Source organism: Asterias amurensis, chromosome 1 (assembly GCF_032118995.1).
Source record: "Asterias amurensis chromosome 1, ASM3211899v1".
Taxonomy (NCBI): domain Eukaryota; kingdom Metazoa; phylum Echinodermata; class Asteroidea; order Forcipulatida; family Asteriidae; genus Asterias; species Asterias amurensis.
The window spans coordinates 2,829,895-3,063,537 of record NC_092648.1 but is presented as its reverse complement, the minus strand read 5'-3'; the positions used below and the strand labels follow the sequence as shown (position 1 = coordinate 3,063,537).

General features: G+C 38.9%; 9 protein-coding genes, 1 long non-coding RNA gene and 1 pseudogene across 27 annotated transcripts; 4 read left to right on the top strand and 7 right to left on the bottom strand.

Moving 5' to 3' along the window:
- Nucleotides 1-9,178: 9,178 nt before the first annotated feature.
- Nucleotides 9,179-29,430, bottom strand: LOC139939367 (uncharacterized). Of its 2 annotated transcripts, none has more exons than XR_011786290.1 (9): nucleotides 29,329-29,430; nucleotides 28,054-28,156; nucleotides 19,870-19,978; nucleotides 18,614-18,721; nucleotides 17,267-17,375; nucleotides 15,605-15,729; nucleotides 13,752-13,864; nucleotides 12,638-12,720; nucleotides 9,179-11,829 (listed from the first exon to the last, which is right to left on the bottom strand). It is a non-coding gene; the product is annotated as an uncharacterized lncRNA (long non-coding RNA). The 2 variants fall into 2 exon arrangements; XR_011786291.1 differs by having other exon boundaries at nucleotides 28,054-28,151; nucleotides 29,329-29,418.
- LOC139939362 (snaclec coagulation factor IX/factor X-binding protein subunit B-like) lies at nucleotides 21,820-22,521 on the top strand. The gene has a single exon (XM_071935179.1). It carries the CDS (start codon nucleotides 21,827-21,829, stop codon nucleotides 22,328-22,330), a length of 504 nt encoding a protein of 167 aa, XP_071791280.1. The 5' UTR covers nucleotides 21,820-21,826; the 3' UTR covers nucleotides 22,331-22,521.
- LOC139939951 (piggyBac transposable element-derived protein 4-like) lies at nucleotides 25,044-27,243 on the bottom strand (annotated as a pseudogene).
- Nucleotides 29,431-30,693: 1,263 nt separating the features above from the next.
- On the top strand, nucleotides 30,694-83,042 carry LOC139942340 (ribosome-binding protein 1-like). Of its 7 annotated transcripts, none has more exons than XM_071939187.1 (23): nucleotides 30,694-30,794; nucleotides 32,441-33,320; nucleotides 43,122-43,273; nucleotides 44,578-44,647; nucleotides 45,147-45,304; nucleotides 45,807-45,949; nucleotides 46,362-46,512; nucleotides 46,968-47,192; nucleotides 47,987-48,091; nucleotides 48,623-48,774; nucleotides 49,125-49,236; nucleotides 51,217-51,312; nucleotides 53,375-53,467; nucleotides 54,327-54,407; nucleotides 55,940-56,035; nucleotides 56,551-56,643; nucleotides 57,403-57,462; nucleotides 58,054-58,269; nucleotides 59,674-60,384; nucleotides 66,504-66,671; nucleotides 71,747-71,818; nucleotides 73,101-73,151; nucleotides 78,000-83,042. In XM_071939187.1, exons 2-23 carry the CDS (start codon nucleotides 32,459-32,461, stop codon nucleotides 78,060-78,062), a joined length of 3,930 nt encoding a protein of 1,309 aa, XP_071795288.1. In that variant the 5' UTR covers nucleotides 30,694-30,794; nucleotides 32,441-32,458; the 3' UTR covers nucleotides 78,063-83,042. The 7 variants fall into 7 exon arrangements, with proteins under 7 accessions (XP_071795288.1, XP_071795278.1, XP_071795304.1 ...); XM_071939177.1 differs by having other exon boundaries at nucleotides 43,119-43,273; XM_071939203.1 differs by lacking the exon at nucleotides 51,217-51,312 and having other exon boundaries at nucleotides 43,119-43,273.
- Nucleotides 83,043-85,040: 1,998 nt separating this feature from the next.
- Nucleotides 85,041-108,902, top strand: LOC139942322 (uncharacterized). Of its 3 annotated transcripts, none has more exons than XM_071939148.1 (14): nucleotides 85,041-85,410; nucleotides 86,440-86,567; nucleotides 88,628-88,719; nucleotides 91,795-91,993; nucleotides 92,694-92,849; nucleotides 93,155-93,238; nucleotides 93,989-94,123; nucleotides 94,832-95,030; nucleotides 95,496-96,254; nucleotides 97,088-97,329; nucleotides 98,226-98,372; nucleotides 99,104-99,256; nucleotides 102,616-102,654; nucleotides 104,706-108,902. In XM_071939148.1, the coding sequence occupies exons 1-14, from the start codon at nucleotides 85,317-85,319 to the stop codon at nucleotides 105,249-105,251; spliced, it is 2,973 nt and encodes a 990-aa protein (XP_071795249.1). In that variant the 5' UTR covers nucleotides 85,041-85,316; the 3' UTR covers nucleotides 105,252-108,902. The 3 variants fall into 3 exon arrangements, with proteins under 3 accessions (XP_071795249.1, XP_071795265.1, XP_071795257.1); XM_071939164.1 differs by lacking the exon at nucleotides 102,616-102,654 and adding an exon at nucleotides 101,362-101,456 and having other exon boundaries at nucleotides 104,706-104,859; XM_071939156.1 differs by lacking the exon at nucleotides 102,616-102,654.
- A 1,561-nt stretch (nucleotides 108,903-110,463) lies between these two features.
- Nucleotides 110,464-155,279, bottom strand: LOC139942292 (uncharacterized). 3 transcript variants are annotated; one of them, XM_071939108.1, is made up of 12 exons: nucleotides 155,160-155,279; nucleotides 135,928-136,069; nucleotides 132,243-132,270; nucleotides 130,547-130,666; nucleotides 129,710-129,924; nucleotides 129,043-129,147; nucleotides 127,638-127,703; nucleotides 127,122-127,214; nucleotides 125,298-125,423; nucleotides 124,645-124,790; nucleotides 118,424-123,892; nucleotides 110,464-116,661 (listed from the first exon to the last, which is right to left on the bottom strand). In XM_071939108.1, the coding sequence occupies exons 2-12, from the start codon at nucleotides 135,979-135,981 to the stop codon at nucleotides 116,574-116,576; spliced, it is 6,510 nt and encodes a 2,169-aa protein (XP_071795209.1). In that variant the 5' UTR covers nucleotides 135,982-136,069; nucleotides 155,160-155,279; the 3' UTR covers nucleotides 110,464-116,573. The 3 variants fall into 3 exon arrangements, with proteins under 3 accessions (XP_071795209.1, XP_071795218.1, XP_071795226.1); XM_071939117.1 differs by lacking the exon at nucleotides 155,160-155,279 and adding an exon at nucleotides 138,020-138,390; XM_071939125.1 differs by lacking the exon at nucleotides 155,160-155,279 and adding an exon at nucleotides 137,670-137,795.
- A 692-nt stretch (nucleotides 155,280-155,971) lies between these two features.
- Nucleotides 155,972-165,053, top strand: LOC139939323 (multifunctional methyltransferase subunit TRM112-like protein). Its single transcript, XM_071935110.1, has 4 exons — nucleotides 155,972-156,124; nucleotides 157,801-157,902; nucleotides 161,127-161,219; nucleotides 163,469-165,053. Exons 1-4 carry the CDS (start codon nucleotides 156,026-156,028, stop codon nucleotides 163,568-163,570), a joined length of 396 nt encoding a protein of 131 aa, XP_071791211.1. The 5' UTR covers nucleotides 155,972-156,025; the 3' UTR covers nucleotides 163,571-165,053.
- A 2,710-nt stretch (nucleotides 165,054-167,763) lies between these two features.
- On the bottom strand, nucleotides 167,764-178,071 carry LOC139939706 (uncharacterized). 3 transcript variants are annotated; one of them, XM_071935792.1, is made up of 4 exons: nucleotides 177,967-178,071; nucleotides 174,815-175,139; nucleotides 172,677-172,784; nucleotides 167,764-168,986 (listed from the first exon to the last, which is right to left on the bottom strand). In XM_071935792.1, exons 2-4 carry the CDS (start codon nucleotides 175,064-175,066, stop codon nucleotides 168,465-168,467), a joined length of 882 nt encoding a protein of 293 aa, XP_071791893.1. In that variant the 5' UTR covers nucleotides 175,067-175,139; nucleotides 177,967-178,071; the 3' UTR covers nucleotides 167,764-168,464. The 3 variants fall into 3 exon arrangements, with proteins under 3 accessions (XP_071791893.1, XP_071791901.1, XP_071791909.1); XM_071935800.1 differs by lacking the exon at nucleotides 177,967-178,071 and adding an exon at nucleotides 175,447-175,565; XM_071935808.1 differs by lacking the exon at nucleotides 177,967-178,071 and adding an exon at nucleotides 175,292-175,364.
- Nucleotides 178,072-186,916: 8,845 nt separating this feature from the next.
- LOC139942252 (uncharacterized) lies at nucleotides 186,917-194,829 on the bottom strand. Of its 3 annotated transcripts, none has more exons than XM_071939054.1 (5): nucleotides 194,746-194,829; nucleotides 193,690-193,986; nucleotides 192,746-192,924; nucleotides 190,854-190,961; nucleotides 186,917-190,361 (listed from the first exon to the last, which is right to left on the bottom strand). In XM_071939054.1, the coding sequence occupies exons 2-5, from the start codon at nucleotides 193,862-193,864 to the stop codon at nucleotides 190,224-190,226; spliced, it is 600 nt and encodes a 199-aa protein (XP_071795155.1). In that variant the 5' UTR covers nucleotides 193,865-193,986; nucleotides 194,746-194,829; the 3' UTR covers nucleotides 186,917-190,223. The 3 variants fall into 3 exon arrangements, with proteins under 3 accessions (XP_071795155.1, XP_071795164.1, XP_071795147.1); XM_071939063.1 differs by having other exon boundaries at nucleotides 194,672-194,790; XM_071939046.1 differs by lacking the exon at nucleotides 194,746-194,829 and having other exon boundaries at nucleotides 193,690-194,044.
- A 1,430-nt stretch (nucleotides 194,830-196,259) lies between these two features.
- LOC139942273 (cyclic AMP-dependent transcription factor ATF-3-like) lies at nucleotides 196,260-203,444 on the bottom strand. Of its 2 annotated transcripts, none has more exons than XM_071939074.1 (4): nucleotides 203,047-203,444; nucleotides 200,101-200,376; nucleotides 199,606-199,713; nucleotides 196,260-198,016 (listed from the first exon to the last, which is right to left on the bottom strand). In XM_071939074.1, the coding sequence occupies exons 2-4, from the start codon at nucleotides 200,332-200,334 to the stop codon at nucleotides 197,828-197,830; spliced, it is 531 nt and encodes a 176-aa protein (XP_071795175.1). In that variant the 5' UTR covers nucleotides 200,335-200,376; nucleotides 203,047-203,444; the 3' UTR covers nucleotides 196,260-197,827. The 2 variants fall into 2 exon arrangements, with proteins under 2 accessions (XP_071795175.1, XP_071795184.1); XM_071939083.1 differs by lacking the exon at nucleotides 203,047-203,444 and adding an exon at nucleotides 201,191-201,359.
- Nucleotides 203,445-211,472: 8,028 nt separating this feature from the next.
- LOC139942236 (protein c-Fos-like) lies at nucleotides 211,473-218,134 on the bottom strand. Of its 2 annotated transcripts, none has more exons than XM_071939027.1 (4): nucleotides 217,759-218,134; nucleotides 216,516-216,860; nucleotides 214,525-214,632; nucleotides 211,473-214,122 (listed from the first exon to the last, which is right to left on the bottom strand). In XM_071939027.1, the coding sequence occupies exons 1-4, from the start codon at nucleotides 217,864-217,866 to the stop codon at nucleotides 213,769-213,771; spliced, it is 915 nt and encodes a 304-aa protein (XP_071795128.1). In that variant the 5' UTR covers nucleotides 217,867-218,134; the 3' UTR covers nucleotides 211,473-213,768. The 2 variants fall into 2 exon arrangements, with proteins under 2 accessions (XP_071795128.1, XP_071795135.1); XM_071939034.1 differs by lacking the exon at nucleotides 217,759-218,134 and adding an exon at nucleotides 216,988-217,472.
- Between the last annotated feature and the right edge of the window lie 15,509 nt (nucleotides 218,135-233,643).

Genomic DNA, 233,643 nt, shown 5'->3' with positions numbered 1-233,643 from the left:
GGTGCTATGCCACTGGTTGCCGATGTTGCTAAACTTTATTTTCTTGAGCGACAGGCCTTTGGTGCTATGCCATTGGTTTCCAATGTCAGTTCACTTTCGCTCCTTGAGGTATATTCCTCTAGTGCAATTGCACTGATTGTAGATGTTGGTTCACTGTCGTTTCATTAAATGCAGGCCTCTGGTGCTCTGCCACTGGTTTTGGATGTCGGTTCACTTTAGTTCCTTGAGCGAAATTCCTCTGGTGCTAGTCACTGGTTCCCGATGTTGGTTCACTGTTGTGTGACCGGCCATTGGTGCTGGACCAGTGGTTTCGTTCCTTGAGCGACATTCCTCTGGTGTTTTGCCACTGGTTGCCAATGTCGATTCTCTTTTGTTTTTGAGTGTCAGGTCTCTGGTGCTAGTCGCTGGTTGCCAATGTCGGTTCATAATTGGTCAATAAATATCTTATAACACTTTTAATACAAATTTACATCACACTTGAATAGGGGGCCTGACCAGTTCTTATCAACCCTGCAATTAATGTGCAAATTAAAATTGTTGGCTTATTTTTAATTTCTGGTCTTCAAACTTGACCTTTCAGAGACGGCGATGTAAGGAATATTTTCCTGAAATGAAGTGTCCAGAATGGAATCACCACTGCTGATGTCATCAAGGAAACTTGGTATAAAGGAGAGACGCGTATAAAACATCGCTATGGTCAAGGTGTGTTAGCTGCAAGCAATCATGGATGTAAAAATCAGTTTATTGGCTTCAACAGTAAGGTATTATAAATGTGTTTTTATAAACTGAATAAGCTCCAGTGTTTTCAGAACACTGTCGCTCGCCTTGTGGAATGGTCTCCAAGAAATGAGCACATCATCCCTATTCTTCGCTGTCTCTACTGGCTGCCGATCGAGGACCATATTGAGTTCAAGCTCACTTACAAGTCTCAACATGATCTCGCTCCCGCATGTATCTCCGAACTTATAACCTCGTATAATACACATCCTCGTTAACTTCGCTCATCATCACAGTGTCTACTGCAAGCTCCACACAGAGTCTCTACTTCGCAACATGGGGGTTGATGCTGCTCCCACCTTATGGAACAGCCTTCCTCTCCTTTAAGAATCGTTGGAAACTCATCTGTTTTCGAATTAATGATGCACTTTTGTGCTTTTAATTCTTGTTTGTAGCTGATAAATGTCGGGTTGCTTTGTATGGCCAGATGCTGAGGATCTTGGCTAAGGGTGTAAGTGCTGGTAACCTCTCCCCTGTTCAAAATATGTTTTCGAATTAATGGTGCACACTTCTTGTGCTTTTAATTCTTGTTTTATCAAATAATTTCCATGTTGTTGTTTTTATGGCCAGATGCTGAGGATCTTGGCTAAGGGTGTAAGTGCTGGTAACCTCTCCCCTTTTAAAATATGTTTTCTTAATGGTATGCTTACTTTTGTGTAGAGGTGTGAAGGTACTGGACACTATTGGTAAATACTCAAAATAGTTTTTAGCATAAAAATTTACTTTTTAACTTGCAATGGAGAGCTGTTGATAGTATAAAACATTGGGAGAAATGGCTCTCTCTGACATGTCTGAAGTAACCAAATTTTTGAGAATGAAGTAATTTCTCACTCGGATGATAACAGACTTCAGCTGAAGCCTTTTATTATGCATCTGAAAGCACACAAAGTAACGAGGGTGTTTTTTTCTTTTATTCCAATTTTTTAGTTGTATGCATATGTTGGGATACACCAAGTGAGAATACTGGTCTTTGACAATTACCAAACGTGTCTGGTGCCATTAATAAGTATCTTTCATTATTGTTGTTATCATTTTATTAAACATCTTGTAAATAACTACACTATTGCAAGCAAGCACAAATGCGATTTTTTTTTTTGCACTGTGAATTTGCGATCTTAGAGTGTTGAAGGCGTGTCACCCCAGTATGATGTCTTTCAGTGTATCCAATTATAGTCTGTCTCTTATCATGGGAGTATCAGCTCCTATAATGGTGACATTGTGAGATTGCACGGATCATGCGAAGGTGCGTGCCACTTCTGCATTTATGCGGAGGTGTGTACCGCTTCTGCCTTGTGCGGAGGTGTGTGCTGCTTCTTCACGGTCAAACTCCCTTAGGCTCAGGCAAAGAAAGCCCATCAATTTACTATTTTGAAGAAATCCCCCCTAAAAGAAATGTTAAATTTATAGAATAACCCTTACCCTAATCTTAGCAACAAAAATTACATAACCTGTGGGAGACGACAACGTGCTGAAGGCTTGCCACCCCAGTATGATGTCTTGCAGTGTATCCCATTATAGTCTGTCTCTTATCATGGGAGTGTCAGCTCCTATAATGGTGACACTGTGAGATTGCACTTATCATGCGAAGGTGCGAGCCACTTCTGCATTGATACAGATGTGTGTGCTGCTTCTGCCTAGTGCGGAGGTGTGTGCTGCTTCTTCACGGTCAAACTCCCTTAGGCTCAGGCAAAGACAGCCCATCAATTTACTATGTTGAAGAAATTCCCCCCAAAAGAAATGTTAAATATATAGAATAACCCTTACCCTAATCTTAGCAACAAAAATTACATAACCTGTGGGAGACGACAGCGTGCTGAAGGCTTGCCACCCCAGTATGATGTCTTGCAGTGTATCCCATTATAGTCTGTCTCTTATCATGGGAGTGTCAGCTCCTATAATGGTGACATTGTGAGATTGCACTTATCATGCGAAGGTGCGTGCCACTTCTGCATTGATGCGGAAGTGTGTGCCGCTTCTGCCTTGTGCGGAGGTGTGTGCTGCTTCTTCTTCACGGTCAAACTCCCATAGGCTCAGGCAAAGATAGCACATCAATTAGCTATGTTGAAGAAATGCCCCAAAAAGATAGGCCAAATTTAAAACTGAAATAAAATGCTTGCAGTGGTGTACTTATATGTTCAACTATATTCATTACTCTTTATGAACAGTGGTGTTAAATTTTATCAGGGGTGTTTTCATAAGTTTATGTTTAACTATTATAATGCATTACTATTTATGACTTTTGATGTCAACTTTATCATGGGTGTTTACAATACCTTTGGCTAGTTGTTTTTAGACCCCATGTAGGTTTTCACTTGTTTAATTTGTTGGTATAGAAACGAGGTTGCTGCTGATAGGTTTGAGCGTGAGTCGTGTGAACAAAACGTTGTCGCGCGTTGAAAATATCGCGAAAATATCACATTTGTTTTTTCATATAGATCTTCGTTGTATAAAATACATAAATGTACTTGAACGTGTTATCTGATTTTTTTCATAATTCACATAAAAATGTAGATATTACAAACTTCAACAAATAGCAAGAGTATTTAATCTACCACAAAAATTAATCCCCCAAATTTTATGTGATACACAAAATCTTAGTTTTAAATAAAAAAGAAAGATACACACAAAGAAAGTTACAAATAATATGTTTAATTAAAATTAATCGATGTTTTTTTATTTATTTGGCCTCATACACATCTTATACTGATTTTGTTATTAAACAAGTTCTATACAAATGAATTTTAATTTTTAACCTTTCAGAAATAATATAACTGTTTAACTGCATGTTGCAAATGATGACATTGGTCAAATTGATAAAACAAAATTACAAATAATATGTTTAATTAAAATTAATCAATGTTTTTATATTTATTTGGCCTCATACACATCTTACAATGATTTTGTTATTAATCAAGTTCTATATAAATGATTTTTAATTTTTAACCCTTAAGAAATAATATAAATGTTTTATTGCATGTTGCAAATGATGACCTTGGTCAAATTGATAATACCAATTATTGGTCAAACAAAATTACAAATAATATGTTCATTAAAATTAGTCAATGTTTTTAAATTTATTTTACCCTTTACACATCTTACAATGATTTTGTTTTTAAACAAGTTCTATACTATAAATTTTGAATTTTTAACCTTTAAGAAATCATCATATTCTGACGTTGGGGGAATTGATAAATTTATGAACATTTATATGACAAAATTCAATATATAGAAAACTTAACAACCAACTTAACTTAATAACATTTATTAACTTAATAAATTTTATGTTTTTCAGTACTAACTACAATGAATTAAGAACTAACTTAAACATAAGAATGTTGCAAACAACAATCAGGCTGCAAGTGGTTTATATTTTCCCATTTTAAATCTTTAATCTTTTGTAGGGATAACATTTTATTTGTGACAACATAGTCTGTCTGCCAAAACATACAATTATAATTGATTTGTGTTACATTAAAATAAATCTAACCACTAACATACACAAAAATAAGTGAAATATACTAACAGGTTTAATTAGTAAAACAATTACAATTTAAAACTTTAAAATATATTATACAATCAAGTCAAATAATATTATAGTTGTTAAGAATTTTGTTTAATAGTTCTAAATGTGATTAAGGTTCTGTAGTGTCTTCTACTAACATCCCACTAAATTAAATAAGGTTTTGATTAACAAATTTATGAATGTTATTTGAATGAAATAGAAACTTAACATATGATGATGATGCGTTATATGCTTATTAAAAATGTTAATTATTAGATAATGTTAATTCAGTAAAAATTATGATTGATTTTTGTTACATTAAAATAAATCTAGCCACTAACATACAAACAAAAAATTAAATAGATTCCACGATTCGAATAAATATACTAACAAGTAACCATATGACAAAGTAACGTGTTTTTTGAAAGAAAATTACGATTTAAAATTTAAGATCATTATACGAACAAATAACATATAATTATTAACAATTTTGTTGAACAGTTCTTAATTTGACAGTATACTAAGGTTCTGTAGTGTCTTCTACTAACATTCCATAAATTAAATTAGGTTTTGATTAACAAATGTATGAATGTTATATTAATGAAATAGCAACTTTAACATGATTATGATGCGTTATATGCTTATTAAAAATGTTCATTATTAAATAATGTTAATTCGGTAAAAACACTTCATCAAGTGTAATAAAAAGAAACTGAAACTGAAAGGGTTACACACAAAAATGTAATAGGCTACCACTGAACACTAACACTGAATAAAATTAGGAAATATAGTTTGTTTTTTATAAATGAGCGCTGTTGAGACCGGAAGTACGTTTATACGAGACGATGAATCGATTGCAAAAAAAAACGTGCAAATAAAACAGCGTAGTTTCTGGAAGGTATCTTGTTATAAATACAAGAAATGTGTTAGAAAATAAAGACATGATTATCTGTGAATATTTAATTAGTGTGTTGAAGGGACAATATGTTTATACGTTTATACGGGTCTATGCATTGATTGATTAGGCCGTGCGAAAAGACAGCCTCGTTTCTGTGATAAGATCATAAAGACATGATTTTCTGTCAGTGCGTTTTAAGGACAGAATGACTCTATGTTTGACTTGAGAAATAATGTTTAAGTAGTTTTTGATATTTTAAAAAAACTTTTATTGTATGGTACTTTAAGAAATGTTCTATTAATAAGGCATGTGTAGAGTGGGGGGGGGGGGGTGCTGTTAATAGAATGTCAAAGATATGTTTGTACACCCTCTATACAGATTAGCTTTAAAACAGTGCGTTTTGCTATGAATATTGAAGTATGTATAAAATCACTTGCAATGCAAGCACTCAGTGTAATTTCAATTTATTAAGTGTAATAGAAAGAAAATGAAACCGGAAATGTTGTTTACGAATGAGTGCTGCCGAGATTGGAAATACGTTTATACGAGTCGCCGCATTGATCAATTAAGCCGTGCGGGGAAAAAAACAGCCTCGTTTGTGAAAGGTATCTTGCAATACAAGAACAGTGTTAGAAATAAAGACATGATTATCTGTGAATATTTAATCAGTGTGTTAAAAGGACAATATGTTTATATGATTATACGATTATACGTTTATAAGTCGATGCATTGATTGATTAGGCCGTGCGAAAAGACAGCCTCGTTTCTGTGATAAGAAAATAAACACATGATTTTCTGTCGGTGCGTTTACAGAACAGAGAATTGTCCTATGTTTGACTTGAGAAATAAGGTTTAAGTATTCTTTGATATTATAAAACAACTTTTATTGTATGGTACTTTAAGAACAGTTCTATTAATGAAGCATGTGTAGGGGGGGGGGTTGCTGTTAATAAAACATCAAAGATATGTTTGTGCGCCCTCTATACAGGTACCAAATTAGCTTTAAAACTATGCATTATGTTATGAATATTGAAGTTTGTATAAAATCACTTGCATTGCATGCACTCGGTGTAATTTCAATTGATTAAGTGTAATAAAAAGAAAATGAAACTGGAAATATTGTTGTTTACGAATGAGCGCTGCCGAGATCGGAAATACGCTTATACGAGTCGCTGCATTGATTGATTAAGCCGTGCAAGGCATGATTTTCTGTGAATGTTTAATCAGTGCATGAATAACCCTATGTTTGACTTGTGAAATAAAGTTTAAGTAATGTTGGATATTATATGGTATGGTACTTAAAAACTGTGTAGGGGGTGCTGTTAATAAAATGTCAAAGATGTGTGCACCCTCTATACAGTAACCAAATTAGCTTTAAAACTATGCGTAATGCTACGAGTATTGAAGCGTGTATAAAATCACTTGCATTGTATGCACTCAGTGTAATTTCAGCTCTGACAATGTAAAGGGGGGGGGGGGGCAAGTTTTTTGTTAGTGCTTAAAATAAAGCACCAATAGTTAAAATTATGACGTTAATTACATAAGGTCTATTACTGTATTAAATACGTGTATACTGTTGAGTTTGTAAATGTTTAAGTAATTGTTGAGGGGGTATGTTTCTTTGAAGTTGTTACAAAACAAACAACTTTTGTTTGAGCAATTTGGTACTCGGGATACATTGTTAGACAAAGCTTTTATTGTGATGCACTAAAACTTGTTGTTTAAAGCACACTCATGTGGTAACAAATATATTGAACCAAATTGTAGTTAAAATAGTTCTGTTAAATATTTTGTATTATTTACTTTGTAATTTTTTAATGTTAAACTGCTTAATATGAAATGTAGTCTTAATGGTATATGTTTTACTCGTTAAACAGATCTGGTAATATTTGTACTGTTTATTTTTGTTCTGCAAATAAACCTTTATTTAACGTACACCAACTGACATGTCTTTATTCTATTTTTCTTCTTGTGGCTCCTGCTGAGGTCAAAGGTCATAGGGTTCATCTCATTTATTTTTTTTATTTGACCTTTCCATTCTAAGGTTTAAATATTAGTTCCGAGCAAATTTTTTCAAGAGCCGCCGTAGCGCAGCGGGCTAGCTCACAGCCCCAGGAATCCTGGAGCTGTGAGCAGGGTGGGTTCAAATCCCTCCGGGGACCCTTTTACCATTAAAAAAAGACTTTTTTTATAATTCTGATAAAAATGTGCAGGGCTTGAACCGGGGACCTTCCACTCTGTAAGCACTCTCTCTCACTGCTGTGCTACTGAGCTGTTATAAAATCTAACGGTTTTTGGAGTGATGAAGTTAAAAATGGCTGACTTAGAAAATATTTCAGAATTTATTTTCCCTGGCTCAACCCTTGGATTTCTAGCTGATCTGAGAGCTGACCAAGGGCCTACAAGGGCCTACCAAGGGCCTTGGAGCTTGGCTGGAGGAGTAAAATTTCTAAGTGCTGAGGGGCCAAGGAGGTTGCTGAGTGGGTTTGGGATTTAGAGTTGGGGTGATGGGCTGGGAGGATGCTCGACAGCCAGTGGGCTGGTTGGGATGGGGGCCTATGGTGATGGGGCTGGAAGAGTTTGGATGAGGGCTTGGGGTGATGGGCTGCACTTATTGGGATGAGGGCTTGGGGTGATGGTAAGAGTGATGGGCTGGTTGGGACAAGGGCTTAGGGTGATGGTAGGAGTACACTTTGGGCTGGGCTATTTGGGATGAGGGCTTGGGTGATGGAAGGGGATGGGCTTGTTGGGATGAGGGCTTCGGGTGATGGTAGGAGTAATGGGATGAGCTGGTTGGGATGAGGTCTTGAGTGATGGTAGGAGTGATGATGGGCTATACTGCTTGGGATGAGGGCTTAGGGCGATGGTAGGAGTAATGTGCTGATTGGGATGAGGGCTTGGGGTGATGGTAGGAGTGATGGGCTGGTTGGGACGAGGGCTTAGGGTGATGGTAGGAGTACAATTTGGGCTGGGCTGTTTGGGATGAGGTCTTGGGTGATGGTAGGGGATGGGCTGGTTTGAATGCGGGCTTAGGACGATGGTAGGAGTAATGTGCTGGACTGATACGGATGAGGGCTTCGAGTGATGGTAGGAGTAAACTGATGCACTGGTTGGGGATGAGGGCTCGGGCGGGGAATCGAGTGTGATGGAGATGGACTAGTTCATATATAATGGGGGGGGGGGGGATGTAGACTGTAGTTGGTTTAGGTAGGTAGTGATTCATCATGTGATGTCGTCGTTGGATTGAATTGATTTAAAGTGGTTGTACAAAGATTTCAAAAAGGGTATTTAAAGGTGTTCATGTATTATTTAAAGTGGCAGTACAAACTTACTTTATTAAGATTTTTAAAGGTGCTCACGTATTACTTTTTGCAATTAAGTCAATAACCTGCAAGAGGTATTTAAAGGGGTTGGCTTATTAATTCTCAAATTAAGTTTAAAGGGGTGGAACTTTTTATATTGAAATGGTTTATTTGAAGGTGTGATTCAAAGGTGTGGGTGTTGGGGTCTTAAAGGTGTGGTAAATGAAGTAAAGATTGTTTAATAATTTTCAAGTTAAGTTTAAAGGGGTGGATTTTTTTTTTTAAATTAAAGCGGTTTATTTTAAGGTATGCTTCAAAGGTGTTAGTTTTGGGGTCTTAAAGGTGTGGTAAATTTAAAATTAAGTTTAAAGGCAAGTAGTTTTGGAGGGGTTATAGTTTTTATAAATTGTGTTGAAGGGATTAAAGGGATCTTATTGGACTTTATTAAAAATGAAAGTACACATATTGTATTGTTGTACTAAAAGGTGTTCATATATTACTTTTAGTTAAGGGAAGAACCTGCTAAAGGCATTTAAAGGGGTGTACTTTTCCATTTAATCATTTTTCTCAGATTAAGTTTAAAGGGGTAGAACTTTTTATATTGAAATGGTTTACTCTAAGGTATGGCTGAAAGGTGGTAAATTTAAAATACATTACATATAAAAAAAAAACATAAAATAAGGGAATGAGAGAGATTGCTTGCTATCTTTAAAGAATAATTTTATTTGGAAACTCTGAATAATATAGTACAAACAATATAATTTTCTAATTAAAACTATTAACATTACTGTAGCCAAAAATGTTGAATAAATAGTGGTAGTTTCAACACTAATTTAACACAGGTTTATTACTTTGTTAGAATAATTTATCTAGTTACTTTGTTATCAATAAGTAATTCACACCACTTAGATGTGGAAGTTTCATCATTTGTTTCAGGCACAATTTTAGGGAATATTTTGTGCACTTGCTGTTTTTTTTTCCAGTTTGAGGAAATTTAGATAGGCCATATTATTTAAACATAATTCGTTTTAGGACTATTGATGTTGAGGTAAATTATTTTAAAAGAATGCAATGTTAAACAATGAAGCAGTTTTACAGGAAACGAAATCATATTTTTTTTTAAAAAGAAATTTGTTAAAATCAACCTGCAACTTGCAAATAAATTAGGTTTTCATGTCAAGCTACGACAGCAAAGATGTGTGTTTTTCAGACAATATGTTTACACTTATGGTTTTGATTAAATAAAATGCGACATGCTATCTAGCGATACGATTAATGCTAATGTTGTGTGTATTCGTTTTTTGCCCTTTTTAAATTTTGTAGAACATTTCCTCATCAGGCTAATATTTTACACAACCAGTTATTTGAGGAATATTGACTTTAAAGGGAAGGTACACGTTTGGTAATTGTCAAAGACGAGTTTTCTCACTTGGTGTATCCAATCATATGCATAAAATAACAAGCCTGTGAAAATTTGGGCTCAGTGGGTCATCGAAGTTGCGAGAAAATTATGAAAAAAAAAACACCCTTGTTGGACGATCTTGTGTGCTTTCAGATAGGAATAAAAGACTTCTAGCTAGAAGTACTTTATTATTTTAATGAGAAATTATCTCTTTCTTAAAAACTTCAGAGGAAGTCGTTTCCCATAATGTTTTATACTATCAACAGCTCTCCAGCGCTCTTTACCAAGTCAGTTTTTAAGTTAGTATTTGTTTTGAGTAATTACCAATGTGTACCTTCCCTTTAAGGCAAAGTTTAAACAACAAATGATTTTACAAAATAATGTTTTGGAAAAGTAAACTTATTCATCTCAAGCTGTAAATTTAGGTAATCACACTTGGTATACATTTAAAGGCACTGGACACCTTTGGTAATTGTCAAACACCAGTGTTCTCACTTGGTGTATCCCAACATATGCAATAAAGGGAAAAAAAACACCCTTGTTGCACAAATTTGTGTACTTTCATAAAAGGCTTCAGGCCTGAAGTCTTTTAATGTTTTAGTTAGAAATTACCTCTTTCTAAAAAACCAGTTATTTCAGAGAGAGCCGTTTCTCACAATGTTTTTAACTATCAACAGCTCTCCATTGCTCGTTAGCAAGTAAGTTTTTATGCTAACAATTATTTTGAGTAATAACCAATAGTGTCCAGTGCCTTCACAGAAACTATAACAATGAAGTTTTTAGACATTATGTGCACATTCATAGTTTTGGTGTGCAACACAATAACAATAATATTTATATATGTTTTTAAACCAAAAACTTCTTGGCAATTACCATAAATGTGTGACAGACATGAAATGGTCAACAAGTGATCCTAGGGACTCATTTCATATAAGTAAGTCACCACATGTTCTCTAAATAAAATTAAACAAAATGAATGTTTTGAATAATGTATATTTGTAAATTGAGCAACAAGTCTTACCTAGAGGTACATTTGATGTATGTAACAGGTTATTCATACCTCCCTTTTTTTTAAGAGCAAATGAAATCCGAAATAAGATGAGAGTTGGAAAAATACCATCTGTTATACTTCACAGTTGTTTTATATTAAATTTTTAAATAAAATAAGTGCACATTGCAAGCAGTTTAATCTGGATTTAATAAAAGGTTAGTGTAAAGCAGGGCCATCGCACCATAAATAATCAAACCCCGAACCACTATTCATTGAACCACCGCACAGCCACTAATCACACTAAAGTATCACTGCTTTTACTTCAGTCTATTATATTTCCGAGCATGCACTGTGGACAAAACAAAATCTACGGGATTGTACATAACTCGGGAACCCTGAACACACTCCAGAGTAGATGTTAGAGACCATTGAACGTGCTCGTTCCTAGATCGCTGACTTATTTGTTTTATAAATACACATTGTGCGCTTACTTGCAATTGGTGCACTTACTTTTTACAAGAACATACATAAGTACAGGGCCCAACTTCATATCGCTGCTAACCGTAAGCTCAGAAAAGGCATGCCTACCTTCCGGTGCTTACCGCACAAAAATAAATGATGTCACAATGCAAATCCATGGTAAGTGCGCAATATGGCCGCTCATTTTTTCTGCTAACCTGTGAAATACGCTTGCACCTTAGAAAAATGTTCTACCACGGTAAGCACGAAACATTGCCTACTGTTAAGCAGCGCTATGAAACTGGGCCCAGATTGCATCTACGGTGTACATTCATAATTTACATATCAACGATTTGACAAGTTATGGGGTTGTTCATCCACGATTTCTTGATGCGTAGAATGCCTTGATGAGTTGCTCTCCTCAAACTCTCAAGCCTCCAAGATTGTAGAAAAAGTTATTTGCTACACAATTGCTGGAAGCATATCAGCTTTCTCATGCTGTAAAAAGTTAAGAAAACAATTGTATAAACCCATTTGGGTGTATGACAAATGCAAAGGTCAAATGAACTCCCCACCCCCCTCCAATTTGACTTTGTCATTGAAAACGTCAGTTCAAATCGTCAGTTGACATAGAACATCTACCTGATTTTGCATCAAACCAGTGGTAATATCACACTGAAATTTAGACAGCCATGAAATTCAGCAAATTCTTTGGCAGTGGTGTGGGGTAGGGGCAGCTGCAGTTGATTTCACAAAACGCTAGGATTAATCCTAACTCGAGTTAGGACGAGTGATTCATCCTAACTTAGGATGGGTTCAATGTGTCCTTTTGTCTTTGGAACTTAACTCATCCAAAGTCCAAAAATTAATCTTAAGTTAGGAAGAGTTTGGTGAAGTCCCCCATGAGATTAAAATTGCACATTTGTTTGGTTTAATGCATTCAAATGTATGATTTCACCACTGCTCTTTGGTTCTTTCATTTGTAGTTTTAATGATGCAGAAACATTTTATTCCCATGTTCATGAAAGTAACAGTTCAGAAGAAACAATGATGATTTCTTCTTGAAATATAAGCGCAAATGATATGTTTGCTTATTATTTATAAGGGGTTTTGTTAGTATAAACATGTTTTGATTTTTTTAATTAATCTGTAATCAATCTGTAGGGATAGGTCACTCATTTGAGTTAGGCTGGCGCCCGCATAATCCTCAAAATGTTGTGGCATGTGGCGTACTGAAGTCTGTTCTGTGCTGCAAAAACAGCCCACTTTATGTTAGCGTACCGTAACCCGTTGGAATTTTACATACCTCGGTTGTCAGCTTCACATATCTACGTTGGTGATGTGTAGACAATGGGCTGATGGTAGGCACAAGCTGCAGGTCTCAGGAATCTATAAGGAATTTGTTTGCAGATAGCATGCTTTTAAGTACAAACAAGTGAAATCTGTGTTAAAAACTCAAACATTTATATGGTAGGCTTTCGACATTTTTTTTGCCCAAGTTATTGCCCACCCAGGTTGGAAAACTATGGAAAGCCACAAATGCAAATCAAGAAAAGGTCGCTACTGTTTGTAACAATGTTACCAAATAGGCCTAATTCAAAAATTGTGTTGATTTTGAGAGGTTTTTTATTTAATTGAATTGCAGAAAATGTCGAATTAGGTTAAAACATCTGTAAATACCATTGAGTGTTTCACTAACATTCGGCTCTATAGCTTTAATGTGATCTTTAAAGAGTCATTTTTGCTTTTCACCAATTCAAACTATTTAAAGATGACTGAAGTAAAAGTATGAGATGTAAAAATTTGAAAACAAAAGAATTCTTTATCGAGAGGTCTGTGTTGAAGCTAAAAAAAAATTGTTTTTGAAACATTTTAAAAGAAGGAATTTGAAACAGTGTTAGCAGATCATAATGCTGGTTGAACCTGCAAATGGTTGTGATAAAAAACTACAACCAATTCGAGAGCAACGGATCTTTTGCATCAAGTACAAAACAAGGTTACCTAAACGACTAGTTATCTCAGAAGAAGTTTTTTCCAACCATTTTTGATATTCTTTAAAGGCAGTGGGCACTATTGGTAATTACTCAAAATAATTATTAGCATAAAACCTTATTTGGTAACGAGTAATGGGGAGAGGTTGATAGTAAAGAAAAGATTGTGAGAAACGGCTCCCTCTGAAGTGACATAGTTTCCGAGAAAGAAGTAGTTTTCCACAAATTTGATTTTTAAACCTCAGAATTAGATTTTGAGGTCTCAAAATCAACCATCTGATCAAAGCACACAACTTGAAAACCAATTGAGCTCACATTTTCACAGATTTGTTGTTGTATGCATATGTTGTGATACACCAAGTGCGAAGACTGGTCTTTGACAATTACCAACAGTGTCCAGTGTCTTTCAATATAATAGTATACACAAACCTTTATTAGTAGAAAGGGCATTTTCAATACAAGCTCGATGTACAAAGTATAGACATCATTCACTTTGTTGATTGTTGATTGTTGATTGGTTGACCTCACTTCAGCTTCATTGCCTATAAGCAAAAGTAAAAACAAAAATATTAAATTTCATAACAAAAAACATAGAAAAACAGCATTTGTTTTTATTATAGACGATGTGACCTTTGCATCACTCGATAACCATAACATGATTCGCGCCCATACCGCCGGACAACACCTTTGTGTTTTGGCAGCCAGCTAGAAAGTACACGCAATCTCACCATGACTTTGCGTCTTTTTGCCCGGCGAAACATGCCGTGTACAGTGTTTTGTCAACAGAGGGCGGTTTGAATGTAAACATAGGTCACATCGTCTATAGAAATCAACTTCAATTCAATTTCATTACTTGGGTGTGTAATTAATATAATGGCTATAGATTGGCATGTGGACAGTAGATGATCTTTCCATCAAAGGTGTTCAGCAATTCCCAGGGGTGAGAGTCATTACTAACAAAAAAGTCTGTAACTTGGATACAAATTCAAAGGTATGTTGAAATGATGCCATTTCTACCGTTTGGTAACCCCTGGAGTTATAGATTATACAACTTGAGCTTTTGGGAACATTAACCAAAGCACTAGAGAAGTAGACCAAAGACAGGATTTTGTTATTTGTGGAAAAAAATATTGTCTGATTCTCTTTACCAGGCCGACGTAAAAAGTCTGAATTCAGATAAAAGTCTGAAGAATCTCGTCCCTGAATTTTCCACAAGGGGATATACACAATGTAATCACAAAGCTGGCAACAGCCAATCTCTCTCTTACAAACATTGGTTTGAGGTCTTCGGTTGTAAGTTTCACAAATCAAGAACTTGTGATTCAGTAACTAGACAACAATATTTGTTCTATTCATTGTGAAATCAGTGGATAGCTTGGTAGAACATGAACCACCAACCTTGTGATTGCAAGTCCTGCAGTCTAACCACTAGACCACTGTGATGCAGTATATAAAAGGTGTTCAACATTTTGTCAAGGGGGGGGGGGTGGGGGTGTGGTGGGATGAGTTTTACCGCCCCACCCCCCTACACCAACAAACAAAAGCAAAGCAAAGGCAAGGAGGGGGCCCACACACATACTTTTATTTACACTGAAACTTGTACTTGATTTGAAACTAACTTTATTTTTTAGTCAGCTAACAAAAATTGTGTTTACATGAATCACTCTGTTGCCAGTGTGACAGAATAGAAGAACGGATATTTGTTTGTCCCCAAACCATGGTCGTGTAGTTTGGTTGAACAGGTAGGGTTACATGTATATATTAGTAAATTGGTTTCAAACTATTTATGCCCATAAAACCTTACTCGGTACTAAGAACTCAGTACCTTCAAAATAATATGGTTTGAATACTAAAAAAAAAATAATTTGAATTTGAGAAAACGTTTCATGGATGAATACTTTCTCAGACTGTTGAGGGTGGATGTCCGTTACAAATGCTGGAGCCAGAGATGCAGTCTGTACCCGCTGTCACCTCATTAAATGCAACAGCTTTGTCTGTGACCCCATCATCTACGTATGAGGGCAGAGGGGTTGTCTTGCCAGAATGTGAAGACATGTACGAACTTCATACAGTGCCAGTTTATGAAACTGGGTAAAAGATCATTCTCACTTTCTCTTTCCAATCTTCTGTTCTTCTTGCTTCGCCCAAATATTCCCCACTATTCTACCATATTTCAGAAGGGCAGGTCCTCCACCAATTAGCAGTTGGAACTACCTAAAGAAGGTGACGCTAAATTTGATATATGAAAACTAACTGTTTTAATATTCAGGAGTTCCCCTTACCTTTTATCAAGGAGAGAACAGTTCACTTATAAGACTCTTTGTACATTGTTAGGAAGCTCATCAACTGCAGGTCTCAGACATCTACTTGGTTGATGTGTAGATCTCTGTGGAGACGACAACCCTCGCTGTATCATGCAAACAAAGAACACAGTTATTAAGCTTTAGCTTTCAAATAATAACAACTAATTTACTAATTAACTTGAACAAAATTAATTGTTGTGTTCTCTCATTATAGAAAGGTTAAAACGGGTGTGTAATGATAACTTATAATTAAACAGTGGCTACAGAATGCTCAGAAATATATAGTTGTTACATTTTTGTGATAGATGCAGTCCATAGGAACCAGAAAAAAATATAACGAGGCTCTTACCTTATAATTAAGTAAAAATGGATTCATAGTGTAAACAAATAACTTTTGATCAGTGTCAAGCTGGGCAAAAATGCAGAGTTTCATGAAAGCCCCCCTAAGCGCCTATGAATCAAAACAGCACTGTGAGGTCTAAAAACATGAATTGGAAGTAGCACATTAGTGAAGGCAAACAATCTACAAGTTCATGCTTTGAGAAAATTTTACATCACTACACAAACTGCTATTACACTGGTTTTCTGAGGAACTGGTAGTTCAGTGTTGTTTTCACTTTTAAAGTTTGAGTGGTCTGTTCTGGGAACCATTTTGAACGCCGCGATGTGGCAGAAAAACAATAGGCCTACTACATGTAGTTCAAACAAGATTAATCTCAGACTTGATTTATTGCTTGGACAACATTTCTTTTCTTTTTAAACCATTACAAACTTTACATTTCCCAAAACAATAGGCTTCTCTGGGGGATCCCAAGACCAGTCCACAAACCAAGTTTGAAGTTGATGTGCCAAGTCCTTCTGACATCAATATTTAATTGAGGGAGTCCAAAACAATAGGCTTATGGGGGATCCCATGACCAATTCACAAACTATGTTTGGAATCCATACGCCAAGTCTTTCTTGAGTGATTGCCCGGACGATTTTTCTTTTGTTTATCGCATCTGACCTTAACACTTGATCTACATGCAGGGGATCCAAAAACAATAGGCTTCTGGAGGATCCCAAGACCAGTCCACAGACCAAGTTTGGAGTTGATATGCCAAGTCCTTCTGGAGTTCTCGGACAACATTTTTTGTGTTTTAGCAATAATGACATCAATATTTAATTGAGGGAGTCCAAAACAATATGCTTCTGGGGGATCCCATGACCAATCCACAAACTAAGTTTGGAATCCATACGCTAAGTCCTTCTTGAGTTATTGCCCGGATGACTTTTCTTTTGTTTATAGCATTTGTTTATAACATTTGACTTACATGCAGGGGGTCCAAAAACAATAGGTTTCTTGTGGATCCAAAGACCAATCCACAAACCAAGTTTGGAGTCGATATGCCAAGTCCCTTTTGGAGATATTGCTTGGACAACATTTCTTTTGTTTTAGCCATAACGATCTTTACATTTGAACTAGGGGTCCAAAAACATTAGGCTTCTAGGGGATACCAAGACCAATCACACTTCTCTTAATGCATGTATGTTCACAAAACCCTTTTCAGTGGTTTTTGTTGGGCCAAGATTGTAATGATCACAATAAGCTACACATGGTGCTATTAGTTGTTGAACCCACATGTTGAATCTGGTTCTTACCTGTTGAGGGGGAAGACATTGTTGTACTTTGACACTGAGCAGCATGCACTTCATGCATCTACTTTTGGGGAGGTAGACTTCATTTGACAATGGCATGTCTCTTGCTAACCTAAATGCAAACAAATTTCAAAAAATTATCTTGTGACAGGGGTGTGGTGTTGTTTCTCCAATGGACCGATCCGGCCTGTCAATCAAACTGTGCACGTTCACCCATTTGACCAATCACAGCAATGATTGTGGTCGGACAAACTCGGTCATGCGTGCGCGTATATTTGGCACGCGCGGCAGAATCGTGCAGAATGTCATTGGGAGTGCTTGTACACGTGTCTTGCTCACGTAAGCAGTGGGCGGAGCTTAGTGGAAAGCCGGAACGGTCCATTGTAGCTAGGCACCGTCTTCTATGAGCACATCATGATGTGCTCATAGAAGACAGTGCCATATTGGTTTTGAGTTAATATGAATCAACTTCACTTCATCATCATTTAAAAAAAAATAATGTATGTGCCCCTCAGCCACAATGGTGTTAGGAGGAAAAACTGGTTGAAGTGGATTTACTTTGTCAGGCTCAGTGGTCAAGTGGCAGGACATCTGCCCTAGGATGGTAAAGGTCATGGGTTCAAATCCAACTCAGGATTGTTCCTGTGGATTTAAATTCTCTTCACAGGACTTGCTTAAGACACATCAACTTTTGGATAAAACACAAACAATATTTTCAAAACTATTGTTTTGGAGTCTGCTTTAAATTTTGTTTTATTACCCAAACAATGCCGACATCTTCATTTGTAGACAACTGTCAATGTGTTTTAATCTGTGTTTTGACGTGTTATTTCCTAAACATCTCCATCTTACTGTGGAGACGAAACCTTTAAAAAAACATTTGTGTTTGGCACCATGCCTAAAAAAACTGCCAGTGCTACATTTCAATTGAATGGCTTAAAGTGGTGATCATGACATCTCAACTCATGGAAATGCAAAATGGCAAAACTTTGTCCAGGTGCAATCAGGGAGATTTTTGTACAAATGGAGATATTTCAAGTAAAAGGAGAATTTTTATTTTTATTTTTTAAAAGGAAGATCTCCAAATGTGTTCATCATGGAAAGATTGATGTACCTTACAGAGAACTTTCTGCAGAACCAAGAAAAGCTGGCAGCTCTGTAATACCCATTAGGTACTGAAACATGTGTCGGTGCTCTACCAACTGAGCTACATTTATCAAGCCCTATAACGGTTGCTGTTGACACACAAGACTTTCAAACCCTTACTTTTCAGTGGCTTTTGTTGGGCCAAGATGTAAGGAAATTTGAGGCTATTAGTTGTTGAACCCACATGTTGAAACTGGTGCTTACCTGTTGCAGAAGAAGACAATGGTTTATCCGACACTGGGCAGCATGTACATCAAGCATCTACTTTGGTAGAGATAGACTTCATCTGACAATGGCATGTCTTTAGCTAGCCTAAATGCAATCAAATAAAGACAAGATTTTTTTTAAAGGGGTGTGTGTTGTAGTTTTCTTTCAATTGCAGTAACAATTTGATGCTTTGACCTACATGTAAGAGTGAGCCCTGGAGGTAATCTCCATCACTTGTTTTAAACAATAACCATAACCATAACAATATTAATTTTGGTTTTACCCATACACCGATGTATGTAAGCAATGTATACCTATTACTTTCCTGAGTCCTGTAAAAAAATCACAGCCATTTTACTCGGGTGGGATTCGAACCCACAACCCTTGCAATTCTAGAGCAGTGTCTTACCAATTAGTGCACTGAGATCTAGGCGAAAACCACAACAAAAACGACACATGTTGCCGTTGTTGTCTCGCCTGTCCACTTTGTTTTGTTGGGGTGGGGTATTGGTGACACTTCCCTTCTTTCTCAAATTTGTTGGTGGATCTTTGTGTAGTTAAACAGGTGTTAGTATGTTTTACCAAAACTAGAGTAAGAATTCAGAACACAGAAACAAGTATTCATAATACCCCAGACAGTTTCGCTATTCCTATTCTATTGGTTGAGAGCATGTCACATGGGAGTGTTTAAACGGTTGATAAAGGTACAGCTAGAGCTGTTTATAACTGATTGTTTTGGCACAATGCTATCCGAAAACTGTCTCATAAAATTGCACTACACTAAACAGAGCTCAAGAGCATTGGGAAAACTCGTTCTTAAACGGCTTCTTAAACGGCCATTTAAAGGCAGTGGACACTATTGGTAATTACTCAAAATAATTATTAGCATAAAACCTTTCTTCATGACAAGTAATGGGGAGACGTTGATGGTATAAAACAATGTGAGAAACGGCTCCCTCTGAAGTGCCATAGTTTTCGAGAAAGAAGTAATTTTCCACGAATTTGATTTCGAGACCTCAAGTTTAGAACTTGAGGTCTCGAAATCAACCATCTAAACGCACACGACTTCGTGTGACAAGTGTGATTTTTTCTTTCATTATTATCTCGCAACTTTGATGACCGATTGAATTCATATTTTCACAGGTTTGTTATTTTACGCATACATATTGAGACACACCAAGTGAGAAGACTGGTCTTTGTCAATTACCAATAGTGTCCAGTGTCTTCAATGAACTTTGAAACTGGTTCTTTACCTGTTGCTGGAGAAGACATCGTTGTACTTTGGCACTGTGCAACATCGACATCATGCATCTACTTTTGGATATGTAGACTTCATCTGCCAATGGCATGTCTGTAGCAAGCCTAAAGGCAAAACAAATGAAAGGGGTATATGGTTTTATTTCAAGGTAATTCTTTGAACATAAGAGCTGGGCAATACAGAGATGGTCAGAGTATGTGGTAGAAACAATTGTTATAATGAAAAACATATTCCATGTTTTTGTTATTTCCTCGCACATGTGTATTAATGTGTGGGGATTCGGTGATGGTTTCACTCGTTGGGGGGTGAATTTCTGTTTACCAAAATTTGGTTCAGATTCTCTCTCCATAACATTTCAAAATATGTAAAAGTTTTGAAGCAATGACTCAACTTAACCATGTAATTGTTTTCACAAAGACAGAAGTGCTGCACAGCCAAAGTTTCCGACAAGATAAAAATACGGGCCACGTATCCACAGAGCTGCTTAAAACAAACAATATAGTTGCATAACAGTTTCTTGCTAAGCAAAAATAACTTGCAAACGATCATGTATGACATGGTTCTTTTGGTGGTAACCTTATTCTGGTAAGTAAATTGTTTTCTGCTAGCTAACTAAGGTCCCAAAGCATGCCCTTCTTAAAATTGTTGGACCCTTCCAGAGTGCATGTTTTCCCTGGAATAACTTTCATGGGCACCTATTTCAACTCTTGAACTGAAACTTCCTTTCTTGTCTTTTCTCGACAGGGAGTATTTTGTTTTCATTCGCTTTTCGGAGAGTCCTTGGCTTCACAACCAGAATTAACAAATGAAATTAATTGAAATTACAACCCAAAGAAATTGAAGCTCAATAAATTGGTCATGGGAGTCACGAGTAGAGAGTGAACAAAAACGCATGATTGTTTTCAAACATCATGTTTTGATATCGCTTCTACAAAAAAAATTGCTTTACTTGATTCTCCTTAAATCATTTCAAGCAAACTATCGTATTCCTTCATGACAATCTAGGTTTTGTAAACACATAGGAACATATAATTTCTTACTAATGATGTGCCGGCCAATTAATTTAAGCACAAACTGAATTTTCAGAAACAATCCAAAACAACACCAATTAGTTTGCTTGGCTTGTATACTCTGAATTTTATTTTGACGCCAAAGTGAATTATACTACCATGGCTTTGCTTATCATCGCATCGCTGGCAGCGTGCAATATAGTACTTTTTGGATGGGACGAAAAAGCAGAGTAAAAACACTGCATGCGCGTGTCTTTGGTAATGCAGCAGTGTTACTGCAAGGCATATTAGTAAAAGTACTAGCATTTGGCTTCTGCGTGTCTCAAAATAGCTGTCCAGAACGCACATTGTGACTGTTGAATCCAACTGGCCGACCCAAAGAGAAACGGGTGTAATTTCACAATTAAAAATTGTAGGCCTATGCTTTGTTTGTTTTGAAAGTTGTATCTTCCAACCAAAATGACAAAGATCTACTTGGATGTTATATAAAACAAATAATGAATGTTTTTCATTCCTGCAATAGTGCAAATATGTTCATTCGTTGAAAGCTGGAATGTCCATTCAACTCGGCTCCGCCTCGTTGAATAGAACATTCCATCTTTCACCTCATGAACATATTCGCACCATTGCACTCATAAACATTCATTAGTACTACCATGGCTTTGCCTACAAGTCCATTACCAATGATGAAATGTTAATGTTGATGCAAGCAAAGTGTTATTTCCAAACAAGGTTTTTTGAGCGTACAATACCGGTACTTCATTCTATATTTAGAGAAATACTCACCACCTAGGCTACAGTCAATAATATAATAGTCGGATCATTAATAAACAAAATCCATTAGCTTTTAAATATACCAAATTCACTGCAACTTGACACAGATGACAAGTGAGACTGTAACACACATTACCAGAAAACAGACGCTATCACTCAGACCTAAATATGGCAGCAAACTTCACAGTTTTCAGTTTTCTTTTAGCACTCCTTCAGTCGTATTTCCTGATTGTGTCTCCTGCATGCCTGTCCTGTCACAGCCCATGGACAAGTTTTGGGAATCATTGCTACCTTCTCGTGATGGACGCCAAGAGATTTGATGAAGCTGAACAGCACTGTCAGATTTTGTCACGCCTTGGCAGACCATCTTATCTGGCATCCATTATGAGCCAAGACGAAAATGACTTCCTCGTCCTGCTTATCAAATCCGTGTACGGGGAAACCGGCAAGAGAACCTGGTTTGGCTACCGTTTAGACCGATCCAGCAACTCGTCAACTTGGGGCTTTATCGACGGCAGCTCTTCAGGCGGCTACACCAACTGGCATGGAAACCAACCCGACGGGGATGGAGACTGCGTAGAGTTCTTTGCTAGTGCAAAAAACTTCTTGTGGAATGACTTACATTGTTCCTACAAAAGGAGTTTCATCTGTAAAAGACCAGCCAGGTTCTGAGCAGAACTGTAATTGATGACTTATAACCAACACACTATAAATGCATTTATTTAGGTCATAGCTTCATGTGTTGTACAACGTTTTATGGAAGAGGCACAAACAACTTTGGTGTACATGGTACATTCATCACTTAAAAAGATCTCATTTGACCCAAGTACAAATGTACATCTCTTTTCAATGGACGAACTCTACATTAACAATATTGTCTGGATCTGGATATTCTCAACGCTTTAACTAGAGCCAAACCATGAAGAGAAGATGATGAAGAAAATTTCAGTTTTAGATGTGGTACTTTTCCACGGAAAACCCATACAGTCAAGTAGGGACTGAAAACCCAAGAACATAGTGCCCTGGGTGGGATTCGAACTGGGTTCCAAGAGGTGGAAAGCGAGGCATGACACCACTACACCAACCTTGAGCACCTAACTTAGACCAGTTATGAAAGTATGGCATAATCAATCATCTAAACTTGAGTATCTTCGCATTTCCTTCAGTCTCATTTCCTGATCATAACTACATTGTAACTGAGTTTCGCTTCAGACACGTTTTGGGACTAATTGCTACCTTATCGAATTGGATGCCACTACCTTTCATAAAGCTGAACAGTACTGTCAGAGTTTGTCACGGCTTGGCAGGCCATCTCATCTGGCGTCCATTAACGAGCCAAGACGAAAATGACTTACTCCTGCTTGCCACACTAATAAACTGAGGGGTTTATAAGAACACATGGAACAGCTACCAACACAACTCAACCACCAGCTCCTTCGCCTGAATCGGCAGTAGCCTTTTCGTGAACTAGCCTACATGTAGATTACATCAACTGGGCTCCAAGTGAACCAAACAGCCCTCCTGGTATGAAGAAATGAACAAAAAATCCTTGTGGAATGACCCACACTTGCACTGACCAAAGGATATTCATTTGCAAAATACCTGAAAGATTATCAGCTTAAATGTGATGAAGGATTTTGAATGAGTTCACCTCCTGTAAACATGAACAGACTAAGTAGCTATAAACGTAACGCAAAAAAGCACAATGGAGTTGAAGACACTGTACACTATTGGAAATTGTCAAATACCAGTCATCTGGTATCTCAACATGTGAAAACTTGAGCTGAAGTTGTGAGATAATAACGAAAGAAAAAAACACCCTTGTCACATGAAGTTGTGTGCTTTCAGATGCTTGATTTTGAGACCTCAAAATCTAATTCTGAGGTCTCGAAATCAAATTCGTGGAAAATTACTTCTTTCTTGAAAACTACCTTACTTCCAAGGGAGCCGTTTCTCACAATGTTTTATACTATCAACAGCTCTCCATTACTCGTTACCAAGTAAGGTTTTATGCTAACAATTATTTTGAGTTACCAATAGTGTTCACTGCCTTTAAGCCGTATGATTTGTCACACCATCAGTGGTTCAAGAATTAAGACAATCTTAAAGTGATTGGGCAATGATGTACGAGCGCCATGAGCTTCACTGGGTGATGGACCAGAGTGCTATAAGAAGCAACTATTACTCTCTTTTTTTAAAACTATTATTTAAGGTAGCAAATAAGCAGCAAACTAGTTCAATGATACTTGCTCACAATATTGCAGGCCATTATTTCATGTTAAAATTCTCCCCCTGCAATCTGCATGGTGGCATTCAACTCCAACTCCATTCTTTTCTAAATCAATAATATTATCACTATTATATAAATACTCAACTCCTACTCCATCTACTCCATTATTAGCTTGTGATCAATTAATAACATTTTTTTTTAAATAAACGCAATTCATTAGCTTGATGCTTGTAGCAAGGATGTGATAGGCTTGTGAAAGAAAACCTGGATTTTGAGCGCAAAGCGTGAACGCTTGTGAGTGCAGAGCTTGAATGCTTGCGAGTGCAAAGCCTGATTACAATACATTGTTTTTAAAGCCCTAATGTACCCTGCATTCTAGGGCGTTCTATCATGTCAGACTGGGTTTATCTTCATTTTTGAAATTTATCTTATTAATAAAATATTTAACGTAAAGTCAAAAAAAAAAAATCTGTTTGTTAATTTTTTATTTTGCTTTTAGGGGGGAAGGGGCGGGATTGAAAAACCTTAATTTCCATTTTAAAAACAGAGAAAATCACATCCCTGTTTTAGCCTTGTCGGAGTGCATTAACCCTAACCCCCCTAACCCCCCGACTGTTTTTGCTAAAAAATATACCTAATCCGCCAAAATCAATCAAATGAGAGACAGTAAATATGCAACTGTACTGAATCAACCATAATCAACCAAAGCATTCTTTACATAAGTACTGAATCCATCAGAACCAATCAATAACATCTTGGAGTATTTTGATGGACTTGGTCTATTAGGCATCCAACTTTAGTGTCACTACTGGTTGTTACATAGCTGAATCAATCACAATCAACCAACTGAACGAATTGTGATTGAACAAACTCTATGTACATTTACTTTTTTTTTTTTTGGGTGGCTCAGTCTCGATGAAATTATTCTGTTCGCACTGCCGTTACAGGAATATCATTGTTGCATCACTGCCTTTTTTTAATTTTTTTTTTTTATGCTTTTGTGGGTTTTTTTTGGTTGGTTTTTTTCCCCGAAATGCACTGCCATTGCATGAATATCCACTGATATTTTTTGGTTTTGTTCTTCTGACACAAAATGAGGGGGACAAAATGAGTACCAAAAAAATCTTGCTGTGTGGGGAGTCCTAAGATGTCTACTCTCGTCTACTCGGTGGTGCTGGTGGTGTGCCCTGCCTCTTCGCTGCTTACAAGAGAGTGGTAGTTGATGAAGCACTGTCCAGCACACAGGTAGACTCCACACGCTTGACAGCCTCGTCTTGTTGTCTTTGTTCTTCCGGACTTTGTTACTCCGTTGTGCAGTCTGCACCAGCGACACCAACGTGCATAGCGACCTGGCATCCTAGTTGATGTGTGTCCAAGGGCGTTCTTTGCTTTCACCCTCTTGGATCCATAAAACTGCACCTCAGCTCTGCCTTGGGCATACCCATCTATGAGCTGTGTTGCGACATCCATGATGAACTTGGAGTGGGTGGGGGCACTTTCATCTTCGTCGGAGCTTTCCGGACTGTTGGTTGCTACGGTGCTGTGGTGATTCCGGTAGCATATCCACGCGTTCACTCGAGCTATGTCGACGAGGAAATACAGGATTTTTCGCCACCACAGCTGGGACTTCCTCGAGCAGGAGTAGTAGGATCGTAGCTGGTCCCCACGATCAACCCCTCCCATGTAGCGGGTGTAATCAATTGCCTGTGGAGGTGCAGAGATGGTCTTTTTCTCGAGGCGTCCAGTGCCATCATCTGCGATCTTTCGCTGCACGGAGTGCTCCTCAGGGTCTCTCCACCCTTGATGAGCTGAAGAAAGAAGTAGCATCACTCTGCTGTCTTTCCAAGCAGCAACAGTCAGTTGACCATTCTGCCGTGTGGAGAAAGAGCCCCGAGGGTTGCTACTCATCCTCTTCACCCTCTCGCTGTTAAAGTCCTTGGGCAGGCCTCTGCTGTTGCCTTTGATGGCCCCGGTCAGATACATCTTTTGGCTCAGAAGGTGTCGCGCCAAGGGGATCGATGTATACAGCTTGTCGGCGTACAGGTGGTGGTATGCATTGAGATGGAATTTGGCAGTATCCATGGTGATATCCAACATCTTAGCAGGCTTCTGGCCGTGAGGGTGGATAATGAAGTTAAGGATGAACCCTGTAGCAGATTCGGCTATGGCGTAAACTTTAAAGCCGGCACGAATTGGCTTCAGGGGCATAAAAAACTTGCGAACGCTAGCCTTGAATCCCCTGTACCGGATCATCGCCTCGTCAATGGTTAGCTCCCGATCCGGCACGTACTTCTTCAGGCACTGTTTGCGGACCTTGTCCCATACCGGCTGCACATGGAACAAGGGGTGCTTGAGCTTGGCGTTGTATCGGTGAGCCTTGTCTTGGATGAGGGAGGGGTCCTTGCTGGCATCGTTACACACAAGAAACTGGCTGATGGAGTCAAAACGGTTGCGGGTCATTGTGGACGAGATGAGGGAGTTACGATAACCGTGTTGACCAGTAATTTTTGTAATTGGCCACCTTGACCAGACCCATCACGAGGTGTATGCCGAACCAGGCTCTTATCTCTGCGAGTGACGTTAGCCGAACTTGTTTCTCCGCAAGTTTTACATTGGTCCACTTGACGATGGTGAGAAGGAGACTGATGGGAAAGAACTTGAGGAAGTACTTCAAAGCCGAAGAGCGTCGGTTGAATGAAGGTCCCAGTGTACCCTTCGGCTTGAAGCTTCTAACTCTGATGTTGTGTAGTGTTCTCGTCAATCCTTCACTGTCCGGGGTGAAGTCAGGCTGGTAGCATGATGGAGGGTCGGGGTCGTTGTCCGAGTCCACCTCTGTTGTCTTCTTGCGTTTTACCTTCCTTCTAGGGGGGGCTTTTCTAGCCGGCATGGGTGGCTCAGGCACATCACTGATGAAAGATGGCTCATCTACATCGTCATCGTCACACCCTGAAGAAGACATCGCCGCAGCTTCGTCCAAAAATTCTTCCTCACTCTCTGTGTCGGTCATAGCAAGCGCCCTGTAATGCTTACCCATCCTGACCCCTGCATCGGTCGCACTTCTGCGGATGGTCTGTCGTAAATTTCTCTGCTCCTCAATTCTCCTTTTCTTCTGTAAGCCCGAACTTTGCTGCAGGGGGCGTTTTTTTCCATGGCCCAGTGAGCTAGGATCGACTCCCTTACTCCCTTTCGCACTACTGCTCTGCTTGTCTTTCTTCTTCGCTTTTCGGCAGCCTTCTTCTTCCTTTCCTCTCTCACGATCTCTAGCAGCTCTCTTCCCCATTGCAGCTTCTTGGAACACTAAGCTCTCTTCACAAGTCAAGCTCTCCTGTAACATTCTTGTTTCTCTTGAAGTCATAATGACACAAGCACGCACATTGAAGTGTGGTGGGTTCACATTTTCACCCTTATTTATAGCTGGGCATGATGTTGAAATTTCTATAGAAATATTACCATGACACTTACCTATTGTAAAAAACTACTCATTCATGTTTCTTCAATGAAAAAAGTTATGTAATACAGCATGACATTTATGAATATTGATTTATGGAGTTTTTTTATACCACCTGTAAATATGAATGGAACTGGCGACCCTTGAACATTCTTGGGTCACCAGTCCCATTCATATTCATGAGGTGGTATAGACAAACTAAATAAACGATAGAACACAATGCAAGTGTATGTACATGCAGTGCCCAGGTCATTGTATTCAGCTAATATGCATTGTTTATTTACAGACCCCTAATTAAATATCAGGAATGTGTGTACTGTAGTAGGAATACAACTATGTCAAAATCAACCAGTGGGTTGACACTCCAATGGAGCTATCTAAAGGACCAAGTCAAACAAAATCAACCAGTGGTTTGAAATAGCTAAAAGACCAACTCTGCCAAAATCAACCAGGATGATGTGTCCTAATATACCAAATCCATCAAAATCAACCAAATGGTACAACATTGTGGTGTGCCAAATCTTACAAAATCAACCATGTTCCACCGATTGATTTTGATGGATTTGGTGCCGATAGGGTTTTAATTTGTCGGCGGTTTTGCCCCATTTATCCATACTGACATTTTTGACAAATGAATCATTTAGCACGATCGCATCAAAAATTGTACATCTCTTGATGAATCTCAATTTAATGGTTGTTCATTTAGTTCAATCTTACCTGTGGATGAAAACCAGTGCTGAAGACATCATTGATTGGGGTGTGGATGACTGGCAGCATGCTTGGAGGGGTAAACGCCATCTATAGCATGTCCATAGCTAGCCTAAAGTGTAAACAAATTAAAAGCAACATTTTGTCAGAAGAGGTTGGCTGGAAATGGATGCGATGATGTTTCCTTTCAATAAGTTTAGAATACTTTGATCATAAAGGCCAAGTCAAACTTCAGCGATAACCAACTCGGTCGTGGCTCGGCAGTTCGGCAAGCGAATAGGCTGGTGCCCGCGTGTACAGCGCTTGGTGACCAAGTGACCAAAAAATAAAGCGTTGAGCATATTGAGAAGCCAAAAAAACGTGCGTTGCGGCAGAAAAAAACAACAGTGAGTACTGAGCAGAAAATTTCATTTTTTGAAGATCTGTTTTTTAATTTAACTCCACAAAAAGGCCATGAGAGATACAACTTACAAGCATCATGAATGTATATTGAGTGTGTTGGGAAAGTTTTGGGTGTGTAGTACAAAGGAAATTTTAGTTATTGATGGCGAACGGTCACAAAACTTTCATCTATCAGTGCCGATTTTAAAAACGTATAGCGTTAAGGAGGTCCAAAATATTAGACCCCTATAATAAAAATTATTTAAGGCTCACGGGGGAGCCTTTATAGTTTCTAGAAGTACTTGGGACTGAGTTGACTGGGACCGAGTTGACTTGGGAGCGAGTTGACTGGTGGTTGGGACCGAGTTGACTTGGTGGTTGGGACCGAGTTGACTTGGGACCCTTGGGACCGAGTTGACTGGGACTGAGTTGACAGGGACCGAGTTGACTTGTGGTTGGGACCGAGTTGACTTGGGACCCTTGGCTTGGGACCGAGTTGACTGGGACCGAGTTGACAGGGACCGACGAGTTGACTTGTGTTGGGACTGAGCTGACTTGGGACCCTTGGGAACGAGTTGACTTGTGAGTGACCCTTGGACCGAGTTGACATGGGACCGAGTTGACATGGGACCGAGTGGACTGACACCGAGTGGACTGAGACCGAGTGGACTGGGACCGAGTTGACTTGGGACCGAGTTGACTTGGGACCTTTGGGACCGGGTTGACTGGGACCGAGTTGACTAAAAAGGCACTGTGTGTGCGCGCGCCCGGCCGCCACACACACGGGACGATAGTCAGCCGGACTCGACTGTGTCAAAAATGCCCTAAATGTTCGTTAAATTCTTTGCATAAAACTCTATTATAACCCAAATTATTATCTTCACAAACAAATCAGTAACTCACCGTCACACTTTTGTGGTAGCTGTGTCCATAGAACTCAATAAAATCTTGAATTTGTTGGACAAAATGTACAGTGATACAAGTTGGCACCGTTGACTGCCATCTACTTCTCTTTAAAAATGGCGGTGCGGCAAGCTTATTGCGTCACGTGTGATCTAGCTACGCAGGCGCAGATTCCAAAGACTAATTTGCATTTAACAGAAAAACGGGGCGTTCTCGTTAAATCGTCATTATGGGCAGTTTTTATTTGTGTCCAAAGTTACAATATCCTAAACCAAAAAAAAAACTGAAAGAAACAAAAGCAATATGGGACAGCTTTTAAACACTTGCTCGCATAAAATTTTCCCACCTCACATGAAATTTGCGGCTTGAGCAAGTGACAGAGTCCAAATCACGTGCGTCCAGAAACGTTAATTTGCATAGTGTATAGCCAAACTTGTAATAATCTAAAAGCTTTTAAATTTATTTATTTTTCTATGAAGTTAAAAAACATTACAAAAACTTCAGGAGGAGCGGTTTCATCCATTCATCAGGAAAACAGTAATGTTATTACCAAAGGTGTCAAAATAAAATGAAAACAAACTGGTAAAAGAAACTAGTACAATCTTAATATAATGTTAAGCAAATCAACCTGCTGGCCCCTCAACAACCAAGAGTCACAGGACCCCTCCCCCCCCCCCCAGCGTAACCCAAACAGCCGAAATTGTTTAATTTTCTTGTTGATTATCCATAATTTTGGGCACACCCGACCCTTTACCTTAAACAAACCCCGCCTACACAATTAGACCGTTTACAAACCATATTGGATAGAGGCAGCAACAAAAATGTATTACTCTATATATATTTGTAAATTTGACACTTTTTTTTTATCTGTTTTTAATTATGCAGAAAACAGCCATAAATTGGTGCAAAATTACCATTGATTTACATAATTGAACTGTGGATGACCAGTACACACGACACGCGCAGCAGCTGCGCATGCTTCTGTGCGTGTGAAGTATGTTACCCTGACTTCCTTTTCACCGAACTTACATTGTGATGTCAGGTATATTGAAACGCTATGATACCAGCTATCCGTCTAAATTAAATGCCAGGTTGGCAAATGGCTGTGCTGGTTTGGTTTGTTCCTCCCCCGTTATTTTATTTTTGTTTGTGTACATTACCTTATAAATAAGAGTACATGTACAATAATAACACATTTAATTGAATGGTTTTGCTAGAGTAAATAAAAAATATTTGAATGCAATTTGTTTGATTTTTGTGTTGATTTTTGAAACAACTAAAGTTATTTGGAGGTGTATAGGTATTAACGAGAAGATTTAGAGCCGCCGAGCTCGCATACACTGGCCAATCACAGAAGCCGTTAGATTCACGGTAGGCGTGTACCACGGAGAGCTCAATTTGAGAGAGCGAAGTAGATCTTTCAACTCTAAAAATCTTGTCAGATTTTGTGGTCTCTGCAGTAAAAGGTAACTTTAATTAAGAATTTGTGTGAAAGTTTATATTATAAAGATTGTAATTTGAGGAACGGTCCTGCTAAATAACAATGGTATCAATCGAAAAGTGTATAAAATGGATAAAAACTAGCGTGACTTATTTTATATAAAAGTTAAAAATTATAAAACCCGTCCACACACGATGTCCGCCTAGCCTGCTGCTGCATATTGCTTTCTTGTGGACGTGTCGTGTGGGTCATTCAGCGACCACACACGCTACTACCACTTGCCACGGAACCGAATGGCGGCCATTACCGTAAGGACCATACGGTGTCTTGTTATCAAACATTCCATTTTTTTTACTGTTAGTGTAACTGTTAGGTAGGGCCTATCTTAAGTGTTACTTCAGTCCTTATTTTAAGACAAAGGCAAAGTGTAACTGTAAGCCACTTGTTATTCAGCCAAAAACCCCCTTATTTTATTTTATTATATAATAAAGGTCAACAAAGTATCCTTTCTTCATTTCCAAATATTCAGGTTGACAGGGCTAGGGTAGGCGGACTTAAAAATAACCTCAAAGTGTTAAAAACATTACTATAGTATATAGTGACAAATTAAATGATACTTAAGATAGGAATCTTTAAAAAAGGGAAATAAAATAAGGAAAAGTTTCCGTATGGCGCCACCACTTTTTCATTTGATATGAAATAATAAAGTATCTAATTTACCTTAATGAGATATCCCTTTTTGTAAAAATGAGTGAAAAGGTGGTGGCGCCATACAGAAAGTTATCACAAAATAAAACTGATACACTAGAATAAAAAGTAGTAGTAGTGCTGGTTGATTTGGCGTAATGTTATGACATTTATATGCAAGCTGATACTGTGCATACACAAGCTTCTCATACAGGGCTAGACTCGTTAAGTTTTGAGTCTTGTTCTAGTCGCTGTTGTTAGTGTTGCCATTACGCAAACAACATCAACAAAGATCACTTGTAAGCACGTGCATGGATTTGGTCTGAGAAAATGTTTTGCCTCGGGAGAAGAACGACATAGTCTAAGGCTTGAGCAGAGACTAGGATAGATGATTGCCCTAGGATAGTGTGTATTATCAGCATGCATTTAAAGTAATAAACATCAAACAGACAGTGTGATAAAAGTAGAAAGTCTTGGTGGAGATTCTTCTTGAAAAAATACACCAACAAAACAAGCAAGTACTAAATTGTTCTAAGCCCAGTTCATACTTCCTACGAATGCGGATGCGAATGCGATACGAATTTTGACGTCACAAGTTCAAAACGAATAATTCGCAACAGTTGAACTCTGTTGGACTCCTGTCAAACATTCATTGGGAAAACAGCCATGACATCACAATTCGCTTCGCATTCGCAGAAGGTATGAATCGACCATAAGACAAGTCATGTGAGTCGTTATGAACATGAACCATGAAATTGGTGATTGTATGTCTTGCATTCCAAGCTATTCATGTGTTATTTAAGCATTGTGAAGGTTTGTCTCTGGTCTTGACCTTACATGGGGAAGTAACACTATGGACGAAGAAATCCATGGTAACACAAACAATTTATAATGTAGTTCAAAACCTGGACCAATGATGAATAATTAGTAAAGTTTCTGTGATAAATAGGCTAACAAAAAGGAAATTGTTCTTTCTTTGTACAGGTGCCAACCGATTCCACAATGATTGCCCTTGACTTGTACGAGCCCCAGGTCTTGGCTCTTGTTGTCTTTGCTAGCTTCTTGGGCATGTCAGCCCTTGTCTATATCATCTCCATTCTTACCTTCAAGGAGAAGACCTATGAGGAAGCTATTGCCGAACAACGTGCACAACTCAGCAAAGAACAGCAACAGCAGCAACAACAGCGTGATCAGAAGCACAAACGTCGCCAAGTTTTCACACGCAAGAAGAAAGAGAAGGGAGAGAATAATGTCGCAAACCAATCGCCGCCACCATCTCCTCCTCAGCCCAAGCCAGTGGAAGAGGTAATCAAACCGAAGGTAGAGCAGCAAGTAGCTGCAGCACCACCACCTGCTCCACAACAGAAGGCTAAATCTCCCAAACAGGGCAAGCAACAAAAGGCAGCCCAACAGCAGCAGCAGCAGCCACAGCAGCAGCAGCCATCCAAGGCGAAAGAGTCTGCTAAGAATGCCCCAGCTCCAGTCAAGGAGGCACCTGCTAAGAAAGCTCAGAAGGAGACCCCTAAGGAAGCTCCAGTGAAGGAAGCGCCAATCCAGAAGGCAGCTGCCGCAAATACCAAAGCAGCTCCCCCACCAGCCAAGACCCCTTCACCGAAAACAACTCAAAAGTCCACTCCAAAGCCTGCCCCGAAACAAAAGCAAGTTGAGGAGAAGGTCCAGAAGAAGGAAGCTGTGGTTGTCGCCCAGAAGGCTCCTGTGTCTCAGACGGCCCCGCCACCTGCTAAGAAGGAGACCAGCGTTCCACTGAAGAAGGAGGCAAGTTCTCCAGCGAAGTCAAAGGGCAAGGGATCTCGAAGCGTGGCAGCATCGGGTGACAAAGGATCTGGACCTGCAGGGGACACAGGTAAATACAATGTCCTGATTGTTGTCTATTTTCCTTCATTTTGCAACATTATAAGTTATCACACAAGCGCGAGTTGAATACGGAAAAATAAGCGGGAGTTGAATACAGACAAATATCTCTTCTCTTGCCCATATCCAGCAAGGCTGATGCAGATGTGCTATGTTTTTCTGTATTTCCATGAGCAAACTTGATTTGCAGTTAGAACACCCAAGACGCAGGATTTGATATGGGCTGTGCAAAATAGGTTTATATTACACTCCTTGTTGCTATGGATCGACCAATCAGAATCAAGGATTCAAGCCTACTTGAAGATAATCTTCCTGTACTGTATTCTGCTAAACAAATGCAAAGTAAATAAAGTAGGGGCCTACAAGGAGTAGTCAAATCAAAAATCTTTCCAAGTTATCTGACCAGCTGTTCAGTGTTGAAAACAAATCCCTATTTATTTAATATGAAATATGGCCAATTGAAAAAGCTGGCAGACTGGTGTAATGACTGGTTCTGTAATGGTCACTGAACAACTAGGGGCCTATAGGCAAACAAATGGTTTCTCATTTTGAAGATAACATTTTGTTGATTTGAACACAGGCATTTTTACAAATATTAGTTTTAGTGTAAATAACAAAGGCAAGAAAATAGAATAAATGCCTGTCTTGTCAACTCTGCTATTAATATGTACATGTAGCATAAATGCACTCAGCCAGCAGTGATACACACCATATTGCTACTAAACAAATAGAATAATTAGCCTAGTATTTTGATACAAGACGGGGAGACAAAAACAGACTACGTGACAAAGCACTGTCTTCAAACTAATTGAATGGTTTGTTTTAATACAATTTGTGATCATTCATTTTTAGTTTTGTTGTTGCATTTTTAAAGGATAATTCCTGTTTCCACACCAGGCTCTGTGAAACATGATAGAACAGCCCTTCTGTAAATGATTTGATTATCAAATGGCAGTGTTCTCCCTGAATACTAACAGTGGTCCGCTGGCAAAATGCCAGTTAAAACACTGGAGGACCTGTCATACTTAACTCCAAGTGGTCCGGCCTGGCTAGTTCAGTGTTGAACAACATCCTTGTTCCATTTGAAATATGGACTACAATGTACTGACTAGTGAAATGACAAGATTACTTGGGTGGATTTCAATTTTTTTAAAAGTCTTATCTCAAGTTAGGACGAGTTATTCGTCCTAACTAAGGACTAGCCTTAATTTTGAATAGGACTAGTCCCAAGTTAGCACTAGTCCTAACTCTTTGTGAATTCGATTCCTTGTCATGTTGGCTGGTCACTAAAAAAGTTACGGGCAAGCTACATTGTTTTCAACCACTTGTCAAAGTTCTACCAATGGATGGTTTCCTTTAAAAAAAAGAAGTTCTTCCTTCTAGTATCCAAAATTTATAAGTAAACAACAAATATCGGTGTGTCGTATCATTTATGTAGTATGTTACCTTGTGCAAATATTACACAAAGCATTTTACCTGGACATAATACAGTTGAGTGTAACAGCTTGCTTCCTGTTGTGGTTGTAAATCATTGCGGAAGTGCGTACAATGTTGTATATAACAATAACATTTACGGTACGTGGGTATTGGTCTCAACTTGCATTGAATACAAATGTCTGGCATGTTTGTTTAGGTGTACATGTACCTTAACCCAGGCCTCGAAATACCGACACAACCCGCAGCACCCACATAACTTGCTGTGGTGTAAGCTTGGGCGATATCGATTTATTTTATTCATGATATATCGCCGACAATATATCGCGATATTCGATATAATCGCGATTAATGATATTGGACATCATCAGTCTTAAAACTCCAAGTGAAAGTTGTAGAAGAGACAGTCCTAGCATAAGAGAGGTGTTCTAATGACCTATTCTTCTGGTTTTACTCCAAACCTATGGGGTGCAAGATGTCTCAGCTAGCAAATACATCGCGATATTTAATCGATATATCGATATATCGCGATATTTCGATTAAAACCAAATCCATCCGATATCGAAATCGTGTCCAAATTAATATCGCAATATTCGATAATATCGTGATATCGCCCAAGCTTACTGTGGTGCCCTGTGCTTTTATAATAGTGCCCTTTGCAAAGTTCCAATACAAATTAAAATTGTCCTCATAGTCATAGCAGTGCCAAATACGATGTCTGAAAATCCTTGAAAACCTCTCAAGGTGATTTGAAGGACTTGATCGAGGAGACAAACATACGTTTTGGTAGTTCTGCGGTCCTACATAAAGGTTGATTCCTGTTTCAAGAAAGCCCAATAATTGCGTTGTAGTGCAAATCATGTAGAGAACGGTTCCATCTGAAATACTGCCAAAGACCTCCCAATTGTTTTTGATTTGGTCAATACGATGAACATGCACCAAAAGCCTGTAGACAAATTTAAATGAAATGTGTCTTGAAAACTAGAGGATGGGACGGGATACAATTCTTCCAGAAGTTAAAAATCCCCACCTAAAATAATGCATCTACTGTCATGACTGTAGGATGTACGTAGGCCTTTTACAAAATGAAAAAAATATAATGAGTTATTCATTTCATTGAAATTTATTCATAACCTCCTGGGGTAGGAACAAGTTTGTATTTCAAACTTAATTCATTATTAGTGTGATTATGCTGTACTAGATGTCGTGAACACATGTTTCTGTTCTGTGTAGCATATGGCTACAACGTGTTCAGAAAGAATCAATGACCCTGCTATGGAAGCATACTAGGCCCAGTTTGATGGTATTCATGTATAACTTACCCAAGAATTCTTCGCGAATTCTTCGTTGCCTTGGATCGGTCGAGTTGGTCTTTGAAAAGCATTTGTAACCGTTTGTTATAAAATGCATATAGTTAGAAAGATGTTTAAAAAGTAGAATACAATTATCCACACACATTTGCCTCGAAAATGCGTGGTTTCCCTTTTACTTTGCGAACTAACACGGTCGGCCATTTATGGGAGTCAAAAATTTGACTCCCATAAATAGCCGACCGTGTTTGTCGACGAGGTAAAAGGAAAACCACGCAATTTCGAGTGATACCTGTGTGGATCCTTATATTCTACTTTTAAAATATCTTTCTAATTATATGCATTCTATAACAAACGGTTACAAACGCTTTTCAAAAACCAACTCGACCGATCCAAGGCAACGTGTTCCTTTAGATGGCCTAAACAATTTGTAGAGTCCTGTGCTTTCAAGTATATATTTTATGTATAATGCAGGGTCCAGCCCCATGAAATTGAACCCCGGGCTCAATTTTTAAAGCTGTTCAAGCTGAACAAAATTTAGCACATTTACCCACATCTGGATTTAACTGAAGCACTGTTGAGTGTGCAATTACAGTAATGCTGTTATATTTTGCATCATGGTTGTTTCCTTCCTCCATGGTTGCACACCAAAAATCTCAGCAATTTGAACAATTTATTAACTGCGACTCTTCTGACACGGAACTGATGACCACAGCCTGAATTTTGATCTTGTCAATTAAATTCACTGGCTTTGTGTAGCGCAGGTTTTCACTTTTCAACATCACACGCAGGCATGTGATTTCTCAGGCTATTTCAGGATTTCTCAAAATCTCTTTGGGCTTTCAATTCTTCTTGGAAGAGGTGTATAAAGCGTTCACCAAAGGAGAAATAGAAATTCCACAAATTGTGTTCAAACCTGTCTGGTGATGTACGCACAGAGTTTGTATTGTAACCCTCCTGGTATCATCTGAGAGGTTCTGGGTCTAGAATACACGTAGATGGATTGCACTAAGCGTCATCGCCCGCCATATTTGATGAAATGTGCACGCGAGCAAGGCTATCATTGGCTAAGAGCTGTGGGCAGCGTGTACACGTATGCACTTTTGCATTGTTTATCATCAAATACGGCGGTTGATGACTTTTAGTGCAATCCATCTGTAAGGGGTTACCCAGGGGTCTTATCTCGAGTTAGGAGGAGTACTCGGCTAAACTTAAAGACTATGTGTGTACAGGGCTGTATGCTTCGTTTTTGAAAGGGCAGGGGCACCAAGGCAATTTTCTCCTTGGCAAGGGCACTCTATGAGGAAACTGTAAATTTCTACTGGAGCATTTGACAGGCATCAAGGCAATGGCAAGGGGCAACGGAGGCAATCGCCTTCGTTGCCTCCGTGAAGTATCAGGCCTGTGTGTAGCCATAAGTTTCTAATCGACCCCAGGCCTGCAAGCCCTAATCGACCCCAGGCCTGCAAGCCATTCTCAGGAATTTTCATCGAATTTCAGGCCTGGAAAAACTTGGGAGGTCAAAGAAGCCATGGCCCCTGTTACCCCTGGTGGTCATGGCCTTGGTACATGTACAAGAAATATCAGGTCTGATCAAATCTCACTGCTGCACACAGTGTTAAATGCTGTTAAAATCACAGTCCATCAGTGAGTTAGTGCTCTAAGAATACAGAACATGTACATTGAGGTGGGCATGGTGGGTGAGAGAAAACTACATAGATTGGATTATGATCATCTTGCATGGTGATTACTTGACCATGTAGTCCTTTCCCACACTCTGCATGAAGCACCTACTGAGTTCCATGAACCACTAGAAGCCATGCAGAGTCTCCATTACATGTAGGTCTCGGGTTGAAATAATGGAATTTTGGCTGTAAACTAATCCAAACATTTCCTGGGCTCATTGTCTGGGATACCAACAGGGGTCGTTAGCAAGCTGTTCATGTCCTTCCTAAACTCTACACAGGGTCATACAGGTTGGGGGTGCAACTTCCTGCGAGAGGAAAGGATTATTAACTCAACGGTTGTATTTCTAGGGTGTACTTGTACTTGCTTCATTAAAAATGGTGTGTGAACATTGTTTAAAGGGTTTTTGATACCTTTTGTAGATCAATTTTTTGGCCATGACATGAATCCCTACTCACTGTGTAGGCTATAAAGATGTGTAATATAATTTACTTGATAGAAGTTTCAGCTTTATTAGTTGTCTAGTTTTTGAGAATAAAAAAGTACAAAATCACAGAGCGATGTTTTCAGGAGAATCGCGTACTGTTGTATTTTAATGCTAAAATAATTGTTGTCTCCTAAGACAAATTTTTTTTACTCGCTTCTCAAAAACTACAGCACACAAAGTACCCTTAAATTAAACCCTTTATAAAGGGAGGGTAAGTCTGTGGTAATATGAAAGGTGTAATTTAAGTCTGTGGGAAACTTTTTTGAAGGGGCACCAAGGAGTCAAGACCAGGGCAACAGATGCCATGGGCTCTGTGGTCTTAGTGTAATTCCAGACCTGAGTAAACATCCTGTGAAATGATTTTTTTTCTAAAATGCCTCCTTTGATTAGAAATCAATAAGATCATTTGAATCTAAGAAATGATTCATGCGTGAATTGTTTCTCAGATTTCGTTGGGTTGGTGTCCATTCCAGAGGTGCGGTTGGCAGGCGCTGATGCCTCGCTAGCAGTTTTTTTGCTGTTTTCTCAACAAGTAGCCATGTACAAATACATGGTAGACATCGTTTCAGCTGAAACATTCCCATGACTTATTGTTGTACATTTCTAGATAGTTTTCTCAATAAATTTTCTGTTGACAAATAACAATTCATGGCCCTACCTTTAATGTGAAATATCCATAAATGTTTTTGATATTCATCAGAGCCTATAGATTCATCCCCCCCCCCCTCAAGGTGTGTCAAGTTTGTGTGTGAATATTTGGTGTGTGTGTGTTAATGCACAAAGGGGCATTCTGGAACTTTAACTTTAACCTTTCCTGGCTTCGCTTGACTAATAGACCATTGGACCAAATCCATTACAATCCTACATCTCAAATGACATCAACAATCAATCTTGACACAGTAAATAAAAACCTTGAATATCTCTTGATAGTACAGAGAGGGGTGCGTATTACTAAACCTTTATTATGTGCCTGTAATATAATGCCATTCTGGTTCAAGACTTTAAAACCTATGTGTAACCTGCAACCTGTTGTAAATTACCGTATTATGCGTTGCTCAACACCGAAGTCAGACACTTCTTAGAAATAGTGAAACTACCTTAAAAAAGGATGCAAATGAATACAACTGCCTTGATATGAATTTGATAGTGTTGAAAACATTCTATAAAATTTTAGTGTTTTTATGTATGAGATGTATAACACATTAGGTCGCCTTAAAAATATTTGCAGCATACATGTAGTGTATCTTAAAGACACTGGAAACTATTGGTAGTTGTCAACTCATGCATAAAATAACAAACCTGTGAAAATTTGAACTCAGTTGGCCGTCGAAATTTGCAAGATAATAATGGAAGAAAAAACACCCTTGTCACGCGAAGTTGTGTGCGTTCAGATGCTTGATTTTGGGACCTCAAAATCTAATTCTGAGGTCTTGAAATAAAATTCGTGGAAAATTACTTCTTTCTCGAAAACTATGTTACTTCAGAAGGAGCCGTTTCTCCCATTAATTTATACTATCAACAGCTCTCCATTGCTTGTTACCAAGTAAGTTTTTATGCTAATAATTATTTTGAGTAATTACCAATAGTGTCCAACTAACATTGATACGTGCAATTAAAGGAACACGTTGCCTTGGGTCGGACGAGTTGGTCTGTAAAAAAGCGTTTGTAACCGTTTGTTATAAAATGCATATGGTTGGAAAGATAATTTAAAAGTAGAATACAATGATCCACACAAGTTTGCCTCGAAATTGCGTGGTTTTCCTTTTACTGTGCGAACGAACACGGTCGGCCATTTATGGGAGTCAAAAATTTGACTCCCATAAATGGCCGACCGTGTTAGCCGACGAGGTAAAAGGAAAACCGTGCAATTTCGAGGCATGTTTGTGTGGATCATTGTATTCTACTTTTACAGCATCTTTCTACCCATATGCATATTATAACAAACGCTTTTCAATGACCAACTCGACCGATCCAAGGCAACGTGTTCCTTTAATTATAAGCATTAACACACAGTATGTTTATGTCAACCCTGGTCTGGGTCTCACAAAGAACTTAAAGATTGATCTAAGCTACGAATCAATCTTTATTGCTAACAAAAGTGTGAATACTAACACTTTATCTTTGGATGAATCTTATTTCGATATGAAAATGAGCCTGGAGAGCTATGCTGAACATGCTGAAAAGTAATGGGATTGGGTGAATGACTGTATGCTCTGTTAAGCAAACGGGGAATTGACCGGACTGAAAGGTTTAAAGTCAAAGTGTACATACCTTTGCAGTTTACAGTAGGCCTATTTCTCCAACGCCTCATGATTTGAATTTTGTACTTTTATTTTATTTTTGTGCAGTATTCTCTTTATTTTGTTTTTGCATTACTCGACCCTTGGTCACCATGGTAGTTGTTGGCAATTTTGTTAGAAAAGAATAGATCCATGAATGAAATTAAAATGAAAAAAAGAAAAGTCATTGGTGCCCCTTGAAGTGTTTCAGCAGAACTTTACATTTCCCTTGTAGAGGTGAGCCTTTAACTCAAGAGAAACTACCATGCCCTTTCAGGAACATGTGTCTGGCTTGTGTGATGAGGAAAACAAATCAGGGCACAATTCCCAGGAGAACTCACTCAATCAAAGATTTACAGATTTACACGTTAATGTTCTGTACACAGTACTTGAGTAAAGAGTAGGCCTACAGTATGTTACTTGCATTGTAGGTTAGGGCCTACATGTAGTACGTATGCAGGCAAAGGCCATTCAATATACAGAATTTTTATTATCAACTGTTAAAGGCAGTGGACGCTATTGGTATTTACTCAAAATAATTATTATCATAAAACCTTACTTGATTATGAGTAATGGGGAGAGGTTGATAGTATTTATAAACGTTGTGAGAATCGTCTCCCTCTGAAGTAATGTAGCTTTCAAGAAATAGGTAATTTTCCACGAATTTGATTTTGAGACCTCAGATTTAGAATTTGAGGTCTCGAAATCAAGCATCTGAAAGCACACAACTTCGTGTGGCAAGTGTGTTTTTTTCTTTCATTATTATCTCGCAACTTCGACGACCGATTGAGCTCAAATTTTCACAGGTTTGTTATTTTATGCATGTTGAGATACACCGACTGTGAAGACCAGTCTTTGACAATTACCAATAGTGTCCAGTGTCTTTACAGAGAACTGCCTTCATTTTTATAAACTTGTTGCTGTTTTTTAAACTGGGATTTGAACCTTGATGATAGTGTTGTGTACCCACAACGGGAATACAAATCAAACATTTCAATGGAATCAAATACAACAGATCAACACAATTGTTCATGTTAAGATATGGGGCCATCAAATTGCTGAAATGCAATCTGGGGAAGTCTGTGCCGGGCATCACAGTGTATTTTGCTCTGACCACAGAGTGCTGGGCGAAAATGTTGAATGGAATGTAGTTCTGGGCCCGCCTAGCACCGCCCACCGTGGCTACAACAATGATCATGTGAGAAAAAGCTGGCGATCTAGTGACATAACAAACTGACACGCCCTGGAGGAGATACATGTTCAAGCAAACCATGATAGACCCCTTGTATTGTGCTTTTAACAACATGTATTGAACTACATTTGCATGGAGATTTTCATCGTTTTTCTTCTTAGTAAAAATGTTGAGATTCCCTTGGTCTACTTTCAGCTTCACTATCCAATGTCTCGCCTGCATATACATGTAAATCTGAAACAAGATCAATGATCAATGGTAACAATATTACATTTCCTTAAAATAACATGGTTTTGTGTAATTTAATAGAGGCGAGCGTATTCACCCAGTTGTTTTGTTTTTTAAACAGGATGTTCATGAGATTAAAATGTGCATAGTGAGAGTGCCTGCAGCGTGTGACACAAAGCTAAGGTTTTTGTTAAGCCTGTCCTGGATACTTTGTTGGGTTGTACACACGCTCTATGCGGAACAACCTCTTCATAATTTGTGATGAATATATTCAAAACTACATGTAACCATTTGTATACAAAGATATATAAATAGTCGCTTTTTCAACTGCTTTTGATTGCACTTTATATATGAAGAACTTGCATTGTTTGCAAGGACAGTTATTGTGTAAGGAAAATTTCCCTTTAAAAGCATAATGTATTTTACAAATGTTCCTTGAGATTGCATACACATTCAGTTCACAATGGACACAAATTTACATTGTTGTGTCACAAGAACCACCAGGGGTCAGCAGTTATTCCTTTCAAATCCAAAGTACAAAAGCAGTTTACAAAAGTAAACAGTTAACCTGACAAATAGTGAACTGCATGTTTTCATTTAAATTGTGTTGTATTTGGATGTATTTAGCAAGGTGCCTTGATGACACCTTGTTGGTTAGGGTTGAAGAACTAAGGTCTTTGTCGTACTGTGTTAGAAAAAGTAGGGTACCTCGTGTGCCTTTATGTGTCTGATGTTCTATACTGATCAGATCACTAAAAACTTCGGTGAGAACTCATTCTGCCGAGGACAAGCAGATGACACTTCTTTAATTGTCAAGACTCTTCTATTACCTCAACCCTCGTTCTTCCCAGAACCAGAACCCGGCAGCCAATTTCACGAAACGCTAGGATTAATCCTATCTCGAGTGAGGATGAGTTACTCGTCCTAATTTGGGATGGGTTCAATGCGTCCTACACTAAGATTTTAAAGGAACTTAACTCATCCTAGATGTAAGTCTTAAGATTAATCCTACTTTAGGAAGAGTAAAGTGAAATCAACGGCTGTTTCCTCTCAGAAGCAGAACCCTGGTTGTTCTCGGAAATAGAACCCTGGTTCTTGTCACAGAACCAGTACTTCTATGCGAACGTAAACCTACTCCGTTCTTACTTACTATCCGTGTTTTGTTTCCATACAGCAGTTGACACCGGTGCCATGAAGGCCAAGAATCTGACTGCAATGCTGAAGGCTGCGTCTCTGTCCAACAAAGAAGTCCAGCAACTTGTGGAGGTACTTCTAAACAAGAACGGTGGATCTGCCGCAGCAGCCTCTACTTCCGAAAACTGGGTCAAGGTATTGCTTCCTATTCTTGGGTTTCTTTATCCCCAAGGCAGTTGTTACATCCAGGCCTGGTACTTCACGGAGGCAACAAAGGCAATCGCCTCCTTGCCCCTGGGCCCAATTTCATAGAGCTGCTTAAGCACAAAATTTTGCTTCAGCAAAAAATTCATTGCTTAGTGAAATCAGATTACCGGCCAAGACTCCACTCAATTGTTATGCTAAGTAAACAACAGCTAAATACTAGTCATAAGCAATGTATATGACATGAAATTTTGGCCAGTAACATGTGTAAAATAAGCGAGCTATTTTCGTGCTAATGCAATTTTTTTGCTTAAGCAGCTCTATGAAATTGACCCCTGGTCATTGCCTTGTTGCCCTTGAAATTCTAACAGTAGAAATTTACAATTTGCTCATAGGGTGCCCTTACCCTTAAGTAGAAATTGTCTTGGTGCCCTTGCCCTTTCAAACACAAATAACACAGGCCTTTACATCTTTTAAATGTTTGTGGTACTGGGTGCCAGGCGTGGAATTTCATCTTCGAGAGGGCAAGGCCATTTTCATTTTGCAAGAGGCACTTCCATTGGAAAACCTTAAAGTCTATGGGAAACTTTTGAAGGGCACCAAGGCCAAGATCAAGTGCAACAGAAGTCATGGCCTCCCTGGGCTCCGTTGATTCCAGACCTGGGCTGCTAATTACGAGGTTTGAATGGGCCTCTCATCACCAGACACTACATGAAGGTGGTCTAGCAGGAAGATGTTGTTAGTTTGCATCCTAACCAAATTTATATTGTTTTAAAGGCAGTGGACACTATTGGTAATTACTCCCTAATTGGAAACGGCTCCCTTTGAAGTGCCATAGTTTTTGTGAAAGAAGTAATTTTCCACGAATTTGATTTCGAAACCTCAGATTTAGAACTTGAGGTCTCGAAATCAACCATCTAAACGCACACAACTTAGTGATGACAAGGGTGTTTTTTTTCTTTCATTATTATCTCGCAACTTCGATGACCGATTGAGCTCAAATGTTCACAGGTTTGTTATTTTATGCATTTATGTTAAGATACACCAACTGTGAAGGCTTGTCTTTGACAATTACCAATAGTGTCCAGTGTCTTTAAGCAAGTTGTATTAAACAAAAGTTATCCTGAACATCTTTTTCAATCAGAGGTCATTCCAGCCAGTTTGATAATATGAATTTATAAGTTTTGGCACAACCAGTTGATGCAGTGTGGGTGTACTTGGTATGGTCTTCAATGGACATTAATTACATTGATTGAGGTGATTTTGTTCATTGAATTCATGGTTTTTTATTTCAGGCTAACCAGCGTGATCCCATGCAGGCCATGAAGAAACAACTCCAGGAGAAGGAGCAGGCATTGCACAATGGTAGGTGACAGTCCAGGGTCCATTGTCATGGCCCTGCTTACCGCTGAATACTGTGCTTGAAATCTGTGTCACCATTCGTCACTTGTGTTCAGGGCAAGCACAAAATTTCTGTGCTAGCTCTGTAGGCGAAGAACGTAGAATGTGCACACACAGAAGCGAAAGTTCCCAGCTGACCTGTGAAATACGTTTGATGTAAGCGCGGAATCAATAATCTTGTGAAAGCAGGATACAGATATTTTTTTCTTTTTTTTCTTGGTGTTTATTATCTTCAGTTTCTCAATGATTGTTTCAAATTTAATTTGAATCCCCCCCCCAAAAAAAGTTTTTGTTCTGCGAATCAGCTTCAATTTGTGCATACAATAATCGGCATGTACAAATTGGTCCAATATGCCAGATTGTGCATGGGGAGGAAACTGAGGGATTAACTACAAATGTAAGCCTATACTTTCTAGCTTTACATACTGTAAGTATAACACTGTTGTACTGTATGTTTATACAGAGATGCTCCTGGCCCAGTCATCATCCCAGAAGGTCAAGGAGCTACGTGTTGAGCTGAATCAAGAGAAAGGAGGCAGGTTGCAAATTGAGTCTCGTTACAAGGAGAAAGTACAGAACCAGGCCAGAGAGATCGAGGCATTCAAAGTCAGAATGCAGCAGGTAGATAAACGTTATCTTCTTCGCTTGATGGTCTAAAGCCCAGTTCATACTTCATGCGAAGCGAATTTGACGTGAATTTGACGTCACAACCCTCCTTTCGCAGCGATATTCACAAGTGAGTTGAGCGGAGGGCAACTGCTGTAATTTTTCGTTGCGAATTTGTGACGTCAACATTCGTATCGCATTCGCAGGAAGTATGAACCGGGCTTAAGCATGGTTGTTTGGGCTGTGTAGTTCTGGATCTATCATTAAAGCAACACGTTGCCTTGGATCAGGCGAATTGGTCTTTGAAAAGCGTTTGGAAACTATTTGTTATAATACGCATGGTTCGAAAGAATTCTGGGGGCTATCCCGCTTTAGTTTTCTCCCTGCGTTCTTAAGTTTTCACAACACAAACTTTTAAACTCACTTCAGATTCCAATTGTGACACTTATGCATGTAAGGTTTATCAGTTGTCTTTCCACAATCTTGATTCTTCTTTATGTAACTGTCTTCAATTTAGAGTCATGACAGTCACGCTCGGGAAACTCAAAATCTTCAAACCCGTATTAAGCAGATGGAGAGTCGAACTGATAACACCAGCTTGGAGGCACTCAAACAAGAGAATGCTCGACTCAAGGCAGAGGCTACTCGCAATGCACAACAGTAAGTATTGTCCTACACTTTAAACTTTTAACAAACCTCAAATGTGTAACATGTAGCTTGATTTTAGATTTGTCGTTATAAGAACAGAAAACATTGGGTTTGGAGGGGTGATTATGGACAAAAATACAGCTACCGAATGGCCTTTGTGCTCAGGCTTGGGTGGATTTTGTTGACTTAAAACGCCATTGGGGCTCAAGCAAGGTATAGTGCACAGTCAACATAAGTTGCCATTTGGGCGCAAGCAGGGCATAGTGCAAGTCGACTTAAGTCGCCATCGGGGCTCAAGCAAGGTAAAATACACAGCCGAATAAAGTCATCATTGGGGCTGAAGCAGAGTAAAGTGCACAATCGACTTAAGTCACCATTTGGGATAAAAAGGCTTAACCATCTTCATCCAATATTCTTACCTCAGCTTCCAGAATGAAATGCAGAAGATCAAGAGTCAAGCCTCCAACAATGAGAGCCATATGAGACAGAGTGAGGAGCAGCGACGTAACTTGGAGACCAAGAGAGCTCAGCTCGAGCAACAGCTCAAGATGTTCGAGGCAGGACAAGCTGGACAGGTGATAACAAATGACAAGATTCTAAGTAAAAGATTTGTAAACCTTGCATGGTGGAGGTTTCATTTATTAATTCTAGTAGTGAAGTCAATGAGTATAGAGATTATGAGCAACAAATCAAAATTAAGACAATGAACCGATGAGCATTATCTCAAAATATTGTTGACAAATACTTAATGGTAATTTTCTAATGATTTTGTCTAATAAAAACACACCATAAGTTTTTTGTGTTTGAAAAGTGTGTTGGGGAGTAGGGGGTAGCTGTGAACAAAGTGCATGTATATGGGACTGAAAATTATGCTTACCAAAATAAGGTTACCAACCAAATTACCATGAAACATGTACAATTTGTAAGTCGTTTCTGCTTAGCGTACAATTGTTAAGCAATATTTTCTGCTTAATCAGTTCTATGGAATCATGCACGGGATTGTTAAGAGACTGATTTCTTTTCTCCACAGCGTGAGAACGAGACTGCCCTTTCCAAGCGTCTTAGCGAGGTGTCTGAGGAGCTCCGTAAAGCCGAGTCTCGTCTCCAGACAGCAACATGTGACGGAGACAAGGCCAAGGAGATGGTTGTGTCTCTGTCCAAGGAGAGCGAGACGCTGAAGTCACAACTGCAGGATGTGTATCGCTTGGACAGTGAGAAGAGCACTCAGATGGCTACCATGGAGGCACGAGTCAGGGTTAGTATCCAGCCTGGCTACCACAGACCATATTACAAATACTCCATACGCGCGCTAGGGCTGGCTGGTCTAGAGGTGGATGCTGGTCTAGCTAGCGATCATGTTTGATCGCTAGCTAGACTGGTAGCGCTTTTAAACGTCTAAAGGTAGTGCTCCATATCGATATCTCTACCTCCTTGGAGGGAAACACTAAAAATCAACACTGATTGGATAACTAAGAGTGACTGCTTTGCGTGCACGCTTTATAAAACAAACTTTCCAGGGCTTCTAAGGCACTTGTCATGTAAAAATGCATGTATTCACATGCAATGCATTTCAAATGAATCATGTTTTTATGTGGTCATATTGAACTGCATGCCATTACTTCAGTGGTAGGGCCTACAAGGCGTTTGTAACAGGCATCGCTGGGGCACTAGTGGCCTTGGGTGCTAGCCTTCATTTCTTTGTTAGGGCTTAGTCTGAGAAGGCAATCTTCTACAGGCATCCGGGAGGCACGAGTTGGGGTCAATCGTGAGCAGATGCATACACAATATGTTCAGTTGAAGGGTATCAGTTGTTGGGTAGCTCACTGGATAATGGAACCAAGAGTAGGAGGGTTAATGAGTCTAAGGATCTCCTTGTCAATCAAGAGTTTCTTGAAGATGTGAGCTTGTGTTCAAACCTCTAGATTTGTATTCATATGGATGCAGAGAGTCTGTAAAGCCATCACGGTTGTTACACCCTTAAAGTTCTAGCCCAAACAGAGGAGACTGCATCCTGGTCTAAATATTGTTCCGTCGTTTTTGTTTTGTTAGGACGCAGAGAAGCAGAAGGCAACTCTTGAGAGCGTTGTGATTGACTCAAAGGGAAAACTGGGTGATGCTGAGAGACTTAGCTCGCAGAAGGACAAAGAAATCAAGGTATGACAAGTTCCAGGTTCATTTGTTCCACAGCATTAAACCTTTGAGGGTTGAGGTTGATATTATGTATGAAAAAGCCTATGAATCGCCATAGCAGCCTAATGCTGTATACTCCCCAGGAAGCTGAGAAAGATTAAAGGAATGTTATTAGCCCAATGACCAGGGGTGGATTTCACAAAGAGTTAAGACTAGTCTTATCTCTATTTAGGACAAGTTACTTGTCCTAACTTGGGACTAGCCATACGTTTTTCATATCTCTTGACCAGTCCTAACTCTTTGTGAAATCGACCCCAGGGCACTAATGTTAAGTGCATTGATTTAGTTTGTTAACTGCACTATACAAGAACTAACTCTACCTGGCAAGTAGATACACACATGGTGTTACCGCAAACCAAGTATATATTGATACCTCACCGTGCGATGCCTCAAATCCTATTAATATAAGAACTAGTTATTACTATAATTATTTTCATTTAACCCATTGTTCTATTGAGCAAAAATATATATATATTTTGTTTTTATTTGTGACAGAACCTTAAGGATGCTAAATCATCGCTGGCATCACAGCTAGAGACAAAGACCAAGGAGTTGAGCCTAGCAATGGAAGCCAACAAACCAAACGGAGACATGGCTCCTGAGGGATCCAAAGAAGACACCATCACCAAGAAGGACCATGAAAACATGTAAGTCCATCGGAAGTAATATGCTTTATCCCCGATGCAAATTTAACATCTATTATTCCATCGGAATTGTTTACTATTCTGGAATCTTGATCTGGATAAATATTCTTGATGCTCTAATTACAGCCAAACGAGAAGAGAATAATGAAGAAACTTCAGTTTTAGATGTGAGAGGAACATCCCAGAGAATTATTCCATCGTACACCCACGCAGTCAAGTAGGGACTGAGAACCCAATCCACACTGCACTCGGTTTGGGCTGGTGTTTTCTATCCACGAATCTACACTTTCTTGTCCATTCCACTTAAATGGTGGTAAAAGAATTGTAAATATTTTTGTTGGTCTTTGTCACAGTGTGAATGAGAAGGAGAAAGCACTGGCCGCCCTACAGCAACAAGTCTCAGCCAGTAAGAAGGAACTGGAGTCTGTTAAACAAACGGTAGAACAGCAAAAACAAAGAAATAATGTGAGTACCGTAAAAAAGCACTTTGTTTTCAGTCTCATTCTCATTTGTGATAATTGAATGGTTTGCAGTGTCAACTTCAAGCAGTGTCCAACAAAAGTACTGCAAACTGTTGTTTTCGGACATGAAGGAGTCATGTTCTTTGATCTACTTCTCCAGCGAGATAATGTTTCTAGAAGCACTGACAGCTCAACAGGCGTTACCAACATGTGGAAATGCCATCTTTTCAATATATCTTCTGAAATATTAGACCGAATTTCAGATCTGTTTGTCGTCAGCGATCATGGTTATGACTCTCAAACATGAGTGAAGTGCCTAAAAACTATTCAGTGTTTGTAGGTATTTTTTTCAAGCAATATGTTGTTGCTCAACAGTTGATATATTTGAAACAATTAATCTAGAGTTTTCTGAATGAATTAACTCACCCTACTGTAGAACTATGAATTGTTCTGATTTTATTTTTTTGCTGGAAAAGGAAATGTGATTAAAATGAGGCTATCAAATTTAAACAGTAGAATACACTGTGCAAGTCTTCATATTCAAACATTGGGACCCAATTTGTTTCCTTTACACATTAAAGGAATGCCAGAGAGGTAAAAAAATGTTTTTAATATGCTCAAGCTCTGAGCGGTATTATTGTTAGTACTGTACATTGAATGTTACTCAACATATCTATAGAATTAAAGGACCCAATTGGACATTTTGTTCTCAATTATATTGTTTGTTTGTATTCATATGTCTTTAGTTAAGTGTCGGTTAGTGTAGTTAGAAACTGTGTAATGCCTAACTACAGTGCCCGCTTTGACAGTTCAACTAATATAATATTATGCAAAACCCAACCTGCTGTTTAAACCCTATTCCCTGCGTAATGCTGGGACACATTAATGTTTGAATGTACAGTTCTTAAGTACACTAACAAATTTACTTTTAGTTTGTTTTGTGGTTAACGTGTCGGCCCAATGTCATGGTTCTACTTACTGCACAATTGTGCATTTTACTCACTATCACTGACCTGCCAACTCTCTCTGATTCTGCAGAAAGTTCCCTGGTGAACAAATTTGAAAGTCTCCCTGATTATGGAAACTGATCCTAAATATCTCCAGGATTGTTGTACAAAATCTCCCTTCATTATTGTGCAAGACGCGAATGTTGGCAGCTCTGCAACATTCTCAGGTTAAAGGAAAAGTGTACTTTGTACATTGTAACGAGAATGCTGAGTAACATGTACGCAGGCACGCAAGCGAAAATTCTTGCTAGTGTCTAATGCTTGTGTTGTGATAACATCAAGGGCGGATTTTTCTGTAAGCCCCAATTTTTCGCTTCATAAAGATATCACAGCCAAGAAATTGGGCTAAGGTCTTCAACTTTAAAAGAGGTCACGGATGCTGTAAGAATGCTTTCCAAGGTTTTTGAATCATTGTTTATGATGTTCATTCCACCAGTTAAACAATTTTTTTTTTTTTTTTAAATGGACTTTAGGGAGAAATGTAGAAATGTACATGTAGATGAACCCCCAGAAAATTTGTTCCAAACTCTTGAGGCTCATCTCAAGCTTCTGCCTGTTTATGGTTGATGTTGCATTCCTTCCTAAACCAGGCTCTAGTCCCTGTTTTGTTGTAAACAAACTACAGGTGCATAATATGTGTACAAATAGCCAACAACAGCACAGTACAGACAATTTTGAAAAAAACTGTTTTCCGTTACTAGTTGAAATTCAAACTTTTCTGGCCTTTTTTTTTGGTTTAGTTTGTGAGATTCTTGTATCATGCATTTTCCCCTCAATTTTCAACTTGCATCTACTACAAATAGCTGTGAAATTGAATTTCCTTGAGAGAATTGCCATTTTGGAACGTCTTGTTTGAAGAAAGACACAATAATGAAAATCTGTGACAGATTCATTTAGGAAAGTTTTTTTTTTTGGGACAGCAATTTGGTCATTTCTTTTCTCTGAAACATTGCATTTTTAACTGTTCCTACGGGCAGAAACTTCAGGAGAAAAATTGGAAAGCCATGGAGGCACTCGCAGCCGCCGAAAAAACTAGCTCGGAAAAAGTGTCAAAGGCTGTGACAGACCAGAAGGTAGTTATTCCACAGTGGGTGGTTGTCATCAACCTGTTTGTGGCATGATGTATTTTAAACATTGTTTAATTTCAATGTAAGTGTGCACTATTTTTGTTGTTTGTGTTCAACATCAAGTTCAAAGCATAACTTGCTGTCATTTACGCGTGGTGTGAGGAGAGTTGACATCATACTTGGCCTGTCTTTCTTGCTACTTTTTATTCTATTCTTGGACTTGAGTATTTCAGAACAAAAAAATTGTTGAGCAAAGCTTCGAATCATGGTAAAATTTACAATTTGCAATTTTTTGTCATTCTGGTTTTTTCTTCTGCCCTGCCTACATTATTTTAAGTAAACAACCAGGAATAATTTGTTTGGATTTGTGCCTGCACTAAAGCACCTCCATGACTAAAGCATCCTGATTGATATTAACAACTAACAAAGTGCATGGATAAAGTTATGTTTTGCTATTTGTGATTATGTTGACATACATGTACTGTTTGTTAGTAGACTTGTGCAAGTCTGTAGGTCTGTGAGGTAAACAAAATATTACACTTTCAGAATATTTAAAGACTTGCACATTCTATTATTTTGTTCAAAATACATGTATCCTTGTTTTTTTAAGTTTCAGTAACTCAGATGATAGAGTTTGATTTCATTTAATACTGAGGTTTTATAAAGTTCAAGGGTGTGTAACAAGAGCCTTCTGGCTACCAAAAGCAGCTTTTGTATTTTATATTCCATTTATTAAAGCCATTGGACCCTTTCAGTACAGAAAAAAAAAAAAAGTTCACAGATTTACAAACAACTTACAGGATTTACAGAAGGTAGTGGTGAAAGACTTCTCTTAAAATATTATTCCATGAAATGCTTTACTTTTTGAGAAAACAGTAAAACAATATCAATTCTCAATATCGAGAATTACGGATTTATTTTAAAAACACATGTCATGACACGGCGAAACGTGCGGAACAAGGGTGGGTTTTCCCGCTATTTTCTCCCGACTCCAATGACCGATTGAGCCTAAATGTTCACAGGTTTGTTATTTTATATAGAAGTTGTGATACACAAAGTGTGGGCCTTGGACATCACTGTTTACCGAAAGGGTCCAATGGCTTTAAATGTTGTGTTTTTATTTTTGCAAGTAGTGAATGTTAATGCAAATTTTGTTTGCTGTCTAGTCATGCTTTCCTTTAACAATTCGCCTTCGATGCAACAAGCCGACACACACACATAGACACCAGTAAAAAGTAGCAATAAAAGAAAATGGTGTTTAAAGTTGAACGCTTTATTAAAATAAAGCTTTCCTACAAATCAAGCATCAATACAAATTAACATTTTCCTCATAGCCTTGCCCCATCAATAGCTAAAATCAAGGCCTAATGAAACCACAGCTTCTGCTCAAGCTTAAGCTCTGCTGGTTATTTCCATACAGGTGGTTGGATCAAAGCCAAAGTCAAAGCCGTAAATAATGGATTCAGCAGTGGCTATGGCTGGAAGTCCGAAAAGTCAAGTCCTATATTTTTTAACTTATTGGATGTCAGATATTCAAATAAATGCTGTTCATCACGCAAAGCTTATTGTGTGTTTGGCACAATTTCTATACCCACAAATCAGCTCCTAAAAAAAACAAAGTAACATAGATTGCGTTTCAAGGCCTCTCCTCCCACTGGAGATAAATCTGCTTGAAATTTTGTATTCCAGATTCTAATCCTAAATGATATAGAAAGGTTTGTGGTAACACCATGTAATGACTATCTCTAATGAGTTTGGGTGGTTCTGAAAAGAACCGTTGGTTTCAACTCGACAACTCGATCAGTATACTCTGATCGTCTTCTGGAGAAAGCTGGACTCTGATGCTTTCTCCAGAAGACGATCAGAGTATACTGATTGAAATGTCAAGTTGAAACCAACGGTTCTTTTCAGAACCACCCCAACTCATTAGAGATAGTCATTACATGGTGTTACCGCAAACTTTTCTATATCGTATTTCCACCATGCAAAGTTTCAAATCCTACTAATCCTAAATGACAAATCCTGTCATGTTATCTCACCTTTGGTCTGTAATTTCTTGTCATTTCAGGAGGAGCTCAATGCAACTTTATTCAAGGAGCAGGAGACGTCCAGGAAATATCTGACTAAGATATTCCCAGATATCAGTGTAAAAGAGGGCCTTGTAAGTCAATCTTTGTCTTGTGAGATGAAAATTATTTTGCATGTAAAATTGTATGAACCATTTATGGTATGTTATAATAATAATATTAATAATAATAATAATAATAATGAAAGCATTTATATAGCGCCCCACAAAGAACGGAGCGCTTTACAATGTACAAAGAAACAAACAATGCAAAGACACAGATACAAAAAAAAAACAGTACAAGCAAAAACAAAAATGGCCAGATTAAACAAATAAATGGGTTTTGAGCATATTTTTGAACCGTTCCAGTATGTTGGCTTCCCCGAATGTTACGGGGAAGGGAATTCCAGAGCCGGGGAGCAGCGGCTTGAAAGGCATGATCTCCTGCGCGTGATTTAGTTTTACTGATGTGAAGAAGTGTTTTGTCGTACGATGACTTGAGCGGATGATTTGAAGGAAATGAGTTCTTGCTGTAGAGTGAATACATTTGAAAATACTGAGACTATAATCATTTTCATGACATGTTTTTTTGATCTACTTCCCTGGCACTGAGGATACTGTTCCAGAGCTCCTCAAATTCTGTAAGTTCTGCTACCAAAAGGAGGAAAAGGTCATCAACTAAAACTGATGTACATGTAGGATCCGAGTTTCATACCTTTTTGTCAGTTGTCATGGTTGTGACTCTCACCCCTGAGGTCGATTTCACAAAGAGTTAGGACTAGTCCTAGGAGATATACAAATTGCATGGTTAGTCCTAAGTGAGGAAGAGTAACTGGTCCTAACTCGAGATAAGACTAGTCCTAACTCTTTGTGAAATCCACCCCTGATTCATTTATGTCATTTCAGTTTGTGATAAGGTGATAAATAATTGACCTTTTACCTTTCTTCCTTACAGGCACACAAAGACTGGATGTCGCAGTTTGAGAAAAATGCTTTGAATTATCTTGCCGTACAGAAAGCGTCCTCGGGGTTGGAGGTAGGAATAAATACAAAACTTAATAATAATAATGATGATATTTATAACGCGCATTTTCCATACTAAAAAATGATCAAATGATTATGATGAACTAAAACAATGACAACCCAACTTATTGACTAATTACAACGAAAATGCAGGGGGTACTTTTGGTAATTGTTAAAGACCACTACCCTCACTTCGTGTACCCCAATGTGTGCATAAATTAACAAACTTGTTAAAATTTTGGCTCGTTTGGTCGTCAAAGTTGCACGGAAATAATGCCAGAAAAACAACATCCTTTTTGCATAGTATTGTGTGCTTCAGATGCCCCAGATAGGCTTCAGGCCTTATTGTGTGCTTCAGATGCCCCAGATAGGCTTCAGGCCTAATGCTTTTTTCAGATTCAAATTTTGTACTGATTGAAAATTACCTCTTGCTCTTGAAACTACATTACTTCAAGGGGTGTCGTTTCTAACAATGTTTTATTACATCAACAGCACTCTCGTAAGAAACCTAAAAAGGTATGTTTTAATGGTGATCGAATTTTGGAGTATTTGCCAAAGGTGTACCCTCCCTCCATGTCTGCCGGCACTCCTGCCGAAACTTTTATGCTATCTCCCTCATAGTGAAAAAGTCACGCAAAGTAGCAAGTGACTGAGCTTTTTTCCACTGCTGCCTCCCGCCTCCTGCCTATTGAACGGTCTTCCTATCCCCACTAAGACTGTTTTGTCCTTCAAAAAGACTCACCTGTTCTCCAACGTGTTTCTCGTTGTCCCTGTTCATTTGTCTTTCTCCCTAAAGCGCCTTGCATCCTTTGGGAAATTGGTGCTACATGTATAAGAGGTTTATCGTCTATTCAGAAACAGACATCTTGCGTCTTGCATTGTTGTACTCTCCTAAAAGCGTTGCTGCTGTCCTGTAGAGGGTGTGTTGCCAATCCCGTGCTTTGTGCTGGTGCTGGTGCTGACAAGATTGTGCTTATCAGATGGTGATAGTGTCAATTTGTCCTGGGAGAGATTGGAAGCTCCATCCTTCTTATAGCTGGCAGTGCTTCTCTCTGGGACCCTTGCAGATTTGTTGCAGTGACTGCAGCTAATGTTAGCCTGTTCCAAATTCCAAACTGCTCTTGGGAAAGGGCTATAGAGGTAGCAGTCACCTCTGGCAAAGGGTTGCATGTAGGTGAGGCTGTGTTGATTGGTCTGGTTGCGTGCGCTTGATCGCCTGTTCTCTTGTGGCGTGTCGTTGCCGAGCAGTTCACTGGACCCAGGATTTGTTGTTGTCATTAGCAATGCACCAGCCAGGCTCCAAGTGCATGATACCCATGCCTTCATCTTTATGGACTGTGAAGGGGGTAACCCTGTTTCAGTCCAGGGAGCAGACAACGTGTCTCTGGTGACAGTTGATTTGGGTCGACAGTCAAAATCAGTTGAATGTAGCCCTCGTCTTGAAATGGCCATCCGGCCTTGTGATGTTAGGCTATAACTCATAATTTTTTTTATGAAAACAAATGTAAAGTTCTCAATTAATTTTGGTTGTTTTGATTTTTGCAGGTAACAGAGTTGTCTTCCAAGTTGTCCGGATTGGAAGAGGAGAAAACTAAGCTAGTTAGCCAGTGTCAGCATTATAAGTCAGTCCTAAGTGATACGGTGAGTAAACAACCACTTTCAACCAACATTTATGTCAACAATATTATCAATATCTGTGACGTGTTGTGGACGAGCAAATGAGAGATCTAGACTCGAGCTCCGGTGTTTCTGTTTAATCGAGTGTGGGTTTGAGTCCCAGTCATGACACTTTAGCAAGACACTTAGCCATTATTATTGCTGCGTCCTCCGGATGGGACATTAAGTCGTTGGTCCTGTGTGTTGTGTAAAGCACGTAAAAGAACCTAGTGCACTTTCCAAAAAGAGAAGGGGTTCGCCCGGTGTTTCTGGCTGGATTGGCAGCATACTGTGCCACAGCACCTTGTAAACCATAAGATGGTTTCATACTTAGCTCCACAGTACCTTGCAGGAAAAAATACTGAGTGTAGAAGCGCCTTAAGTATCACTGAGTTTTGGATATCAGTGCTTTTTTAAGAAGCCATAATGAAATTGAAAACTACATTACCTTCTATATAAGACTTATTTATCAATATTTTGTCGATTGTTTTATTTTGCAGGAAGGAATCTTAAACAAACTTCAAAGCAGCGTAGAATCAGAGGAGAAGAAATGGCAAGACAAGTTGTCCATCAAGGATACAGCTTTGGCCCAGGTCAGTACGTGTAAGCTTTGTATCATTTCCAATGAGGTCGTCATCTCAATGCTATAAGGTGGTCAATTGCAATTTCGTACTCGTAATAATCAAAAGGTTGTTAAGTGAAAACTTGGTATATGTTTGCAAAAAATTAAAATCCACAAGTATATGTTTTTTTTTTAAACTGGATGTTTCTTTTTGCCCAAAATCGTCATTGAGATCAGTCTTGATTAATAAAATTCCATGTACTCTAGTCATCGTCAGGACTAGAGCAAGCTAGTCGAAACATTGAGACCAGTTAAGAACACATTCTGGGGGAGTGAAGTTAATAATGAGAAGTCCTCTCGATCCACAAAGCGAAAGTGACTGATTTCCTACCTTTTGTCCAGGTAATAGTTGAAAAGCAGGACGTTTCTTTTCATAAACTGAGAAGTTTGCTGAATTCCTAAAAATTTACTCCACAGCGTAGTATATATAGCAAGACAGTTCTCTAAAGAACACAATCTACCCAACAAGTAGATGTTCACATGGTGTTACCGTTGACACCTCACCATGCAATGCCTCAAATCATATGCACTACCGACGTTATAGTCCTGAGCCAACAAAGGTGTTTGCACATAAGCCTTTTTGAGATATGGCGGACACAATGCTACAACACTGTAAGGTTTGAGTAAATTTGTGTGTATACACCCAATCACGTCCGCGATACCTCAAGAAGGCTAATAGGTTGTAAATGATATTAATCTAGAAATTTGTGTCTATTCATTTTCCTAACAGGCCAAAAGAGAACTTGCCTCAGTGCAGGAACAACAAAAAGATGTGGAGGGATTGAGAAAGGTAATTATTATCTGAGAGTTAAATAGATCGGGGATAAAGAATATTATTTGGTTTTACCTTAAAAAAAAAGGGATTTAAACTGCCTTTAGCTACCAGGCAATATCAGTGGTCTAGTATTAAGGCATCTGCTTTACAATGGCAAAGGTCGTGGGTTTGAATCCCACCTGAGTAATATGCGTGCGGGTTGTGTCCCATGACTCGGTGAAAGTACCAAGTACACTACAGTGCTTCACACACAACGGTGTAAGGGTAAAACCAAATGAAATTATTTGGTTGGTTGGATTTTGGTCTAATTTGTGGTACTGTTCCCAGAAGCTCCTTTAAATCAACAACTCAAGGGGTTACCTTAAGGTAATCATTTCAACATACGTCCTAAAGTTTGGAGCATACAATCCTAGAAAGCAAATTTCTTCACTAAGCAAAAAACGAGTGAGATACCAGTCCCAAGAATGTCAACTTAATGGAATGTCAGCCGGTAACAAGTTTGTTTGTGCTTAGCAAATTTTTGCACTTACACGATTTCTGACTGGGCCCAGTAGTTTATGACCTTATTGTTGGCAAATACTAAAAACCGCTCTCTCGTCCTTCCAGGCATCAGCTGAGAAGGAAGCCTTGGCTGCTGAGCTGGAGAAGGCAAAGACCAGCATCAGTCAGATGGAGAAGGAGCGATCAGCATCTTCTGCCGAGTACGAGTCCACATGCCGTGAACTCAAAGATGTACAGAATCAACTCAGGCAACTCATGGAGGAGTTAAACACGGCCAACAAGAGAGCCGAGAATAGCGTCAGCTCCGACGAAGTCCAAAAGGTAACCATCTCTTTTTGTTTAATGATTGGTCTTTTTAATGTGTTTGAGATTTTAAAATGTGTTGCAATTGTTTGCAGGGTGGTTTACAGTGGGTGCGTTCGATTAGCTCACTCGGGTGAGCCCCTGATAAGAGCTAAACGAACGATCACTCACCGCTCTCGTAAGGACGTCATGCACCTGGGGCCAGCCCCCAAGTGACACACTCCACAAGCAGGGCACTGGGGTGAGCCCCTGGAATGAGGTCAAAGCTATTTGAACACACCGGGGGCAGACCGAATCGACCCAGGGAAGCTAAACGAACGCACCCAGTATGAAGCAGCATGAGTAATTTGAACTTTACTTGGGAAGAACTTAAATTTTTGAGGTATTGCATGGTGAGGTATCAATGTGTCTTCATGCTCTGTCTGTCTGCAGGAGCCTGCACTAAAGTTGAAATTCTCTAAGACTTCAAATCCACACTCTTTATTATGTCCGCTGTGGTCTGAGTCCGCTTTCATATTTAATAAGGATGTAATGACTTATTGATCGAGTGTTTAGCTACAGTCTGTGTTCACGTCTTTCCACCGATATGTCTGTTATTTTTCACTTGCAACACCATGCAAAACTTCAAAACTATATCTTTTTGATTGTTGACCACAGCCTCTCTCGCCACTTACTGAAAACGTGGGTATTTCCTTGCCTTGAAGTTGAGTGTGATATAAATGGTGTTAAAGATGAGAAACCTTTTTTTCATTGCCAATTTTTTAGCCTGTGAGAAAGACTCTATCAGGCATTGAAAATTTATTGCATCGATTGCTATTTTTGGTGTCTTAATTAAGCTTGGGCGATATCACGATATTATCGAATATCGCGTTATTAATTTGGAAATGATTTCGATATCGGATGGATTTGGTTTTAATCGAAATATCGATATATCGCGATATATCGCGATATATCGCAATATTGATTAAATATCGCGATGTATTTGCTAGCTGAGACATCTTGCACCCCATAGGTTTGGAGTAAAACCAGAAGAATAGGTCATTAGAACACCTCTCTTAAGCTATGACTGTCTCTTCTACAACTTTCACTAGGAGTTTGAAGACTGATGATGTCAACTTTCATTAATCGCGATTATATCGAATATCGCGATATATTGTCGGCGATATATCGTGAATAAAATAAATCGATATCGCCCAAGCTTAGTCTTAATATTGTTTTAAGCTCATCTTGAAATACTGAAACAGTTTCCTTCATTACAGATAGTTATTGTAGCTGCACCTTGATAGAACTGGACACAAACAGTAGTATTACCAATTATTGTTCACCATCATTCTTTATGTCATTATGTTTGTTTATATACTTTGCATTATCTCTGCATTGAGAATGGTGTATCATGATCAGTACTACTTGACTATATGGCAGGTTAAGACCGCCCTCGCCAACGAACAGGAACAGGCTCAGAAACTTTCCACTGACCTGGACAAAGCCAACAGTACCATCGAGCAACTCCGCAAGTCCTCCAGCAGCTTGAAGGACATTCTTCAGGAGGAGGTCAGGTCCCTCCAATCCTCCTCAGAGAAGCTCCAGACGGAACTGGCCGGCACCAAGCAAAGCCTTGAGACGGCTGAGCAGAGGTTTGCTCAGTCTTCATCTCAGCTGCAGTCAGCTCAACAGGGGCTTCTCCAGTCCAAAGCTGAAGTTGAGGAGACCAAGAAGGAGCTTCTCCAATCCAAATCAGAAGTCCAGGAGGCTCAGAAGCAGCTGCTCCAGTCAAGATCAGAAGTCGAGGAGGCTCAGCAGAAGTCCAGATCGGAAGTCGAGGAGGCCCAGAAGGAGTTGCTCAAGTCTAAATCAGAAGTCGAAGATGCTCAGCAGAAGTCCAGATCGGAAGTTGAGGAGGCTCAGCAGCGGCTTCTCCAGTCCAAATCGGAAGTTGAGGAGCTTCAGGCCAGCCTGGAGAGAACTCAAGAGTCTTTACAAGCAGCTACTAAGGAGAAGCAGGTTCTGGAGCTCACCATATCCTCACTGAGAGAAGATGTGGAGGCGGCGAAGAAGGTGCCTGTAGAGACTGCCGAGTCGACAGAGACTGCCGAGTCGCCAGGGACTGCCGAGTCGACAGAAAGCAATGAGGAAGTACGAGTCACTCACTATGTGTAGTTCAGACTGGAAGAAGATAACATTTCGATCTCACAAGCTTTGATTCTATAAACCATTGTTTTTTGTTTTAACCCTCCACCCACTAATAACTGTTCTCACTTTAATTTTGTTCCTTATTCAGTATACCCTCTCTGAGCACAACTTTATATTTCCCCTGCCAATAATTGTTCTATGAAGAATGGTTTTCCCAGATTGAAATCTGACAATTTATCTCCACGTAGCCCTCCTTGTTGCCAATGTTTCTCTGAATATAAATTTGATGCAATGTTGCATCTTTGAGACCCACTAAAACCCGTAATACTTCCTACGATTGCAATTGCGAATGCGATACGATATTTGGCGTCACAGCCCTGTTTTCACAGCGAATTATCACAGGAGTTGATAACAAGTCAACTGATGAGAATTGTTTGTGGAGAATGTGTGATGTAAAAATTTGTATCGCATTTGCAGGAAGTATGAACTAAGCTTTATCTGTGAGATTTACACCATGTACCTCTATCTTGGTTAGGCAGTGGCTCACATTACACACCAAGTTTGTAACCAGGTTTATCAGGCCCCCTCCCCCCCCCCCCAAAAAAAAAAAACCTTTGGAACGTTATGCTCAGAGTGGATACCTGTACTGGCATTGTCCAGATCTAACCCACTTCCGAACCCCCGAAAAGAATCTGATCTTGTGAACAATGAATCTTTTTTTCCAGTCATCATGCTGTACAGTGTGCCAAGCATGTGTTCATTCTACATACACCAACACACCCGCATCATTCATGTATGATTTTGAACTGTGTGTGTGTCGTACTGTTTGCATCTATTTTCTACGAGGGGAACCCCCTTTTGCTTTTCATGAATCATTCATTTTTTTAAGATGTTAAGATTCTTTTCTGTCTGTTTCTTTTCTCTGCAAGGGTTGAATTTTGATGTTCTTTGCTCTGGTAGGGTCATAGATTGGTACATGTAGATACTCCACAAATGAATTATCATTTGATCTTACTTGGTGAGAAGCACCTGTGCCAGCTGATATAATTATAGTGCCTTCTTATATAGCGATCAAATCCGTGATGCTCATGGGGCTTCAACATTATTACCCCTGGTCACTGGGCCTTAAGTCATTTCTTAAACCGTCTCAGCTCCCTTTGGGAGTATACAGCCTGTGCTGCCAAACATGTAGCGCACTAAGCTAAATCAATCACAAGAACCATCTCTGCCCTCGCAGGTACCCATTTACCCCTGGGTGGAGAGAAGCTTATGGTTAAGTGGGTCGCTCAAGGACACAAGTGTCACAACCGGGATTCGAAGCCACACTCTCGGAACAGAAACACCAGAGCTTGAGTTCGGTGCTCTCATCCGCGCAGCCACAACACCCCTATGATAGTATAAACTGTTGATAGTATAAACTGTTTTGAGATAGGATTCCCTTTCGACATTTGTCACCCCAAAACATTTGGGAACCTATTCATGTATAAATCGCTTCTCAGATTGACGAGGGCGGATATTGAAAGCTGCGGCCAGAGATAATAATAATAAAGACTTGTAATGCGTACATATCCACCCTGATGATTGTCAAGCCGCAGTAAAACCAACTAACAAAACGAAAGAAAACTAAAATATTCCTCGACAACCTGTGACATAAGATATGTTTTGAGGAGAGATTTGAACTTTGTGGTACAAAGACGAAATGAGATGACGTTGGTACCCGCTGTCACCTTGCTAAATGTGGATGAATAAAGCGTTTTTGTGACAATACCCGGATGTTTTTGATGCTTTCTCAACAAGTAGACCCTGTGTTCAGCTGCAACTGTAACATGTGACTTTTGTTGTTAAATTCTTTAAATGTTGCCAATGGATTAACATGAAATAGAAGGAAGAAAACCCCACCAATCTATGATCATACCTTTGTAGTACAAAAGATACACTGATTTTCAACCACTATATTTCAGTTGATACGTCACCAACCTGTCTCCATTAAATCTTCTTTTTTTTTTACCATCAAGTTCTTGTGTGCTGTTAAAAATGAGACATAATCACTGTTGTAAATCGTCTTTGCTCCATGCACATTGAAGCAAATAAAAAATGCTGAGTTGCTTTCGTATGTTAAAAAGCAAAGTAGCTGATAGTTTAGCAGTAGCTTATTGTTTCTTGTGAGCTCTTGCTTGCTCCCATCCATAATCTTTAGGAGTAGTTCAATATTTTCACCATCGAAAAAAGCTCGTAGCTCGTCAATTTTGGCCGATTTAAATCACAAACCAAACTATGAAGGGGATTTTAAGACAAATTTCTCAAAAACAAGATGGTTTAGGTTTAGATGAATAAATAAATTCACAGACAGAAAACTTTGATTGTAGCATAGAAAAATAATCAAGAGAACGCTCAGTGAATCACCCTGCGAGTCCGTTGTGAGACTATTTTATGGATGGATGAGTTCATTTGATTACAGTGTGTATAAAATGGCAATATTTGCCGTACAAATGCTGCATGGACCAATACAAATTGTATTGTTAATAGTGTCAACAGCAGGTCAGATAGCGCAATAGACAGTATCGAATAACCCCTTTGTTGCTATGGAAGTGGCCATCTTGTAGGGCAGGCCGTATGCACGTCAAAACGCATGCATCAATGAAGCACGTAGCGTTCCCAGTTTGATTTCTATGGCACACACATGCTGATGCATACATATACGCTCACAGATGCCATGTTGTAGGGCAGGTATTTGAATGGTGACGTCATATTCGATACGGTCTATAGCATTCACTGGATACTTGTATTAAATTGCCAGCATGTACTGGGACAGGATGTATGTTTAATGATGACCAGATTACTGTTTAACCACACAGTACATTGTACATATCCCGTCATTCGTGACTTTAAACAGACACTTTTATGGGAAAATCCCACTTACATCATCATCATAAAAGGAGCTCATAATTTTGTTTTTTTAGGATTTCACAGAGTTTGCTGTCCACCAGGAAGTGTTTATCAAGGCTTGTTTATCAGTTGCCGTGGCGTACAATTTGCTTTGCTTGCATGTTTAGTTTTTATTGCAGACGGTTGTTTCCAACTTGTGTTTCTTCGTTTTATACTCTGTGCTCACTTCTATCGTTTCTAACCCACAGGAAAACGACACAGCTTGTAAAAATGCTTTAAAGCATACGCACCTATTTGCTTAGCACTTTATTTGTTTGGTTATTTTGTTTTCATGGCTGTGTGTACTGCATAGTGCATATATCTGTGTTAACAGTCGTAACCTAATCATCATGTTTTCTTCCTACTGTACATGTACTGTATATGTATATACAAACTGACCATGTTTTGTTCCGCTAATTCAAAACATTTTGCCTGAACGATTTGTCTTCTCTTCTCTCTTTGCAAGCAGAAAGTTTTGATAGCTTAGCATATTTTGTTTTATATCATCATCATCTTTGTTTCAACTTCACAAATAAAAACCTGTGTCATGTTTTATTTGTAATTGAATATGTTTATTTAATTAATTTGACACGTGGGAGTCATCTGTGATTAACGCTCACAATAATTCTGACATCAATCACAAATAAGCAAATCACCTACTATTAGACTCAAACAAACTAGCATAACATTTTAATATTCACCAGAAAAAGTCCAACTTCACTCTGGTTGCATAGCATATTCTTCTTACTCCTATTTGTTTTACTCAGGAGGTACAGCATTGCACAGAAGTTGCTTAAAAGTTTGGGAAATAACAGGGCCCAATTCATAAAGCACAGAAACTTGCTAAGCACAGAAAAGTATTGCTTAAACAGAAATAGGTTTACATTGTTGTGAATGGTGCCCCACTCAAATTTTGCTTAGCAATTAAATTTGCTTTATGAAATTGGGCACTGTACACAAGCTGAAGCAGAAGGCCTCATCCGAACTGACGGCTACAGCTATGGCTGCGACTGTTGCTAAGTGTGTTGCTAAGGACACCCTATACCTCAACACATAATGACATTGCAGCCTTAGCCATGGCTGTAGCCGCTAATGGACACAGCCTTACTAAAACCGTCACAAGAATGACTTGACACTTTAAGAAAAGCAATGTTGTACATGTACCTCCTCTCTACTTGAAACCCTTCTTTCTTTAGGCTCATGTCACACGAGGCAATTTACAGGCAACTCCAAGAAGAGAATCCAGTCACATTTGAATGTTCTCAGAATTTTCTTGAAAATCTTAAGACATTGTTTGAGAAGTAACTTATGTGCTACCAAAGTGGTCCTTTTGGCATACACTGCAGTTGGTTACCTGTAAACATTGCCTCATGTGACACAGCCCTAATACCGTAACCAGAGTAAAGGCCCGGTCCCACTGCAGCAATAACGAGATCGATAACGATCACGAGGCAAAGAGAACGCACTCTATTGGTTGAATGAGCGTGTGCGTATTCTGCGTGGAGCAATTCAACCAATAGAACACGTTCTCTGTGCGTCGTGATCGTTATCGTTCTCGTTATCGCTGCAGTGGGACCGGGCCTTTAAGGTTTGTTATTGGCAGTGTGTCTTAAAGCACAAAGTGCTCGACATTGCAGTAGCTTTGCACCTCGGCCTTGACGGGACTTGGGAGCTAGTCTAGGATTCGTTTTGACTGATCCCATCAATCTATTGTTACATTGCCGCCTTCAATGTACGCATATATATAATTTAAAAAAGCCTGCTCATTAAAATGGTGAAAAAATGTACTTTAATTCATGATCAAAGGTGGATTTTACTCATTTGGACAAAGGACTAAATTTACATGTTAAAACATTTCTGCCAAGACATACATTGTATTGGTCCATGAATTAAAAACAAAACACAAAAGTTAACCAACAAATATTAAATAAACGATTTCATCTTCGGATATTTTTTTAAACAGTAATATCAACCAGACTAGTTTTTGGGGACCTACATTACACTTTACATGTACAGGAAACAAGTTTTATTATTGGTACAAGCATGAAATGCAAAATTTTCTTAACAGATTGGAATTCCTGTTACCCCAAAATTCCTCCATTCAAACCATATATTGTGAGCTCTGTGAAATCATGCTTAAAGTTTGCAAATCATGAAAGAGCAAGCTTCAGTATTCAATGGGAGATTCGCCTGGTAGCCTATTGCAACCACCTTGGCCCAATTTCATAGAGCTGATTAAGGACAAAACTATGCTTACCATCATAAGATAACCAGCCAAAATACTATTCCGCAAGTGTAATTTGTGACTGGTACACTGCTTATTTTTGCTTAGCAACAAATATTAAGCATTATTGTCTGCTTAAGCAGCTCTATGATGTTGGACCCTTGTGCTGCAAAGTCTCCCATTGCTGTTTTATATGTTCAGTGTGAAACGCAAAGCACACTTTCAGTGTGCATGCAAAAATGTACTTCAAAGCTGGCAGAGTCACCTGTTGATGTTTCATCGGCTTAAGTGCTCAAATCTGTCGTAATATTGAACAATATTTGTTTTACTTTTTGCTACACATCTATTTTAATCATTACACATGAAAGATAATCTTGGGAATAGTACAGTGAAGTCTGCAAAAAGATAAATACAAAACTTGACCAGAATGCTTTTTGTATCAGAATCAAAGACTTTCAATCATCATTTGTAGAGCTATGAAAAGGCGAATAATTTTCCCTAAATTGGTTTTGATCTGTTCTTACATGTGACCTTTGACATTGCATGTTTACCAAAGTGCCACATAGCAGGGGACTTCCTGAAGGTCCCCCCCCCCTCAAATTTCATGGAGCTTAGAAACTTTCTGCTAAGCGAAATTATGCAGGATACCAGTCACAGTTTGCCCACATGACATTACACTTTGGCTCAGGCTGGTAACCTTGTTCTGGTAATCATTTTGTTGCGCTAAAGCAGCTCTATGACATTGGGGCCATATCTGTATGTATGCAGTTCAGCTCCCACAATGGCAGATCATGGTAGACAGTAGCCAAGTGTGGCAATAGAGCAAGGGGGGCAATATGAACTCACCAATCACCCAACTTACCTAACTAGTGGTGTATATGTAATTAATCCCCTCTAGTGATATACTTAATCTCTTAGTGACGTTGTTAATCTCCTGTAGCTAATCTCCCTCCATCATTAACACTCTCACCAGGAGGTTAAGACTCTAAAGGAAGCTCTTCAGAAAGAGAAGGTTCTGACTAAGGACCTTGGCATGGCCGCAGCCAAACTCCAGGCCATGCTGAAGAAGACTCAGGCACTGTATACAGCCGAGAAGAAAGCTACGTCAGAACTCAAAGCCAAAGCTGGTATTACGGATGAGGTCAGTAGACAGATTCAAAACGAAAATTTTTTATTTATTATATCTTTCTGGTAATGACACCAAAGAACCCCTTAAAAGTGCCAACCCATACGCCTAAAGACTGGCCTGGATCAACAACACGGGGCTACGGAGGCCCTGTTGCCCTGGTCTTGGTGTTGGCCTTGGTACCGGGGAGCCCTGGTGCCCTGCTCTTGGCCTTGGTACGGGGGAACCCTGTTGCCCTGGCCTTGGCCTAGGTACCCCTTCAAAAATTTCACGTAGACTTTGATTTTGTTTTGCCAATGGAAGTGCCCTTTGCGAAATGAATAAGGCCTTGCACAATTTCAAGCCTGTGAATTGATACAGTCTGTGAAGATACGATGTTGAAGGAGTGTCCGTTTTACATGTGAGCAGGCAAAAACCAACTGGGGAAAACCCATGCAATTTATAAGGATCTGAAAAGCCAATCCAGACTCAAAGTTTCAGTCCTAAGCAGAGTTTAAACCCTTGTCCGAGAGGTGAAGTGGCTGTGAAAGAAACCATTAATCTTGGGTTCCCTAGAGTCGATTCCTTGTGTGACATCCGGTTCAGACTGGCGCTCCAAAGTTGCACCGAACCAAAAAGCGACTCTAGGTCGATCCAATTAATTTGGGTTTCAGACAGGTAAACTTAACATAACATTTACATTAAGTTCAGCTCGTAATGACAAGATCAACGTCTGAAACCAAGGCGCTCCAGAGTCGTTCCGAATGACTGCAACAGTTGTTTTTCGACTCCCAGCGCGTCCAGTCGCTCCTAACTGTTTCAGACGTCAATTTTTTAATTACTTAATCCAATAATTTGGTTCAACGCAACTCTAGAACGTCTGTCTGAATTTGGTTTTAAAATACTGACTAATCTCATGGTTCTGAAATCCATGATACTTGCACAGTACCAGATCCCCTCACCATACTAAAGGCCTCTGCCAAACCTAGGCTTAGTCTCCAGCTCAGCTTAGGCTCCACAATCAAGGTTGAAGTAGTGTGCATTTTGCACAGTGCTTCATCGTCAAAAGCAGCCCAAAAGCTGGAGCAGGAGACTAAGCCAAGGTTTGAGATAAAGCCCTGAAAATTAACCGGAGTGACTAGCTGGAGTGAATGCAGTAGACACATGTGCGTGTTATCTCATTTGATCCTACAACTAAAAATACAAAAAGATGATAGAGGTTTAAAAAACCACGCCTGGGGTCAATTTCACAAAGAGTTAGGACTACTCCTAAGGAGATACAAAAGAAAAGGTATGGCTAGTCCCAAGAGATAAGACTTGTCCTAACTCTTTGTGAAATCCACCCCTGGAATTACATGTACCTGGAGGCCTTGGCATCAGCTGCTCATGGTCCTGGCCTCGGTGCCCCTTCAAAAGGTTACCATAGACGTCGTCAAGATATTCCAGGCCTGTGAAATGTCATTTTTGTGCTGCTATTGTTACATGTATGTTGGGAAAGGATTGGGGTTGGGGGGGGGGGTGAGTGGTAGTTTCTGTTATGTTCTTTACTGCCTTGAGGCTGATGTAGGTAGTGATTTTTTATAGCTATTTTTATTCACGCTGTGGTTTGGATTTTGTAGTATAGTTTAAATCTGAAAGCAGACCCTCTTGCTGTGTTGCTAAAATTAATAAAAGCTCTTGTGCTTTGAAAGTTTGCCCAAGTAAACGCAGCGGCATGTCCTCTTGCAAGTTGAAGCTCTGGGTCCAACTTCATTAAGCTGCTCAGCAGAAACATATTGCTCTAAAAATACTCTTGCTAAGCAAAAACAATGGTGCACCAGTGGCAACAATATCAAACTATATGCCTGGTAACATGTTTTGACTAAGCAATGTTGTTCTGTGCAGCTGTGCAGACCAAGTTTTTGTGCGTACAAGCTTTTTGCATGCTTAAGCAGAAATTACTGCTTGAATATGTTTCTGCTTAAGCAGGATACCAGTCTTAGGACTGTACATGTCACATGCTGTTTTGGTGGAAGCGTAATTATATTCTGGTAAGCATAATTTTGTTGTGCTTAGCTACTTTTGTGCTTAAGCAGCGTAGTGAAATTTGGACCTGGCGATGTCTGTGATTCTCATACAATATCCTGGCTTGATGGTCACAGTTAAGGTTGAGAGTTCATGAGTACATTTGTATGACAAACATGGTCGAGTCTTCACACATGCAAAATGTCAAGTGTGCATAAAAAAGACCAGTCCACTATCATGAGTGTAAACCCATTATTGCATTCATAAAAACCTCCACAACAGACTAATATAAAAACACATGATGACGACCACATAACTGTATAGTGTGTATTAAAAAGTGTGAAGTAAACCCATAATCACATTAATGTATTGCATGAACACACATGGCTGTAACATATTATGACCCATGTCTCACTACACGGCTGTCCACACGGACAAGCTACAACATTGATACGCCAAGATTTATTAATCATTATTAAAAATTCCTCTGTTTTTTTATGCCTCGAAAATGCCCAATTTTCTTTTTATGTTGTGAACTAACGCAGCACGCCAATTCGTGGAGTAAAATGTTTGACTCCATCTCTAATGTTGTACTTTCCGTTGGACTCTCCAGAATGCATGTAATTCCTTTACTCATGTTAGCAAACCAATACAAATAACCCTGCATTACTAACATTGATTTTCTTGATTTTAGGAAAATTTACAAATTGTGAAATGTTCACTTTATAGGCGCACAATATCTTAAAGTTTTCTCAGTTGTGAGGCAGAGAAATTTGCTTCACTTTCGCAATGTGAAGTACATGTATGAACCTTGGCCCAATTTCATGGAGCTGATTAAGCACAACAAACCACTAAGCTAAACAACAATATGCTTACCAGATTAAGGTTACCAGCCAGAATACCATGTTACATGCACAATCTGTGGCTGGTATCCTGCTTATTTTTGGATAGCAGAACATTTTTAAGCAACAATTTCTGCTTCAAAGCAGCTCTATGAAATAGATCGATCCATTAGGCTCTGAGCCCCCGGCGCACATGTGAGGAAGAACATGTGAGCCTCTCCAATGGCATTCTGCACATGTCAGACCTTATTTTGTAGGACTTTCGGTAGCGCAATGGGTTGTGATTGGTCAATACGCAATGGAGCTGAGCTTAATGGATTGGTCTATTGGGCCCAGGCTTTAGGCTTAATGTCAAGAACTGCCTTTGAGACAGACTCTGCTAGAGTACCAATGTCGAACCATTAACCAATTCTATGCATTTATACCACAGGTTATTTTGGTTGGTCAGCAGTTGGCAGCAGCTAATTATTTTGTGTTCACATACAGCATGAATTACTAAAAGTTTTTTGTTGCAGGTCTGATGCTACATGTATCCGCCTCAAAATGGGGAATATTTTGACGCTAATGCACATGTACATGTAGTGTATGAGAACATTGAGTGTTGTATAATAGAGTGTAGTTACTGTAAGTTTCATTTTCAGCATGTACGTTTTCCTCCCATTTTCCTTCTTTGATATTCCTTCACAGGTTCTCAATATTCAGACAAAATGCATGCATCTTATAAGCAGTTGACTACTGAATGAGCATTTGGTGTAATAAGTGTAACCAAATGCTGATTTTGTTGTATCAGGCACACTGATGTTATCTAGAGCTAAACAATTGGGTTTTGAGGTGTCACAGAGTGGAGTACTGGGCCCAATTTCATAGAGCTGCTTAAGCACAAAATTTTGCTTAAGCAAACAAATTTTGCTTAGTAAAAAAAGATTACTGGCTTAGACTCCACTCAATTGTTATGCTAAGTAAACAACAGCTAAATACCAGTCCCCAGCAATGTATAAGGCATTACATTTCTGCCAGTAACATGTGTGAAATAAGCAAGCTATTTTCGTGCTTAAGCACTTTTGTTTGCTTAAGCAGCTCTATGAAATTGGCCCTTAGTGTATTTCGGAGGATATTAAAGGGTCTCTGGCCAAAGACACAAGGGGTATTGGGCTTTGTTGGTTCAGAGCCCAGTTTGATGCAAAACTGCTGATGCAAAAATCCATTGTGATACTCTGATACCCTACAAGTGAAGAGTCACTGTTTGTTTAAAATCAAGCCATGAAATCGGGCTAAGTTTGCACCAGCTGGTGTAGGCTTTACCACATCCAAATCCTCGTCCGAAACCCAGGATTCATTCACAGGAAAAGCATTTCCGGAAGTACCTGGACTTGAAAGCATTTATATCGAAAAGCAGATTTGAAAGCATCCGTCTCTACTCTTCAGATTTGTTGCAGTATGCACCGAGTTGAGACGAGTGTTTGTTTCAAATTGAAAGAAGAGGCGAACAATTGTGGAAATGGCAAAGACCCGGTCTCTATTTTGTGTGTGGAGTTCAAGGCCTGCAAAAGTACATGTGTTATTGTATGATAGGATATGACAATGTTGTAACAAAGTTTTTTTATAGGTGGTGAATTTGTATAGAATCTAGCATGAATGTGTACAGTCTGTGATATAGGTATAGAGCGCTAAAGATGCTTGACTGTCAAAAAAATGCAGTATATGTGGTGGGCTGCTTGCATTATACTTACATGAGTTTCACATGTTCTGATTGGTTGGATTTAGGCGATGGCAATTCAAATAGACCAATGATGTTACACATAGCCGAGAAGAAGGCATACGATTGAGGTGTTTAGCTTTTTACATATATCGACCTTTTGTTTTGCTGCATCACTGTAGCAGGTTTCACCAAACAGTGGTTTACAAAAGGTGTAGGAGGACCTCGGTGCAAAAAATATGCAATTGTTCATATATAATACTGTCTAATCACCTTATCACTGGTTCAATGCAGTCTCTTTGCGTTCTAAATGACTTTCACTGCCCGTTGGCCCACATCCGAATCAGTGACGTCAAGTGGGATGGGAACGTTCATGTACAGTCCTCCACTTGAGTTCTATATCTATGTACACAGACTCTTTAATGTAAAGCATTCCATGTTAGAGCAGGACTTGCCGGTGGACAGGTTGCGTTGGTTATGGGGGGTTATGGTTTGTGTGTTTTATGTTTTGGTGCCTGATAAACCACCCTGGTTGATGACTATTCTCTGTACCCCCATTTCCCTAACAGCAAGCAGAGATAAGTAGTGCACTGACAGACAGCCAAGTAGAGCTCCAACTGTTAGATGCAGCTGACGAGGAGGTATAATAATCTGGTCCCTCTGCTCCCCTCTTCTGTTCCCCCCCCCCCCTGCTATGCCGATAGTCTTGCCTGAGAATGAAGCCTTGCTTGCTAGAATGAAAAGCATGAGAATCTTTGTATTAGAATTCAGTCAATGTATCATCAGATAGCCATGGGGTTGGAACTGAACGTTTTTAAAGTGTATTTGGGACTGGACCTAAATGATAGGTCGTACATGTGTATGGGTTGGCTGGTTGCCGAAGGCACCCTTGCATGCAGACAGCTCCATCACCTTTAGCCACAAATGTTTCGCAGGGTTTCAGCACAGGGTGACTCTCCCGCTGTGTTTATTGCAAATTTGGACTGAACCTAAGTCATATTATGAGTTGATGTGACAGGCTGTTGTAGGCTACCGCGTCGCATGCCTGCGGCTCGACCACCTTGAACTACAAAAAGGTGTTCAGTATACTGCAACTCTTCCAAAGTGTTTGTTGCGAACTTGTGATATGACACCCACAATCAAAGATGACAAAAACAATGAGCTTCTGATGAAACCGCGAAAAAAAGTCCGCAACAGGACAAAGTACAATGTATCATAGCAATAATGGTTTTTCTCATCAAGCGTGGCTTTCTCAGGCAAGGCTTTTGATGTGCGTTGGTTTTAACAATGGATTTTACTGAATGCTAGAATTAACCTCATGTAGATTAGAAAGATTGTTGGAGTTTGATTTTAACACATGTTCAGAGAAAAGTTCTGAAAGCTACTAATTCTAGGGAAGACTTGGTTTTGGTTTTTTAGAGGGAAATACATCTGCTTTTCCCAACTTTTTTAGACTTGGATTGAAGATTGCTCCAGGCATACTCTGTTTTTAAATTTCCTTTTTTTTATTTTATACATATTTATAAAAAACAAGATGATTTTGATACATTTTCTTGAGTAAAAAGTTTTACTGTACAATGTACATGTTTATTGTACATGTTTATTGTACATTTTAGCCTGTTTTAATACAATTTTTTGTCTATGCTAAAGCACCAAAAAAAAAAAAAAAAAAAAACTCCTAAGCCATGACTAATGCATTTCCGTCTTATAAACCGATTTCTGGTTAGCCTCAACTCCAAGGAGCTTAGTCCTAGCTCTAACTTTGGAAGCAGGGTTGGGAACCAAAGTGTCATGCTTGTTGCCTGTGTAGGGAATCATAGGGATACACTCCTTGCCTGTGTAGGGAATTGAAGTGTCTAGCTCCTAGCCTGTGTTACGCTCCTTGCTCTCATGGCATATCGGTGCTTTCTATTCTGTTTGCAGAGTGATTCATGGTGTGTTGTAGAGGATGATGGAGATATAAGCTCAGCTGAGGTGCATGCTGCTTTTGTTTTATGCTGATTATGTTAAAAACCGCTTGCACAGTTTTGCACTTTGCTCGTTTTGTTTCGCTCAAGCTTCTGTTGCTGTTTAGCAAGTTGTTACAGTTTTTTTTTTGGTTTTTTTTGTATTACAACAGTTTTTTTCATCACTTTGAACAAAGGTCACACAAATCAAGTCTTCCAGAAACGAATTAACACAACATTTGATTGTCTTGTTTCTTCAAAAGTTAGCTTAACAGTTAACATTGTTAATGGGATTGTACATCAATGGTGACAAACTTCCATCATGATCATTAAAATTCAGTTCAAATTAAGGACCACTTTTGAGGAGAGATATTTTTTTTGAAATGTTCTCTTCCTGTAGGAAATGGTGACTGGATGTGGCTGTTTTCAAGAGCTGGTATAAAAACATACAGCATGAGATTTAGCCGACAAAACATCTAGTTTTGTAATGCCATTGAAGAAATAACAGTTGTTGCATCAGTTTTATTGGAAAACTCTCACAGCTTTTTGTTTTGAGTCTTGGAATCTTATGGTCAGATCGAATATACATGATGAGATTGAATACTCATGATGAGATTGAATACTCATGATGAGATTGAATATTCATGACGAGATTGAATATTCATGATGAGATTGAATACTCATGATGAGATTGAATACTCGTGATCACAGTGAACATTCATGATCAGATTGAATATTCATGATCAGATTGAATCTTTAGGATCAGATTGAATATTCATGATCAGATTGAATATTCTCTGCCCCAAAAGCCATTGATGTAGAATCCATTTGCTGTATGATAACAGAGACAACTTCACTAGTAACAATAGAAGCTCTCAGGTGTAATGAGTTGTTCACAAGGGGAGACATTTGGGAGCGCTAGGTGCCAGCAGACTTACCAGGTAAATCTCAGAAATGTGCGCAGACTAAGAACGACGGTTACAGTAACAATTTACCTGGTATGTCGGCTGCTGACACTGGTGCTCTTGGGTTTCCCCAATCACTGCAATGGTGTAGAGACGGTGTAGATCTAATATACAGTAGCTAAAGATATAACACTGAGGTGGAGGTGTAGTTATATACAGACCTTTCATTTGTTCCAGAAGAGTGTCATTTATTATGGGCAAATGTAAGTCGACGAACTTCACCAATGCCATCAAAATATTCCACTGAAAATGAAAGAAAGAAAAGCAAGAAGGTGTAATATTGGTTTTACCCATACACCGTTGTGTGTTGGCACTGTACACTTAGTACTCTTCAGAGTTCTGTGAAAAAATATCACAGGCATATATTATTCAGGTGGGATTCGAACCCACAACCCTTGCAATTCAATTAAGAAGGTGTAAGTTTGAGTACAATGTTTTGTACTGGTGGTTGGAAACGGTTGGAAATATTTTTTTTTTTTTTTTATCACTTAGTCGTTGTCCATATTATGTGGTTGGCAAAAAACTCTGGGTTGACATGGCAAAAGAAAGGTCTGTATTAACATTCATTTAGAATTGTAGACATAGTCATGTGATGATCATGTGATAGTCGTGCGATGATCATGAGCTAGTCATGTGATGATCATGTGATAGTCATGTGATAACCATGTGATAGTCATGTGATAGTTCATTCGATAGTGTTCTTCAAAGACGTAGTGGTAGCATTGTAAACATTACAGCATGTAGTATGTACCCCACAGTCACAGGACTGCAGTCGCACCTCAGGGCGAGTGAGTTTCTCCTTGGTTTAGGGTGTTTCAAATATGAATTTTCACTGGGACATTTTTGGGCGCCCAGGCAGTTTTAGGGCATGCAGGCAAATTTCCCCCTTCTTCCCCCTTCCCTTATTGGACTACAACCAGGGGATGGCACTTGATCACTTGAAATCACCACTCTGACTACACCCCCAAAGGCTCACACTCTACTGCAATGATGGGATCAAATGTGACAAAGTGAATGAATGCCTGTTTAGAACTTTGGTCGGGGCGAATGGGGCGCAGTGTGAAAGAAACCGGATACCTCAGAGTAGCGTTGAGCACCGTGCCTCTGTGCCTACGGGAGTGTTTTAGAAAGTTGTTTATATGCAGTCTCATTCTTGCACCTTGCAATGCATACAAATTAGCATCTTGTTTGCCATCTAGAATGTCTATGTTATGTCCAAGCCTCTGTTTATACCCTTTGTTACACCCCCTCTTGAATGTAACGGTTTTTATATTGTGGCTGTGGGTTTTGCCGCCAGTTTTCTGGATGTTCTTGTAGTCATACTAAAAGACTAGTTATTCAAAGGTTCAGATTGATTGGGCTCAAGCGCATCACTTCTGGTTATATTATTATGTTTGCAACTCGAGAAAAATGGTGTCAATTATTGCTAATGTCTGAGGCATCTGAAGTTTAGATTTATAGCACACACCAAAACCAAACAATTTGGAGGAATTTATAAAATCATCCATTTCTTATAAAATAGTTAGTTTATAGCTTTTGCTTTTTCCTTCTTTTTTTTAAGAGAAAATATTAATCGAATAACATGTCTGACTTACTTCCCTTTGGGTAAAAATGCCCCATGAAAAGTAGAGTCCATGTTTACCTCGGCTGTTTCATGTTTGGTTTAATACAGTGAATCTTAGACAGGAAACTGAAGACTAAAGACCTTTTGAATAGAAATGTCTCATATAAAGTAGAGTCTAAGTTCTACTCGGCTGTTTCATGTTCAGTGTAAACAGTGAGTGCTGGACAGGAAAGAGTTAAAACCAAAGGTTATTACACGGCTGTTTCGTGTTTGGTTTATAATACAGTGAATCTCGGACAGGAAATAGTGAAGACCAAAGACCTGTTGGGTAGAATGTCTCATAGTCCAAGTTTTACGCAGCTGTTTCATGTTCGGCGTAAACATTGAATGTCAGACAGGAAACAGTGAAGACAGTGCGGAGCCATCTCATTGATAAGCAAAAAACCCTCAGGTGGGGTGAGCTTTCTGGGTCAGTGTCAACCGAAGGAGTACCCTGATCGGGTACCATTTATATCCTCATTGGGAGAAGTGGGGTCCAATCGGGTACCAGTATACCTTATTTGGGTTATAACACAGTGAAAGGCACATTGAACTTTACTGCGACAACCAGTACAGGATGTGTGGTACGCATCTGAACTGATAACACAACAGTCGGGGGGCTAGTGTAGGATACTGAATAACTCTATATAATCATGTATTAATGCTGGATTTAGAGAGAAGTGGATTTTTTAGAGGCCAAATATTTCTGCAGAATGAAAAATGATTTCTCGTTTTTTTCAGAGGCAAACAATTTCCATGGAATAAAAATGATTTCCTGGTGCTGCTAACGACAAGAAAGAAAGACAAAAATGTTTGCTCACATTGTCTCACATGACCTGCATGTCTTATAGTTGAAGTAGGGTGTAATGGCTAAAAATGGAAGTGTTTGTTATATGCTGATTGTGTATTCAGCTTTTTAAGGATGTGTTGCTATTAACCGCTGATGATGAATTCTGAAACAGGATGCAGTGCAGTGATTTATAATTGCTGTGTGCAAATAATAATAACATCAAAGTCTTATACAGCGCAGGTATCTACCAAACAAGGTACTCAAGGTGCTGAGTATATACAAACTTGTAGAAAGATAGGTTATTGAAGTGATGAGTTCTGTGACCCAATTATTGTGCAGTGGGTTCTTTAAGTGCATTACAAAACACATTGGACCAACAGCTTTACGCCCCGAAGGACGAAGCAATGGTTAAGTGTCTTGCTTAAGGACACAAGTGTCACGGTATGGGATTCAAACCCACACTCTGCTGATCAAAAACACCAGAGTTTGCAAAGCATTGCCTATTTGTGTACCTGCCATTCCAAATTGCCCAAAGCCGAACAGAGGAAATAGCACGCAAACCCCAACACCCAGTTCCTCAAAATGGAGCACCTTAAATCACTGACTCCCACCCCCATACCCTCACCACTCCACAGCAACCCCTACTACCCACACCCGTTGAATGTAGACGCCCAGGTCACTAGGTATGCACTGCCTAATCACCCAGAACTGTTCAACACCAACACACATAATCACAACCACTGTGCACTTCACTCATGTCTCACCCCAATCCCACATGTTCACATAATGACCACTTTGCATCTATCTACTCAGGTTCAAAAGTACTTGTTGACGTTCAAATTTTAAACGAGTTCAACTAACTGCTTGGAAAGAAGCTTTTTTTGTTGTGAAGCAATAACTTTTATTTTATTTTACAAGATTGTGTTGCCAAAGTGTTCTCTACCTACAATCTGGATGCACTCACACTATGTTCAGTTGGGTTTTTGAATCGTTAAAGGGGTTGTGTTGTCGCAATCAAAGCAGGCTCGTGGTTGTACCTGGAATTATGAACTCTCACCCAGTTACTGCACATGGTATGGTTTTGGCATGGTAAAGCACCATGGTTTTGGAGGGAGGGTGTGGGCATGCCAACTCAGTGAGAGTTCATTTGTCCATGTTCAGTAACAGGCCTTGGCCCAATTGTATAGACCTGCTACTTAAAAGTTTGCTTACGAGAATACTAGTCAAAGTTTGCACATGTGACATCGTACTTTGGCTGGTAATCTTAGTCCCATGGTAAGCATAATTTTTGTTGTACTTAGCTACCCTGTGTGCTTCAGCAGCTCTATGAATTTTGGCCCTGTTTTGATCTTGACGACATGGGTCTGCTTTGATCTTAACGACACAGCCCCATTTTGGCTTGTTTTAGGGTCCTTCCAAGCCCTACAAGATTTGTATGGAAGTCGGATTGAGTCCAGACAGAAGTGTAATGCACAAAAATCTTTCACTGATGATCCATTTCTTTTTTTCCACTCGCAGGAGGCAAACGGTAAACCAGCAGCGGCCAAGCCCGCAGAGACTGCCGGCGGGACATCGGTGTAACATACAAAGGTACTCCAACGACAGAGTGACATCGAAGGCCTTCCAGTTTAGTGTAACATAAAACCATCGTCCATTGTTGTATCTTCTTTTAAAAATGCCGTCAATGAATTGAAGTTTAGATTATCTGATTGAAAAAAAACGATCGTGTATTTTTTATGTGCAGGAAGCTGAGGAATGTGTGCTGGAAATCTCAAAATCCTTGATGGAATCTTTTGAAAGGTTTATCGGGAGAAACGAAAAAAGTAAAGTCAAATTATGTATTATAATTCACTTTGTATGAAGGAAAATATTGATAAGGTGTCATTATGACCTTGGTTATGATCCTGTGACCTTGGTTATGACCTTTGTTGAAAGGTCAGAGGTCATGGTGGGAGTGTTTATTCGTGAAAGCAAGTGATTATTAAGGGACGGTTTTATTTGAAATGTTTCTGTTGGATTTTGAGTTGTTTTGACCATTCAATGCAAAGTTTTTTCTTTTCTTTTTTGCTTCTTTGCCCTAATTAAAAATATGATGTTTTTATCAGGTACGGGCGGGACAATTTTCTCGGTTGGGGTTTATTGCCAGATTCTAAGAGATCTATCCAGATATTGTCCGATCTGGATCTTTGTATTGACAACTTTCCCAGAAGAGCTTGTCATATCCGCCTATCAAAAAATTACAAAAAAGGAAATAACAGAAAGAATTTCTCAGATGGGTTTGGGAGATCTATCCGGACATTGTCCGATCTGGATCTTTGTAATGACAAGTTTCCCCGAAGAGCTTGTCATATGAGGCTATCAAAAAACACAAACAGGAAATATCAGACAGAATTTCTCAGGGGGAAGTTTCTGTAAAACGCGTCGTCAGTTCAAGATTGGCGTACTTCTGTAGTAAGTCAGACTGCTGGCAGGACGTGAGGGGAAAAACCCTGTTAATGTGTCTGTAGATAGATTGGTTTGATTGATTGAGGGATGGTACACCATGGCTCAAGGCTTGTTAAAATGAAAAATTGCTAAGCGTTTTGGTCGAAGAAATAGTCCTCTCCCCAGGAAGTTGGTCCATCCAATTCATGCACCGAAAAAACCAACACAATTTCTCATCAGTGAATGTAAAAACAAATCTTGTGTTACGGTTTCGCGGTAACACCATGTGATTGTATCTACTGTGCTGTGTAGACTACTGATAAGAACATGTCCTGCTGTTTATCTACTGCTGCTGAGTAAACTGGGAACTGGGAGACTATCAAAGTGCAAATAAGAATTTGTCATGCTGTAATACCAGAGACATGATACTCTTTCTACTGAAGTTTGATTGCTGATTTGTTTTGCCTGTCAGAAAATATCAGCAAAACTGTTTTAAAAATAGCTTGAAAAGTCTATTAACCCATTTGTTGGACAGTCCTTGTGTACTCAACAAACTTGTCTTACTTTTTTCCACGGGCCTAGTATCATACTTGATATCTACTGCCGTCGTGTAAATGTTTAAATTGGGAATCTAACAATCCTTCAAAAATATTGATGCTCCGCCTGGCCTATACGGATGCCTTCTCGCCCCTGGTCATTTGCCTTGGTGCCCCTGGAAACGTTCCAAAATAAGCTTTCAATTTCCTTATAGAGGTGCTCTTTCAGAGGAGACAACGCCTTCGTTGCCCCTGGTCATTGCCTTGGTGCCTTTGAAATGTTCAAACAGAAGTTTACCATTTCTTCACAGAGATGCCTGTTACCCCAAAGAGAAAACGCCTTGGTGCCCTTGCCCTTTCAAAAACAAAGCATCAATTCTGCCATGCCATGCCTCAAATCACAAATCAAACTTTCTATTATTATGCTCAAATCTGTAATTTTTGTCACATATTTATCAGTGGATCAAATCATTCTATTTAAAAGGTTTTGTCAAAGACCCTTCTTTGGAATGGAGGTTAACGACCAAAATACATGTAGTAGCAGTAAAACCTGAAAAAAACAAGTTGCATTTCTCTCCTTTATGCCATCTACTTAATTAATTCCTCCTCCCTCCTTAATAACGTTATGTTCAGAGTTATTATAATAACTATTTTTTTCTCCATGTATCCTGTTTTATATAAATAAATAATGCTTGTAAATAAGACCAAACAAAAAAATTAATGCATGCCATTGTTTCACGTCTGACCACAAGATAAAGCCGCGTCCGAACTGCTGGCTATGGCTGTTGCTAAGAGTGTTGCTGTGAGCCATCCTATGCTCCAGCCATCCTATGCTGAAGCCACAGCCATTAATTCGAACATGGCTTTGTTATGAATGTGCCAGTTATGGAGAACTATACATTTTTTATACTACATGTTGTGTGTGTAACATGCATTAGATTTGATGCGGCAAGCAGGGGTGCGTTTGGGCTGTCATAACGAACGCTTGGTTTACCTGGCTGGCTATTGGTCAATCACTGGCCAATGAAGGAAACAGTTATGGGAATATGACCGCCAAAACCGACCCCAGAGTGGACGGGATTATGTATGTTGCTTGCCTGCGTATTTGTATCCGTTTAAACATTCCATCGTAGTTGATACATTGTTTAAAGTATAATAAGCTCAGCAAATAGAAATTGTAGGACAGGAAACCAAATAGTTAAGTCTACTGTTCTGAAATGCTGCATTCTCGGAACTTTAAAAAAAAATCAAATATGATTGGACATTATTAATTTGTACAAATAAAGTAGAATTAGTAGCAGTGTATAATCGATTACAAGTGGGTTCTGAATTAACGTCAATGGATCATATTTGCTGGTCTTTAAATTGTTTATTCGCACTGTGTACACAGAAAGATAACAAAATAACCAGCCAAACAACAAACAAACATTAAACCTTGTGAAGACTTGAAGTCTTGAATTATAAATACTGAAGTTTGAAAAGCTAAGCTCAATTTTTAAAGTTGACGAAAATAGTGCTTGGTAAATTTGTCAAGACTCATAGGTAGCCTGGCTCTAGCAGCAAACATAACAGTAATATTTATCATTGGTAATCAAGGATTAAGTTGGCATGCTTCGTAGCTCTATGAACTTTGAACCTGTTTAAAATAGCCATCTCACTTAAACTTTTTGGATCACCTTGTTTTTACTAGTAGGCATTTGGACTACCACCTATCCCATTTTATTTTAATTTTCGTTCCCTTTTTTTTCTCAAGTTCTTTTCTGGACACATGTTATTCATAATTCACATTTTTGATTGATCATTTTTCTTTTCTTTATTAAGATCTCTAGATGAAATTAATTCTTACAAAACAGGGTGGTAATGTGTTTAAAGCATAGAAATTAGTAATTTAATGATGTTACGTTACTCTCTGTATTGTGTCAGGTTAAAACATGGCCTAAAATTAATGAATTCGCACCAGCAAAATTTTGATTCCTCGATCAAGTACACACAAATTTTGGCCATACTTTTTGGTTGTTTTTTGGGGTTGAACAAAGAATTGACTAGAGTGGGATTCGAACCAACGACCTACGGATTAACGTGCCGGCGCTCTACCAACTCAGCTATTTGACTAAAAGAGAAACCAGAAAAACAGAAACACACAGCAGAGAAAAAAAGAGTCAATGTTGTTGTTTCTTGTTAATTTAAAGGAAGATCGAGGCACAAAACTGTACTCGGAAATTCCCTAAAACCTTCATGTTGGTTGAAGTTCCAGGTATCTGAAAGGGAAGGAACTTCATGGGTCATAATGTGGTATTGGAATTGTCACTAAAGTTACACGGACGCCGAGTTCAAGGCACTGTGTAGTCAAAATTATAATGTACTGCTTTTTTGTTGTTTGTGTAATTGAAGGCATTTTTTTTAACAATGAATGTGTCCAGTCATAAGTACAACGGCAAAACACTGGATGTACATGTGAAGTGTTTTGTATTTTGTACCTCAATAGACCCATTTCAAAACGCTCAGCGCACTTGCACGCGTCTCTGCTGTCCGCCATTTTGGGTGTCAAAAACACGCACAAAAGAATGTGTTTACGCACCTCCGAACAATGTGCGTCTTCAATTTCTGCCTTGTTGGTGGAGTCCATTCCTTTTGTGCACATTTTGACACACTAAATGGCAAACAGGAGACGCACATGTATGTGCGCTGCGCATGGGCTATAGGGTCTACTCATCTGTTTTTGTTTTAAGTGGAAAACCTTGATAAGAAAGTACACATAATGGAGTCATAATATTAGGATAGCAATGTAAGGGATAAACTTTAAAACAATAAATAATAGCTGTATTTATATAGCGTCTAACAACTTACAAACTTCAGCATTAGTTCATAATGGCATGTTAACAGTTAGAGACTTGTTCTTTGCAATTTTGCATTTCTAAAAACTCTCGTCCCCCCAGAAAAGAAGGAAGTACATGTAATATGTTGCTTTTTAAGGTTATTATGAGCTCTGTGGAACAATAGGTGAGTAGGATTGATTTCAGAAATGATTGTTTATTATTTCTGTGCTGTTCTGCTCAACGACCTTTTTGACCTTTGCCATTACATGTTTACACAAGAGCCCCAGAGCCTGGACTTCCTGCTGGCACGTCTAGTACACAGCTCAGTGAAATAAAAACAAGACACATTTGACATTTTGTTCATCTGAATCGCAATGACTTTTGACATCAAGAAAAAGATCAGCTCTCAAAATATTTCCTTCGTTTTTTTGTTGTTGCTTGTTTCAATTCTAGATTGTATGTGGAAAGTATGATATATAAAAAAAAGGAAAATGTCAACTTACAACCAGTGTACTATCTTGCCTGCCAGGAAAGCCCCTGGAATTCAGAAGGTCACTCTCATGTTTAACAAAGTGACAAGGTCTATATTTTAACTATTCTAATGAATTTATAAATCTCACTGATTGGAACTCGCTTAACAACCTTGTGTATACTTGCTGGTCGTAATTGTATTAAGAATAATTTCAGAATAATAACTCTGGAATTGGATGGAAGACCATTGTTGATTTATGTACCCATATCCAATGAAATAAAAGCGGTCACTGACTTGAAGGTAATATCTTGAATACTTGATGATTTTATGATTTTTAAGAAAGAGTCACACTATCGTGTTTCTTCTGCTGCCACTGTGCCACAATGTTTCTAATTGTACTATGGAAAGCCTTCCTCCATGCTTATATCTTGTACAAAAGTTCCCCCCCCTGGGTCATAGCCCAATTTCATGAAGTTGTTAAGATGAAAAAGTTCTGCTTGGCAAATGTATTTATGAAGCAAGAAGTGAGCGGGGTGCAAGTGACAACTATGTGAACTTTATGGAATGTTGGTTAGTGATTCTGTGTCTGCTAAGTCCGGCTATTCTGGGGGTTTTTGTGCTTAGCTTACAGACTTTATGAAATTGGGCCAAGAATGCAATGAAGACAAAATCTACACCCCCCCCCCCTCCACTCGAAAATCCACCAAAGAGTTCCTGTTATTCCAAGAACACAATGAACACACAATGAGAGGGGATGTTTGTAGGGCACTTTCTAGGGCTTTGCCAAGGAACACCCTCTGTGAAAGATTAAGGGACAGTCCCTGTAAAGATCTGCATCCAAATCACACAATCGAGAAATAGTGAGAACACTCTAAGGCACTGTTAAACCACAATTAGACTTAGTTGGTGTTGGGGTGAACTTTGCCCAGGAACAAACGCCCTTTTGTCAAAGATGAAGGGACAGTTCCCTTAAAGTAGTAAAAACTGCCTCCAAATCACACACACAATCAATTAGACCTTCGCTTCTAAGAAATAGTAGGGAAACTCTTGAGGTACTGTTAAAGGCAGTGGACACTATTGGTAATTACTCAAAATAATTATTAGCTTAAAACCTTACCTGGTAGCGAGTAATGGGGAGAGGTTGATGGTATAAAACATTGTGAGAAACGGCTCCCTCTGAAGTAACATAGTTTTTGAGAAAGAGGTAATTTTCCAAGAATTTGATTTTGAGACCTCGGATTTATTAATAAAGGCCTTGGACACTATTGGTTATTACTAAAAATAATTGTTTGCATAAAACTTTACTCGGCAACGAGCAATGGAAAGCTGCGATAGTATAAAACATTGTGAGAAACGGCTCCCTCTGCTCTGAAGTAACATAGTTCTTGAGAGAGAAGTCATTTCTCACTGAAATATTTTAATTGAACTGAAGGTAAGCTTGGGTAACCGAGGGGTGAAAATATTGTTCTGTGACCACAGCAGGGCTGTAGTCAAGGTTGATAAGAGATACGGAAAATGGCTTTAGATGTTGGAGGAGTTTAGACAGGAAAAGATCCACATTTTTGTATGTGATGGACTGTTGAATTTCGGTTTAGATATTGTTTTATTTTCAAATGTATGGTCTGTTATTTCTATAAAGAGGAAATGTTGCAAACTGAGTCTCCTTTGTGAGGCTCTATGTGATTTTTTATGAGAACCCCCCAGTAAGGACACCAAAGAAAGATTATGTTCGTTTCTTTAGATTTAAATCACTATTTTGTTAGTTTTATTTCCTTGTTTTCTTTGTGTACACTTTGCACACAATTCATTGCTTCATGCCAGGAAATTAAATCATTCTACATTTGGAATTGATAAAAAAAATTGTGGAAAACATGGCCCAGGTGGAATACCGGTAAGCCTGAAATTACACAATATAAGGTCGAAGAAACAAGATTTCTTTTTAAATGGGCAACGGGGATTCCCCTTTTATCGTCCCACGGCGGTGATTCCATGTAAAGTTTGTATTCCGCCAGATGACGTCATTAACTATTCATCAGCTTTGTCCTTCATGTACGGATTTTCAAACAATTTTTTTTCCCCCTGCATTATATTTCCTTTAGAACCCATATATTGGATGTGGCTAAGGCCTTCTGACGAAGTAAACAAAAATAAAGAGACAGTACATGAGTTTCTGACCGCAAAAAAGAAAAAGAAAACAGAAGCATTAAAATTGTTTCCTTGACATTCCGCAAAAAACAACTACACCTGCAACAGCCGTCGTTTGTTTCAGCACCCGGAAATGATGTTTAACTGGAGTGGTAGGTCACGAACATTTGGTGGCCATACTACTCGATCTATAAGTCATCAAATCCATTTTTAATATGAAAGCGGATCCAGACCAGAGCGGACATAATACAGAGTGTGGATTTAATAAGTCAGTGCCGTTTATGAAGGAATCTGGAGAATTTTAACGGACTGGGATCGACACATTTGGGAGACACCAGGAACTTTTGCTCTGTCACATTTTTGTTCGTTTTGTAAAGTCAAGTGGACAAACATTTTGTAATTGTACTGTGTTGCCTTATTCGAAATAAACTCCTATTTAACGATGACAGTCAACGCGCAGAGGTTACGAGAACTGCCGGGGAATGATCGATGTGCTGATTGCCAAGATTGCGACTGCCCACACTGCGGTTTTCCAGGTAAGAGAGCGTGGTTTTTAACAAATTTTTTTCCCAACTTTCTTTCCCAACTTTCTTAGTCTCCTTGCAGATCAATACTAGATGAGCATGGGAATAGGGATGGCCAACTTCGGTGACTGACTGAGGTTTTTCCCCTGTTATTACCTTAAAAAGGGGGTCTATTTTATTGGCGGTCGACATCTTTTTCATTGATGCGGTGGAGGGAAGGAGAAAAATGAATAATTTAAAAACTGTTTAAAAATGTAATGCCAATTACTAATGGGCCTAAGACTTTTTAAGCCCACTGTTGGAAAGTTCACTTTTAAGCCATGTTTTTAAGTACATTTCTACTGGAGCACTTCAACTTCAAGGGAACCAAGGCAATGACCAGTGGGCATGGAAGCGATTGACTGTGTTAAGTTGCCTCTGTGAAGTATCATGCCTATTGGGGTTAGCTGATGTAGGCTGAGCTTAGACCCAGTAACTGGGGCGCTGTATTCCTTTTTCTCGAAATGTTGACATTTTCTGTCATCGTGCTGTATTCCTTTTTCAAAATTTTGACATTTTCTGTCTTGACATACAGAAATTGTCAAAATTTTGAAGAAGGAATACAGCGCCCCAGTTACTGGGTCTAGGCTGAGCTCATCTAATTAACATCTAAAAGCCTTAGGATGTTAATTTTGGTCTTACCCTTACACCAATCAATGTGTGTTAGCATTGTGTACTCAGTACTATCCCCAAGTTCTGTGAACAAAACTCACAGGCACATTTCTAATGGATGGGATTCAAACCCACAACCTTTGCAATTCTAGAGTAGTGTTGTACTAACTACGTGTAGACCACCAAGATTGCCTGGAAGCTAGAGACAGTTTGAATCCTATATTTTAGCAGCGAAGCGGGTTCCGCAAAACAATGTTCAGTAAAGTACATGTTCTGCATGTACAGTGGTTGGTGTAAGTGTAAAAACCAAATTTATTATTGCTTTATCCGTGTTGCAAATTTAACTATTCTTTATGACGTTGTTTTTATCAAATCACTTGTCGATTGCAGATGCAATTTGGGCGTGCGAAGAACTTGGAATCATGGTGTGCGAGGAGTGCATGAGCATGCATCAAATGCTGACCAAATCCAAGTTCAAATCAGTCATATGCCAAGACTGGACAGAGGAAAGCTACCAGGTAGGTAAAAAATACCCCCCCCCCCCCCCCCCCCCCGGCAAAGTGGTTAGACTGCAGGACTTGCAATCACAAGGTTGTGAAGTTGTAGGTTCGAATGCCTCAGCTGAATGCCGATTTCACAATGACTATAGTAACTTTAGGCGACAACATTTATTCTATTAAAATCATAGAAGTTAAACCAATGTTTGTTTGAGAGAGATTGCCTGTTAACAGTAGTGTTTATTTCCCCCTCCCCCCCCCCACTTTGGGGGGTTTGCCGAGTTCCCTTGATGGGAAGATCATCAAAAAGTTAAAAAAACATAAAAATACTCTCTGTTCTCCCTGGTAACTTTGGATTGCACTCAAGTGCACTTGGTACAATCTGATTGGGGTTAAGGTTGGTACAGTGGTTTCTTTTTTGACTGGTCCTCAACCGGTTTGAACCGATATTCGGCCAGGGGGCCACTGTTGTAGACGGCTGAGTGGTTTACAGCATCAAATTCAAGTTCTTGTGGTTTAGTCATCGTGTGGGTTTGAACCCTGGTCATGACACTTCAAGTGTCCCTGAGCTATAATTGCTTCTCTCCACCCAGTGGTATCGAATTGGTACCTGCACAGGTTTGTTATTTTATGCGCATGTTGAGATACACCAACTGTGAAGGCTAGTCTCCACTGCCTTTAAAACTAGTCCTAAGTAATCCTCCTAACTGGAGATAAGACTAGTCTTAGCTCTTTATCAAAACCACCCCAGTGTACAGATATGTAAACCGCATTGATACAGCAACTGTAAAATGCTGAGAATCTAGTTAAACATTATTTCTATAAGGAAGAACACTGCCCATTGTTGGATCCCTGCCTACTGGGAGACTAGGGGGGCGTACCTGGGTAGTTTTCCCCTAAATTCTGGTTTTCAGTATTATATTTGTGCATCTGTGTGTAGCCAATCCAAACAGAACATTTCAATAGATTTAATCATGTGTACCACATCGTATGAAGACCTTAGAAAACCAATTGTGACTTGGCAGACATTTTACCTTGAACCTCATTCTTTATAGCTTCAACCCCTGCTGCCTAGAATAAACAAAACTCCCCTGTCTTTTTTTCTTTTGGTACTTCCGCTCGCAGCAGTCTGGAGTTCGAGTTCAGTAATACGGGGGACATAGATTGTGAAAGTCAATATAATGGTGTTTTTAAGAGTCTGTAAATCAAAATTAGGCGTAGAGTTATGACGGTCCATGCAACAATGTGTCCCTTTGTGAAGTATTCTGGATCGAGGTCGAGTGCTGGTCTAAAATAAAATGTAAGGGTTGGGCGCAACACTGGTGCAATCGAGCAAACAAATGGTTGCAGATTTGCACACGTATACACATGTGGCTTACATGTGGTATAAACATGGTTATGTTGGACTACTTTCTCTGAAAAAAAATTGTTTAAGAAATGCGATAGTCTTTAAGAATAACTAAAATAATTAGTTTTGATCCAACAAGACCAGTTAGTCAGTGTTTTTTTTTGGACTAATTTTGTTAGATTTTTTTCAATGTAGCTCTTATTTATGGGCAAAATTTTCAACACCTCCTTTCTGCTCTGAGCTGACTTGAGGTCTTTCTAAGTTTTAGTCCTTTCTGCTCTGAGCTGACTGGGTCTTTCTAGGACCTCCTTTCTGCTCTGAGCTGACTTGAGGTCTTTCTAAGTTAGTCCTTTCTGCTCTGAGCTGACTTGAGGTCTTTCTAAGTTAGTCCTTTCTGCTCTGAGCTGACTTGAGGTCTTTCTAAGTTAGTCCTTTCTGCTCTGAGTCGACTGGGTCTTTCTAGGTCCTTAAAGTCCCTTGTGCTCTGAGCCGACTGGGTCTTTCTAGATAAGTCCTATCCTCGCTGAGCTGACTGTTTCTATGTCTTATAAGTGCTTTCCCCTGCTTTCGGCTGTGAGGCGACAAGGTCTAGGTCTTGCTCAGAATTTATTACTTTTTGCTTCAGTCAGAAGCTGAACATGTGACTCTCTGCTCTCGCCTTTGACTAGCAATTCAAAACATTCAGCTAGCAATTCAAAACATTCAGCTAATTTTTTTTCTTTTTTCTTGATAGAATATGGCATCAACCAACAACAACGTCTCCAAGGAGATATATGAGAATTCACTTTCCCCCGCCTTCAAGAAACCTACACGCTGCTTTGATGTGTAAGAAATTTTAATTATATTTATAAACCCCTGAACCACATGTATCCTTGTTATTTGATTAGTGGAACAAACGTCACATGTCAACTTTTGTTTTGCCATTACATGTATATATGTGTACTGCCAGAAATTCATATTGGAGTCCAACATGTATAATTATAGGATGCTTTGCAACATTTTTTCCCAAACAAATCCCAACAAGGCAAGTTCGTGTCACAGCAGAAGAGGTTGGTTTCTATATTGAGTCAGCCACACTGTTGATAATTTTTTTTTTTTCAGATTGTAGGGTGGACTAGTTTTTGTTTCTATTTTGTGTTTATTGTGAAAACAATTAAAATGACTAGGATCTATATGAGTGAATTATATTAAAGACAGTGGACACTATTGGTAATTGTCAAAGACTAGCAGCCTTCACAGTTGGTGTATCTCAACATGTATAAAATAACAAACCTGTGAAAATTTGAGCTCAATCGGTCATCGAACTTGCGAGATAAGAATGAAAGAAAAAACACCCTTGTCACACGAAGTTGTGTGCGTTTAGATGGTTGATTTCAAGACCTCAAGTTCTAAATCTGAGGTCTCAAAATCAAATTAGTGGAAAAATACTTCTTTCTCAAAAACTATGGCACTTCAGAGGGAGCCGTTTCTCACAATGTTTTGTACCATCAACCTTTCCCCATTACTCGTCACCAAGAAAGGTTTTATGCCAATAATTATTTTGAGTAATTACCAATAGTGTCCACTGCCTTTATGAAAACAATTATTATATGTGTTGTGTTTGTGTGCATTGTCTTGGCATAAAATCACTCGGTGAAATCTGGCCTGAAGCCTTTTTCAGGCATCTGAAAGCACACAAGTTGCTGCAACAAGGGTGTTTTTTTCTTTCATTATTTTCGTGCAGCTTTGATGACCAATTTAACTCACATTTACACAGATCTGTCATTATTTTTATGCTTATGTTAGGATACACCAAGTGAGAATACTTGGCCCAATTTCATCACTGGCTTTGCTTACAGCAAAATTCTGCGCTTAAGATCTTGATCTTGAAGAATGCCTAGTAACCTCATAAATTCAGTCAAATTGTGATCATGCCAGTTTCGTGTTGATTGTTGTTCTTGTTCTGTTCAAGGAAAACTGTTTCTCTTTCAGCCGCTTTTTTTTTTCTATGAATGACTGCGTTAAATTTAGAAGGTCAAAACTTTTTATTACAGCTATAATCTCGTTTGTGCATTTTCAGGTTCAAGTCCTGCATGCTCTTATCAATTTGTCGTTGTTCGAAGTTATTAAATTTAAAGACACTGGACACTATAAATGCATAAAATAACAAACCTGTGAAAATTTGAGCTCAATTGGTTGTCGATGTTGTGAGATAATAATGACAGAAAAAATACCCTTGTCACATGAAGTTGTGTGCTTTCAGATGCTTGATTTTGGGACCTCAAATTCTAAACCTGAGGTCTCGAAATCAAGTTTGTGGAAAATTACTTCTTTATTTGAAAACTACGTTACTTCAGAGGGAGCTGTTTCTCACAATGTTTTATACTATCAACAGCTCCCCATTACTCATTACCAAGTAAGGTATTATGCTAACAATTATGCTGAGTAATTACCAATAGTGTCCACTGCCTTTAAAGCAAGTCATAGTACGAGTTAGAGATACTCTGTATGTGTCCATTTGTAGCCTTTAGTTTGTACCGATTACACAAAGAGGAAACATATGTAGAAGTGGAAAAGGAAAAAAAACAAGAGTTTGACCTTTAAGCTTCCTGTTTGTGATAAGACAGGGACAAAATTTACCTTTCACAATGGTTGTTATTCTTAACATATTGTAATAATAATACTGAGTTGTAATATAGCGCTCACACTGGACATCAAGTGCAGTATTTTTTCTAGCAAGGTACATATGTATGTGGAGCTACGTTTTTAAATTATACCTACTCTTTTTTTACGTAGCTCCGTGTAGTTGTTTAAAACAATGTGCTCTGATTTGATTTGATTTGAATTTGTTTGGATCAAAACATGTCAAAAATACGTACACAGCAGCGGGTGAAAAGACGATGAAATAAGATAAAACCAAATTATAACCTTGAAGATAAAAATACGGCACAAAAATATTCAAGGATAACACAATAAACCCAATTATCTAAGGCTTATTTCCATTGGTGTCTGTGGTGCAATATCCTGCCAATCAAACCAGGAACATCGGGGCGAACCCCTTTTCTTTACGATAAGTGCACTGGGTTCTAAATGTACTACACAAAACGCATGACTCAGGCATGACAGAAGCGGGAGACCGCCAACATAGGGCTTGATAGCTCAGTTGGTAGCAGCACGTTAAACTGGAGGTTGTTGGTTCAAATTACGCACTAGTTAATTTGTCTTTGTTTAACTTTACCAAGTCAGTTTCCCTTGTGGTTTATAACCCCAAGTTATTTTATGAAAAAGTGACATCCTTTGTTAAATTTTTAAATGCAAGTTACCTTAAAACCTTACTAATCTAATACGTTTCATACCTTCTCTAACAAAAAATATAAAAAAATACCAGTTGATCGTCCGGATTTTTCAAAAAAGAGGAGGATGAGGGCCTTACTATTTACTATTAACTATTTTTTTCAAGATGGCCGCTTAGTATTTTAAATCAAACAGGCCACCAATTTGTTGCATGAGGACCTGTGTTAACACTATTAAACAGGGTCGTATTACACTAAAAAGATTCGCTGGTGTAGGGTTCGCTAATAATGTTTATGAAACAGATGGTTACACGTGATAAATAAAAAAAAATAAAAAAATTAATAACAAGTAGTAAAAAAAGGATGCGGCCCCCAAAAAAGATGCGGGCGGGGACGATCAACTAGTATTTTTTTTTATTTGGCCTTATTTGTTGAACCAGTGCAGCATTTTACAGCAGTTTCAGTGCTCCAAATCCAAGAGGGACCTCCTCTGTATGTAACTCCCAGTTGTACAAAGTATTTATAGTTTTGTTTATTTACTTGTAATCAATATTCCTGTAATTTTATTATTGTACAAATGGAAATAAAACAGACGAACAAATAAGTTACTTTCTTCACATTTGTACAGGAATTTTCGTCGGCAATGGATCATATCTAAATACATCCGTCGTGAGTTTTCATCTCCAGACAATCTCCCCAATTATACACTCGGTAAAAAATGCGGTTATCTGTGGAAACGTGGACGAGATGGTGGTGTGTTCTTGAGACGTTGGTTTGTCTTGGACTCGTCAGGAAAAGGGAAGCTTCGCTACTACACAGATGCAAATGTAAGTGTACAGTATGTGTATATTTGGTTTGTGTAAACACCATGTGTGTCCTACTTGCCAGGTAGAGTTTGTTCTTAGAGAACTGTGTGTATCTACTTGCCATGTAGAATTTGTTCTTAGAGAACTGTCTTTCTTAAATTACGATCCTATAAGCTAAAGTAGTAGTCCCAGCCAATTTTCTATACCATCCGCCCGGGTAATAGTTAATAAAGCAGGACAGTTCTTTTAAGAACTGAGAAGTCTCTAGAACAGAACATCTGATAAATCTATTCCGCGGTAGTACTAAAATAAAGAAAGACAGTTCTCTAAGAACAAACTCTACCTGGCAAGTAGATACACACATGGTGTTACCTTAAACCAAATATATATTGATACCTCACCATGCAATACCTCAAATCCTATATTACATGTATGCAGTTCTTATATTATCCAGGCCTGATACATTGTACTTCAGGGAGGCAATAAAGCCCCCATGCCCCCTGGTCATTGCCTTGGTGTCCTTTAAATGCTCCTGATTTCATGAAACGCTAGGATCAATCCTATCTTGAGGATGGGTTCAATGCGTCGTAACATCTATGGTTACGAAACTTAACTCCTCCTAAATCTTAAGATTTAATCCTAAGTGTAAGAGTTTTGTGAAATCAATTAATTGTTGCCTCTATGTCATCTTCTCCTACATTTGTACTTGATTGATTTACAGGAGCAGAATTTGCGTGGTGAGATATCACTCTTCCAGATGAACATGGTACTAGCCTCCGAGGAGAAGATTGGCCATCCCAATGGTCTGCAACTCATCTTCCCTGAGACAAAGGGTCAAAATACTCGGCTGATTTATCTTTACGCTGAGCTGGCTAAGGTACACACCAACATTTCTCCTGAAAACGAGCGCAGAGTATAGACCTTCCTATGGCAACGTCACAGCCCTGGTTTATGCCAACCCAGGTTGGAAAACTATGGAAAGCCATAAACGCAATTCAAAAACAGATCTATGGATATGGTTGAGAGGTACCAAGCTGTCCGATGCCTTAGAATCAAGAAAGACAAACGTGTCAACATTTTTTTTTCAGAATCTCATCCCTGGTTTTATGTGAGACTTCTCATTAGCATATTTACTACCTTATGAATATGTATAAGCTTATGTTTATTCATGACTGTTTGCAGGATATGGTTGAGTGGTACCAAGCTGTCCGATGCCTCAAGTTTAGAATCAAGAAAGAGACACGTGTAGAAAAAGACGAAGAAATTGTGAGTATTTGCAGTGTTTTGGCTGTGGTGGGTTTTCCTAAAAGGAGAAGTTTCAGCAACGAACTCAAAAAGTTCTGGGGTCGATTTCACAAAGAGTTAGGACTAGTCCTAACTTAGGACTCCTAAAGAGATATCAAAAACGTATAGCTAGTCCTAAGTTAGGACTAGTAACTCGTCCTAACTCGAGATAAGACTAGTCCTAACTCTTTGTGAAATCCACCCCTGGGCCCAATTTTATAAAGCTGTTTAGCAGAAAAATACTGCTTAACAAATTTCTTTGCGAAGCAAAAAATGAGTGGGGCACCAGTCACAACAAAGTAAATTGTATGGAATATTGACTGGTAAACTGTTTTTGCTTAGCAAGATTTTCCGGTGCTAAGCAGGTTTTTGTGCTTACAGGCTTTATGCAATTGGGCCCTGGTGTCGGTTGGGTCATTGGGTATCGGTTCACATCCTGGCCGTGACATCTGCTGCCGATTTCATGAAAGGCTAGGATTAATCCTATCTCGAGTTAGGACAAGTAACTCGTCCTAACTAAGGATGGGTTCAATACGTCCTAACGTCTATGGATTGGGAACTTAACTCGTCCTTAGTCCTAAGATTAATCCTAAGTTAGGAAGAGTTTGGTGAAGTCAACAGAACACTAATAAAGGGCATTGGTACGTTGTTGTAAACGGCGCTGTATATAAGAACTATAGTTATTATTATTATCATCATTATTATTAATATTATTGTTATTATTGTCTGTAGATTTCCCGTATTTTGCGGTATGACATCTTGAAGGAAGGCTACCTTCTGAAAACGGGGGCAAAGGGCAAGGAAGCCTTCCGGAAACGCTGGATAGTTCTGGATCCGCTGTGTCTCATGTACTTCAAAGATCCTCTGGTAAGTTTAAGGGGTGGTTGGGTTGGTGTACATGTAGTGGTATCTTTCCTTGCCTACCACCTCTATATGACCTCGGTTCGAATCACACCGGGGGTACTAATGTGGATTAGTTTTCAGTCCCTACCTGACTGCATGGGTTTTTCCCTGGAATAATTCTCTGGGGTTTTCCTCCCACATCTAAAACTGATACCTCTCCACTGTCTTCTCTCCATTTAGTTCTTGGCTAGTACAGTGATAAGTTTCACTTTTCTGGCTTCCTGACCGCAATAAGTTAAATGGAAACAAAAAATAATAATAACAAATCAACATTTCGATCAGTATGCTCTGATGCGTCTTCAGGAGTATACTGATCGAAACGTTGACTCGTTACCACCATTTTTTCCAGAACCAATACTACTCAAAAGGAGTTTTCCACAAACCTCTCTTAGTTATACTTCCACCATGCAAAGTTTCAAATCCTACCTAATATCATTACTAGCAGGACAGTTCTTTTCAGAACTGAGAAGTCTCCCGAACCTCCGATTATCTACTCCGCAGCAGTAGAATAAAGCAAGACAGTTCTCTAAGAACAAACTCTACCTGGCAAGTAGATACACACATGGTGTTACCGCAAACCAAATATACATTGATTCCTCACCATGCAATGCCTCAAATCCTATATCATTACTATTGTTATTATGAAAGTTTACTCATTTCTTACTTGATCAGGATGCTAATCCCAAGGGTACCATCCCAATGAAAGCGGGTTACTCTCTCATCATGAATGGACAGCTAGACCCTGAGAATCGTGGTTATCACTTCTTCCTCAAGACGCCCGGCCGCATTTATCATTTCATCGCTGAAAGTGACCACGAACGTAAAGCATGGTTTCAAGCCATACACTCTGCCTGCAACAAAGCCAGCGGAGGTAAGATTTCTAAAAACGTCACTTCTGTTGGTTTTTCCCCCAGTTTTTCTTCTTCTTTTGGGCCAATTACAGACAACCCTTACTTGTAGGGAAGGTATACGTTTGGGACTTACTCTTAAAAGTAAAATAACAACTTTTGGTTAGAGGCCTAGAGCAGCTTTCGATAGTATAAAGCATTTCGAGAAACGTTTTACTTTGAAGTAATATATGTGGTTATGTAAAAATATGTTTTTATCCCCTGAAATTAAAATTTGAGAAGCACACACTGCAAAAATTGACCACCATTTGAATTGAAATTTTCACAGTTTTGTTTAGTGTTTGCATCTACATTCATATAGGATTAAAACAATGGAATGGTTCCCAAAAGCTAAAGGTATACATCATCTTTAATGTGAATCAAGAATATCGTTTCTGGTGAATAATTGTTTTGGTTTTTTTCCCTTCTTTTTCCTGGACAAAACACAGGTCATCATCATAAACCTTGTGCATCGCCTTCAGTTCCCAGAAAACCCACCATGCAAATACCAGCCGTGCCGCAGCAAGACAAACCCAAAGCAGCACCAAGTAAATTCCTATCCGATCCCGCGCTGAAGAGCGACCCCATTGTTGACAAAGTGGAGTCGGCGGATAACGATGACAGTTTTAAACTCTCCTCACCCTTCAGCGGAGTCCGGCCCAGCACGAGGCCCCGACCCGCAGAGACTCTGAAGGACTACCATCATCGGCACGGACCGGGACATTCTCCGCAGGGCCGCTACCAACCCGGGGCGGAGCTGATCAAACAGCCTGCCATTGAGGTGATTGAGGATGACTACCTCGAGTTTATCCCGCCCGATTCAGATTCCGAGGAGAGCTCCGAAGAAGACGAAGACGAAAACGCCGAACCTCACTACATTGAAATGGAAGGCGAGAGTGTCGTCATGATGCGGACGGTTGATATGATCGGCATGACAACCAAGCAGCTCTCCACGCATCTAAAGGTTCCCCCGGGGGCGCTATCGCAATCCATTAGTTGCACCATGTGCGTAAGTTTGATCTGGAACACCTTGCCGACGCTCCCGAATTCGGAGGGATATGTCGCAGTGTGTCCCGTTGTGAGTTGCTGCAGCATGCCTAGGAATGTGAAGATGATACAGCCATTCGCGCTGGAGATACAGCATAGTGCCATTCTGAAGGATGTGAAAACAAGTGCACCTAAAGTCTGGCATCTCGCTAAAGAACCTGGTAAATCTTAAGGACTGTCAAACTATCAATTTGCTCAAATTCCCTTGGTTTTTTGTGTATCTGTATATCAAGTAATGCGTGCAGTTCGTCATCCATTGTGTGTTTTATGCTACCTGGTGAATTCAGAGCGAGGTGCTTGCGTAAAGAGTCGTGGGACAAGGCTAGTCGTTGAGTGTCATGGCTGAACGGTCCAGGGCAATGGACTCATAAGTTCTGTTATTTACAGAATATGGGTTCAAATCCTGGCCTGGTCAGTCGCGACACTTGTGTCCTTGAGCAAGACACTTTGTCATAATTGCTTCTCTTCACCCAGGAGACCAAATAGGTACCAGCAAGAGCTGGGGGAGTAACCTGCAAAGACTGTCAACATAGGGCTACATAGCTTAGTTACACCCGGTTCAGACAGGTGCTCCAGAGTTGCGCCGAACCAAATAGATTAGGAGCGACTCTGGGTCGATTCAATTCAATTTTGGTTTTAGACAGGCGAACTTAACATAACATTTACATTAGGTGCGGCTCATGACAAGATGGACGTCTGAAACCAAGGCACTCCAGAGTCATTCTGAATGTCTACAACAGTCGATCTTTCGACTTCTAGCTCGTCCAGTCGCTCCTAACTGTTTCAGATGTCAAACTTTTCATGCACTTTTCAATTCAATAATTTAGTTTGGCGCGACTGTAGAACACCTGTCTGAAACGGGTGTTAATAGAGAGCCTGCCAATAATCCGGAGGTCCTGCCCTAGTTGTTGTGTCTTTTTTCAACGCAAATGTATTTAGGTTTACCCAGTCAGTTTCCTTTGTGGTTCATATTTTTTCGTGTGTACTTTTTCAGGAAAGTTCTCTAAGTGGGAGGCAGTTGAGAGTGGTGGATCCAGCCTCTCTTGCAGGGCTACCGATCGTAACGTCATCGTCTCAACAACTAAAACTGGCTGTTTCTGCGTCATGTTCCCTCAGGGGAGCGTCCTTGGGAAGATGGTGAGATGTATGACGTATATGTCCAGAGAGGAGGAGGAAGACCACTTAGTCGTCAGGGTCTACTTCTTTGATGACAATGGTAGTGACGATGCTCTTCATGTAAGTCGGATAATGCATCTATTATATCGTTGCGGTACCCACTGCCAAAACATAGGATTCGAACTGCCTCTAGCTGCCGGGCAATCTAGGTAGTCTAGTTGGTAATTAAAGACACTGCTCTAGAATTGCAAGGGTGGGTTCGAATCCCACCCGAGTAAATATGCCTGTGATATTTTTTCAAAGGACTCGGGAAAGTATTGAATACACAGTGCTAACACACATCGGTGTATGGGTAAAAACAAAAACAAAAAAATTAATAATGCAAATTTGTTATGATCTTAGGCTTGTACAGTGTCATGGCCGCGAGGTTAAGAGCACTGGATTCAAACTCTGGTGTTTCTGATCAGCAGAGTGTGGGTTCGAGTCGCAGGCATGACACCTGTGTCGTTAAGCAAGACACTTAACCATTGCTTCGTCCTTCGGATGGGACATGAAGTCAATGGTTCCTCGTGTTGTGTAAAGTACTAAAAAGAACCCAGTGCACTTATCATAAAGAGAAGGGGTTCCCCGGTGTTCCTGGTTTGATTGGCAGCATATTGCCACAGCACCTTGTAAACCATTACATGGTGCTCTGTAAAAGGAGTAGGTTTCATAGTTCAAATGTTGCCCCACATACATGTACCTTGCAGGAAAATACTGTTAAAACGCCTAGAGTGTCACTGAGTGATTGATATGCGGGCTTTATGAAGCCACTTCTATTAATATTATTGTGCTAGGAGCGACACAACATTATTTGTGTTCAGTGTCCAGTTTGCCAAAACATGCGATACCCGGCACCAAAAAAAAAAAAAATTTGATTTTGACTGTGGCATTAATTCACAACATGTATGTACATGTATTTGTTGTTATTGTCGTCTGTGTTTAATAATGACAGGTTCTTTTTCTTTGTATTTCAGGAGATCCAGAGACGTGAGAATTCCTACAGCGGGCGTCTTTGTGACATTTCCGGCTCGTTCTTCCTGCCCTACTCTCAAGATGACATTCTCTTGAAGCTGACTGACTTTGAAGGAATGCATATGTACTTGGGCTCTGATGAACCAATGGTAATCATTCTTGCTCCCAAAAATTGTCCATAAAATTGTCAGAAGGCATTCCAAGATCATCAACTGACATCATCACCACCGAGAAATCTTGGTTGCGCTGTTCTTGGAGTCAGTTACTTTGCCTTGCGCAGCTTAAGTGATGACAAGCATCATATCTTTACACGCAAAATTTGCAGTCTGTAGGCAGACAAATAATCCCCAAGAAATAAAAAAGAACTAAAATTATGCGAAGTTAACATCTACTAAAACTTACACCCGTTTAAAACAGGTGCGTTTGAGTGGCGCCAAGCCAAGAGCGACTCTAGGTCGACCCAAATAAATTTTGGTTTCAGACGGGCAAACCATTTACATTAGATCAGCTCTTGACAAGATTGACAATTGAAACCAACTCACTCCAGAGTAGTTCCAAACGACTGCAACAGTCGATCTTTTGACTTCTAGCGCGCCCAGTAACTCCTAACTGTTTAAGACTTCGAACTTTTCATACACTTAATTCAGAATTTGGTTCCACAAGACTCTGGTGTGCCTGTCTGAAATGGGTGTTATCACCCAGATATCACCTACTGTATCATGCAGATATAACCAACTATACCACCAAGTTGTCACCAACTACATGTATATCACCCAGTTAATACCAACTCACCCAATTATCTCAAATTATATCATGAAATATATCACCCAGATATCACCAAGTTGTCTTCATACCCTTTATGATCCTCTGTATTTTACAGAAAGTGAGTGCTCATGAGTTATGGCACAAGCTGTTGATGTGTTACATGGTGGAGGTTGTGAAGACTGACTCTGTTGGTCAGTGCAGTATCAGTGTCTGGCACCCAACGGAACAAGAGAAACTCACTCAGATGAATCTACACTACTCAAACGAGGTGAGTAACGAGTAATGTTTGTAAGATTGTAAACTTTGCATGGTGAAGATGCAATCTATGGATAAGTTGCAATAACGCCATCTTGGCATGGTTGGCTTGTGCGTAAAGCGCTCGCCTCTCACCAAGGGGACCCCGGTTCGATTCATGGCCAGGGCCATATGTGAGTTGAGTTGTGAGTTGGTTCTCTGCTGAGCCACGAGGGTTTTCCAGACCATCCAGCTTTCCTGCCTCGGGAAAAATCAAGCACTTTTGATCTTGGCTGTGCTCCTTGGTCATAATGGGCTGATGTGGCTGGCTGCCAAAGGCGCCCTTACATGCCTGCTTCTCGAACACATTGTAGCCCCCCCCCCCCCAAATTATCATAGTTAAATTTACAGGCATATTGCATTTTGGCTTCCTGGCATGTCAAGCGCCTGCGACGCGCCTGCTGCACACCGTTCTGGCGCAAAACGCATGGCTGTGTGTTCCAAGAAAAACTTGTAGAAACGTTTAGACCCACAGCTACTTTCATTGAAATCTCCTACCTTTTCATTTAAAGAAGCATGACTAACCAGTGAAAAAAACATGTTCAAAATGGTGCTTGCATCTTAAAAAAAAAGCTTGAACATTGTGCTTTATTCTCAATAATATTTGGACACAAATTACTGCAAGCATTTGGCTATGACCATAACTGACTCAAAGCTCGACATTTTGTTAACTGTAGTTTGGAGAGTAAGTTAGGAAAGAACACTTGGGTTGGACCTGAACACATCCCTTCAGTATCTAGGCCTTCTTGGTAAAACAGTAAAGAAAATTATTTGGGGTTACCCATACACCAATATATGTTAGCACTGTATACTCAGTGCTTTCCCGAGTTCTGTGGAAAATATTAGGCATACAACTCGAGTGGGATTCGAACCCTTTACCTTTGCCAATCTAGAGGAGACGTCTTGCCAACTGAGATTGCCTGGTAGCTTCTGCCTCTATTTTTAATGCGAAATTGCTTAACTTCACAGGCCGAATGGCCATTGTTGAGGGCTACACTGAATTGATTTTGGCTGTCGACCCAAATGAACCGTCACCAGTCGGGGCACATTGCCATTTACTCCTGGGGCTGAAACAGGGTTACCCCCTTCACAGTCTGTAAGAATGTAGGCATGGGTATCATCCACTAGGAGCCACCTACTCCTGGTGCTGAAACAGGTTTACCCCCTTCACAGTCTGTAAGAATGTAGGCATGGGTATCATCCACTAGGAGCCACCTACTCCTGGGGCTGAAAAAGGGTTACCCACTTCACAGTCTGTAAGGATGTAGGCATGGGTATCATCCACTAGGAGCCACCTACTCCTGGGGCTGAAACAGGGTTACCCACTTCACAGTCTGTAAAAATGTAGGCATGGGTATCATCCACTAGGAGCCACTTACTCCTGGGGCTGAAACAGGGTTACCCCCTTCACAGTCTGTAAGAATGTAGGCATGGGTATCATCCACTAGGAGCCACCTACTCCTGGGGCTGAAACCGGGTTACCCCCTTCACAGTCTGTAAGAATGTAGGCATGGGTATCATCCACTAGGAGCCACCTACTCTTGGGGCTGAAACAGGGTTACCCCCTTCACAGTCTGTAAGAATGTAGGCATGGGTGTCATCCACTAGGAGCCACCTACTCCTGGGGCTGAAACAGGGTTACCCACTTCACAGTCTGTAAGCCACCTACTCCTGGGGCTGAAACAGGGTTACCAACTTCACAGTCTGTAAGAATGTAGGCATGGGTATCATCCACTAGGAGCCACCTACTCCTGGGGCTGAAACAGGGTTACCAACTTCACAGTCTGTAAGAATGTAGGCATGGGTATCATCCACTAGGAGCCTGGCTGGGAGAGCAGAATGCACTACCAGCCCAAAAATTTACGAAGCAAGTATGGTTAAGTGCCTTTCTCAAGGGCATAAATCTCGTTGAAGGGATTTGAACCCACACTCTAATGCTGCCAAAGCTTTGGTTCGGTAGACTAGGCCACAACACGCCAGAAACGCTTTACTTCACTCCAACATAAATACTTCTACTTCGGAGCCTTTACCTGTTTGTATCCATACGACCCACTGATTCTTTCCCGATGATTATTTAAGTTTTTGAAAGTGCAGTCATCGCTAGTGATTTACAGGAGAAGTAGTTCTGCAGTGACTGCTGGTGGGAAGCTCGTAAAGAGAAACCGTATACGATCGTAAGTGACCATGCCAAACTGGGTTGCCAAAAGGTATATTAATACGCCATTGGTCGGAGGAAAAAAATTCCTTTCGGTCCGGAAGATTTTAACTAACAACGCAGCTTATGAAAATGCTATCCTTTTTTGGCTGGTCCCGTTTTGGTGAAAGACCATCTGGTTGTATATATAGTCTCTGTGTATTATGTCCGTCTATTAATGCGCTTCAAACTGAATGTACTCAACACCCTCTGCTAACGAATGCTATGTTATATATATTTGGTTTGGGGTACATGTACCACCATGTGTGTATCTACTTGCCAGGTAGAGTTTGTTCTTAGAGAACTGTCTGTCTCTATTCTATTACTGCGATGTAGATTTATTGGATGTTCGGGAGACTTCTCCGTTCTGAAAAGAACTGTCCTGCTTTTTAACTTCTACCCAGGCGGAAGGTATAGAAAATTGGCTGGGACTACTACTTGAGCTTTAATTATAAGATCGTAATTAACTGCACTACCGCAGAGTCAGTTCTTGAATTGGTCTCAACGTTTCGACTAGCTTGCTCTAGTCATCGTCAGGAGACTGCTATGTTGATTCAGAATCTAGAAATGCCTGACAAACACTTAATGCAGAAACCTACTGCTTAAGTACCTTTGTTGTTACCCTGTACGAGAATACCAGTGCGCAGGCTTTGTGAACAGCAAAAGTAACAACATGTGATGTAGCCTTCTATCAAGGCCTTCTAGCTCGGAAAGCTTCAGAGAGCCATGTTCCCAAGCGGGAGGTCCCGCACAGAGTGGCAAAGCCAATGGGGCCTCGTACAACTTGTTTGCGGTTTCTTATTATGTTTTTCGTTATAAATCTTGAGTTTTGCTACCCTTTTGGTTGCAAAAAGCCAAACCAATCAGAACAACATTAACAAATTATGCAACAATTTCTGGGAGAACAACAGTCGTTCACCTTTGATTCCTTTTTAAATCGTTTTGGGGTCTGTTGCATTCGCGCTACCCTTTTGATACTTTGTCTGCACAAATTGTCTCGGATTTGGCTGTCGACGCGCAGTCCTACATGCATTGCTAAAGTTTGCAGTTCTCTTGCATGATCTTAAGCGCTGGGACATCTTTTCCGGATTAGGTCAAAGTGTTTTGTTCTCTTATATTATTTATGAATGTTTGCACAGAAAATCAGCACCGAGTCTTTAAAGATGAGATTGATAATCGTAAGTGTGGAATATCGAATCTGTAATTGGTAACATGAAGTAGGTTCATTTATATCCAGTACATTTTTAGAACAGCTAATTTATAAGCTGTTTGTATAGCAGAGACAATTTGTGGACATTACCCTCAGCAAACTCTAGTCTCGGGTTTTCAGTGCCTTTCTGGTGTACTTTTGGTGTACCTGTTGCCTGCACCAAAAGTGCACCATTACAAAACCCACACCAATAGACACCAAAAGAGCACCAGTAAAGCACCAAATTGTCTTTGTCAATTTACAGCTTGCACCAATAACGCACCAGTGTCATCACCTTCATGGTGTCATGTAGATACATGTTTTTGTTTTTGTTTTTACACATTTTCCAGCTCTGCCAATAGATAGATTTTTGATAATTTTTATGCCGTCTTTACAGGCAACTGGGGATTACATTTGAGCGTCATTAGTCATTGGTGGCATTAGTGGCAAACAGCTTTGTTAATTAGTCCCATGTTGTTGTTCAACCTTTTGTCTGTTGTACATACCCCATGCATTGCTGTGTTCATTGTGTATACTGTGCAAGTCTCAGGTGTAGCCTAACATTTGTTGGTACCATTGGTTTCCACGTATTTATTATAAGTTATCACACAAGCGCGAGTGGAATACGGACAAATATAGCGCTTCTGCATCCCATATCCAACAAGGCTCTTCAAGCAAACTTGGCGCGTGACATAGAACACACATACGCATGGTAGTGATATTAGCCGTGCAATATAGGTTTTTATCACCACTCCATTCTGCCAATCTGATTGGAGGATTAGCGCGTACTTGAAGATAAGCGTATTTATGACACTGCTTTAAAAGTATGAAGGAAGCAAAGTCGTGAACCTTGTAAACGTCGATCGCTCCAAAGACAGATCCTTTGAAATTATCATTATGTATCTTAGGTTTAAGATATCAAATGCTTGCTTCTCATTAATAATATTAGTGGCTTTTTATATAGCGCTCAGGTCCGACACGCAGTGACGCTCATGGCGCTTGAACGTTATTACCCCTGGTTCCAGGCCTTAAATCATTCCTTAAACCATCTCAGCTCCCTGGGAAGTAAACAGCCTGTGCTGCAAAATATGTAGCGCACTAAGCTAATCAATCACAAGAACCAACTCTGCCCTCACAGGTACCCATTTACCCCTGGGTTGAGAGAAGCTTATGGTTAAGTGTCTTTCTTGCTCAAGGACACAAGTGTCACGACTGGGACTTGAACCCACACTCTGCTGAAAAGAAACTCCAGAGCTTGAGTTCGGTTAGGGTTAGCTTATCCGCTACCCCCTCAGATGAATACATTCATGAGTGATTTTGTGATCGACCTCTCAAATTAATAAATGAATGAATGAGTAAAACCAAGAAAATTGCACCATGAGCTGTTTCCCATTTTAATTGTAGTGTATATAATCTTGCTCCATGCTCTAAAGGCCATGTCACACAAGCCAATTTACAGGCAACCAGTTCTAGGCAATATCTTTTATAAGAACAGCCATTAGTTTCATCTTTAGTTTTCTCACTATTTCCTGGAGAAAGTGAATTACAGCTCAAAGAGTTTTTCATAAACTGCTAAAGTGTTCCTGGTGCATTCATTGCAGCTGGTAATTGCCTACAAGTTACCATGTCTGACATGGCCTTTAATAAGTCATAACAGTAACATCCGTTTCAGACAGGTGCTCCAGAGTCGCACCAAACCAAATTCTGATTTAAGTACATGACAAGTTTGATGTCTGAAACAGTAAGGAGCGACTGAACGCGCTAGAAGTCGAAAGATTGACTGTTGCTGTTTCAGAAACGACTCTAGGGTGCCTTTGTTTCAGATGTCAATCTTATCATGAGCTAAGCCATATAGATGTTTGTTAAGGTTGCCTGTCTGAAACCAAAATGTATTTGGGTCGACCTAGAGTAGGCCACACTTAATAAACCTCATCACTTCACCACTCACCAAGGGTGAAAACATTCTGAACCTTTTCCTCATGTGCGGTTAAACCTTAACTTGTAAGTCATCGTTGCTTTATCTCTTTCTCTTTTATCCAGAAAAAGTTTTCAGTGGTAGCGCCGATGCCCTATATGCAAGCCCCATTGTCTCCGCTTCAAGCTGTTCCAACGAGGTTCCACCAGGCTGTGACGCGTGTTTCATCGGCACCCCTGTCTCCGACCAATGAGAAACCTTGTCTCATCGCAAACAGATCACGTGACCACCGCCACGCCCGTTCCATACCATGCCGCAGCACCAAACCCGCAGACGATCTCCCTTACAACAGCTCCCTCGGGCAGAACCAACTTCCGTTTCTCGTGAAGCGCGACTTGTTCCTCCTTCTTGATCCGAAGGTGAAGACCGGGAAAGACTGGCGTATGCTCGCCAGTCAACTCGGCATGGACGCCATGATTAACTCCTTCGATATGCAAATTAACCCCACCATGGAGGTACTGAAGATATTTGAGATCATGGATCGACCAATCAAGGAGTTGGAAGATCATCTGCGATACATGGATAGAAACGACGCCGCTGACATAATCAAAGTACATCTGGAGAAAAACCTGAAGGTAATCAAACCAGTAGTAAACGTGGAAACAAAATAAAATATGCAAATTAATTTATGTAGTACTATCACTTTTGTGTTTGTAAATATATACTCATCTGTGAATTGGGCCTTAGAAAATTAAAAGAAATGGTTCGTGGCTGTTTTGTAAAAAAAAATACTATTGTTTCTGTTTCTCAGTGTACCAAACATCATTGCTTTCATTGAACGTTAATAATTTATATAAACTATCTGTTATAAATAACTAAAAGTGTAGATTAAGTTCAACTGAAATTGACTTTTAATTTTTACAATCTTTTTGAGCAACCCCCGTTTTCCAAACTTCAGAGGGACTTCCATGGACACTAAACTTTGTTGGCGCATCATTAGACCAGCTTTGTATATTTTGCTTTTAATGTAAGCATACAGCTTGTAGCATCACTAGAAACTAAGTTTGTAAGATGATATTTTTCTTTGTAGTGTAGGCAAAGCTTTAGAAGTGCACACCAGAGACTTGTTTTTTTGTAAAAACCATCACAACTCATCAAAATACTATACGCACAATCAACAAGTCGATGTCCAAAGTATTAAATAATTTATCTCCTGCAACTAATTTTTTCTTGTTAAGGAAATAGCAGTACCTAGTACAAATAGCACAGTAGATTACTAGCAGGATCTGTTCCCATAAGAAAGAAAGGCCTTCACAGTAGCAAAGTTGTCAGTGTCTTTGGCACAAGCTTGTGTATGTGGTCGATACTTGCATATTGCATTCCTGTAAATTGCAGCTAGCATTCGTGTCCAATACATGCCCCCCCCCCTGTTCTTTTGACCGATTTGGGACCAATTTATTTTTCGGCCAATTTTTAAAAATTGGTCTTTTTGAGCCAGGATTTTTTGTTAAAAAAACTGCAAGGGGTTAAACTTGTTCTTTTGACCGATTTGGGACCATTTTTTTTTTCGGCCAATTTTTAAAAATTTGCCTTTTTGAGCCAGGATTTTTTGTGAAAAAAACTGCAAGGGGTTAAACTTGTTCTTTTGACTGATTTGGGACCAATTTATTTTTCGGCCAATTTTTAAAAATGGGCTCTTTTGAGCCAGAACTTTTGGTTTAAAAAACTGCAAGGGGTTAAACTTGTTCTTTTGACTGATTTTGGGCTATTTCATTTTTCAGCAAATTTTTAAAAAAGGGTCTTTTTGAGCCAAGATTTTTTTGTTAAAAAAACTGCAAGGGGTTAAACTTGTTCTTTTGACTGATTTGGGACCATTTTATTTTTCGGCCAATTTTTTTAAATGGGCCTTTTTTAGCCAGAGTTTTTGTTTAAAAAACTGCAAGGGGTTAAACTTGTTCTTTTGACCGATTTGGGACCAATTTATTTTTCGGCCAATTTTTAAAAATTGGTCTTTTTGAGCCAGGATTTTTTGTTAAAAAAACTGCAAGGGGTTAAACTTGTTCTTTTGACCGATTTGGAACCATTTTTTTTTCGGCCAATTTTTAAAAATGGGCTCTTTTGAGCCAGGATTTTTTGTGAAAAAAACTGCGAGGGGTTAAACTTGTTCTTTTGACTGATTTGGGACCATTTTATTTTTCAGCCAATTTTTAAAAATTGGCCTTTTTGAGCCAGGATTTTTTGTTAAAAAGACTGCAAGGGGTTAAACTTGTTCTTTCGACTGATTTCGGACCATTTTATTTTTCGGCCAATTTTTAAAAATGGGCTCTTTTGAGCCAGGATTTTTTGTGAAAAAAACTGCAAGGGGTTAAACTTGTTCTTTCGACTGATTTCGGACCATTTTATTTTTCGGCCAATTTTTTAAAAAGGGTCTTTTTGAGCCAAGATTTTTTTGTTAAAAAAACTGCAAGGGGTTAAACTTGTTCTTTTGACTGATTTGGGACCTTTTTGTTTTTCGGCCAATTTTTTTAAATGGGCCTTTTTTAGCCAGAGTTTTTGTTTAAAAAACTGCAAGGGGTTAAACTTGTTCTTTTGACCGATTTGGGACCAATTTATTTTTCGGCCAATTTTTAAAAATTTGTTTTTTTTTTTGAGCCAGGATTTTTTGTTAAAAAACTGCAAGGGGTTAAACTTGTTCTTTTGACCGATTTGGGACCATTTTTTTTTTCGGCCAATTTTTTAAAATGGGCATTTATTAGCCAGAGCAAGGGGTTAAACTTGTTCTTTTGACTGATTTGGGACCAATTTAATTTCGGCCCCAAATCAGTCAAAGATAGTAATTATGCAGAAAAAGAAATTAAATTAAAAATAAAATTGAATATATTTTGTACTAAACTATATTTTTACTAGATTTGTAAATATGCTGTCATTACAAATAATTTAAATTTGTTGGTTTATACAGGTTAACAATTATTGCAGTAGTTATATACTGATGCTTTTTCATAATATGTACACTAATTGTTATATTATTAGAAATATAAATTAATATCAATGTATTGACTTATTTTTCACCTATGATTAGTTTTTGTTTAAATCTAATCAGTTAAAATCAGTAGGTTACGTTTATTCTGTAAGAAACATAAAAAGGCTGGAAAGCTCTTTTTGGACAATTCCTGTCATAACAGGCGACAAATGTTTGGCTCAATGTACTCTATTTTAAGTAAACAAAACAACAAAACTTAGTTCTTCTAAAGCCATAAATTTATTCACAGCCAAATTTGAGAATGTTATTTGTTAAAGTTGGACTGCACAAACAGGCCTTTTGATATGATGCTGAAATATATTTGTATACATGTATACATCTCAACCTAAAAAATTACTTCTAGATTATCTTCCAAAATGGCACAACTCATGTGGTTAAAAGTCACAGAAATCTCAACATTCTTTATAAATAAGTGAAATGATAAAGTACTTGAAGACTATTAAATACAACTCCTTCTCTAGATTGACTTGTATAGTTATTTTGTAAGATTGTGACCAAGCTATAGTAAAAGCTTGCCTGTGAAGTTTATTATTGTTTCTTTTCGCAATATGTGTTGTTTTTAATATTTTAACTTAAGCTATAGCCAGAGATATTAAGCACATAATGACTGCTTCTTTAATGTATTATTGTAATGGTTTGTACAATAAAGATCTTTGCCAGGCACAATACGAAATCATGCTTATTAAAGTGGTATTCCTTGATGTTTAAAACAACTTTTCTATTTACACACAGACTATTTATATATTTCTTTTTTGTTAAAACATCCGCGTCAGATTTACTTGAAAAAATGGTAAACGGCATTGAAACAAAAGAGCTGAAGGCAGGTTGTTCTCTTTTGCACACATACAATGTGCAATTCGTGTTTTACGTGGGGTGGGAGAGGGCCAGAACGCCACGCCCCCCCCCAGATGCAGCCCCTGACTTACCCCCCCCCCCCCCCATATAAAAAACCCAGTTATTTTGTACAACAGTTAAGTTACCTTTAATCTTGTTAGATTGAGGAAGGATCCTATTTTTAATCACTCAAAGTGTGGTTATAATATATTTACATAAGAGTATAAGTATCAATTACAAAATATTTTGGTTTAATTATCAGAAATGTATAACAATAATAATGACTTTGGACCGCCCGGCGAGTCCAACATGTTTTTAGATTCCTTTTCTTCCAAAATTATCATTTCCTTTTAATTTTCAGACATTTCTCTTTCTACTTGTCATTTTTATAGGCTTTATCTAGACTATATCAATTGGAATTGTAAGCGAAATAAAACTATACAATTAATGCCAGAGAAAAAAAATCAACAAGTATTTTGTCTTTTATTATATTTTCTTCTTGTCCAAAGGTGTGGATTTTGGTGAATAATTTCATGATGACAAACTTTTTGATGGATTCCCAAATCGTCTTTGACGACAACACGGGGCCCAAAATCATAAAGCTGCTTAAGCCCCGAATATTGTTAAAGAAATATCTGGTTAAAGAAATATCTGCTAAGCAAAAATGGGCAGGATACCTGCCGCTGATGGTATATTTGAAACTGACAATTAACTGACGGTTTGTGCCTCAGCGAAAAGGGAGTAAGCATACTTTTTTTTTTTGCGCTTAGCTACTTTTTGTGCTTAAGCATCTCTATGAAAACGGGCCTTGGTGTATTTACCCCCCCCCCCGGCCAACAAAAAAGGAAGAAAAAAGGACTGAATAAAAATGAACACCGATTTGTGCCGCTGCGAAAAGTGGGTAAATTTGAGGACAACTAGGGGGTACCGTTTTTGAAGGGGGAGTGTGGGGGGGGGGGGGGGAATTTCAATTTTCTTAAGTTTTTAAAAACAAAAAGACAATCCTCCCAATAACTGATAAATTTTCCAGAGCTCTCGGGTCGTTAAGCGGTTATTTTGTATATAAGCTATCCGACATGGTAGGTTATATCACGTCTGAGTCTAAATAGGAAAAGAAAATGTTTTAAAGTAATATTGAGTAATACTCAATTTAAGTTAATAAAATATTATAACTTTTTCTCTCATATGTTTAAGAATTCAAGCCCGTGTACCCTGGGGAGGGGTGGGTTCGGGGTGGTGGAGTTCACCGAGGGGTACGGGTAGTAATGGGTGAATGGGGGCACGTGGCCTCGTGCACCAGTTTAAATTCGGTGCCTAAAAATATCACCCTGGCTGGCCTTGTCGTAATGGTAATTTTAAATTCTTCGCCCCACGATCGGCAGTATGGGTCCATGGAAGAAGCACTTGCTCGGGTAAGAACACCATTTTCCAGCAAGATTAGTGTGTTTTACGGCTGGGTAGGTTTCAATTCTGACCTTTGACCTAAAAAAGGGTGTGTCCGGCACGAGGTATAATTATAGGAACAAATTGGTACTGTCGACGATCGTGCTTACTGGCGTCTCGGAATATTCTGGGGTTTGTTTTCCTCCAAACTACAACGGTTTGTAAACCGTCAAATAGTCCAGCATATTGAACAGGATCTGGAGGACATTCAGAGGCGATTTGTGGGCAGAAGAAGGTGACTTTCTCTACAAACTACGAAGCTGTTCCCAGGTAAGCTACGACAAGACTTCCATTGCAAATTACTGTTATTTTTTTCCTGTGAATGTATTTTGATGCACGGAGTTTTGCTTCGTTCATAATCAAATTTAAGTCATGTCTTCGAGAATGACTCTTCTATGCTCGGCTGGGATTCCCTCGGTTGACTAATATTTGCAATATTCACTAAATTCCATGAGAAGTCCAGCAATAATTATCAAGTTTGTTTGAGTGTGTCCACATTGACGAACCGGCCTTAGACCCAGACCCCGGCCCTAGACCCCGGCTTGCCTGGCGGTGTTTCCGGCGTCCCGCACATGGGCCCAGCTTCAAAGAGCTGACTAAGCAGTAAATGTTAGCTAAGCACACATTGTTCACAAATGGTACGTATGGCAAAGTGTTTTGGTCGGTAACATTTTAGCGGTAAGCAAAATTGTTTCGTGCTTAGCTAAATTTTAGGCACAAGCAGCTATGAAATTGTGAAACTTACATAGATCCAGGGGTGGGGGAGGGGCAACACAAAACGGTAAGACAATAAACCAAACTGAATACATTTTTCTATGTTAACCATTTTATAAGAAATTTTATAAATGGCATTGGCAATTCTTTGTATAGAACAATATTAGTAAAAATTCTGCTTGCTGTTAAAACCATTGTCTTTAAATACATACAACTTTGATCTAATTAGACATCAAATCAATAAATAATAACTTGGTTTTCGGTTGATTGGGCAGGATCTATACAATACTTCATGTGGACATTTCTTCTTTTTTTACAGTCACAAATAAATAAATGTCATCTTTTTAAATCTTTTTGGGTTTATAATACAAAACTGCTTTGACCTCTATTTAGGTATAAATGCGGGTTAATATTTCATAATTCGAAAAGGAACAAAATCAGACGAGGTCTCATAAAGAAAAATATTTTGTCAAAAATCTTGACATGTTGAGGGATGAAACAGTAAATAAATACCAGAATTACAGAAACCTCAGAAAGTTAAAATATAAATAACTAAAATCGGACAAAAAACTGCAGACCTAACGACCACTTCTCACATGCTTTAAACAGTGCGTTCAAACTCCCCCCCCCAAACCCCCCCCCCCCCAACATTATTACAAAATTCTCTGAGAATTTATCTCACACATATTTGCTTATCTATAATACAACAAAGTCCTTTTTTTAAAGTATACTCCTTCGGTTACATTCTCTACTCAAATTATGCCCACAACTTTCACCCACAATTTCTTCTTTTAGTCTTTCAACATGGACGCAGGAATAACACTTAATGTTAAAAACATGCAGAAAATATATAATTTTGTTAAAAGCTACTTTTTGAAAACCATGGTGTGAAAAATAGACTATTTTAATGTGGTGGAAGCTATAAGTACATAATCAGGACTTCTTATTTTGACGATAACGTTCATTTTGATCAGTCATTCAAGTGAATTTGATGACAAGAAACTCCCCAAACATTGTACTTTACTATCAGGAAAATGAAGAGCTAAATTGTTTCAGAAATGCGACTTTTGATTGGAAATTACTGTCTCTTTGGAGACGAGTGTCACTTTAAATACTCCTGGACCACAATTGACCAAGTTGGGTCAGAATTTACTCGGATCAGAGTCCCAGGTCGGCCTGACCTATCAGGGTCAGTGTAACCTAGGGTCAGTGTAACCTGGAGTCAGTGTCTGAAGGACCCAGAAATTGATCATACTGACGTAGAGTTCAACCTCAAATCCCAATTTGTTTACCAGTTTCGGGAAATGGGTAAGACCCAAGGACTCCAAATTTGGGCCAAAATTGCCCCCTGGATTTTTAAAAGATCCGAGGCTATGAAATCAATCAATCAATGATAGGATTGGTGCAGGTTATTCGCAGTATTTGAATCATCATTTGCGATGAATAATGAAAGACTAGACTGAGTAATGCTTTAGAGATTTCCATCATAGGGCAGTAATGACATTGCTTCGCAGTTCCATTTTGCATAAGTAAAAGTAGGTAAAATTTCTCCCAACGGAAGAAATTGTTTCTGATATAAATAGACAAAGACACTAGATGACAAAATTTACCGGATACTAAAGTAAGTCATCTAGATTGACCATCAAAAAAGCATAGAAACTGATCAATGCCATTGGCACAGTGTGCGCTAAAATTTCTGCCTTTTTGGGGGAGTCCATTCCTTTTGTGCACGTTTTGACACACAAAACGGCGGACATTAGACGTGCGTGTATGTGCCACACGGTCTTGCAATGTTCTGTCCAAAGCAGGACAGAGTACGGTCGAGCCAAGTATTTCTCCGGGTTCCATTATTCATGATTTTGAGACACCGCTGTACAAACTGAGAAGAGTGATTCAGTTTTGGTTTGGCGCAAAATGCCAGAGGAAAGTTGGCAGCTAAGGCGGATGAAAAAAGGCCATCGACCAAGATGGAGGTGCGCAATGATTCAAGGTATTCAATGAGCGAACTGTCGCACACAGAGTCCCCACATGTTCCGACTCTCTTTTCCCGAGTCTTGTATAGACGATGTGACCTCTGACGCCACTCAAAAACCATAACATGATTCGCGGGCATACCCCCTGGCAAAACCTTTGTGTTTTGGCAGCCAGCTAGAAAGTACCAGCAATCTCACCATGACTACGCGTCTTTTTGCTCGGCGAAACATGAAGTGTACAGTGTTTTGTCAACAGAGGGCGGTTTGAATGTAAACATAGGTCACATCGTCTACAGATGTACCCCCGAAACTCCTCAAAAGAATTCCTGAGATTCCCAGATCACACCAAGCCACATATCGAGAACCAAAGGATGCAAAGGAATTTTTTTTAAACAGCATAGGCCTAGAGTACAAGACTACCAAAATGACTAAGTATATTTATATCAGAAAAGGTTGTCGCAAAAGTGGAATTGGAGTTCGCATGTTAAAGCAAAGAGCTCATGTATAAATTGCATGTCTCACGAAAAGGTTCACCCAAGTTTCTCCTTGTAGAGTGTTTCATTAAATGACGCTAACATTTTACATTGTTGCATAGATGGTGACTACTCACTGACCAGCAATTCTATTTTTGTCTAAAATAAATTATTTTTTATCTGAAAAGGGAAATTGTGATTTTTTCCCCTTTTTTCTTTTCTTTTTTTAAATCTGTGGAACAATCTCAGTCAAAGGTTGCTGAAAAAACTTAAAGGAACACTCCGTACTGTACAAATAAATAAAAACGTAAATATATCCATAAATTGTACAGCTGTCCTAGCACAGCCACTTTTTAAAGAATAAGTTAAAATAACCTCTCAAATCCTCCAAACTCCAGGAAGCTATCTGATTTTGGCGGATTTGGGACTGTAGGCCCAAACAAGAGTTGCTTATCACTAGGCCAGGCAAACCAATCTCAGGCTATGTCTGAATTGGCTGGTACAGCTACGGCTAGGAATGCTGCTAAGGATTTTACTATACTTCCAACGTACGACCAATGGTCCAGCCATAGCTGAAGAGCTGAATTGCGAAGGATGCGGCTACAACGTGTTTGACAAGCAGGCATGCAAGGGCACCTTTGGCAGCCAGCCACATCAACCCATTATGACCACGGAGTCTGAAAAACCCTCGTGGCACAGTACAGAACCAATGTACAACTCAACTCACATTATGGCCCTGGCCGGGAATCGAACCGGGGTCACCTCGGTGAGAGGCGAGCGCTTTATGCAAAAGCCAACCGTGCAACCCGTTCTAGCCATAGCTGTAGCCATTGTCCAATTCCACACAGTGTGGAGGATTGGAGTTGCCTGTGGGCCAATAGGCCTTGAGAGTAATGATGGCCTAACAGTAAATACTGCGCAAAGCTTTTACTCTTTGCTTTAGTCATGTCTGTTGTAGGGTATAATGGACGGCTTCAAATGGCAAGTCAAAAGCAAGGAATCGTGAACAAATACCGACTGATAACATGAACATTATGGAATCTATGTGCTTCATAATACAGCACCTCAATGAAACCCAGTTGAAATTATTTTAAATTTGTGTCTCAACCAAAGCCTACCCTTTGTATGGAAGGACTTTTTTGAAACCGAAATACTCAAACCCCTGAGGGGTAAAGCAAAAGTCCACCTCCTGTTTTTGAAGAAAGTGATGCAGTTGGATTTCCAACAGCCTTGATGGTTTGTATTTTAACACGATTCCTTACCACTCTACCTTGTTTTCAAGTAGCATTTTATCTGACTGCTTTCATCTACAGTTATAACTCCTGTTGGGGTGACTTGGATAAAGAAAATTTTATTTCTCTATTTAACAGTCTGAGACAGCATTGGTAATAAGGAAAACAAACTGCTTTATCAGTGTTTTTTGATAACCGTGTTTGCACTTTAAAATGACACCTGTGAAAGTCTATCAACAGCTGGAAATTTGTTTCAAAAATTTACAAAATACCCTTTTTTCGCTTTTAAAAGGAAGGCATAGTTCAGATAAACATATTTTCTTGAGAGATGCACAAAGATTAATTGTTTTAGGGCCTCGTCACACAAAGAGCTTTTGTCTAAACATTTCGTATTGACAGTCGTGATCCTGACGTGGCAAAACCTCAATTATTCACAACCAATTTCAATTGCAGTTTAGATCATAGTACCATTGCTGTACCATACCATTTTATACGACAGTCCCATCTACACAAAGCTACCTTGCAGCCACTCTGCACAACTTTAAGCAGTTTTAAGCTCCCTTTGTAAATTACAAAGAGACATTTTGATATCGTTTCTGCACGCACAGCATGCAGACAAGAATGGCATAGGAAGCGCTACACAGAGCGAAATCTTCTTCTTTGCATCGGGACAAATCATACATCCATGGGACACCACAAAATATGTTCAAATCTGACCAAATTTACAACTGACTTTAGTCCCTCCTAAATATTTCTAATACGCATTTATTTTGTAAAGCGTTTCCTTCAATACATATAGACAGCATTTGTATTTTACTTTTACTGGTAATATTCTTTCTGGTGGATACGAACTTGCAGCTATCTTTTAGAAAACCATATCTTGAAATTTTAAGGTGGTTGTTCAATTTTCAACAGGAATTTTATTTGTTAAGAATTATTTTAAGTCGAGTAAGCCGCACTGAGTTTTGTAGATTTACAAGTTTTTAAAACCATGATTGGCAAACCCCGATTCTTGCTAGAAATCTTGGCCAAGCTGGTTTGGGTTTTCGTTTCTCTTTATTATTTTTTCATACTCTGAACTTTTCCGCGTGTGGAACAATCTTTGTCCATCTCCTGAGTTTCAAAACAGAGATGGCAGATCTCAGAGATATACACTGAGCATGCTGAGTTATGAAGTTTCTTTGACTGTCAAGGACGTGAATGGGAACTAAATAGCCTAGTGTGGTGTCCCCTATCTCTTGTTCTTGTATTAATCTCTAGGGTACTTCCTTACCCTATGGAGAAATCAAAACATAAGTTCTAGCTGTGCGAGTTTCATTAGAAACGTGGCGTTCTGCCAAACAGCAAAGTCCCACATATATATATATATATCTGACACCACCAGTTCTTTAAAGAAAGGACTGCAAGCAAGCAGTAACTAGGACCCTTGAAGGGTGTCGTGGTCGAGCGGTTTACGCATCGGACTCAAGTTTTAGTCGTTGAGTCATCAGAGTATGGGTTCAAATCCTGGTCATGATACTTGTGTGCTTGAGCAAGAGGCTGTATTTGCTTCTAGTGCATTGGACTCCAGTTCTGATGGACAAGTCATTGGGGTTTGGTTCGAATCCCGGTCATGACCCTTGTGTTCTTGAGTAAGACACTTAACTGCAAATGCTTCTCTTCACCTAGGGGTAAATGGGTACCTGCGAGGGCAGAGATGGTTCTTGTGGTTGGTTAGCTTAGTGCGCTACATATATGGCAGCACAGGGTGTATACTCCCCAAGGAGCTAAGACAGTTTAAGCAATGATATAAATGGCCCAGTGACCAGGGGTAATAATGCTGGGAACACCTTGAGCATCATTGCGTGGTGGATTTGAGCGCTATATCAGAGTTACCACATCTCTGATTTTGCATTATTCTTTTTCCAATAATGAAATCTAAAGCCACACCAAGGGACTCGACAAACCTTGCGCTCTAGATCATGGCTCAGGCTTTTCCCACCCATTTTAAACTGACGCACCATTAGGGAAAACTGTTCTGAAATGGCATTGATGATCATAAGCCGCAGCCAGTACAAGAGCTGTGGCTTGAAGCCAGAGCCAGTACAGGAGCTGTTGCTTGGGAAAGGCTCTCAATGTCTATCAGCTTGGATTGAACTTTTTACTCCAACACATCATGGCATAGTTCATGTGTTTGTATTTGTTAATCGAACCATCTGGTGTCAGATATATATATATAAATGTATATTTTTAGTCAACTACTTTACAGACCTGCCCTAACGATGACACCGGTTCCCTACTGGTTCTAATGCACGGTATCAAAGGGATCTTTCTCATCCCCGGTATCCGGCAGGGAAGATGTATCCGATGGTGCAACCCGGTAGCGTCTTCGTCTGAGGAAACAAAGAAAAAAAGATAAAATGAGTTAAAAAAGTAAAGTTAGAATATTTGTTGTTACAAGAGATTTTCTATTTCCATTAAAGGGATGGTACTCGTTTGGTAATTGTCAAAGACCAGTCTTCTCACTTGGTGTATCTCAACATATGCATAAAATAACAAACCTGTGAAAATTTGAGCTCAATTGGTCATCGGAGTTGGGAGAAAATGATAAGGAAAAAAACACCCTTGTTGGACGAATTTGTGTGCTTTCAGATAAGAGTAAAATACTTCTAGCTAGAAGTCTTTTATTATTTTAGTGAGAAATTTTCTTTTTCTCAAAAACTACGTCACTTCAGAGGGAGTCGTTTCCCACAATGTTCAACAGCTCTCCAATGCTCGTTACCAAGTCAGTTTTTAAGTTAATATTTGTTTTGAGTAATTACCAAACGTGTACCTTCCCTTTAAAGGCAAAGTATACTTTTGGCTTTTTGAATCGTTTAATTGTTTTAATAATATATAAATAAATTTTTTACACAAACAGACTAACATCTGAAAATTTGATTTCAGAAGGAGGTCACATTTTTGAGATATGGCAGAAAATCTGTAGCGAGTATGTCTATGCAGGAATACACAATCTGAGAAGTGTTACGCGGGAACACTTCTCAGATTCAAATTTTGGGGAATAAAAACATTTCTTTAAAGACATTGGACACTTTTGGAACAGAAAACAATTAAAAGTTCACAGATTTACAAGTAACTTACAGGGTTTATAGAAGGTAATGGTGAAAGACTTCTCTTAAAATATTATTCCATGCTTCACTTTTTGAGAAAACATTAAAACAATATCGAGAATTACGGATTTATTCTAAACACATGTCATGACACGGCGAAATGTGCGGAAACAAGGGTGGGTTATCCCGTTATTTTCTCCTGACTCCGATTGAGCCTAAATTTTCACAGGTTTGTTATTTTATATATGTGATACACGAAGTGTGGGCCTTGGACAATACTGATTACCAAAAGTTTCCAATGGCTTTAAGGTGAAATGTTTCTCAAACTGCTTTATACTATCAAATGCTGCTGTAGGCTTGCAGCGTCGACTTAGATTTGATCAACTTTTATATTCTTTTATACCCAAACTGTGCTATCGTGGAAACAAAAAACAGTGAAAGATTCTATAGAACCTTTATATCTGCACCGTGTCGATTTGAAAGTTATCAGTTGTAAATGTTTAGTTTTTCAATTTTGTGTACCTTTTCATAATTTAATTCAGTGTGTTAAAGGGAAAATATTCCTTGGTTTTTGGAACAGTTTGATTTTGTTTAATCCTATATAAATGAAGATGTATACAACAAAAGTAAAAATTTAATTTCAAAAGGTGGATAGGTTTTTGAGATTTGCTGACAATCCGGAGAAATTTTGTCCGTGCAGGAAGAAAAATCAAGCATTGGAATACAGGAATCTGAGAAGCATCACTGACAGTAATTCTTCTCAGATTCAAATTTTGGGGCATAAAAACTGATATGTTTTTACATCACTACATTACTTTGAAGTGAAATGTTTCTTGAAATGCTTAATACTATCTAATGCTGCTGTAGGCTTCTGAACCAAAACTTTGTGTTGCCATTAATGTGAAGAGTGATTACCAAATGTATACCTTCTCTTTAACGCACCTTTTTAAACACCTTGTGCATGCTTATGGTGCTTTGTAAATGTATTATTACTATTATGACAACTACTGAGGTCCTTGAGTGATCGACTCATAAGAAAACTCACCTCCCAGCAAAGACTGCTTTCTCAGGTGGTCTCATCGGTGGTTTAGGATGGATGTTTCCATGGGAACTGCCAGTACCGGAAGACGATTGGCTATCCTCATGGATGACCCTATACACTGATTGAATATGTTGATCGTTCAGTGCATCATGGGGTACATCACGGGGCGTATCCCGAGGGGTGTCACATAAAACTGGTGTTGCATCGTTCGGTAGAGATACTGACGTCGTTGTGAGAGCACCATCTGTCTCACAGGAAAAGAGATGCAGATGCTTCCTCTGTCTGTCTCGCTGACGTGAAGCGCAATCACCGGGGTGGTCTCGGGCTCTGTCAGGGTGACCCTGAGTAGCCGAGACATTCCTGAGATCATTTGCGTCATTGATCTCATGACTTCTTGGGACCCTTGGCGAGGAAACCGTCTCTGCATTCCTGAGAGGAGCACTGTGGGAGCTGCTCGGTGCTGCAGTTGCTCCTAGACGTTCCTGAGTTGGCGGTCTGTCGCCCTCCTTTGAGGGACTCGTTGGGCTGGTATTCCTTGGTGAGGTAGGAGGGAGAGCTCCACGGCTCCTTGTACATGCCAACTTTTCACGACGGCGACGTTGCCTCGGAGTCAGTGCTTCCCAGGCCAGCCGTGACTGGGAAAAGGAACTTTCACTCGGTGGTGCATCTTCGAACCGGCCGTGAGATGCGACAGAGTCTGTAAAACTTTCCTCATCAATGGATGAAATGTGCTCACCAGAGGAGCTCGATTTCATTCGTCGTCGTTTTCGCTTTTCAGCATCAGAATGTACGAAGCTCATGAGGTGGGCCTCTTCTGATTTGAGAGCCTTGATACGATCACTTCCCTTGTGAAGTCCAGATGAGCTACCTCGTCTTTGAGGACTGGCAAAAACATCCAGCTCACCATCGTCTACAGCATCCTCCTTTAGCTGTGCTTGACTGGCCTGCTTCCGTGCAAAAGCAGCTCGGAGAGCCATAAAATCAGGATCTGTCTTGTGGCGAAGGCGGCGCAAGGCAATAGGAGAGAGGCCTGCTTTAGTGTTTGTTGGAGACCCCCTGTCCTTGTCTTTGGCTTCCTTTTCTGGTGACAACATACCAACTTTCTGTTCCCTTATTAGCTTTGAGGTTCTTGACCTGCTACTCTCTGGGTGGGAAGAGTCCTTCAAATGTTCAGTTTTCTGAACACTTTCATTTAGTCCTTTTGCTCTCCTTGCAATCTGCTCATCGGAAAAGCTCTTGACAATCTTCTGCGGATTTTGTTTGGAATGTGCCAAGAGTCCTTCTTTCAGTCTTGCAAGTGTGGTTTCTGTTGCATCTGTGGTTCTCTTGGCGTCCTCTCCTCGGGTTTTGTCCCCTTTCACCTGCTCCTCATCCTCTGAGAACAGCAAAGGTGTCCTTGAGGTATCCCCTGTCGACGACAATGGAGAGGGAGTCAGTGGCGAGGGAGTCAGTGCGGAGGGAGTAGCACATTGGTCTGGACTTCGGTCTTCAGTAATGTCACCGTTAATGGAAGGCTCAAATACTCTAACTTCTGGCAAGACATTAGAATTAGACCCTGTCTGCTGTTTCTCTTTGTTTTCCGTTACTTCCACCTTTTGATTCTCCTCAAGACCCGAGCCAGTTTCTTTCCTTGTGTTTTGCATGGTCTTGGGCGTTGAGGTGGACAGCGACATTTGGCCTTTGTCTCCGCGGACACTGCCTGTTGGGGTAGCTGGTCCAGCCTGACTGTCCTTTAGAGTTGATGTGCAGGAGCCGTTGCTGTTCCAATCAGAGTTGGAACTTGCCACAGACACCTTCCTCACATCAGTCAATATTTTATGCTCAGGTGTGCCAACATGTTGGGTGACTGCAGCTCCCGTTGATGGCACTTCATTAGCTTTAGGATTTTCCTCTTTGGAGTCCTCAGTTTTCTCCAACGAAGTGGTGGCTTCTTTTTCTTGGTTTTCGGTTTTGTTCGGGATGGCGTTCCCTGCTAATGTTTTCTTGAGTATTGGTTTCTTGGTGAACACCAAAAGACTTGATGGCCTCATGATGGCTCTTGCAGACTTTGAGTCTTTGCTGGTATTTGATGCCTTCTTAACGAGTACCTTTTGCTTAGGTCGGAGCTCAGGTTTATTTACTTTCACCGGGTCTTCCTTCCTGACAGACGTACTGATGTCGAAGAAGAAGCTTGGCTCCTGCTGCTGCGTGGCACAGTCAGAGTGATCAGCGTTCACAACATCCTCCTGAGACAAATCCTGCATGATCGCAAAGGTGCACGAAGGTTCCACACTAAGTATTTTAATCTCAGCCTCCCCACAGGAATCCTTGCTTGAAGGTGGAGGTGATTTGACTGTTACTTTAAACTCCTGAGTTTGTCTGAGCTGTATCGACTGGACATTCTCTGACTTGAAGCTGCTATCATCTATTGTATCAGATGTCGGATTGGAAGCCATACGGTGTCGGTTAGGATTTGGAGAATGTTGTTGGATGCCCTCAACACTGGTTCCTGTTGTCCTGTTTGGGGATTTGTCTTGCCGCAAGCGGTGACCGAGCTTATTCTGCAGTAATATCTTCGGCACCTCAGGAAGCTTACGGGCCTTGCCCAAGGAGCCTTTCCTCTGAATTGGACTCCCTGATGGCTGCCCATTGGTTGGACTTTCCTGTTTGATTACAGGTGAAACCATTGCATCCTCTCCTGCAGTCTTCTCCTTCTTTATTGGAATACTTGGCAGTTGGCGAGCTCGAACAGGCCCTCGACCTTTTCGCTCGCTTCTCCCAGAGCCTCCAGACACCGTTTCACTCTCATCTGTTCTAGGAGTAACAGACCTTGCCTTCTCTAATCTCTTATGGCCTGATCGGTGCTTTCGCTTATGCTCTTCCTTGTGCTCCTCCACAGGAGTCTCGTTTGGTCTGGATGCTTCATTTGGCATGGTTTCTAATTCCAGGGGTGGGACAGAGTCAGCAGTAGGCCCGTTCAGTACTTCAGTCGACTGGAGTACCTGCTTGGTCTGCTTCTCTACTGTCCCATCAGCGTCTTGCATCCCCATGAGAATGTTCTCCATTTCCTCTCTGTCCATTGCTGGTGTTCTTGGGGGTAACTCCTCAGAGGAATGTTCAAGTGAAGATGTGGTCCTTTCATGGCCCCGGTTGGCCTCTGTTTTCCTCTCATCTCCATTGGCTACCTCATCTCTGATAGGTCTCGCTGCCTTATGCTCCTCCTCTAAAGAGAAAGGAGTCAGCGGACCTGTATCTGGATTGTCACTTTCGAGTTTAAGTCTCTGCTGGATATTTTGTCTCCCTTTGTCATGAGGAAGGTCCTTCCAAGATAGATGAGAGCCCAGTACCTCATCTGTTCTTTGGTTGGCCGTATCTTCAGTCTGTTTTGGAGAAACATTTGGGTCTTCTCGGACGGCAAGTTTTGCTAGGCGAAGCTCCTCCTGTAAACTGCTCTCATTTCGCCCAGCATGTTTGCTACTCAGATTCATGGATTGGACACTAGGTTTGATCTCCTGCTTTGGGGGAGGCTCTGGTTCATCCCAGGAGAATGCTCCAAGAAGCTCCTCCATAGCAGCACGATCAGGACTCCTATCCACGATTTGATTAGCATTCTTATTCAACCCCTCCAGAATTTTCTCTGGCGATTCTCTACTGGAGTTGCTTTTGTAGACAGGCACGTTGATTTTCTGGTTGCTGAAAGGATTACTGTCGACTTGCTCCGTCGATTTCTTGACCTCATCCAAATGAACTTCCAGGACTATTTCATCAAGGTCTGTTTTCTTTTGGAGTGCGCTACTTTCCTTTGGAGCAGTCTGATTGCTTTGAATGTTAATCGTTTTAGACGGTGTTGGCTCGTTTATAAAAAGTTCTTTTTGAGTGGTCAGTTTTTCCTGTTTTGCAACCTCTTGAGTTTTCTGAACTTCCCCATTTTGAAGGGGTTTTGTTGTCTTCAAGGCTGGCTGTCCTGTCTCAACGACCTTCACAGGCTGGGCAATCAACTGTTTGGTCTTGAGAGGAGCTATGGTAGGTTTAGCCAGAATGACACCAGGCACTTTGACCTTGTTGATTCCGGTGAAGGCAAGTTTCCTGACTGGCTCAGGTTTTTTGTTCCTTTCTTTGATGGCGTCCATGACATATCCCTGAGGTGCTTGTTTGAGGGGTTTCTTCGTTTCAACAACATCCACTTTCTTCTCTGGTGTTTTCTTTGTTTCTGTTTCTTCTTTAACTAGTGTTTCTGTCTCTTTCTTATGGCAAGTATCAGGTTTTTTGTGTAAAACATTGACAGGCTTTGGCTTTTCATACAGGTTTCTGTCGTGACTTTGAGCACCAATAATTACATTGACTGGTTTTGGGAGATCCTGAGGGGCTGGAGGTCCTTTGGATACTGATTGCTTTTTGGGCGTAGCACCTTCTTTAGGTTTAACAAGTTCAGATTGCTTAGTTTGAGGCTTCACAGGGTCTGGTTTAATATCCACATCCTCGCTGCTGATCTTTATGAGAGGTGTATTCTCCAATCTAAGACAGACTTCTTGTTTAACTGCTGTTGCAGCAGGTTCTGGTTCCTTCACAGCAAGATTAGGACCCAGTCTTGGAATTCTGGTAACAGTTTCTGGTTTCTTGGACGCTTTATCTACCTCATCAAGAGAACCATCTTGTTGTAACCCATCGCCAGAATCCGTCTCCGGGACACTTCTGTCTCTATCCATCTCTTGTAGCCTTGTAATAGCCGTTGGACGAAGTTCTTGAGCACTTTTGGGGCGGTTTAAGCTGTCTGGCTTTTGCATAGTACCAACTAGCGGTGGGGTGTTCGTCCTCCATTGAGGCGGTTTAGACTCCTTGATACAAGGGATAGTCTTAACAGTCAGTTTGCCCTCTGCACCACACTGTGCTTCAGGCGGCAATTGCACTTGTTGCCCCGTCTCTGCAAATGAACGGGCTGGTAAAAGCTTGCTGCTGAGCCCTCCAACGAGGTGCTCCTCCAGGAGTGAGGGGTCTCTCTCGCTCACTCCGAATCCTTCCCTGAAGGTGCTGACCTCGCCTTCCATGATAGCGTGGCTGTCATGAGCCCGAAGTCGCTTGGGTTTCCGTCGGTGCAGCATCCTCCTTCTCTTACTCAACGCCCGTTTACTCTTCTTCGGAGAGTCTTTCTTCTCGTTCTCCTTGTTATCAAGAAGGACCTCCCCTTCTTGGGCCTCCTGGCCGTCAACACCTTCTCTTGATCCACCTTCAGGTGTATCTCCTCTTTCAGATCCAACGTTGTCATTCTCATCAGCGTTCTCGTTGGCTTCTCCATCTTCATCTTCATCATCTTCTTCATCATCTTCTTCATCGATCTCCTTCTCAGCATCTCGCTTCTCCTGACTCTCGTCAACTTTCTCTTTGGCGTCAGCGACGTCGACACCCTGTACTTCCACTTTAGCATCTTTTATGTTGTCATGGAAACTAATGTTTTCTTCTAGCACTATGTCTGTGTTTGCTGGTGGGATTTCAGGACTGAAAATGCAAGAATAAAAAAAAAAAAAACAGTTTAGTTAAACATGAAGATATACATGTAAAACAAAAAATTGATCAACATCTTCCTTTTGTATATCATTTATTCTTTAGAAATTCAAGTACCCAACCAATAATTAAAAACAAGTCTAAAAATAATCTCATGCTTTTCCTGCACACTAAAAGAATTACGACTACCAATTTGAAGAAACTAGTGCTTGCTTCTTAAATATAAATAAGGTATGTAATCTTTTTACTTCTTTATTTTCAGAAAAGAAAAGGTCACTTAAAATTTCTCAGTCTTGCAGAGAAATTTTGGTGCCCAGGATGTGGCATGGTGTATCCCCCTCCAATTGTGTCTTGATTGTGTATTGCAGATTTTTTATTTTTTTATTTTTCGGTACATGTATACCTTTCCTTTGAGGTATAAATCGGAAATGGTATTTACAGGGCCCCATTTCAAAGCACTGCTTAACGGTAAGCATTTTTTTATGCTTACTGTAGCAGAAAAATTTGCTAAGGTGCAGGCGTATTTCACAGGTTAGCAGACAAATTAGGCTGCAAATATTGCGCGTTCATCATGAATTTGCATTGTGACGTCATTTCGAAAGCACCGAAAGGTTAGCACGCCTTTTTATGTGCTTCTGGTTAGCAGCGCTATGAAACGGAAATTGCACAGTAAGCACAAAATCGGTCGCTAAGCAGCTATTTGAAATTGGGCCCATAGATCCCATATTAAGTTAAGTTGTACTCACATTCCTTGCTTGGGTTCCTTTCCTGGACTGAGTGAGGCTGTGGTGGTGGTCTGGGATCCATCTGCATAGATCTTCTCCCAATCATACGGGTCTGTTTCCTTGATGTTCTTCCTGTTCATGCACCGTTCTAATAAGGAGTGCAGGAACTGGGGACAGAAAAGGTTCAGGACATAAAATTTTAATTAATTTTTACATCAGGGATAAATAATATAATTTGTTTTTACCGTTACACAGATGTGTATACTGCACTGTATACCCAGTACTCCCCCCCCCCAAAAAAAAAAACCCCAAATATAAACTTAAAAACTGACTTGGTAACTAGCATTGGAGAGCTGTTGATAGTATAAACCATTGTGGGAAACGACTCCCTCTGAAGTAACCCAGTTTTCGAGAAAGAGGTAATTTCTCACTAAAATAATAAAAGACTTCTAGCTAGAAGTCTTTTACTCCAATCTGAAAGCACACAGATTCGTCCAACAAGGGTGGTTTTTCTTTCATCATTTTCTCCCAACTCCGATGACCAATTGAGCTCAAATTTGCACAGGTTTGTTATTTTATGCATATGTTGAGAAACACCAAGTGAGAACACTAGTCTTTGACAGTCACCAACAGTGTACCTTCTCTTTAAGGGAGAAAGCTGAGAGGATATGTACCTTGTAATCTGGCTTGTCTTGATATTGTAAACTCTGTATATGTTCCAGAAACTGCTTCAGCTCTGATGGCAAGTGCTTCAGCATTGAACGATGATCGTGTTTCTCCTTCATTAAACCGACTTGTTCCTGAAATAAACATAATCAAATTCATTCATTAGTTTCACATTGAGCCAACGAAGTGCTGGTAAATTTTTCATTCAGTTCTTATTCATTGTTTGACACAAACTTTCAACACTTTGTAGGTAGGAAGGGCAATAAAAGTTTTAGACAACTGGGCCCAATTTCATAGAGCTGCTTAATAATATTAATAATAATGGACCATTTTTATATAGCGCTTTTCATGCCCGATGGGTGTCTCAAGGCGCTTCGAACATTATTACCCCTGGTCACTGGGCCTTAAGTCATTCCTTAAACCATCTCAGCTCCCTAGGGAGTATACAGCCTGTGCACAATATATGGCAAAACCAATCACAAGAACCATCTTTGCCCTCACAGGTACCCATTTACCCCTGGGTGGAGAGAAGCAATTATAGTTAAGTGTCTTGCTCAGGGACACAAGTGTCACGACCGGGATTCGCACCCACACTCTGCTGAACAGAAGCATTAGAGCTTGAGTTCGGTGCTCTTATCCACTCGGCCACGACACCCCAGGCTTAAGAAGATATGAGCAAGATACCAGTCACAAATGGTACAATTAACACATTACATGTATTCTGACCAGCAGAATGTGGGTTCGAATCCCCAGCCTTGACACTTGTGTTCTTAAGCAAGATACTTAACCATTGCTTTGTCCTTCAGATGGGACGTAAAGTCGTTGGTCTCATGTGTTGTGTAAATGCATGTAAAAGAACCCAGGGCACTTATCGAATAGAGAAGGGATTTGCCCTGGTGTTCCTGGTTTGATCGACAGCATACTGCGCCACAGCACTGTGTAAACCATTACATGGTGCTAAGGATTAGATCTTATATCTCAAAATTCGTCCCACTCCTAATAATACCTGGCGCTTTGTTTCCTTTGGCAAAAGGCCTTTATAAATACGGTTGTTATTATTATTACTACTTAAACTGGTATTATATGTATTATTCTGGTAAGCATGATTTTTTTGGGGGTAGCTACTTTATTTGTTCACAAGTTGTGAAGGAACCAGACAAATTAACCATTTAGCCACTGTACCGCCCAGCCGCCTATAGCGATACACTGTATGCGGTACGAGGAAACCTCGCTAGCTTGTGTTTGTAGAAAAAAAAAGGAACATCAAAAGAAAACTCGATAGTCATTAGTAGGTCTACGCATTTGTTAATATATCTAGTTGTTATAGATCGTTATTAATTTTCCCTTCACAGTTGACTTGTCGAAGCTAATGATGATGAAATAATTTAGCTCTTACGAAAAATAAAACGCTCATTAGTAAACAGGAAACTGTTCATCATTTATGATGATATTGTCGAAAATTAACGCCTTCGCATTATCAGTATGAGCATTGAGCCAGACAAAAGCCTTGAAAAGCTATTGTGTCCATTTTATCCGTGCACAAAAATATTCGCCATAAAAATTACCGTAGCCGTTTAACGAGAGGCATTTATTGTTCCCATGAGAACTTGTACTTTTATACAAATATTACCGAAAGGGTAAAAAATTGTGCATACACATTAAGCCATGGCTATCTTTTAAAATTTGAACTACAATTCCAGTAATTTACTGCAAGAATCTTGAGAAATTGGATTTCAGCAAACTCGGGCGGTGCAGGGACTAGAGGGTTAAAGAACAAATTTTCTTCAGCAGACATAAAAAAATAGACAAAATAAAGACAATTCAAAATTTACTTTGTCTTTGATCTTTCTCCACGGCAGTTGACCGATGACAAACTCCACCAGCATGTAGAAAAGTGACCACAAATCGTCATGTCTTCCCATCTCCTACATAACACAAAGTACAAAGGTTACAAAATGAGAGGATGGTTTAAGCTGTCAAAAGTTGTCTTCTAAATGGTACATAACGCAAGGCTCAATTCCATAGAGGTAAGTCATGTATAAATCTTAAGTAGGACTTGAACCTTTGCATGGTGGGAGTATAATTAAGTGAGGTTATTATTATTATTATTATTATTATTATTATTATTATTATTATTATTATTATTATTATTATTATTATTATTATTATTATTATTATTATTATTATTATTATTATTATTATTATTATTATTATTATTATTATTATTATTTTTAAGATTTTGGTGCAAAAAAAGACTAGTTGTGTAGTTTTTTAATCATCCCATTTGACTTAATAAACCCATGCGTAAATTTTGAGGACAAAATAATGTGATTAATTTCTCCACCTACCTTATTCTTATGCGCATTGACTGAGGCATAACGAACAGTTCCACGAAAGCCTGCCACAGGTCTCGGCTGTAATGAAATGAAAAGATCGCACGGTTTGAAAATCATTAATAATCATGAATGAAAAAGGAACATGAATCATGAATAAAACACAATCCTAAAGAGTTTCAAACGGCAAATGACAGAACCCAAGAAATACCACAAGACAATTTTATGACATTAACTGACAGTAGAGGTCTGTGTATGATCATAAATTTCCGAGTGATTACTACATGTACTGTATACCTTCCCTTTAATATTGGTTACAACTGAAATCAGCTGTTGCTTTTTTAAAGGTTTTCTTGAATAAGACTTCATTTCAGATCGAATACTTCACAGAAAAAAAAGATTCATGTATGAACTTCATAGTTAATAAGCTTTCAAACTCAAAATTAAATAAAAAAAATGGTGTTTCTTATCCCAGACAGTACATTGTTCCTTTAAAGGCACTGGACACTATTGGTAATGTGTTCTCACTTGGTGTATCTCAACATACATAAAATAACAAACCTGTGAAAATTTGAACTCAACTGGTCGTCGAAGTTGCGAGATAATAATGGAAGAAAAAAACCACCCTTGTGTGCTTTCAGATTCGAGACCTCAGCTGAGGTCTCAACTTCTTTCTCAAACTATGTTACTTCAGAGGGAGCCGTTTCTCACAATGTTTTTCTGCTAACATTTATTTTGAGTAATATTACCAAAGTGTCCAGTTCCTTTAAAGACCCTGGACACTATTGGTAATTGTCAAAGACCAGACTTCTCACTTGGTGTATCTAAACATATGCATATAATAACAAACCTGTGAAAATTTGAGACCAATTGGTAGTCGAAGTTGCGAGATAACAGTGAAAGAAAAAAACCCCTTGTCACACGAAGTTGTGTGCTTTCAGATGCTTGATTTTGAGACCTCGAATCTAAATCTGAGGTCTTGAAATCAAATTCGCGGAAAATTACTTCTTTCTCGAAAACTACTTCACTTCAGAGGGAGCTGTTTCTCACAATGTTTTATACCATCAACCTCTCCCCATTACTCGTTACAAAGTAAGGTTTCATGCTCATAATTATTTTGAGTAACTTCCAGTAGTGTCCACTGCCTTTAAAGGTTGAAAAGAAGATAAAAACAACAAGACAAAAAGCATGATGTGTATGGAAACAGTTTTTCCACCCAGTAGCAAGTGAGATAAATTGACTAGTAACACCTGCAAGTCCTGTCAGGGGTTCTCATCACAGCCTGATAGTGACTGTCGCCATGAACCCTTATAACTGAAAACACACAAACCATTTAATCATATTCTACCTTCAGTCAACATGAGAAACTAACACAAACATTAATGACTGTTTGATGATAATAAAATGTATGTATACGAACCGTTCTGACTTGTCCCTGTGAGTTGGTATACTGCCGAGCAAGTCCAAAGTCCAGCATGTAGACTTTGCGGCAATTATTTGAAAGACGGCCCATGGCAAAGTTGGACTGTTTAGAAATAGAAAGACATTAACTAATTATGTAACTACATGTACATGTATGAAAGAAAAGATACAGCCTTAGTTGATAAAGAAAGGTTGATATTTTTCATAAAACTGATATCAGTGGATAAAGTAATAAAGTTTTCAAAATTCGTGAAGCTGCTTTAAGCACAAAAGTGGCAAAGCACAACATAATTTTTCTAACCAGATTAAGGTTACCAGCCAAAATACAAGTTCACATGCACGTACCATCTTTGACTGGTACACTGCTTATTTATGCTTTAAAGGAAATTATCAAGCAACATTTTCTGAAAGCAGCTCTATGAATCTGGGCCAAAGCCACATTTGGCATCAAGCCCTTTTAACATTCAAATTTCTTCTACTTATTTTTCATTCTGTAAATATGGCAATTATATAGCAGCTTTCTCCCGTGTAGATTTTAAAGTTGATAGAGTGCCAGCACGTTAATCCGGAGGCCATTGATTCAAATTTCGCTCTAGTAAATTTGTCTTTGTTCAACCCCAAATCATTTTAAACTTTGAAGTCTTAGTAATTGAGTCTGAACTTACAGGTTTAACATCTCTGTGTAGGAAGCCAACATCGTGTATACTCTCAATAGCTTGAATAATCTGTGCGCCCAGTCTTAGCGTGGTGCTAATGCTGAAGGTGCCCCTGGGCTGACTGCGTCGTAGTTCAGCAAGGTTAGCCGCCTGAAGGGACATCACCACATAGTTGAACTGATCATTGCGACCGCAGCCAATGAATTTACAGACATGATCCTTGCCTGTTAAAGACACAAACAATTTTGTAAAGATACATGGATTTAGAAGTCAGAGTTGTCTACAGTCTCAAGTTAGGTCTCAAGTACCTAGGGTCAAGTTTCAAGTCGGGGTCCTAAGTCGTGGCCCAAATTTGTATGGGCAAGTCTCAAGTGGCAAGTTTCAAGTCCCAAAGCATGTCTCAAGTCATGCAGTCCCTAGGGTCAATTTCAAGTTACATATTTGTATGGGAAAGTATTAAGTCAGGTTTAAAGTCTTATGTGTCTTATGGGGAAAGTCTCAAGTTCAGCCTAAGGTCCCATAGGTAAAAAAAAAACATTTTAAAGTCCATAAACCTATAGGCAAGTCTTAAGTTTTAAGATCTCAAAGCAGGTCGAAAGTCCCAAATGTCACTTTCTGGGTCACTTTTCAAATCAGACCCTAAGTCCATAAAGGCAAATCTTAAGTCATGCTTGGCAAAACTTGACAAGTCTTTAGTCGTGCCTCAAGTCCCAAAGGTCAAGATTCAAGTAACTTCCCATACAGTTTTTGAGTGGTTTTAGTTAAGCCAAGTCATTGTGGGGTAAGTCTCATATTAGGTGTCAAGTCCCTGAGGGCCAAGTCCCTAAGGGCCCAGTCAATATTTACCCTGCAACTTCTTGAGGACAGCCACTTCCATTTTCAGGACTTGTTTAGGCTGAAGGGCGGACTCTAATTTCAGAGCTACTGCCTCCTCAAGAACTTGGTCAACTGCTTCGTAGATCTCACCTGCAGGCAAGAATGGAAAGGAAAAAAATCCATTAAAACTATCAGTACATGACATGAATGTTCACATACAGTTTCTATCATGTGCCTTTGGGTCTATGAAATGTGTACCAAGGACACCAACCAACAAGAATTTGAACAATTCCTGTTGCATCCCATGGAAGTAGTTGTTGCTACAAAAGCTCATGCACTTTTTCTGTAAATTAGTTAATCTGTAAGTGTAACCACTATCACCCTTGTTCACAGCATGCACGTAGTATGAGATGAAGAAAATCCTCAATCACAACATATCACAACATAAAAGTAAAAAATATAAATTCTGGAAACGTTGTCCTTAATTTAGCGGTGGCATTATCGCTTTCAAGAAAACTGATAAAGGCAAAGGAAGTATAAACAATGTATGATAAAGCTGTTTTTAAAAGCAGACAAAGGTGCTTGGCAAAGCAAATATAAACTAGGAATCGAGTCACAAGCAACATACACATTTTTTCAAACTGTGTTTGTAATTTCTATATCCTTTGTCCCTGTGTATTTTACCACAGCTTTGATGCATTTCCCATTCAGTGGGAGGTGTTGTTTTGAATGCCAGTTTGATCAACTTGTTACTTTTTCAATTCCATTCATAATGCCTTGTTTCTGGTGTTTGTAATTTATTTTTTTAACAATTGTGACCTTTCATTGTGGTTGCAGATAACCATTTCTGCTAAGCAAGATTTGTCTGTGCTTAGCAGCAACTTTTGAATGATTAGGACAAATCAATGACTAAAATATTTTCAGCTACAGCTACGGCTTTAGTTAGGTTTCCTCGTCATCATGCGTTGAAGTACAGGATGTCCTTAGCAATACCCATAGCAACAGCAGTAGCCAAAGTTGTTGCTGCATTATGGTTTCACATCTGAAGGTTTTAAAAACCTGGGGACCTCATGAAACTAAATCCGTTTTAAGAACTTTGAAGCACCATCAAGAAGAAAAGTAAACAAACTGCTTTGCTTTCTCAGAAAGCAAAAGAGGTTCCTCGCCAAATATACTTGAGTGCTTTAGAGACGAGCTACAGTAACATTTCAAAACTCAAGTATTAATCAAACTTCAGAACGCTAGATTGTTTGGTCGTTTGTTTGTTTAGAAGATCGTCCCAATAAGGAAACTTGACCTTGTTTCGGGGTTTGTCTGGTTTTTTGTAACATTGTGGTTGCAGATAAAATGTTCCACTCACAAGGGGATAAACACCAAGCTGGCAGCAGCCAATCTCTCTCATAAAAACAGTGGTTTTAAAAAACCTTTGATTATGGGTTGCTCAAATAAAGAAATTGTGACTCAGAAACCAGACAACAATACTTCTTTTAGTCATTGTGAAATCAGCGCCGAAGTTTGGCTAATTTTGAACCAACAACCTTTTGTAAACATGGGTCAAATGATCTTTAAAAAAAAACTGCTAATAATTTTATTGTGTCTTATTCTTCAATTTTAACTGTTTCAGTCAGTATTTGCAAGGGGTGTAATGTTAAGAGATTTAACTACCAAACAAAAATTACTAGCCTGTATTCTGAAAGTTTTGTGGAAGTAAATCTTAAACACTTACCAAATCCACCTCCACCCACTTTTCTGGTCTGAAAAATTAAAAGGAAAAATACAACTGCTTTAGCTGAAACAAAGACAATTTTGAGAGGAAACATAGTTTTATTGTTTGAAGGACCTGACAGACCCCTGATTGCCAGCCGCAAATGTGTGTCAAATCAAAGACTTTGTTATTCAATTGTTAGGAATTTGTAATCATTATCCCTGTTGGTTTTATAATTTGGTTTTTACCATTTAACCAATGTGTAGAAGTGCCATCCTCAAGTACTAACTCAAGGCAGGACACTTTGATGGGATTCGAACCCCCAACCTTTGTATTGCAAGAGCAGACATCTTACCACTAGTCCAGCAAGCTAGCCCAGTGGCTAGGTAGAGGCAGTTCAAATGGCACATACGTACATGTGTTAGCAGCAACTACCACAATTTAAAAATGTTATTTTTTTAATCGGGGATAAAGCATTTTAAAGATAACTTTTTTTTTATACCGATGTGTAAGAAGCACTGTGTACACTCAGTACTTTCCCGAAATCTTTTCTTAGGGCTTGGAGTAACAGTTTAATATGGGTATCTATTATCCTCACTTTGATTTTCCGGTAAAAATCATTCTGACCCAGTAACAATTTTCAGCTACAAGCTCAAGCTACAAGCTCTACAGCCTTGTGAATTTTCCCCAAATTTCAAGTCTTCCAACCCTGAAACACATTCTGAAAAACACTATCACCAAAATACACTGAACATTCAAACTCAGACAGTTGAACTTGCAATACACTGTCTTCAGTCTCTGCAAATAAAAAATCCACTTTTCTAGGCCCCCTCTATAAATGCATCAGTCTATAAGACACGGCCAATATGTCACCAAGCTATAATAACAGATCATGGTCGAAAAATGCCGTCATCAGCCTGCGCCGCCGCGGTGCAGCCGAGATCTGGTTGCTGTACGCCATGGAAGCTCAACTATGCCAAAGATTCCTCGAAATGTTATCAAAGGTTGAAAGTTTGAGCTGATGTCGAAGGGATCTCCTCAGATTAACGGCAAGCGCCCGAGACGCTCAAAGCAAAATATTTTAAAATGTTGCCGACGTGTCATTCCTCATTTCTCATTGTCATAATTTAATAATGTTTAGAGAATATTTTCCATCTGTACAGTTGAGAAATGATATTTGATAATTAAAAAGCCAAAACTAGTACGTGGCCTGATGTTCGACCCCAGCAGATTCTTTCTTGAAGGCTAAGATGATGTTTTGTTTGACTACCTTGTACTTCATTAAATACTTGACATTTTTCTGATTTTGCTTTCAAGAGAGACTCTGCTAGGGTAAAAACATCAGGCCCCAAACCATAGGTACCATAGGTCCTCCAGGACCCAATTTCATAGAGCTGCTAAGCACAAAAATGTGCTTAGCATGAAATTCCTTCCTCGACAAAAACAGGATTACCAACCAAATTTCAACGTGATTTTCAGGATAAGCAAACAACAGCTGAATACCAGTAACAAGCAATATGCAACAAATGGAAATTTTGTTGGTAATCCTGTTTTTATCAAGGAAAATATTTCACGCTAAGCAAATTGTTGTGCTTAGCAGCTCTATGAAATTGGGCCCTGGTTGGTTTGCAGTTTACCAGAGCTTATTCTATTTTCTCCTTGATACATTAAAACTAAGAACACCGAGGTGAGAGTCATTGGGGGTATTTTAAAATGATGGCATGCGCAATGCGAAGTAAGAAAATGTTACTGTCATGTTATTTCTCACATCCTATTTTCATTATAACTTAAAGGAACACGTTGCCTTGGATCGGTTGAGTTGGTCTTTGAAAAGCGTTTGTAACCGTTTTTTATAAAATGCATATTGGGTAGAAAGATGTTGTAAAAGTAGAATACAATGATCCACACAAGTTTGCCTCGAAATTGCGTGGTTTTCCTTTTACTGTGCGAACTAACACGGTCGGCCATTTATGTATGGGAGTCAAAAACTTGACTCCCATAAATGGCCGACCGTGCTAGTCGACGAGGTAACAGGAAAACCATGCAATTTCGAGGCATGTTTGTGTGGATCATTGTATTCTACTTTTAAAACATCTTTCTACCAAATATGCATTTTATAAAAAAAACGGTTACAAACGCTTTTCAAAGACCAACTCGACCGATCCAAGGCAACGTGTTCCATTAATAACGCTCAGAGAATATTGTCCTTCTGAAAAATGTTATTTAAATAAATAAATAATATCAATAATACATAATGGTATTCCATCTCTGAAATGTTTCTTTATTTTAGGGCAAGAACAATCATTACCAGAATTAACATGAACAGATATAAAAAACCTTTGCACTCGCTCCACCATGCCTTTCTAAACAAATTCTTTTTTTAAATGTTAAAGGCCTGACGATTTGACCCTAGCCATGCTTGAAGGCTAAATTGCCACTAGAAAATAAATTGTATCAGTTGTGTGCATTTTGTGTGGAGAGACTCAGAAATGAAACTGCAGTGTGCATTTGTGGTTGTTAAAATGTGGAATTTACATTGCCCAAAGTTCCTGGTCCAATTTGGGAAATTCCTTGCAATTTTTGACTTAATTTCATACAAGCATGCGGCACTTTAGATGGGAATATTTCAAGGACTGTAACGAACTGGACATATTATTATTTAAACACAAGTTTCGTGAACGCAGCCAAGGATTCTCACCATGATTTTTCAAAACTGTGGGGCATTCTGGACCCAACTTTTTGAAGTTTGGCCAAAGGACACTGAGTGAGGTCTTTGGAATGTTTTTTTTTTAGTTCAAGGCGTTTAATGTACAATGTGTGTTGGTTTTAAATGCCTTAATGTGCATCTGGAGCACTATAAATGGGTTTACATGTATCTTTTTTTATTGTTGTGAAATTATTATCGTTTTGTGTGCAATTTGCATGATATCGGCACACAATCCACTCGTATCGTCTCTAAACGCCAGCTTGTGCATGGGACGTACCCTGCGACCAAACAACTTCATAATAGCGCTTCAGTTAATATGATGTGGACAATTTGCTCACTCAATCTAGAAATAAAAGTGTGTGTTTGTCTGTGTTCATCAATTGGTAGATAAACATGGACGTCATGTACAGTACAATCGCAGGATACTCAATTGTACGTGTATTCACTTGCATTGACAAAAGCATTTGGCATTGCGTGTGTGGGATGCAGTTAGGATTCTGTACAGATGGCATCGTCTGACTGCGAGTGGGCTTTGTCCCGTCTTATTGAATTACAATCTTGATTTGTCTTTCTTAAGTGTTCACGTGCCAAAGCTTGAGGCTGTTCAATACGATACAGTCCTTCATTGAGCATGTTATGGATACGTTATAATATGCATTTGTTCCTTCTTAAACATCATTATGTGTGCTGCAATGTGTGTGCACTACAGTGTGCTAGCAATGAGACACTGCGAGTTATATTTGAATAATGTCGGGTACAATGACTTGCGTAGTTACAAGTTACCGCTTAGTTTGACGACGAGCGAGACAGCGAGACAAACTCTTCAGACTAGCGTGACAGTTTCTACATGTATGTCACAAGATTTCATTTTACTTCATTTCATGTCATTTATTCTGGTTGTGAAGTCAAGGACTCTCAGAAAAATCAAACTTAATCACTATACTAGCCATAAACCCAAATGGAGAGAAGATTCACTTTGGGAAGGGGTCTGAGACTTACCACTTTCCAGCGGTCCTTGACGATGGCCCCCGGGCGGACCAGGTCCTCGGACATTGCTGCTAGTCCTACTCCTACTGTAGCTTAAAGGTTATGGAGACATTGAGTTTATTTTTTACTGGTGTCTTCACTATCCTCTACCATCCTAGAAAAAAGAAAAGAAAAAAAAAAATGTTTAAAACAAACTGTGCCTCTTCAGGAGTTAGATAAGACGAATGCGAAACTCCTGAAAAATGGCTTGTGGGTCGCAAAGAAGTAATATAAACAGTGATGTATTACAAAATGCAATGCAGTTCTGACGGCTTGAGTTTATTGACCTGATGCTAAGTCACTGGCCTCAGGTAGTGTTAGTTTTTAACTCTGATTTATATTATCATACCAAACTACACACATAACGTTCCCTCGTAATCCAATCCCAACCCTCACACCATCCCCAACCCCATCTTAATTAATCTTAACACCAATTTTTTTGACTTCCAACACACATTTCCTGAAGAAGAAAAAAAAACTACTAGATCCAAAAACACAATAAGTCCAGGCTTTAAAACTACCCACGGCATCCACAGCAATTGCCGCGGTGCCCAACTTTGCTGTGGTGCCCTCTGCAAATTTAAAAAAATTATGTTTTCCTTATAATAAAGAGGGGAAACTGCAGTGCCCCTTCAAGAACGAGTTTGTTGAATAGGCTTGAAATTCAATTTGTATATTATGTATAATTTTTAAACAACATAATAGTTGAGGGGACAGGTAACGTCCATGAATTGGTTTTTATTTCTTCTACTTCTTTCATTGCAAATCTCCCGTTTGACGTCACATTTCACAGAGCGAATTACGCATGAAGCAGGCTGTTGAGTACAAGGGGGAATGACCCTAAAAGAACCAACTGTCTATTGGCAGTGAAAGCCAAACCTTGAGTTGCTTGTAAATATCTTGTTTCTGCATTAAACATCAGTGGCCATCACAGCATGTAGTGTTAGCCAGAGGGGTGGCTGGGTGCCTTTTGGACAACCTGTTTTAAATGTGGACACCCTGTTTTTATCTGTCTTTTATGTTTGTTTACAATTTAAACAATTCTGACTAAAGTCTTGCATCACCAAAGCAATGACCAGGGGGCATTGAGGCAACTGACCAGCCTGGGCATGGAAGCAATGACCAGGAGCATGGAGGCAATTACTAGGGGCAATGAGGCAATGATCGGGGGGGGGGGGGGCAAGGAGGCAAGAACCAGGGCATGGAAGTGATGACGAGGGGGCATGGAGGCAACGACTGAGGGGGAAAGGAGGCAATGGCCAGGGGCATAGAGGCAACGACCAGTGTCATTGAGGCAATGACCAGGGGCATGGAGGCAATGACAAGTGGGCATACATGTAGGATAGGCAATGACAAGGGGCATTGAGGCAATGACCAGGGGCATACATGTAGAGGAAATGACAAGTGGGCATGGAGGCAATGACAAGTGGGCATGGAGGCAATGACCGGGCACGGAGGCAATGACCAGGGGCATTGAGGCAATGACCAGCCTGGTCATGGAGGCAATGACCAGGGGCATGGAGGCAATGACCGGACGCGGAGGCAATGACCAAGGGCATGGAAGCAATTGCCCCCAGGGAAAGACTAAGACTGTGTATACATGCAATGAAAAACAGAGAGGAAATAAGCATCAAGTAAACAATGAGATTCTGTCAAAGACAAAATCCAACAACAAAATTCAATAGAATAACGATGAGCCTTCGGCAGAAACAAACTTCTGGGATCCAAGTGTCATGTGTAATATACTGTATAGCAAGTTATTCCACATCAATTCCAAAGTAATGCGCGGAAGTTTCTCCACTGTCCACCTCAGCCATTTCAGAATCTCCAAACAGACAAACTGTATGTAAATAGTCTGACGCTTCAAGAGGGTAATGAAAGCTACATTACTTCACTGTCTGCCAGTTATTTCCTTCTCAGCTTGGCTTCAGTAATTGATCCAGAACAAAAATCCACTTCATTTCCTCGGGAGGAGACTCTTGATCCGTCTGAAATTATTCCTTCCTAGAACCGGATCGCTGAAAATACAACTTATTCCTTCCTTGACACATGATTGACCACTCACCATACGTTGTGCCCCTGTAATCCTGATGTGACTTCAATATAAATCCTTTCAGTCAACGATAACGGACACTGATATGAAAGCAGACTTCATTTATCTTCAATAATTCCATCAGCTCAGGTCGTGAAATCCGAGGAGAAAGTCACCAAACCTTGTTGTGTTTTTGATCAGCTCAGGTCATGAAATCCGAGGAGAAAGTCACCAAATCTTGTTGTGTTTTTTATCCGATTTTGGAATGTACACAAATGTATAATCCAGACGAGTCTTCAGTTTGTATTGTAGTCTGCCACGCTACATTAACTACATTTGTACATGTTTCTAGTGTCTGGTTTACTCTGTTCCCTAGACGCACTGCTTTCTAACAGCCGAGCGAGTCATCTACTTCAACTCCAGATCCCTGTTGGTTTCTAACAGCATCTGCATCGCCAAGATCGTTACAAGCGTTCCCAAAAAATAAGTGATTCCAACACGCTCCGAAGGAACAAAGATGATGAGGATTAAACCAGTGAAGAATGCAGACAGGGAAGGCCAACCAACGTCACGTCTAGGAGGAGTAGGGATGAAGTTGCCTCCGGGAAAGAAAAAAAAAACCGACCGGGTTTTAAAAAACCGGGGCGAGAGATTGACGGCAACAGATTCTGACATCCAAGACAAACTATAAAGATCATGTAAATCACACCTAGTGTTGGCAATTAGAGATGTACATTGTGCCTTTTCCCTGTACTGCTAGTTGAATGACCGTATACACCTGTACACAAGCAAGCGTATTTAACATCAGATGGTGACATTCAACTTTGATTTACACACCAGCTTTAGAAACATGTTGCACTACTCATTAAGAGTCCTGACAATGTGCTCAGTACACATGACCATGGGGCAATTAATCACACCCCATACATGTAATATTTTAAGGGCTGGAACTACGTCAAGAAGACAGGCCGTCTACACGTGTGGCTTTCCTTGGCCTTCAGCACTACATGAATGTTCACCTTGATTCAGAGTGAACACATTTACGCGAGGTTACAAATTGCTGCTACACATGTAGCCTACTAGGGCTCTCCCCACGTTTTGTCAAAACTGTGGGACATTCTGGACCCACATTTTGTATGTTTGGCTGAAGCACGCTGTTCACGTCTTCAGAATGATTTCTACGTAGTGTTTTTCTTGATTTTAAAACTTTTATTTCACTAGAAAATTTGTGACGAGACTGGAATCAAAATGAGAAAAAAAAATACTTCGCTTCAACTGTTATAATTTAATCTTATGTGTAGTACACTTTCTTACTCAACAGAATTGACAAATATTTATTAAACGCAAAGTCAACATTTGAACACAGGCCTGATACTTCACGGAGGCAACGAAGGCCGATTGCCTCCATGCCCCCTGGTCATTGCCTTGGTGCCCTTGAAATGCTCTCAGTAGAATTTTACAATTTCTTCATAGGGTGCCCTTTACCAAGGAGAAAGTGCCTTGGTGCCCATCCCCTTTCAAAAACAAAACATACAGGCCTGTGAACATAATTATGTTTTAAATAAAAGATGAGGTTTAGTGTTATAATTTAAAAACACAATCCTGCCAGACTTTTCTGGTTGAAAGTTTCCTGGTCCGATGCTAAAAACACTAGCCTCAGGCCTGCAGTGTAGTGTACTGTAAATTTCGAGCCATTGGACACTGGTTCACATTGTTTTAACTCCAAATGCAAGGCAAGAGTTATTTCTTTTGTCAGATAAAATAAACAGCACTACAAAGCATTTAAACAAAAACTGTAGATAAATGTATAGAATTTATGACAATGCTCACTTTATATTGTGGTTTTCAAAACATTAACACTAACAGCAAGTAAAACAGAAAGTAAAACAAACAATGGTGCACATTGTTTTAACCCCAAATGCAAGAATTATTTCTTTTGTCAGATTAAATAAACAGCACTACAAAGCTTTTTAAACAAAAACTGTAGATAAAAGTATAAAATTTATGACAATGCTTATTTAATAATGAAGTTTTCAAAACATTAACACTAACAGAAAGCAAAACAAGCTTGATAAAACTGAATACAAACACACAATGCTACGTTTATAATATAATAATGTGCAGTGTATTCTGTCAATGTCTTCACTGATACTAATTTAATTTCACATCATCGTCATTGCAGTAAGTCTGTTTGCGGTAGTATGACTCAAGCTACATCATTCCTGAAAAATTCTCCAAGGTCACGCTGAATAATTGCCAGGCAACATCATCAAGTCTTGCTCTTAAAGCTTCACTTGCATTTCCCCCCCAAAAACCTCAGCCGAGGATGGAGTTTGAACTTCAAGAAATCCAAGTCGGTCATTCCTGGATGAATCATGGGCTAGTTGGAAATGGAGTCACTGTACTGGGCTGACCAGAGGCACTGTCCTCATTCCTACACCCCTCCTTTAATTATTTCTCCCGAGGAGTAGGGTCCGGATTTGTTGATTTTGAAAATCGGGGGGGGGGGGGGGGTGGATAGTTTATAGCAGGATGGCAACAGTCCAACATTCCTAGCATGTTAGTACGCAGGCAGCCTAGGAATCTTCAGAAAAACCTAACCTGGTGCTTCCGTGATAGAATGCAATGAGAATAGCTAACTATATGGAACCCTTTACCCAAGCTAGAGAATATCTGTTCACATATATCTTGAGAAAGTCTTCTATGCATAGCCTGGCACTTTCGTGATGGAATGCAAAAAGAAAAACTAACTTTACAAAACCAAATAGTTTTATTTGCTTAATGCTTAATAATAATAACCAAGCTAGAAAATCTCTTTTCTCATCTTGAGAAAGTCTTCTCTGCATAGCCTGGTACTTCCGTGATAGAAAGCAACAAGTACATATACACGTGTAACTAACTGTACACAGGAGACCTACTCAAGCTAGGGAATCTTTCCCAGATACGCAAGCTCCTTAAGATTTAAGAAAGGAGACTTAAAACTCATTAAGATACTCACATAATCTTATAAAGTACATGTATGTGAAGATGATTAAATCCTGGGTGCATAATGTGAACAGCTGACTCCAACTCATCAAGCGCCACCAGAACCCAAATCAACACCTCTCAGCCATGCGTCTCTTAAAGCCAACACAATTCACATAATTATTTATACACCACTCGCATTCCAGTATATATTTTCATAACCTTAAGAGTTATTTCATGAATTCATTTTCAATAAACCAACACCGGCCGATCCAGCACACACAGGCTGTTATAGAAATACCGAGCATGCACTTTTGACAAGGTTGTAAAACATAAATTAATCGGAAAATACGCGCCGGTCATAAACGAAGCCTCGCGTTAAATAAGAATCCCACAGCTCTTTGAAATCATGAGTGTTACTACACGTCCCCCTACCTGGCGTTAAAGGCACTGGACACCTTTGGTAATTCTTTTCACATAGTGTATCTCAACATATGCATACAATAACAAAAACCTGTGCAAATTTGAACTCAATTTGGTTGTCGTATGTAGTTGCGAGAGAATAATGGAAGGAAAACACCCTTGTCGCACAAGTTGTGTGCTTTCAGATGCTTGAATTCGAGACCTCAGACTGAGGTCTCAACTTCAATTCAAGTATTTTAGTGAGAAATAACTTCTTTCTCAAAAACTACGTTACTTCAGAGGGAGCCGTTTCTCACAATGTTTTTTACCATCAAAATCTCTCCATTGCTCGTTATCAAGTAAGTTTTTATGCTAACAATTGTTTTGAGTAATTACCAATAGTATGCAGTGCCTTTAAAAACACTTATTTCTGATTCACGACACAACCAACAAAATTATTCCGAGAGGAAGTCAGTGAAATGAAGCCAGGAGCAATGTAAAATGCATATTTTTTATAGTATTCAGAAAGGTGCTGTAGAGCCTGGAGAATTACGTTGTGTGCTAACTACTCTCTAGATAGGCCTGGGTAATGCTGGCAAGGCATCGAGGGCCCTGTATGATGAATGCATACCATGAATTTTACAGCTTGGCTAAAGGTTGCAATTTTACTTACCGGTAGTGACAGAAATATGCTATAAAAAAAATGAATGCGCTAAGCCTACACACTTCTGTACATTTTTAGGTGAATTTGTATAGTGTATCAGTCAGTAAACTTTCTGAATTTATACGCAAATTTTTGCCGGCAAAGCAAACAAAAATTGGAAGTACAACTCATATGTAAACATTTACAAAATGTTACAAATTGTCAAATAATGGTATTAAAGAACACTATCAGGGTTTGCCTTTAACTTTTTGGCTTTTTGGGAAAGACAGGGCATCAAGGCAATTAGAAGGATTTTCAAAGGGCATCAAGGCAAATTTGCAGTCAAAACTTGACGATGAGGACAGAAAAAAGTACAGTATAAAAAAAAAAACTGAACACTTTTTTCCAAGAATGAATTGTCAGACTGTGTAAATAATCCGCCATGCTCTACTTTTTCACAGTGCAATATCCAGAAATTAATTTCAGAGTTGATTGAATGAACAGATATCTGATTCTTGAGGAATATCGAATGACTTTACCATGAGAACATGGAGAAAGGTCAAATCGGGATTTATTAAAAAAGTCTAATGGACGTTTTGCATTACTCAGCAAATGAAAATTTAATACTTTTATTTCAAGAGAGTATGATAATGAAGAGGGTACTTATTAGGGTTGGACTGAACGGACCCCTGAAAGTGATGATGAATTTATTGTGTTGAAGTATATATCAAGCCTGATACTTCACAGAGGCAACAAAGGCGATTGCCTCCATGTCCCCTCGTCAATGCCTTGGTGCCCTTGAAATGCCCCGGTGCCCTTGAAATGCCCCAGTAGAAATTTACAATCCCCTCATACATGTAGGGTTCCCTTTACTGGGGAGAAAATGCCTTGGTGCCCTAAAAATGCTCCGACAGAAGAAATTCACAATTTCCTCATACGATGCCTTTTACCAAGGAGAAAATGCCCCTCGCTTGCCCTCTCAAAAACGGTACCAATGTAAAATGTGTTTTTTTTTCACAAAGTGCTTAGGTTGGCACAACACGAACCATTACGGTACTACTGACAGCTCATCTTTAAAGATTAGTTCTTTGTAAAATCAAGCCTTGAGACAATTTCATAGTGCTTTAACCACTGGATTTTATTCAAAGCTTTCCCACAATCCACAGAGACACTGTTAACATTTTTCTTCTACATGTGTGAATGATTCTTTCTGTTAAATTTGTGTAGTTTTTTTGTGTGTATAGGCTAAGCAAAATCCAGCCCCAAGAGAGGCCCTTTCTAAAGAAAAAAATAATAATACCTTGCCCTTTTGAGAATCAAGTATCCGACCCACATTAATCACACTCATCAATCAAGCCAACTTGAACCCTGATTCTGATCAGACGAGCCATGGCAAAACGAGGGTCATCAAACCGAGATTGCACGTCCCATATCACACCCTGTTCTAATACGCTGTTCTAACTCCACATAGTGCGCTAAGTCAAGCTGTGCGCCAAGTTTGCTTGAAGATAAATGGGTATTTCCCGCTTGCATCCATAGATTAAGGGCAATAACATACATGTTGCATCAGGCAGGCCTGGTATTTCATCTTTGAGAGGGCAAGGCCATTTTCATTTTGAAAAGGGCACAAGTTTCCATTCGAAAAAGTCTATGGGAAAATTTGGAAGGGAAGACCAAGACCAGGGCAACGGAAGCAATGGCCTCCGTGAAATTCCAGGCCTGATCAGGGCTAGAATTTTACACTGGACCACTGGCCCCAGGCCAGTGGTTTCAATGTAGGGCCAGTAAACTCAAGACAGGACAAGTCTGGTGCTCTTGTTTTTTTTTTTTTCCAAATTAACATCTTTGTGTCTCAAAAGAATGATGTTCAAATGTTGAGTTGAGTCTCAAAAATATCTTTCAATTCTGCCAAGTATCACCCATAAAACCGTATGAGATAAATCTTCTCTTTGAGTTTTGTTCAAATGGAAAGGTTTAGATGGTAAAACAGTGTTCTCATTTTGATTCTAGTCTCTTCTCGTTTTGATTCTGGTCTTGTTAATTGTGGCTTTTCTCCCCAAATTTGAGCCCAGAGCATGTCTGCACCCTTTTCAACTCATCTTTAAAGGCAGTGGACACTATTGGTAATTACTCAAAATAATTATTAGCATAAAACATTACTTGGTGACGAGTAATGGGAGAGGTTGATAGTACATTGTGAGAAACGGCTTCCTCTGAAGTGACATAGTTTTTGAGGAAGAAGCAATTTTCCATGAATTTGATTTTGAGACCTCAGATTTAGAATATGAGGTCTCGAAATCAAGCATCTAAAAGTGCACAACTTCGTGTGACAGGGGTGTTTTCTTTCATTATTATCTCGCAACTTTGACAACCAATGGAGCTCAATTTTTCACAGGTTTGTTATTTTATGCATGTGTTGAGATACACCAAATGTGATGACTATTCTTTGACAATTACCAATAGTGTCCACTGTCTTTAATGGATATGGGACACAGAAGTCATCAGTTTTTTTCTGTATTCCACACGCGATTCTGTAATAACTATATAGTCCAACCGTGCAAAGAATGTCTAACAGTAAATCTGTACTAAATGTCATGTTTAAACATGCAGAACATGTGTACCTTCAATAAAATAAAAAGCAATGTACAAGAAGATAAACAACCCAATACCGCAAGAATGTCACTCAAATGCTATTCAAACAAACCTAAATGATGCACCAAGTACCAAGTACCACTGACAAACAAAACCTCTCAAAGCCGTGCGTACGTTGTTACAATTTATACGATTTATACACTTGAACCTTTTAAAATCTTTACCCAATGCAAACAGAGCACTTGCATCGCAATTTTTCAAAGCAGACTGAAATTTTGAATCGTTCAGTTGGCCAAAGAAGGGTCTTTGTAGTCTCATTGTATGCTGTTGCATCAAATTGCTGTTGCATCAAATTGCTGTTGCATCAAATTTTATGTGGTTTTGGGAACCAGTTCCCAACGCTGAAATGGTGGACCACATGGTTAATTATTCCACATGAATAATTCTGCTGTTATTCGTGTTATGCTGGCAATGGTGACTGTCAAAATTACAGTTTTCTGGATTTGTTTTTATGTATAAATGCTACATTTGAATTCTGTGGCTTTGTCTATTTGATGTTTCAGTACAAAGGGAATGCTACACATAGACAAGATGGGACTCGCTTCTTTATTAATTGCTAAACAGAAGAGTTTAAGGACAATAACATATTGTTTGCAGAGAAAGGTTCCTGTTCAACTCTTTAATGTTTTGAAAATGGCGCGTCGTTGTCGAGCGATTTACATGTAGGACGTCAAATTTGAGTTCTAATGGCTGTGTCATCAGGGGGTAGGTTCGAATCCCAGTCTGACACTTGTGGTCTTTGACAAGACACTTAAAACTATAATTGCTTCTCATCACCCAGGAGTAAATGAGTACGTGCAAGGTTAGAGATTAGCAACCTGTGTGCCCCCTTGGCTGCCGGTGCTGCATACTCCTAAGGAGTTGAGATGGTTTCAGAAATGCTTTAAAGGCCCAATAATAAATAGGGGTAGTATAAGTTCAAGGAACTTTGATACAATGACTATTAAACTTCTAATAAACACTGATTATCATTGTGGCTTGTATACTTGGTTCGTGAACATTTAAAGCTTATCAAAGAATTTCTTGATAAACTGTGATTTCATTTGAAAGTGTTTTGAATGTTTGAGCTTTGTTTTAGCTTTTTATTTACTTTTTTTCTTTTTAAATAAACAGATAGCTTCCTATAAACTAAAGCATTTAAAATAAGTACCCAAATTAATCATGTACCTTTTCTCTAAATAAATTGACGTGATTAAAATAAACAACAAAGCAGCAGCGATGCCTCCATGATTTATAAAAAGTTCATGTCTGAAACGATAACTGCTTGCACAGGCATTGAGTCTAAAGCACCATGCTATTTCTGTCTGCTGTGCTATGCCTTCCCTTATTAGGATGGGTCACTGCTGAGACCTGATATCTGATAGTCATACAATCAGTGCACAAGATTTGAGTGGTTCGATGTGTACACACAATGTGCAGTCTTGGGCTGAGGTGCGCATGCTCAAATAATCTACTAGTATACTAAGTACCGTCAACATTAACACTTGAAAGAGGGTATTTTTAACCACTGTGCTAATGTGACAGTTTTGATGGTAGATGATTTATGCACAGTGCATGCAGAGTGTTAACATTCTCTCTGTTGAAATTGGATAGAATGTGAAGGGGTTAAAGTGAATGTACTTTAGGAAAATTGTGGCAAAATCTGTGCTTTGTTCCATAATTTTGACGTCTGCAACAGATGCGGAGGCCTTGATGGCTTGGTTGTCAATTCAAGTCGAGACTTGGAAATTCAAAATGACAAGTTGCAGTCTTGACAATGCACTCTCGGGCCTGATATTTCCTTGAGGCAATGAAGGCGATCGCCTCTATGCCCACTGGTGCCCTTGAAACACTCCAGTAGAAATTTACAATTTCCTCATAGGGTGCCCTTTACCAAGAAGAACATGCCTTGGTGCCCTTACCCCCTCAAAAATGAAGCATACAGGCCTAACGTCCAGTGACGGCGTTACAGTGTGCCAACTTTAGGGCAAAGACCAGAGTGTCCCTACTGTATGAACCACGTATCTTTTGAATCTTCGAAAACGCTAGAATAAAATCTAGAAAGAGAATTGTGTCCAAGGAACGTCACTTATACTATGTAGATTGACAGTGATTTCTAAAAGGGAAGATTAGTCATAGTAATATCCTGATCACAGATAAGCAAATGGCGTTTTGTGTACAATGAAACGGTACATCGTACATTGCAGTGAGCATAACGTACTGTACAATAGTTTAGTTTCCTTCTAAATTTCCCAGTCCCTAATTGATAAAACACCCACAGATACGAGGCAAACTCAAAATATCTCCTGTTAGATTATAATTACTGAGAAACAAGGACACTAAGTAATGCCGGAGAGATTTACAAACATACATTGTACGTCACTACTTGGCCCTGAATCAAGACGACTATGGTACTTTGTACTTAATGGTGTATAGCCTGTTTTGTATAGTACACATTTCACTACATGTAGGCATGCATACCATGCACTATGTCAGTATTTTAGCAGATCAGTTATATTTTACATAGCACACATACTTACTCGATGCGGTAACTTCAAAACAACCAGACAACCCCAAAACATACTCACAACATGGCACACAAGTTCCAGATTTCAAGCACTTTCAACATGGCACACAAGTTCCAGATTTCAAGCACTTTGTACACACACACACTCCTCAAGAAAGCTGTTGAAACACAAACTACGCTAAACTCTTTTATCCTACAAGAACCCTGGTGCAACATAAACTGACTAAATACCGCAGGCAGGAAGAACATGGACAACATCCAACATGTCAGCAGAGAACACTCACTCTGGCAGATGATAAAGTTTGAAGTTCATGGGGATATAGTTTAACATTTAATTTGTGTTTCGTACGATGGGAATGTGAAGTAAATGACCCAGACTCTTGAGGATGGCACAGGAGAGAACTCTGATACAATGTGGTTCATCACGATGAAGGAATCCATTGTAACATCATGTGGGTTCTGCGTCCAATTTGTCATTTCCTTTGTATAGTACAGGCCAACTACTGTTGTACTATGTATGGTACAATATGCACTTAAGTTCACATTTGAAAATGTGCTGGGTACATTAACTCGAGTGCATAATCAGGCCTGGTGCTTTGTTCTCAGTTAGAATATGGTATTCACATTGTTTCATCGTGGTAAAGCACAAAGGAAGGAGGGCAAGTATTCTGAAGAATGGATCCTCACACAACTTACAGCAAATGATTTTGGAGAGGATTGAGGCAGTAGGCATGTCCAGTTGATTTTGAAGGATTGGGGCAGTGGGGGTCCTTAAGTACATTTGAAACTCATAGAGGGCATTCAGACACAGTACTTAAGTTGGTTTAACTCATGGCTCATACCCGATCGAGTTCAACTCTGTGTGTCTGAACAGTTTTTAAGTTAGTCCGAATCGAGTTAAACCCACAAAAGATAAACCATCCAGGGAGGGGGTTTATCTTTAGACCGCTTCGGGTTTATCTTTTAACACTGTGTGTGGACAGGCCAATGAACAGACCAATAAACAGGATGTTAGAGTAACAGGGTCGCGTTTGCTTTGACCTCTTAAAACCAAAGATAAACCGGATCGGGTTTAACTCTGAGCTGTCTGAACGCAAGTTTTGTTTTGTTTTACGACCACCCCCTGCTGCTCGTAGAAGTTAAACCGATTCGGGTCTAACTTAGTACGCTGTCTGATCATACCCATACTGTAAATCGGTTGATTTCTGAGAATTGAGGCCGTTTCCAGCCATACATGTGTAGTAGGGTTGAATTACCGCAGGCTTTCCCTTTAGATTACAAACATCTTACTCTATGGTTGTACGAGCCCAAGGACAGAGACGCAAAGCGGATTATGATAGGTCTTAACTACACTATGGTGATACAAGTTGAAAATCCTTATCGTATTGATCTTCTAACTCACGTTCAGTCACTTCCACACTGTTACACAGGCCTTGGATTGTTATCTTCAAGAGCAAGGTTACTTTATTTTGTTTATGTTGTTAAAGAGAATCCGTATAAATTGGCAATGGCATCGTGAAGGCAATCTGTTTTTAAATGCTCTGATCGTCTTCAGGGGAAAGCTGTGAAACCATTGCTTCGTTATCAGTACCACCACTCAAAGGGAAATTTGTATTACGTATATGATGGTGTCTCCGCCAATCACTCGGGTGAGACTCGAACCCACAACATTTGCATTGCTCGAACAGATGTCCTACAGTACCACTAGACCACCAAGCTAAACCTGATGCAATCTGAGGCAGTTCCAATTCTTAGTAGGAGATACCAACGATTTAATAGATTTTGTTAATTTGTGCATCAGGGATAATGATTTAATTTGGTTTTTATCCTCACACCGATGTGTATAAAAGCGCTGTATGGTACAGTATTTTTCCCGATTTATGCAAAAACAAATCCACAGGCAAATCGTTTGGGTTGGATTCAAATCTACAGTAACAGACAGTATCGCTAACATTTGACAAAAATCTCCAATGAGCCGTACATTCACAATTAGGAAGCGTTCCGAAAAGAGTAACTCTTGCGTTAAATTTGCAATGGCCTCAAGGGGAGAATTACAAAGCCCAGTTTTTGAAAGGCCGGCCATGCATATCATTTCTTCACACATTGTAATCGACTTATGTTACTAAGAGGGAACGAATCCCTGCAACCACGCATTGAACAGTCTATGGGAATCGGTGGCAACGAAAGCAATTGCCTCCATGCCCCCTGGTCATTCATTGCCTTTGCCTTGGTGCCCTTGAAATGCTCCGACAGTAGAAATTTACATTTTCCTCATTAGGGAGCCCTTTACCAAGGATAAAATGCCCTGGTGCCCTAACTGTTTTCAAAAACGAAGCATTCAGCTCTGACTTCCATGGGGGCAACGGAAGCAATAGACCAATCCAGTAGGCTCTGCCCACGACACAACTCTGCCGCGTGCGCCAAGTGACGTACACGCATGTCAGACCTTATTTGTCGGACCTTCGTTGTGTTGTGATTGGTCAATACGCAATGGGGCTGAGCTTAGTGGATAGGTCTATTGCCTCCATAATGGCACCATCACAGCAATGTTTCCTTTAACTTTTGTAATTTTGTATTGCGGTTGCGGGGCACAAATTCATTCAATTTTGTTTGCATACTATAGCAAACTATAGCAATTTTCTTTTCTGGTAAGGGGGCACTTCATGAGGAAAATATAAATTTGTATTGGAACTTTGTATTCAAAGGGCACAACAGCAGAGGCGAGGGGCAATGGTTGTGGGTGCCATGTGTTATTTTGAGGCTTGCCATAATCATGTAGGTGCTCTACCCTCTTGGTACTTGTACACGTGTAAAGCCTGCTTCATACTTCCTGTGAATGCGAATGCGAAGCGAATGTTGACGTCATAAACTCGCAACGAATAATTCGCAGCAGTTGCCCCCCGCTCGACCCACTTGCGAATATTGCTGCGAAAGGAGGGTTGTGACGTCAAATTCACGTCAAATTCGCATTCGCATGAAGTATGAACCGGGCTTTAGTCGGATCAGATAGGGGCCAACATAAAGAAGTAAACATTGTAATTGGGAGCTTATTACCCTAATTATATGTGTGGAGGTTTTTCCACATCTAATGCCTTACTTTGTAGTGAATAATTGAAATTATTAGGGCTCCGCAGTGTTATAAATGGCATTTAGCCAGTGGCATTTTAATATAATGCAAAATGTAATTGCCTCATGTTTTGACAAAGTGTTTTGAACTCATCAATGAATGGCTTAGGGAAAATTACTCTGCTCAGGGTCTAAGCATGAGAGCATTACCACTAATTACATTGAATGGTTTTTAAAAACAACAAACTAGATGGCAAGTTTGGTACATTAAATTGACTGTATGGAATAACCCCGTTGTTGCTATGAAAGCAGCAATCTTTTAGGGCAGATCGTACCCACGTCTAAATGCGCACATCAATGAAGCACGCAGCTTTTAGGATGCATGGCTTGGCTTACATCCTCTTTAAATGTAGTTTCTCAGAAATGTACCTAAAAAAAACCTAATTTTATCACAGGAAGTGGACATTGATTATATCTGGAGTGGTCTGATAAAAGTATTTGCTGAAATGTGGCACTCTAAGAAAGAGGTTTCTCTGAAGGAAACTAGAAATTGTTTCACTTTGTGGCTGGTGTTGCATGCTTACAATGAACTATGCATGTGCAAAACAATGTACAAAACAATTGTACAATATTGGTTAGAATTTAAGAGTTGACACAGAAAGTTATGAAAGATGACAGCACTGATTTCCAATCAGAACAAGTCTGTGACAAAGTTCAAATAGTACAGTGCCGCCCTTGAACTTTGTTGGAACTTTATTCCGAATTGGTTTGTTTACAAACAATTAGCAAGCACTTTAAAAGCACTTGCGGCTTGAGGAATTTGAACGACTAAATACTTGAACGAAGTGTGAAGATCTGAATGTCACAACAATAGAAAAGCAGTTGGGTATGCAATGTCACTTTCAAGTAAACAACAACAACAATGGTATAGACATGTGAAAAGACGCCCCCTCCCCCCCCCACCCTGGATAAATTATTGAGTACACGAACATTGTCAAAGCTTGTTAAGGTTATATCCAAGTATCCAATGGTAACAATGTACAGTATGTTGTCGCAGTTATCAGTGCACTCTCCTACTCAACTGGCTCTACCCACAAGATACTGCTGTGGAGACTAAGTCCACAACACAAACCATGGGGTTTCCAAATAATATCAGGCTTTGTAAAAACAGAAAAAACCATACCCAATGCTAGCCTAGAAAAGCCAGGTACTGTGGAAGTCCGCTGTACCAGTAACTTATGTAGGTACCGGTGCTTTGAGTCAATGGTTTAATTGGAATTATGGAAATCTCTCCGTGTTTAAATAAAGTGCTTCCGCTTGCTTGCATGAATTGAAAGCACACTAGAAAAAAAAAACAATCCACATCTATAAATTTACACTACCAACGAGGGTTTGAATAATAAACTACCGTTTAAACATTTGAAAGTTCTGATGTAAAAACTATGCTTTATTTTTTGTTTTCTCCTTGGTGAAGGACACATTTATGAAGAAATTTTAAATTTCTAATGGAACATTTCAAGAGGCACCAAGGCCCTCATTAATCACCAATGTTGCACCATAAAAATAGTCTTTGAAACTGAGTAAATTATGATTTGAGCGTACTGTAGGGTAAAAGAAAAGACTAGGGCCCAGAACTGCTTTTAAGCAGACATTATTTTGCCTAGCCAAGAGTAAGGTTGCCAACCAAAAATAACCTTCCACAAACTGTCATGTTTCCTGCTTGGTTTTGCTTAGCAGGAAATAGTAAAAGCAAAGTTTCTTGCTTTTAAAGCTGCTCTGCAAAATTTTGCCTCCAGCTAAGAGTAGGGTTACCAGCAATAACACCAATTCCACAGACCATGCACAGACTCTCTCGTTTCCGTGTAAGTTTTGCTTAGCAGGAAATGGTTAAGCAAAGTTTCCTGCCTAAAGCCAGTGGACCCTATTGGTAATTACTGCAAATAATCATCAGCATAAAACGTCACTTGGTAACGAGTAATGGAGAGAGGTTGATAGTATAAAACAATGTGAGAAACGGCTCCCTCTAAAGTGACATAGTTTTCAAGAAAAAAGTAATTTTCCACGAATTTGATTTCGAGACCTCTAGTTTAGAATTTGAGGTCTCGAAATCAAGCATCTAAAAGCACACAACTTTGTGTGACAAGGGTGTGTTTTTTCTTTCATAGTTATCTCGCAACTCAGACGACCAATCGAGCTCAAATTTTCACAGGTTTGTTGTTTTATGCATACAGTTGATATTTATACACTAAGTGAGAAGACTGGTCTTTGACAATTACCAATAGTGTCCACTGTCTTTAAGCCACACTGCGAAAGTGGGCCCATGCAAGGCCTGTAGTATTTTAGTCCACTGCCCTGCATTGGACGAGTCTTCAGAAGGTCAACTGCTTATAATGTGCACTGACTGACGAGAACACATGTGGTGATATCAATTTCATCCCGGCAAGCCCTCTGGCATATTCAAGATCAAACTCCCAAGCAAGGATTGAAACGCGTCTACCTTTTACAAAGTCACTGTCTGAATTCTTCATACTCGCAAATCTGACCACGGTCTTGTGTTTCAATTAAGGATACATTTTTTATCTCTGAGGTTACTAAATATCGCTATGCGTGTAGATCCAGATGGAAATACTATTACGATATTGTTTCACTATCGGAGTACTCCTAATAACTAATTCAGAAACACCTTCAGTGAATAACAATTGGTCACCCATCCGTACTACTGCGGAGGAAGGCTGAAACTAGAAACACATTGACAGGAAATTTGTTCGTTGAATCACTGCTGACTGAACATTTCTGCCATTCTTTAATCTTGAAACAGGAATAGTCAGTGATGTAGTTTATATTAAAATACACTGTGTGTGTATCCATATGACATGCCTGGCATTATACAGAGCCCACAGAGACCATGACCTCAGTTGACCTGGGCCTGATTCCATACAGCTATATTATAAGCACACAAAGTAGCTACATGTAAGCACAACAAAGTTGTGCTAAAGTCCTGCTCACTAGAATGAAGTTTTCAGCAAAAATACCAATAAACAGTTTAGACTGGTATCCTGCTCATTTTTGCTCAGCAGAAAATTTACAAGAACTATTTTCTGCTTTAAAAGAAGTTCTATGAAATTGAGCCCTGGTCCTGGCTTCAGTTTCCCCTAGAGACTAAAATATTTTAAAGAGTGTTTTAACTGCCCTTTGCAGATTGAAAGTGACCTACATGTACGTATGTAGTCTGTCAAAGTCAAATATGAAATTCTAAAAATAATTCTCAGTAAAGGATACTCCATGGCGGAGAAAAAACAACAAAACAAGAATAATCCTAGGGGCATCAAGGCCATTCAGGTGGAGCATGGATTAAGGCAATTGCCTGTTGCCTCTGATTATCAGGGTCTGTACCTCATCTGTGCTTTAAATTGTAATATGTAAATGGAGTTCATTCTCGATGACTGCAGGAGTGCAAGCAATTTTGAAACATATTTTTTAAGTGTTGTGTATGTACAGCAACATTACACACTTTGCTAAGACCAATGATGTTGACATTTTCAATTAAATTGTGCCAGCTTGTATGACTTCCAACTGTCTGCCCCCGCCCCCAACACCACGAACAAAGAAATTAACCAAACAAATAGACCTCCAAAATAGGGCTGTTTGTTATAGACTTAGTTCAGTTGGTAAAGCACACCGCACATTCATCATAAGGTCACAGGTTCAGAATGATGTTCTAATAAATTGTCTTTCTTCACATAAAATGAATGCACCCAGTACATTTCCCTTTTGGTTTATTTAACATGATTTTGATTAAATCAGAACTCTTACATTATTTTAGTACACTAGGAAACTTTCGGGGCTCGATTTAAAATCATAATTCAATTGACGAGCAAAGTATAATTATTGCAAAATTTGCAAAACGAATCACTAAGGGCAATGTCGAAAACTCATCCCAACTTCAAAACTTGATACAGTACTAATTTTATTTGTTAAATCGAGTGCTGCCATGTATTGTAATGTCAATATTAAAATTACATAGATCGAACAATAATATTTGGCCCTTGGAATATTATAAGGAGAACAATATATCTTGTGGGGAAAATTTGTTTATATTTTGAATATCGTGATCATCATTGAATATGTGTCGCCATTTGAAAATTGACACTCACACTTCCATGCGCCATCCAGAGGCCTGACCTGAAGTTCTAGTGTCAAGTTGCAGATGGCAACGCGTGTTAAAAATAAATACGTATGCCCCTTGAAAAAGATGGCACATGACTTTATAATAACCGTGAAATAAGTGCTTAATATAAAATAAAAAACTGCAAACAAGGATGTGAAAGTAAGTGGTAGTTTTAAAATTGAAGTCGCCATTATTAATATTCTGTCAATTAACTAACAGTTTTAACACTGACTGGTCAATAATTCTGTTATCACGAGCCCAGGTGGGACTCAGTGTAGTAATGAAGACAAGGAGTCAAACCTGGGCTGGTCTGTGTACAAAACAAGAATTTGTAATATAAAGGGCACACTACATGTAACAACAGTAGTAACACAGTAGTTGTGATTTGTTGTATGGTAGCATAGTGAATTTAAAGCACCCAGCATGCAGAATGCACCCGGACCACAGCACAGGAAGACGAAAAAAGCAAATGCCTAACATTTAACAATGTGAAAACCAGTCACAACATTGCTGAAAGAGAAGACCGTTGAAAAGAGTATCACACAAAATGCACTGTGTGTGTCAGTTTCCATTCAGTTCCCATTCATTCAGTGACACACGACTGACAGTGACATTATTTATCATTCAAACGACCGGCCTGCCGGCCGCCTGACCCGACTGCGCTTTGGAATGAATGGAATTCTTCCGGTTTGCCGAAACACAAGCGATTGTTCCGCCCTTTTATACCCACAAACACTGTCCCTTTGTTGTGTAAGCCATTAGTTTAACTTACCTGCCTAACAAAGGCGACTTGGTAGAGAAGAGACGACTGTGAATTGTTGCCAAAAATACCCACAACAAAATACATAAACATACGCCATCTTGAATTCTGCTACACAAACTGTGCTTGTTGTATTTTACTGTGTGTGTTTGAATGGGACGTGCGCGTCCGCATCAGTCCCATGCAAAAAATGAGCAGCTGTAATTTAGCAACAGCGCCACCACTTTATTTTTCAGTTTCGAATTAATATTAAAAAAATTATAATGGGAGAATCTGCTACTGGCCCTTGCTGCCTTTACAGTTGTTAAATAAAAGATTGAAGTGTTTATGTAACAACGATTCAGAACCCTAACTAAACAACCTTATTAATACATTTATTTTTAAATTAAAGTATGCGCACAGCTCATCGAAACCATAGGCCTAAAATTAAAAATGTCAGAAACATAATTAAATCATGGGGAATCAGAAGGCTTCATGTGAGCATAAATTATGGAGGAAGAACACGTGTTTGTGATTGTTTTATTTGTGTAATCTTGCAATAATTTATTTAAAAGCATAAATCAGAGGTTAATTTGCTCAAGGCGCATTCCCAACAAGCTCAAGTTCATCAAATTTGAAGTTCAAATCACGATCCAAGTGTAATATGAAATCGAAAAACTCCTCCGTTAGAGTTAAATGCTGCCCTCTGTTGTTGCCATCATTGAACCTTTTAACTATAGTCTGGTACCCTATCTATTGCTGCAGATTTGCGTTTATTTGTAGATTTCGCAACAGGAAATCATGCCGCCATATTGCAGTGTACAAATTCGTGTGAAAAAGTGACATGCTGCCAGTGCCAGCCTTCACGAGTTATATTTCATCTTTATTTTCCACAATTGATGCGTTTTTCCGTAAGCAGAACAATGAAGCTGTTAACCCACAATATGCTGACATCACATGTGAAAGGGGTGAAGAATGGTTACCCGTTGAAAATTGAGGTGAGCTCATTTTTGAGTCATTCAAAAATTCAACAATTCATGACAGTCACATGTTCATGAACATCTGATTCTGAACATGTGATCCTGCCCGTACATAAATTGTATGGCCTTCGGCTTGTGTATTTGTTTGTTGTGTAATCCTCATTCGGTCTGTATACAGAATACAAACACGGAATAATATATCATAATATTCAGAGATTGAATCCTTGTTACACTGATATCACACTTAAATCGATGAGATCACGTTTTTCTTTTAACTTTTCATCATACTCGAATGAGGTAGGAAGGAAAACAAAATGTTCCCAAGGATGATTTTCCGTATGGCGCCACCACTTTTTCACTCATTTTTACAAAAAGGGATATCTCATTGAGGTAAATTAGATACTATATTATTTCATATCGAATGAAAACGTGGTAGCGCCATACGGAAACTTTTCCGTTCCCAATTTCATGGAGTCATTTATGTTTGTTTTACAACAAAACAATTTCTACAAATTAACAAAAAACTACAATATTTACAGATTGGTTTAACAAAATTAACGTCTTTGATAATGAATTGCACACCAAAGAAATTATGAGTCAGTAACTAGACATTTTACAAGTGGAAAGTTTGGGTTGGTAAAATATTAATCAAATACTAATACTAATAGGTCTACTCTAACTTTTTTTCTTTCTTTTCGTTCACATCCATCACTCATTCCCTCATTAGGCCTAATTTACATGACTATCTTTTGGCTTCATTTTAGCTAGTACTAGTACTAGTAGTATCTATGTGACAAAGTTGGTCATTGAAATGTCAGTAGTTAAGTGGCTTATGATTTATGTATTCTCTACTAGTGCTCATATCCGTCACTCAGTGTACACACAACAAAGCAACAACTTTCGTAGTGACTTTAAGCATATCGTGTACACATGTGTATGCGTGTACTAAAATATACTTAGGTTAAAGGAACATTACAGAATTGGTTTTTGCTAACAAAACAGTTGCTGGCAGTGTAAGCACTTTATGTAATCCACCACATAAACTGATAAACCTGTAGAAGTTTGAGATCGATCGGCCATCTGGGTCACGAGAGAATAGTGAAAAACAGACTACAAATTTTGCATTGCATCAAAGCCAAAATAAAAATGAATAAAATGCTCACTGAGCGATAAACTTCAAACGCTAAGTTGGATAATTTATTTCTCATCAAATATGACATTGCAGACAGAAATATTTCAAGGGATGTTTTCTACTATCATCATCATTAGAGCGTGTGAGTTTTATGTAAATCAGTGATCTTCACGATATTTGTTTCTTACCAATTCTGTAACGTTCCTTTAAAGCTTTGATTTTGTTTTGCCATCAATCAAAAAGGTTGTTTTTTGCTTTTAATTTAGCAGAGCCATCTGACAGTGTACTCTCTTATGACCCCGTCCTTGACCCCCTTTTGAGTCCTTCTATCACAGGGTGCGTTCATTTAGCTTTCCTCGGTCGACCCCGGTGTGTGGCGTTTTTTTGTTTAGGACGAACGTGTGTAGATAATTACCCACGTTCGTCCTGGGAAAAAAAAAAACGCCACACACCGGGGTCGACCCAGGGAAGTTAAACGAACGCACCCAATGTGTGAGAATCAAACGATGAAAACTTGTTATCGATAGAGAGATCACACAAAGTTGTTTTTGTTCATTCACAGGTGGAAAATCTGAACGTAACTGAAGTTGACTTCAACCCCGACTTCATTGCCAGAATGATACCAAGACTGGAGTGGAAAGCTCTGTACGAGTCTGCTCAAACGGTAATTGAAAAAATACATTTGTAATAATTAAGAGATTTTGAGTTCACTTTGAGGCGAGCACCTCGTGGGCTAAATAAATGTGTAGTGTTTACATAGACTTAGTGCAGTTTCATAAAACCTGTAAGCATGTCAAATTGCTTGAAGCAAAGACAAATCTTTTTAAATTCCATAAAGTTTACATTGTTGCAATTATTTTTCATAGCAACAAAATTTGCTAAGCAGAATTTTCTGCTTATTAGCTTTATGAAATTGGGACAAGGTCTCATGCTTGGTATGTAATATGTTGCAATGGCACCCTCATCTGTTTGTAAGTTGCTAATCTAGTGATTGAGAGTGGAGTTGATTGTCACATTTCTGGCAAGAGAGGGCGCACAGTAAGGCACTGCTTACAAAGCCAGCATTAGAACTTAGTACATTTTTCTAACACAAAACACAATGTCCACAGATTAACAATAGACTTACACAGTTTGAAAATAATGATGGTAGAAAGCTTCCCTTAAAATAATACTTTCTGAGGTGTGGTAGTTTTTGAGAAATGAGTTTACGAAAATCATTTTCGTCTCAGTTTAGCATGTAAAAACGTATTAACCAGTTATGATATGTTATGGTATCAAATAATAACTGGTTATACGTTAGTACATGCTAATATAGTTTCCGTCTCACTAGGGATGTACCAGAACCTAAACGAAAAGACGTACGGAAACCTACAAATTTCGTCCATGAGTGTGCAGTAGGCCGCATCTGATAAGCCTGTACGTGTCACATGGGTACCTACGGTAATTATTCCATTTGGCGTACGCCCAGTTCTGAATAATGAGCAATGAACAGTGCACTGGATAATAGAATTCAATCGGAATGTGCATTCAGCTCCTTAGATACTTGAGTGGGGGTTGGGTGTATGTGGGGTGTACATTTACTCGAGGGACACACATGAAGAAATTAATGTAATCAATAAATTAACACAAAACTAAAAAATTCACACAAAGCATAAGAGATGGGGGGGGGGGGGTCTACAGAATTCTACCCTAAATAGTTGAAGGTATTGAACACGTTTGGTATTGTTAAAGGAACACGTTGCCTTGGATCGGTCGAGTTGGTCTTTGAAAAGCGTTTGTAACCGTTTTTTATAAAATGCATATGGGTAGAAAGATGTTGTAAAAGTAGAATACAATGATCCACACAAACATACCTCGAAATTGCGTGGTTTTCCTTTTACCTCGTCGACTAATACGTCGGCCATTTATGGGGGTCAAAATTTTGACTCCCATAAATGGCCGACCATGTTAGATCGCACAGTAGAAGGAAAACCACGCAATTTGGAGGCAAACTTGTGTGGATCATTGTATTCTACTTTTAAAACATCTTTCCAACCATATGCATTTTATAACAAACGGTTACAAATGCTTTTGTTTTGACCAACTCGTCCGATCCAAGGCAACGTGTTCCTTTAAAGGCCAGTATTCACACTTCGTATATCCCAACATATGCAACCAAATAACAAGCCTGTGTGAAAATTTGGACTCAATTGGTCATTGATGGCAAGAAAAAGCTGAAAAAAACACCCTTGTTGTTAAATAGTGTGCTTTCAGATAGTAATAAAAGGCTTCTGGTCAGAAGTCTTTGAAAATTTTAGTAAGAATTTACCTCTTTCTCAAAAACCGTGTTACTTCAGAGGGAGTCGTTTCTCGCAATGTTTCATACTACCAATAGCTCTCCGTTGCTCGTTACCAAGTAAATTTGTATGCTGATTTATATTTTGATTATTTACTAAACGTGTACAGTGTCTTTAACAAGCTCACCAACAATAAATAAATAAATAAATAAATAAAATAGCGCGAAATGGACCAAAATGGCTTAAAATTTCCCCCCCCCCTTTAGTATTGCAGGCGATCGGCGGCACTAATTTTTTATAAACACCCGGGAAAATCCCTGGAGTTTTTAACCCCACCGTCACCACAGCAATCGTTCTCACTATCCCATTTTACAAAGGTAACTTCCGGGATTACTATTTCAAAAGGATGCACGGCCGTTTCACACTTATGATCAAACCCAAGGAAATACTTATGGTGTGAAAAGGGCTTTTCTTAGGGGTAGTTCAAAAAGATCGACCAAAGGTTCCCGGGAATTTTCCCTGGAATATCCCGGGAATAACTATAGTGCGAAAAAGATTCATGAGATTCTACACTTCACTCGATTCAATTTGGCGGGTTGAACCAACGTCATGTGGTCACACGTGCCGGGGCTCTAAGCTGTCCCACTGCACACGACTATCTCTTCTGTGAGGAGGTACCGGGTATGCCCATCCTTTGTGTGCCACAATTGGACAATAGGGTTACAGGTTAATCTGGGCCTGGTCGTGGTGCGCCCTTCAGACCGCCTCTCGGACAATAAAGATTTGCATACTATCCAGTAATGAGGGGACAGGCAGTGCTGCTGGTGCAAGAGTATCGAGTGACCAATCAAAATTCTGGTTACACGCCCGAGCATTTACCATACGTCCTATTTAGGTTTCCGTACGTCCTTTCGTTTAGGTTCTGGTACATCCCTACTGAGACGAAAACTGTTTTGTGACTTGTTTAACTCATTTCTCAAAAACTACCTCAGTAAGTAGTATTTGAAGGGAAGCTTTCTACTATCATCATCTTCAAACCATGTATGCTTAATGTAAATCTGTGGACATTTTGAAAAAGTACCGGACTCCTTTAAGGGAGAACGCTGAATATCCAATGGCTAAACATTTAAGGATTTTGAAGGACTGAGGCTGGTAAGCCCAAATAACAATTGCCTATCACAGGGTCAGGTATTCTCATCTTTATCATATAATTTGGTGTGGAGTGACAGAGGAGAGGAATATATTTGAGGATTCAGGCCACCACTAAATCAAACCACCAAGTCTGACAGGGTTGGAGAAACATACTGAATTGCTTTGCTGCAACTGGGCAAAAATGCTGCAATCGTCTTCCTCAATCTGTTTGTTTAACCAATTCCCCGAGTTCCTTCAAATCCCAATTAAAAACCCACCTCAATCCTAAGTTACTCTAGATTGAATCATTGCTAATTGCATTGTTTTGTCTGTAAAACATGTAGTTTATCTTTTTGTTTGGTTGCTATTGTTTTTCGTAAGCGCTTTGTATCGCTTTGGAAAAAGAACTTTATAAGTAAGGTTATTATTATTCATTTATTGTTTGATTTATTAACTTTTATCATTTCTTTCTCTACTATAGTTGAATGTTGTGGGCAAGCTCCCATCTGAACCAGTAGCGGATTATGAAAGTAATGAAGAATTCCTGAAAGAGGCACACAGAGTTATGCTTGAGGTAAGATAGTGGTTTTTCAGATAAATGTCATTTTTTTATTTTTAAAGAATCAAAACTCATTTGTAATGTTAATCATTCTCCAAGTTATTTGATGCCCCATTGAACATAGTATTTTTATTGGACGATAGTGCTATTTGAAGTTGTAAAAGATTGATTGATTGATTATTGATTGATTGTGTACTATATTTATGTTTTGTACTATTTTGCAAATTAATGTGAAAATTTTCGAGAACAGACTCGTCAAAGTGCATGTGTTCTCTAAAGCATTTTCTGTGTAATCCTAAGTACCTTTGAACATATTTTATTTTGTTCTAGGTGCTTCAGGTCTATAGGTCTATAGGTCTGTGTAGGACTATTTGTTTGTTTCCCAAATGATTATTTTTAAAAAGAAAAGTCTCAAATTGCATTTATTGTTCTCTACAACATTTTCTGTGTATATTTAAAGTGCCTTTGAGCATATTTTTGTTCCTGGTGCTACATATAAGCACTGTTTTGATTGATTACTCGATATTGTTTGATATTGTTTGATATTTGTCTGTGTACTATTTATATGCTGTGTACTTGTCCCCCCCACCCCCCAAACTGAGAACATTTTCAACAAAAGTCTCAAGTGCATTTGTTCTCTATAACCATTTTCTGTATAATCCAAGTGCCTTTGAACATATTTTTGTTCCTGGTGCTATTATTGTATATGAATTGTTTTGATCAATTCATCGATTGATTGATTGATTTATTGTTTGTGTACTATTTCTTTATTGTGTACTACAATGTTTTTTCCCAAATGAGAACATTTTAGAGAAAGGTCTCAAAGTGCTTTGTTCTCTATAACCATTTTCTGTATAATCCAAGTGCCTTTGAACATATTTTTGTTCCTGGTGCTATGTTGTATATGAATTTGTTTGATCAATTGATTGATTGATTGATTGATTGATTGATTGACTGATTGATTGATTGTGTACTATTTTTATATTGTGTACAATTATAATTTTTTCCAAATGAGAACACTTTCAAGAAGTGTCTCGAAGTGCATATATTTTGTTCTCTATCTTGATTGATTGATTGAATTATTGATTTATTGACTTATTGACTGACTGATTTATTGATTTACATGTACTTATATTGGTTGATTCATTGTTTGATTGATTGACTTTCATATTGATATGAAATTGACGTATTCATTGCTTGATAGATTGACTGTGTACTTATTTTATGATTCATACTATTTGAATTGTACTTTTCTGTTGTACTATTATCAGCCAGTGACTATTTTGATCTAGATATGTAATGATTGTTGCCATTGTTAGGCTTGCTTCAGTGCCAGAGAGAGACTGATACCTCCTGGTTTGTGGTCATGATGTGTTTGACCACGAGATGGTTCCCTCAGGGGAAGTGGCATTGTTATCAAGACATGCTTTGATTGAAAAATATGTTGTTGATACTGTAATTAATTTTTCAAAGTATTCGAGTGCCGATTACTCATTCTCATTCATAAATACCTTTGAGAGTTTAGGCATTGTTATTGGTCGAATCGTGATCATGTGGTAGTGTTTATAAAAACAGTTACTCATTCACATTCTTAAATACCTTGGCGAGTTTAAGGCATTATGATTTGTCTATACATGATCATGTAGTAGTGTTTATAAAGATATAGTAGGAAATGTTAAGGACTGGTTGGTTTTCATAGCCATATTTGTGTTAGCGCACGAGGCTTATGTAGGCTCTGTTGGGCTCTGATTATGGTTGTATGCCTCATCCCACGTAAAGCTATAGTGTTATTGAAGTGTAGTCCTCATCCCAACAGAATCAACAGAACATGCTTTTTGATTTGTAATGGTTTTTGAGGTAGATTACTTAGGCTGTAAAAACGTTTGGACTCTGATTATGAGGGTATGCGTCATCCCACATAAGGCTATTTTTTAGTGAAGTCTTCAATCCAACAAAATCAAACAGAAACTACAGAGTCTGATTTTAATGGTTTTAAAGGTAGCTTACTAATAGGTAGCTTAGTTTATGTAGGCTCTAATAACTGTTGGACTCTGATTATGGTGGTGTGCCTGATCCCATGTAAAGCTAGTTATATACAGTGTAGTCTTTAATCCAACAAAAAACAAAACATGCTGTCTGATTTTGATGGATTCAAGTCTGATTTTGATGGATCGAGGCCCTGAATCCATTTTTACAGGTAGTTTGAGGGTTTTATCGTGTAAGCCCCCTCTAAAGTCGTTTCATGGGCTTATCATTTCTCACAGGTGGAAGTTACAGACGGTTTCCTGGTGTGCCCGGAGTCGGGCCGAAAATTCCCCATCAAAAACGGAATTCCCAACATGCTGCTGAACGAAGACGAAGTATGACATCACTAGATGACATCATGAATAGTTAAAACTCTGTATGGTGATTGGTGGATGGTGTGGACTGAGGCGAGCCTTTGATGGGTTGGCTGGCCTGCTGTTGAAGAACAACAAAAAAGTTGTTGCAGAATCCTCAAATTAACCCACAGCACCCACAGCATTTGCCAAGGTGCCCTGTGATTTTGCCACGGTGCCCTGTGATTTTGCCGTGGTGCCCTGTGCTTTTGCTGTGGTGCCCTTTGCAAAGCTCCATTGAACATCGTCATTCCATGCCTCAAATGAACCAACAGCACCCACAGCATTTTCCAAGGTGCCCTGTGATTTTGCCGTGGTGCCCTGTGCTTTTGCTGTAGTGCCCTCTGCAAAGTTCCATTGAACATCATCATTCCATGCCTCAAATTATCCCACGGCACCCACAGCAATTGCCGTGGTGCCCTGTGCATTTGCTGTGGTACCCTTTCCAAAGTTCCAATACAAATTGACATTTTTCAGATAGAAGTACCCCTTACCCGAGGGAAAATTGCCATGCCTCTTTAAGAGCGAAGTTCAAGGGCTGTTCTGGTAAGTCAGAAATGAGATCCATGAAGTGAACAGATAACATTCATGTTTATGAAAAACAAACATCCTTATCATATTTTGTGGTCTGGTATTATGTGATATCTGTGGTTCATCTCCTGATGTTTACTACAAGTAACATTAGAACCCTGTGAACAAGTACAATGAACTGCACACGCCTCCCTTCCTGCTTGGGGGAGGGGGAAGCCCCCCCTGCAGCTGATTATTTTCACAAAACGCTAGGATTAATCCTGTCTCAAGTTAGGACGAGTAACTCGTCCTATCTTAGGATGGGTTTAGTACGTCCCAACACCTTAAGATACAGCCGATTTCACAAAACGCTATGATTAATCCTATCTCAAGTGAGGAAGAGTAACTCGTCCTATCTTAGGATGGGTTCAATACGTCCTAACGTCTATGGATACGGAACTTAACTCATCCTTAACTTATTACAACGTCACTCATGTGAAAATGTGTTGTCCTCTTCATATTTTGCTATTATCTTGTAGATACATTTAATACTAGAAAACACATCATTTTTTTGCCATACATTACTGTTTGATATTTCAGCTGAATATTTGTGTTTTTAAAATGTTTTCTGTAAATTATGAAAATCATGTGTTTCTTGTTCATAGACACACTGTATTCAAATATTGGTTTATAAGATACTCAATTACTGGTCAATTTACATTGAGGTCAATTTACTGGTCAGTTATGTTAACCGACTATAGTAAATTTACATTGAGTTTAATTAACTAGTCAGTTTACAGTTATGTTAACTGACTGGTCAGTTTACATTGAGGTTAATTTAAGTCAGCTTACAGTTATGTAAACTGACTAATCAGTTTACTGTGGGATTAATTTACTAGTCAGTTTACAGTTATGTTAACTGACTGGCCAGCTTACATTGAGATTAACTGCTAGTCAATTTACATGTAGGTTAAATTAGCAAACTTACACATATGTTAGTTTACACTTTGTTTTCAAACGTAATTTTGATCTGATTTGTAAATAAATATAACTACCACAGCTTGAGTTTGACTATGGAGTGTTCAATCGCAAAATTCGCATGTATTCATCAATCTTGCACCATGTTTTGTTTTTGTTTGGATGATATTCCCGCCAAGGGAACTCGGCAAACTCCCACAAGGGGATGGACATTGTAAACACCAAGCCGGTGACAGCGAATCTCTCTCGTACAAGCATTGCTTTATTGTCTATGATTATGAATTGCACAAACCCAGAAATTGTGATTCAGTAACTTAAAAGACTTGTGGTCTGTCGTGGTGAGATAGTCGAGTAGATGGCATAATGATTTGTGTTACTGTGATCGAATACTGCTCTTTTGCAAAGCTGCCAGCTGCCTACTACTACTACTCGCCCTATACTCGGCACGAGAGCAGTTGTCTCGCAGGGTACTAGTCTCGCGAGAATATCGCGGGGGTTGCGGAGAGACTCAGAACGCTATAAATGCGGCAAACATTTGAAGACTTGTCCACGAGTCTAGAACCTGAACGACAATAGTCTAGTAATTTTTTTCGAGTCATTGTGAAATCAACGGTTAGCCGGGGGATTTGAACCCACAACCTTGTAATTGCAATTCCTGCAGTCTAAACACTTGGCCAGGATGACACATGTCCCGAAAGACTTTGGCTCAACAAATGTTCAGTCCCCACTCTCCTGTGTATCTTGTACTCTTAGGTGTTCCAGGTAGAAGGTGTTGTAATAATAGCGATTATGTCTTTTGTTCACATAACAGTTACTGTTTCAAGGATGCGTTTTTGTAATAATTTATCCACTCGGGTAACAATGCAATTTCCTTATATGTGGTTGTTAGAGTATCTCGTTGTGAAACCAAAATCATTTACGGAACTGTATGATATCTGACCACTTGACTTCTAAGGTTTAATTTTGTTTACCCTTTGGACAGCCCCTTGAAAACCACACTACAGCATGTCCTGGTCTTTGTGCCTTATGCGGTCACTGCTAGTGCAGTGAAAGATAAACACTTTCAAAGAAATGCAGGCACTTGGAAATTCCCCCCTCTGTTAGAATGACCACTGTGACCACTGGAAAAATACCCTAAAGTGTCCGACAAGTGACCAAATGATATTTCTCAATGCGTGTGTATTTATCATTACTTATCAGTAACTTGTGTAAATAATTTGGCCCAACATCACAAGGACGGCCATTTCAATATACACTTGACTCATCGGGCTGTCGATCCAAACCAAATGTCAACAGGGGCACGTTGCCACTAGACTTGTGGACAACACGTCGTTATTGGTCCCACGCGGTGAGACAGTCGAGTTGCAGTGGTGTGCTCGCCCCGCGAACTGCTGGTTGCGCGACTGCAACGCGCTGCCCGACTTGGAGTGGAAGTCGGCAACTAGCAGTTCAGTGACAACTCGACTATCTCACCGCGCGGGACCATTAACGACTTGTCCACAAGTCTACGTTGCCACCTACTCCTGTGGCCGAAATAGGGTTACCTCCTTCTCAGAAGATGTAGGCACTGGTATCGTCCCATGCAGGAGCCTGGATGGTAGAGCAGCATGCACCTCGATCCCCGTTGTGTGTACGGTTAAAGTGCCTTGCTCAAGGACACGCCCCTCGAGTCGATGCCCGTGCCCCCGCCCCCCACCGCATCACACTCTTTGAAATGTGATAACCCTTGCAAGTGTAATATTCCTTTGAAATATTGGCTTAAACCCTTTGAATCATTGACTTAAATGTAATAACCCTTTGAAATATTAATGGCTTCAATGTATTGATCACTTGAAATAATTGGCTTAAATGTGGCAACCTTTTCAAATATTGGCGTAATGTATAACCCTCTGAATATTGGCTTCAATGTTATAACCCCTTTGAAATATTGGGCTTACATTATTTTGATAACCCTTTGAAATATTGGCTTAAAATGTGATAATTTCACTGTTTTAAACCTGTTCCTATGTAACACAGACAACGTTTTAACCCTCAGGTCACTAATGGCCTGTTAAAACAGAAACAACAAATTTTATTTCGCCCCAAATTGCATAAGTTCCCCTCGAAACAAAATGGTGCACTCATTGTGACCCCATAAACATTGTTGCCCTAGTTTTGCGGCTGATAGATTTATGTGCGTTTTTCTGGAAAAAATTAAATTCCGAGAAACGGTCCAAACTACTTTATTATAACCAGGATATGTTTTTTGTGTTCGTACCCTGTTCTGGAAATAGCTTTAGGGAAGCAAAAAATTGTTTTGTTAAAAATAGAAAGAGAGGTGACCAGGTATTTCGTTTTCACACAATGACAGGGGCCAGTTCCGGAAGCTTTCATTTTACTTGCACTTTTCAACCAGCTGTTTCCTCACGGATCGGAACGAAAAGTACTCGATTTTGTCTTCGTAAAAATCAAATAAAATCTTCAATACCTTGTTATTTGGAATTCCTACTAAAATAAAACACTTCCGTCTATGCTGCTTTTAAACTGTAGATCAGATTGTTAGATCAGATTTGTGTGACGACAAAAGTCATCTTACAAAATCAGAAACAGACCTTGGTTATTGTACGGTTATAATACTGTGCATTATTTTACATGAAGGTTTATAGCTAAGATTTTAAACATGTATTGACATCATATAATGTATCTTTCTGATGTATTATACTTGAAGTGATCTCCACTAGTTTAATGGTCAAATGAAGTTACATTCTGACAAGAATGAATTAACATATTTTACCAATGTATTATTGACATATTAAACATGAGAAGTTGAGCACCATTAACAAGTTTTTGTGGACTTTGAAAAAATTATAACAGGGCAAGTTGAAAAGGGGGCCCATCGAAGTTTTAAGCGGGGGTGGGGGTGGGGCTGGGGATATACAATGTGCTTCTCAGCTTAAGAGTAATGAAAGAAAAAAACCTTTATTGCTTAGAATTGTGTGCTTTGAGATGCCTGAGTCAAGGCTCGCAGATTCGGATTTGGGGGTTTAAAAGTTATCTCTTTTCTAAATCTGCATTATATAGGGTGTAGTTATAAAAAGGTTTAATCTAGTAGCAAAAGCTCCCCAGTACTTCTACCAAGTAATTGTTATGGTCATACATACTTTGGGATACCAAAGATATACTTGCCTTCACTGCAGACTGTTGCAAATTGGCTATTATATTAGTACTTTTGAAGTTCTACTAAATTTATTTCTCGAAAACTATCATACTGTTTCTTATATAACTAACAGCACATTATTGGAAGGCATTAAACTTTTTGGTGAAACGTTCGCTCGTAAAAGAGCCCAAGTGAAAACCAGCCTAACATGGAATGTCGAATTCATATACATGTACAATATTGTTTGACATGGTTTCGCTATTTAGTCGCTGAAAAAGACCGCGTGGCTGAACAGAAAGGTTGTTGACTAATTAGTTGATTTGCTGTTGTCATTGGTTGATCGTATTGTTGATGGTGTAGCTGATGCTGTGGATACTGTTGTGGACCTTGGGGTCTGTGTACTTGGTGTAAGTCTGGTTTGTGTTGTGGTGGATGATGCTCCTGTATTGGACGCTGTGGATGCTGCTGCCTCAGAACCTGTTGACGGTGTTGTTGGTGTTGTTGGTGTTGTTGATGTTGTTGATGTGTTTCATTTAGAAGTAGTGGATGTTGATGCTGCCTCTGATATTTCCGTGGTTGTTGATGTTGTTGATGATGTTCAAGACGTGGATGTTTCCCTTGTAGTCGATGTGGAATTTGTTGTTGATTAGATTCCCCAGATTGAACGCCACAGTTCGGTAAATGTTTACACAGAATCTCTTGAAGCTTAAGTTTTTCCTTTTGTAGCTGAGCGATCTCCTTGGCCAAATCCCCATTTTCATCCTCGAGATCATCAGATTCCTGTAGGCGATATAAATCAATACTGCTGTTATTTTACTGCTAAGAGAAGTTTGCGGTCGCACCATGTAAACATCTCTTTTGAAGAACCGGTGGTAACAACTCGACGTTTCGATCAGATAATGCTATTGATCGATTTCAGGAGACTGCTGAACTCCGTTACTTTATTTTCAAATTTCTAGTGTCTGCCTTTGCCTGTTGTATTTTAGGCAATTATTAAGAGTGTATTTCGAACTGCTTTTTCTTTGATTTTGTAAAAGAAAAAGCTCTATTTTTTCACACGAAACCGTATGATGTTATCCAGCGGTGCTCATTTTCGGCACCTTTGGAAACCAAGGACATAAAGGGGAACTAAAATGACTCCATATGGGAATCCTAAAGACTTACAGGTGCTCCACAGGGAATTCTGTGTACACAGTTTATGGGAGGGGAACTGTTAAGTGCAGGGACAAAGAAAATAATGATCCTTAAAGCCAGCGGACACTATTGGTAATTGCCAAAGTCCAGTCTTCTTACTTCCTGTACCTCAACATATGCATAAAATAACAAACCTGTGAAAATTTGAGCTCGATTGGTCGTTGGAGTTGCGAGATAACTATGAAAGAAAAATTCACCCTTGTCACACGAAGTTGTGTGCTTTCAGATGCTTGATTTCGATACCTTAAATTCTAAACTTGAGGTCTCGAAATCAAATTCGTGGAAAACTACTTCTTTCTCGAAAACTACTCCACTTCAGAGGGAGCTGTTTCTCACACAGTTTTATACCACCAACCTCTCCCCATTACTCGTTACCAAGTAAGGTGTTATGCTAATAATTATTTTGAGTAATTACCAATAGTGTCCACTGCCTTAAAGGATCCATTTTTGAGAATGTGTGTAATTATTTGTTTGACATAGAAATTGCCCATAGAGGAAAGTTGTGTGGTTTGCACAATCGAGGGATGCTCTTGAATAGTGTACTGTTTGACCATGACTTCCATACAGTCACTAAATAATCGACTATTTTAACACACAATGCCTATTGTACTTTGTGCCCAATAAGCATGCCCCTTCCATCAAGGGAAGAAATGGGGATTTTTTTAGATCCGGTTCAATCGGGGTAAATGCATCCGGGATAAATTGGATCATCTCTTGGCTCTAATGCAAGGAGGAAAAGAAGCCGAAATCGTGAAATCATGTTTAGACTACAATTATTTGTTTGCGCAATCCGTATGGCAAATAACAATATAAATATAGGGATACAACAATGTTGGGAATTTTTTTTTTTTTTTCTTTTTCTTTTGCCAAACCGGTTCCAATCCTTTGTGTATTTTATCATTATATGATTCATGTTACTATTCTGAAGTTGTATTGGCCCTCCCTTTAAATTTAGGTTTTAGTAATCATAGAATGCGTTCCTGTATTATACTCTTGATACGTTTATATTGCATTATAATCCAAGCATACTGTGGTTGCAAATAAATAAATAAATAAATAAATAAATATACAAATAAAATCACCGGTGAGGGGCTACACTTTTTACAGATTCGGGCTGTCGACCTGAACTGTCACCAGTGTGCACCTTCTCATTAAAGACAGTGGACACTATTGGTAATTGTCAAAGACTAGCCTTCACAGTTGGTGTATCTCAACATATGCATAAAATAACTAACCTGTGAAAATTTGAGCTCAATCAGTCATAGAAGTTGCGAGATAATAAATGAAAACAAAAATAACCCTTGTCACACGAAGTTGTGTGCGTTTAGATGGTTGATTTCGAGACCTAAATTTCGAGTTCTAAATCTGAGGTCTCGAATTCAAATTCGTGGAAAACTACTTCTTTCTCGAAAACTACGTCGCTTCAGAGGGAGCTGTTTCTCACAATGTTTTATACCAGCAACCTCTCACCATTACTCGTAATCAAGAAATGTTTTATGATGATAATTATTTTGAGTAATTTACCAATAGTGTCCACTGCTTTTAAAACAAAACCAACATTTTAAACAAAACAAAACACAAAAGATTTTCTTGAAAATCTGAGCAGTTCAACGTTGTGAAAGTTTATCAAGTTAGTTTTGTTGTTTCTAATTCTTGAAAACGATGAGAGAGGACAGAACGTTCTCTTCCAAAAAACTTCAAATTGGTTCTTTAATTCCCCGTAGAGGGAAGCAAGCAGTATATTTCCTTAATAATAGGATACAATGCTTTTGTTTGTTGTGATATACCAGGAAACCGGAAGAAAACATTCGATTTGGTTTAAGGATTAGGAAAGTAATTTTCGGCTATAACAGTCCTCTCGTTTTAAATATAGCAGGAAGCTTTTTCACTTTGCTTGAAATCATTAGAATTGTGATCGAAATTGAAGCTGGAAATGCTAATAAATTAATTTAAATTCCTGTATATTATCAGTGAAAATGAGTTTGATTCCCTGTAAACTTTAGGAGAAATCGTATAGCACTTATTGTTTGAACTAATTAAATAATAATATTTTTCATTATTCCCATACCACATTGAAACGCTATGTGTTATCTATCGAAGTCACGCTGCCTCTCTTGGACAAAACTGGATCATTTAAAATATTATTGTTTTGTAGCCCTCTGTATTAGTTCTTCATTAGAAGTGTAAAGATGATTGGTTTTCCAAATAGTTATTCCACTCTAAACTTCTCCAACATTTAATTTTACCTTTACCTTCACACTTTTTCTAAAAATAAGCGGACTGTGCATCAAAACCAAAACTGTTAAATTTAGAATTGCATGGAGGTGTTTTAAGAAACAGATCTCTCTGAAACGGACGCTCCAGATTTCGAGGAAAACGAACTACACGCCTTGTTGTACAGTATCCTACGATCCAAACACTTGTCTCAAATGTGGAATATGGAAATACTTCTGGACGATGACCAGATCGTAAGTTAAAGAGTTCAGTAAAACAAACTGCACAACAAAATCGTCGTTATAATCAATGGAACTTTTAGTTGTTGAGAATGAAGTGAGTATGTGTATGATACGTTCAGTAATCACTCTTAAAATTCATGGAAATAACAACTTTTGGTTAGAAGCCTATATCAGATTGCGATGGTATAAAGCATTATTATAGAAATATTTCAGTTCGAAGTAACGCGGTTCTTGAAATAGATACCAGTTTTTATGCCACAATATTTTAATCTGAGAAGCGTTAATGTTAGCAACGCTTGTCAGGTTGTGTCGCTCCGAATTTTTGTTGTTACGATATCTCAAAATCGCGAACACTTTGAAATGAAATGTTCACAGGTTATTTTCGTTGCATGTATATCTAGATTTATAGAGGATTTAAAACAATCAAACGGTTCCAAAAACCAATGTATAAAGACGGGCAACGAAGGCGATTGCCTCCGTGCCCCCTGGGCATTGCCTTGGTGTCCTTAAAATGCTCCAGTAGAAATGTACCCACCAACAAGGAGAAATTGCATTGGTCCCATTGCCCTTTCAAAAACGAAACGTGCAGGCCTGATACTTCACAGAAGTAACGAAGGCGAATACCCTAAACATGCCACCGGTTGCATTGCCTCAGTTGTGCCATTCAAATGCCCCAGTAGACATTTACAAACTCCTCATAGGGCTAAGGATGGCTTTTACGACAGAGAAAATGCCTTGGTGTCATTGCCTTTTCAAAACAAGCATACAGGACAACGCCTTTAACTTTGTTGAGTTTTTTTTTTTTAAGAATAGGACGTACCTGTACGAGTGTAGCGGCTCGTTGTCGACGCCTGTCCCTGCATCGAGCCGCTGCAATACGGTTCCGTTCTCGCTTCTGTTGGATCCTCATCTCGTCCTCAGCCGATAACTTTACATGCAAAATAACAAAAATGCACAGAAATTGTTATTTTTTATGTTTGTGAGACAATAAACTTTATTAAAGAAGGCTTAACTTGTTGTATCTAGATGATGAGATTCCCAACATATTATGCATAAACAAATAACGGTGAACATTTGGGCTCAATATTGGTCATCGAAGTTGAAAGAAAATAACGAAAGACAAAACACACCTGTTAACCAAAATGTCACGCTTTCAGATGCCAACAAAAGGCTTGAAATAATGATGTTACCTCTTTCTCAGAACTATGTTATTTCAGAGGGAACCGTTTACAATGTACTATCAACAGCCCTAGTTGCTAGTTCCCTTAGTAAGTTTGTTATGCTCATAATTGGACACCATTTATATTAAGTAACTACCAAACGTGCCCAGTGCCTCTATTAATTGTGTATCAATCTTAATTACTAAGCCTGACGTAACAATATAAATCGATAGGCGATACTGACAACTCATATTACGATGAATCTTAGTGCTTTGTGAAATCTAACACCGGTGTAAACAAGGAATCGATCACACAGTTAACCATTTGTGACGTTATATCATCGTTTAGATTCGGTTATTGCGGCTTTGGCATTTTTCCGCAAAGCGGATTTCACAAATTTAAACACCTTTAGATACCGGTACCTGCTCTCCAGTGGCAAGGGTTAAAATAATGACAAATAAACCACAGGTATTGCGTTCTCCTTTCTCTTCCTATTAATACGTCCAATCTATACGGATAATATTTCGATAGCCATTTTGTTTGCACTTTGAGCGACCTTTCGATGTGAAATCTAATGAATAATTCGATGTCACAATCAAAGACACACAATATACCGCGTTGTTTTAAAAATTAGAACAAGTTGCGATGACAAGACTTGCACCTTTCACTGTTTTGAATGTAAAGTACGGGAACTCTTACAAAACTTTACAAGAATGGTTGTCACTGGAAACTAGGCCGTGACACTTGTGTCCTAAAGCAAGGCACTTAACCATTGCTTCGTCTTTCGGATGGGACGTGCAGCCGTTGGTCCCATGTGTTGTGTAACGCATGTTAAAGAACCAAGTGCACTTGTAAACCCTTATAAGGTGCTAACTAATTGGGTCCCAGAATTCATCACTGCAATAACCTATCTTTCTGAAAGTTTGTATATACTCAGCGCCTTGAGTACCTTGTTTGGTAGATACGTGCGCTATATAAGACTTCGATATTATGATAATAATTAGGCGCCAAGTCAGCATACTATGCTCACCATGATGTACAAAATTCTCAAGAGAATATTATTATCTGATTCCTAAAAACAATCGTTCAACAAGAGGACACAAGCAAGTAACAGGCCTACAAGCCCCCCCCCCCCCCCCCCCCTAGAGAAAGAGACGTAATTTTTCGCTCGGAATTTTGAATCCGATAAAGGTTTCAGGCATGGAGCCATTCTCATGTATCTGAAAGCACACAAATCTGTACCACAATATTATGTTTTTTTCCTGTCATTATATTCCTGCAACTTCGATGACCAATTGAGCCCAAGTTTCTACAGTGTTTGTTTCATTATTTTCTTACAAATCAATGACCAATAATCGAGCAAAAATGTCCACTTGCCGTTAAAGGTTTAATGGAGGATAGAGCTGAACAAAAAAATGTGATGTGTGATTAACCACCATGATACACGAACTAACAAACCTGTGAACATTTTGGGCAAACCGTTGTGCGAGCCAGGGAGAGTGAAAAAAACATTTACAATTGTCAGAATATATAAGCACATTGCCCTCAATTTGTGCTGTCAACAACCGAAGTCAGTTGTTTTTAAAAGGTTTTTATGTACAGTTTTCTCTAAAATGCCATTTCAGAGGGAAATATTTCAATATTTTCCCCATTTTCAATACCGTTTTAACGGTATTGTAAAATAAGAATTATTTGGTGGTTAATATGAATTTCTTCGACTGAACGAAAATAAACACCTCAAAACACCAATTGTCCTCACGAAAACAAAATACATGTATTAAGAAAACAAAATATCTACCGTGTAATTCTCGCAGTCCGTGGTCTCCTCGTTGCTCCTGATCTCTCCCCGGTCGTCCATGCCGTCTCTTGGCGTATCTCCCCCCTGTGTCGATCCCCTCTCGGACTCGCTCTCTCGTTCTTGGTCGTTTCTCGATGACACGTTGACCGTGAATTCTCTCTTCTGGCCATGGGGTCCCTCGGCCATATTGAACCCACTGCCTGGTGATCGGCCACGCTGCTCGTGCATGTTGTCGTACAGTATTGTAACCATACTCCACTTGCAATAATAGTGAAGAACTGCTAGCCGCTTTCAAAAGTTCCGGGTTTATACTACAAAATTTGCTCTAATAAAGGAATTCACCGGGAAATAACGAGGGAAACAAATACACTCATTAGCATGCGTCATGGTGTAAGAAATAAATCAATTTCATCTTCACTCTTCTAAAAAAAAGAAAAAACCCCAGCTTAGAACACTTAGGCAGGGTTACAGTCGTACCAGAAGGTGCCACACGGAACTCCTTCGAGCTACACTCCTTTACAAAGATTTCGCAGAAGCTTTTGGGTGTAAAATCATCACCCCACTGTATAACCTGTTTCACAAACAATTGATCTTTTACAATCCAAACTGGGACAAGATCACCCAGAACTCACCTTCAAACGAATAGGTCCAAACACTCAACGGACCAATGAGCCTTTATTCCTCAGAAGAAAAGATTGCGATGAGTTCTTTTTTATTCTTCTTCGCAACTACGCGCAAAAAGCACCGTAAAACTTGTCATGAATGGGGTTGCCGATGACACTCCCCATTAAGGTACAAATCCCTGGATGTTTGAATCTCTTTTATGAGCAACTATAATATAGGATGCCACTTTATAGGACGGCACAGAATTTAGATGAAGGAAGCTCGGGAACATTTTGAGAAGGTTGTGTTACATGCTATAGAGGAAGCAATCAGAAGTATTAGACTTCCCTGTCCTTTTAACTGGAAATTAAGAAACATTCGTAGAGATGGAGGTTAATTGGAAATTACTTATTTTATTGGAATGAACTTTCCAACCTGAACTTCTTAGTGAGTGTATTGGAATGAACTTTCAAAGCAAGCTGAGCTTCAATAGAATAACATCGAACATGACAAAGTACATTCAGTGGACAGGGTAAATCTCAACACATCCACATAATCGTAAAACGTTTTCTTTTGTGTCAAAATAATGCGCTGCAACTCAAACTAGCCAATCCCTTCTCCAGATATGCACAGCGGTGTGGATGTACCCCCTTCCATTTGACTTTCTGGATCCGCTCCACTACATCCATCTACTATTCAAACCTATACGATTTGGTCCAATTTAGAATTTGCAAAGTAAACATTCACACTACAGACCTATGCTTATTTCCAATATCCAATAACGAAGTAGCAAACAGAGAATGCCTGTAAAAACTTATTCGATTGTCATATCGAAATTAAAGAGTAGAAAAAACCTGTGTGAATAATTATGTCTAATACAATGTCCAAAATAAAAATAACTTTTCTGTCACCAAACCGCTATAACAGGTTTCTCAAACATCATGGAGTTTGAAGTTTGAACGAATGGATTCAATGAAATCCAAAATCAATCAAATTAAAGATGCAGTTTCTATAAGCCTCAATGAAACATGCTCTTTAAAGACACGAATATAGATACTATACCAATTTCAACATAACAATACATGTATTGTAGTCTAAAGGTAATATCAAAGTCAAACCGCTGTGACTATTCAGTCAGGCTTGCACCTGTCATAACTGTTTTATTGCTTCGTCATTTCCGTATCACAGGATAAACTTTGGTCAAGGTGTGATTCTGAGTGGACAAACATTTTGCAATTATTTGTCACTTTACGTTTCAGTGTGAAATAAGATGAGCAAGAACGTAGGTGTAAAGTTTTAATCTATAGGACCATGTCTGTTTTTGACTATTGTGGTCCCGTTGAAGTGCTTTATTTCTTTGCAATGCATTTTGTTTTTGCGATTTCATTATAGAGCTGTTATGCAGAAAATATTCTGCTTAGCAGAAACGAGCAGGAAACCAGGCACAAATTATACATGTGACATGGTAGCTTGACTGGTTATTCTGTTAAGCATAATTTTGTGCTTAGCAGCTTGTTGTGCATTTCATTTTATTTGTACCATTCACCGGTGGTACCATTAATAGTGAAAACAGTATTATGTTGGTACAGCATATAAAACGACTATGCATCGTGTTATCTTATCACAGTCAGGTCCCAAGTTGCTTTACAGATTTCTGCTTATCTAAGCAGGAGACCATTTACAAATGGTATACATGTAAACTGGTATTTTGGATGGTAATCCTTATTCTGGTAAGCATGATGTTGTTGTACTTAGCTAGCTTTTATGCCTGCATGAGTTAAGCAGCTCTCTTTGAATTTGGGCATGGGCTCATTTCGAATCCAACTAAAAGGCATCGAGAATAATTGGCAGAGCTTACCTTGAATCAAGATAAGGTACAGCGTTGATATTGTTCACACATAACAACAATACCACATCTACTGCTATTCATACCTTCATTGAGTCAATATAAGGTACGATATTCGTAATTATCTACTGGCAAGTATACCACGTCTCAATTCGGCACATGCACAAAACTGCGGTGTTGATAGGATGTCAAAGTATTAAAGGAACACGTTGCCTTGGATCGGACGAGTTGGTATATAAAAAACGTTTGAAACCGTTTGTTATGAAATGTATATGGTTAGAAAGATGTTTTAAAAATAGAATATAATGATCCACACAAGTATCACTCAAAGTTGCACGGTTTTCTTTTTACGTCGCGAACTATCACGGTCGGCCATTTATGGGAGTCAAAATTTTGACTCCCATAAATGGCCGACCGTGTTATTGGACGAGGTAACAAGAAAACCACGCAATTTCGAGGCATATTTGTGTAGATCATTGTATTCTACTTTTACATCATCTTTCTAACCATATGCATTTTATAACAAACGGTCACAAAACGCTTTTCAAAGACCAACTCGACCGATCCAAGGCAACGTGTTCCTTTAATCGCACTGTAATTATGTCAACATACAATTTTATTTCAAACGTCAACTATTTCTCATAATTTCTAGGATATTACCGATAACTCTCTTTGACTAAAATATTAAAAATAATGAACTTACAAATATTTGTAAACTGGCAAGCTGATGGGTAGATGAAAAATTACACAAATCCACTATACAGATATCGACTTCACATCGTAGACCGGTTACGCACTCTGTGTTGTCAGGTAGCACTGGCGGCCATTACGTATAGATAAGGGAATTCACGCGGATCTGTTTTGACTGAGTGGGTTCCGAGAACTGTTCAAATGGGAACTACGTGCCTGAGTTCGAGGGGCTATCATAAAGATGCTGTTGAAACACGAAAAAAAAATGGATCAATTTAGTTATTAAATTGTTATATCTGATATTGCTCTAAATGTGTCAATTTCAAATGGCAGAAGGAGAATAATTATGAGTTAAAAACTTTTGGCCCATTTTCTTTTGGTCATTTTGTATAAGTGATTGTTGACGAGAAATCCAATCCCATCATCTTACTATACGCTCCATAGGCACTAATTAAATGCTGACTACTTTGAGGTGCTACACAAGAAAAGAAAACAAACACAACAAATAAACAAACAAACACATGCACTGACAAACAAGCAAACAAACAAACAAACAAACAAACACACAAACAAACACAAACAAACAAACAAACAAACAAACAAACAAACAAACAAACAAACAAACAAACAAACAAACAAACAAACAAACAAACAAACAAACAAACAAACAAACAAACAAACAAACAAACAAACAAACAAACAAACAAACAAACAAACAAACAAACAAACAAACAAACAAACAAACAAACAAACAAACAAACAAACAAACAAACAAACAAACAAACAAACAAACAAACAAACAAACAAACAAACAAACAAACAAACAAACAAACAAACAAACAAACAAACAAACAAACAAACAAACAAACAAACAAACAAACAAACAAACAAACAAACAAACAAACAAACAAACAAACAAACAAACAAACAAACAAACAAACAAACAAACAAACAAACAAACAAACAAACAAACAAACAAACAAACAAACAAACAAACAAACAAACAAACAAACAAACAAACAAACAAACAAACAAACAAACAAACAAACAAACAAACAAACAAACAAACAAACAAACAAACAAACAAACAAACAAACAAACAAACAAACAAACAAACAAACAAACAAACAAACAAACAAACAAACAAACAAACAAACAAACAAACAAACAAACAAACAAACAAACAAACAAACAAACAAACAAACAAACAAACAAACAAACAAACAAACAAACAAACAAACAAACAAACAAACAAACAAACAAACAAACAAACAAACAAACAAACAAACAAACAAACAAACAAACAAACAAACAAACAAACAAACAAACAAACAAACAAACAAACAAACAAACAAACAAACAAACAAACAAACAAACAAACAAACAAACAAACAAACAAACAAACAAACAAACAAACAAACAAACAAACAAACAAACAAACAAACAAACAAACAAACAAACAAACAAACAAACAAACAAACAAACAAACAAACAAACAAACAAACAAACAAACAAACAAACAAACAAACAAACAAACAAACAAACAAACAAACAAACAAACAAACAAACAAACAAACAAACAAACAAACAAACAAACAAACAAACAAACAAACAAACAAACAAACAAACAAACAAACAAACAAACAAACAAACAAACAAACAAACAAACAAACAAACAAACAAACAAACAAACAAACAAACAAACAAACAAACAAACAAACAAACAAACAAACAAACAAACAAACAAACAAACAAACAAACAAACAAACAAACAAACAAACAAACAAACAAACAAACAAACAAACAAACAAACAAACAAACAAACAAACAAACAAACAAACAAACAAACAAACAAACAAACAAACAAACAAACAAACAAACAAACAAACAAACAAACAAACAAACAAACAAACAAACAAACAAACAAACAAACAAACAAACAAACAAACAAACAAACAAACAAACAAACAAACAAACAAACAAACAAACAAACAAACAAACAAACAAACAAACAAACAAACAAACAAACAAACAAACAAACAAACAAACAAACAAACAAACAAACAAACAAACAAACAAACAAACAAACAAACAAACAAACAAACAAACAAACAAACAAACAAACAAACAAACAAACAAACAAACAAACAAACAAACAAACAAACAAACAAACAAACAAACAAACAAACAAACAAACAAACAAACAAACAAACAAACAAACAAACAAACAAACAAACAAACAAACAAACAAACAAACAAACAAACAAACAAACAAACAAACAAACAAACAAACAAACAAACAAACAAACAAACAAACAAACAAACAAACAAACAAACAAACAAACAAACAAACAAACAAACAAACAAACAAACAAACAAACAAACAAACAAACAAACAAACAAACAAACAAACAAACAAACAAACAAACAAACAAACAAACAAACAAACAAACAAACAAACAAACAAACAAACAAACAAACAAACAAACAAACAAACAAACAAACAAACAAACAAACAAACAAACAAACAAACAAACAAACAAACAAACAAACAAACAAACAAACAAACAAACAAACAAACAAACAAACAAACAAACAAACAAACAAACAAACAAACAAACAAACAAACAAACAAACAAACAAACAAACAAACAAACAAACAAACAAACAAACAAACAAACAAACAAACAAACAAACAAACAAACAAACAAACAAACAAACAAACAAACAAACAAACAAACAAACAAACAAACAAACAAACAAACAAACAAACAAACAAACAAACAAACAAACAAACAAACAAACAAACAAACAAACAAACAAACAAACAAACAAACAAACAAACAAACAAACAAACAAACAAACAAACAAACAAACAAACAAACAAACAAACAAACAAACAAACAAACAAACAAACAAACAAACAAACAAACAAACAAACAAACAAACAAACAAACAAACAAACAAACAAACAAACAAACAAACAAACAAACAAACAAACAAACAAACAAACAAACAAACAAACAAACAAACAAACAAACAAACAAACAAACAAACAAACAAACAAACAAACAAACAAACAAACAAACAAACAAACAAACAAACAAACAAACAAACAAACAAACAAACAAACAAACAAACAAACAAACAAACAAACAAACAAACAAACAAACAAACAAACAAACAAACAAACAAACAAACAAACAAACAAACAAACAAACAAACAAACAAACAAACAAACAAACAAACAAACAAACAAACAAACAAACAAACAAACAAACAAACAAACAAACAAACAAACAAACAAACAAACAAACAAACAAACAAACAAACAAACAAACAAACAAACAAACAAACAAACAAACAAACAAACAAACAAACAAACAAACAAACAAACAAACAAACAAACAAACAAACAAACAAACAAACAAACAAACAAACAAACAAACAAACAAACAAACAAACAAACAAACAACAAACAACAAACAAACAAACAAACAAACAAACAAACAAACAAACAAACAAACAAACAAACAAACAAACAAACAAACAAACAAACAAACAAACAAACAAACAAACAAACAAACAAACAAACAAACAAACAAACAAACAAACAAACAAACAAACAAACAAACAAACAAACAAACAAACAAACAAACAAACAAACAAACAAACAAACAAACAAACAAACAAACAAACAAACAAACAAACAAACAAACAAACAAACAAACAAACAAACAAACAAACAAACAAACAAACAAACAAACAAACAAACAAACAAACAAACAAACAAACAAACAAACAAACAAACAAACAAACAAACAAACAAACAAACAAACAAACAAACAAACAAACAAACAAACAAACAAACAAACAAACAAACAAACAAACAAACAAACAAACAAACAAACAAACAAACAAACAAACAAACAAACAAACAAACAAACAAACAAACAAACAAACAAACAAACAAACAAACAAACAAACAAACAAACAAACAAACAAACAAACAAACAAACAAACAAACAAACAAACAAACAAACAAACAAACAAACAAACAAACAAACAAACAAACAAACAAACAAACAAACAAACAAACAAACAAACAAACAAACAAACAAACAAACAAACAAACAAACAAACAAACAAACAAACAAACAAACAAACAAACAAACAAACAAACAAACAAACAAACAAACAAACAAACAAACAAACAAACAAACAAACAAACAAACAAACAAACAAACAAACAAACAAACAAACAAACAAACAAACAAACAAACAAACAAACAAACAAACAAACAAACAAACAAACAAACAAACAAACAAACAAACAAACAAACAAACAAACAAACAAACAAACAAACAAACAAACAAACAAACAAACAAACAAACAAACAAACAAACAAACAAACAAACAAACAAACAAACAAACAAACAAACAAACAAACAAACAAACAAACAAACAAACAAACAAACAAACAAACAAACAAACAAACAAACAAACAAACAAACAAACAAACAAACAAACAAACAAACAAACAAACAAACAAACAAACAAACAAACAAACAAACAAACAAACAAACAAACAAACAAACAAACAAACAAACAAACAAACAAACAAACAAACAAACAAACAAACAAACAAACAAACAAACAAACAAACAAACAAACAAACAAACAAACAAACAAACAAACAAACAAACAAACAAACAAACAAACAAACAAACAAACAAACAAACAAACAAACAAACAAACAAACAAACAAACAAACAAACAAACAAACAAACAAACAAACAAACAAACAAACAAACAAACAAACAAACAAACAAACAAACAAACAAACAAACAAACAAACAAACAAACAAACAAACAAACAAACAAACAAACAAACAAACAAACAAACAAACAAACAAACAAACAAACAAACAAACAAACAAACAAACAAACAAACAAACAAACAAACAAACAAACAAACAAACAAACAAACAAACAAACAAACAAACAAACAAACAAACAAACAAACAAACAAACAAACAAACAAACAAACAAACACACGCATATACATCACAACAAACTCCCCGACACCTCAACAAACAACAATACATAAATTAAAAACACAAACACACAAGCAAACACCCCAATACCCCAACAGACAAACAAACAAAACAAGAGTGTACAAATGTACACTATATTCATGGTGAGAATAAAACATGTCAAAACTGGAAGTTAATCATAACAAAACCAAATCACATGACCTAAACTACAAATCTAGACCAATTCTCAAAGCAAAATATCAGTTTTAACAACGTTCATTTTAGCTAAATATCCATATTATTACTTGCATTTTTGCAAATGATGAGGGCTGAGTTTTACTTCCTTTAGTGTTGAACAGAACACTGCTCTTACTTTATTTATTTATGTATTTGTTGTTTGTACGACGTTTGAGTCATTGTCATTTTTTCACAACCATCTATTTGCCCCTGAACCTTGTCGAGTCACTTCAGTTATTTATCATCAAATTAACTTCATATCTAAATTAAACTGCCAATATAAAGGCCTGTATGCTTCGTATTTTTTTTTAAATGGAAGGGGCACCAAGGCACTTTCTCATTGGTTAAGGGCACCCTATGAAGAAATTGTAAATTTCTACTGGAGCATTTCAAGGGCACCAAGGCAATAACCAGGGGGCATGGAGGCAATCGCTTTCGTTTACTCCGTGAAGTACATGCCTGAATATATATACATGGTAATCAAAAATACCTTTTGAGCATTATACATTGTAAATTAGTAAACGTTGTAGAGCTGACAAAATAGTCCTGCAACCCTGTTCCAGTGGTGTGTCTGTTTCTTGTCTTTTTGTTCATGCATTTCTTGTTTCTAGTGTTTTTCATGTGTTATTTTCCCCCAATTGTTTTCTTCGTATTTTAAAAGTATTATCTTAGTTAAGTTTATTTATATATTTAGATGATCTTCCCGTCAAGGGAACTCGGCCAACTCTCACAAGGGGATATAAACACAAAGCTGGCAACAGCAAGTCTCACTCATACAGCTATGAACTGCGCAAATCAAGACATTGTGATTTTAAACTAGAGGACAATACTTATTCTAAACATTGTAAAACCAGCGGTCTTAGACGGATTTGAACCCACAACCCTGTGTTTGCAAGTCTAACGGTGTTACTGTCTGATATATAATCTTCTTATAAAAAATAACAGTTAAATTAATAAATAAATAAATAATTGATGAAATAAATATTAAAGGCAGTGGACACTATTGGTAATTACTCAAAATAATTATTGGCATAAAACCTTACTTGGTGACGAGTAGTGGGGAGAGGTTGATAGTAAAAAACATTGTGAGAAACGGCTCCCGCTGAAGTGCCATAGTTTTAGAGAAAGACGTAATTTTCCACGGATTTGATTTCGAGACCTCAGATTTAGGTCTCGAAATCAACCATCTAAACGCATACAACTTCGTGTGACAAGGGTGTTTTTTCTTTCATTATTATCTCGCAAGTTTGATGACCGATTGAGCTCAAATTTTCACAGGTTTTGTTATTTTATGCTTATGTTGAGATACATCAACTGTGGAGGCTAGTCTTTGACAATTACCGATAGTGTCCACTGCCTTAATCAGAATTAATCTGAAGTGTTCGAACCATGATGTGCCCAATTCCCCTCTTCCCTCTGAGTATTTAACACACATATTAGAGCACCCATTTCTCAGAAAAGTAAAAGAACCAGTCTAAGCGAAACACTTCATCAACCCTGTGATTCACCCATCACCTGACACTTTATCGTCAAGTTTTATAACTTCATGTTCCGCCTCTAGTTCATCGAAGGAAGAGGAACTATTGCAAGCCAGAAGGAAATGATAATTCAGCCTGACGGAAAAACAATAGACGGAAAAAGAAATCAATAAGTTCAATAATACTACACCATTGATGGGGTTGGTTTTCTACCTCAACTGTTTAACGGGACCTGATAATACCACACTGATAACTCTGCATCGGGGTGGGTGGAGGCTAGGGTGCCAGTCCCTCACGGATTCAATTGAGACATGTTAAAATTTAGTGCCTGTGTTTTTTGGGTTTTGTTATTTGTTGTCTCAACATATTGCGTGGGAGCCCTGTATCCATGTAACCAAGGGACTTGGCCTGTCTATATGTAGTGGAGCGTGTAATTTTAGATAAAACATGAGGCAATTGTTGTTTGTGAAAATTATTTGTATTCGTTCAAATTCTTGGCTCTTAAAGGAACGTTACAGAATTGGTAAGAAACAAAAATTGTGTGAATATCACAGATTTACATAAAACTTACACGGTCTAATGATGATGATAGTAGAAAACATCCCTTTAAATATTTCTTTCTGAAATTTCATTTTTTTATGAGAGATAAATAATCTAGTTTCGCGTTTGGAGTTTATCGCTCAGTGAGCGTTTTATTCATTTTTGTTTTGGCATCGATGCCATGCAAAATTTGTAATCGGTTATTCACTATTCTCTCGTGACCCAGATGGCCGATCGAAATCAAACTTCTACAGGTTTGTCAGTTTATGTATATGGTGGATTACATAAAGTGCTTACACTGCCAGCAACGTTTTTGCTAGCACAACCAACTCTTTAATGTTCCTTTAAGTCTTATGCTGAATATTTTTAAAATGAGAGGATACATTTTTGTCTTTTCACAAAGTCGTGCTTCTGGTAAGCCCAACCTTTTCAATCAAGACAATGTACACTAATGGTGATTTTTACAAAACTCACGCTTCTTGCATAAACAAGAATCTTTGAATCAAGATAAGGTAAATAATAAGTGATGATTAAAAAAACCCAATGCTTTCGGGTAATCTCACCCATTTTGAATCAAGCTAATGTACAGTTTAGTTAACATGATTACAAAACTCTAGCATTCGTCAATAATTGGGAACCAAAAAGTTTAAACTTACAATATCTTTTGAATTTACGTAAGGAAAATATCAGTTACTTGCTCATCATAAAATTTCTGGGGGAATTTCATGGATCCAAATTTAAAATGAGGTAAACGGGAACTTCCTATCAGGCGAAACACACATCTCTCTCGGGACCTAAAGTGGTCCAGGAGGAAATGCCCTCTAAACCTCTGCCATACTTCCTCATCGGTGGAGTCTTGCAACGGATTTCCAGGTTAATGGATAGCCGATAAAAAAAACCCACCAAAACACACCTGTAAATTTGCATCTCCCTTTGTCGGTACTTTCACAGTGACAGTAAAGTTAGTTTGAAAAGGACATTCACGTGTTTGTACAGCGAATATCGATGTTGCTTTTTCCATATTGAATATTGGACATTCATATAGGTCTGTATGGTTGATATATGTCTACCATACACCGATATTTGATATCTGACATTCTCGTCGCTGTATCAAACATACGTGAATGTCCAATATGCAATATCAAACTAACTTTACTGTCATTGCCATAATTATTATGCTTATCCACAATAAACTATAACCTCTAACTTCATGCTGAAGATATTCACAAACCTGAAAGTTTCTGCTCTTTCCCGTCGGTCTTTGTTACTCTTAATTGATTCAATTCAAAAGCATTTATATAAAAGAGCTCTCCCCTCACAGTATATAATACATAGCTTGTTATCAAATAGTTTGTCAACATTTTTTTTTAAGCAACTTGACCTAAGAATTAACTATAATTAAATAGTAAACTTGCAGAAACAAACAAGTTTTAATTGTTTTTGTGTGTGCGAGTTTTGGCTCTGATAAGAGCCGGCATTGTCTCGACGTTTCAATCAGTATACTCTGCTTGTCTTCAGTAGAAACTACTTGCTGACTTGGTTTTTTCCCCCACCATTTCTGTCCTTGTTATATACGTTCGTCCGTACGTTCTTGTTTCTGTGTATGTTCTGTTTGTCTGTCCGTCAGGCATCTCACTACAAGCATCGGCTTCTAGATGATGCCTCCATACCTATTGAAGTTTCTGCCTTTTAACTTAATGCAATTATGGTCACTTTGACTTACAATATTGGGTATGAATTGCTTTGAAATTTAACTACAGCCACAAATCTTTCTCATGACATATTCTGACTGATATGCCAAATCATGTATGTAGTATCAAAGACACAATCCCATATACTTCCTATACATTGTCCGATTAATAAATGATTCTAAGAGCAATTTCCTCCAACTCTGCGTCGGTAGTGTCATTTTATGACAACAATAAGTCGTATAGGCATTAATCATCGAACTCACATGCAAAAAGTACAATTTTATTTCAAGTAATTTTTCAGACAATATATAAATAAATAAGAAATAAACACAGACATAAATAAGTAATTAAATAGAGGCATAAATATCCACAAAAACAAAAGCATAGGTTACAATAGTTTTTACCAAACTTAAACTCCATAAAAAAGTAGTGATTTATGTAGGGCAGAAAACTTGAAAATCTGAAATAAATTTTAAATAAACTTAGCTCAACAACCTTCAATTATTGGGATTAGAAGCTATTCATAGATAAATAGTATTCCCTATAGTATTAAAGAATGGTTTCACATATATAAATAGTATTCAATGTAGTATTCACCTATAAGAAACTACTAAAATATATTTTGTATATCAAAAGTCTGAAGTCAAGCTGATCAATCAGTATATAAATGTTATAACAATTCAATGGAAAACTAATTGATAACCCTACACATTGGGTTATTCTCAATTTGACTTTAACAATATCAAATACAAAATTGCATGCTTTTTATACTCTGATTCTTTGAGCTTAAGGCAGTTAACAATATTGTTTATAACAAAATTGTGATATTCAGAAACCTTCTAAAACCTTCTAAAAATATAAGTGTTTGTAGTTCTTGTCCACTCGTTTTTACAGGGCCCATCACAAAATCAACTATGACCATAGTTTGCATTGGGTTCATGAAACTCATAAAATCCCTTTTGTGTTTCTGATGTTGTATGTTTGATTCAACTATAAGTTCTGGAAAAGGAATAACATGAAGGTAACACACCAACAGTTTTATTTAGTCAAACATAGTGAAAAGTTCGTCAAACTGGGCGAAAATGATTAGTAATGCGAGTGATTAGTCAGTTGACGAAGGAATGACAAATTACAATTAGTGCAATACGAATCGTTTAAAGTGTTTGACTAATTAATATAAGTTAAAGACTACTTTGAATAATGGATTAATTTGAAGGGCGGGCTAATTTGTCAATTGACAAATAAGTATCGTCACGAAACAAGAGATGACGAAGTATAATTTTTCATGACAATCCAACTGACTAACTTTTTGCGTTACGACTAATAAAGAGCGCGATCCCGCCAATTTTTTTTTGGGCGGCAATATGACTTTTGACTTATTTTTTTATGACTTTTGATTGTGCCGGGTTTCCCAAAAGCCCTCTTGGGGGCGTGGCACAGAATCGGATGATTGTCATATCGCGTTGTTGTTTTGAGATGGGGCATGACAGCTCAAGTTGACTGGTGAAGGTGAGCATTAATCATTGGAATAATTATGTGATACTTGCCAGTAAAGAATAGAGTCTGTAGCCTGCGATCATAGCAATTCCATTATAATAAGATATAAACAATGATGTGTAACGTTAAACATTGCACCGTGGAAAAGTTTGTGTTGTTTGACAAAACGTTAGTGTTGGGCAGCATACTGGCGACGTTTATCAAGTAAAATAAATTTAAACTTCTCCGAATTTCACCCTGTAATTTATACTAATAGAATAAGAATTTAATGTAGAATATTGTGGTGTATAGTTTGAATATTTTAAAGATAAAACGACAGCAAAAGAAAGAGTAACAAAAGCTTGTTGAGCTAGTTTAGCTGTGTGTATACAATGTACGTATACGGACGCAATCACAATAACAATAGGCATGTGTCGTGTTATAGCTGCATGATGTTTGTACGAAAGGCCTTTCGTTTGTGTGCAGTGCACACATAATGTGTTAATGTCCAAACTGTATCTAGTCAAACGACTAACAATTAGTCATGCACACTGTCTTATTTTACTTGTTAAAAGAGTCATGCCTAGGTAGTTTTGACTTATGTGAGGGGAATTAATTTGTAATCCTGACTAACTTTAACAGTCGCGTGACTGATTAATATTCGTGCAATACTAATTAATTTTCTTGCATTACCAATTAATTTTCGTGCGTTACTAATTAATTTAATAATTAGTCAAATAAGACACTTTTTTCATGACTAATTATAATTAGTCAAAACTACCTATGCATGACTATCTTTTGATTAGTAAAATAAGACAGTGTGCATGACTAATTTTTATTAGTCAATTGACAAGAGAAAGTTTTTAGTGCAGGTGTGAGTTGCCACACGAAAACGATGTGTTATTTAAGCCTCTTTCCCGTTAAAGGGCTGGGCCCAACGTGACATGGATTCGGGTCAAATCTGACCCGGGTATTCTTTAGAGTGTAACTGAAGAGTAACTTGTGGATTTTCTCTACGTCATATAATAGTCATTTTACAGAGTTTGTGCGATCTGCGGGAGATCCGTTCACATAAATAGGCAGTTTATAGGTAATGTTTGGAGCCATAACAAATCCCATGATGACTCGTATAGCCAAACGATATTCAACCGTCACTTTCAATGAAAGCTTCTTTGCGTACCGATGGGACTTTGTACACAACATAAAGACGACTTGTCGAAGATATCACTTTAACTTGTTATCTGCCGTGATGGCCATGCTCTCTTCATGCTCTCTTGAGGCCCTCCAGTTTTCTGAGAATTGTTCTCTTGAAGTTTCATACAAAAGTAAAATGTTCACAATGAATTCAAATTGCATTATCATTATAGTTACAGATTGAGATCCACAAGTACGGTTTTCTTCTACTAATAAATAGTTCTGCAGAATCCAATACAACTGTAATCCTCTGTGATTTATAAATGTCTTCAGTGGTCTCTCATCTACGCATGCACGTTGCCTCTAGGTTCCCTGTTTCCTACAAGGGACGCAGCCGACCATTTCTGAGAATGTGTGTCTTGAAGTTTCAGACAAATAATATTTAGTCAGTTTAAAATTGCATCAGTAGAATCACAGATTTAGTCAACTATTACTATAGTATGGTTGTCTTCAATATGTAGTCCTCTGTGATTTACAAATTTCTTCAAAGATGGTTTCTCGTCCACGCATGCAAGTTTCCCTACTCATTTTCCCGTCAACGTTCTGTAATGTACGTCATGGTTCTTTGGTTCAGAGCCGCCGGATTGAACAAGCCAGTTTTTTCGTCGTGGGTTCCATTACGTTGTTCTGGGCATGCTCGGTTTGCACAATTTAAAATGCTCCTCTACCATCTGACGGAGCTGCGCTTTCTCTTGACTCAGTTTGTCTTTCAGCGTCATCAGCTCATCTCGTCTAGTCTCGAGAGATTCCATCGTCTGCGTGAATTGAAAACAAGACAGCATTATTTAAGGCTTTACAAATTGGGGAATTGGGTATATTGCTACCTGAAGCCGCAAAACAATCTATTAACAAACAACATCGTTTTTGAAGGGAAAAAAAAGGAGAAATCACTTGACTCTTAAAAAATAATTGCTTTGTTTTACTGGTGTATTAAAAGTTTTGTTAAAGTGTGGAAAGTATTGTATAATTGGCTGGATAAAGTGTCACCCTTCTCAAGAATGAATTGTATATCTTCCCTTAACCAGTGGTGGTCCTACCTCGATATGTAATGACTTCGGGTACGGCTATGGCTGTTGGCTTTATAAACACCAGCGAAGTCCAAGCCTTTCAGCCATAGCCACAGCCACAGCTATAAGTTTGACTTTTCCCCCCAATTTACTTTGGCCCTTTTCGAAAACAATGCTATTTAGGCTTAGGCCCCCATCAGTTTTCGAAAGACCCTTCATTTTCCTATCATTGCTCCTTACCCTTTGCAGTTCATCCTGTCGGCTGCGCTTCTTTTGCCGACACTTGGCGGCTGCGAGTCGATTTCTATTCTTCCTGTCCTCTCTTTTTTTCAACTCCTCTCCCGTTAGCTGAAAACATGATACGAAAATAACAAAAATTATAAACCCTTAAATCTCATTTTAGTAATAGATTATGTGATATCGCTGTGTATTGTATGTAACACTCTTGTTAATTTAGTGTGTGTTGAAGAAATTCAGCGAGGATGTCCGTTGACTTTCACTTTTCATATCGCAGGAGGGCGGTAGACATTTTGGATGTTTGGAAGTTTCAGATGCAATTGTCATATAGACAAAGAGGCTCTTTACGAAGAGACTTATCTCTATTCTATTTCTAGTTGTTCTGGTGAACGGAATCATAGCGAGCGGGGAGGAGACTGACTAAAGACAATAGACTTGAAATAACGTATAGGTCTGAGCTTTTAATTATACAAGTTCTTAGGCCTACTTGTATCATACCATTGAGTTCTTCCTCCATGATCATACCATAGAGCAATGAAAATAGAAAAAGTGGTGGCACTGGTGTGCCTAGCTCGTAGGTATTAGTGAAAGGCAAATCTCTTGCACCCTTATAGCATACGGGAAAACCGAACAGGAGTAGCCAAAACCAAGAGTGAAACTGAAATGTTCAATTTAAAAGTTTTTGGTGGTTTGGGAAGTCTTGACTTAGAAATGATGCCACCAAAGTATCACAAGATAAGTGACATCATTGCAATATAGAACAATATTGGAGGACATTGTGGTTCACATGAGCAATGGTCAGTTCTGGGGGACCTTGAGGTCATAGCATAAGAATGCGACTGCTTACTTGGAAATGGGAGTGAGCCTTAAAATACACAGAGGATGTTGTATACAATATGGGGGATTTCTCAAGACGGTGAGAAATCGAACATCATTAGAAATCGGTTGCAACTGCGTCAAAGAAGTATATAAAAAAATGTAACAGCGTAGGTAGATGTTGGATGCTTCAGCTTTGATTTTAGGCATAATATAAAACAAATAAGGTCAACAGGTTCTGGTGTGGTGTTTAAATGCAAATGCAGGTATGTAAATACCATGTGAACGAACGGTTGGATGGTGGTTTGAAGCCCCCTAACCCACAGCTTAAAATTAAGGGGAAACCCCCACAATACCACATGGCTTCAAAGTATTAATTTGAGCAAGCACTAAGAGTATTATCTCCTGCCTCTTGTATGTAGTTGGTCACTAATCAACACAAATCAGACCGAAAGTCAACATTTGAACTAATGGCATTACACAAGAAAGCCGGACTTAAACCATCATAAGATAATGATGTTAATGGCCCAATGCTAACATCACTGGCATTGGGCCAGCGGTCCAGTGGAAATATCGAGCCTTGCCCCCCCCCCCCCTCCCGCCTAGTTGCTGTTTTAAGACGCTGATAATCCTAAGGACTTGAACTTTTCAAGTTTTCTACTGTCGTTTATGCGTTTGTACTGTTGTCTTCTGATTGATCTATTCTGATGTGTGATCAAGGGTCCCCCATTTATTGGGCCTGTGTGTGCCTAGCCTACGGGGGTTTCCCCTTTTGCACTATTAAAGTTGTATGTTGATGTTTGAGCAATCATGCAATAAAGTAGTTATCAGTGTCAATACCATAGGATGGCTCCTCAGTGTGTTGTTCCCAGTCATACCCGGCCCTTTGTCGAGGCCTTCGTGGCTTGCTTCGTGGCTTCGTGACAGCTTCGTAAACACTTGAAGCGACTGGAACGGGAGACCACGACGTTGAGTTCGCCACTCACCCATGTGTGGTCTCCCCCTCTCCAGTCGCTTGGGATCGCAGCTATTCGAAGCTAAAAGTCCTACCTTATTGTCCTAAAAGCTAAAAGTCCTACCTTATTGTCCTTGGGACCTCTCTTCTTGTCATAGTCTTCCAGGCCCCAGTCTAACAATCCCATTTGCCATCTCCTCTTCTGGATGGAATTCCTAAGCTCTTCCTTGATGAGGGGTCGAAGCTCAAACTCATCATCCTCAGACTCTTCGGAGTCGGTGCTAATTGACCTGCAATATTGCCCTGGAAATGATATAAATTATAGGGGTGTGAATCGCGGGGACGAGAGCTAGGGGAGTGTTTGAATACCGAGGGAACGAAGTTGGAATGTCCGGTGGAGCAAAACTCTTGTCTCCGAGCTGTCATAAGACCGTGGGAGAAATATTGTTTTTCTATTATTTTTTTATTAACTTGATGTCTCATGATGGTAAACCCATTATGTATTATTAGATCGGAAAGTGAGTTACATTGTGTGGTTTTTGTGAAGTACCAAAAACCTAACCTTCATCACACACAACATTTTGGATCGGGCTTAATGGGATCCTGCTATTGTTCTTCTATTATTTCCTTTTTTAAAGAATTCCTCTGCGGAGTCCAAGTTGAACATAAACAACGTTGTTATGGGTCCTTTGTTCTCACCAATGGCCCCCCAGTAGGCCAACAAACACACAGACAAATCAGTCCACAAAACTTCAATGCAAAATTCAAACAAACTTCAATGCAAAATTAAAAAAATCCATACAAAAAGACAACCCCTTTAAAAAAAGAAAATAATAATAAAATAAACAAAAATAAATGAATTAATTTAAACAAAAATTAACATAAATAAACATTATCATCAGCGGACCAATCAGCATGTATCAACAACAGTAACGTGAATACTAATTGTTGTTTACTGGTATGTATTATAATATTCCCAGCAAAATTGACAATACACATACAAAGACAGTTTGATCAAAAATCCCCAAAGTGTAACTTGCAACTTTCAACAACTGGAAGAAAACTTACTCTTTGAGACTGGTGTCTTTGATTGAAGATGGTGTCTTGAAGATGAATCCGCAATGTCCTGGTTCCCATTATCATCATCATCAAATCTTGCCGAGAGAAACCCCAATGGAGGGCTTAACGGTTCCCAACCAGTCTGGGTTGCTACTGGCGAATTATACTCCACTTGCGAAGCCATTTATGGTGAATGTATTTGTTAGAAGTCCTATCAAACTCCTGACTGCAAAATTCTCTCAGTTGAGTCAGCTCAGTCTGCTAACGGTTGATAAGCTGTTATAAGTTGCGCTTACTATAGTAAACCTGTCAAAGAGACACACAACGATATCAATGCTCTGTTATGGTAAACAAATCGCGTCTATACCCAACGTTTTTGTACAACATAACAACTGATATAAATAGAATATGACGTCATCCATTGCCAAGACGTGCGTTGACATGTTTTGTTGTTTCTATAGGGCGTTTTTTAATAATGAGCGTCTGGGGAGTATTCTAGAAGTTTCTATGGTGACGCCCCTGAAACATTTCTGGGGCGTGGGTTTTTACCCAAGTCCAAGGGTCATGTGCAATATTTCAGGGGAATACCCGACGCGGTCTTCAGTTTCTGAACCGTGAGGGTCAAACATTAATTAACCCAGTTTCCGTACATATGAAGCAGTCGCTTTTGGAACCTGACCAGAAAGAAACTTTTTCAAAATGTTCTCCAAACACGAAAGAAAACTGAGTTTTTTATTCTGTAGTAGAATTCAGTACCAGCAGCGCGGATTTTGTACACGTGAGATAAACGGTTTTTCTTTTCATATCGCACGATTTGAAGGTAAATTTCGCAATGACGCTATTACGCGATGATGACGACACAGACTCTCACCCCCTGGAGTGATAGTGACGGCTGTTTTATGTGCGATTGAATGGGTAGCCTTGACATTGGATTAAATCCAAACAGCTCCAGGACTCCTTCCTATTCAACGCTATAAAATGATCAACCTACCGAGTTGATCTGTATACGGCTGTCTTATGTTTCGTTTTTCCCCCGTGGCGCAATTACGATAACAAACAACCTACGTTTCCTTGATCAACGGCTGTTGTGTGCTTGATTTAGCGGCTCACCGATAACACATACATGTAGATGCTTTGTGTGGCTTGCATGCGATCTGAATGAAGAGTTGGCAGTGGAACAACTTGCTTTTATAGCAGTACAGTACAATAGCGGATCGGGAAAACGGTCAATACACGCATGCGCGTTTTCCGTTCTGTTGAGTTCCAACGTGTCTAAGGCTGCGTTCAATTGAGTGACGTCACTGTGATTCACTGCCTGTTGTTATGGGGGTAGATATTATTGCACCATTGCTGTGCAATACCAGTCAGCGGAAAAGTTATTTATGGCAATTTAAACTAGTTTTTTCCAGTGACGGATCGTGGAACTTTTTGTAGAAAAAGTACAGTTAGAGCTTCTTGTTTGTATTATAACCACCATAGTCATTTAAACGCGTGTTTAAGTCCGCCACACGTCCCGTGTGTGCACAACTTCAATCAAAGTTCCGTTTATTTTGTTGATCTTGAGTACTGGCTTACGCAACTTGCTAAGCACTATAGTAAGCAGAGATCTTGCTTGCAAGCCAAAATGCGTTGTGTAAGTACTGCCCCGATGCATCGGGGCAGTACTTAATTAACTTTTGAGAAATTACCACTGGGTGAAGCTACGGCCAACCTTGGGGAGGGGAAGGGGGGGGGGGGCATTATATTAGTTTGGCTCCACGTAAAATATTCGCTCGTGTAAATTATGGGTCATTATTGCAAGTCAATGCTCATTTCAGCAATACGACATGTACGTTAAAGATCAATAATTGTCCCTTCAAATTGAATCTTGCCCTGCACGAGCTTCCCGATAATTTGGAGAAATATTTTCTGGTCGAATTCTGAGTTTATGTTAATTGAATTGTTTTGGTGATGCAAATATTATTGACATTTTACTGCTGTATTTAAACCAACAAAATAAATGTGTTTACAAATAGAGACTGAGCCTTTAATAAAAAAAATGCAGCCACATGTTATTAAAGTACTCACGTTATGTTTGCTTTATTGCAAAAACAAAAACCCACCAACGTTGATATAAATATTACATATTAATAGAAAGTACAAAATATAGTAAATCTATCAAAGTGGCTAATAGTATTAATCATCAGAATCTGCAACTGTAGACGATGCATTCCTGTGTTATTATAAGTAACATACATTTATAACGTGCTCTTTAGGAGAGCCTCTTTCAGTGTTATTACATACGTAACTCTTTATAACAGGAGATGCGTAGCGTTTGACGTAACGACTACTTAGTAATGCCCATAGTATTTATACTCCAGATTTGTGTTTTATAAAGTAGCACCTTGTAAACCCTTATAATGTGCTACTTAATTGGGTCTCAGAATTCATCACTTCCAAAACATATCTTTCTGAAAGTTTGTATAATATACTCAGCGCCTTGAGTACCTTGTTTGGTAGATACGTGCGCTATATAAGACTTCGATATTGTTATTGTTATAACAAGGTATTAAATAAGTAAAGTACACTGTACACTGATATAAAGTGATATAAAATCACAAATAATTTAACGAAATATATAACCTATGTACAGGGTCATGTTATAGTATAATGTCAACTGCACATTAATAATGAGGTAGTGCAGCAAAGTACAATGCGGATTTTATCATGTCAGAAAGTAAACAAATATCAAAGTTAACAAAACCTGATTTTTGTATAACTGTGTTTGACTGTTTACGTTCTACCAATACAAGGTTTGCTGTACATACAATGTGGGTTTGGTTATGTCAGAAAATAAACAAATCTCATATATTATTCAAAACACAAAACAAAATGTTGTATAACTGCGTTCGACTGTTCACATTCTATCGAGGTTTGCCATGATAATTTAGACATGATAATTATAAGTACATGGCCGTTTACTCTCCGTGCATGTGAGTTGTTGCCACTCTGAGAAGAACCGGTGTTTCAACAACTCGACGTTTCATTCACTATATGCTGTAATGGTCTTCAGGAGCAAGCTGTAGACTTTTAATATTGATGATAACAAACTATAGAAATCAAAACCTGTGTTTGGATTTAAAATTGCGACGCTGGTAGTCCAGTTGTTGGACCTCCGAACCCGAATAAAATGTTTTGGTATTTTGGTAGACAAGGATTTTACGCGATGGTTCAGAAAAAGTACACATACTCATTGAAGAAAATAGAAAGTTAAATCGACAAAATAGTTTTCATTTACAGTACAAAAGGCGCAATACAAAAGTACATTGTAGGTTTTATATATATTCAAAACTTGCACTTTCTTATAAAATATCGTATAATACATTTTGCTGATAAAGTGATAACATATTTACGGTAAAGAGCCGTATTTAGGTAGTTATACTAAATGCCCCACAGCTACGACATAAACATCACAGATTTATATTGGCCCAATGTCCGTACGGATTCACCATCGATATTACGAGTTTACAATATTACCAATTATTGTTCCGTTATCATGGTTTACACACCGTTTACGGACTCACAAAGGAGGGACGTTACTTGCAGATTGTGGTTCCGTAATAACGGCTAATTTGTGAATCGGTAATTACGGAGTCTCCGTGTCACATTGGCGAAACAAATCAGTCCATCATAATAACGGATTGTGAAGCGTATTCGGTTGTGAATGCATAATAACGGAGTTTGAGTCCGTAACAATAGTTTGTGTGTTGCCGTTAATGGGCCTTCGTAAAATCATGAAGTTACTTTCTAGATATTTCAACGGAGCAAACCGGTAACCTATTGGCATCATTCTGTACCATCTTAGCATGGAACGTTTGCCAACGTTTGTTGCCAGCTTGGTGTTTGTATCCTCCTATGTGGGAGCTTGCCAAGTTCCAATGACGTAAAGATCGTCTAAATAATCAAACCTTTCTTGAGTGACGTTGGAAAACAAACGTCAGCCATACTTTAAACATCAGGCTATTTCCTTAGACATACGTCACTGGTCATATTAAAAGTCTTTATGTGAAAACACGTTGTGCATGCGAATAAAACACACGACGCATGAATATAGTTCCTGCAAAGTGTTTTGTCGTCGTCATCAGCCGCCACGGACCGTCAAGGGCCGTCACCTGACCGAGTCGTAGGACGATGACGTAGCCTGCGCCATCTGGACATCCGGGACATTGATCGGTGGTGTAACAATACAAGATGGCCGATGTGAATTAATCAGTTCTAGAATGACTCTCTTTTCATCCTTGAGTCTCTGGATCTCCTCACGGAGTCTCTCATTGGTCAACTGCAGTCGCTCAGATTCCTGTGCATGAAAAGAATGAGTCAGACATGAATAAAAACGTCTGGAAACAACACTATAAGTATAGGAAAATTCCATTGATAAAATTGCTTCAGTTCTGAACGTAGGGGGCTCTCATTGGTGTTGCTTTACCAGACACGCGTTTCTGACATTATTTCTGACGCGTTTCTGACGTATTCAATCAGAACGGTGCCTTGAACAGTTAACCTAATTTGACGGACGGAAAATTCCTCTTTGGAATGGAAAGAACCATTGGTTGTTGAAACCCAGTGACGCCATGTTTCAAATTTCGCTCTGAAAAAAAGTCGGGAACGAACCAACAATTCCCCTTACAAGAAATGCACAGACCCACGTTAAGACCAACACGATGTCATGGGGTGATATTGACAAATCTCACACTGGAAGGGTATTGATAGTGACAATAGTGTAAACCATTGTAATGTGAGGTTGAATGTATGTAATTTTTCCCACTCATACTGAGGACTCTGTCGTTTTTGAAATAGAAAGTGCACCTGGGCATTTTCTCCTCGGTAAAGGGCACCCTGTAGATGGGTAAATTTTACATTTCTACTGATATGACACCAAGGCAATGACCAGGAGGCATGGAAGCACTCGCTGCCTCCGTGAAGCAAGGCCTGCCTGTGAGTACAATTTGTCCACGGAGTTGCAACGTGTTACTTTAACGGACGCATGTTCACTGTTTTGTATATAATGCAATAGGCAACCAGAAACAGCCTGCAAATGTCACTTTCATTATTGGCACTGATAAACAAGTAGAGCTTACAATGGGATGGGAAACGGGTACCTTGAAATAATAACGATAATAAGCCACTGGTAGACAGCCAACCCCTCCCCCCCCCCCAACCCAATGCTTCATCACATGACTTCAAGCAAAACTTATCAATATGAATTGACACATCGACGAGTGAAATTGAGGAACAAACAAAATCACATGATTCCAATTTGTTTACGCTCAACGTATCCTTTTGAAACGGAAGTGCCTGGTAAACGCATGGCTCGTGCGTGATAAGTGACGTCACACAATCATATAATCTATCCGTTTAGTGGGACAATGAAGTTCTGAGGTCGTGTATTGTTTTTTTTTATGGAAAATACTTCTCAGAAGAAAAGAATTGAGCACGAGACCTGTTTCAAAACGAGGTGTCTCGATGCAACGACGGTCATTATTCATGAACGACATAAAACACATCAACACACTTTTGATAAGGATTTGAACCTTTGCATGGTGTAGACACATTAAGTTAGGTTATCAGTAGGATAATGTATGGGAGTATGATTTAAAATCTGTTCATGGTGGAGGTACAGTCTTTGTAATATTTGCGGTAACACCATTGCGCGATTTATCCATAGGAGTAATTAGGCAACATCTCGACGTTTCGATCGGTAAGCTCTGGTTGTCTTCAGGACAGAACAAAATCAAAGCAATTACAGAAAAATGGGTAATCGCGCGGGAACTAAGTCAAAATGGCTTCTGTAACTGGCAAGTCTAACAAATTAATACTGTAATAAATTTACCACATGCAGAGATGTTTTAACCAAATCGGGAAATGAAAGTGTGTTTAGAATCTCACCATTGTTAAACAACAGACTTCTGTCTTCCTTTTGATGCGACACTTAGCGGCAGCTACACGGTTGCGATCCCGTCTCAATTCTCGCTTCTCCTCTTCTTCGGGGGTCAGCTGAAATTAAGGAGGAACAAATAAAAACTTGTTTGAATAAAATGTTTGACATGTTATTACAATGTTGCCTGTTTATATTGATCCGTCTAAGCTCAGAGATTGATAATGAAGTATCGTATCTAAAATACCGTAATGAATATTCATTCAGAGATATTTTGAATATATAGACTCAGGGGCACAGTCGTTTAAAAAGAAACAGTCATATTTTGTTTTTAATTCATTAACTTTTACTTATTATGTTTCTTTAATTGTGAAGTTTTCCCTGTGTGAGTCCATTTGTCCAAGCTTTACTTTTTACAAGTGAACTCAAAATACAAATGTACATCAGTTTGGAACGAATGCACAAATTTATAAAACTATCGGGCTTGGCACACAATCAATATTCACCTTGTACTGTGGTTTAGGACCGTCATCGTAGCTCAAGTCGTCCGATTTGCCGCTGTTGATTCTCCGGTTGCGTATTGTGGTGCGGAGCTCTTCTTTTATCAGAGGGGTGAGCTCAAACTCCGGCTCGAAGACCCCGTCCCCACTAAACTCGCTGGACATCGGTGAGGCCCCGCCCCCGTAAAGGGCACCCTGTTGCTGCGTCGCGCCATTTGTAGACATCGTTCCAGTTAGCATTGCTTTCTTATTTTCGTTGACAAAATAAACTTGATGGAAAATCTGCAACGACAAAAAGAAAGACGAGAGGAATATTACAGTTATTTATGTAAAGAAACATGCAGTGAACACCTTGCATATTTGAGTGGGGCTGGGCGGGGGGGGGGGGGGGGTCCCTGTCGAATCGAAGGGTTGACTTTACATAAAATAAAAACTATTTAAAAATAACAGCCATAAACATTGGAGTGTGACAACATGAGTTTTATTTAATTATGTTACAGGAATACAATAATTTCATGAGTTTACTCTTCCTTTGAAGTAGGCCTATAATACAAGAAATGCCCAAGATAATCTCGGGACAAAATTGTAAGACATGTATTAATTAAGTCATGTGAATATCTGAATAAATTAGCATAATGTTTTAATAAGTAGCGTTCATGCGCTCCTTGATTTAAAATGATCCGGAGAAGTTACAGCCTAATGTTTTTTAACTGTCAACCAAACAAGTATCACCAGTGAACCGAACCGTATTCATTTAAATATTCAAAGAGCTTTCACAACATAAATTTAAATAACTGAATAATAATAAACCGGAAAAAACACATTATTCCTATGATACGATGCTTATCATGGCATTGGCATAACATTTTCCACACACTCCCTTTTAATTTAGCCTTCGAGAAAGACTCTGCTAGGGTCGAAACATCAGGTCGAAACATCATTTTGTAAAGACATTGTCCATGCGCATTTCTCTTGCGCGTTGATTTGACCCCGTGCTGACTCCCATGCGTGAGTTTTCTTACAATATTTTTTTATATTTTCAAAAAGGAAAGAAATTATTTTTAACTTGACCATTCATTGATCATCCAGAACTTACCACTTTTTTTCAAATATTTGAAGTCAACATCATGCAATTTAGGTCTGGTTTGCGGTCGTATGGTCGTATGCGATGCTTTTCCGATTCTGTCAACCCTATTCCACGTCCCATGCGCTTATGTATGCGTGCGTGCATGCACGCATGGTGAAATACAATCAAAACATTACGTCATTGTTTGTTGGACAGTATTCCATATTCTATAACGTGTAGTTCATGCTCTATATAAATACAATGCCTATATGCCACTCGACAGTTCATTATGATTCACGCAATGATGATGCAAACAGAACGCAAAATAAACGATGAATTGGCGCTTTTTAACAATATTCCAAATTAAAAAAGACACCAATCGTCAGTGTTACATCAGCGATATGGTTTTCTAGAATTTTCTTTCGACCAATGTTTGCAATGACTCGCAATCGAATAAAAACCATTTTGTTTACATTGTCCTTAATTGTATTGAACACTAAACAGTACATGCACAATGTACATCATTATACCTGTTCAGATTGATATTACGTTGTACATACCATTGTGTTAATGTATGTATACATCCTGTCCGTATACATAGGGAAAGAAAGAAGCTCAGATTTGCTTTTGAGGTTTTCCCTATTAGACAGACAGAACTGGACAGACAAAACTAGAGTCCAAAACACAAACATTTTTTTACCGAAAATAGAGTACAGGATGGCAGCAGAGACTAGGTGAAGAAGGTTGACATGAGTTCATTACAAATAAAAACATAATATAAAATAGTAAATAATAGCCTGAGGTTTCGGCTCTTACAGAGTCTTTCTCGAAGGCCAACAGAAAGATGATGTTTTAATTTTCTTCTAAATGTATGCAGTAAGACAGATATCTTTAAACTCATGTTGAGTCTGTTCCAAAAAATGCAATTCCACATTGTCTTAGATTACTCGGTATAACACTTCTTATTGTGGAACAAAAACCCTTTTCACACGACGCAATCTAACAAGGGTCCCTTGTATAATGTTAGCATGGTTGTCAAAGTTTTACCAACTCTACCTCGTGTGAAAGGACACTATAAACATTCAATATACTGCTCAAGAAGGTAGGCAAATTTATCAGAGTTGCATCAGCCGAACGATTCAGCTTCTAGAAATTTCGTTTAATATTCAAAAGACTCCCTCGTTTCATCATCAGTGACTTCCAAACCATAAGTAGGCCGACACAGAAAACTTGACGTTTTACAAACTGAAACCGAGCGGGAATATAGACTATTTTTTCCCAGCAGTCACCCCAAAAGGTGAGTTTTTTTCTACAGCGACTGTCCATACGTAACACTTTTTGCAACAAACGTAGTAAAGTATTGCCTGATTTTCGTCCAAATTATAATTATCGATTTTTTTCTTCGAACGATTTTATACACGTCTGAGGAACGTTTCGAAAGGAATATCAAATACACTTAAATGTGTAATTTATGTTTGTGTGGCTGATTATTTCGGGTCTTAAAAATAATTCATTCATTTACGTTGCCAGATATTTTCGAATTTTGTCCGACTAAAATATTTTTTATCAGCGAGTGGACACAGCTTTGGGCTCAGTTCAGCCCCAAAATATGTCTTGTAGGAAACATTTGCCGGAGGTCAAGTGCACTAGGTTTGACACGTAATTACGTGTAAAAAGAACACTTATCATGGAAATTAACACTGGTGTTTCTGGTTCACATTTCACCCTTGTTTACAAGTTTCCTCAGGCTAGCTTGTGAAGCATCATTGGCTTAATTACTAGAAACGTTTAAGTATAATAGTAATAACAATTTTTTTAACCAATAGATCAGAACCAATATGAAAAACATTTCTCAAACAAGATTTAAAAAAAATCAGCAAACTTACCAGCGATTGAGTTCAGGATAAAGATTCCTGTTGAATCCGGGTTTGTATCACATGAGTTCAGGACGTTATGCTTTCATTTGAACGCAGCTCAGCAAAATACGGAAGTTGCACCGTAGAACTTTGCAGTAGAACTTCGCAACAACACCCTGTGAAACACACACCCGTATACCTCTTTTCTTATAGTTGGAGCTAGCCTACTCTATAAGATGACTGTTGTTCCACTGGTGTCTTTTGATGATGTAAACTATGACAGATGTTGAAATATTTTGTATAGCTCCCAGAAACTGTCAGCTGATCAGTTTCCAATTGGGGGAATTCCAAAGAGGGTTCAAAACTCTAAAGGATTGAATTTTGAGCGTGTCCAGACCAGTCAGGACTTCTTCAATAACAAACCACTGTTGATAACAATATTGATAACAACAAATAATTGCGCCATGCGCTTGAAAGGTAAAGTAAGAGCTATAAATAGTCATGACATCATCAACATGGCGCTCGCCAATTTTGCCGACGTGTAGGTTGATGACCAATCCAGGCTTTTATGCTCAGTGAGGTTGTTTTGTATGTCTGCCCTTGTGTGCTCATGAATATTAATGAGTCATCCCTAGATATTGGGAGTGTCTATTGTTTGGTTTAAGGCTGGGACAAGCCTTTATTTGGGTATGGAAGGGAGGGGTTGGTGGGGGTGGGGGGGGGGCGGCTGATGGAAGATGACTTTATCAAGTCATGGATCAAGTTAACACAACGATGACACAGCTAGTTGGCTGATACGATAGTGCAGATAATAATAACAAGTTTTTATTTATGCATTTTATAATGACCAGATATGCCTATAACATTGCGTTATATCCTCGACCAGTATCTTTGAGGCCACTTCAGGGCACTGGACACTTTCGGTAGTTACTCAAAATAATTGTTAGCATAAAAACTTATTCGGTAACGAGCAATGGACAGATGTTGATAGTATGAACCATTGCGAGATGCGGCTGGGCTCCCTCGGAAGTATAGTATTTGAGAAAGGAGAAATTTCTCAGTAATTTTTTAAAAATTGATTTCGAGACCTCACGCGTGAGGTCTCAAAATCAAGCATGAAGGCACACAACCTGTGCGCCAATGGTGTTTTTTCTTCCGTTATTATCTCACAACTTCGACGATCAATAATATTCAGTTCAAATTTTCACAGGTTTGTTATTTTGTACATATTATGTTGAGATACACCAAGTGAGAAGACTGGTCTGTGACAATTACCAATGTGTCTAGTGAGTTTAAAAAAAACTAAAACTACAACATAGGAAAACATAGGAACACAAGACCAGGAGGGCAAGACAAAAACACAATACTCTGAAAATGATAAAATATTGTCATTGTTGAATGATTCAAAGACAGCTGATCGTTCATCAAGTTTTTATGACGTCACACTGATGAGGCTGCTCCCAAAGTTTCTTTAGGTACAAATGGTTAGACATAAATAATAGGATCCCGGTTTAGAGGGATAGTTCAATTTCGAACTGATGTATAAAATAATGTTGTGACCGGAGAAAAGGAGTGAGATGACGTCACAGTTTATTTTGAGATGTTTCGAATCCACTCCACCTCGACTTTTGTTTACAAACATTGGCCAAAGTAGACTGTTGGCCTTGGGTGCAGACTGCGCTGTCGAAGTCACACCGAATGGGGCTATATATGGACACCGGGGTAGCGTGTCATATAATAGTAGCTCGACCCCAGTAGAAGTGTATGTCAGTATAGAAACTGTGTCAAACTCAGTGGACTCTCTTGTAATATGAATTCTTTTATTTTTCATGGGAGAATGATTGAACATGCAATTTTCCCCTTAACTTATTATTATATATTTCTGGTAATGAAAACTAAGGATGCCTCATAACTGAATTAATCACTAGCTTAGCTTACAAGCCTGAGGAAACCTGTAAACATTGGTGCTTCCTGGACCAGACACACCAGAGTTAACCCCTACTCTTTCATTATAACTGACCGGGTAAATTTTAAATGATGTCGGGTTGAACAAAGACAAGTTGACTAGAAGTGGATTCCAACTAAATAAAGTTTCATAAAGTTTCACAGATTGTTTGAAAGGTTCGGTTTATTTTTTAAACCAGAGGTAGGCCAGTATAATTATTTTTATCATTTATCTAGTGCATTGTAAAACCCTTCGTTTTTTTTTTCCTTCGGAATCACTGCAATTAAAAAGTGCAGTAGACAATTACTTTCTATTTTATTAAAAAGAAAATGCAGTCATGGTATGAGTTGTATCGGAAAGAATTTGTATTGAGAAGTAATAAAAGGTTGCTGGTGGTCGATTCGTCTGAAATTGAGAAAGTTTGGTTTTTCCAAACATTTCATCATCTTTTCCATAGGTAAGCTTTTATAATTGTTTGATAACAAGCGGTTGCAATAATTGCGGGACATAGAATTAAAAGCGACAGTTATGAAAACTTTCCTTTAAAAAGGTTGCCTTTGAAATCTTGTGACTCATTTTTCCCTGATAATGATTTATATAAGGGGTGAATCAGAACCCACGACAAACCCATTCAAAGGTAGGCGTTGCTTAGAATAGATGCATGACGTCATTGTTAGGGTATCGGGTGACGCATCGCTGCTTTGTTAATGCATAGCACAATGAGCTGTGTCATTCGCAACGTTAGAGGGCGCTCTTAACAAATTGCTGCTCTGACAAAACAACCGGTGCCGTGTAGAGAGCAGCGGCCGCTTTTAGTTGACGGTAGGCTTTGACAATTAACTGTAGGTTTGTAGGTTTTGTCACTTGGTGCAAAATTGTATTTAAAAAAAAATTAGTCTATTTAATAGGCTACGAAAGAGAGAGGGAGGGGGAGTGCCGTTATACAAGAAGGGGTCACGTAACGAAGCAACCGGTCATGTACTCGATGCTTTTCGAATTATGCCCGGGATGGGGGAGAGGGTGCCAGACCCCTAACCCTCGAAATGTTCCCATACTTTAACAGATTCCTGTTGAAGTACCTACAACTGAAATTGTAAGCACACGTACAATGAACACAACTGAAAACAATAGGTAGGGGGTACATACACCATGCCACAAATCAGCACATAGGGAGACGTATACCTTTGAAAATGATAGAGCCAGGGTAACAAATGTGCCCATTTTTACGTAGGCCCTTCTTTAAGATTGTCAGTCGAGGAGCACACTCGACATCACACCCACAGATCCCAACTAGTCCATGAACAACCCTGTGTCTTTCAAGCGCCCAACACCTTATTTGTAGCTTTGACACTGTACTGTAGGTTTTTGTCACTGAGGCAAAATTGAAGAGAGGGAGAGAGAGGGGGGGGGGGTAGGAATGAGGTCATGAAGGGTCAGTAACAAAGTAAACGCAATTGGTCACTCGTACTTAATGATTTTATGCCCGGGGGGGAGGTACCATGCAGTCCCCTCCCCTCAAAATGTCCCCATACCATGTTCATAATGTGCCCATTCACAAAACCCAAACCAAATATCATGACCAAATATGGAATTCTCTGAACCTCGACCCCCCAGAACAATAAACGAACTTTTACTACGCGGAGCACAACACAACTTAAAACGGACCACGGGCTGCCTGACCAACTATCCGCAAACTGAAAAGACTAAAGAATTCCGCGCGACAAAAACTAAATACTTTACAAAGTTCCACAAAATGGAAACACTTTGACACTTTAACACTACATGTATATATTTTCCTCTTGTACTGAAGTACCTAATCCTCTAAACTGGGGTTACAAGCACACAATAATTATTAACACATTTTAAACACACACCAAGTCACAAATTAATTGGCACATGTTTCTTCTCTCTGGGGAGGAGTATACATTTGAAACACACCGGGGTCGACCCAGGGAAGCTAAACGAAAGCACCCACTGTAACACACCCCATCCTCTTGTACTTCCTAAACTCTTCCAGAGATTTTGAGAACACATTGGAACACAATGCAATGGGTGCGTTCGTTTAGCTTCCCTGGGTCTGTACTCACTCGGGTGAGCCCATGACAAGAGCTAAACGAACGATCACACTCGCCCTCTCGTGGTGACGGTATGCACCTCAGGTCACCCCCAAGTGACCCACTCCACATGCAGGGCACTGGGGGCTGACCCAGGTGTAGCCTGAACGTCAGACGTCATTCTTCGAGGCTCGTGAATAACGCCAGAGACCGGTGTCAGATGCAATTGTGTCCGCCATGCAATACTGTCCGCTCCGGAAACTTTTGCATTGCAATCGTGTCCGGGGCTATGCAAAAACCGTCCGGCGGACAGGCACATAACTGTACGTGTAGTGTATGTGCTCGTGAATGCACTGAACCAACAAATTATATTCAGCATGAATAATATTCACGTATTTTATGGTTGCAGTGAATACCACACGGGCGGAACATTTCCCATGTCATTCGACATGCACTAAGCTTGTAAAAAAGGGCGTTTAATTTACTGCAAGGACGGTTTTGCACGGGGGTGGACACAACTGCATATGCAAATGTGTCCGGGCGGACACAATTGCATTATGCAGCAGCGTCCGGGCGGACACGATTGCATATGCAAAACCGTCCGGCGAACATTATTGCATATGCAATACTATCCTCCGGATAGTATTGCATAGAGGACATAATTGCATGCGACTCCGGCCTTTAAAAAAAGGAAATTCGGCGTGTAGTTTGACCTCTGACCTCGATCATTTCACATAGATACGCAGTCAAATTCCATTGCGGACTTGAGAGCAGTGCTTATTTGGGCATCTATGTCACTGCACGTATCAGATGATATCAGACAGGGGCCCAGTCTAACCAAGGTGAGCCCCGTCGAAGCTATTCGAACGTACCGGGCCAGACCGAGGTCGACCCAGGGAAGCTAAACGAACGCACCCATTATATTAACGTACGACAAGTTTTTCAATTACACATCGCTTTGTGATAATATTCAACAGCGCCATCTACCGTTGGCAAAGTAAAAGTCAGTGAACTTGTCCATGACTCAGTCAATGGGTGTCTGAAGAGGGGCAACCGTACATAACGTCATCGGTTTAAAATACACTAAGACTCAATCTCTACACACAAAATGCAGGTCAATGAGTTGAGAACGATGTAGTGTTTTTTTGCTCGCCTGTAAAATAATGGATTTTAGCTGATGAAGTCAGCCTCTTTGCCCACAGTGAAGTATTCGTCATAGCATCATGAAGTCATTATTTGGGGAAATGTTCTTGGATAAACTAGGTTACCTGATCTGACGCATCACCATCTAACACTGGAACTGATATATGAAAGCATCTTTCATTTGTAGCCTTACCCAACCCCTCAAAATATCGATAGAAAAAGAACCCATTGGATTTTTTCTGGCCACATAGCAAGTCTGGTCAGTTTCAAAACACTGTTTTGAGAATAACATGTATGGTGATTAATTAAGACTGTTTATTTTGCAGTATAATGTACGTAGGTCCATGGTATGTGTTTGTCTTGTACGTTGCTCAAAAATCTTAGAGTAACCCCCCTAAATCAATTTCTTTGCCCCGCCCAACCAACTAAGAACGCAACTTGTTTCTTTGTACGTCCTCATAAGTCCTTGCGGGCATGGCAAGGCAAACTGTGGTCGTTTGAGCCTGTCTGTGGCTTAGGTTTTCCTTTGGATTCAAACAGGCGGAAAGAGCCCAAGCTGCAGTCAGGCTCAAACCTGAGCCGTGCTTTCGAAAATACCCTATGACTACCATAGGAAGTGCTCCTACATCCCTAATCAAGGTAATCGCCTCTTCCTCTCCTTCAACCATGGAGGTAGGAATTACTTCCATGTTCAAACACTGTTCCCTTTTTTCTGGAAATCCTAGCAGGGTAGGAACCTAGACTTGACTCAAGTCCAAATCCTGTTTATTTTCAGTCCCATCCATCGCCTTATCATTAAAAAACTCCCCAAACCGGGACCACATTCGCTACATTTTGACGGGCGGATATGCTTCAGGACCTCTCGCACGAGAACGGGACTTGAATCAAGTTTAGCAGGAACCTAGCTCCCCGTGAAATCACTCCACGGCACCGGTGGTATCATAATATGACTCGCTACCCGCCCACCACATCACCTTGAGCCCAACAGCTGGGCTTCCAACAATGGAACATAATAGGGATACAAAACACACCAACAAAACCCCACCCACTCCTACCGGGGTATTTACCTTCGCCCCGGGGTGCGCCCACTACGGCACTGAGTCCACCCACGGTCATAGACCCAGTGAATTGGACACCCAGTACGGGCATGCCGTAGATACCTATATAACCACCCACCACTAGGCGACCTTGACGCTCAGCCCACACTCAATGTCAAGTTCAAGGCTAAAACATGCACTCAATTCAATATGTCCCGAATGCACTTTGTCGGTTTCAATCTCTCTCTTTCTCTCTAGTTGACTGAGGTCGGAATCATGTTGAGATTTGCCCATTCTTGTCTATCCTTCATTATAAAGTTGGGAAGATCAGTTAGAGCACCCCGATGTCACTGGCAACCACCGCGGTGGTTGCCGGTGCACCGCTCCCCGCCCCCCGCCCCCGCCCTGAGCTTTGTCTTTCCCTATTTCGCCTGATTCAATACTAATGCTAAAACACTGTTAAGGACACTGCAATATTGAAACAAACTTGTTGATTTGGAGAATTGAAGAATCATTATTTTGCTTTTTCTGTTGATATTGAGTTTCTCTTTTAATTATGTTCATGTCAGAAAGGGGAATTATTTTGGGGACTTGTAGAATTTGATGATACGAGCATGGAATTGGGACAACGTCAGAGTATGACACGAGAAAGAGTGCATTGTAGACTCCCGGCCCCTGAATTAAAAAAAAACAAACATATTATGTAGAGTATGAGTTTATATCAAAGTGTTTTCAAAATGACCGCTGTTGCTTGTTATACTACCTATATTTGTTTCGAAGTTCAACTGAAGAATCGTGAACATTTATTCTTAAGTGCCTATAAGTGAAATAGAATGACTAAAAATAAAATTAACCAGAATGGAAGAACGAAATCGTACACGAAAAAACGAAATTGACTGCAAAAATACCGCAGCTAAAACGAAACCCAATTTTGTATGAATCTAGACAAGCAAAGGATGTCCCCCCCCCCAAAAAAAAACAAAAAAAAAACCTAAAATGTCCCCACTCTTTTCCTCTTGAACAAAAGTATCCTTAAATAGCCTCAAAATAATTAATGAGATTCCCAGAAAAGTGAAGTCATTGAAGACACACGGGGGGTACCACCATGCATCCATTTCGAGCACCAAATGTCTCACCACGCCCGAAAAGTTTTATTGTTAAGACTAGTTTCATTTCGCTAAATACCCCCAACATTACACACGATCTACAATGCCTGATCGGATAGAGGGTGTCCCCTTAAAAGTTCACCCACTCTGTTCCTTTTATATCCCCCAACGAAGTAAATGCAGACAGTGTGTGGAAGTATACCACCATGCCCCCATAATATAGCACCAACATGCCTCACCACGCCCGAAATGTTCTATTGTTAAGACGGGTTTCCTTTCGGTACTTACCCCCGCATTACACACGATCTACAATGCCTTGATATCTGACAGAGGGTATCTGACATAATGTGCACACTATTTCCCTCTTGTATACACGAAATACTCCCCCCCCCCCCCCGCGCCCACCCACAGTAAAATAAATGAAGACACAGTTACGCGGCGGAATCGAGCACCAAATGCCCGACGGACAACGCCCGTTCTTTTGTCAAGAGAAACTGGCTTCTTACTGTAATGAACCCCACTATTACACCTGTGCCCAATGTCACGGTTCTGCTTACCGTAAGCCGAAAATCGGCGCTTACGGAAGCAGGGAATTTCTACTTTACTGTTCGTTTTACTCCATGCCTTCATATTGTACAATATTGATAGTTTCTACCCATTTGCCTTGCAGTGAAAATCGAACTTCAATTACTGCTATGCGATCTACTTGTCTGCATCTACATCTACGGGTGTGCAGGTAATGTAAGCGTAGACAGCCAGTTACGTGGAATACGCACGCTAACTAAAAAAACAAATCCCTGCTAAAGTGAAATGCGCTTGACGTAAGCGCGGAATTCCCTCCGTAAGCACCAATTTGTTTGCTTACGGTGAAGCAGAAAAATAGAATCGGCCCCCATCGTTTGATTCAAGTATGACTTACTTAACGAGGTAGTAAAAATAAGGTCAATTTATTCTGCTGGTATGTCGTCACCACCACGTTTTTAAAGGTACCACCATGTGTATGTCGTCACCACCACGTTTTTAAAGGTACCACCATGTGTTTGACACGTACAGCACGTGATAATGAACGCGATACCAATAATGGGTCAAGTATTTCATTACTTGAACACAAATTCCCAGAAAAAAATATTACGCAACAAAATAATCAAATGATATCACAAAATTCCTCACATACTTTTCATTCATTCTCCGCAATTTTGCGGGTATTTATTTCCAAAAAAGAAAGAAAAAACCTTTAAAACATCAACTGTATAATGGCTTATTAAACGATACCCTACAATGTTTCAACCTCAGATTCTTTTGTTACATTATTTCAAAATGAGCAAAATTACATTGGTATTTGAAATATGTCAGTGGTTTTTCTCATTGTTTTATACATGTTTTTTTTTTTTCTTTTCTTCTTGATAGAGAATAATGGTACAGGTATTTCTGGCAGTGGTAAAAATCTTAGTGAACAATGCATAGGCTTTGATACAAGTTTGTAGTAAAACGAAACACTTAACATTGAAACAATGAGTTATTAGTGACTTCACAAAGACACGATGTCCACAATGCTACGTTTCGACAGACACAATCACAATTGGTACGAATACTACTCGAGTTTTGATTTTCTTCATTTTATCATTCTACATTTGACATATACATGTATTACTTAACGAATAAAACATGAAATCCACTCAAAATGCGAATCAACAAATGCATGGACACTTTAACGGTATTTACAAAATAAATAAATATAAATAAATATCTTTGATGACGTAACTTCTTGGACGCCACGCAGAGGCGTCACGTTTGTTTTTTATGAAAAAATAATTTATCGTAATCGAAAAATATGAAACGAACAAATTAAAAAATACACATAAAACAGTCGTAAAGTTGGCAGTGGTATGAGACATTGTAATGTACAAACTTGGCATTATAAAGTGTTGAAAAATTACCCCCAAAACGGCAAACATTACGAAGCTAATAACAAATCCCCCCATGGTTTTTCAAGAGCCAAAACCTGCCTTGATTCGGCAAAACAAGTAAGGCAATTCTGCAATATTTCAGTGTGTGTGTTGTGGTTTTTTGTAACGATTATCAAATGATTATAATAAAAAACGATGATGATAAAAATCCAAGGCCTTCGATGGCTTTACATGTAGAGAAAGAATTGAGCAGCATGACAGAAATTCAGTCAGAATAATTTCTCGTTCTAAAAATAAAAACTTTTCTCACTCGCTAGTCTGAATGCAATTGTGTTGAAGAAGGATGACTCAACATTATTCTTTAAAGGTCAGATTAATTACTGAGAATCTAACATCACTTTTCCCCAGGTCGGTGAAAGTGTCCCCGCAAATAAACTTTCTTGTTCTCTGCCGATGAGTAAGACGTTGAAGTCTGACTCACATTGACCAAGTCCGAGGACCATTATTACCTCACCGTGTCAATCCGAAACAATGCGTGGGGAAAACCAAGCATTTCGACGGCTTAGAGAAATGAATGGTTCTCGCATAGATTGATGGCATTTTAGCAAAATGTAACCCAGTAACTTGTTGCGAATTGTCATCTGCAAACCTTGGTATTAACATTACCATGCAGTCTTAGATAATTATAAACATATACACTAACAAATGTTGAAATAGGCTTAAGTAAGAAAAAAATAATGGTCGTATGATACTGGCACTGGTGTTTTTGTGTTTTTTGAGAAAATTCCACAGAGGGATACTTCTGCTTCCAACAAATAAGTTTAGTCATCAATTATTATAAATATTATTGCACCTATATTTATTTAGTTCGACTAGAAACCTTATATGGTTTCTGTTATTACACTTTGTAACACCATTCTACTTGTTTAGTTCGTTCTGGAATGAAATATGAAGGCAATGCTGTGACATTCATTTGTCAATAAGTTAAATATTATTACATTTAATTTGGTACAACGAATTACTTCTTTAGAGTTGATAGCTTTACGATCATGATATTGTGTTGGTCTGGCTCTGAGTATTGTATAAGTGTAAAAGCACTTTAGCCTTTTCTCTGAGTATTTTAGCACTTAGGATTTAGTTCTGTGTATTTTAGCACTCAAGGCTTTAGCTCTATGTATTTCAGCACTTTAGGCTATAGCTCTGAGCATTTTAGCACTTTGGCTTTAGCTATGTGTATTTTAACACTTTAGGCTTTAGCTTCGTGTATTTTAGCACTTTGGCTAGAGCTCTCAGTATTTTTTAGCACTTCAATCCGATGCTAAATTCAAGAATGACACTAAGTATATCATGATTCCGTTTTCAAATGGAAGTTGTTTCTACTTCCTCCTGAATACACTTGCCTAATAATGATAACATCATGAATATTTTCCTCTTTTGCAATATCACAGCGTTTTTTACAGGTTTTCTGAGCAAAATTACAAATATTCCTCATAACGAAATGTATAGTCTGCTGTCTGCCTTTAAATAAAAAAAGTCTCTAATTGTCACGGTTCCATCTTCTCACAGTTGAATAAGAGTCCTGTTTGAATCCGGACTCGAAATGTCACTACCGCTGCTCTCTGATTTAATCGCTTCCCTCCCACAGCTCATGGCTTCGCCCGACTCGCCATTTTGCATCCCATTCGCCACGGAGTAATTGAAGACGCTGGTGGGCGTGACCACTTCATTTGTAGGGGTTTCCAAACTGCAAGTTGATGTTGCTGTGGAGGTGGTGGCAGTCTGTTTGTTGGCTTTGTTCTGTCGGCACATGGCCTTATGGGCTTCCAGTATGAACTCCAGTTGTTCTTTCTGTTGGTGCAGTTTTGAGATTTCTTGCTCCAAAGTGGCGTTCTTTTCCTCCCAATCTTCGGTTTCCTGAAATCAAAATTGGTAAAAAATACATTAAAATATGCTCATAAAATAAATGTAAATCCCCATTTGAAGATGAACTTAAATGCCTTGAGTTCCTCACTAAATTCGGCTCGTTTATGATCATGTTTGACACAACTAATGAATTTACACACTTTTCTTCAAAGACAACCAACTGTACTTGCTTACACCAAAGAAATATCAATTTTTATGTATATTTTAAACAAAGATAACATGTTCTTATGCTAAAAAAATCATGTCCGGGTTATCCAAATAAACAATCCTGGCGTTTCTTTCAAATACTTCATTATCAAACCAAAATCATCACAGTCGTAATGATTTCGTGCAAAATAAAGGTTCGTGCTGTTGTTGTTTTGTAACCCACCCATAATGTAACACTGTACTTACCCCAATCAGTGTATTGGTATGGTCCACACGTCTCTGGCGGCATTTAGCAGCTGCTAACTTGTTTCTCTCACGACGTACACGTCTTTTGTCTCTCTCATCTGGCGGCAACTGCACGTTCAAAAAAGGAGAACAAAGGGATACAAAACATTAATTATGCAGTCAAGATTAAACGGCGGCCATTTTGAGAGCAATATCCACGACTCTAACCCCACACCGTAGCATACGCTATGCACTATGCGTACACACCATCTGTGCTCGGTCAATGGGCGTTCTGTCGACATACCAAACCGTCACCATATACTTTACGTTACAAATGAGCCACGGTGTTGTTTGTCAATTTCGCCAGAACTGTATTATGTTTAAGGCAAGAATACAGTCTTTCTTGGAGGCAATATTCCTTCTTAAGCTACACATCAAATACTAGACTATTATACCTCCATGATGATATAACGCGAGTTTCCAATGCAGAAATTCCACGTATGCGCTCTCTGTCTCTGTGCGTGTATAATGATGTGGAAATTCTAGCCCTCTATTCACAGCATGCACTAAACCCAACAATGCTGGTTGCAACCAGTATAACCCCTGTATGTCAACATGGTCACAATACGATAGTTTGACCTTCAGTCGTGTACAGTCTGTAGAGATATACATCAACCCTGTACATTTCTGACGCAGTTGTATTTTGTTATCGTGAAATGAGATTAAAGTGTACGCAAAGGCTAACAACAGACAACATTTTGAATACGTGCAACCATAGAGCTAGAACCAAGGAGGCACTACGTACAGAGCCCTATGTAATGTGTGTACCAGCGTAAATCTTCACCCAATATTGACCCTGGCCATAGTCCACTGAAGGATTCCAGTTTGTTTTTACCAGAACTTGTTTTCCCTGAATACAACTGATGCCTTGTGTACACCAAAACACTAAAGCCATTCAGCCTTGCTGAAACTTAAGCCGCTATTGTCCTGCGTAAAATCGGCATTTTGAACAATGGGGTTTTATAGTTGGCCTCTGGGTGTTTTTTTCACTTTTTTTCTAAAAACCATAGAGCAAGGATTTGCTAAAGCCATGCTACAACCCATTGAGTTGTAGTAGACGCTATGATTATTCGTTACTACTTTACCGCCAAGCTGTCCACATTTTCTGATTAAGTATTTCCTCCTCAAAATCAAGTCATCACTTTAGAAAATTCTATCAGAGAGATTTCTGAACCCATAAAGGAACCCTGGATTTGAACGTGATTCATCGCAAGGAAGGTTTTAATAAAGTTTGGCTTAACTCCAGAGGAGAAATGGCTTCCGTTTATATTAAAGCAGTTTAAAAAAACCTTTAGCATGTTGTGACTTGTGTCTTTGCGAAATACCAAGGCATCGTTGACTACACGGTGTAAAGAGAACGAATGGTATGTTTCCAAGAAAATGGCCTCCGATCTAATTACACATTGCCCTCTATATATCACGATGACTTAACAATAAAATGGAAGTGTCAGTTTTGAGGCGTTTCATATGGGGCCATTCCGCCCACGCATACACCCATTCTCCCCCCTTTTTTAAACCTTAAAACCAAGAGTCAACTCAAATTCCTGGAAACCACTTATAGGATTTGACTTTGTTAACCGGAAACCGACGAATGAGGAAGGCCGACATACAAAAGAAGTGTGTGCCGAAAAAAGGCTAACAACACAAAACAATGGTGTGCCCTTCTTCCGGGCGGAAGTGTTCAAAACTTTGCTGTCCACTTCCTTTTCTCAATATTCTGATATCCTATCTAAACCACACTGCAATCCTCATCACAAATATTGAAAAAGATTTTCGTATCCTGCCACCACTTTTAACAACTTTTTGACTCAAAAAACAAAAAAAAAATCGAATTTTAGTAAATTAGATACCAACTGATTTCACAATGAATGACAAAATGGTGGTAGGATACGAATCTTTTTCCAAAAAATATAGATTTTTTTATAACAATGAAATGAAAGAAAATACATTACCTCCTCATCTCTGATTCGTCTCCTTGAAGTGGAAGGGGACATCCTGAGCATGTCCAAGTCGGCAGCCGTTCTGACAACCATCCCCCTTCCCGGGTGGACATTCCTTGAGTTTTGGATCCTGTTAGCGACGGGGGAGTGAGAGTTCGAAGACACCGTTGGTGGGACAAAGTTACCCCCGTGGATGTTGTTGTTGAGATGGGGCAACCATCCACTCGTCAGTGAAGTTGGTGTGATCACTGAGGTTGGGATGGCATGTTGGTGTGTGCTCATCGGGTGGGGTGAGCTGGTCATTGGTGGTGGGGCATAGCTTGAAATGTCCATGATATCATCAGATGCTGTGTAATCCTGAATCAAAATAAACAAAACACACAATTTATTATCACAAATTCATTGACAAGAGGAGAACTGGATGCGAGTCGGTTAAACAAAAAGAAGAAATTTTTTGAAGTTGGTTGAGTAGAAATCAACTTACCGCTTCAACTTTAACAAGTTTGGCCGATGTCGGGTACATACTGACTGACTGCCCGAGTCCCAACAATTAATTTGAAACAAAAAGTGAAACTTGCCCCAAAATTGAAATCCCAGCAATGCGACCGCAAAAGTTTAACAACAGTTGTCCAGGGTTATAACACGCACTCGGTGGGGTCCTGTGCCAAAATGCTTTGAAAGCGCCAAGCCGCAAAACTTTTCAACCCAGAACACAAACTAATTGGAGAGGGGCCCCTCTTCAACCTGAGACTAAATTGACTTAATCCCAAACGGGATATGCCTTCTATCCGGGTCGGAAGGCGCATGACTTTGACTAACCCGAAGATGAGCATTTTTTTTGTAAAGAGTTGCGCAAAAAAAAGTCACGTGTGGAGCCTGTATCCAGTAAGTGGAGAATCTAACATGATTCTGTTGGAAGAGTGTGACATTAATGTCCTGCTTAAGGCTCAAGCCTAGCTTCCCCTTTTCCAGAAACTCAGGGTCGACGACCCGAGATTGGTGATTGATTGATAGATATACACAGTGGATGCATTCGAGGTGTAAGTCATCTTACTATTAATAACAGTGATGCAAGTAAAGGGATACCTAAAGCCCCTTTATCATGAAGGAAGATGTTCTTCCTCCATGAGATGTAGCCCCACCAATTAGTGCCAAACGCTGGACTCCCTCTGCTTCGTGAGTCCAGCGTAATGGCACTACTACTGATGGGGCTATATGAGATGGAGATTCCATGAGATGTATCATTGTTTCTTACCTCACCGTCTCCTTGCATGATGCCTGTAGACATCGTAGTGAGGACATCATTTAGATTCTTCATCAGGCTGGTTACGTCGCTCGATGCTACAGTAACGTTAGGGTACATAACCCTTGATGTGAAGGGGGTATACAGCTAGCACGTAGGTATGGTCAGGTGGCAATCACCGAAGGCTAGCACTTTAGTCCAAAATCTCCTGAGCTCCAGTTGAGATGCTTCTGTAGTAGTAGAATACAAGTGTATATCTCGTGAATGGGTAGTATACTCGGTTCGGGCTCGGAAAGCTTCGATTTCTTTCGGAATCTGTGAGATCGGGGCTTCCACTAGCGATGACTCACAACTGAGAACGGTTATGGGATATTCCCTACAAAGGCTCTGGTTATATACATTTTGTACTTACAGCAGTACAACGCTATTTGCCCATAGCTAATGCTGCGCAGTCGCAGTCAGGCACATCTATTAATAGCGATGACCATGATGTCATTAATAAAAAAAACGGTTTCTTGTTCTCCAATAGCGGGTTACAATATACCAGCTATGCCTTTATTTCCGGGACTGAATGGTGACCTGTTTCCTATCTTTGCTTTGCTTGGATTAAAAACCAAATTTTCATTACTCTTAGGGTTGAAAAAGCCTTATTTTGACAGTATTAGAGGGTAAAGGAAACTTCTAGAAATCAACATGTCATGAATAAATCGTCTTGATGCTTTTGTGAGCAGTTGCTAGGCGCTGTACTGTTAGTAAATATTCAGATGTGCGTCACAAAGGCCATTGTGACGTCAATGACTCTGACCAATAGGAGTCCTTGTTGATTTGTGTTGTTGCTGTGCCAGGCGTTATATGCATACCATAACAACGTGCAGTATGGCAATGCAAATCTCTCAATTGAATACATTATAATCAAGGCCAGTATTCTAAGCGTTCGTTTTACCCGTCGCATTTTTTTTCACAGCTTCGGGAAAAATCGATACTGTTTGCAGAAATCATAAAAACCGATGTGTGGAAATCTGTCACATGTTAAAAATTAGTTTAAAAATAAAATAGAGTTAGTTGCAATGTGCTTACCAATCAGAAGGACCTGTGGTATTATGCAAAAATTGCAATCTTTGGGATTAAAAAAATATAACAAATAAAAGCTAAATTTGAGCAATCTTTTGATTTGAGCAAAAAATGCCCAGGTTGCTTTTTAGATACAGCTACAAATAAATGTCCATAAAGTCGGGTTGCAATAACAAAAATAAAAAAATAATAAAAAATATTGATATCAAGATATTATGTATTAATTTTCTCCTTGATTTTTTTCTGTCCATCACAAATAGAAATTATTAATAAATAAAATATTCGAAAACTTCGAATATTCGATCAACCAGTGTTTTTATTTTCAAGGTAAATCTTGAACATTATTTTACCGATAAACTTGACTCTTAAAAATGAATGATAGTAAATAAAATGAAACTCATATAGGCCTACCCCTCCGAAAATTGATATGATATTATAATATATAAAATATAGCATTTTGTGATTATATTTTTATGTTCCTGTGTTATTGTTGAATAAATTTATTTATATATTTCCATTTTTCTAACAACAAAGAAAACTATTTGTTGTTGAATTTTGGTAATTTCAAAATCTTGGTGTAAACTCAGTAGGCCTATCAAAGATCCGTTTAAACAGAAAATAAAAATACTTTTTAGATTTTAGTTTGAAAATAATCTAAGGTGAAGCAAACCAATAAAGGAGAAATAAATATTTGTCAGCATACATCTTGAAGAAGCCATATTTCTAAACTCTGAAGATAATTTATTCCACATTATAACCCATTGCTTATGCGCACCTGGCATTCGAAGAACTCATTAGCATAATTAATGGAATGCTATTATAATAGTAACACGCCGTGTGCACAGTGAGACTAAATTTAGCTGCCTACGGAACATTACATAGTCTGCCGAAATTAGCAGCATGGTCTCCCAAGACGCATAAATTATGCGGGAGTTGAGGCGATATAATACGGGTACGAGTGTCTTGGTCGTGTGTGTCGTGTTGGTTGGCCGATGTGATGGATAGATGAACGGCGGGCGAACGGGGGAGCAGTGGGAGATGACATGGAAGGCGGGCCGTCTTGCGAGCAACACTTGACGGCTTGCTCAACCTGTCTACGTTGTGCTGGATTATTGAGCTTCGTACAAGGAGTTGTTTATGTTGCTGTTTTGTTGGTGATTTTGTTATTGTTGTTTTTGTGGAATTATTTTGCCAGTTGTGTTTTTTTTTCAAACGTGAATTTAATTTATTAATCACTGACGTATGTTGATACTGCTGCAATTCTCTAAGAGCAACCTCTAGCTGGCAAGTAGATACACACATGGTGTTACCGCAAATCAAATATGTATTGATACCTCACCACGCAATGCCTAAAATGCTAAACACTAATATATTTATGAAATATTTGATGGAATATTGAAATAATAAACATGAACAAATTTCCATGTTATTTATTTCAATATTTCATCCCAATTTTTTTTATATAATATCATTTAGCCCCACTGTGAAGGCCAGTTCCAAATAAAGGTAGTCAAATAAACTCATCGCATGTATAGGTGTGTCTCCCCTTAACCGCAGAGTTTGGGATATACCTATTGATTATTACACTAATGACTAACCAACCATAGAGTATTAAAGGTCCAGACAAAGGCAACCACACCAAGAGTTTGCTGTCATCATCATCCATGCGCCAAATAATTAGAGGGCGTAGCTTCGGCATTCCTCAAGCATACACTCAACCAAAGAAACAATCATCTTTAATTTCAAAGTACAACCAAAATGTCCAAACACTTGAACTCTTTGAGCCTAAACCCAAATTAAACTTGTCTAAGTCGGTTACCCATCGATGCATATTACATTCTGAGAAGGTTGCCGCCCAAGTTTCCACAAAATTTCTGCTATAGACTATTATATAACTTTTGCCCCCACTTGATAGCTCTAAATGTATATAGGTGTATCTCATCTTAAAGACAGTGGACACTATTGGTAATTGTCAAAGAGCAGTCTGCTCACTTGCTGTAGCTCAACATATGCATAAAATAACAAACCTGTGAAAATTTCACTAGCTCAACCGGTCATCGAAGTTGCGAGATAATAATGAAAGAAAAAAAACACCATTGTCACACAAAGTTGTGTGCTCTTCTGATGCTTGATTTCGAGACCTCAAGTTCTAAATCTGAGGTCTCGAAATCAAATTCATGGAAAATTACTTCTTTCTAAAAAAAAACTACGTTACTTAAGAGAGAGCCGTTCTCACAATGTTTTATACTACCATCCTCTCCCCATTACTCGTTACCAAGTAAGTTTTATGAAATTCTTTTTGGGAGTAATTACTAATAGTGTCCACGGCCTTTAACCGCAGAGTTCGGGATATACCTTATTGATTATTACATTTATGACTAACAATAGAGCAAGGAACAGACACAGGCAACTACAACCATTCAAGCCACAACAATCAAGGGGCGTAGCTTCAGCATTCCTGAAGTACATGCTAAACCTAACAACAACAATAACGCCCATCGTCATAATACATTATTGTAAACCATATTAATTGAACAATGAAAATACCGTTTGGAATTCCATGCATACCATACATTCTATAATGACATGGCAGATTAATTGTGTGATTCCGCAACCCGTATATTTGTATAGACCTAACGGATTAGAATTATAGTATTGTTAGAATATTAAACACTGCTTGTGAGCTTTAATCCGTATCGGTAGAAAGAAAACACAACCGAATCTATTAAGATGACAAATTGTATATCTAATTTATTATATTTGACAACAAATCATACAGTGATGATAAATTCTTGAAGCGACGAGTTATTTATGTTGCAGTTTTGAACAGTGTTTTAGCATGGGTCTACTTTGGGTTAACGCACGCGCCAACGGGAAAATTGTCTTTAAATGTTTAGAGAACTCTTTACTTTGAAAGAAAGATTGTGTTTAAAAAATGTGAATAACGGCCAAATTACTTATTCCATCAATCTATTATAAATATCCTTGCAAACTGAAAGACTACTTAATATTTCGGTTTTCGATGAATTCCGTATAGGATAGTGCCCGCGGTGCGCGTTATTCCTGGTTATAGGAATGGCCTGGGCGAAAAGGGCCTGGGGTGGATTTCACAAAGGTAGTCCTAACTTAGGATTAGTCCTAGGCAATGCTAAGAGATAGGACTGGTCCTAAGTTAGGGCCAGTAACTCATCCTAACTTAGGACTGGTCCTATCTCTTAGCATTGCCTAGGACTAGTCCTAAGTTAGGACTACCTTTGTGAAATCCACCCCTGGGCGAAAAGGGCCATCCGTCCGTACACACACACATGAACGTACACATAGTTCGTTATGTTACTAATCCTCCACTTGTGACGTCATGCAAACATAATGGAGCGACGGAACAATAGCGTGACGTCACAGGTGGAGGCACTATCCTGTACATGAAACAGTCGTAACTTGTAAGTTTAAATTCCAAGTTTGCTTGACCTACCTTGTCTGCCAGTTCGGAAATGGACTGCAGAAGGGTTTCAGTAAGTATTGTTTGAAGCTTTGCATGGTGTGGAGAAATAAGACGAGCAGAGTATACTGTTCGAAACGTCGAGACCAAACCGGCTCTTCTTAGAGCCAACACTCACTCATAAGAGATTTATACATGGTTGTATCCGCAAGTTTACCATTTATTCATAGTTCTTTCTGGCTTTCATTATACACTTTCAAATAATTGATAACACTATCCACAACTTACCAGTTCAGTTCGTTTTCGTTAACACTCGGAAAGATGTAGTATGGTTTCAGTCGGTCTTACGTTCAGTTGTCACAAGTACACTCGTTGGTTTGTTATTACTTCTGTACAACATTTTTTGATATTCTTCTGTCAAATGCTTGTTTATGAATGGTAACCGATCGCCAAAGGTGTGCTGTCTTAAAGCAGCCTTTCCTGGTGTAGTCGGAAGCGTTTCCACTTCGTGACTGTATACAACTATTTATGCCTAAGGTGTCATGAAGAAAAGAATAATATCCATTTCCTCGAATGACGGTTATCTGTTATGATTATGATGTAAAAATATCGTTTCAATTATGCAGAAAGGATTATTCAAATTATGGATTTAGATATCATGGTTATGGTTTCTACATTTTGTTTTTGTTTGTGAAGAGATGTTTCTGTATTGGTCAAGTTGGGAAAGTTCCAGTAGTATTTTCGTTACCCTTTTTTCATATTTATTTATTTGTATATACTTATTTGAAATATTTAGACGTTTACACAAGGAATACAAATTGGACAGGGGCTGTCAAGGTTTTTAAAAAGTATACAAAACAACTGTAATTGAAAGATGTGTATAACCAGACCCCTGCCAACAATGACATAATATTAATATACAAATTAATAAATAACATGAAAACGATTGCACCCAAAAGGCTTTCAAAATCACACAACGATAATAGGAGGCAGGATAAAACTACGAATCGATCCTGAAGGATCATCCCCAAGCCCAAAGTAAATCATTGATATTCGTTACTCTTTTGAATTAAGATAAGCTACATCGGTAAAAAACCAAACAAGTTGTTTCTTTTTGTACGACCATCTTCCAACCCATGCACAAATGAAGTCTTACCATCAGAAAAGCAAATAATAATTCAAGTATCTTTTGGAAAAACGAAATGCTCGAAATCTACCTCAGCACACAAAGTAACTATAGCACAAAACAACTTATGCTTATGCCTGATATATTTACTTCACGGAGGCAACGAAGGCGGTTTCCCCCAGCCCCCTAGTCATTGCCTTGGTGCCCTTGAAATGGTCCCCAAGTAGAAATCTACAATCTCCTCATAGGGTGCCCTTTATCAAGAAGAAAATGCCTTGGTGCCCTTGCCCTTTCAACAACGACGAATGTTTTTACATAGGCCTGTGCTTACCACAATAAGGTTACCAGTCAAGTAACATTATACCATTCCTGACCTGTGTCTTGCTTAGTCTTGCTTAGCAGACATTTTAAGCACTAATGTCTGCTTAGACAGCATTATGACATTTGGCCCAGATAACAACTGATTGAACGGTATAATGAAATTGATCTTTGCTTAAAACAAAACTATTGCTGTAGATTCTAAATTTCCCAATATTGCTTCCGTTTTTATAACCGACAATTTCCTCGTCTCGTCTTCCCTTACAAGAACAAGTGAAAGTTGTTCTTACTGATTCAACTCAATCAAACGAGCATTGATGATGCAATTGATCAAGTATTGACTATGGATCGATCATATGGTATTTATAGATGGATATATCTCACAGTACGTTCAGGATGGGAACAAGTAGACCTACGGGGGGGGGGGGGGGTGGGGGGCATAGAGAAAAGTATTTGTAACAATTTGAAAGTCCTCTATACTTAAGTCGGTAAGTGTTGGTATGACAGTAGCCTGTTGCAGTGAACACTTTCCCTGCTCTTTTGACTGTACTTTTGCCGTAGGTTGGCCATTTTAGTTTGAAATCAATCGACCATTCATCAGGCATTTGTACAGTGCCATATTTCGAGACGCTGCAGATCGAAGAACAATATTTAAGACGAAGGAGTTCACAAATAATTTAATGGGGAGATGACAAGTGTATTGGACTGAATGACAGCAGATTCGAAGAAGTGAGTTTGTAGATGACTTTTGATGATTCGTATGGAACCAAATGTGCGAAGTAAAGTGGACACTTTTGGTGTAGATTTGATAGAGAATGAGATCTAGGAATACTCAACAGTTAGTTTGTTTAAACATGAGCAATGACCTTGTGGTTCTTTCTCGTTATGGTTTGGCGTCCCAGATTGGGCAGATGATGTACACAACCAGTCTCTAACATACACTGGGGCTAGACCATGAAGTGCTTTCAAAATAAATAACAAACATGATAGACCTATATACATCCAATGTCATTTCTTGACATCCAAATTCGGCCACAGTGATGATCAAGGGCGGTATTGAATAATGGAGCAAAAATACTCACACACGTAATTAAGAATGATCAAGCAAAATTATTTTGAATACTCCATGATAGGCGAACCACGTGAACTTTGACTTAAATGTTTTTTTGTAGCAATCTACAAATGAGTACATTTAAGGATTACAACTTATGTATTGCCTTTGTCTTCCAGCTTGTTCAAGTTTCTTTTGTTAAAGTTTGACGTCAGTTTACGTCACACATTTTATTGTTTGAAAAAAAAAACCCAGTTTAATCTTCTGAGTTATTGTTCCGCACTCTTAAATTGACGTCATTATATTGCGTCCCTTAAGATTAAACAATACAGCGGGTTATACAATGGTTTATTTTTCCAGAGCTCTTTTGTGTCGGTGCAGGGTGTTTTTGGGGGGACCTGGTGAGGACCCAAGCGTGCACTGTCCCAGGTACCCATAGATCACGCGACTAGACATTGAGTGTCAATACGTCAGTTTTTTTTATAGCTCTGTGGATCATAACCAGAGGTATACCTTGTGATATAATATAAAGACTACGTAGGTAATGAACTATAGAAACGTCAAAATAGGCACTTTCTCCTTAAGTAAAGGGTACCCTATGCCGACATTGGTGAATTTCTAGTGGAGCATTTCAAGGGCATCAAGGCAATGACCAGTGGGACGTGGAGGCAATCGTATTCGTTGCCCCACATCTGGAAAGGGTTGGATGCAACACTAGGAGCTGGCTGGTGTAGGGTAGTTTGAATGACCGGTATGGGGAGGGGCTGGGGGCTGCAGTGGGAAGGTAGATTGTGTGGTGTCTGGCCATGGGTAGGGGTGTACGAGGACGACGTGGGGGGGGGGGGGGTAGATCGCTAATTCTACCTCCTTGTTTAAACAGACTACTGCAAAATGCCTAATAAGAAGTTATGATCTTTAGAGCTACACTTTGATAATGTTATAGTCATAATCATGTGTTGGTGACGTCATACGCATTGTTCTTATCGATTATTGTGTAATCTTCAAGCAAGCTCATACATTTCATCTGCTTATGGATGAAAGTCCAACCACGTAGGGGGCAGTAATGCTTCTATTGGATTTATATTATAGATATATATATTTAAACACTTTGTTCTCAAAGTCGAATACACACTTGTGGTGACGCAATACACAGTGCAAATATGCGTTTAGTTTCTAGCAGATCAAAGTCCAAAATATATTATCGAACTTATCGTTTCTGGGTCACAGTGTGTGCTATTTCCATTCAAGTATTCATTCAATTGTACCTTTGAGTGTTCTCGATTGTTTGAGGTGTTACATTAAAGGCACGGACACTAGTGGTAATTACTCAAAATAATTGTTCATGAAAACTTACTTGGTAACGAGTAATGGAGAGCTATTGGTAGTATAAAAGATTGTGAGAAACGGCTCTTTTCTGAAGTAACGTAGTTTTTGAGAAAGCAGAAGACCTCAGAATCTGATTTTTGAGGTCTCGAAATTAAGCACCCAACTTCGTGTGACAAGGGTGATTTTCTTTCATTATCATCTCGCAACTTCGACGACCATTTGAGTTCAAATTTTTACAGGTTTGTTATTTATGCATATGTTGAGATACACCGAATGGGAAGACTTGTCTTTGACAAATTACCAAAGGTTTCCAGTACCAATCTAGTTAACATTCGGAACAAACTTGATCACATTTGTTCTATTTACAATGGTGGCCGTAAGTTATGGACATCAAACTTATCATATTATTGACGTAAATGTTCACAGTATTGCCCAAAATCGCAAATAATTTCGTGAATATTCGCCTGTTGGGGTAAAATTTACGTCATTACTTACGTAAAAATTTGCCTCTGGGGAACAACTCGTGAATGTTTACGTGTATATTTACGCAAATATTCACGATTTGGGTACCATTCGCAAATATCTACTTGGATATTTGCGAGTTTGGGCATCGAACACATTAATAATAATATTTATGGGAATATTTACGTACTAACTGTATGTATGTAATGTCCCTTCAGGGCCACCATACTTCATTATTCTTACTACACCCATAGAGAAATTCTACACCCGTGAATACAATACTTTCCCCAACAAAGCTCGGCCAGGAAAATATCTCTGTGTTGTATATCCTGTGAACTGTGAACCAATTCCAGACAGAGCCGTGGCTCGACCGTGACGCACTTTCAAAATGAACAATCCAGAACCGGGCATGAAACCGAAGGTTAAAAACACAGCCCGGATTCGGCTCGCTGTGTTCTGGGATGTTTTGAAAATGCAGGTAAAGTTTGTTCACAGTTTTGACGTATGTTATGAGGTGTTTTTAAAAGTGCATTATTTATTGGGAGTAAATAATGTCATGCTCAAAAACAAAACAAAACAAAACAAAACAAAACAAAACAAAATGAAACAAAATAGGAGTTTGTTTGTTGTTTGTGACGTTTCGATAGTGTGCTCTACTCGTCTGCAGGACGCAGCACGACTATCGGAACGTCGAGACGAACCAACCGGCTCTATCTGGGCCAGCACTTCTACTAACAAAAATTTACAGTGTACGTGAAATAGAATCGAACACACCACCATGTCATGTGCAAAGCCCGGTTTCCTATAATGTTGTGTTTTGTTTTTCGAGAAGAGCCCGTTTTAATCCTTACTGCGCCACGCAACCATGAGTAAAGCTCAATTTCTCTGTGTTGTATTTTCAAAACTTACTTTATTGTACTCAAATGAATGCCTCTTATGGACGGGTTTTAAATACACTGGACACTATTGGTAATTGTCAGAGACCAATCTTGTCACTTGGTGTATCTCAACATACACATAAAATAACAACCTGTGAAAGTTTGAGCTCGATTGGTCGTCGGAGTTGCGAGATAATTATGAAAGAAAAAACACCCTTGTCACACGAAGTTGTGTGCTTTTAGATGCTTGATTTCGAGACCTCAAACTCTAGACTTGAGGTCTCGAAATCAAATTTGTGGAAAATTACTTCTTTCTCACTTCAGAAGTCACTTCTATGTCACTTCAGAAGGAGCCGTTTCTCACAATGTTTTATACTACCAACCTCTTCCCATTACTCGTTACCATGTGAGGTTTTATGCTGATAATTATTTTGAGTAATATCAATAGTGTCCACTGCCTTTAATGCACTAACGATATTACAGGATTGGTGGAACTGGCAGTGGTCATGTGTTATATGATGAAATAACACACCTTTAAGATAAGACCCTGCAGCTACAGGATAGGGTCGGGTCACTAACATATTTTTGCAAATAACAAACCTTTGAATAGGAGAGAAAACAAAGTTCAAACCACGCACAAATTTCAGCACATTTTTAAAACGACTTACATGAAAGCATTGAGGTAGAATTCTCATTCCACTTCATGAAAAAACTTACCTTTCAAAACTGCAAACAGATGAAGTATAGCAAGTCACAAAACCAAGCCCACACGGTGAAATGCTACAAAACGTCTGGAGATACTTTCGCTCTACACTTTAAACACTTGTTTGAAGTGCTGGCTTCTCTCAGTGGAAGTGACTCTTAGATTTTGCTAAACTGTGCCGTCCTGATGGACTTGATGTATACACGGGTTCAACCGGACCCATTCATTAATCGGGATGCTCCTTTAAATTACTTGCTACCGTTCACCGTTTCCCCAATGCCGTGAATTGCACTTTAGGTATAGTGTAGTCTTCTTCAGTGCGTTCGCCGGTTGTTTTGGCATTGTGTGTTGCAAGAGCTTTGTAGGAATTGAACAGCAACGTCTTTGCTCAAGACTATACGACAAGACGAAACAGTGTTTCCCATTGCCGTGAATTGCACTTTAGCTAGATTATAGTCTTGGTGCAAGGCGTTCATCGGTTTGTTGTGGTATCTTCTAATGTGATTGCGATCGACAGCTGTATAGGGGATTGCACAGTAACGTCTTGGCTTACGACTAGCTAAAATGCCAAGACGGAGCAGTGTTTCCCATTGCCATGAATTGCACTTGAGCTAAAATGTAGTCTTGGTGCGAGGCGTTCATCAGTTTTTGGGGCATGGTTTGTTCTTATGTGGTTGTTAGAGTGTATTGGGGATTATCAGTAGCGTCTTGGCTCGCATGTCAAGACGAAACAGCGTTTCCCATTGCCGTGAATTGCACTAAGAATAGAATATAGTCTTGATACAAGGCGTTTTATTTACGTTTACGGTTTATTATGGTGTCTTGTAATGTAACGACTAGCTATAATGCCAAGACGAAACAGCGTTTCCCGTTGGCTTGATTTGTACTTAGCTAGAATGTATAGTCTTGGTGCAAGGCGTTCTTCAGTTTGTTTTGAATGGCGTGTTCTTGTGTAATTGTGATAGTTGCAGGGGTAAACAGTACCGTCTTGGTTCGAGACTATATTTCCACCGTTGGTGCTTAGTACAACAAAGGTATACAGCAAACTTACAGCACAGTACACTAGTTTTGCTGATGTACAAAGTAGTCGCAGACAGTAATTTTGTTTTGTGTGACCAAACATGAATAATTGTTAAACATGTGAACATTTTCACTCTTTCATTTTGGCAAGCAAGGTTAGCCAAACCGGACAGCAACTTTGGAGCAGTCCTTGCCTAAAGCCATATAAAAAGAGCATTTATACAAACAATAGGGGCAGCTATTGTTAAAGAATTGGGGAAATCCCCCTTCCTCTTGTTTTCACGTATATAAATCCGGCATTGCTTATTGTTGAGTTAAGAGATTTAAAAAACAAACGAAGCCATCCTTGATTTCCAGGGAGCTATAAAGCTGTCAACATTTACATTGTACACTCAGAAGGAATGCAAGATCCAGGATTTGAGATTTCGGGACATTCTATTTCAACGACTTGTTTTTTCCCCCGTATTTTATTCAGTTTTTTGTCTTGGGTTGATCCGGGTTCATTGTAGTACTCCGGTTTCAAAATAAACAGGATTTCTTTCTTTTCTTTTATTTTTATTTTTTTTATACTGTCTTAGAAGATAGAGGTTATTGTTTGTGGCGTGCAGGGCTGAGTGGTCTAGTTCACCGGGCCCAAGCTCTGGTGTTGTCTGCAGCAGAGTGTGGGTTCAAATCCCGGTCATGACACTTGTGCCCCAGAGCAAGGCACTTAACCGTTACTGCTTCGTATAAAAAAAATGGAAGGTAGTGCATTCTGCTCTACCAGCCATGCTCCTAGTGGATGATACCCATGCCTACATCCTTGCAAACCGTGAAGTGGGGGGGGGGGGGTACCCTGATTCAGCCCCAGGAGTAGGTGGCAACATGCCCCTGGTTGCAGTCGGTTTAGGTCCACAACACACATTAGTTAAGTGTATAGCCCTCACATTGAAGTGGCCGTCCGGCCTGGTGGTGTTAGGCGATCTCTCACTACAAAATAATTTTAAAAAGTATACTGGTATAATTGAAACCACTTTTGCCTTTCCGTTGTTTATTTGACAATTACAAGTCATAATTTTCAGGGCCATGTCTACATACCATTTCAGGTTAAAACTTTCCTTTGCTTTTCCATTGTCTTTTGGACATTTTACAAATCCTGTACCTTGTGGTCAAGCAATCTACCTGTGTCCTTTTAAAAAAAGGACCCATGCCCTTGATATGCCCCCTCGGAAGGAAGATCTGACAAAACGTCATAGAGCTGCAGACGAGTTCAATGTCAAATCTGAAGTAATTAAACAAGCTGTGAGGAGGCACAAGGGCATTGTATTGTTTCTACTCGTGACGTATGAAGAGAGATCCGAATTAACTTCGATGTAGTTCAATGAGGAAACGGAAATAACGCCACTTTGATTCCACAGTACGTGGAGCATCACGTAACACTCTGTACTCAGATATGAAGCTTACGACCCGGGGACCCCACCCCACCCCTCTCAGACATGAGACGTACGAACCGGGACCCCACCCCTACCCTCCCAGACGTGAGGCGTACGAACTGGGGACCCCACCCCCTACCCTCCCAGACATGAGACGTACGAACCGGGACCCCACCCCTACCCTCCCAGACGTGAGGCGTACGAACTGGGGACCACACCCCACCCCTCTCAGACATGAGGCGTACGAAGGGGGGGGGGAGCACACCCCACCCCTCTCAGACGCGAGGCGTACGAACTGGGGAGCACACCCCACCCCTCTCAGACATGAGGCGTACGAACCGGGGACCCCACCCCACCCCCTCTCAGACATGAGGTGTACGAAGGGGGGACCCCACCCCTATCCCTCTCAGACGCGAGGCGTACGAAGGGGGGACCCCACCCCACCCCTCTCAGACGCGAGGCGTACGAACTGGGGAGCACACCCCACCTCTCTCAGACTAGAGGCGTACAAACTGGGGACCACACCCCACCCCCTCGCAGACATGAGGTGTACGAACGGAGGTGGTGTGTGTGTCCCTCCCCCCCCCACCTCCAACCCCAGCCTTATTGTGTTTTCGTTGTGTGCTTGCAATATTTAATGGAGTGGTTATTTTTGAAGGGTTTGAACATTATGGGGGATACCCTTTGCCACATATCGGCATCGGTATAAACAAATAATTTAAAGAGTGTCCACAAGGAAGTCAAATAAATTAAACTATAGTATAAACATTAATGTTTTTATCGAAGTCTTCTTGTCGAGACATCCTCGTCGTAACTCGAACGTAAATCCGGTCTAAGGGAATCCATAAGTCGCGCACAGAGTAACGGGCAATCATCGTGTATCCGGTTGATATGACGTCACGAATTACGAACGGGTGCTTAGATGTTGCTGTCATGATGTTATGTATAAAATAAGAAATGTTCGGGTTTTTCTTCTACCTCGCATAAATTAAACTTTTTAAATTAGGTCATTGACAAAAAAAGATCAATTGGTCATCAAAAAATTAGTCAATATAGTCTATACACATCGACATTTTAACACCATGTTCTGGACAGTATCCCCACCTACCCCAGTACCCCTCGGGATTGTGACTATAAAGCCCTGCTCACACGAGAACAATATTAGCAGAGGTTCTAGCATGGCTGTGACTTAGTTCAAATTTCACTTCATGTGACAGGGTAACAATATTTGGACTGTTCATGGTCCCTTGTGACATCTTCTCAAACATTGCAACATTGTAATATGCCTGTCTCAAAATAATGTTAAGATGTTTAAAATTGAGTGAATATGACAGTATCTAACCTCGTTCATTCACAACGAACAGTAGCAAAACCTTTCATCCCCCTGTACAGAAAGAACTATCGCAAATACTCGGTCTACGTGCGCTGGAGGCGTGGAATGAGGTGCATGCTGGTCTGTCTATATGCTAGCGCCCAAGTTTGAGTCCTAGCTTAACATTCAACAGTTAGCGCTTACACAATGGGTATTTGCGAAAAGGTCTATGTGGGCAGAGGGTGTCCCCGAAATGACCCCACACTATTATTCTCTTGCTAAGTAAGCCCCCTAGAATCTTCTAAAGAATGCGCGAGGTTCCCATAGCACAATGACGGCACAATCAGAGTTGGAACAACACGGCACAACATATTAAGCACATCATGAAAAAGTTTCAGGAAACTTTGAACGTACTAGTCTGTAATAGTACGTACATAGTTGATTTACTTAACGTGCATCGATAGACTATAACGGATGTGTCCAGGGCAGGAGTATAAACATAAAGCTCGTGACGTATAACCGGTGTGACGACTAGAACATCCCTGAACCCTTTTGCAAGAGATAGAACTCGACCTACGTGGCAAAAAGTATTAAGTTACATATTGCCAAACGGACATACCAGAGGAAACATTCGAAGCCACAGAATTGATGCAATAGTTCCGGGCAAAAAAGGAGCACATGAACGTTAAGCATGTGCAAAGGAATACTGCAGAAACTGCGGTGTTGAAGTTGGCACCATGGGTGTTGTCACATGAAAAGATACCCCAACAGAATCAAAATTTATACCATAGGGTATTACAATAACGTTAACTTCCACACTTTGTTATTTGTTTAATGTTGATTCTTTCCATGTGTATAGACCATGTGAACTTTGTTCACAATAAGTGTAACCTTGTGCATTCTTTGGGTATTCTGGCAGGCAAGATACTGCACTGGTCCTCTGGGAAAGTTGACATTTTGGGTCATAATTTCCACATAAATCCAAGAGTTATGAAAGTAGTAAAAGCTGGACAAGTTTTGAGATGTGCCCCCTTTCATCATATCAAAAGTTGATAAGAATTAGACAGTGCAATCTCCATAAAACATAAGATTTTATGTTTTCTTCCATTGAGCTGTGTACAAACCGTGCCTGCAGGAAGTCCAGGCTTGGTGGATCTTTTGTAAACATGTGACACAGGTCACTTCGTCTATGGCGTCAATTTTAACACCCTAGTTTTTACAGTGGACTGTTGTATTATGGAGGCAATTTTGCACGGTTTCACAGCAGTTTTAAACAATTCTTCTAAATGGTAATTATAAGTCGTTTGAAAGACTGTTCTCCAAAGATTATTCCGGTTGAACCAATTTCAAATCACGAGGAGAAAACAATATAGATAGATCCCAAACACTAAAGATAAAAAACAATTGTTATCAACCCTGTCATTTTTCGGCACCGAACAAGTTTTACGGGGAAAACGTAGATAAGTACATCGTTGGTTTTGTTACTTTTTAAAGTGTGATAAAATTCCCACCAAAGTATAGAGTATTGATACATTAGCAGTTGAAGAATTTAATCATCATTTATTTGGTTTGACCAAGACCAATGGACTCATGAACAAACTGTGAGTAGATGCAAACAGCAGTGACTTTAATGCGGACTCTTGTTCTTCAGTCCAAGAACCGCACGCTTTGTAGGGCGCCAGAAGCGCAGAATGCGGCGGTAAGCAGCGCCAAGAAATTGGACAAGGGTATATCATCAAAGGCCCTTTTCATACCCAAGGCTTCGGCTTTAGATTCGGCTTC

What these genes read in the sequence shown, in the direction of transcription:
- LOC139939706 (XM_071935792.1), bottom strand. Translation starts at nt 175,066, where the DNA reads ATGGTTACAATACTGTACGACAACATGCACGAGCAGCGTGGCCGATCA. An exon ending in CGGACTGCGAGAATTACACG is followed by an intron (nt 172,785 to 174,814) that starts GTAGATATTTTG and finishes TTGCATGTAAAG; the next exon opens with TTATCGGCTGAGGACGAGAT. An exon ending in GAGCCGCTACACTCGTACAG is followed by an intron (nt 168,987 to 172,676) that starts GTACGTCCTATT and finishes TATCGCCTACAG; the next exon opens with GAATCTGATGATCTCGAGGA.
- LOC139942322 (XM_071939148.1), top strand. Translation starts at nt 85,317, where the DNA reads ATGACAGTCAACGCGCAGAGGTTACGAGAACTGCCGGGGAATGATCGA. An exon ending in TAGAAAAAGACGAAGAAATT is followed by an intron (nt 93,239 to 93,988) that starts GTGAGTATTTGC and finishes TATTGTCTGTAG; the next exon opens with ATTTCCCGTATTTTGCGGTA. An exon ending in GTAGTGACGATGCTCTTCAT is followed by an intron (nt 97,330 to 98,225) that starts GTAAGTCGGATA and finishes TTTGTATTTCAG; the next exon opens with GAGATCCAGAGACGTGAGAA.
- LOC139942252 (XM_071939054.1), bottom strand. Translation starts at nt 193,864, where the DNA reads ATGGCTTCGCAAGTGGAGTATAATTCGCCAGTAGCAACCCAGACTGGT. An exon ending in AAAGACACCAGTCTCAAAGA is followed by an intron (nt 192,925 to 193,689) that starts GTAAGTTTTCTT and finishes TATCATTTCCAG; the next exon opens with GGCAATATTGCAGGTCAATT. An exon ending in GAGGTCCCAAGGACAATAAG is followed by an intron (nt 190,962 to 192,745) that starts GTAGGACTTTTA and finishes TCATGTTTTCAG; the next exon opens with CTAACGGGAGAGGAGTTGAA.
- LOC139942340 (XM_071939177.1), top strand. Translation starts at nt 32,459, where the DNA reads ATGATTGCCCTTGACTTGTACGAGCCCCAGGTCTTGGCTCTTGTTGTC. An exon ending in CTTCCGAAAACTGGGTCAAG is followed by an intron (nt 43,274 to 44,577) that starts GTATTGCTTCCT and finishes TTTTTATTTCAG; the next exon opens with GCTAACCAGCGTGATCCCAT. An exon ending in TCAGTGTAAAAGAGGGCCTT is followed by an intron (nt 53,468 to 54,326) that starts GTAAGTCAATCT and finishes TCTTCCTTACAG; the next exon opens with GCACACAAAGACTGGATGTC.
- LOC139942292 (XM_071939108.1), bottom strand. Translation starts at nt 135,981, where the DNA reads ATGTCCGAGGACCTGGTCCGCCCGGGGGCCATCGTCAAGGACCGCTGG. An exon ending in TGTCCTCAAGAAGTTGCAGG is followed by an intron (nt 129,925 to 130,546) that starts GTAAATATTGAC and finishes TGTCTTTAACAG; the next exon opens with GCAAGGATCATGTCTGTAAA. An exon ending in GGAGAAAGATCAAAGACAAA is followed by an intron (nt 125,424 to 127,121) that starts GTAAATTTTGAA and finishes TGTTTATTTCAG; the next exon opens with GAACAAGTCGGTTTAATGAA.
- LOC139939362 (XM_071935179.1), top strand. Translation starts at nt 21,827, where the DNA reads ATGGCAGCAAACTTCACAGTTTTCAGTTTTCTTTTAGCACTCCTTCAG.
- LOC139942236 (XM_071939027.1), bottom strand. Translation starts at nt 217,866, where the DNA reads ATGTACCCTAACGTTACTGTAGCATCGAGCGACGTAACCAGCCTGATG. An exon ending in TCATGCAAGGAGACGGTGAG is followed by an intron (nt 216,861 to 217,758) that starts GTAAGAAACAAT and finishes ATTTTGATTCAG; the next exon opens with GATTACACAGCATCTGATGA. An exon ending in ATACCAATACACTGATTGGG is followed by an intron (nt 214,123 to 214,524) that starts GTAAGTACAGTG and finishes TTTTGATTTCAG; the next exon opens with GAAACCGAAGATTGGGAGGA.
- LOC139942273 (XM_071939074.1), bottom strand. Translation starts at nt 200,334, where the DNA reads ATGCTAACTGGAACGATGTCTACAAATGGCGCGACGCAGCAACAGGGT. An exon ending in GTCCTAAACCACAGTACAAG is followed by an intron (nt 199,714 to 200,100) that starts GTGAATATTGAT and finishes CCTTAATTTCAG; the next exon opens with CTGACCCCCGAAGAAGAGGA. An exon ending in AAGTCTGTTGTTTAACAATG is followed by an intron (nt 198,017 to 199,605) that starts GTGAGATTCTAA and finishes TTTCATGCACAG; the next exon opens with GAATCTGAGCGACTGCAGTT.
- LOC139939323 (XM_071935110.1), top strand. Translation starts at nt 156,026, where the DNA reads ATGCGTTTTTCCGTAAGCAGAACAATGAAGCTGTTAACCCACAATATG. An exon ending in GTTACCCGTTGAAAATTGAG is followed by an intron (nt 156,125 to 157,800) that starts GTGAGCTCATTT and finishes GTTCATTCACAG; the next exon opens with GTGGAAAATCTGAACGTAAC. An exon ending in CACACAGAGTTATGCTTGAG is followed by an intron (nt 161,220 to 163,468) that starts GTAAGATAGTGG and finishes CATTTCTCACAG; the next exon opens with GTGGAAGTTACAGACGGTTT.